General features: G+C 34.2%; 1 protein-coding gene and 1 long non-coding RNA gene across 22 annotated transcripts; one reads left to right on the top strand and one right to left on the bottom strand.

Annotated features, from left to right (window-relative positions):
• Window positions 1-916: 916 nt before the first annotated feature.
• PHF14 (PHD finger protein 14) lies at window positions 917-202,187 on the top strand. Of its 21 annotated transcripts, none has more exons than XM_082398251.1 (20): window positions 917-1,478; window positions 1,982-2,092; window positions 9,589-10,367; window positions 16,753-16,897; window positions 32,819-32,978; window positions 37,755-37,866; window positions 41,109-41,246; window positions 55,938-56,084; window positions 56,887-57,157; window positions 57,466-57,572; window positions 58,716-58,811; window positions 60,671-60,774; window positions 63,286-63,417; window positions 72,399-72,567; window positions 93,252-93,302; window positions 93,424-93,545; window positions 133,506-133,532; window positions 134,292-134,409; window positions 149,087-149,134; window positions 201,980-202,187. In XM_082398251.1, coding segments are annotated over exons 1-20 (2,913 nt in total). In that variant the 5' UTR covers window positions 917-1,477; the 3' UTR covers window positions 202,055-202,187. The 21 variants fall into 21 exon arrangements, 12 of the variants coding, with proteins under 12 accessions (XP_082254377.1, XP_082254374.1, XP_082254382.1 ...); XM_082398248.1 differs by having other exon boundaries at window positions 133,503-133,532; XM_082398256.1 differs by lacking the exon at window positions 149,087-149,134 and adding an exon at window positions 176,803-176,855 and having other exon boundaries at window positions 921-1,478; window positions 133,503-133,532.
• Window positions 111,347-125,371, bottom strand: LOC309631837. The gene is made up of 2 exons (XR_014246598.1): window positions 116,007-125,371; window positions 111,347-115,693 (listed from the first exon to the last, which is right to left on the bottom strand). It is a non-coding gene; the product is annotated as an uncharacterized lncRNA (long non-coding RNA).
• Window positions 202,188-202,578: the final 391 nt, after the last annotated feature.

The following is a 202,578-nucleotide window of genomic DNA, read 5'->3' as shown; positions in this document are numbered from 1 at the left end:
TCTTCGTCCTGGTCATTTGCACATGTCCTTTCTTTGGTCTGGAACCTCTGTCTCTTTTTCTCCCTTCCCCAGCCAGTTCAGACACTGTGTCTGGATCTAAATATAACTTTCTCCAGGAAGACTTATTATGTGTACTTTTTCTCTGGCAGTCCTTTTCACAATAGAGAGCAATTGCTCACTGACTTCTTTGTGTCCTCAACTGTACCTTAAGCTCTGGCAGGGAAAAGATAACAACTTTCTTGCTGAAGGTTCAGCCTGTATGTAATCATCCCATGACTTGTACTATATAGGTATTTACCAATTTTTCAAATTTAATGTTATAAAATTTAATTCCAGTTTACAAAAGAATTCAACACGTTTTCTTTAAAGAATAAGCGCCACTACTGCAATGTATGATTTGATTCCTATATATTTCATTTACAGTCCTTTGTAACACGGTATTTCCCCATGTTACAAACATTAGCACTCAATGTATATCTGGGGAATAAATGAATCAATGGAATCGGCTTCATTCAAAATCAAATCTTCCTCTATCCCTGATATATAAACATTTAAAAAGTATTAATACTGCTCAGATTCTAACATTTTAACATTGTTTTTAAAAATAATTAACCTGTATGTGAATAAACGTGGCGTTTGAAACTGTTGAAGGACTGACGTACGATTGTACATACTCTCCTCATATTTTTATGGATTTAAAAATTCACCTTATAAAATAAATGATCTAAATGTATGCAAGGCACTATTCCACATTCATGGGGACACACATCCTGCTCCGTCTTGTCAGACACAAAAATTGGCCTTCCACGGATTTGGACTGAGGGCCGGGCCTCGGGGACTTATTGGCCAAGGGTCTGGAACTCTCTACTCCCCCCTCGCACTGCTCGGCTCCTCTCGGCTCCCTCTCGGCTTCCGTTCGGTTCCGTCCGGCTCCGTTCGGCTCCTCCTCCCTGAGGGAGAGCGGAGGCGAGGCCGGCGCACGCGCCCTCGGCTCCTGCTGCTCTTAGGGCCGCTCTCTGCCTGGTGTTTTCACTTCCTTCTCTTCAGAGCTGTATCCGGGTCGTTGCTTTCCCTATTGTTTTAGGCAACCGGCCTCGGATTGTGTAAATTCTGAGTCTTTTGTTGCAGGCTAATAAAGTTTTTCTTTCGTTTATTTTTTTTTTCTAGGAGTTTTAACAGGGGACATTAACTCCCCAGGGCTGCCGCGCTGCCTGGGCCGGAGGGCGCCTTTGGCCGGGGAAGCGCCAAAGGAAGGCGCGCTAGCGGCCGGGGTCGGTTCTGCGAGGACCAGGGGCCGGGGGGCGGGAGGGGAACCGCGGGGCTGCACCTGGGGCGCCCCGGTCTGGTCCGCGGCGCCGCCTATTTTTAATAGCATCTTTTGGACTCGTTTCCTTGGTCTCAGTCCTCGACCTCGGCGCTGCCTGGGCTCTCGCAGCCTCTCCCTAGGTCTACTCCAAACGACCACCTCGGATTCCTTAGTAAGTGTGTCGGAGGCGTCCGCGGGGCGACAGGTGCATTTCAGCCCTTCTAGAAGTCAGGGCCGGCTGGAGCAGGGCGGGGGTGGGAGTGTCCTGCGGGAAGCTGGACCCTTCGTGGACGCTCCCCCTCCACGGTCCGTGGGAATGAACATAGCTTTTCATATTCCCTGGTCTTTGCATTTTCTGTTGACTGTTAAACGATGTCTAAGTGAGGGATTACAAGCGAGTTTCAGAAACAAGATGTTCAAGAGGGCCAGTTTCGATTTTGGTCGGCCTGGGTTCGTCTTTGCTGCACCTTGGGGCTGGAGCTGCCCGTGGATCTGCCCGGCCCTCCCCAGCCAGTGTTCCCACCCCAACCTTCCCCACACCTTTTACTGAGAACTGAATTAAGACAGAGATTTGTACCACCTGCACGAGGTCATCTGTACCTTCCCTCAGTACCACAGCTCTCCCCTGTGCTTGGCGTGATTATGAATGACGGTGTAATGTTTTTCTCTTAACAGTGGATCGCAGCTCCAAGAGGAGGCAGGTGAAGCCTTTGGCAGCTTCTCTGCTAGAAGCTCTCGATTATGATAGTTCAGATGACAGTGATTTTAAAGTTGGAGATGCTTCAGGTAAATGTTTCCTTCTCGCTTCCCTTTTCCCAGCTTTCTGCAGTTGAGCTGATCTTCAGACTTTTCTTAAAAAGAACCCGTTTAATTAAAATGCCAGTATAAAGTTAAAGCACATAAACTTTATTTTGTCTGTTTATTTCCCACCTTTCCCTAAGATCGTATCACTAGATACTATCACTGCTTCTGTTTTTTTGATACTTACTCAGATAATTATCAGAGAAGGCCTTATTCCAAAGATACAGTAATACTGTAAATCAACTATACCTTATTAAAAAACAAACAGAAAGGTACAAAGATGCAAAAGTGTTTTCTCTATTCTTTACTTTAAAATATATTCATGCTTATTTTATGGACAGAGGGGAAAAAAATCTAGAGATACCCTGAAGTAGAGTGCCATCCTGAGAATAACGTGAGCCATGAGTAGCCCAGGAACAGAGTTCTCTTTTCAGATCACTTGGCATCCCCTGAGGGGAGTTTTGCTTTTTGTCTATTAGCTCCCTTACCAGAATAGAATTGACCAGAAAAGAGTTGTACTTTGGTAGGTGCTGGATCTTGTGGATTGGGCCTTTTAAAAATATGAGGTACAAAGTATGCCTGCTTGCTCGTTATATTTTGTGGTTTTAAGAACAATAAACTTCTTTAAAGAGTTGTATATTCACATGGTACAAAATTGAAGAACAGAGAAGTGTGGTTTTCGTTTTATCTCCTGTTCATTGTAACTCACACACATGCACACATATATACATATAAAGTTTTCATTGCAGGAATCTGAGAAATACAAATTATGTTTAAATATTTTATGTGAAAAATACAAATACATGAACAATAAAAATTACTTAATTCTGTCCCTTTTGACAGAAATTTAAATAAAGTGAGAAATTGGAGCCCTTTCAGTTTTATCTTTTTAACAGTTTTAAAATATTCTTCCAGAGAATTTTTGATGCTTAGTCATATCTCTCTCCTTTCCTCTGGTTTTTCTTTTTCTTTTCTTTCTTTTTTTTTCTGTTCGGTATGGTAGGAAGGGATGAAATTTGCTTGTGTTTTGTTACTATTTTACTTTTAATGGCATCAGCAAGCAGAATTTGCATTGTGATTTACTGAGAACTTTTTGTTTCCACAATCTCATTTAATTTTTACAGTAACTCTGTTTAGCAGATATTATTTTACAGATAACAGGGGCACTGAGTTTAAGGAATTTGCATGAGGCCACTTAGGCCTAAATGGATCTAATCCAATTCTTTTGACTCCCAACATTTAGAATCTTTTTATTGCTTAGATCCTAAAAGTAGATAGATGTAATCTTAAATTGAAACTACTTACTTACTGTATCAAGGTGACTAATTGAGGTTACTTCCAGCAATTAAAAGTTAAGTTTATCTTGATCAATTTTTTTAAACCTTTACTTCTCAGCTCTTTCATCTCCCATTTCGTTTACTGTTGTTTGGTACTTCCAAAGAAGGGAAAGAAAGGGAAGGTAAAGGAAGTAAAATTCAAACCTATTTTAGTGCTCCTGGTGAAAACCTTGGCAGAAAAGAATATTCTTGGCTAGAATGTAGCTTTGGTTTGTCATGGTTGAGATTGTAAACTGACAAAAATAGTTAGGTCTCAGAAGTTATGACTTAATTTAAATACCATTAGGGAAAAACTCCAAAGCTTAATTTCTTTAAGTATTCCATAATTATTTTTATGAAAATAAATCCTGACTTTGTATATAATTTTTCTCTTTTTGTTTATTGAGATGTATCACTTCCCTTTACAAGGGTTAAAACAATCTAATGATACAAATTACTTAATCAAAATAATTTTTGGTATCAAGCAAATTAGAGACTCCTGACCTTGTTAAAGCTTAATCATGGTTGATGGGAATTATCTGTTACTTGTGAAAGTGGTAGAATGAGTTTTGTTAGGTTGATAATTTTTTTTTGAATCTCCTAAAAGCACTCAAAAATGTATACTTTCTGTTACCTAGTCTGCTATACTTGTAATTTACTTCCTGGGCCCCAAAGGTCACAAATTTATTTGTGTAGTTCTTGATATATTATCATAACTGAGAGTTTAGAAGAAAATGATTTTGTTTGAAATAGGTATTAGTAGAAATTGAGTCGTATTTTACACTCCTGGTTAAGGTGCATTGTTGTCTCCAATAGCTGAGATGTTGGCTTACTCTAGATTACCAGTGTTTCCTGTTTGAATCCTTTCTCGTCTCTGCGTAAGACAGTTGGACTCTTACAGGAAATAAGACATTAGACTTATCACTGTTTTCCAAACATGCTGAAGTTGTGGAATCCCAACCCTATTTAGTAATAGGTGATTAAACTGGAGGTGGAGAAATAATAGCTAAATAATAATCTTTAATGATAGCTAATAATAATCTTTCTGATCATAGCTTCTTTCAAAACAATCTGTAGACATGACTAACTCAATGAACTACTGACTTCCTTCAAACTTAATGTTAAAATGGTTAGATTGGTGGCCCTCAATTTTTAACTGATTCTATGCATCAGTTTCTTCTGATTTTCATTTTGAATTCTGAAATTCTGACTACAAAACTTCATATTTCTGTTTGGCTTTAAGAATAAATAGAGGGACTTCCCTGGTGGTCCAGTGGTTAAGACTCTGAGCTTCCAGTGCAGGGGGTGTGGGTTCCATCCCTGGTTGGGGAACTAAGATCCTACATGCTGCAGAGTGCAATCAAAAAGTAAATAAATAAATAAGAATAAATATAGACATTTCTGAAAAGTTATCACCCTTGCAGATAGACATAATTTTATTTTTGTGCTTCTCAGATGATAACATAGAGAAAGATAAATATTATTCAAAAATGACCTGCCAATAAGATTGGCAGGTGATTATAAACAGTTAATAATTATCAGGTTCTACCTTTAGAAAATTGTGAACTGAAAATAGATCATCTTTTATTTTATCTTTAATGTGAAAGTAGGGCTAAATTTCTCATTTTTGATTGAGGACAGTCAATAAATACATTTTCAAATTAGTCCTAAAACAGTGTGTAAGTGTATTAGAGTTATGGTGGTAACCACCAGAAGAACTGTATGTAGAAAAGTTAGCTGGTACCATATGAAATTATCAGCTTTATAGGTCTAAGACAGTTAATTATTGGCAATTTCATGGTTTGGCCTAGTTAAAGTGGTTATATTTGAGACTTGGACTTAAGATTGGGTATAGGATAGGAGACATTTAAGATAGGATTGATTACATTTAGTAATCTACATAACGAATGATTATGAAAATAAGTGCATATATTACTTTTATTAAAAAAGACAAAATAGCAGTGCTGTGTCTTCCCAACCCCCTAGCCAAAGTAAGATGGCTAATTTTAGATCTTGAGCCATAGTTTAGTTGGTCCAAATTGCCAGAAAACAACTTAACTGGAAGAGTCAGGCTGAGAGTTTGCCTTGGTAGTATTTTGTGCTTAACTGCCTTTGGCTAAGTGGATCAAGATATGTTCATTGACCAACTGTAGCTTTGTTTAAAAGCACTTTGCTGGATATTACGGTGAATTCACAAATAATGATAATGTTAGAATAATTAAATAAAATAGCAGATAGATGTTATAAGGCATGATCGATCACTTGTGTAGTTCAAGTCTTTCAAAGGAGATGGGACTACTTGACACTGGATTTACAACGATTCTTTGAGGAGATGAGACTTGAACTAGGAACTGAAAGAGAAGCAACCTAGGTAGGGGAAACGTTAGGTGTTAAAAATGTGGAGGATGGAAAATATCGTTTATACATGGAGATCAGGTGTCGAGTAAAAGCGTAGTAGAAGAGATGAGCCTGGGGAAGTAGAATGAGGTCAAATTGAGGTCTTACATGCTAGACCAGTGTTTCTCAATCTCAGCAATATTGGCATTTTGAGTTGGTTAAATCTTTGTTGTGGAGGGTTGTCTTTTGTATTGGAGGATGTTTAGCAGCATCCCTGTCTTCTACCTACTCAATGCCAGTAGCATTTACTGTACCTATCCCCTACCCTAACCCTGCCCTTTTGTGGCAACCACTGTCTCTAGACATTGCCAGATGTTTTCTGTGGGAAAAATTGTACCCACTTGAGAACCACTGGTCTAGATCTACTAAGAAAATGTAGAATGACACAGCTGGGACTGGAGTCAGAAGTAGAAGATGAGTTGTGTTGACTGATTGGCTTTTTAGAAAGAGATATACTAGATGGGTTAAAAATGTTTCCAAGATGATAACTGAATAGTAGACTGCTGATCTGTCTGTTATCTGTTATATATATTTATACTCCTAATTACTGTTGCACCGGATCAATAAACAGAATAGTTAAATAATTAAGGTTGATGAACAAAGATGATTTTTTATACTGCAAAGTTAACATAAAACTCTGAATTAAATCATATTGATTTTATTATTTAATATTTATCATGGGGGAAACTTAAGCATTGAATATTGTGAAGGGATTCTTGAAGGTTGGTTTCTAATCTCTGTAACTGTAAAACATTTAACTGTCTGTTAGCTGAAATAGCTATATTGCTTAGAGAGGTTTTGATATATTGTGTTTGAGAAAGGTTACCTCTTATTTAACTGAATAGGAGGTAGGGATTTCCATGTTAAAGATTTTTCTTCTAATGTAAACATTTTTATTGTAGACTTAGAATTAACTCTGTTCTTATACCTAAGATAGCTGTATTTGAAATATCTGGTTTATTTCTCTAGTTTGTTACTACTTTTTTCTTTTATTTAAGGTTGTAAGAGTGATGGATTTGAAACGTTGTTTGAATTGGTAGGAATGGGAAATTTTTCATTACAGCCTACAAAAATAGAATTATAGACAGCCAAGGACAGTGATTTTCTCATTGTCATTATTACTAAGTAATGCCATAACTAAATATTGTTTATCTCCATCCCTCAAGTGCGTATGTACCAAAAAGAACTTATGACTAATCAGTTGAAGAAGTTATTTTTCAGAAATCAGAGAAAGATAAAATTTGATATATTCCTGATCCCAGCAGTTGGAGTATGGATAATGTGATATATGGAGAATGAAGGGTTGGGTAAGCTACTAGGATTTAATTCGTGGAAAAATCTCACATTCTTCTAATAATGTTAACAAATATAAAGCATTTAAATCTTTTTAAAATTCTACCTTCTATTTAGGCGTGATAACAAAACAAAATCAGAATCAAAGAGTTATCAATTTCCCTGTACTTTTAAAAATAATCGGTTGGCATTGGCAACAACAACCAAAACAAAACTGCAGAAATTCTTGACATTCTGTAAAATTTACAAGTAATAGCACAGTTGGATTGGTCTCAATTTTGATCAGGAGCCCACGTTTGTGCTCCACTTGATTGTTCTTTTATATCTACTGTTATGTTTTTATTGGTAAAAATTATTAGGAGTACTTTTTAGTTACTTAAGAAAAAATTCTACAAGGTTAATCCAGAAGAAAAGTTCCTTTTCTCCATTTCCCAGGGCTGTTAATTATAGCATTGCTTGCTTTAGTCAGTGTGCACAAGGATCTATCTTTGCCTTAGAAGCGTTTGGTCAACTCTGCTTATTATTATATCCTTATCTAAAAATATCTAGGAACTATTATTTTTTTATCGGGGTATTTTTTCTTGGTAGGTTGGATTTAATTGTTTTGAGTGGTATAAAAAAAATCACTTCTTTTCTTAATGATTTGTAGAGCTGTTGGACTGAAAATAAGTCCCCTATTTGTAAGTGACATTGGGTCCACGCTCTTTTGGAAATTTAAGAAGCTCACAAATCCAAAGATGTTTCCTAAGTTTGGCATGAATTTATTTGATGGTAAAACCTGACTGGAACTGATAGGAGTTTATTTGCAGCGTTTACTTATCATACTTGTAAATATTCATACTTTTCACTGCAGATGTATTTGATTACAGTATAGTACCATAGACCTCACTGGAGGTGTTAGTGTAATATATTGTGCATACACTATGATACCTTTCTAAAATCTGAAAAAAAATCTAAATTCTGTAACATGTGTGGCTCCAAAATTCAGATAAGGGATGGTTGGCCTACATGATGTTGCTTTTGTGTCCTTTACAAGATTGTTCAGGATGAGAGTGTCTTGTCACAACAGTCCTGAATAAGATGTAGGCACCTGTATGATAATCTTGAGATTGACAGTGATTTTATAGGTTCAATCAACATCCACTAAATGTTAGTCTTTATTTTTTATGTGATTTAACTTGCAGGATTTTTTTCATCAGCCATTTGTAAAGGATTTCTGAGATATTTTAGAAACCAGATACTAATTACAGACAATTTTTTTTACTTTAAACACCCAGGTAATTATAGAGGCTAACACTGGTTGAGTTAACAGAAATTAGAATGGTGTGGAAACATGAATTTTTTTCACCGTTTTATTGTTACCCTTATCTTGGTTATAGGTGCAAAATATTCATCACCCTACAGATTTTACTATTGATGTTGGTTACAACTTGACTGTGACTGGTTTGTTTCCCACTGCCTCCTGCTCCCCTTCCACCAATAACCCTCTCCACAAATATTTTAGATTTTTATTGATTTGATTATGTGTAAAGAGGATTAGAATGTTACTGAGTAATGTTGGTCTAAGAGGGCCTGAGCCGCCCTAGACAGGAATGGAAGGCACTTGCTAGAAAGCTTATGGTCCTGCATGAACTCTTTAATGTCCTCAGCCTATCTTTTTAGTGACTACTGTGCTTGCTCATTTCCGAGATGGATTAGGTTTTAAAAAAATGCATTAATCTCTTTCATTCTAGGGTCTGTAGTAGTTACTGCCTAGAATTTTTGGAAGTTTAGGTAACTCTTTTATTGATATGAACAGTATCCTAATAATCAGAAAAATTGATAACTTATCTTGCAACTTCCATTTTCTGTGCCATTGCTATTGTCTGTTTTTCACTTGTGTATTTGGTGATCCTAAAATTGATTGGTATATTAGGGATGTGGTACAAATTGACTGTCATAAATATCTGTGTTCATTTTTGCTGGGTGAAGAGTGAGATAAATGAAACAAAGTTTTTGGGTCATATTTTTCTTGTTCTGAATGTGACTCAATGCATGTAAGTACATATAATTTATGACAGAAAGATGTAAGAGAAGAACAATTTGGTATGTATTACATTATCATAAAGTTAAAATCAAGTGCTCAATTTAAAAAGAAGCACATTTACTTTTCAAAAAAAATTGCCTCTAAGGTACGCAGTATAGCGTGAGATGTATGACACAAAATAGTGGTCCTCGTTTTAAAGCATATTTTAATTTAGAGTTACATATATTCATCTTCATTAGTGCTATATTGAACTAGAACCATTATTCCAGCTTCATTGATTTATTATTTAATCAGGTTGGGAACGTCTACCATTCTTTGACTTAAATTTGTTTATATTGTTTTGCAAGTTATTCACAAATTTTGGTGGTTTCATTTGTGTCAGCGTTGTGTGTGTGTGTGTGTATGTATATACATATGTGTGGTTTTTTTTTTTCTCATATTTTCAACAGATTCTGAAGGGAGTGGTAATGGAAGTGAAGATCCTTCAAAGGACAGTGGAGAAGGTTCCTGTAGTGATTCTGAAGAAAATGTTTTAGAGGAAGAACTGAATGAAGATATTAAAGTAAAAGAAGAACAACTTAAAAATTCTGCAGAGGAAGAAATACTATCATCAGAAAAACAGTTAATTAAAGTGGAAAAGAAGGAGGAAGAAGAGAATGGAGAGAGACCTAGAAAGAAGAAGGAAAAAGAGAAGGAGAAAGAAAAAGATAAAGAGAAGGAGAGAGAGAAGGATAAAGAAAAAGCAACAACATCTGATAATGTGGCTGCTTCTGCTGCTTCCACCACACCAGCCACAAGTCCTCCTGCTGCTAACACATCTCCTTCAGTCCCCACTACAGCAACTACAGAGGAACAAGTCAGTGAGCCAAAAAAGTGGAACCTTCGTCGCAACCGACCACTTTTGGATTTTGTATCCATGGAAGAGCTGAATGACATGGATGACTATGATAGTGAAGATGACAATGATTGGCGACCCACTGCAGTAAAGAGAAAGGGAAGATCTGCATCTCAGAAGGAAGGAAGTGATGGAGACAATGAGGATGATGAAGATGAGGGAAGTGGGAGTGATGAGGATGAGAATGATGAAGGCAATGATGAAGATCATAGCAGCCCTGCCAGTGAAGGGGGTTGCAAGAAGAAGAAGAGTAAAGTTCTTAGCAGAAACAGTGCTGATGATGAGGAACTGACCAATGATAGCCTGACACTATCTCAAAGCAAGAGTAATGAGGTAGATCAACCCAATTTTTATGATATCTGTCTGTCTGGGGAAAAGGGAATTCTTCTCTGAACCATTCTACCCGTTATATTAAGTGGCTTCCTTGAAATCCTGTTATAGACAGCTGTGGTAGTGAGTGAGCACCCTAACTGTAACATTTATTCATTTGGTCAGCCCGCCTTTATTGAGTATCTGCTGTTTGTCACCGTCCTCAAGGAGCTCACAGTCACCGTCCTCAAGGAGCTCAGTCTCTATACTTAGAGAAATATTTCTATGTCCATACCCTTGGGAAATAGTGGTTTTCCTTTCCCTTTTCTGTCCTCTCACTCCATTGTTCATAGGACTGCTGAATGGTGCTGAGTGGATTATGAAAACAAAGGTCACCTTTCTTTCAACTTAGTTATATCCATATCCGCATAAAAATTTAGACTTTTAGAATACTTTTGAGCAGGGCAACAAACAACTTAATGATCGTCTCAGGCTTTTAGAGATTCATTTTAAAGGTTAATTCCTTTTTCAGTTGTAGCACCCATCTGAATAGTCACCAGATCTTTGCTTTAGATGTATGGGAGTAAATACAAACTATATATTTACATATTTTTAGTGAATAAGTTCTCTCTACAAAGAAATGAAAACAAACAAACATTTCTTATCCTAAAACAAACATTACTATCATAAAACTACAGTAATGACTCAGTTCTTCCACTTGAAGTTCTACTACTGAAAGTTAGGTTTATCCATTGGGCCCAAGATGCAACATTCAAGACTCTTCAGTCAAACACATTTGTGTCTCTTTGTCTGTGTGTTTATGTATATGTTTTTCTTCAAAAGAAAGACTGAGTTGTCGTCTTACATGTAGATGTACCTGTTACATCACATGTAGAACTATAATAAGTCTGTCATGCCATTAATGTGTTTATAGTCTTAAAAATTCACTTCTTTAACAAGCACTTATTTTTTTGTTTTTTCATATTATTGAAATAGGTTAAATTGGTAGAAAGATTTTCCTTCTATGCTTTATTTGTTCTTTTACATTTCTTCTGTTTACAAATTTTACATAGCAGTGATTTTCTATTTTAAGTTTCATTTAAAAATTTGGTGTTTTACCAAAATAATATATAGCAGATTAGGAGGTGTTATATGTCAGTAGAGATGAAGCAGTAGTTTATATTTTACGTTATAAACATTGGTTAACTTCCAGGTTGCCCATTTTCTTAAGAAGAACGTTGCCTGATTCCAGTGCTTACCTAATTCCTATCTTTAGGTAAAGGAAAATTGTCACTTGGAATATAGTATAGTATTCATAATGATGTAGCACAGACAGTTCCATATTTCCAGTTTAAGGAAACAGAAGTATGGAAAATCTAATTGTTCATACTTTATTTAAACATGTATCCAGTTTATTTTATAGCACTTAATACTAACCTATATCTACTGACTAAGGTTACCTTCTGCAGTATCACGTTCTTCATTTTTATTAGCCTGACATTCACAAAAGGAGGCTGGCTAGGATAGAAGGCAGTATGGATTAGATTTATGCTAAGGTGTGGGGGAACACCTGCATGTGTCTAGAAATTTGCCATGTAAAATATATATAAATTATCCATTTGTTAATAATCTGTAATACATAACAAGTTGCTTAAGAGATTGTAGACTATCCTTTATGATGCATTTAAAGGCCACATGTGCTGTTTAGTTTTTTTCCTACTAAACAGAAGAGATTTTAGTAAATAATGGGACTTTATTTATTTAGGTTAACAGTCCGAAAGGAATGAGATTCCAGGGCATTTCTTGGATAAGTGCCTTGATACAGTTGTCAAGAAGATTATTCTTATAGTAACTAAATGAATTCCTTTTGTGTTAATTTATGTTAATTTTCCTTTTGCTCTACCCTATGCAGAAATGTAGAAGAATTTATATAAGGTTAATTTTTGCTCAATAATATTCTGCCTGAAAGCTTGATAACTGTTTTTTTTCCAAGACTGTTATTCAAACTCTTAAGTAATTTTTGATGATTCTAGTTCTATGTAAATGTCACTTAAATTAGATATTAAATTTTAAGAAAGAACTAATCGAAATTATTTTATATTTCTAAATTTCCTGTTCTTATAATCTTGATTTTGTAAAAAAGATGACTAAAGGTAATCCTTGTTGTCTTCTGGCCAACGTTTGTATTTTAATCTTCCTGGTTATTTTAGGTAGTGATACCTTGCCAAGTGTTCATTAGTTAATATGTATATATTTGATTATATTTGAAGTTTTATTTTTCTATGCTTTTACTTTGTTTTCAAATACTACTTTGTAATAGAGATAGCTGAAAATGTGGTTTTAGAATACATAATAAAATTGTATTTAGTCTATAAGCAGGAAAGTTTTTTCTTGGATGCTATGTCAGGTGCTTTTGTAGGGATATGGTATTGGGTATCATGTAAATGATGCCCAGGAACTTTCATAATTTTGAAATTTCTTAGGGGAATTTGACATTTTTTTTTTTGAGTGGAGGCCTTTTATAATTATTGGCTTTTAATGGTCTTACCATGCCTATGTTGTAGGCCTTGAAATGCTCTAGAGCAGTGGTTCTCAAACTGTTTGGTTCAGGACACCTTTATAGTCTTAAAAATTGAGGACCCCGATTATTATTCATATAGGTTATATCTTTTGATTTGCCATTTCCAATTAAAACTCAGAAATTAAAAAAAATGAGATGTATAGAAACAAGAGTTATTAGATTGATGACACCATCCCGTGTCATGTAACTTCTGGAAATCTTCACCATACACCCATGAGAGAGAGTGAAAAGGCAAATATCCTTAGTATTTGCCTTTTGGATCCCCTGGAAGAGAGTTCCCCAGACCACACTTTGGGAACTACTGTTCTAGATTTGGGCATATGATAGCCTGCATTTTCTTCACATGGGCATATACCTTTGTCAGTGGCATTATGGCATTTTTTGAATTTAGTGCTATCTGAAACAATCCCCTTGGAATATGGTTACATGTCTTTTTCAAACTTTTATCTTGAAGTTTTTGAGATTCACCAAGGTTATCTTGCCTTTAGTTTTCTGAAATAAATTTTTTGGGGAGGGCTGTATAGTATTTTCAGATAATGGTTCCCATTTTCAGGACTTTGAAACTAGAGCTTTGAATGAGAATTAGTATATGATAGAAAATCATCTCAGTATAAATTTTCCAGTGGATGTTTTTTACTTTTTTTTCATAAGGTTAAATAGATTAGATGTCTTGCCATGTGAAGAAATAGCAATTGTCATCTGAATTTTGCTAATTAAAATGTAAACATTTTGCCAAAATTTTTAAATAGCCATTTCTTTTGGGGGCTTCTGACTTATTAATCACTTGTCTTTTTACACATTTCAAAATAAAACAAATTGCTCTAAAGCCTAAAAAAAAAAATCAATTTGTAACATTGTACAAAAATTACTTGAGATTCTTGAAAATTTAACCTTCTTTAAAAACTTCTAGGAAGAACTATTGGTCAAACTTGGTATAATAATTTTTTCTCATTTTCAGAGCAATAGGATTCTTTTAATTCTGGTTTTATATGAAGGGTGCTGGAATTTCCTCCTATTAAACACACATATAGCTTAGTTAGAATTTACCCTGTTGTATATGTTATTTATAATAATCTTTGTGGAATACATATATAAATGAACACTAAACATATTTGAGAGCCCATAAAAAACATTGGGCAGAATCATTTTTGGTGTAAATTTTAAATCCCAAGGAGAAAAATGAAATAATTTACAATAAGGAGTCATTGATTTATTACTATAGTGCCCCATTTAATCTTAATAATTACCATTAGAGTCCATTAAATTATTCCATAATATTAAAGTTATATCCTAGATGTGCCATTCAAAACCCATTTTCCCAAATTCTATTTTTATGGAAAAATCATATTTTCAAATGATGTATTTTGTGGTGAAAACTTAAGCTTAAATATTTTCTCCGGAAACTTGAAAAATGATATGTCTTCCGAAATATGCTATTAAAAATTGATACTAAATTGACTTTTGTATTCTGATCAGAGGTGCGCTTCAACCCATGTTTGATCTATTGAAGACAACCTAGATAACTTTTTAAGAGGATGTATTGTTTAGATTTTCCCATTGAAACATTGTCAGCAATTTGGTTAGGGTAATACTGTAGGACTCTAGTTATCCCCATTTCTATCTCTTTGTATTTAATGTCTAGTAAGAGTCTCAAATGATGGAGATCAGAGGGTCAAAATTGCCAGTTAATTTTGTTTTCTCTGCCTCTAAATGATAATATGTGTAGAGAGAAAATGGAATAGAGATAATTTAGACATTTACTGTTTTTCTGAGCAAAATGGCCAAATAGGAAAATAATGGAATAGAACTATCTGTTGATGCTAGTTTTTCTGATCCATAGACATTTACTTGTTTCCCACATGGGTAAACCTCTTTTTTCAAGGGCTGATTAGTTTTTGTAGTTCCACCAGAGAAATATTGGCAGAGCCCATAAACATGAGTAGCCTCTCAGTCATCAAACTCTGGTTGTTTGCTAGATCTTTTTCTGGTCTGTGATTCTTTTTAACCTAGATGTGGTATTTTAAGAAAAAAATTTTTTGGACTTACCATGGGAAAATATTTAAAGTACCAGTGTTCATTGAGGCTTATAACCTTTCTTTTGGGGTTCCAAGGAAGATTCCCCAGTGTAATAAATGGTCAACTCATGTTTCTCTTTTTGGACCACCTACAAAGAAGTACAGAGGAAAGGAGAATGGGAATGAACATTTATTGAGTACCTAGTATGTCTCAGGAACATTCTTGCCATACATTATCTTGTTAAGTCTCACAACAACCTGATGAGGTAGGTATTATTTTTATCATCCCATTTTACAGATTAGAAAACTACAGCTTCGAGGTTCAACAGCTATTAAGTGAGAGCTGAGAATGAAACCCAAGAACATTTGACTTTAAGGCAAATGCTGTTACATTTGAAGCATTGCTAATGGGATGAAAATCTGGGCAGATTTTTGTTTTGCTCAGAAGTACTGTACTAAAGTACTTTAAAACATGAGTTTTCTTTTTAGGAAGTTTTAATCTTTATTTGCTAGCGATGTCCAAAGCCCCAAACTATTGATACTTTGGTTTTATAACAAAAAGGAGCAAAATATAAAATTTTAAAATGCTAGAATTCTCAAGAGAAATGATGCCTTCTTGTTAACTTTCGCATTCTTTTTTGATTTGTTTTTTAGATCAGCTGCAAGTTTAGATTTATTACACAGAAAATATATTGAAAGAATGTTATTGTGACAGTCAAGTGTCTTTCAGATGTTATTTACAAATTGCTATTGAAATGACTCTAAATGTTACTTTTGGATATTGATCAGTTTAAAAGAATACAGAAATATAAAAATGTTAATATGAAACAATATAGTTAATGTGTGATATGGAACTAATTTATTTTGTTTCTGAATATGGTTAGGTTCTTAAATGAAAATATATAGACTCAAGTGCCATCTTTTATTATATGTAATGCTGAGCCCAGTGTGTTAAATATGACAAGAATCATCATCATGTTAATTTGTCATTTAAAGTTTAAATTCATAATGCCGAAGGTTTAAATTAAATGGAGCACACTCTTCCCTTTATTTTTTTATATTCATTAATACATCTTCCTTTCTCCTTTTATGTTACAATTAACTAGGTATCTTTATTACCAGTTTTCACTAGATATTTCTTGACATAAACCTAATCGAGTACTCTGACTCTTCTAGCAATCAGTCAATCTGGATTCTTTTTTAGATGGTTTTCTGTACCTGTATACACAGATTTCCTATGCAGGCTTTCATGGATCTGTCATCCAGTGGTTTGATGACCCTGGAAATTCTGGATTCCCCAGCACTAAAGGAGTATAGTCTGTAATATGCCATCACATACATATTTGCTTATACGTTATCTTGATTTTTTTTACTGTTTAATATGTGTGTGTCTTGTCTCCCCAAGATAGGATTATAAGCTTCCTAAGTGTAGGAAACGTGTCTTATACTTTTAAAACCCATATATAGGATTAGTAATTCCTTGTGGGTTAATTTTTCCTTTCTTGTAGTTTCAGGGGTCAGATATAGATCCAGAATGGGAAAGCAGATGAAGGGTTGTTGGTTATAAGCTTGGTTTTATATTTCCTAGAGGAGAGAGAATATGGGACTTGCAGAGAAGTGAAAAATTAGGGAGAGGGTGCTTAGAGGGTCTTTGGACAAAGAGATTCACTTCTCAAACATAGCATACTTTGAAATTACTAAAATAATGGAGTATGCAGCATAATTTTGGAAATGCCTAAAATGATTTAAGGTGCGAATTTTATTTATTAAAATTACCTTTTAAATATGTGATTTTCTGATATTTTAATATTAGGACTCGCTGATTCTTGAGAAGAGTCAAAACTGGAGTTCTCAAAAAATGGACCATATTCTGATTTGCTGTGTTTGTCTTGGAGATAATAGTGAGGATGCTGATGAAATAATTCAGTGTGACAACTGTGGCATTACAGTCCATGAAGGTAATTTTGCTTTGTTTTGTTTCCTTTTAGAAATGGCTGGTTGACACTGCATTTATATAAGTAATATCAGCTATTTTACATATGTACTATACTAAGGTTTTCCTGTAATATTTTATGATATTTGAACTGAAATAAGACATACTGAATTTTCAAAGTATAATGGGTGTTATTTTTCAGATTATGTTCATTTAAAATGTGTTTAAAAATAATTAAAATAGATTATTACTGTATGGAAATCAGTATTTCTTTGAAGGTCATTGTTATGATATTTTCCTTCATGGCATTATTTCTAGTTTTTAACTGAAATTTAGATATAGGAAAACGTCTAGTATGTTAGTCTAGTAGAATGTATTATTTAAAAAGTTATTGTTGGGCTTCCCTGGTGGCGCAGTGGTTGAGAATCTGCCTGCCAATGCAGGGGATACGGGTTCGAGCCCTGGTCTGGGAAGATCCCACATGCCGCGGAGCAACTAGGCCCATGAGCCACAATTACTGAGCCTGCGCGTCTGGAGCCTGTGCTCCGCAACAAGAGAGGCCGTGACAATGAGAGGCCCGCGCACCGTGATGAAGAGTGGCCCCCGCTTGCCGAAACTAGAGAAAGCCCTCGCACAGAAACGAAGACCCAACACAGCCAAAAATAAATAAATTAATTAATAATTAAAAAAAAAAAAGTTATTGTTGAAGTCTAGTGGTATTATAGTTTCTTCTTTAATAGTTACACTTTTTAATTTTGAACTTGAAAGGAGAATTTGTAGAGTTCATCTTTTAAAATCTGAATATGTTGAAATATGTTGAACATATTTTTATATGTAATTACATATTACATATAATGTGTTGTAATATGTTGAAAATGTTTTTCCTGATTATGAATTTTGAACCTTTTTTTAATGTAATTTTTTGTTGTACTTTATTTAAATTTTTTTATTTTGACATAATTTCTGACTTATAGAAAAGTTATAAGAGTAATAGAAAGAATTTCCATATACTTGGCACTCAGATTTCCAAGATGGTGACATTTTGCTATATTTGTTTTATCTTCTCTCATATAAGTTTTTTCTCACCTCTCTGAGGGTAAATCGTAGACAAAATGTTCAGCTCTACCCCTAATACCTCAATGTATATTTCTTAAGAACAAAGAACAAGGGCATTCTCTTACACAATCACATAATTATCAAAGTCAGGAAATCAGCATTGATAGAATACCATAATCTACTGATTATATTCACATTTTGCCAATCATCCCAATAATGTTGATTCTAGCAAAATAAAATCCAGGATTATGAATTGCATTCAGTTGTCATGTCTGTGTAGGTTCCTTTAATCTAGAACATATTTTGAGTCTTTTGTGTTTCATGCCATTGGCATTTTTGAAGAATACAGGCCAGTTCTTTTATAGAATGTCCTCAATATTGGGGTTTTCTTATGTTTTCTCATGATTAGTTTCAGGTTATGTGCTTTTGGCAGGAGTGCCACAGAAGTTATGTTGTGCTCTCAATGTATTATATTAGGAAGCATGCATGTATGTTTATTTGTCCAGTTACTGATGATGTTATTTTGATCACTTGGTTGAGAGGGTGTTTCTCTGTGGTAAATTTATTCTTTTTTCCTATCAGTTAATTTTTTCTTATCAGGGCCATGACTACTGCAAAACAGTGTTTCTGTGGCCCTTTCTTACTGGCCTTTCTGGTATTATAGCCCTCCTCCCAAATACTTCTGGGCATCTGCTGGACTCGTGAGACCTGTGGGGCCTGTGCTTCTTTAACCAGTCCTCTTACCTTCATGTGAAGCTCCCCTCCCTTGCTCTAAGACTCACTGTGGGAATGTCTCCTATTACTGTTATTCATTCATTTTTTTTTTTTTCAGTAATGTTTGTTTAGTACCTTCTGTGTGCTAGGCATTCTGTTGGTTTTAGGCATGTAAAATAAACAATATAGACATTGCTGACCTCATGGAGCTTAAAGTATAGTAAGAGAGACAGGAATGAAAACATAAAACAATAAATATGTATCAGGTGGTGGTCTGGAGTATGGAGAAAAATAAATCAGGAAAAGGAATATTGGGAGTGCTACGAATGGGGGTGGTTTAGTGGGTAGGTGGAAGTTTGTATGTATAAAAGCTTACACAGAAAATCCTCTCTGTTAAGGTGATATTTGAGCAGTGACCTGAAGGATGTGAGTGAGCAAACCATGTGAATATTTGGGGAAAGAGCACTCCAGAATGAGGGAGTAGTGAGTAAAGATGTTGAAGTGGAAACGTGTTCGGGGTGTTTGTATAATGACATGAAGGTTAGTGTGGCTAGAACTGACTGAGTGAGCTAATTAGTGGTAGAGGCAGAGATGGGGGCAAGCCAGATGAGGCCTTGGAAGTCATAGATTTCAGATTTTACTGTGATGGATCTGGGAAGACCGACATGAGTTTTGAGCAGAGGATTAATAGGATTTGATTTATGTTTTGGAAGGATCACTCTGACTGCTGGGTTGAGAGTAGACTGAAGTGGGTCTAAAGTGGGAATCAGGGAGACCATTTAGGAGACCATAGCAATGATCCAAGAGAGGAATAGGTTTTGAGGTGGAGAGTAAAAGTTTGATTTTAAATTTTTAGAGTTTAGGTAAGATATAGGGGCTGGCGAGATAAATTTGGGACTCATCAGTCTGCAGATGTTATTTAAAACTGTGAGCCTGGATGTGCTATCTAGGGAGTAGTAAAGTGGTCCTAGCACATCAGAGGAGATGGGGAACACATTGCCAGTGAGATAGAAGAACCTTAAGTAGTGACCTGGAGGTTAAGTAAGGAAGATGTTTCAAAAGAGAAGGTAGCTCTCAAATACTGTTTTTAGAGTAAGATGAAAACCTGTCTTGTGGGAAATTACTCTAATGCAACCATAGACCCCCCAGTACACTACCAGGCAAGCCATCCCAAAGAGTATGGGAAAAAAAGGGTGACAAACAAAATGTTTATATTACATGGTTTATTAAATAAATGTAAAATACATAAAAGCAAGGGGAAAGATACGGAATTAGTTAACAGACTATGTACTATCATTTCTGCCATATTCTGTTGTTCACACAGAACAACGCTAGTCAAATGTAGGACGGGACATTCCAAGAATGTTAATACTGTGGGCCATCTTAGAGGCTGCCTACCACAGATGCAGAGATTATATGGCATGTTAGTGTGCTGATGGAAGTGACCAGTGGAAAGAAAAAGTTGGCAATTGATGATGTAAGGAGAGAAAGTGGAACAGTTGGTGGAGCAAGGGCTTTGAGTACAAGGCTAGAGAGGTTGGGGTCCAGTACCAAGTGGAGAGATTTAATAGATAAAGGTAGCCATAGTAACTGGAGGGAAAACAGAATATGTGGATACAGATGTAGGTGGGTTGTTAGATGTGGTGGTCAGAGCATGTGGAAGTTATTTTTTGAATGCTTCTTATTTTTTCAGTGAAATAGGAACAGTCATTAGCAGAGTAGAGGTGGGGAGGTGTTGGAGATTTGAGGAGTGAGAGGTTGGTGTAAAATAGTTATTTGGGGGAAAAACACAATACATAATATTGTGTGGGTGTGTATACATACATACATGTTTTCACACGTATATATTATGTGTATATATCATTACCAGATAGCAATAAGGGACCACTTTAGATTAGTAATGAATATAAATTGAGACCAGTCAACATGATTGTATGTATGCATTTTTTTTTTCCTCCAGGAGTGGTTCAGATTTCTTGGAGGAGTTACAGAGTAGTTGAACATCAAAAGCAGCAGCTGTGCTGCCATTATTGTATTGATCACCACTGATGGTCACAAGTATGTTACCATTGCTTGTATTCATGACTGTCATTGCTGATGTGTGATGCAGGCATGACCAGTACTATCAGTGTTGTTGACTTTTCATCATGCTGAGGGCACTATCTCTACTTCATAGGTCATAGGTTTGACCATGGATGTGATTTTTAAGGCTAGCACAATGGTTTTAAGAAATTGAATTGATTGCTAACATTTAAAAACTGGGAGATTTTATTTTACACATTCTGGAATTCGTTCTCTTGAAGTTCTGACAGCAGTAGGTTTTCACTCTCTTATGGCAACAATCCTCTGGAGCTGAATAGGGCTGCCTCCTGCTGGTGAAGCCTACAATCTTCAGTTTACCACTGTCTTCTCTCAGATTCCTTGCTCATTTTTGATAGTTGCCTGGTCCCTAGAAGTGTATGACTGTATAGTTCCTCATCTACTTTGAGGGTGATGTGTCTTGCTGCTGGTAGGCAGGCTGCTACGGCCATGCGGTCTCAATGTCCCACAGCTATGATAGTAAAGCAACTGTTTTATTGTACTATAGGTCCTTTATTTTGGACTCAGGCCTGAGTCTCCTGGGGACTAGTACCATGTACAAATCAGAATGAACCCTCCCCTCTGACCTCTTGTCTTATTTATTTATTTATTGAAGTATAGTGGATTTATAATATTATATTAATTTAAGATGTACGAAGTAGTGATTCAGTATTTTTATAGATTTTACTCCATTTAAAGTTATTACAAAATAATGGCTGTATTTCCATGTGCTGTACAATGTATCCTTGTTATTTATTTCATACATAGTAGTTTGTATCTTCTAATCTCCTACCCTTATCTTGCCCCTCCTCCCTTCCCTCTCCCCACTGGTAACCGCTAGTTTGTTTTCTATATATTGAGTCTGTTTCTGTTTTGTTATATACGTTTGCTGTTTTATTTTTTTAGATTCCACATATAAGTGATAACATAGGTATTTGTCCTTTTCCGGCTGACTTATTTGCCTAAGCATAATATTTACTCTCTAGGTCCATCCACATTGTTGCAAATGGCAGAATTTCATTCTTTTTAATGGCTGAGTAATATTCAATTGTGTATACCAGATCTGCTTTATCCATTCATCTGTTGATGTACACTTAGGTTGCTTCCATATCTTGGCTATTGTAAATAATGCTGCTATGAACATTGGGGTGCATGTATCTTTTCGAATTAGTGTTTCTGTTTTCTTTGCATATATACCCGGCAGTGGAATTGCTGGATCATATGGTAGTTCTATTTTTAGTTTTTTAAGGAACATCCATACTGTTTTCCATAGTGGCTGCACCAATTTACAATCCCACCAACAGTGTACGAGGGTTCCCTTTTCTCTGTATCCTCACCAACATTGTCTTTGTCTTTGATTTAGTCTTGTACCTCTTGGATTCTTAGTATCAATAGATTCTTGTTTAAATGAATGTAGATTTCTGGAAGGACACCCCATTAGTTCTCCTGCTGTGTCTAGAGCTATTAAAAGTTCATAATGATATTTGTGCTTCAGATGAATAGTCTCAATAATGGCAAATCTACTTTCTTTCTAAGGAAGCTTTGATTTTTTAGAAACAGCCAAAAAGTCTTTCTGAGTCAAGGCAGACAAAGAAGATTATCAAACTGAGTGGTAATTTCATTTAGGTCAAAAGCAAGTTGTGTCTATAAAGTCATGTAGCATTTTTTCTTGTGTTTTTCATTTAAATGGCTCTGATGGCATTTGAGCATTTGCTAATGATTGCTCGTTTTTCTCCCAAGACTAACTCGTTAGAATAGAGGAACTATTTTTATTATGGCAGAAGGAAGAAGGGAAGACACGGAAAGGGAAATTAATACTCCTGAGTGTGATGCTTTGTAGGCTTTTTGAGAGCAAGCTAATATGTGGAAAAACTAAATAAGGAAAACAATAAATACAGAAACTGAATAGTTTCTCTGTTCAGAAACTGAATCTTTATGTTGTAGTATAATTGCTTTGTTGGGAGTATTGTTAATTCTGTGAACTTCAGATACGTTCAAACTTAAAGATGCAAATTGTAAATCAAAGTAAAAAATAAATCTTGAGTTTTTTCTTTTATTGTTACTACTTTCTTCCTTTAGTATAAATAATTTTCCCTTTCTTTCATTAATTTTGAGGTTTCTGTTGTATGATTGTGATTATATAATTCTTTCTCACTTTCTTAGTAGCTTTTCTTTCTTTTCTTAGTAGTAGTATTAGAGCTAATATCTTGAAAGATTCCTACTTTTGGAGATTTTAAATGATCTGTTTTGGTTTAAGGGAGAAATGTTTAAAGGAGAAATTAAACATCAATGTATATTTTTATAAATCTAATGAATTAAAGTTATGATTAATATAGTGTTCTAATAAAATTGTTATTCCCTGTTTGTCAGTAAACATACCAAATATGGTATTTGGTATCCTTTTTAATGTAATTTCCTGTAGGTCATTTTTATCTGACTACTAGTCCAAAAGATTCCTTACCAAATATCACTATTTGTTTGAGAAGGGGTTGTTTTGATATGGATATACTCCTGACTTTTCCATTTAAGTTTTTTTAGTAGCATTTGGATGGCATCATTAAGAAATTGTGTTGATTAGTAGATCTGTGAAGACTTTTTCATCTTCCACTAGCTTTATAACAATCTTGTCTACTAAATAGAAAAAGAAAAAAACCCACATCAAACCCTGCTTAATAATCTTTGGTTACATGGTTGAATTTCTCTTTTGAGGAAAAGTAACAATAATCCTCAATACAGTAATGTGCAGCCTGATCAGCATATATACATCCTGGAGCCGATTTGGGTCAAGTCTTACTGACACTGTTATGCACTGTTGCCGCCCCATATTAATTGAAACCTGGGTTGAAAAAATAAGTAATGATGTGTGACCTGGTCCAAATAATGTAGATTTTTTTGTTTTTTGTCTTTTTTCTAGGTGGACCATGTTCTTACTCCTTTTTAGCTTTTAATTTTGTCTTCCTTCTCTAAAACAGGGTCAGCAGCCTCTCAGAAGTAAAGTTTCAATCCTTCAGTTGTTTATCCAAATAGGAGCTTTTATCACTACTTTATTATAGTTTTTAAAAAAATTTATTTTTTTTTTATTACTTATCTCCATGATATCATCTTATTTTTTATTTTATTTTTAAAACATCTTTATTGGAGTATAATTGCTTTACAATGGTGTGTTAGTTTCTGCTTTATAACAAAGTAAATCAGTTATACATACACATATGTCCCCATATCTCTTTCCTCTTGCATCTCTCTCCCTCCCGCCTTCCCTAACCCACCCCTCTAGGTGGTCACAAAGCACTGAGCTGATCTCCCTGTGCTATGTGACTGCTTCCCACTAGCTGTCAGTTTTACATTTGGTAGTGTATATATGTCCATGCCACTCTCTCACTTTGTCCCAGCTTACCCTTCCCCCTCCCTGTGTTCTCAAGTCCATTCTCTAGTAGGTCTGTCTTTATTCCTGTCCTGCCCCAAGGTTCTACATGACCCTTTTTTTTTTTTTTTTTTTAGATTCCATATATATGTGTTAGCATACGGTATTTGTTTTTCTCTTTCTGACTTACTTCACTCTGTATGACAGACTCTAGATCCATCCACCTTACTACAGATAACTCAATTTCGTTTCTTTTTATGGCTGAGTAATATTCCATTGTACGAATGTGCCCCATCTTCTTTATCCATTCATCTGTCAGTGGACACTTAGGTTGCTTCCATGTCCTGGCTATTGTAAATAGTGCTGCAATGAACATTGTGGTACATGACTCTTTTTGAATTATGGTTTTCTCAGGGTATATGCCCAGTAGTGGGATTGTTGGGTTGTATGGTAGTTCTACTTTTAGTTTTTTAAGGAACCCCCATCATGTTCTCCATAGTGGCTGTATCAATTTACATTCCCACCAACAGTGCAAGAGGGTTCCCTTTTCTCCATGCCCTTTCCAGCATTTATTGTTTGTAGATTTTTTGATGATGACCATTCTGACTGTTGTGAGGTGATATCTCATTGTAGTTTTGATTTGCATTTCTCTAATGATTACTGATGTTGAGCATTCTTTCATGTGTTTGTTGGCAATCTCTATATCTTTGGAAAAATGTCTGTTTAGGTCTTCTGCCCATTTTTGGATTGGGTTGTTTGTTTTTTTGATATTGAGCTGCATGAGCTGCTTGTAAATTTTGGAGATTAATTCTTTGTCAGTTGCTTCATTTGCAAATATTTTCTCCCATTGTGAGGGTTGTCTTTTCATCTTGTTTATGGTTTCCTTTGCTGTGCAAAAGCTTTTTAAGTTTCATTAGGTCCCATTTGTTTATTTTTGTTTTTATTTCCATTTCTCTAGGAGGTGGGTCAAAAAGGATCTTGCTGTGATTTATGTCATAGAGTGTTCTGCCTATGTTTTCCTCTAAGAGTTTGAGAGTGTCTGGCCTTACATTTAGGTCTCTAATCCATTTTGAGTTTATTTTTGTGTATGGTGTTAGGGAGTGTTCTAATTTCATTCTTTTACATGTAGCTGTCCAGTCTTCCCAGCAGCACTTATAGAAGAGACTGTCTTTTCTCCACTGTATATTCTTGCCTCCTTTATCAAAAATAAGGTGACCATGTGTGCCTTGGTTTATCTCTGGGCTTTCTATTCTGTTCCATTGATCTGTATTTCTGTTTTTGTGCTGGTACCATACTGTCTTGATTACTGTAGCTTTGTAGTACAGTCTGAAGTCAGGGAGCCTGATTCCTCCAGCACTGTTTTTCTTTCTCAAGATTGCTCTGGCTATTTGGGGTCTTTTGTGTTTCCATACAGATTGTGAAATTTTTTGTTCTAGTTCTGTGTAAAATGCCAGTGGTAGTTTGATAGACATTGCATTGAATCTGTAGATTGCTTTGGATAGTATAGTCATTTTCACAATGTTGATTCTTCCAATCCAAGAACATGGTATATCTCTCCATCTGTTTGTATCATCTTTCATTTCTTTCATCAGTGTCTTATACTTTTCTGCATGCATGTCTTTTGTCTCCTTAGGTAGATTTATTCCTAGATATTTTATTCTTTTTGTTGCAGTGGTAAATGGGAGTGTTTCCTTAATTTCACTTTCAGATTTTTCATCATTAGTGTATAGGAATGCAAGAGATTTCTGCGCATTATTTTTGTATCCTCCTACTGTACCAAATTCATTGATTAGCTTTAGTAGTTTTCTGGTAGCATCTTTAGGATTCTCTATGTATAGTTTCATGTCATCTGCAAACGGTGACAGCTTCACTTCTCCTTTTCCGATTTGGATTCCTTTTATTTCTTTTTGTTCTCTGATTGCTGTGGCTAAAACTTCCAAAACCATGTTGAATAATAGTGGTGAGAGTGGACAGCCTTGTCTTGTTCCTGATCTTAGTGGAAATAGTTTCAGTTTTTCACCATTGAGGACGATATTGGCTCTGGGTTTATCATATATGGCCTTTATTATGTTGAGGTAAGTTCCCTCTATGCCTACTTTCTGGAGGGTTTTTATCATAAATGGGTGTTGAATTTTGTTGAAAGCTTTTTCTGCATCTATTGAGATGATCAGATGGTTTTTCTCCTTCAATTTGTTAAAATGGTGTATCACATTGAGTGATTTGTGAGTATTGAAGAATCCTTGCATTCCTGGGATAAACCCCACTTGACCATGCTGTATGATCCTTTTAATGTGCTGTTGGTTTCTGTTTGCTAGTATTTTGTTGAGGATTTTTGCATCTACGTTCATCAGTGATATTGGCCTGTAGTTTTCTTTGTGACATCTTTGTCTGGTTTTGGTATCAGGGTGATGGTGGCCTCATAGAATGAGTTTAGGAGTGTTCCTCCTTCTGCTATATTTTGGAAGAGTTTGAGAAGGATAGGTGTTAGCTCTTCTCTAAATGTTTGATAGAATTCACCCGTGAAGCCATCTGGTCCTGGGCTTTTATTTGTTGGAAGATTTTTTTTTTTTTTAAGAAATTTTATCTCCTGTGGCTTTTGTTAAGAAGCCCAGGATCTTTTTTTTTTTTTTTTATACAGAGAGGTGTCAGAGGAGCTAGTTAGAGTAGCAAGTATTAAATTTATTTATTTATTTATTTATGGCTGTGTTGGGTCTTCGTTTCTGTGTGAGGGCTTTCTCTAGCTGTGGCAAGTGGGGGCCACTCTTCATCGCGGCGCGCGGGCCTCTCACTATCACGGCCTCTCTCGTTGCGGAGCACAGGCTCCAGACGCGCAGGCTCCGTAATTGTGGCTCATGGGCCCAGTTGCTCCGCGGCATGTGGGATCTTCCCAGACCAGGGCTCGAACCCGTATCCCCTGCATTGGCAGGCAGACTCTCAACCACTGTGCCACCAGGGAAGCCCTGTTGGAAGATTTTTAATCACAGTTCAATTTCAGTGCTTGTGACTGGTCTGTTTATATTTTCTATTTCTTCCATGTTCAGTCTCAGAAGGATGGGGATTTTCTAATTCCATCATTCCTTCTACATTTATCAGGCAGCATTTATTTTCTAGAGGAGTTCTCCCCTTTTATCCTTTTCAGTATTACTGTGGTCTCACACATTATTATCTATAACCTGATTACTCTTTCTGATGCTTAAATTGTCCAAATTTGACTAGTGAAGAGCCCCTTTCGTCAGGCTCTTACTTACACGCACGTGTGCACATACACATATGCATATTTGCACAGTCCCTGCCCTGAAATAAGTGCATAAATAAGATAAATTCCATGGTATTTTCCTCCCCTATAACTCACTCTATTTCACTCATCTCTTTATTTCTCTCACTCATCTCTTAATCTTGAGATTCTTTTCATATGCGTACATAGGGATATTTTATTATTTTTTAATGGTATGTAGTTAGCTATAGAATGGTTCAACCATAATGTATTTACTTTTTTTGTTTGTAGTTTTTCGCTTATGTATAGTGCTAACAAATATGTCATATATATTCATGTAATAATTTCTGTGGGATAGATTCCTAGAATGAATCAAAAGATAAGTGCATTTAAACTTTTAACAAACTTTGCCAGATTGCCCTTCGAAAAGACTGTATTTATTTGTATGCTTACCAACAGTGTACAAACTACTTGATAACTCTGCAACACTGCATATTAATAAATTAAAAAAAATATTTTAGAGACTATCTCAAAATATGTGTTCACTTTATTTGTATTGAAGTTTGGTATCTGTGGCTATTTTCTTTTTTTTTTTTTTTTCTGTTACTTTCTTTATATTTCTCTTGTCATTTCTTGTCTTTTTCTCATTGACTTCTTGGAATTTTTTTTTTTAATGTTAATCCTTTGTTAGCTATATGTGTTACAAATAGTTTTCATCCTTGTGAATACTTTTTCCACCCTGTTCTGTACCTTTTAACTTTGTAGTATTTTTCACTGTTTAGAATGTTCATTTTTATACACATATGTAGATATTTCTCTGATACTTTTAAAGTTCCAAAATGAATTTTTATCTAAAATTAATGAATTTAGAAGATGTGAAATTTTCTAAGGCATAATAGGAAACTAGTGTTGCTAGGTTTTATGTTTTTGGTTTTGGTTTTTAATCAGGTGCCTAAGTGACAGACTTCCATATTGTAAGTCGGCCATGCAACTTTTCCTTAAACGTTTCATGGTTAAACATGAACTTATTAAATGTTTTATTTTAGAGAAAACTAACTGTCCTTCATAATATATTGCATGAATAGTAAATAAAATGTGGGAACTATAGAACAGAGAGAGGATAAAACATTTCTAACAGTCCTAATATCCAGACAACCATAGTTAGTGCTTTTGTGTATTTCCTTTATCATTTCTTTTTCTTTTTTCCCTTTTTTAAAAAAATATACTTATGCTTAAGTAATTATAATTTAGGTAAGTTTTTTTTTTAATTAATTAATTAATTTTATTTTTGGCTGTGTTGTGTCTTAGTTGCTGTGCGTGGGCTTTCTCTAGTTGCGGCGAGCGGGAGCTACTCTTCATTGCAGTGCGCGGGCTTCTCACTGCGGTGTCTTCCCTTGTTGCAGAGCACGGGCTCTAGGCGCGCGGGCTTCAGTAGTTGCGGCACGCAGTCTCTGTAGTTGTGGCTCTTGGGCTCTAGAGCACAGGCTCAGTAGTTGTGGCTCCCGGGCTTAGTTGCTCTGCGTCATATGGGATCTTCCCGGACCAGGGTTCGAACCCGTGTCCCCTGCATTGGCAGGCGGATTCTTAACCACTGCGCCACCAGGGAAGTCCTAGGTAAGATTTTAAGTTGAGATTTTGCTAAAAGATAGTTTTCCAGATGTGCTTATTAAATGTATAACTGTCTATTTTTCAGAGTACTTATTTCATCTAAATGTAGATGAATCTCTTTTCTTTTTGGGTTGCAACTTGTCACTTAGTATAAGCACCTTTGTGACAAGATCTTGTAACTGACTTGTAATAGTAGGGTACCCCTGACTGTGATGTCAGTTATCCTGATGTATTGATTGCACTGTGTCTGAAGAAAAATGTCACCTACATGTCAAAGTACATGACAGAGCATTAGGTAGCACACTTGCCAGCAATGCATTAAATAAGGTCTACTAAGATGTTTTCCCCCATTTGTTTATTTTTCAGTCTGTTAGCCTAGCCCTAGACTATTTTTATTTCTTAGCATATGCAAAAATATATTCTTATGAGTGTTTACTGAGTAGTAAAGTATGTTCACGTTATAACCATTTGGACTTTATATGTGAGCAAGCACTTTCTCTCTTTTATGCTTTAGGATATATTTGTGACAGGTATCATGCATGTTATAAGTTCTTTTCTCATAAACAACAATATTACTCAATTTAAAATCTTTTATTTTAGTGGGTTTTGTAATCAGAGGTCTAGTGATAGGATGTTAAGTACAGAAAAATGTTTTAAATTTTGTGTTCCTGTTTTTTTATTTTCTATACTGAGAGATAGTTAGAATAGATGTTAAATACTTACTGCAGATGAGGTAACTCAGCCTCAGAGATGTGGTTTGTCTAAAGTTACATAGCTAGAAAGTAGAAGACTGTAGGTCTTTTGGTCTCCCGTGCCAAGCTGAATGGGAAAATTTCCACTGATTTGGATTATACGTATTCTTGTATAACTCAAAACAGTTGTAAGCACATTTTATATTATTTTGCATTAAATATGATTTGTATAAGTTGCATGTGCTACCCAGAGGTTGATTGTTAGACAACCATAGAGCCATGTTTTCTCTGTTTACCCATTTAAAAACATGAAAAACCTATATGAAATAGGTTTTATATATCTATAAATTTTTTATTTTATATGTTTACCCATATAAAAAAAAGACTTTTTTTCTGTAATCATACTGAAGGTGTACTTTTTACATCTGTTACTCAAAATTAGATAGGAAGGAGAGAATAAACCTTGTTTTATGGTCGTTTAAATTCTTTTATCTATGGAAGAAAGAAAAATATTTAAAAATGTATTTAGTCCTTAATTAAAATGGATTAGAGTGGATATAAATGCTAGAACTTTGGTCGCGAGCTCAGTAAACTCAACAGGTATGGCAGAGAAATAGGGGAAAAATGGCAGGGGAAAGTGGCAAGTAAAGAACTCTGTAAGGGTAATAACACAGCGTGGATTATTTTCCAAGGGCAGTGAAGCTGAAAAAGAAATACTTATCCACTTGCTGGTTGTTCTTTGTGCTTATCTGATACCAGTCTTGTAGGTTACAAAGTAGGAATTTCCTAGGAGAGACCCTCAGAAATCACTTCTCAGGTTGTTTGTAGGTGGTTTAATCATTATGCAGGTGTTTGTCAGGTGTGTGGTATATTCTTTAAAAATTAGAATTGAAACTGCTTTATTCTAAAAGAGTGAACTGCTGTGATTTACCTTGATATTGGTGAATGAGATGAATAAAATGGATAGTCACTTGGGGGTTTTATTATCTTGGGACTTTGTGTGAATACAAATGAAAGAATTTGCCTCGAAGGAATATTATTTTGTAAAGAAAATAGACTTTTCTCTTTGTAGTATTGCATAACCTTTTGAGAAATCAAATTGACTGTTTTTATTGTTTTATGATTTTTTTGAATAAAATATTTTGCTTACTGTTGCCTTTACTGAAGAATATTCTTCTATTGGTGATAGTTAATAATAACTACTCCCAGAAGAAAATTTTTTTTCTTTTTCATTTTATAATTTATCATTTAAAAAATGTATATCTAAACAGAAGTGATGAAGTTGATAATTATTACCAAGCACAATTTAATGATATTAAAGAAATTAATATTTTGATTCCTTTTTTTATCTAGTGCATGATAGTCTAGCTCCTTTAAAATCTTTTCTCTGGCATTCTTTCGTATGACTTTTCAGATTATGTTAAGGTTCACCATTATAAAGCCTTTGAATAACATAAGCTTGACAATAATTAAGGGATTTGCGTGAGGCAGCTTATGTAAGTCACAGTTGCAAACAACTTTTTAGTTTTCTGCCTACTAGGATATTTTAATTATAATCTATATGGAGTGGTACTACTGTGTGAATAAAATACTTATGCATGACTGTTGACCTATGAACGACATCTAGTAAATTAATGTTGGTAGTTTAAAATTATTTATTAATGTGTATGGTTCTTTTTCTTTCTGGGTGATTTGTTCAACTCAGTATTTATTTACATACTTATTTATTTGTTTTAACTTGGATATCTTTGGTGGTTATGAGAAGACGCTTTTCAACAGGCTCCTGTTGTCTGTGTAGTGTATAACCAGTTTCAGTAATCACATGATCTCACATTGGATGCATATAAACTTACCTACATGGTGAATCCTTTTGAGAGATGCTTGTTACTTATATATGTTTCTCATAGTGGTTTTTTCAATGGCTTCAGTTTATTGAAGGGTACTTTGGGTACTTAGTGCGCTTTCGAATTTGGCACTAAGACTACCCTCCTAGAATAAACCTGGTCAAAAGTATCCTGGGAAGGTTGATAATAGGCTATCTGTAGAAGTGACCTATCTTGACAGGAAATAAATGTCTTGGATATCAGAGAAATGCCCAAGCCTAAAGACGATGAGCATACATTGGAACTAGAATAAGGTTGTAATCTATTTAATTACTACATAGGCATTAAATTATTTTTCTTAAGTATGTTTTGTCATTAGGGCAGTGTCTTCCTTTCTGGAAAAAGAGAGTTAGATAATATGAAGTTTGTGGTGTATCCAGCACTATTTAGGTAAAAGAAAACAATTTAGGAGTCATGACTATTGTAGTCACCAGGGAGGTACTCTTTATTATAAGCCATCAATAATAGTTGATGTCCTACTCTAAAATGTAAAGAACTATGCTACATTATCTTCTTTGTTTGGTATGTTCATGAGGATATTTAAATTTTTTTTAATCACATTAGCTGCTTAAATAATTTAACCCTCAGAATATCGAGTTATCCGTGAATGAAAAGAGGAAAAAGAGTATTCTCTTCTTTTCATTCATTTCAGTTAAGGATACATTTTTACGGAAGATAGAAGAATTATAAATGTTTAAAAAGATCAAATAGCTTGTATAGCTCTAGATTGGCTCAGCTGTGAATAGAACTCACTTGTCTAACTCTAGTCTGAACTATTCAAATTGTTGTATAGCCTTAATTTATGTGTGTGCGTGTTTCTGTATTATTTTCCTTTTACTAATACTAACTTTGCATTTGTGGTTGCATGAATTTGTGTTTTAATCTGCCACCTCCAAAATTAGATCAGAGGCTTTTTGTTTGTATGTTTTGCATGATCACGATCTTTTATATTATAAGTGTTCAGTACAAAGGGAGCTCAAAAATATTTACTAATTAATAGTTCCTAGACTCAATAGTTCTGATTTCTTTTTAATGAAAATGCATATTTTTATGTATTTTTTTAATTAAAAAAATTTTTAAAGAACCATAAAATTTCCCCCTTCTGTAATGCTTTCCAGTAGGTCTAAAACTATCTTAAAGAGTCATTTATTTCATTGCATATACTATGGTAGGTGAAAAACTATTTTTATAAAATGATTTCACTTCTGTGTTTTGGCTTTAATATCATTCTTATAAACCATTAATTTTTCACTACATCCTTTCCCTTTTTCTTTTGTAACTTTATAAATGTGAGTTTAAAAAATAAACTCTATTTAATCATACTCTTTTTTTCTTTTAGGTTGTTATGGAGTTGATGGAGAGAGTGACTCTATTATGAGTTCAGCTTCTGAAAACTCCACTGAACCTTGGTTTTGTGATGCCTGTAAATGTGGTGTTTCCCCTAGCTGTGAACTATGTCCCAATCAGGATGGAATTTTCAAGGAGACAGATGCTGGAAGGTTGATGTCATAATTCTGTTGGGTTAATATGCCTGCTTTATAATGCGTATGCTTCTGACAGTTTTCCTATTTATGATTTTCTGAGTTACACACTTTCATTTGATTGCTTCTTTGTGTCTTTTTGGCATAGAGTAAATGGACAGGAGGCTGCAGATCAGGGCAGGGAGGAGAAAAGATCATTTATTGAGGATCTGCATTTGCCTTTATAACCCATAATCCCATTTAATCTTAGTAATGACCATATGATAAGAGAGATGGTAAAGTTTCCTATTTTATAGGTAGTAGCTGAGGCTCAGATCATTACATAGTTTTAATTTGAACAAGTCCATAGTTAAATTTGAACTCAGATCTGTTTGACTTCAAGAGTATATCAGGAAACAGAACCCATACAGTGATTTTAAAAGGGGATGTTTAATGTAAAGAATTACTAAGCTATGATAAACAGTAACCATAAAATATAAAAGAACTCTAAAGACTAACACTGTAGGGCTGAGGGAGAGTATCCAGGGAATGACAAACTCGGAAGGAAGACACCTTCCCCAAGGCTGGGGTTCAGGCCTTGTTAGAGAAAGTGTAGTTCCAGCCTACTGGATGGCAGAGAAGTTGGCTGGTTTGCCTGGGTCACTACAGTTCTTGGCAAGTGGGTGGCTGGGCAGTGGTTCAAAGCCTGGAGTGTATGGTGTCTGTGTTGAGAGGCCCACAGAAAACTGATCTCCAGCCTGGGCCTGCAGGGTCACTGAGGGACGATGCACGTGGTGGGGCAGAGCACTGGCGGATGTTCTCTTCCCCTCCTGCAGGGAAGCCCCTTCCTCCTACAGTGCCTTCTTCCATTCCCTGCTGAGACAGCTTAGTATGATGCTCACTGTAAAGGAGAAATGCTGAAGGGATTCTGTCCATTGTTACAAAGCAGATATTGAAGGGTGGATTTGAGCTGAGAGGCAATAAATTGATAACTGGCACAAAGACCTGTGTTCTTTTCACTATATTCACACTCATCTTTATTACCACATTTGAGCAGTTGTCATCATCATAGTGTTGGCATCTTTCATGTTTTTCTTCTAAGGAGACTACCAACTGGGATGGGTGACTGATACATAAGAGTAGTTCCTAACCTTTTATATTTTATGGGTCACTACTTACCCTCCTCCCCCATGTAAGAGGGGGTGCTCAACTTTTTATTTTGCCACATACGTATATTTCAGTATTTTTACTAAACATTTAATATTTTAACAAGAATAACAAAATAACTTGTACAAATTATCACCATTATTTTTCATATTTTAACATATTGAAAAGGATAGGATACATTTTATCCCAAAATAAAGGACAGTCTTTTAAATTTAATAAATTTTTTTTAGTAAAGTAAAAAATATTTTTCTTATTTTTCTCATTTTTACCTCAATTGGCGGACAGGCCCTTGAGAAGTATTGCCATACAAGATTGTTGGGATTGCATAGGGTCTACCATGGAATCTTGGAGAACCCTGTGTTGATGTTTAGGAAAAATGACTAAAAATCTTACCTCTTGTCCGTCATTGCCCATCCCCAAAATAAAATAAATATATAACAAATTATTTGATGTATTGACTTGAGTCTGTGGTCTGTATCATGGACAAGAGCATTATTTTATGTTTGGAGTGACTTTGGCCTAGAATTAGGGAATTTACTACATTAAAAGCGTGTACTTTCAGGTTGGACCGCCTATATTTGAATTCTAGTCTTTTCCTTCTAACTGTAATTTTAGATTTAGCCATTTTATGCCTCAGTTTCCTAGCACTTTTGAGAGAATTAAATGAGATAATTTCTATAAACAGTGTAGTTTCTGGAGTGTAGTAAGTGTTTAATAAATATCTCCTTAGTTCTGCTACTGCTACTACTAGTGATTTTTATTACCAATATTATTCTACTTACTTAAGGTAATCATAGAATACCAACTGCATAAATTCTTTCTTAGTAACTCTTTAGTCCTGAGAGTTGAAATTTATGGTGATAAATTGTTGTGAATAAGTATGGCAGCTTTGGAAAACCCAGAGCTTCGTTTTAGGGAAGAGCATTTATTTTACCTTTTTTCTTGTCAATAATTTGAAATCTCTATTGAAAAGCAACTATAAAGTAGCTCTCTTATCACACTAATATATAATATGTACTAATACATAGTCCACAAAATAACTTGGAAAGTTTTTCTGAATGAAGGAAAGGGAGGCCTCTTTAACCATTTAGTTTTACTGAGAGATATTTGTATTGACTTCTGTGGATCTTACATGTATGTAGACACCTCCCTTCATGGTGCAGCCTGGCAAGTTTTTTTTATACTGTTTGAACATTTTATTTGTGTTGATGTTCACACTCACCTGTAGGCTAGTGTGGAAAGTACAGGTCTTGATATAGTTTGAAGGATGTAATACTAGCTTGAATCAAGGCAAAAAAAGCCAAGACATTTGACAAGCTATTTAGTATTCTAGCTAAAATGCAAAACAGATGAAAAGAAAGAACAATGCATGGAAAGAATGAAAAAGGTTTTGAAATTAACTTCTATTACGTAGTCTAATTAAACTTTTTCCCCCTCTGTTTCTGATGGGACCCACAAATTCTACAATAGAAGATGATGTGATTTAATGTGAGAAGACCATCAGCGCATTCTTATCATTAAATTTTTATTTTTTTTCTTAGGGAATGTGTTTTATCCTGTGTTAATGGTATTAAAAACCTGATTATAGGAAGTATTAGACATGCTTTAATATAATAGAGTACCACGCCCTATGCTGCAAACATTTCACATACATCATTGTAACTTCCAAACTACATGGTGCCTACATGGTGCTCTGTTCCTAGTAAACACTTAGTAATTAATTACTGAATGAATAAATGAAGGAATGAAAATAACATCCTGGAAGTGAATTTTTTAATATGTTATAAAGGCACTACAGATACAAGACATTTCAAAATCAAATTTGATTGATGAATATAGTTCCCATTCTGAAATGAGTTTTTTGAGAAGTAGCTTTCTACTTAGTTTGCTTTATTAAAATATGTAAATTTAAAAGAATCTATTAATAGCTTCTATGCTAGAATGAAAATTCTGACGCTTTGTTTTTTGGTGGTTTTATGGGATGCTTGTTTTCTGCTCCTTTCCCTAATCAACATCTGTCTTCATAGCTCCAAGCAGAATGGATGGTAAAGTAACAAGGAAAATTATTCCTTTTTGATTTCTCAGTTTGTCTTAATTACAAGGTTCTAAAATATGTGCAGCTAAACAAATGAACAAAAAACTATATACAACATATATTAAAAAGGACCAAAATTGTCTCAGCTGTTTGATTTGTATTTTAATAAAGAGTCAAGTTGGCATCCTCACATGAGTGGTTGGGGGAAATGACACACTTGTGTGCCAATCACACTGAAATGTCAGTTTAAATCTGTAGTACTTGTGTGACTTGTACTAAAACATTTTAAGAAGGTCAGTAGGAAGCAAGCAGCCAGCTGTTGGGTTTATCAAAGATAAACTTGTACAGAGTACAACAGCATTTAACACACCAGTGGAGCATGAGAAAACTGCGCAAATTAAATTGAGAAAGCAGCTGCTTGTTGAAGATGTGTATCTTTATATTGAACTCCACAGGATGCATTTGGGAGGTTGGATTAAAACATTTTATCTAGAAAATCTCAAAACCTTGGAGTTTCTTCCCAATAAAAGAAGATAATTTTTAAAGATTTGTAACTCTTTTCCCCAGTACATCTATAAAGTGATTCTTAGTCTTATTTCTTTAAAACACATGATGCATCACAAAACAGAACCATGTAGCAATGATAGCCTCTCAAGCTGTGATAAAGCAAAATTTGTTGTTAATATTTTCACAAGGTTAAGAGATATTTGCCATCTCATTTTTACCCTCTGTCTTGCAGAAGTGATATAGATCTGTTTACATTTCAAAATCTAGTGATCCTGTGTTTTGTTTGATTGTAAGCAAACAGGGTGCCTAATATATTTTAAAAATGTTCAGAGCAGTTTTTAAAAAATGGAATTAGAATCAACTCCTATTTATTTTTTCTGTTTAGTATACTTAAACTGAACATTCTTTGTTTAGTGTTGTAGCATCATTCAGACTTCAAAAAATATATGTGGGGCACCTACGTTTTAGTACATAGGTTTGTATGGTGAACAGATGAGTTGAATGAAATACGACTTTCTTATATTATTACAACTGTTCTGTACAGTCTTCTAGCAATCAGTTTCAACCTGGGAAGAAAGAAAGTTAAGATGCACACCAAAAATTGTTTTAAAATATGTCCTTAAGGATTATCTAGTAGCTTTTAGAAAAAAGTAACAGGAAAGAGCAATTTTATGTGATTTATGCAGAGTAACTTCCCAAGTCTTAAATTAGGATCTTTAATTCTCAGAGTGCTTAAAATAATGAATGTGAATACCTTTCCGTGCATGTGAAAATGATGTTTCATTTGAATAGTGGTTTTGTGCAAATATTTAAGAATAACAGATAAGTGCAAAGTGCGGTGAATTTTAAGTGAAAGGCAATTATAGATGTTAACTCTCACCTTTGGCTAAGCTGCTGGAAAAGTAGCGCTTATTGCAGTTCCTTTTTCTATAAATGATATCATTGTATAGGTGTTCCATATTCTTTAGTTGTGTGTCTGAGATTGTGAAATCTGATCATAAAATTCTTGGAGTAGTTATTTGAGATGACACATATTTTACATTTATTTTCCTGTGGGCATTTTATCCGAAGGTCTGATAGCAAAATCATATCTTTTCTCCGTATAGATGGGTTCACATTGTTTGTGCCCTGTATGTTCCTGGTGTAGCCTTTGGAGATATTGACAAATTGCGACCAGTAACACTCACAGAAATGAACTATTCCAAATATGGTGCCAAGGTAAGACAAAGTGTTTTTGATTGTCTAAGAGAAAGTTTTTACTTGTTAGTTTACATGACTTTTTACTAATATCATTGTTGACTGCAGAAATGCTTATTACTAATTGTGCTATTGGAGAGCAGTTAGCACTAAATCATTTAGTATTGATAGTAATTTTCCCAGAGAGCCAATAATGTATAAATTCTTCTGTATATTTGTATAACTTGTGGGGTAAAATGGTAGTTGATGCCACTGCTGTTTTCCTCGTATTTAGCACACTGCTTAGTGCATAATGAATTCTCAGACTACATCCTTATTTTTAATCAGTTGGATCAAATACAAGCTTAATTTCTGACTTTACTTTTGAAGTGGAATTTATTAAAATTATGAAAAGAGTACAAGAAGCACCCATTATTTTACTTCCACTGCAGAAGGCCAACAGAACTTTTTTTTTTTTTTTTTTTTTTTACTAGCAAATGATTCTCAGCCTCCATAGTTTATAAATAGGTTTTTAACTATGACTGAGTTTTAGGATTATAAGTGATAAGATTACCCACTTATGAATTTAAACTTAAGTATGTATTGCAAACATCTTCAGAATACTAGAACTAATTAGGCAATGATATATTCTCTTTCCATTACTACGTATTGGGCAGTTGGGAAGGAAGACTCTTGAAGGGCATTAGTAACATATTAAAGGTGGGGTGGGAAACTTACAGATTGTTGGAAAATTCTGATTTGAAATTTTTAAAATTTCACAATTTCTGCTGTTATATCCAGAATATCCTCTTCGGGCTTTAAACACCATCCCCATCCGTCACCTTCTACCCTCGAATAATCTTGTGCTTTAATTTGGGAGGTTGTAGCTTCCCTCTCCAGAATTAGATAAAGCTTCCAGGCCCTAGTATTGAACTTACTTTCCTGGTGCTCAAGTAATTGTACACTATCTTGTTACCTCTCTTAAATGCCTTTAAACTATAACAAAATAATTTGTCCACATTATCTAGTTGAGTAGGAGTAATACAAATTACCTGGTCCACCAGTGTTGGAAATGGAAGTTACTGCCTTTTGAGGGCAGTTTCATAATTCATAAGCACAGCGCCTAGAAGGGAGTAGCTTCCATCTTTTTCAATAAGCACATGTTTTTACCATAAATATAAATCTAGAAGCAATTAAAAAACAGTAACCAGATATTACTTCATATAACTGAGACCAGCAGTGACCTCTGGACTGAAAAAGAGAGTCATTAAATGTATAATTATCAGCTGATTATTTTCATTATCACCTGCTTTTGTTTTGAAGTATTACTGGGACATGGAGTCAAAAAATTATGTACTCTCTAGGTCATCTGCAAAATCAAACCCAGTGCTGTGAATTATATCTGGGATAGCTCTCTAGGTCACATTGTCTATCCATTTCCTCCTCCTGATTACTTTCTCCCCTGTGTTCTCAGTTGCTCAGTTCCCTAGCATTTTATTTATTTACTTATTTTTAAATTTATTTATTTATTTATTTATTTTTGGCTGCGTTGGGTCTTCGTTGCTGTGCGTGGGCTACTCTTCGTTGCGGTGCACAGGCTTCTCATTGCAGTGGCTTCTCTTTGTTGTGGAGCACAAGCTCTAGGCACGCGGGCTTCAGTAGTTGTGGCTCCCGAGCTCTAGAGCGCAGGCTCAGTAGTTGTGGCACACGGGCTTAGTTGATCCGTGGGATGTGGGATCCTCCCAGACCAGGGCTTGAACGCGTGTCCCCTGCATTGGCAGGCCGATTCTCAACCACTGTGCCACCAGGGAAGCCCGTTCCCTAGCATTTTAAATGATTCAGGCAATTGAGGAAGATTCTGTTTTCTTCATTAGATTGTTGTATTGTCTTATGAGACTTCATTGTTGGAAATTTTTTCTTTGTGTTCACTCTGAAATCCCTTGCCCAATTTCATCATACTCCATTAAGTCACTCACTCAGGGAACTGTTCTAAACAATTTGATTCTGTTCATAGTATTGACATCCTTTAAATAGTTTAATTTCTCCATTTCTCCCTCTCTGACCCCCTCTCCTTCTCTCTATCTCTTTTCTTTCTCTCTCGTCTCAATTTTTTGGTTTCATGTTTAGATTACTATTTGCTGGAATTTTTACCATACATATACTGCTGTTGGTGGAAAAAGACCCATAATTAGGCAGTAGAGTGTCAGGTGTTGGGAATGTTTTCACATCTGTACCCAGAGTCCTTTTCCTGCTATTTTTATTCATTGCTGATATGTCAGTTTGGTGCTGTATACCAAGTAGGTACTCACTAACTGTTATAGTATTATGATGTTTTTAGTGTCTATTGAAACTTTTTAATTTTATTTTTTTAAATGTTTCTCTCATATTTAATTTACATAGAATACATTTATTAAGCAGTTCTTCCTTAATTGTCTACTGGCAATCTTTCACAATTTAGCAGGTTTTTTGTGAAGGTTCCTATTACCAGAGTAGTATATATTTTGAGACTAGGTTTTTCTTTTTCTCTCTCTGTGGCTTAGTTAAAAGTATAAAAAAATAAATCGGGGCGGTGGCATTTGGGGTAATTTCGACAGTTTATGCCTTTAGTTTTGCAGGTTTTCCCTTTGTATACAGAAAGAATGTAAATAATTGGCTATATTGTGTATTACTACCAATTTCACAAAATTGTTTACTTAAGATTACTTTTAATTCTCTTAAATATATTTTTAAAATGCATTATATCTTTGGTTGCAATGCCTAGATCTTTCAGCGAATTTTCTATGGCTTCTTATTTATTTTCCTTAATTTTTCCGAGTAGTATTATATTGTTCAAATCAGTGTAGCTTAATGGTTAAGAGCATGGACTTAAAGTAAGATTATCCTGGTTTGAAAACTGTCTTTACCTCAGTTTTCTCATGTGTAAAATTTTCTCATATGTAAAATGGAAATATAGTACCTCTTCCACATATTATTGTGGAATAGAGTGTCAAATGATTATATATATTAATATTTATAAAGTGCTTAGAATAGTGCCTAGCACACGGTAAGCCCTCAAATGATATTAATTATTATTATCATCATTACTATATCAGTGGAATTTTGTTTTTTTAGAACTATATAGAGAATTACTTTTTTCATATAAATACTTGGCTTACCTATAGTTATTGTTTGTATTGACATACTGTTGGTTCACTATTTGTATTTTGTAGATGATTTGTATGAGAATGCAGTTTCTGTTCTGGAAATATTTTTGCTCTGAGACTTTTCCTGTTATTCCGTTGTAGGAGTGTAGCTTCTGTGAAGACCCTCGTTTTGCTAGAACTGGAGTTTGCATTAGCTGTGATGCAGGGATGTGCAGAGCCTATTTCCATGTGACCTGCGCTCAGAAGGAAGGTCTGCTTTCAGAGGCAGCAGCAGAGGAGGTAGGTTGATTTAAGTCCATAGTTGGTGAATACGTTCATGAGACTTTTCATGACTCCATTATGTCCTACAAACAAGTATGCATCATAAAATAAATTTACGAGTTTATTCTTAAAATCTTTGTCTAGATCACAGATCTAAAACTTTAAGAGTATAAACAATATATATGAGTTTCTTCAGTGTTAAACCTAGCCATACATTTAGAAAACATGTTAAAAATCTTATAGTGAAATCTGACAGATAAAATGAAACATAATTCAAGGTGTTTTAAAGCATTATAATGTCAGCATATTTTATATGAGAATCTGAAATTATATTTGAGTAATAACCTTGCTCTGTTACTCTTTAAATAAAATCATTACCCTGTCTTCAGTCTTCAGTATTTGCATTTCTACTTCTTTACAATTATTTTTAATTCTAAAATTTTCCTACCAGAAATTTAGATTAAGCAATCAGTTGTTTTCAAAGTATGTATTCGGGACTCTTTAATATTCTTTCAAGGTCTTTGAGGTTAAAACTGTCTTCATAACAGTATTAAAATAGTATATACTTTTTTTGCTCCTAATTTTCTCACATGTAATAGTGGAGATTTCTAGAGATTATATAGCTATCTTCTTTAATGTCCACTATCGAGATATTAAAGAGATTTGTAAAAATGTAAAACAGTGCCACTCTTCTCACTAAATTTTTTTTGTTGTGTAAATTATAGTATTTTTCATAAAAATGTTATTTTTGTTAACATGTAATGGCCTTACTGTTATTTTAAAAATTACTCAATTTTAACTTATAATATGCTATCTATAAATATAACTCACATAAGCTCTTTGGGGTCTTCAAAACGTTTTAATACTGTAAGGAGTCCTGAGAGCAAGTTTTGTTGATTCTTTAAGCACTTTATATAGGCAGGTAATTGAGTATTCTGTAATTCTTACTTTATATTTGGGATATATTATTATGTATATATGTTATGTTCCATCTTTTATTGGGTAAATTTTCAGTGTCATGTAAAAATATGTTTTTTATGTTGGGCTTTCATCTTATTCCATTTATTTCATAGATAGGAAACAAGTAAAAAAGATAATCTGATGAAGAAAATTTGTTGAGCAAATTTTGAAGGATATATTTTATCAATATAGGGATCCTATTGAAATTATATTTTGGGTACATAAATCTGTTTTTGTGTCAGTCTCTGATTCTGATGAGTTGTACTTTGATTAATTGAAGAAGGGTACTAGATGAACACTGAGCATTTTCACAGCTGTTTGGTAGACACAGAGGTACAATTATAAAATAGGGTCGTGTGGATTAGTCATGGCTATAACTCAAGATGGTGGGCAAAAGTGCAGAGAGACAATACAAGTAAGACTCAAGATCAGATAAATCTCAGTGAACAGCTGGATCAGGGAATCCATAGGTTAAGGTATTACTCTCCTTCTGGCAAACTTTGAGTTTTGCCACCAGAAGGGTTCCTTTGTAGCCATTTCTTTTAGAACTTGTAGAAAGAGCTTTGCCTTTTATGCTATGGTAGTTTGGGTCTCTTTGTATAGCACCATCCATCATTATTTTTGGTAGACAGTAGCCATTTAATTAATGAAAATGTGTGAAGTAGCCATGTATGGGACAGTGGAGTATAATGGGGTCTGTAGTGATTTAGAGAGTGTATCCCCATATCTAAAGGCATTCAAATTGAATTGAAACAAACAAAACACAATATTGCACTAAATAAATAGTTTGCAGTCTGTGGTCTCTGTGTCTATATCTGTGGGCTAATCTGGAGAAATATACAGGGAAAGTTAAATAAATCTGGATGTGGAAAGTAGGCCTGAGGCTTTTTCCTTACCTTGCTCCCTCCCTTGATTGATTAGGTAGGAATTCTGGATTCTGGAATAATGACTTTTCTTCCCATTTGCTGTCTTGTTAAATGAACTCTTTTTGGGGAAATGATTTAAAGCATATTTACATATGTTTATGGTTTCCTCTTATGAACAGTTTATAGAATTGGAAAATCGTAAAGATTTCTGAACAGTGTTTTAAAACCCAAGACTTTGCATGAATCACTATCAATGAGGTTTGCTCTTGACAGTAAGCATTCTGTTAAAATGAAGTTCTTGGCTACTTCTCAGGGTTGTACTTCTGTAGATTAAGATTTATGTAATGTATATTTGATTAAGAAACAAATTTTAAACTAAAACAGACCTACTCTTTGTGGGTACACCTTGTCTTCCGTTTCAGTTTTATGACATTCTAGAAAGCATTTTTTTTTTTATTTTTTAAAGACTGGTTTATAAAGTTGGATTTCTTACTTCTTAATGGCTGTTTTATATAGGCAGTAAAAGAAAGGTTGAAAAAGAGAATAAGTACCTCAGTTTCATCCAATGACATCATACACCTTAGCGTATTTTCATGTTTTTTTATAGCCTTCTGACATAGTACTTTATCTTACTGGTGAGAATGCATTTGAAGTTTCTATTCTTTTTGATCCACTTTGTGAAAATTCTAGATTATTTAGAATATTTAACCATGTTATGTTACAACATATCTTATTATTATTAAAACTGAACTATAGCACAGGCTCAGTTATGACTGAAACTTACATTATTATGGTTCACATCGTATAGTTAGACTTAAGATTACTTATATTTCATTTAAACCATATGATAGTATGGTAGTATGATAAAGTATGATTTTGGTACTGTGAACATTATTATAATTTGTTACCATGTAGAAAATTCTCTTTGAAACAATGTAAGATAATTTATCGATTTTTTTCCCACAGCCTTTGATAATGCATTGCAATCATTCATGGATTAAACTTCAAAGGCTCAAATTAGATCTTTAGCTGTTGAACTGATGCCTTAATATTGCTAGAAGAACCAGGATGGATAGGAATGGCTCATGGTGGATCAAAAACTTTTTAAATGAATTCATCAAGAAGTTATGTTACTTAAAGTTAGACATTTTATATCAGATCTTCTGTGATACCTTTATGTGGCTGTGTTAGGCATTATTTTAAAAATTATTCTGGATGAACTCTACGAGAGTTACTCAGATCACGTTCTCTCTCACTCCACGTCTAATCCATTAGCATATCCTGTCTTCAAAGTATATCTAGTATATGTCCAAATTCTTCTTACCAAATTCATTGCTGCTATCCTAGTGTGTCATCTTTTGTCACCTGGATTAATATAACAACTCCTAACTCTTTCTACCCTTGCCTTGCTAGAACAGAGGGTGGTAATTTTTTACTACAAAGAGCCAGATGTAAATATGTTAGGCTTTGTGGGCCTATGGCTTGTGTGTAACTATTTAACTTTGCCATTGATTATGAAAACAGCCATAGGCAATACATAAACAAATGAACATGGCTGTGTTCAAATAAAACTGTATTTCCAAAAACAGGCAGCACCAGATGTGACTTTCAGGTCATAGTTTGCCAATCCTTTTCCAGAGAATAGAGGACATTTTCAATAGCAGCTAGTATTATCCCATTAAAATCTAAGTCAGATCTGGTCACTCCTTTGCTCAAAACCCTTCAGTGGCTTTCTGTCTGATTCAGACTAGAGGCCAGTTTCTCTGCTGATTTATAAGATTCTGTGTGATCTGGCTTCACATTACCTCTCTGACTTCATCATTTCCCCTCATTCAGCCTCATTGGCCTACTTGCTGCTCCTTTAATGAATGGCCAGGTGAGCTCCTACTCTGGGCCTCATACTTGTTTCTCTGCATGGGCTGCTCTTCCCTCACATGGCTCATTCCCTCACTTTTTTCGGGTCCTCATTCCATGTCTACTACTCACTGGTCTAAAGTTACAACCCTCTCCCTGCCATGACACTTTCTATTCCCCTTTCCTGCTTTATTCTTCCCTTTTAAAAATACCTAACCACTATCTAATACAGTTCTAGTAGTTTTCTGGTAGTGTCTTTTGGATTTTCTATGTATAACATCATGTCATCTGCAAACAGTGACAGTTTTACTTCTTCTTTTCCAATTTGGATTCCCTTTATTTCTTTTTCTTCTGTGATTGCCATGGCTAGGACTTCCAAAACCATGTTGAATAAAAGTTCTAAGAGTGGACATCCTTATCTTGTTCCTGATCTCAGAGGAAATGCTTTCAGCTTTTCACCATTGAGTATGATGTTAGCTGTGGATTTGTCATATGTGGCCTTTATTATGTTGAGGTACGTTCCTTCTATGCCCACTTTCTGAGGAGTTTTTATCATAAATAGATGTTGAATTTTGTCAAAAGCCTTTTCTTCATCTATTTAGATGATCATATGGGTTTTTAAAAATAAATTTATTTATTTGTTATTTATTTTTGGCTGCGTTGGGTCTTTGTTGCTGCGCCTGGGCTTTCTCTAGTTGCAGTGAGCGGGGGCTACTCTTCATTGGTTGCGGTGCACAGGCTTCTCATTGCGCTGGCTTCCCTTGTTGCGGAGCACGGTCTCTAAGCACGTGGGCTTCAGTAGTTGTAGCACGCAGGCTCAGCAGTTGTGGCTCGTGGGCTCTAGACCACAGGCTCAGTAGTTGTGGCGCACGGGCTTAGTTGCTTCGCGGCATGTGGGATCTTCCCAGACCAGGGCTTGAACCTGTGTCCCCTGCATTGGCAGGCAGATTCTTAACCACTGCGCCACCAGGGAAGTCCCGATCGTATGGTTTTTATTTTTCAATTTGTTAATGTGGTGTGTCACATTGATTGATTTGCAGATATTGAAAAATCCTTGCATCTTTGGAATAAGTCCCACTTGATCATGGTGTGTGATAATATATATGGTTCTTATTTATCTTGTTTATTGTCTGTCACTTTCATTAGGACATAGATTCATGAGGACAAGGATTTTTTGTTCTTTTTTATTTTTCACTGTATCCTCAATGCTTAGAATACAAGTTGATGGACAAGATCCCTCTGTCATTCAGCTTTTATTTGGTCAGCTGTTTAGCATTTAAGGTCTTTTTTTTTTTTAAGATTTTATTTAAAAAAGAATTCTAGGGTAAAATTAGTTTTCAAACCATCATTTTAAGTATAGTGCCTTGCATATTTGATTTCCCATTTTTCCTTGTTTTGATTTCCTATTTATCTACGGGTATGGACTGAGAATATTTCCTTGGCACATTTTCTTGTGGTATTGGAATAACTTTATTCATACACATGTCTCTTTATCTCTTTGGTTTGCATAAGTTGATGTTCACTGCTGCCCCAGCTCAGTTACCTGTTAAAGCGTGTGTTAGCAAATAGATCTCTTTCACTTTGGTACTTCTCTAAGAATCTTATTTAACCTTTATCTGAAGTTTGACTGTAAGAAATATGATTTATTTGGAATATATACAGAATATCAACTCCTCTAAACATTCTATGTAAGCCATATTATTAGATGCTTACATACCTGGGCAAAATTATTTTGATTCTTACTATTATTCCTTTTGCTGATGTGTGCTTTTTACATTTTTGTTGTTGTTGAAAGCCTTACTGATTTTTTTCTTTTGTATTAACTGGGAATGTTAGTGAACCTATTTCTCAGCACAGTATTCTTTCTCTCAGTTCTCAATAGTAGGTATAGCAGTGTGTTTGCTTACTAATTGGTTTGTGATATTGTGAATTATGTAACTGATTGTATTAATAACTTCTTTTATTTTCTGGAAGTTTCAGAACCACATTTGGAGTCTATACCAATGTGCATGTGGCCTTTAAGATAAATGCTGTGGTTGTTCATCTTCTTGATGTTGTATCTTACCTAGGCTTTTGGCAGCAAGTAATAGAATACTTAACTGCAGTAGCCTAAGTAGTTATTAACTATCTCATACGACAGGAGGCATAAACATAAGTAGTTCTGGGGTTGTTTCAGCAGCTCAATGATGAAGTCTTATTTTATCCTTCTATCCCACCAGCATCAACACGTTTTTCTTTTTAGTTCCTAACCTTGTTGTCTCATGGTCTCAACATTGCTGGAATAGCTCTTAGTACTGTGTTCTTTCATTATGGAATTCAAAGTCAAAGAGAAGGGAAAGGGTTCTCTTATTATTAGGAATGAAAAATTTTCTCATACGTTCACTCCAGTAGATTTTCCCATCAGCTCATGTACTGAAACAGTCATTATGGCCATCGTTAGCAATGAGATAAGTTGGGAAGGTGAAACCTGACATTTTTAGTTTCTGTCAAAGAAAATGGATTTTACAAAAAAGGAATATGTTGGAAGGGAATGACTGGGGGTGTGGTCAGCAACTAACAGTTTGCTACAACTAGCCTAAGAAGTTGGCAGTTTATTTCCATTCACTGTAGCTCATACCTAGACCAAATGAAGAAGTCTTTATATCAGCTATTAAAAGAAGGAAAAGAAGAATCAGGTGTTTTGAATTAAAAAAAAAAAACACAAGTAAAAATGTCACCTTTCCCGTTTTTCCCTTCTTTGCTTCAGAGTAGAAGAATTCTAATATTCTGGGCCTTCTTTTCTCTGGGTCTGATCTGTTTCCTGGTCTTTGCCTTTTAATGTCGTACCCTCTCCTTCCAGCCTCCCTCATCACAGTGGAACTGGCTTCTCAGTAGTCCTTCCTTTCTAAGGCTTTTTTTTTCTCATTGGCTTTTTACCCCAGTCAGAGCGGGGGGTCAAGTTAATACTGGCTCAATTACTTTGTGTTTTTTAGGGAATTCAGTTTAATAAATCAGAACATTGTTTAGTCAAGATTATTGTTATTTTTGATTTATGGTACATTTTATGCCAAAAGAGATCACCTGTCTAAACTCCAAACATTAGTATGGCTTTAGCATCTGTTAGTCAAGGAAAGAAAACATTCTACATTGAAAAAATAATTCCATAGACTGAATAGTACTGGCTTTATCTTTTATCATCACAGCCCCAAGTTAGTTCTATAATCTTACACAGAGCTTTGAGGAATACTCTGTATGTCTGGGCTTCATCTTATTTTTTCCTACCTCTTTTTTCACCTCATTCCATTATTCACTCTCACCTTCCACACACACACATACACACACACTCTACAGTCCTTACTTAGTTTTTAAAATTAATAATTAAAACTTAATTAAAATTATCTTATATTTTGCATATTTTAATAAGCCATCTCAAATCCTTTTTGAATAATATAAATGATAAATAACATATAGGATAAAAACACACCAGTCTTGTTTTTAATAAAGAGTTTATATCATTATTTTTGAATTAACTTTATGAGTTTTGTATCAGTGTCTAAATTGAATATATACCATAAGACCATATTTTTATCTGTATTATAAACCACAGTTGAAAATAGTGAATTTAGAATGGTCCAACTAAGTGTAAGGAAATATAAAATATAATAATAAATGCAGATGGGTAATTCTTAAATATGTGCAGAGCAGAGTATTAGGGCTTTCCTAGATAAACTGATATTGGATAAGTTGAGCTTTAGCTGCAGAATAAATTAACATAGGTTTACTCTCTGTGTTTTAACAGATATGGTTAAAAAATGAAGAGTAGAATTGGATACTTTAAAGTGTTATATAATCATTAAATTATATATATTTTCGTGCTAGAAAGAAATATGTCAGATTTTAACCAGCTTAACATAAATAGTTAATACCTTTTAATGCTTTTGTGGAATCTGATGCCAAAGGATAATTTTGCTTTCCTGTACAAAGCCTTATTTTTCTGTTAACTAGATTAGTATTAATTTTTTATATAAAAGGTAAAGATAATATTTTAATGATGGATAAAGAAACTGCTATATATTTTTAAATAAATATAATTTAAATACATAAAAAGACTTAATGTAAATTTAGTTCACCTTGGTTTTAGACAGCCACATTTTGCATACAATGTGTATGAGTGTTTTAAGAATTGATAAAATACTTAAGTCATAAAAGTGGAAAATGAAAAAGTGATAAATGCCAAATGGGAAAAATATACCTTCAAAAATGAGATCAAGTTGAATACAGATTCTTAGATAGAACCCAAATACAAGATATCAATAAAGCTAAGTTGGTTACTTTCAGTTTTTATAGGAAGAAATACTAAACAGCTATAGACATAGTTTTGTTTATGGTTCAGAAATATATAAAGGACAAAATATGTACATTGTCAAATTAATTTTTCTCTTTTGGTATCTAGACACTAGGCATTTGGGCATTGAATTTGCATTTAAAATTTTCATCTGTAAAAAGTCTTAGAAATTTCAAGCACTAGAATAAGAAATTAAGAAATCTTGCTCAGATTTATTGTTTTTATTCTTTGGTCTTCATCATCTGGGAGTTTCAGATTTGAGTACAAGACTCTTTAAAAAATAAATTACAGCTGTATGTTAAACAAGTTAATCATATAATGTCTGCAGAGGCACTGCGGCTGAGGGCTGACAGAATTATAACTCAGCAAGTATTTGTGGAACATGACTGTAAGGAGTAAGTCCTTGTTGAATTCACGTTCCGAAACTCAGTTAAGTTGTGTTAACGGGTGACCTAAACTTTGTATAGCAAACAGTGAGATTTATAATCAAACAAAGCTTCATAGTACTCTGTGAAATCAGTCAATCATGATTGAGGGCATGTGCATATGTGCAAGACACTAAACTCTAGGTATGGGGTGGAGGAGTTTGTCAGGGAGCATAAAAATAGCTTTAAGTCACAGTATCAACCTAGGTGGGGATAGATAGTAAACACAATAAAATGTTCAACAGTCTTACAAGATGGCAATAAAAGATGTCACAGGTGCCTAGTATGGACAAGAAGTGGTGTAAATACAGAAAGAAGTTTCCCTGGAAGAATCAGAAACTTCAGCTGGACCTTCTTGACCTATCTGTCTCTTACCTTTGAACTATCTAAGGATTACAAATTAATGTTTTTACTGTCATTCATTCAGTATATTTGTTCAACAGATATATTGATCTACTGTGTATTAGGCGGTGCTATGGACCAGGGGTCCCCAACCCCCAGGCCGCAGACCACTACTGGTCCATGGCCTGTTAGGAACTGGGCCGCGCAGCAGGAGGTGAACAGCGAGCGAGTGAAGCTTCATCCGCTGCTCCCCATCGCTTGTGTTACTGCCTGAACCATCACACCCCTCACCCCACCCCACCCCATCACACCCCTCACCCCACCCCACCCCACCCCACCCCCGGTCTGTGGAAAAATTGTCTTCCACGAAACCGGCCCCTGGTGCCAAAAAGGTTGGGGACTGCTGCTATAGACCCTGTAGAGATAACAGTGAACAAAACAAACTGTGCTCTTAAGGTAGCTTACATTTTAGTGGCAGGTGGGCTCTCCTCTGACAGAGAGTGAAAAAGTTAGCCAAAAAAATACTGTGATAAGTATTGTGGAGAAATATAAAGCAGGATAAAGTATTTAGGGAGTAAGGGAGGTAGGGCAATGCTGTTTTATATGGGGAGATCAGAGAAGGGCTCTCTAATAAGGTGACACTTTATGGAAATATGTAAGGAAAATTGTAGGGAGCATATGTTTATTTGAGAGGAGAGCATTACAGGCAGGGAGAACAGAAATACAGAGGCTCTGAGGTAGGAACATGCTTGGTTTGAGGACCAAGAAGAAGACTGGTGTGGCTGGTACAGAGTTAGGGGCTGGGGTTTGGTAAGAGGAGAGGAGGAGGTCATAGAGGTAGCAGGGAGCTACTTCATGTAGGGCCTGGAAAAATATGGGAATGACTTTGGATTTACACTCTGAGTGAGATGGAAGGCCATAAGAGTTGCATAGAGTATATATGAACCAACTGATGTTTAAAAGGACTGCCCTGATAACTGTATTGAGTACAGGCTGTAGGGAGGCAAGGGTGAAAGCAGGGAGGCCAGTTAGAACTTTTACTGTAACAGGTTTTAGGATGGAGGTAATGAGAAATGACAAATTTTCTAGGTATTTGCTGAAGGAGTGTGGAATGTAACAGAAAGAGAGGGTAAAAAGGGTGACTTCTTTTTGGCCTGAGCTTCTAGTAGAACGGAGTTGTGGTTTACTGAGATGGAAAAGACTGAAGGAAGAGCAGATCTGTTGCAGGAGAAAAGGAAACTGAGGACAGTTTTGGACATGTTGAGTTCAAAATGCCTATTAGACATGTAAGTGGAGATATCAGGTAGGTTGTTGGCCATCAGAGTCTGAAGTTTAGGGAAGCAGTCAAGGCTAAAGATATAAATTTGGGAGCTGTCAGGGTATAGATAATATTTATGGTGAGATGACTAGATGAAAGTATCTAGGTTATAAGAGTAGAAGGAGATGGGAAGAGGTCTGATGACTGTCATAGGGCTACCTCAGCATTCAACAGCATTCAAATTTGGGAAAATAAGGAGGAATCTACCAAGGAGACTGAGGAGGAGTGATCAGTGAGGTAAAAAAAAGAACTAAGAGAGGTATTTCAAAGAAGTGTTTCAAAGAGGGAGTGAGCAAATTGTGTCAAAGGAGTAAGATTAAGATTGAGAAATGACAATTGGAATTGGCAAAATGAAGGTCATTTTGCACTTGACAGGAGCTATTGGAGTGGTTGGGAGTAGTCAATGAAAACTTAGGAATGGAATAGAATTGAAGATAGCTAATATGGACAGGCCTTTAGATTTTTCCTTTTAAGAGGAGCTTAGAAGTGGAACAACAAATGGGAGCCCAAGGAAGGTCTTTTAAGTATTTTTAAAGGATATTACAGTATGTTTAGCATGCCAGTGGAGAGAAAAAATGTGTGAGAGAGATAGAATTGCTGGAGGGAAGACGGGGTGGGATATAACTGCAACTGAAGGTTAAACTTAGAGAGGAACATTGGGCAATTTATCCATAGTAACAGGAGATTAGTCAGAGGATATGTGTAGACATGCAGATAGGTTGAGGTATGTGGTGATAAGAGGTTGTGGAAGTTTTTGTTTTGTTGCTTTTCTCCTCTCTTCGAAACCCTCTCCAGTGAGATAAACAAACAAGGTCATCATCTGCAAGTTAGGAATAGGGAGGAGATATTGAAGGTTTGAGAGTGAGATAAAGCTATTCAATAATTATCTACAAAAATGGAATACAAATTAATTTGAGAATGTGTTCAGCTGCTCAGGTACAGGTACAAAATAGGGGAAGAGTTGGATTTACCTGTGCCGTAGGTTTTGCCAAGCGAAGCTCGTTGAGGAAGAGAGGAACAAGCAAATCGATGCGCCATGCAAAGAAGTAATTAATTGATGGACCATGAAATAATCAGGTAAAGAGGGCAATCATGTGCATGGGCTCTCGGACAGTCAGAAGACAGAAAGTCTGTACATTGGAGACCTGAAAGGTGTTAAAAACTTGTTTGAGTCTTAGAGGGAGTGATCAGGAAAGATAAAAGATGATGCTCAGAGAATGATATTTTAGGCATTGAATTATGGAAAGAGTACAGAATCTAGGTCCAGTCATGGGAATTAAATGGCTGAGGTGGGGTGGATAAGAACACTGATGGTGTTGTAATTGAGAAGGTAAATATGATATGCTCCTAACTCATTATAGTATTTCAGTAAACACTTCAGTTTTATTAAGGTACCAATAAAGCATCCCTACTTTCTTAAAATTATATTGTTTTTACAAGTGCCAGTTGGTTCTCAGTGTACAAGACTCCCAGTAGTTTCTTTCAGTTTATATTCCTTTGATCTGCTGTATCAGTATTACTCAGGGAGCTTTGTTTAAAAAATATATATTTTTTAAGATTCTAGAACAAATCATGCAATCCAGAGGTCCACAGCCTAAATTAGACCTGTAGATACATTTTTTTGATAAGAATAGTGCTATAAAAAGACAACCTTGAGTTGAGGGGCATTCCACTTTGTCACATTGCTCCTAGTCCCCACCATTTACCCCGCATCCCCCCACCCCCTCACCCCCATCATTACTTTTGTCTTATAATTTTCCAGCGTCTTTTAGGCCCCTTTGCACGTTTACGTTTACTGGTACTTTTTCTCAAGGCATTCACGTTTAAAACTCTTTGCCTTAGACCTACTGAATCACAATCTCCAGAGTTGGGCTTTTGTCATTTCTGTTTGGAAACGTCCTTAAGTAAATCTGATGACAGGTAGTGGTTAAAAAAGACAGATCTTAACTTACTAGCAATGGATCTTGGGTCAGCAACTTAACCTCTCGTTTTCAGTTTTCTATCCATAAAATTGATATTAAAATAATAGAACCCACCTCATGTGGTAGTGTTAAAGGATAAATGAGATAGTATGAAAAAAGGCACCTGTGCCTGGTACATGGTAGATATTCAGAAAAATATTTTTCCCTTTCTGTTTTCCATTGGGAGTAGGATCTTGAAAGTTTCTCTAGGCAAGTTGAAGGGATATTCCAGGTCAACCAATGCATTAATTAGGACACTATTTTGAATGGTTTAACAAAACCAAATAGCCAGTGACTTAAACAAAGAAGAAGTTGAATTCTTTCTACATTCCAGACTGATTTGATATTGGGGGAGTTTGGTTCCAGGGACCAGGTGCCTTCTTTTTTTTTTTTTAAAGTTTTTATTTATTTATTTATTTATTTATTTATTTATTTATTTATTTATTTTTGGCTGTGTTGGGTCTTCGTGTCTGTGCGAGGGCTTTCTCTAGTTGCGGCGAGCAGGGGCCACTCTTCATCGCGGTGCACGGGCCTCTCACTGTCGCGGCCTCTCTTGTTGCGGAGCACAGGCTCCAGACGTGCAGGCTCAGTAGTTGTGGCCCACGGGCCTAGTTGCTCCGCGGCATGTGGGATCTTCCCAGACCAGGGCCCGAACCCGTGTCCCCTGCATTGGCAGGCAGATTCTCAACCACTGCGCCACCAAGGAAGCCCCCAGGTGCCTTCTTACTTGTTGCTTCATCTTCTCTTAGTCTGTTGCACTTTCTTACATGGTCAGAGATGGTTTATCACACCTTGACTGGGTTCCACCCCATTGGAAGGAAGGAAGAAAAGGTTAAGAGTAGGCAGTTTCCTTTCAAGGGTATGGTTAGGAAATTTCACAAACCTCATTGGCTGGAACTTATCACATGGCCATATCCAGATGCTGAGAGTCTGGAGCAGAGATTTTCTATCAAGGTCGTCAAGTACCCAGTAGAAACTCAGAAGATTCTAGTAGGAGAAGAAGGGGAGGATAGATATTAGAAGACTGGTTTCTGTCACAGTTAATATTTGCTTGGTATATCTGTTCCACTGTCTAAACAAGGTTAATCCCTTGGTCATTCTAGCCTTAGACTTAGGGTTTATTGTCCCCCAATCCCAAATAATGAAAACAACAAAAAGAATTACTTGGGCTACCTAGTCCCTTTCAGATATCTTTTTGACCAGAGATGACTGGTCTTTTTAGCAAGTCACAGTCTAGGTCCTAATGCTTAACTCATCTATGCAAGCATGAATCCTATCTCTGATAAGTCAATTTCAACCTTACCTACTACTTTAAAACAGTATAATAGTTCTCCAGATCATTTTGACTGCGGTTCAATGTGTTCTTTATTTCGATTAGCCTATTCTGTGACCAGGATGTAGAGTATGTTGTGAGAAAGCAACTGTGTGTGTGTGTGCGTGCATTTTAATGCAATCTCCTGCCCATGTTTTTGTATTGTGTACCTATATGAAGTAGTTGTTATTAAATCTGTTTTACTAGTGAGTTAACAGAGACCCAGAGATGTTTAGCAACTTGTTTGGAGCCACAAAAATCAGTAAATGGTGGAGCCAGGATTTATCTCCAGGTTTTTATATTTCCAAATTCTGTGATCACAGTGTTCACAGTGCTATATTGTGACATCTTTGGATATCACACTACAGAATTGGATCATATGCTTTTTTTTTAATGTCAAGGACACTTTAGTTTTATTATTACGATGATTTCTCTTTTCGTACTTTCTCATTTGTTTCTTCTTTTCTTAGTGTCATCATTTCTCTTTGGGCTGTAAAACCCCACCTTACTAAGAGACCCTTTAACATAACTTAGATAAAAACCTATATGGATAGCTTATCTTTATTTTTCTCTTTGGGACAGACCTAAAGAATGAACTGCCTGTTACTTTGCTGGCAATCACATTGCACATTACTTTTTCTGGCTACATATTTACAATTTATTTCTATTTTTGATAGTAGATTTCTTTTATTTTTGGTACCCTACTATTTATGAATTAAAAAATGTACCCATTAAGGTAGCACCATAAAATATGACTGTGAGCAAGCTGTGTTTCCATCTGAGGTTTTAGGGTTTCATGAAGAGTTAAAGGGAATATCTAAAGTGTTTTATTGACAAGGCCTGGCCTTCTTAATCCATTTTTGTCCCAGGTAGAATCTGCATGTGCATTTCTAGTCAATTAGAAGTGCCCTACTTATCTGTGTTGGCTAGTCCTGTATTTTCTAGATATACTGTTGTTTTATAATATTAATCTATGTATGCATAACTTTAATATTTAATGATGGTTTCTACCTAAGATTATTGAAATCTTATTTGTTTTAAACAGTGATTATTTGTTTAGGTAACAAATATAACTAAATGGTAATACCTAAGATTTGATTTCAGTATTTTTAAATCCACAAGGCCCTTTAAAGAAAAAAATTGCTAATTTGAACTTGATATATAGGATTAAGTTTCTAAAGCAACAATTTTTACCATTATGTGTAAAAATTACTTCTGTAATTTATTTTAGGAATAACCAACACTGTAGGATATTCTTCAAAAAGGAAATATTATCTATTATCGTTGTTTTTTTATGACCCTTTGAAGTAAAAATGTTTACTTTTTCCCCCCTGTTTTTTGATATAGGATATAGCAGATCCATTTTTTGCTTATTGTAAGCAACATGCAGATAGGTTAGACAGAAAGTGGAAGAGAAAAAATTACTTGGCTCTACAATCCTATTGTAAAATGTCTTTACAAGAGAGAGAGAAGCAGCTATCACCAGAAGCACAGGTATGGATGGGATTCATGCCAAAACTCATGTTTTTTTCTTTCAAGGTTATAGATTTCAGGGAATTCCCTGGCGGTCCAGTGGTTAGAACTCTGCGTTCTCACCGCTGAGGGCCCGGGTTTGATCCCTGGTCTGGGAACTAAGATCCCACAAGCCACGCAGCATGGCCAAAACAAAAAAAAAAAATCAAGGTTATAAATTTCAGATCTCATGTGTGTTTGCCAATGACATGTGAAGTATAATTGTGAAATCTGGTTAGTTACCTAGGAAGTGGATTGTCATTAAGGTAAATGGTGAGTGTAGTTTGTGGTTGAATATATTACTTGTCACCTAGTCAACAAAGCAGTCATTTGTAAAGCATGCTTCCAGTACATTAAAGAATGTGGCTTAGAGGAAATTATTCTATCAGTGCAATATGTTGACCACATCTTTTTTCAGTCTGTTCTAATGTTCTTTTATGCAAAGAATTTGATTAGTTTGCCCATCATATAAAATGTATTTTTATGTAAATTAAGTACATTTATGGAGACTAGTGCAAGGCTAGTTGAGAAGAGAAACTTCAGCTTAATCATGTTAGTTTTTGACAATTCTGATCATAGACTAGGACAGTTGTTACTAGGGGTAGACCTGGTTTATTATAACCCAATAATTATACAGTATACCTTAAGGACTGTGGATAGATATAATTTGCCTTGATATGTGAAATTCTGGTTATCTTTACTTTTTCTAAATGTGGAAGTAAAAATCATAAGGAGTATGTTCCATTTTAATATCTTTTAAAATTTGTATACATTTCTTTTATAGGCAAGGATCAATGCCCGGCTTCAGCAATATCGTGCCAAAGCAGAACTAGCTCGATCCACCAGACCCCAGGCCTGGGTTCCAAGGGAAAAATTGCCCAGACCACTCACTAGCAGTGCTTCGGCCATTCGTAAACTTATGCGGAAAGCAGAACTAATGGGGATCAGTACAGATATCTTCCCAGTGGACAATTCAGATACTAGTTCTAGTGTGGATGGAAGGAGAAAACATAAGCAACCTGCTCTCACTGCTGATTTTGTGAATTATTATTTTGGTCAGTATAGACACTGATGCATGCACGTTTTCATTGATGACAATTTGCCGATGGAGATTTTGATATGCTGTCAATTTTTAGAAATTTACTAGCAATGTTACATATATCAAGTAAACGCATGTTTATTTTCCTAATAAGTTGTGGGTTGTTGTAAAATGCTAAGTTAATTTGTGAATAGAGTTAAAAGTGTTTTGAATAATGTAGATTTATCCATGTGATCATCCCTATGGCTAGCTTCTTCCTTTGTGTATTTTGTATATCAGCTTTTATTTTCTACTAAAGTAAAATTGGATATTTAATTTAAATAGAGAGAAATATGCGCATGATTCAAATTCAAGAAAATATGGCTGAACAAAAGAATATAAAGGATAAATTAGAGAATGAACAAGAAAAGCTTCATGTGGAATATAATAAGGTAAGTTGGCTATAAAACAAACAACATAATATATTACATCTTATTGATGATTTCTTTTGTGATTTTATAACATTTTTATTTATGTTTTATTTTGAAATTCCTCTGGAGTTTTTACAACTTGCCTACAATTCCGACCCCTCATTATTTTCATTACCATCACTAACACTTACTGAGTACTTTCTATGTGCCAGGCACAATTTTGAGCACTTTTACTTGTATTAACTCATTTAATTCTCATTTCAGCTTTATAATATAGCTTAGGATTACTGCTCCCATTTTCAGAGTAAACTGAGTCCTAAACAGAGGAAGTAATTTGCGCAGGCTCACACAGGTAGTCAAGACACAGAGTTGGAGTTTGAGGCCCAGCAGTCTGACTCCATTCCTTATTCCTAACCACTGTATTGTGGAACTTCTCTTTCTAAGTTGTAGAAAACTTTAAAACCTATTTTGAAATTACTGTTTTTTTCTTGAATTGTTTGTTACTTTTGATTAAAAAAAAAAGAACTCCTAATTTAAATTTCCCTTCTACCCCTTCATTCTAAAGATGAGGAAGATCAAAAAGAAATATATAAAAGCAAGTTGTGACTAAATGTTAGGTAATAAGTAACACAAGCATATAAAACCAAGATTGACTTATTGATAAATAATATTTTAAGTGATAAAAAAACTTGTAGGAAGTAAATTTCCAATAATCAGCCACACTGTATTGAAAAGAGTACTGGGATTCAATTCAAAAGACCTAAGGATTCTTGCTTGTCTTATGATTTTGGCTAAGTCACGAAAACCTGGTGATCCTTAGTTTTCTCATTGGGAAAATGGTGGGAGTGCATCTTGATAGACTCATAAGGATTAATTAGCAGAATGTTTCTGAAATTATATAGTAAACTATAATAGAATATATAAATGTAGGCATCATTATTATCATTAGTAAAAATGGTAACATAAAACAAAATGCTTACATTTTGTTGGTGCTGCTTAAATAATTGGAGACCCTCATTTTTCAATGTATTGTATTTGAATGTGTTAAAAATATATGGACTATAAATATAGATTTTTTGGACATTTATTAATAAATTATTTACATTTTCACATATTTTACTGTGTATTTTAATGGTTTACTAATTTGAATTATTTACATTGTAGCTGTGTGAATCTTTAGAAGAACTACAAAACCTGAATGGAAAACTTCGAAGTGAAGGACAAGGAATATGGGCCTTACTAGGCAGAATCACAGGGCAGGTTAGTTTCTTTCCAATTGCTATCTCTTTCTCTTCTTGCTCTCTATATGATTTCAAAGATCAGAACTCTAATACAACTGTCGCTTCACTAACTAAAGAATTCCGTTTAATCAGGGCCAACTAATCCTCTGGGATAATGATTCCTGCCTGAAGTACATCTAGAGCTTTGGAAGCTGCCTACTGAGAACTTGTAGCTTAATTTGGTTGTTTTAACAGCTATCTTGTTTGCAGATTTTTTCATTTGCTCTAACTGATTGACCTGTCATTTGTGATGAAGCTAAGATTTGAAGCATGAGTTACTTCTACCATATTCTTCCGCCTCCAATGTAGGGGTTTTAGATTCCTTGCCACATTTCTTCTGTCCTGTTCTTGTGCTATAATTAGTTCTTTTTTTTTTTTTTTTTGGACCGGGGGGTGTGTGTAAAATTTAAACGGAAAACTGGAGAGATTTATTTTCATGTTGATTTGGCTTTGAACTGCGTAAGAAATGGTTTTTGAAACTTTAATGTTAAAGTGTAGTTTTTCTCCTTCAGTAGCTATTATTGTAGTTATGAAAAAAATTAACTTTATCCTTGAACATATTTAGCCTTTTATAGTTCTTGGTATTGAAAAGAAGAATCATTGCCAAATGGATTTCTTTGAATGCTTTTTTTTTTGGTACTGTGTACATAATTCTTAAATTAAGAATTCATTTGAATAATTTCAGTTATTTTTTTAAGGATGATGGAGACTCACTGTGGTCCTTTCACTATGAAAATAGTTTTGTTTGTGAAGGAAGGTTTTCAAAGAACAGATATTTTTCATTGTACTTGTTTTAAAGGTTTACAAAGAGTCAAATTCATTAAACAATTTGTGTAGACATATTACTTTAGAAGGTAATGCATACTGATATGTATTGTGCCATGCTGGCTTTGAAGATGCTGCTTTTGTGAACAAGGTGTATGTGGCTTATATTTTATATTGAATAACATAATATAAAAGGTGAGAATGAATAGTCGCATATGGAGAATTGACCTTTGTTTCTATTGTTAGGTTGTTGATGAATTTTTGGAAGATTATGGTGTTTTATATTTTATATTTAGATAAGTTAATATTGAATGCAAGCCTATTATTAGTTTATTTGGCAAGCTAGCATTATCTTTTGGCTTGGTTTGCAAGTTTGTCTCATAAGAATTTCCTATTTAGTATAAAACATTATCTACTATAAAAGAGCATTTTCATTTATTAAATCACTTGTAACAGAAGCGCATGCATTTCCTTGTGCAAATGTAAAATACACAGCAGAAGTAGAATTCATTTGTACCACTTGCAGGACACTTTTTTCCAGTTGGTTAAACAGATGCCAGCCCACCGGGCCACTGAGAAATGACTTTGATAGATGGTTGCTGTCTAGGAAGCCAGCATACTACTGATTAGTAGAAACCCAAAGAGAATCTACTTCGCTTTGTGGAGAGTTTGGTCCAATAAGATAATTTTTCTAATTAACCTTTGGAGCACCAGTGTAGCTGGGATGTTGAGGAAAATAAACGGCCTCAATATTCTTTTTGTCAAGTGTACTTTTTTTTTTTTAAGTTCTTAAATTCTTGTCCTTGTCTTTCATTTTTAAAGCTAAAGTAGAAGTTTAATTTTCATAATGTTTTAGTGGTCCACTGAAAATCAATGAAAGTATGTTATTATAGGCTTCTAGCGGCAGTGACTGAGACAAAAACTCATTTTAGTCCTTTTTGCCAATGTAAAAACTTGTAAAAGATTTCCCCCTCACAATCCTAGCATATTAGTTGACTTGAGCGGTGCATAGAGGAAAGTTGCTTTATATTTTTTCTTTAAAACAAAATAAACTGCATTTGTTCAAATCAATAGAAGTTGAACATACCGGCAATTTTGCGAGCACCCAAGGAGAGAAAACCAAGTAAAAAAGAAGGAGGCACACAAAAGACATCTACTCTTCCTGCAGTACTTTATAGGCAAGTAATGAAATTATGATAGATTAATATTGTGTATTTTTTTTTTCATTTTTAAAAATATTATTTATTTTTGGCTGCATTGGGTCTTGGCTGCTGCGCGTGGGCCTCTCATTGCGGTGACCTCTCTTGTTGAGGAGCACGGGCTTTAGGTGTGCAGGCTTCAGTAGTTGTGGCACACGGGCTCAGTAGTTTTGGCTCGCAGGCTCTAGAGCGCAGGCTCAGTAGCTGTGGCACACGGGCCTAGCTGCTCCGCGGCATGTGGGGTCCTCCCTGACCAGGGCTTGAACCCATGTCCCCTGCATTGGCAGGCGGGTTCTTAACCACTGCGCCACCAGGGAAGCCCTTGTGTATTTTTAAACTAATACTTTTTAGTAACAAGATGCTTCAGATATTTGCGAATAAGTTATGTTTATATTGGAATTTAAGTTAAATGCATTTGAAGTTCATTTTATTAAAACCATCAAAGATGCTTTCCAGATTGAATGATGATAGAAGAGATTTTGCTCCTCTTTTAATGACAAGCTAAATCACTCTTTGTATCCTTTAAGTAACTGGGGCTATGTGTGCATATGTTCCATGGAAATGAACTGTCCTCTTTGGGGAATTGGAAAGTGACTTTAAATAATGTAGATGATTATTTTCTTAAATAGTTTAAATGATATGTTAGATAAATGGGCATTTATATTTTATTTTACTTGAATGAGTTTTAGAGGTTTACATGTGTTTTTAGGTAGTGATGGGTATTATAATATAGCTTGAACTACTGCCTTTGCACAGTGGTGGATAATGAAGATAAGTTTTAGATTTGAATCTGTCTACATTTTTTTCTCTCTTGGCTCAGTTGTAATAATTTCATTCTCCCAAATATTTTTGTTCTTCGCTCAGTATTTTACAGTATTCACCATTATAGCAATTTTACATAGTTATTAAGACTTCTTTCCATACTTCAGTAGGTTTGGATCTCACTGTTTTTTCCATGTAACTGATGATATTAATTGAGAAAAGTCTAGAAGATGCTAGTATATGTTTGTGTGTGTGTATACATACACAAATCTATCTATTCACATACACAAGTATATATGCTTTTGTAAATTTATAAATATTCTCCCCACAACCTCTTCCTTTCTCAGAAATAGCAGCAATAGCAACAATATCAGTCTCTATAATTACTTTCTCTTCTTGGTTGGAGGCTCTCTCCATAGGTAATAGCAGATAACTTCCTTGAACTGTGGAAGCCCACTAGTGTTTTAGTGTACTTTATGAAGACTAGCACATTCTCAGTCTAGCTTTTCCAAATAAAATTGGTTCATTTGGAACCATCAGGCATATCACTTATGCTCCTGACTTTTTATCACTACAGTTCATTTTTATTTCAGAATATGCTTTTAAGTAATTTTCCATTTTTACTCTGAGCCACTTTGAGACCCAGTACTGGTCGTTGTTGTCATTGTTGTATATGTGTGTATGTGATCTTTTTTTCTAGGATTATTTAAAAATTCAAACATCGTCGCTGTTTCTGTATATATATGGCTCTTTTAGGTTCTCAACAACTTTTTCCTCAACCTTCACATTCTTAATATAAATATACCCTAGATTTTTAGGTCATGGTGTTTGTGCTCTCAGGAGTAGTTAACTTGTCCTTTTGCACAAGAAAAGTTGGATTTCTTAAGAACAAACAAAAATCTAAAATAACAGTAACAGGGACTTTCCTGGTGGTCCAGTGGTTAAGACTTCTCCTTCCAACACAAGGGGTGCGGGTTCGATCCCTTGTCGGGGAGCGAAGAGCCCACATATCTCGTGGCCAAAAAACCAAAACATAAAAAAAAAACAACAAAAAAAACCTGGAAGCAATATTGTAACAAATTCAATAAAGACTTTAAAAATGGTCCATATAGTAAATAAATAAGATAACATAATGTAACATAACAGTAACAACAATAGTAAAACTTCCCATTCTTTATAATAAATAATCAATTGGTATATTTTTAAGACTCAAAGTCTGATTTTGTAAAGAGACTTATATATGTAGCTTATTTACATGTTGAAGGTTCTTTGAAAGATTTATAATTAATGGTAGAAAATAAACTGAATTTTGTTTGTAAAGTAACTTCTTTTGTAGTTTTAGAGAGGTAGAGAATTGAAAGTTTTTTTGTTTAATAATTTGTTTCTAGAAAAAAATTGGTCTAATGTTCAATGGGTTTTAAAGTGATAATTAAAATTAAGATAAAGACAACGTTAACATAAGTATTTAACATATGCCCTTCTCTGAAAAGTATGACACCAGCAATATTTAAATTTATTCTAGATCCAGGCTATTTTTCTACATTCTCAAAAGTATATAGAACTAATAGTTATTGACATTATAAAAAGACATGTTACGAAAAAATATTTGATTTCAATAAAAGAAAAGTTAATATGGTGAAATTTTGAAATTTTAAAAATATGCTATAAGTTAACTGTTCACTATGATGATTATTATTCTAATCCTTTATTTGCTGCCTTTATTCAAAGTTGTGGAATTTGTAAGAAGAACCATGATCAGCATCTTCTTTTATTGTGTGATACCTGTAAACTCCATTACCATCTTGGATGTCTGGACCCTCCTCTTACAAGGATGCCAAGAAAGACCAAAAACAGTTATTGGTAAGTAAAATGGAGAGGATTTAGATGTTAGAACTGCTTTGCTCTTAGTTTCAACAGTGTAAGTGTTATATCATATTGCTTCATATAAAGTTTTCAGTAAGTTTTTAATTGATATTTTTATAATTTTTTCCAATTTTATTGAGATATAATTGACAGTTAAAAATTGTGTAGTTTTAAAAATAAACAAATGGGACCTAATGAAACTTAAAAGCTTTTGCACAGCAAAGGAAACCATAAACAAGATGAAAAGACAACCCTCAGAATGGGAGAAAACATTTGCAAACGAATCAACTGACAAGGGATTAATCCCCAAAATATACAAGCAGCTCATGCAGCTCAATATCTAAAAAACAAACAACCCAATCCAAAAATGGGCAGAAGACCTAAACAGACATTTCTCCAAAGAAGATATACAGATTGCCAACAAACACATGAAAGAATGCTCAACATCGTTAATCATTAGAGAAATGCAAATCAAAACTACAATGAGATATCATCACACCGGTCAGAATGGCCATCATCAAAAAATCTACAAACAATAAATGCTGGAGAGGGTGTGGGGAAAAGGGAACCCTCTTGCACTGTTGGTGGGAATGTAAATTGATACAGCCACTGTGGAGAACAGTATGGAGGTTCCTTAAAAAACTAAAAATAGAACTACCATACGACCCAGCAATCCCACTACTGGGCATATACCCTGAGAAAACCATAATTCAAAAAGAGTCATGTACCAAAATGTTCATTGCAGCTCTATTTACAGTAGCCAGGACATGGAAGCAACCTAAGTGTCCATCATCAGATGAATGGATAAAGAAGATGTGGCACATATATACAATGGAATATTACTCAACCATAAAAAGAAACGAAATTGAGTTATTTGTAGTGAGGTGGATGGACCTAGAGTCTGTGATACACAGTGAAGTAAGTCAGAAAGAGAAAAACAAATACCGTATGCTAACACATATATATGGAATCTAAGAAAAAAAAAAGGTCATGAAGAACCTAGGGGCAAGACGGGAATAAAGACACAGACTTACTAGAGAATGGACGTGAGGATATGGGGGGGGAAGGGTAAGCTGTGACAAAGTGAGAGAGCGGCATGGACATATATACGCTACCAAATGTAAAGTAGATAGCTAGTGGGAAGCAACTGCATAGCACAGGGAGATCAGCTCAGTGCTTTGTGACCACCTAGAGGGGTGGGATAGGGAGGGTGGGAGGGAGGGAGATGCAAGAGGGAAGAGATATGGGGACATATGTATATGTATAGCTGATTCACTTTGTTATAAAGCAGAAACTAACACACCATTGTAAGCAATTATACTCCAATAAAGATGTTAAAAAAAAATTGTGTAGTTTTAAAGTTTACAACTTAATGATTTGATATATATATGTATACATTATGAAATAATCACCACAATCAAGCTAATTAGCATAGTCATCACCTCACATAGTTACCAGTTTTTTGTGGTGAGAACATTTCAGACATAAATATTTATTATAGCATTATATGAATAAAGATGTAGCAGTTTTTTGATAAATGAATTTTAAGTTAATTGAGGCTATTTTGGTATCGTAGCAATAGTTTCTTAAAGCATGAATTCTGTTTAATGTGTTTATAATTCTCTTGCTTTATTATACATTTTTTTAAATGCTTTAATTTTGTTTTGAAATTGAACGAATTTATCAAGAATTTACCTCCATATTCATGCTTTTATTTGTAATTTAGTATTTTATTTCTAAATTAGTGTCACCTAAGGCTTTACTTCTGGTACTTGTTATTTGTGCTAGTTGTATATTTAAGTTCAGCCATTCTTTGCAAATCTAGAAACATTTGACATATGTTTCTGAATTATTTTTTTCATTAACTTAGGCATGTTGAATCACTACAGATGTTTGATAAAAGCTTATGATATTTATAAGTTTTATTCTTAATTTTAGTCCAAGGAGGAGACAGATGTTCAAATTCTAATAGATTGATTCCATACAGGAAGAATATAGGCCACGGAAAGCTTTGGAATGAACTTGACTATTCTTATTATACAAACTTTATACAAATTCTAGTTTTAGAAAAGACTGGGCCCCAGATTTTTAAATGGTAATCTATACAAAAAATGTGTGTATTCTTCAAACACATTAAAGCAAGTTTTCTGACCTCATTGTTTTATTTCCTAAACCTACCTCTGTTCATTTAATTAAGAAGCTCACATTCTTTCACCATTTTCACATGATTGCTTTTTCATAGTGTTCTTTTATCAGTTTGTCTTGAGCCAGTCATACTGATCAACTCTTTTTCAAATATAGTGGAATGTATTACTTTTGATACGTGTGTGCTTCTGAAACCAGAATTTAAGAGAAACTTGCTGTCGCTTATTAGAATGCCAGCAGTGTTAATAAACATCCTATGTGGGTTTCTAAATTGAAAGCCAGTTTGGTAGTCTCCAGGGCCAGGGAGCTTTGTCATGATCTTGGAAGTGGAGATATGCATTTCTCTTCTTAAATGAGGTTATTAATTTGTCTAATCCCACTGTGCTTGCAGAGCTTTGTTTTCCAGTGTGTAAGAGTTTCTGGAAGACTATCAGATGAAAGTGCATAGCCTGGGATGTTTTAGTGAAAGCTCCCCCCAGAGAACCTAAACTACTTAGGGTTCTATGCATTAGTTGCAATGTTTTAAAGTAAAAGTAGAAGCTAATATTGCAGCAAAGTGAAGTCTTCACTATCTTGTAGCTTCTAGTGATCAAATTTCCTTTAGCCTCTAAAATCAACTTAGCTTTGCTTAGCAATTAATTGGATGTATTACTTTTGGAGTAATTTTTGGAGAATATTTTTTTCTTCAGTGCTCTCAAATGTGGGAGGCAGTTTTTACTTTTTGCTTTTTAACATTTCCAGTTTATTTTTGAAATTATATTAAAGATAATAAATACTAAAAAAAAACTTCACCTCCTACATACTTTACCATTAACTATGCTTTTTAGTTTATTTAAATCTATTGTATATATATGTTAGAAAAGCTGTGTAATGGTGTGCTACTACATCTTTTCCCCATTTTGTGCATGATAGCTTGAAATTGACCACAGGTAGGAGTATTCCTACCACAGAAATTGGCAAAAGCTACAAATTAGGACTTTCGCCCATATTTACCATCACACCGTTGCCTAATTTCTGGTTTAATCTCTACCCTAGTTTTCAGTCTTTTACTTAGGGAAAGAGGTCCTGTTACTGGATCCTTATTTCATGACTAAGCCCTAGTTTGGGGCTTAAATTTCTACAGAGCCCACTGGTATACATTTCTGATGTCACCAGTTTCTGCTTTTGCTGTCTTTATGCTATGCAAGCCTGTGTTGACACCCTTACTGCTATATCCCCCTTATGTTTGCTGCCAGCTAGAGTTACTATGCAGTATGTTGCTTTACTTCTCAAATACCATATTCTGCTCGATAGACTATTCCTAGCAACTGCTATCCAGCTCTTTCTTCCAATATCAACACTGCTTTCCTGAAGACTAGTTCTAGATCTGGATGCTTTCTGTTTGGTCCATTCCACAATAGTTCACAGCGCTATGCTGGACTGAGTTAAGATATGTGACAGGAAAGAAGAGATGGATAAAACTACAGAAGTAATTATTGGTAGAGAATAGGGAACTTGAATGAGTTCATGTTAGATAGACTGTTCAGTGAAATAGAAGTAGTCTGTTGAGAGGGAAAGGACCTGGGATGATAATGGGGGCTTGAGAAGAGAGGAAATAGTTTGCACCAGCTACTGTGGGAAAAAAATCAGAGATAACTGACTTGCTGAGGCTATATAGCAAGAATGTTCAGTGAATTTGTTTAGTAAATGTGATTAATTGATTTTTCTCCAGTAATGCTGAGCTGCCCAGGAGGAGGAGAGGGGAAAACCCAAGGACTTCTTAGGTTAGATTAGAGATGGGTAAATCAGATGAAGAAGAATATTAGGTGGGTGAGGCATTTGGCAGGGGGTAGAGGGACTAGTAAAGGTGTAATCTAGGCTCTGTTTTTTTTTTTTTTTTTTAATTAATTAATTAATTTTTGGCTGTGTTGGGTCTTCGTTTCTGTGCGAGGGCTTTCTCTAGTTGCGGCAAGCGGGGGCCACTCTTCATCACGGTGCGCGGGCCTCTCACTATCGCGGCCTCTCGTTGAGGAGTACAGGCTCCAGACGCGCAGGCTCAGTAGTTGTGGCTCACGGGCCTAGTTGCTCCGCGGCATGTGGGATCTTCCCAGACCAGGGCCCGAACCCGTGTCCCCTGCATTAGCAGGCAGATTCTCAACCACTGCACCACCAGGGAAGCCCTAGGCTCTGTTTTGTTTGTACCTACTCCCAGTGTTTGAAATGTATTTTGTTTCACTTTTAGTTTATGTTATCTTGGTTTGTTTTTTAAAATATATAATTTTGAACACTACCTTACATTCTTTCTAAGACAAGCCTGGTAAGGTATAAATAAACAGTAAGCGTTTGATTCGTTAGAGTAGTTCAAATAGTAAATACTTATTTTAATTTTGGGGTAGTAATCTTATGTTTCCACCACCCATCTGATCAGAATTTGTCTTGCATTTTCTAATTATTTAAAGAATATTATGAAGAGTATTAATTGACAGAGAATTGAGTAATATTACTTAAAAAATATTACTCAGCATAATGTCCTCAAGGTCCATCCATGAAAAAAACTGTGGTGTGAAATCTTTGAAGACTGAAAGAGGTAATTTGTAAAGGAAAAAAAAGTAAATCATAAAGTATTTATAATATTTGGGAAATAGAGTGTTACTAGATTTATTACGTTTAAAAATTCATAAAATCGTTTTTTCTTTTATCCTTTTATTCTCTGGATATACTTTTATTTATTCTTTTAAGACAAAAAGAAAATACGTAGCACAAACCCTTCTATGAAGAATTTTGCAGGTAGTTTTTTCCCATGTTTGTCTTCATAATTTGTCTTCCCTTTCTCCCATTAACTCTTTTTTTTTAAATTGAGATATAATTGACATTTAACATTTTATTAGTTTTAGGTGTACAACATAATGATTTGATATAGGTATATTGTGAAGTAATTACCACAATAAGTTTAGTTGACATCCATCACCAAACAAATTTTTTTTTCTTGTGATGAGAACTTTTAAGATCTACTTTCTTAGCAACTTTCAAACATACAGTGTAGTATTATTAACTGTAGTCACCATGCTGTACATTACATCTCAGGACTTATTTATTTTGTAACTGGAAGTCTGTCCCTTTTGACCACCTTTACCCATTTTGCCCACCCCCTCCACTTGCCTCTGGCAACCACCTGTCCATTCTCTGTGAGTTTGTTTTTGTTTTTAATAATTCACATATAAGTGAGATTATACAGTATTTGCCTTTGACTTATTTCATTTAACATAACGTCCTCAAGGTCCATCCATGTTGTTGCAAATGCCAGGATTTTCTCTTTTTTATGGCTGAATAATACTCTATTGTATATATAGACCACGTTTTCTTTATCCGTTTATCTGTTGATGGACACAGGTTGTTTCCATGCCTTGGCTATTGTAAATAATGATGCAGTGAACATGGGAGTGCAGATATCTTTTCAAGATAGTGATTTCATTTGCTTTGGATAAATACCCAGAAGTGGAATTGCTGTCTCATATGATAGTTCCATTTTTAATTTTTTGAGGAATCTCCACATTGCTTTTCAGAGTGGCTGTACCAGTTTACATTCCCAGCAGTGCATGAGGTTTCCCTTTTTTCCATATCCTCAGCAGCACTTGTTATCCCTTGTCTTTTTTATGACAGTCATTCTAACAGGTTTGAGGTGATATCTCATTGTAGTTTTGATTTGTATTTCCCTGATGTAGTTTTCTATAGGCACCTTTGAAGATTTCCCTCTAAAAAGTGGGGAAAGCATGGGAAAAGGCTTAGAAATAAGAAAAAAAAAAACTATGGTATGAAATCTTTGAAGACCGAAAGAGGTAATTTATAAAGGAAAAAAAAGTAAATCATAAATTATTTATAATATTTGGGAAATAGAGTGTTACTGGATTTATTATGTTTAAAAATTCATAAAATCTTTTTTCTTTTCCTTATGCAAATTAAATATTCTATAGATTAAAGTAGTATTCTTCTGTGTTTTAGCATTATACAATAAAAATTATTTTTCTTTAATAATTAAGATTTTTAAAACCTCCTTAGGTAATTATTCTGAACATAAGTTGTAGTATAGGGTGCTGGGGATCAAGAAGGTACAGCAAATTGAGGAAAATCTCTTAGTATTTCAGTATGAAGGTAGTGCTTTGTCATAAATTCCTTACCTGAATTTTCATTATTTATACTTTAAAAATCCATTTTTAATTAATGGAATTTTTTGATTACATAAGGTTATCTTTAGTACTATGCATAGGAATTATAGATGTTATAGATTCTCTTCCCTAATAGAATATATTAAGTAAAAATATACAGGATTAAGGTGAGTTTAGCTAAATTCATAGGTAATAGCAGCTTAGTGGATTATTTTTTTCTATTTTTTTTATTAATTAATTTATTTTTTAGTGGATTACTAAAAGAAGCCAGGTATGTGTTTTGATATTATGAAAGATAATTATGACTTTCCCCCAAATATATGTAATTCCGTGGAATTGGACAGGCCATGGCTTTATCCTCAGTTATTATTTTTTAGGATCTTGTGTACCGGTTAATGTAGCAGAGATGCTTTTTCATATCTTAAGGGCTATTTATAAGATGAGGACTATAGGGACTTCCCTGGCGGTCCAGTGGTTAAGACTTCGCCTTCCAATGCAGGGGCGGGTTTGATCCCTGGTCAGGGAGCTAAGATCCCACATGCCTTGAGGCCAAAAAACCAAAACATAAAACAAAAGCAATATTGTAACAAATTCAATAAAAACTTTAGAAATGGTCCATGTCAAACAAAACAAAACAAAACAAAAAAGATGAGGACTATAGAGTTTAACAGATTGCTGAAAGAGTTGCAGGTAGTGTTTTCATCTGTGTTGGCTTTTTGTACTGCAGATATCATGTGGCAGTTGTCTTGAAATAGGAATAGATAAATTTCTGCTTTGGCAGTTACATTTTGTTTAGATTTTTCTGAGTTGTTCAGTGTTTTGTGGTTTTCAGAGCATAACATTTCTATTTGAGTGCTCTAAAGCAAGTTTCTTTGTCACCTAAATGTATTACTTTTGGTGGGAGTGAGAATGAGCATGAGAAGTTGGAGAATGTACTGACAACGGTTATAGTTACAAAATGAGAAACACAGGGGAAACAATGGAAATAATGGAATTGAGATGTCCATTTTCCTGGAAATGAGGTTATCCTCCATCCGCAGGGCTTGCTATGTTTTGTTATTTATTTGTTTGTTTGTTTGTTTTTATTGTAGCGGGCTGTCTTTATGCTGGGTAACAGCCTGAAGTGTAAACTTATGATTTTCTCATGTCTTTTCTGTCTTGCCTTTCCCTGGGCAAGTGTGGTCATTTAAAATTTCTTCCCATATATGCCTTTTCTTTTGAAGGTACTAGTCTTTAATGTCTGGTTCCCAAAAGGGGACAAAGAAAAATGAAGGTGGGGGGTAAAGGGTACCAGTCTTCTAAGTGTTTGGAAGTCACTTTAGAACAGCGGGTGGGGTTTGCAATAATAGGAGGGGTCACCCACCTCTTTGTCTGCCATCATGTGATGAGAAGCAGCAACCAGTGATCAGAGCACAGATCCCCAATATTTGGAGGACAGGGTTCATTTTGTCCAACCTGGCTCCTAAAAGCTGTGACATGCTGCTGCAGGAACATGTGCACAGCTGTCTGCCATGTGGCTTAGGATGGGGGATAGGTAGCTGCTACTGTACTAAGAGCTGAAATTGACCAAAATTAACTGTAATTTACCTGTGCCAGCCTTTCCCTGGAAGTTGCAAGCCTTCAGTAGACTCCAGAGTTCCAAAATAGATAAGTCAGACAGATTCTGCTAATGTAATTGTTGTCTAGGTTGAGATGCAGATTCCTATTGCTTTCTGTTCTGCCATGTTCCCCCCATATTTTTAAAAACTCTACTTTTAAAAATTAATTAATTAACTTATTTATTTTTGGCTGCGTTGGGTCTTCGTTGTTGCGCACGGGCTTTCTCTAGTTGCCGTGAGCGGGGGCTGCTCTTAGTTGCAGTGCGTGGGCTTCTCATTGCGATGACTTCTCTTGTTTTGGATCACGGGCTTGAGGTGTGCGGGCTTTGGTAGTTGTGGCACACGGGCTCGGTGGCTGTGGCTTGCAGGCTCAGTAGTTGTAGCGCACAGGCCTAGCTGCTCTGTGGCATGTGGGATCTTCCCTGACCAGGGCTCGAACCCGTGTCCCCTGCATTGGCAGGCGGATTCTTAACCACTGCGCCACCAGGGAAGCCCTAAAAATGCTACTTTAATACATTCTTTTCATAAATAAATTTATATTTTTTCTTTTATACGTAGTATAGGCCAACAACCAAAATGATCCATTTATTTTTGTTCAGCACTTCTTAGAGTCTGTTTTTACAGAACTTCCTTAGTTGGTATATTCAGCATAGCTTGCCATTAATTAAGATTCAAGGATATTATAGCTGTGACAAGACGTAGAGTCAGGGTCAATGAATGACTTTGATTTTCTGGTGTCACAGTGTATGTCGCTTAAGGAAAAATCATGATTTCCTAATGGAAACTATCTTTTTAATCAGTACTGGGCCTCTTATGTTGGTTCACTTAAACATGTGGCAGTATTACATGTGTTTTTATTATACTTATTAGGGATACATGGAATTTCTTGATGCATTATACTTACTGTTGTTTCTCTTACAGGAATGTATGTGCTTTTCTGTATGTATAGTCGTTGTATACCCTATGGTCACATGTTCCTGTGCATATTTTCATATATTCTAAACATATACCTGAATTTTGTATTTATAGAAAACATAGCTAATGCTGGAAGGTAAAAATAAATGTATGAACTTATATTTTTTTCTTTATGTAGGCAGTGTTCAGAATGTGACCAGGCAGGGAGCAGTGACATGGAAGCAGACATGGCCATGGAAACCTTACCAGATGGGACCAAACGATCAAGGAGGCAGATTAAGGAACCAGTGAAATTTGTTCCACAGGATATGCCTCCAGAACCCAAGAAGATTCCAATAAGAAACACGGTAATTTATTCCCTAGTTATCATAACCATTACAAAATTCTGAGGTCAAAATTTAAGGGGTGAGAAAGACAAAGGGTAAACATATACTCAGTAGCCAATGAAAGAAACATGTGTATTGCTATTGGTTATTCTTAAAAGTTTATTTTATATTATGAAATATACCAATCATACATGAGAATGTACAGTTTTTATATTCAACATAAAGCATAATAATAATGAAGGCCCATTGTGTTCACAAACCCACTTCAAAAACAGAATATTACCAAAGCCTTTGAAGTCACCTTTGAATTCCTCAGTACTCACTTCACCATCCATCTAGCCCAGAGGTCACCTCGTTTCTCAACTTTGTACTTCTCATTCATTCCTTTTTTAATACGTATTGATAGGTATGTATATATGTATTCATAAATAATACATAGTTTTTCAGGGTTTGAACTTTGTATAAATGGAGTCAGACTTTTTTCCTGTTATTTGATACTTTGACCAACATTATCTTGATTTGATTCACACACGCTGATCTGTGTAATTGTAGTTCATTTGTTTTCACTAATATGTAGTTTTTTATTGAAACAATAGATCATAATTAATTTATCTTTTATATAGTTTGGCAGTTTTGTTGTTTCCATCTTTTTACTTTTATAAACAACTCATTTTTAAATATCTTTCTAAATGTCTCCTGCAGCATGGTAACAGGGAGATAAGGGTATATAGCAAGGCATGGATTTGCTTAGTTATAGGGTATCTGCATCTTCAGTTTTGCTAGGTAATTCCAATATTCTCCAAACCAGTTTACATTTATACCAGTAATGAATAAGTGGTATAAGTTTTGCTCCCAAACATGTTTTGTCCAATGTTTTAATGCTTTCCAGTGTGATCCATGTAAAATAGTACATGGACATCTTATTTTGCATTTCCCTCAACACTTAGATGACTTAGAGCATGTATTTGTATATTTTTGGTCAGTTGTATTTCCTCTTCTAGGATATGTGTGTGCAAGTCTTATTCAGCTTTTCTATCAGGTTGTTAGCCTATTTCTCATTGAAAATTCTTTGAGGTCAGAGTTATTACCAGGTGCCTGGGAGCTCTACCAACCTAAGACCATTTTAAATAAAAGTTTGGCATGTGTGTCTCTTCCATTACATGAGTAGTGTTAATTTCTACTCCAAACCTATGAGGGGTGGCTTGCAGTTATGAATTCTTAGGGGAGACATTTTTCACCTTCTTACCTTGAGCCAAGGCAGGCGCATTTAAAAAATCTGCCTTCCCCTGAGGGAGATGGAAATATGTTTTTAGGGTTAGTTATCATCATTCATTTGTTTTATCTGTTTGGTTTTAGAGAGTCTTAATTTTTTTCTCCTTAAACTAACAGTTTTCTCAAAAGTTTTTTTTAATCTGTAGTAACCGTCTATATTACAATAAAATCACTTAAAAGATTTTGTTTAAGAGAAATCACTTAGATTATTTCATTCAGTTTTGTGTTATGGACTCATTTGAAATCAATGAGGCAAATCTGGGAATTTTTATCTTTTAGATAATTGAAGTAGTTAATTTTGAGTGCTCTAAATTGATCAACTTGAAAATTTTATCTATAACTTCCACTAGTTTAAAACACTTTTTAGACTTCACAAATATATTTTGTTTACAGATGAACTAGAGAGAATTTTCCTTCTTTAAATAAGCCTGTTTGTTTCTATTTCTAAAATATTTTCTATAACTGTTTGTTGCTATTATCTGCAGCTATTCTTAAAATCTTAGAGAAAAACTTATTACTTCTTCTTATGTCTATGTCTGCAAAATTATCCTCTTATGAAACATTTTTTCTAGTTTCTTTATTGTTTAAAGAAATCCTTAGAAACAGTATTATCATTTTTAACTTTGGAGTTGTCACATAGAGGGGAATTTTGTACATATTATAGTGATATTTATGTGCCCATAGTTTAGTATTACTTAAGATAAATGAGGATTCTGGTTTTTTTTTTTTCTAATTTACCTGTCTGCTTTTCCAGCCTAGAATTACAAGGAAGCTTTTAAATTTTCTAATTTAGTCCAATTCCTCTCATCTTATTCTTTGTCTCTAGTTTTCTTGTGTTAAAGTTTTAGTCTTCTTGTAGATGTTGGTAGGTAAAAGTTGAGAAAGGATTCTATGCCCAGTAATTTTAGGAAATATAGTATGGTTATTTTTTCTTTGGGGGTAATTCAAATGCATATTGAAGCTTTGAGAAATACTAATGTTTAGAAAAATGATTACTTTTCCTTATTTATCCTTTTTCCTAACTTATTTTATCAAAGAGCACTTTTTTTCAAGACAATATTTTATTGTGGCATAGAGCACCATGAGGTACCATCTTTGGAAATGGTATTCTAGAGGCCACAGATTCCTTGCATCAGGATCACCTGGGGTGTTTGTTGAAGTGTAGACTTTGGATTCATCCTAGAGCTAATGAATTAGAATTAGGGGGTTGGGCTAAGCAGATATCTTAGGTGTTAGTCTTATGCAGACTAAAGTCTGAAAGTAACTCTCTGGATAACATTTATGATTATTACTCTTACTCTTTTCATTCTTCTCTGCCTTTGCTCCATCAGTCTATACAGCAGTTCAGAAAACTTGTGATGAGCATATTTAGTCGGTCAGGTAACAGATCGAGGAACTTAAGAATTGAGAGATGTAGAAGAGAATGATCAGTCTCTTGATCTTGATCTTGGCTGAGTTTCTATTGTTACCTTAATTTTTTTTTTTATTAAATTTATTTATTTATTTATTTTTTGTTTTGGCTGCATTGGGTCTTCGTTGCTGCCCGCGGGCTTTCTCTAGTTGCAGTGAGCAGGGGCTACTCTTCGTTGCAGTGCACAGGCTTCTCATTGCGGTGCCTTCTCTTGTTGCAGAACACAGGCTCTAGGCGCGCGGGCTTCAGTAATTGTGGCTCGCAGGCTCCAGAGCGCAGGCTCAGTAGTTGTGGCACACGGGCTTAGTTGCTCCGCGGCATGTGGGATCTTCCCGCAGGGCTCAAACCCGTGTCCCCTGCATTGGCAGGTGGATTCTTAACCACTGCACCACCAGGAAAGTCCCTACCTTAATTTTTTATCGGTCATTTTTGTTTGAGTTGTATTAACATTTTAAAGTTTCTTTTCTTAGCACTCTGTTAATTATGGGAATTCAAGTATATTACTGCCTAATAATAATTTGTCTAACCAAGTACCTTTCACAATAAATAACTGATTTATCTCTCCCTTTGTTTAATTTTTCAATTGTTGTTCCTAGTATCTTCCTACTTACACCTTTTATTTTAGTACGTATGTTGCATTTTGGGATATTCCATCCTTAAATTCTTTCTAATAGTATTTTTGCTTTTGTTAGTTTTTGTTTTTCCTGCCATTATTCATCAAAATATAGTTCATTTCATAGTAGTCATAGTATTCTATTAGAATTTTGAAGAAAATTTTACCCTTGTGACATAGGGGATTCATGACAGAACTTAAACTTCAGTTTCTCATTTCAAAGTAATATCTCACTCATTAAAACTGTTGAAATGATCATCTCTTCTAAAACTTTCCATTTCTGTTAAGTTTGTTATGTTCCCTTGGGTTATAGTGATAGCACAGTTTTTAGAAAAGTAGTTTGGGGTTATTTCATGCTAGTAAAAATGATTTCATCTTGTTTCGGAAATCCATCTTGTGCGATATATGAATTGATATTCTGTTGGAATAATTTTATTTTTAAAAATTCAGACTTTACAGTATAATTAAGTATATATAGCTCTTTAATCTGTTTTTTTGAAGTCTGTCTCTGTGGAATTGTCCAAGAATCATCAAAAACAAAAAATGATCAGAGCTACTATAGATTGAAGTTCCATTTTTATTGAATATCTTTTCTTACCATCTGTTATTACTTTCTCTCCTTTTATACTTTATATCTTTATGTTTAAAAATAACATCATGGTGGTTAGTAAGGGAGTGAAAGGGAGAAGGAAGGGATTCACGTGTTGGAATATTTGAGTAAATCCTGGTATATTACTACTATTAATTTAACATCTTTTTAAATCTATACTGCTAATAAATCCAACCATTTTATTATTCTGTATTTCTTCCTATTATTTGACCTTTGTGTATTTTACTTCATTACATTTTTCAAAGGTAGGTAAGTCAGAAGTGGATGTGGGGAATTAGTTTACTTTTATATAAGATGGTTTAATAATAATAATACCTAACATTTGCTGAAGATTGATCATATACCAGATACTGTAGTAATCCTCCACCCTACTCCCTCTTTAAAAAAATAAGTTACTTTTAACTATCATAACTCCTGTATTACTCAAAGTGAAACTGAGGCACAGAAACCTTAAGTAATTTACCTGTGATCTTACAGATAGTAAGAGGAATAGGAATTGAACCCAGACAGCCTGAATTAAGAACTAGTGTCTTTTCTGAGGTCTGTAGAAGAGCATTTAGTTGAGGTACAAATGGAGTAGTTATAAAAACATTTGATCATTAGATAGCATAGTTGGGAATGTGATGTTCTAATCTGATACCAAAATGGTCATGTGTCGTTCCATAGCGTAGTGTTATCTGTGGGAAGCCAGGCATATATCCACTTACTAACTCATGTAACTGAGTTCATTCACATTAAATATTACATTTAACACTCCTTTTCTTTGTACTTTCATTTAGGTGTGAACAATTTTCCTTTTCAAGCTTGTGCAAGCGCATTGGCATTAATCTTGTCAATTACAGTGTAATAGTGTAGAAGTTAATAAAATGTTTGAAGGTTATTTTACCCCAAGGAAATTGGTATTTAAAAAGATCAAACAAAAAGAAAAGAAAAAAATTAGAAGGAGCAAATCAATAAGTACACTGACAGCATGTGTATGTATGAACTGCCAGTATATGTTTGTTTTGCTGTTCTCTATTTTGGTTTGCTTTTTTCCCCACCAAATTGAGTACTATGAAACCTGCTGTGGGAAAAATGGTGTATGCTCTGCATTGAGAGTGAAGTTGGAGAAGTACATAGTGGTTTTCTTTACTATTTTTTTTCTTTCCTAACTAGTCTCTCCAAATCTACCTAAAACATTTGGCTTACCGCATCTCAGGTGTTTTTGATTAAGCAACAAATACCTTGATTGTTTCACTTGGTTTGATCAGTGTTAAGAGAGATGAGCCCATAGACTCAGTCTCTGTGCTCCAGTGCCGCTTTTGTGCCAAACAAGGCTGCTATTAGAAAAATGGCATCCACTTTTTCCTGCTGACAGGCAGTTGTCATTTATCATGGCCAAAGTGTGCAACGGGAGTAGAACACTTTGTTAAACCTTACTATATTTTTATTATTTGGATACTGAGGAAAGTCATTTTTTATTTCATTCTACTCTGATTTCCTTAATAAGGATTTATAGAAATCTGAAGGAATACAGCATATTTTGAGACAGTTGATTTAATAAGATATAGATGCTTTTCAAAGTGAATAGTCTCGGTGTTACTTTTTTCGCCTAGATTATTTTTACCCAAAGATCATAAAAAGATTAGCCAGAAAAGTTGTTTGAAAAAAATTATAGCACTAAAGATTCAGTGTTTTTTAAAAATGGGTTAAAAGAGCTATTTATCTGTATAAGAATGAAAATAGTATACTTTCAGAAAATACCCTTCTTAAACAAACATGGAGATTCTCTGTTTCATATTTTAATGTTATCATATTTAATTGTTAGTTATCAATGTTTTTGAAATTTATCATTCTGAATGTTAGAATTATTTTTAAATTAAGTTTTAACTATAAAAGTAATATGTGAATACTTTTTGTTCTAAGAAATTAAAAATAGAATTAAAGTCTTCTTTAACTTTTCTCCCAACATTCCCCTTCTCCAACCCAATTCACATGTCTTGAATCTATCTTTATTATGAGGGCACGTATTTTGAACTTTGATTATCTGACATTTCTATAGGTATATCTGTCAAAAAAATAAGAAAAAAATTGAAGAATGAGCCATATGGAAAAGTAGTATGGAGATAGTTCAAAAAACATAGAAATATTCAAGTATTAATAAATAAAAGAGGAACGATCTGGTTTTAGAAAATTCTTCACATGTTGTTTCCTGCTCCAGAGATAAGACTTTGTAACATCTTCTTAGATTGGCTCACAAATATCCCATCTCCAGTATTTAAGCATCTCAGTAGCCATTATTCTCTTTTATTACTGGGTACAAATAGGAGGACTAAGTCTAAAGAAGAAAAAGGGTTGAAAAGCATACTTCTATTTAACCTTTACCTGTTATTTACTGTATATTTTATATTTATTCAATTGTCATAGCTACCCTATGAAGCAGTAACTAATATCATTGCCATTTACAAATGAGAAACTGAGGCAGAGAGTTTAAGTAACCTATCTAATAAGGACATACAGCTTCAAAGTGGTAGAGACAGGAATCAAATTTAGCTAGCTCCTGAGCCCATACTTTAACTACTTTATTAGGCTGCCTTTCTAGACAAGATTACTGGTAGTTGTTCCTGGTATTTCTTGGGCTAGAGTCACAGTATCTTCATGCTTCCAGCAGCTTAGTGACTAAGGGTTTGGTCAGGAAAATGGAAGTCACTCTATGGAGAATTATGGCCTTATACTGTGGTTGGCATAGCTGAGGGCGTGGATATCAAGAAAGCTGTCACCATAGGTCAGAGAAGGTCTGCTGAACATCAGAGAAACTGTCAATGAAATATCTATCCTGAAGCACCAAGCAGGTGGTAGGAGCTGACATTAGGTCAGAGAACTTGACGGTGAAGACCTCAGCCTGAACATCACTGGTGAGTGGGTAGAAAAGTGACAGTTTGTGGGGAAGTCTGCAAAGTCTGACAGGACTGTGAAGTGGGAGCTGATGGAAAGGTCAGCAAGGCTACAGCATCTGAAAAAGCCAAGCATCCGACTCCCATGACCTCCTGATAAAAAATGGCCTTCACTTTACTTATCTGCTTCAAATATGAGGTTACGGACATGGAACTCTCCAGGGAAGGGGGACTGTGGGGAATGTGGTTTCCACCCTTAGACAGAGTAAGCAAGGGTGGTGGTGGTGGTGGTGTGTGCCAGATTGACCACAGACAATCTAGCATAGTAACCAACTGCAGCTTAAAAAGTGCTTAATGTAGTGCTTACTCGGCACACGGTGGGTGCCCTAAAAAGCAACATTTCCAGACTCCTTTCCCTACCCCCACTCCTGCCCCCTTTTCTTTCCTCTTAGAGGACTGTGATACCGTCGTCTTCATCCATATTCTCCCAGCTCTGAGCCTTCTGCAAGGCAAGCATGAAGTTCTTATAAAACGGTTATGTGAATCACTGACAGCATAAATACAGACAGTGACCTGAAGAGTTATAAAATACCAAGAGGATAACCTCAGTGTAGGCCAAAGAGGGTGAACGTGGGCTTTTTACAGGCTTAGCAGTATTTAAAAGAGACAGAGAGAAGTTTAACTCCTTCCCTAGCTTGCTGAATATCCAGTAGAGCCCTCACAGTGTTTGCCGTTGATTTACAGGTGAGTCACAAGGTTTTTCTCACCCTTGTGTTTCTTTTCCTTTCTTTTTTTAGTTAATTAAAAGGAAGCATGAGAGAAGTAGAGAATCTTAAAAGATAAAGGTTCTTGTGATAGATGTCAGCCTTGTTAACCCAATGACTCTCTTCCTCTGTTCCTCTTATTTATAAAAGCTACACAAATCAATATAGGGCTTTTCTCATTAGAGATTTTGACAAAGAGAGCCCCTTTTATTTTGATTACATTAAGCAATTCTTTCTTCCAGAATTCCTACAATTTATACCATCCATTGCCAGTGTATATTTCAGAAGTCGGCTTTGATGTAATTTATTTATTTTTTAGTGGCTGAGCCTATGCTTTGGATCCATATATTCAGTATAAATGGTATAATACCACTTTATAAAATAATAACTGTCATATGTCTAATTATACATTCTGGAGAAAGCTAGCAGTTTTCTCTAATAGTTTTAACTTCTGCATTAGCCAATAATAATAATTGGGGATAATTTTTAAATATAGTTTTCATTTATTGTAGGAATGAAAATGTTTTGTTTTGGGAACTGGGATCTCATTTATCATAATATAATTCAGCTTCTTTTGCTCTGGGAGAATTGCTTTACTTCTCCTGCATGAAAGCCTTTTTATAGGTATTAGTTTTATATACCTAGCCCACCTTTAACTGTAAAATGACCATACTTCATATATAGTGTTTTCCTTTGATTCCTATATTAGATAAAATATTTTTTCTTGAACTTCTTAAAATGTTATGTGGTTCTAATCTTTCAACTATGAATTTTTATTATAGTACTTTTTTTCTACTAGTTTAAAATAGTATCTTTTTCCTTCCACTTTTCCAGTTTGTGTCTCTGGCATCAAGCCAGAAGAACTTGTAATACCACTGACCTTGCTGTTTTAGTGATACGTGTTGCATTCACTGTCTAGTATCACGCAGTCTGTTTTATGATGTTATAGTATTCTAGTTTTAAGACTTAATTGCTTTGTTTTTTACACCTTTACGGATCCCAGTAATTCTGTAGTTATTTCATCTCCCCTGATTTTGCTAATTTTCAGCTTTATCTCACATCACTTAGAGGGTAGGTAGTGACTTGTAATGCATACAACACAATTCTCAGCCTCAGTGGTTTGATCTTTATTTTGTCCTCTTGGGTAAACCTTCAGAGTCCAGTGAAGGGAAGACAGTACTTTAAGATGAACTTCTGTTTATAATGTATAGAAGCATGAATTGATGTTATATTTTCTTCACAATTGTCAAAATTGTAGGTAATTATCTTTTGTGTGAGTGCTTTATATTTATTCCTGCGTTTAATAGTTAAGCAGTAAAAGTTGCCTGCATGGGAATCCACATCTTTCCATACTCTCTGGTCTTTGTGACTCCTTGTCCTACTCTTGAACCATGGATCAGGTTAATTTTTTCAATATACATCTATTGAGCAAGTAACGAGGTAAGGCACTGGGCAGTAGATGCTGAATAGAACACTAAAATGAAGACATGATCTGTGTCCTCAAAGAACTATGGTGATAGAAAGTTGACCCTCAAATAATGTAATATAAACTAGAAGGTAGAGTGTCCATATGAGAGGTACATTAAATTACCCTAGAGGTAACATAACTGAAATGGAAGAGGAAAGACAGAAGATTGAGGTGAGCAACAAAGCTACAAGTTGACTATTAATACTAGTAGGAAAGTATTCTACTGGCTGAGAAAGTCTTTATTTTCCACTGCCCCAAACCTTTGTATTAAGAAGTTGAAATTTTTAAAGTAACAGCAAGCTGAACACTTGTAAAAGCATTGGAGTCTTTAGCATAAAATTTAGTGTAAAAATTTTGAACCACATTTAGATATCATCTAACACCCGTATTTGTCTTTCTTACAATATGTTTTTATGATAGGCATCTTGATGGCTGGCAACAGCTTCTTGCATTAGTAACTTGGCAAAATTTTAAAGAAGTTTATTGGATCAAATCTTAATAGCTTAGTGTTAGTACAGATTCACTTATCAATTAAGGTTATTGATGATTAATGACTTAGAGCACCTTCAGCAAAAAGTCACTTAATATTTCATTCATTCAGTTTTTTCAGATAAATAGGTGTGAACATTTTTTTAGGATAGCTCATTTCTCTTTAAATTTTTCCTGTGTTAAGGAAATTTTGATCATTAGTATATTGATTGATTGAAGTGTTTTTTTTAACTTAAATAACTGTCTCATATTTATTTAATTAGAAATATATATGGATATGACTTCTAATTATGCTTGAGAAAATAATCAACCATTTAAAATGTAATGGTATTTTCCTCTCTAGGACAGTTTTTTTGTCGCATTATTCCCTGTAAAAGATAAATGGTACAAAATCAAATTCTTGAGTGTTTTAGACAGCATCAAACCCTGTAAGATAGCCTCGTGTGTGGTGGAAAGTACCTGGACTAGCACATGATAAATTAGAATTCTGGTCCATACTCTGGTAATAACCCTGTATGTGGCCTTGGATAAGTAATTTAACTTACCCTGTTTGTGCTCAATATCCTCATTTATAAAATAAATTAGATGATCTGCAATCTTTTCTAGAACCAAAAGTCTCTTTCTGAATTTCACAATTGTATTCATTTTTTATCCCTAAGACTGTTTATGGGAGGGTTAAAATATACACATCGACGGTCGAATAATCCGGAAACGGTAATACTTTGTAATTATACTATATACTTCAGGGTTTTAATTTATTTATGTATGTATTTATTTATTTTATCATTTTAATCATTTTAAATGTACAATTCAGAGGCATTATGTACATTCACAGGGTTGTGCAACCATCACCACCATCCACTTCCAGAACTTTTTCATCATGCCAAACAGAAGCTCCATACCCATTAAACGATAATTCCCTATTCCTTCTTATGCCCACCCTCTTGCAACCACCATTCTACTTTCTATCTGTGTCAGTTTGCCTTTTCTGCATAACTCATGTAAGTGACTGGCTTATTTCACTTAGCATAATATCCTCAAGCTTCATCCATGTTGTAGCATGTGTCAGGATTTCATTCCTTTTTAAGGCTGAATTATATTTCTTTGTATGTCTATACCACATTTTGTTTGTCCATTCATCTGTTGGTGAACACTTGGGTTGCTTCCACCTCTTGACTTTTGTCAGTAATGCTGCTATAAGCATGGCGTATACAAACACCTGTTTGAGTTCCTGCTTTCAGTTCTTTTGGCTATATACATAAGAGTATAATTGCTGGATCATATGGTAATTCTATGTTATACTCTTTGAGTGACCACCAAACTGTTTTCCACAGCAGCTACACCATTTTACATTTTCACCAGCACTACACAAGGGTTCTAATTTCTCCATATTCTTGCCAACACTTTTTTTTTTAAATTTTCATTTGTTGATAATAGGCATCCTAATGGGTGTGATGTTGTATCTCTTAGTTTTGGTTTGCATTTCGCTAATGACTAATAATGTTGAGCATCTTTTCATGTGTTTATTGGCCATTTGTATTCAAGTCCTTTCCCATTTTTTGATATAGTAGTTTGTCTTGCCATTCTTGTGGAAAATCTGTTACAAATGTGAGGTTTAGGGGCTTCCCTGGCAGTCCAGTGGTTTAAGACTCCGCGCTTCCACCGTAGGGGGTGTGGGTTCGGTCCCTGGTTGGGGAACTAAGATCCTGCATGCAGTGTGAAATGGTAATACTTTGTGATTTTATTTTACTTTACTTTAGGGTTTTTAGTTTTGTTTTATTTTTAAAGATCACATTGGTTGGTAACCTTTATTTTTTCCCTTTTTGGCAGTTACCTTTGTTGTAATCATTGTCTTCTGAAAAAGTCGTATGAATGATTACAAGAAACACTTGTGATCAAGTGGGCCACCAGATGTATATACTGCAGGGCGACGTATTTTCAAGATTTTATTTTTTTGAAATTTTCCTTTTGCTTCATTTACAAATGACATTTGATTGGCTTAGCCAATTTTCTTCATGATAGAAACTTCCCGAAGATAAAATATTGTTTAAGAATAACAGAGCCATGCTCTCTGAACACTTTATGAACTTTTAAACAATAGCACACTTTTTACCCTATTACTGGTCTAAGGCTGGGTAGGCAGGAGTGAGGCAGATTCTGAAGGAAAGGATACAGTCAGACTGTCTCACTAATTAAATTTTGAGGATCCTCATTCATTCAGTTTATTTTTAAAGAAAGGAATGAATAGTTTTAAAAATAAACCATTTGCCCTTCATTGTATTTTCAATTTGTTTAGTTTCTTTGAATCTAAGACTGAGTCTTCTCATAGCCTTCAACTACCTTGTAAAATATCTCTGATAGACAGTTTTCCATATGGTCAGACATGTCAGATAATTTCTTAGATATTTTCTCTGAGCCCTCTCTCCTCCAGCTCTAATGTGAATTGGTTTTTTATGTTATCCTTGAACTTTATTTCAGCATCATCCTGGGAATTCCTTTTAACCTTTGGTAGGTGGAATTTCCTGTTGCTTGCATTTCAGTTTCTTTTTTCATTAGTCCCTTATCTTGACGGGGCAATGCGTTCAGTGACTTACTGAGTAAAGATTAATGAGAGGTAAATCTTTTGAGATGTTACATGTCTAAAAATTTTTTAATTTCTTATATTTTATTAGTTATTTGGCTGTGTATAAAATACTACATATTTTTTTTAAAGCATCACTTGACTGACTCCTGGCTTCCAGTATTGCTTTCTGCATTCTAACTTTTTTTTCCCCTTCTCTTGAAACTCTTAGGATTTTCTCTTTCTGAGTTAGGATGAGTATGTACTTTCACTGTTTCTTTTAATAGCAGATATTCTTATTTCATGATTGCAAAGACTTCTTTTATATCTTTATGAATATTAATTATATTGTCAAAATTTTTTTCTGTATCGTGCATTATCTGTGTTTGCTGTGGTTTCATTATTTCTATTCATGTTCATCTCTTTCATGTTGATGCTTTCAGATGCCTAAGGATCTTTGGATGTCCACTCCTATTTTGTTCTAAAAAAGGTAATTAAGTTTGTGTAGGACTGATAAACCCATTGTTTTCCCTGTAGGGTGATTTTATGATCAGGGGGCTTTTTCTTTGGGAACCTCCTTAATGTCAGGATCTGTAGGTTTTTTCCACAATAATTCAGTAGAAATATTCTCTCATCTCCTAACTGATAGGTATAATTTTGACTGTCAGAGTCCTGGACAGGTGAGGAGAAAGGGGCTAAAGGTCTCATGGTTTAGGAAGCAGAATTGCATTTAAGCTTCCTGGTTTCTGTTTGCTGCCTCATTGCTCCCTTCTCTGTGCCTGATAAACCCTTGTACAGAGTCTGTCTAGTTCTTTTTCTCCAGAGGATATGCCTCCTGTGTCCTATGGGAGAGGGGTAATCTCTTGACTGCATAGGGAGGGAGTGAAATCCTTACACCTTTATGTTACTGAAGTTTAACCCAAAGTAGCATTTTATTTCTTACCTACGCGAGTTTGTGTGATTGTAATATACTTAGGGATTTTGTTTTTCAAGTGTTACTACTGTTAAATGTCCCATTTCCATCTGTAGGATGATAGCTTTAATAAATTCATTTAGTGTATACATTTGATTTCCACAGTGTTGAGTATTGTAGGCAGAATAATGCCCCCCTGCAAAGATATCCGTGTCCTAATCCCCAGAACCTGTTTATGTGTTACCTTACATGGCAAAAGGGGCTTTGCAGGTATGATTAAAGTTGTGGACCTTGAGATGGGAAGATTAAGCAGTATTATATGGGCTCAGTCTAATTACATGCGGACCTAAAAGGCGAGGACCTTCCCTGACTGTAAGTTAAGAGGGAGATGTGACTACAGACAATGGGTCTGAGATATACAGCATCCCTGCCTTTAAAGATGGAAGAAGGGGGTCTTGGACCAAGGAATGTTGGCAATCTCTAGGAGATGGAATAACCAAGCAAACTGATTCTCTTCCTAGAGCCTCCAGAAAGGAATGCAGCCTGCCAACACCTTGATTTTAGCCCAGCGACACTTGTGGTGTATCACTGTGGTTTTGATATGCATTTCTTTGTTGGCTAATGGTACTGTTGATATTGTAAAAGAAAAAAAATGTAGCCCCTTTTCCCTTTCTGCTATCTTTGCTGTGTTACACAGTGCAAAAATGGTGTTCTAATTGGACTCTTTAACAAATGAAAAATGACAGAGATTGTAGATCTGTTGTAAAGCGTTAATTAATCCTCTGTCATTATTGCCATCATCCCTCAATTTTAGCTCATATGAACTAAGAAAGCAAAACCTAATGTGATACTATGATGAAGTTCTAGAAAAGTACTCTGAGGAGTAATTAATTGAAACATTATTCACATAGCACTATTTTATTTTGCTGCCCTTGTCACAAGTGTAATTACGTTTTTTTGGTATGTTTATTAGTTTAATAAATGAATAAACAGAGACTCTTTACATAATAAAGACCTGCTCATTTATCTTTAAATATTTAAACTTCTGTTACATGAATGCTAGGATAAGTTCAGATAGTAAAACTGGGACCAACAATTAGAACTGTGTTATATGGAACATGCTTCCTTGTTATCCAGAATAATTGAGGCTATATGACTAACAGGGATATTTTTGGAAGAGTTTTCTGCATTGGGTAGAGAGTATTATATGAAATAATATTTGATTTTAATTTTAAGATGCATGTGAAATAATCACGATTAAATTCATTTGACCTCAGTATGTTGCGGGTTTCTTCTTTACGTTTCTAGTCCAATAGCCATCTTTATTCTCACAGTTACTCAGCAGCCTGGTTATCTAGGTACCTCATGCCTTCACTTAGAGTTCCAGTATCTTTTCTGGATCCTATGTTCAGTTATTTTAGTAATGCTTTTGCTACTGTCCTTGATTCTTTTATCCTCTTGCCAATCTGAACTCTTTCTTTTTCCATTCCTCCCTGAGGGTTGCCAGAGTCACACGTAAGTGTGTTCCTTTGAGAATTTTTTTTCCAATTTGTTAGGCATTTTCTCCATACCCATCTTTAAGGTGAATGTAGTTTTATATCATTATTAAGGGCATTAAAATTATGACTGATTCTTAAATTTAAGAACAGTTTTGATTATAGTGAGATTTTGAAAGATCTGAGCAGTATGTGACTGTTTTTATCCTTCAGTTTAGTTGCACTTACCATATTTATAAATCATTATCCATCTAATTATTTGTTTGGTATCTGTAGCCTCATGGGCCTGAACCCAGGTGGACAGGAGCTGTCCTGTTCACCACTGTATGTTCATTACCTACCACAGGAGGTACTTAGTTTGTATTTCACAAATGAGTTCTTTTCTCGTCCACTGTGGCTATGCATCTGAAGACAGTGTACTTTGAAAGAATCTTTTTTTCTGGCCCTTTACAGTTAGGAAGGGAATTAGTCCCTTTCTCCTTGTACATTAATCATATTTCATTGGTGAAACTATAGAATTACTCTGAAGGTAGCCTGGGATACTTCTCTTTAAGTACCTTGTTAGACATTTTCTCTGCATTTTTTTTTTTTAAATGTGGAAACTTTTCACTTGCTTTTAGAGAAGGAAATTACTTTTGAAGAAAATATAAATTAGCTTAACGTTCCCTTTGAAGTTACTTTAAAATTGACCTTTGTACTTTTTGTCATATTTTCTAGTAACTTTAATGTAACTTGAAAGCTTTCAGATTTTCTTTTCGTTTTCTTTTCACTCTATGTCATCTAGTGACTTTTCATCTTTTATACAAGTGCCAAAGGGACTTGTTGAGACTATCTTTCCATAGTCTTTTACACGGTGTATCATCTTCTACTCTCTTTGAAGTTGTCAGGTCTTTCTTCCTGTCTCATACATTTTTATATTGTTTTGTATCTCTCCTTTTTTGGGAAGATAAATGCGGTAAAAAGTCAAAGTACTTTTTAGCAGCTTTGACTGAAACCATGTTGTTTTTCAGGGTGCACCTTTTCTTATAGATCATTATTTTGGAAATAGACTTAAACACATCGTTAATCTGTTTTCCATTTTATTTAACAGTATAAATCAATAGCCTGTTACAAGTGCAGTCTTCATTTGAGAGATAATCAAATATTATCCTAGAGTCTGCTTTCATTACGTTTATTTTAAAAATATTTTTTAGATGCTAGTTCAGTAGAAATACAGAAACGTTTAGATTCAGCCCTATTGAAATGACTAAAGTGTACTAGGCATTCATGATGCCCATGTCTTAATTTACTTGTTACCTTTATACTAATTGTTTTGATTAAATTAATGCAGTTCTGGGAAGAAAGGGTTATACATGGGGGCTTTCGATATTAGAGTTATTATTGAGTTTATTATCAGACCCAAGGTGATCTCTGAAGTACTAAACAGATTATATAAACTGTGTCTGTCACAGAACCTTAGAAGAAACCCTAGCAAAAATTTTTGTGGTGAACTAAACCATACTTAAGTCACTTTGGCTCACTTGGAAGAAATCCACTGTGGACACTGTTCTTAGGTCAAGTAATCGTATTCAGAACCCAAAGGTTCCTGCTATGCTTTTTGCCTCTTGGAAATTCATCATTTTTATTTATTTCCAGGAGCATGGAATAAAGGGAACAAGGACGAGGCAGAGCTTCAGGATTTTACTTATTTTGAATATACCGTTATCTATGAGAAGAGTTGTATAGAAACGTTTATTATGTAGAATGTATCTTTTTTATTTTTAGGCTTGTGGTTATTTTAATTTAGAGTGTTAAGCCAATTAGATCATGATATTCTTTTTATTTTCCACCTATTTTCCTAACCCTGTTAATATAAATTAGATTAGATAAAAATAAACTCTACAGCCAACTGACAAGAAGGGAAAACACTCATTTTGGGGGATCACCATTCCATCTGTTGTATGCCGATAGCCCAACAGAAACAGGTGGTGCTTTTGTTCACACTTTGTTTATATATATAACATTTTTCTTTTGAATATTTTATTAGCTTTAATATATGATTGTTTTCAATATATTGTTTTATAATTGGAAAACAAATACTTATTTTTTAAGGAAATATACATACTGTATATATTTCATTGAAGCATTTTGAACAGCTGCCAGACAGCCCCAACATTTATTCCTCAGCATAAATCTGAAGATATTTTAGCTTGACAGGTTTTCAAGGTTTGACTATTGTCCTAATTAACATTGAATTTGGAATTTTCTCATAAATAAGCATTTTCTCTTTTTATATATAAATTACATAGGAGGGTATCTTTATGTTTCATCTAACCGTGTATGGCTTATTTATTGTCATTTGTATAAATGTTGATTTGTCATCAAAAAGATAAGTGTTGAATTTAGAGAAATCAGTGTACAAATGAATATGTGAAATCCATCTTAGTGATGTCAAAGATGCTGAGACACTGTCTTTTAGTTTTAAATTTAGTTCATTTGTGAAATGAATCATTCTAACCTTGGAAAAATCGTCATGCATCTGACTTAATTATAAATTAAAACAACCCAGCTCTAAACAATTAATTAAAATTTGTTGCATGTTTTCTAGTCCCAATGAGTGAAGTTATTGAAACATTTAATTATTTGTTTCAGATGAATAAGCTATTAAAATGATGCCTGTAGTTAAAAATGTTTTATTCTTTCCTAACTTAGATACATTGTCTCTAATATCATGCCACTCTTTGTGGATGATTTTATCACGTCCTGTTTTCAAGTAAATGTACCAAAGACAGATAAAGAGCCAGATGATCTAAGCAGCTCAGATTGTCAGTGTTCCCTAAGAAAATTAAGTTCTTAAAAACTAACAAAGAAGAAAAAAAGAGGAATGTGTCAAGATTTGGAATGATTTTCAAACTTTCATTTACTTTTAACAGTTTAATAATTGCAAAAGGAAGCACAATTTGGAAATATACCTTCAATCATTTGAAATGTCTAGATAATTTATGTGTTAAGTTCTAAAGCACATACTTGTTAAATAATGTTTTTCCTTCTTCCACACCCTGTGTTCTCCCTTCTGCTTTATTTATCTTGTTTCTAAAATAGTGTCAGCCTCAATGTGTACCATGAAATGACAACCTGGTTACAAATACTTCTGTACATCTAAGATGGGGCAAGCTCTTTGATTATTGAAATTATTATTTGATTATTGAAATTTGTTGGATGAGCCAAACATGTTTTTTTTTTCCTTTTCTCCATCGTTTCTCCCTCTTTTTAACTCCCCTTATATTTTCTGATTCATTCAGGGATACCATGTTTAAGATATCTTATCTGTTATGATTGTAGGCAAGTATGAGTTATAACAGTTACAGTTGCTGCCACTTCATTAAAACTAGAAAAAAACCCCACAACTCTCAGCATTTTCTTGGTTGGGGAACTTGATATTGTGAAACATTGTGTTTGGATTAAATCCTCTTATTTTCAGTTTTTGGAAATACTAGTTGTGTGATAAATGCTAAGGCTTGCTGCAAGTTATTTTGCTAATGGATCATGTTAGTCATTGTATGTATAAGGTACCAAATTGGATAGAATATAGTGTCAGTTTGAGGTATTGAGGTCTCCTCTCCATTGGGTAAATTGTCTCATTTACTTGTTTCAAAATATAAAAACTCTTCATTTACGCATCCCAGTGTTACAGTTTATTTACATATTCAAGTGAGAATAAGAGATTTGCTTTCTTATGATAATTTGCTCATCTCTACTTGGGATTAAATTATTAATCTTGGATTTGTCATGCTAGAAAAATCACTGAATTGAGAGTTGAGAGACCTGGGTTAAGTTTACCTCTGTCAGTTATCAGCTGTGTGATCATCAAGTCATTTCCCTGGCCTGCTTTCTCAGAGCTCTAAGATGCTATAATTTCATATTGCTTGTAACAACTATGATTTTCTGGCTAGAATTTGTTTATGTTACTTATGTTTAGTTATTTAAAATTACTGCAGGAACACATCAATGATTACCTTTTTGTAATATTGATACATGCATTTAAAATGACTGTTTTAGATAATTATATGTTTATTCATTTAAAAATATTATTTTAATAAAATATAATAAAAAGGAATTTATAAATGCAGAGGTATGTAACTATGTCATTGTGTGATAGGATCATTCTGTGGCATTATGCTTTATGATGCTAACTGCAGTATGGGTTTGAAAAACTTCCAATTGATGGAATCAAACCAGATGTTCAAAGATTTAAAGTATTAATCAGAAATGATAAATAATTATATATCTTCAAAAGAATTGAAAACATGAACTTGGAGCATTCAAGTACTTTCATGAACTTGGAGCATTCAAAAATTACTTCAGTGATTAGATGATTCATAAACTAGATGACTCAACAAAAGATGGGTTGAATGAAGAGAAATATGGAAATGTGTGAAGGCCTTTTGAGCATTCTTTAGATGTTTATAGAATTAAAATAAGTAATTTGAATATTTTCCCTTTGATATTGGTTATTAATTTTGATCACCTTTTTGAAATGGATGGCTATATGCATAAATTATGCAAATTGAAAATAGATTACCAGAGAAGGGAACAATAATTTACACTTTTTGTCAGTTGTTTTATCATTTGTATTATCTAGCGTGTTCATCTGTGAGTTTCAATCGAAACACTTATTATTTATTTTAATAAAACAAATTTATTGAACTTTTACGTAATATGTATTGTATTAAGTTTGAGTCTAGAAAGATGAATATGACATGATCCTTACCAGTTTTGGGATAAATTGCACTGGGGGAGAAAAATTGAAGCATGAGGAAAGAAGTGTCACAGAGGGGAAAGATGATTATACAAAGGGTTAGGCATAAGGTTTTAATTAGAACTTGGAGCAATGTTGTCAATATTAAGGGCTGTTTTCAAACTTTAATGTGTGTATGACTTACTTGGGGATCTTTTTAAACGGCAGGTTCTAGTTCAGTATGTTGTTCCGGGCATGAGATTCTTCATTTCTAACAAACTCCCTGGGGATGCCAGTGCTTATGAACCATGATTGATATTTTGAGGAGCAAGGCTTAGTACTAATTCTTTGGAAGTAAGAATAGATGTAGGGCCTGCATTTAAAACCTCTTCCTAGTTATAGTCTTACTTTTTCTTCCTTATTTCTTCCATAAAGTAATTATAACATACTGATTGGCAATACAAATGTAAATGAATATGTAGTCTATAAATTTACTTATTTTGAACGGCTAATTCAGTCAACTCTTGGTTATCTAGGGGCAGATTAAACAGTGCAGTTAGCCTGGGTACTGAATAACAAGTGACTGGGTATTGTAGAGAATTGAAATGACAGTAATTTAGAAAAACATTAATATTTTTTATATTGGACAGCAATTCTCTTTAGAATTATTTGGTACCTACTCTAACGTGGGAATGTTCTTTGATCTCAACAGTCAGGCAAAGTAATTTTGGGGAGGGGTGCCTCCTTTTTCTTCCAGTCCCTCTAAAGAGCAGTAATCTTCACATGGGGATTATAAACCTCCAGAGGCTGTGCTACATGGGTGGAGATTTTTAATATATTGGCTGCAAATCCTATTGTAATTATATTACTTTCAAACATATGGATGTCATCTTTCAAATGGGAAATGTGTTCTGAAATACAGGATATAAATTTAAAGTAAATAAGCTTGAGTCACTTATACCATGTTTTTTTTAGTTAGTTTTATTTTAACTAGGATTGGTAGACATCTGAGACCTTTGCCTCCCACTTTTTTACAGCTGTTAAAGATTGTTTCTTTATGTTATTCAAACATGTTTGTGCACACACGCACGCACGCATGCACACACAGAGGCATGCAACAGATGTGAGTCCAGGTTTAGCATTTTAGCTCTAGAAGTCGTGTAAGTTATGAAAATGTTAATGTTCTGCATAAATCATCATTGTGTGATGTGTATGAGGTGTTCAGAAATCTTCAAGCTAATTTGTAGAACTTATTTTTCTTATCAGATACCTGTGTTATTTAACGGTAGAACACTGTCACTGTAGAGTGTGTTTAATTTGTCATGTGTTTATTTCCTCTGACATAAATTGTAATAAAGTGCAATAGAGCAGTACAGCATTAATTAGAAATGCTAATTTTCCAAGTGCTTAACCGAAGCAGTAACATTTAACAGAGAAAATTTATTTTTATTATTAATTAAACATTAGATATTTTTGTGGATTTTTCTTTTTTTTTTTTTCTTTTTTTCTTTTTTTTTAGAGAACCAGAGGACGAAAACGAAGCTTCATTCCTGAGGAAGAAAAACATGAGGTTGGAATAAGTTAAGCATATTTTACACAATCTAAATTTGAGAAACTTTCTTGCTTAAATTTATTTCTGTTTTCCTCATATCCTGATTTTATGTTTTGTTTCATCCTCCCTTGTATGGCAGGAGAGAGTTCCTAGAGAGCGGAGACAAAGGCAGTCTGTGTTACAAAAGAAGCCCAAGGCTGAGGATTTACGAACTGAATGTGCAACTTGCAAGGGAACTGGAGACAATGAAAACCTTGTCAGGTAAGCTGGATGCTGAGACCTTGTCTTTGGGGGATTAAGGCTCCATCTTCATCATTTTCTCATCACAGATATAATGGGGAAAACAAATCACAGCGTAGGACCTTTCTTAAAGTCTTATTTAGTGGAAACAGTACTTCAGAAACAGATTTCATCCACTTAGTAACCTGCCACACATGGTTATTCTCTGGATTTAGATGTAATTAAGAGTGATTATCTGGATTTTGCACAAAAGAGAATTATCCATTGACAAGAGAAGTTGACCATGCTCTGCATATAGAGGCCACAAAAATATATAATTTGATCCAAACCCTTTGTGCTAAGATTATTATGTTTTATCTCATAAAACAATAAAATTACTAAGTTCTGTTAGCATATTATAAAAGTTGAAGTTTATTAGCGATAATGATGACAGATAATTTTTCTTGACAAGAACTTCGTTAGCACTTATCATTTTTCAAAACAATGTGTTAAATGCTTCTCTCTTATGAAATAAAGAAAGGTGAAAAGATGGCCTAGATAGACATTTTTTGTTTTTTGTTTGGTTTTCTTCTTTGCTTCTTTGTTTTGTTTTGTTACTTTTTTTTTTTTTTTTAAATCAGACATAATTCTAATCAGGAATCTCAGCTGATATGGCACAGTGGCTATTCCTGAGGGTCCAGAGACTGCTAATTTTAGCCATTTGCCTCTCTTGCTGAGATGAAGAAATTGCTCAAAGCCCTGGGTGAGATGAAGGAGTGGGGGGGTGATCAAAAGGAGACCTCATCTAAATAAAAGAGGTATCCTCTTTCAAAGGACAGTGACACAAAGAATCTTTTAGTATGTTACAGGAACGCTTTCTGATTTCCTTCAAAAATTGTCTTTTGATAAAGCCCTATTAAACTAACTCATGGCACAGAAATTAAATGTTTCAAAAACAGTAAGTTGATAAAATGCATATTAGTACTGTTACAGGATTTTAAATATTTGCTTCCAAAATGATGTCATTTATTTGTCATTAAAAGTATAATTTGTTTGTTTTAATTCCTCAAGTAAAGGCATGTGGTTTTAAATTTCATGAGGTTTTTATACCATCATTGAGGAAGGTAATGAGAAAGTAAAAATTCCAGTAAAGAAATACAAAGTGCTTCAACAAAGTTGAGAAAGTCTATAATATTAGGCCACTGTTTTTTGAAGTAGTTTGTGTAGAATATCATGAGAGCTCTCCTGGAGGTTAAACTCATTTAAGTTTAAGGTAAATTAGTTCTAATGTCAGAAGATACAAATGAATAATTCTGACTGCAACATAATTTTCTGATTTCTGTAAAAAAAGAAAGCATAAGCATAACAGTGGAGTATATAAAACAACAAAACAACGAAAATAAATAAAAGAAAAAATTATAAAAACAATCTTATGTAATGAACAAAAATTCAATCTAGAAGAAAATTCCCACGGGGGTTGAGGGTGGCATTATAGGGCATGATCATTTTGAAACAGTAGTTAAAAACTTAAGAGACCTGGTTATACTCTTTAATTACTTAAACCTATGTAAATATCTACCTCTAATTTATTTTTTTAAGATAGTAGCTTGATTCAGGCCTTGTTGCTATAGGCCCTATATGTTTTTGCCAGGTTTTTATTTTATTTTTTTGGTCATGTATTTGAAAGAAAGAACCTAGAAAATAAATACAATTTTATTTTAAAAGCCACTTAATACAAGAGCATCTCCAAGACATTGTATTATATAGTTGTTTTTAAAAAAAATAGGTATCATCTTTCTTTGATTCTTGATAAGATTTTTAATTAATATTAGCCTTTCCTCTCATTTATTTAATTAGTTCCTGTTATAAAATTTTCATCCTAATTGCATTATTATAACATTCCAGTGTCTGGGATTTTTGTGAAAGTCTCATGAAAGGTAAAGATATTTTTGTTACTCTAGAAATGATGGTTAACAAAGTCTTTTTCCTTGGTTTTGCCTTGTTAAGAAGATAACATCACAGATTTTATGCAAAGGTTTTAAAGAGGTTATGAAGAGGGAATTAAATGTTTTATAAATATTATATATTAATAACGTTTCTGAGGATAAAACAAGCTGGATATAAAGCAGTGCCATCAAGTGTTTTATGGTTATAATGTGATTGTTCTTTAAATATATATATATATATATATACACACACACACACACACACATACACACATTCAGTTTAAGCACATTGCTCTTGGGATAAAGAAGAATTTTATGTAGAATTTCATGTGTTTAAAAAGGTACTCTTATAAGCTAATATCTGCCATTTCCCTTAACATCTCTTTTATTTAGTAATTGGCACCATCATTGTTTGCAAATCTGCCCCAAAAGCCCACACTTTTATGATTAAGTTGCATCTTAAATATTATGTATACACGCTATTTTTAACTTTATTTTAAGACATTTTAAATTACACTTTATTTTCCCTAAAGATATATTTCAGTGCTTGATCATTATACTTACTTTGTATGTCTATTAAGTTCTCTTATAAAATTAAACTTCTTGGATCATAATTTAATTAATTTACTTAATCTTCTATTGAATTTACTGTATTTTCTCAAGTTCCTTTGAACTAATGTACATGACTCTTTAGAATCAGCTGTTTAGCAGTTTTGATTTTGAAACCACACTTCTCTATGTAATTCAGGCTGTATAAAAAAGTTTTCTTATTTTTTTCTTTCTTTTTCAGTTATTTGTATATATGTATACATTAATTTACATGTATAATTTTTTAATATCACTAGGAAATTGCATTCAATTTATCAGTTAACTGTAATAATAGGTTCCAAATGTTATTTTCTGTTTTGTCTTTAAGTTTTTCTCAGGCCTTTGGCAAGTAATTTAGTATTTCTGGGTCTTAGTTTTTCCCTCTGTTGTACATGATCAGAATTGTACTATGCTCCATTACAGGCTTTGTGAGTAATTCTGTATGAAATAGTAGGGCAGTGGTATTACTTAGTAATTTAAAGAATACATATATGTGGGCTCTGGAATAAGGGTTCCAGTTGGTAAATATGATACAGTAATAATATAAATGCATATTTTTTACTTTTCAGAGAATGTGCATGTTTTTGTATATAATTATTCCTGCAATATGGAGAACAAAAAATTTGAATTTGTTGAAACACTTTCCCTAAAATGATTAGACTAATAAACTATTTCCGCTAAACATGGGAAATATGAAAATTACCACAAGGTGTTAAAGAGAAAGATGGTTTACAGTATCATATGGATTTAAAAAAAAAAATAGTGCTTCCTTTTTTTGCCATCTACTTTTTAAACTTAATTAAAATTTGTCTGCAAAGTTTCCAGTTGAAAATATATTCCTTTATGTTATTTAGTGCAATTAAATGCTAAAGGCCAAATTGAAACTGTCTTCGAATTGTGAGGTCTTTTGGGGTATTTATCTCTTTGCTGTGGATGTTCATTGCTGGAGGTACTTTTGAGCCCTTAGTGATATCTTGGTTTTGCTTCCACAGTTCCTGGGACATTTAATGCTCAGTAAATGCTTGGTAAATGAATGACTGTGCTACATAAGTAGTGACTGATTATTCTTTGCTGAATTAATAAAAAAAAACCTTTTACTATTATAATTTATTCCTAGAACAAATTGGTCACTCAGTATAAGTATTTGATGAAGACATTTAAAAGGCTTAATAAAGGAGGATTACTTTCATGTCACTAAAGAATCGTGGGTGAGTTTTTTCTGTGTATTAGGTAAAGAACTAGGAATCACAGATTTGAGATTAGTTAGTTGATACACTGATGTGACAGTAGAAATGATTCTTCTTTTTGAACATACTTAATTTTCAAAAGGTAGATTTTAGAGGTAGGTAGGCTTTTCTCCTCTATAAATCTTTATCAAACTATCAAATTAGGAATAAGACAAAACTTTTAGGCCTCAAATTTTATCTTAACTGTGTAAACTCATTGTGACACATTTTATTACTTAATGGGAGATAGGAGGGAGCAAAAAGGTCTCCTAAAACTAAGAACCTTAAAATCCATTGGTCCTCTTAAATAGCATCTTTAATTTTTATCTTGTATTGTGGCCATTACTTAGAAGTAGTGAAGGTAGGAGATGATCTATGAAGCTATTTTACTTTTATAGCTAAGTCCACCATTAAATGTTTGCTGTATTCTCTTCCTTATTTGAAGATATGGCAAATTATATCGATATTGAACCATTTTGGTTACAAGGTTAGGATGTTTGTTTGGTCTGTTAACAATGTTGTTAGCACTTTTATTTATTTCACAATTTAAACATCTAGCTTCTCAGTGCCTTCCCCAAAACCATATGGAGAAGGTGGTATGGAGGCTCTCACTGGTATGGAGGCTCATAGATTGCCTGGGTCATAGAAAGGGGTGTTTTCTCCCAGAGATTTGATTAGACCAAGAGAGCAAGGTTTAGTTGTAACTTTAGTTACTGTGTTCACAGAACATAAGATCACTTTAAATAGATTGTTTTAAATTACTTTAAAAAAGTGAAACCTAGTTTCATTTCTTTTAAGAACAATTAAGATTGCATTTGATAGATTGCTTAAAACAAATAGAATGACTTATTTTATTTTGATTATACACTTACCAGTTTACTGTTTCTTATGCAGTTTATCACATAATAATCACTCTAAATGGTAAAATTTGCTTATTCATGTAGGAATATCAAATGATTGTAAAGTGATGGTGCAAATGTATATTATTTATACTTATAAATTAGAACTTAGAAACAAATAGAAATTTTAAAATGATTTGTCATCTAATAAATTTCAAATTATTAAAAGCATCTCCTGCACAAAGACATTTCTGGCTAATCTTCTGTTTCTTTTCCTTACTTCTACCAACAATTTCAAGGATAGGTTTTAGGTTTTTGTTTTGTTTTGTCTTGTAACCCTGAGTCAGTGATTGGTATAGTACAAATTACTGTATTCTAAAGGATTGTTTCCAAAGCTTAGATTTCTAATATTTCTTTCAATTATGTGTGGTAAAATATATCCCCTCTTGTCACCCTGATGTCCTGTGTGATATACCTCTTTCTTCAAGTTTCACTGCTGTTAGCTCTGGAATATGTTTCACTTGGCTTTTCTCTCTTGAAAGTATGACCATCTTAAAGGCAAGGTCTCTGTTTTACTTATCTTTACAGCTCCCATGTTCTTACTCCAAGTCACTGAGCAAGGATCGCCTCCCCGTGGTGGTTAGTGGCTTACACACTTCATAGGAGGTTGCGTTAAGCAATCATTGGCCAGATGTTAAATCTTCCTAATTTTTATTTTTAATATAAAATAGATTTAAAATAAAAATCTGATCTAAAAATAGATTTAATATAAAAGGCAAAGATAAAGTAGCATATCAAGATGTCTCAGAAAGCATATAGACTTCTTGTAACACATAGCCTGAGGAAATATGCTGCCTAATTCTTTTAACAGGGTTCACATCAAAAGGGAAGATAAGTATAGCATTCTAAATACAAGCTGATGAAGGAATTATTTAGGAATTATTAGGAATTATTAGAAAATTTAAACAAAGGAATATAATTATGACCTGAAACTTTGTTTTCTTAGATTTTTAACTGTTTAAAAAACTTTTACATTTATGTTATTTTTTAAATAAGCATTATAAGAAATAGTTTATAGAAACAGCTTTTCAATGAAATTCTGATATGAATACCAAACAATAACATCATCTAATGCTTAAGTGAAATTGAAATTCAATAAAATTCAGAACACCTATTTCTGTCACATTCTGGAGGGTTTAACATAATTATGTCCCTATTTTGAGACAATATTTCTAAATTTTCATTTTGTTTAACAGTTTATTTTTAAGCTTTTTGATTTAAAAACAATAAATTATCAGGTCTACTTTAGTTTTGAATGTTTATTATAGTTTTTGAACACCAGGTCATTTAATTGTATTGACTTAAAAAAAAAAAAAACTAGTTAATTGAATCAGCTTAATACCAGAAGTAAAACTCTCTAAGAATGCCAATATTTAATATATGAGTAATGCTAGAATGTGTGAAGAAATCAGCCTGAGCATTAATAAACAAAAGATATTTTTTTTTTTTTTTTTTTTTTGGTCAAAGATAAGTAGGAAAAAAATGCAAATATTACAACTATTTAAAGTTTCATAATGCATCACCCTTCCTGATATGTTTTTTTAAATAGGTATTTTGACAAAATATGATCTTAGTAATTTTGGTATAGACAAAAAAAATTAAAAATCAAGTAAGAAAAATGGCTGTATCTACATAGAAACGTAATTACATGTGCTTTGTTTCAGTGATTTTAAATCCAGACTGTGTAAACTACTTAGAGAAACAATAATTCAACTTCCCAAAAGTTGTAAATTCTGAATTAATGATGAAACAAGCTTAAGCAGTTTCATGGAAATAGTTTTTCAATTATTAAAGTGTATTTATAAATTGTCTTGTCCGATTTAGGTTTCAAGACAATATATTTTCCTATTTGCTCAAGCTTAGAATATATAGGAAGTAGTTTCAGAATTGCCAACCCAAACCACGGCAAAAATGTGAATCTAAGTTCAGTAGTTGTTTGGGTGGGTGTGTGTGGTAAAAGTTACATACAATGAAATGCATAAATGTTAAGTGAATAAATCAGTGAATTTTAGCAAAAGCATGCACTCATGTAACCCCCATTTCTATCAAGATATAGAACATTTTCATCACTCCCCAAAAACTGTGCCCTTTCCTGGTCAGTCCCTCTTCTCAAAGGCAACCACTTTTCTATTTTTTTCCCTTATAAGTTGTCTCTTGTAGAGTTTCATATAAATGGCATGTTTAGTATTTATTTGATGTCAGCCATTTTAATGAGTGTGTGAGGGAATCCCACTGTGGTTTTAATTTGCATTACCCTGATGTATAATGATGTTGAGCACATTTTCATGTGCTCACTGGCTATTTGTATGTCTTCCTTTGCGAACTAATTCTTTTGCTCATTTAAAAAAAAATTGGGTTGTATGTTTAGTATTGAGTATAGGAGCTTTTAATATGTTCTGGATTTAAGTTTTTTACAAATACATGTTTTTCAAACATATGCCCCTTATCTATGGCCTGCCTATTCGTTTTCTTAATGGTGTTAAAGAGCAGAAGTTACTAATTTTACTAAGTCCAATTTAGCAACTTTTATGATTATTGCTTTTGTTTCCTATCTAAGAAGTCTTGGCCTAGGTCCAGGTCACAAAAATTATCTCCTTTGTTTTCTTCTAGAAGCTTTATGATTTATCTTTTATATCGAGATATGTGATTCATCAGAAATTAATTTTTATGGTCTCAGGTAGAGTTAAGGAAGGTTTGTTTATTATCCCATGTGGGTTTCCAGTTTTCTAGCACCATTTGTTGAAAACGCTTGCCTTTCCACATTAAGTTGCTTTGGTTCCACTGTTAAATATCAATCAACTTTTTTAATGAGGGTCCATTTCTAGACTTTGTGTTGTGTTCCATCAAGCTATGTACTTTTTCTGTGCCAGTACCAGTTGTCTTGATTCTTGAGGCCTTATGGTAAGCTCTTTTGTTTTTCTGGATCCTTTGCATTTTCAAATGAGTGTTAGAAAGAGCTTTTTATTTTCATTAAAAAGAAGAAAGTCTGTGTATGATACCAAAAAAGCACAGGCAACAACAGCAACAACAAAAATATATAAGTTGGACTTCATTCAAAATTAAAAATGTTTGTGTATCAAAAGAATCTATCAACAGAGTGAAAAGGCAACCCACAAAATGGGAGAGATATTTGCAAATCATATATCTGATGAGGTATTGATATCAAGAGTATAAAAAGCACAACAAATCATCCATAGCAATAATGAAAAAACCTGATTAAAAATGAGCAAAGGACTTGAATAGACATTTCTCCAAAGAAGATATACAAACGAGTAATAAGCACATGAAAAGATGCTAAACATTAATCATTAGTGTAACTCAAATCAAAACCACAATGAGATACTGCTTCAGACCCATTAGAATGGCTGTTATTAAACAAACAAACAAAAATAGAAAATAACAAGTTTGGGGGAGGATGTGGAGAAGAAGGAATTTCATTTCTGAGTATATACCCAAAAGAATTGAAAGCAGGGACTTAAAGAGGTACTGTACATTCATATTCATGGCAGCATTATTGGCAGTAGCCGAATGGTGGAAGCAACCCAAGTGTCCATCAATGGATGGATGGATAAACAAAGTGTGATATATGTGTATAGTGGGATATTATTCAACCATAAAAAGGAAAGAAATCTGACACATGCTATAACATGGATGAACATTGGAGACCTTAGGCTGAGTGAAATAAGCCAGTCACAAAAGAACAAATATTGTATGATTCTACTTAATATGGGATACGTAGTCAAATTCATAGAGAAAGAAAATAGAATGGTGGTTGCCAGGAGCAGGGTGACTGGGAAGTTAGTGTTTAATGGGTACAGAGTTTCAGTCGGGTAAAATGAAAAAGTTCTGGAGATGGTTGGTGGTGATGGTTGCACAACAGTGTGAAAATACTTAATGCTTCAGAAATACACACTTAAAAATGGTTAAAATGGTAAATTTTATGTATATTTAACCACAATTTTTCAAAAGAAGCCTACTGGGATTTTGATTAGCTTTGTGTTGAATACATGGATGAATTTGGGGGAACGTTAACATCTTAACAGTATTGTTTTCTGATCCATGAACTAGGTATATCTCTACATTTATTCAGATTTTCAAATATCCATTATTTTTTCTCATTGGATGTTTTTGTAGTTTTCATTGTAGAAGTCTTGTATGTCTATTATTAAATGTATTCCTAAGTATTTAATGTTTTCTGATGCTATTGTATAAGAATAAAATATGATTTCTTTTAACTGTTTATGCAAGTGTTGAGAGCTACCAGGAGTTGAGGTAGTCAATTAGGATCACAAGCCAAGCTGAAAGTTACAATTAAAATTATTAATTTGTTGCAGTAGTAGAAGCAAGAGGCCAAACAGGAAAGGTTGCTGGTTCCCGTAATGTTCCATTTCCCCCCACTAATAAGGGTCTAGTGGATCAGTGCCAAAATGGGGAGCGGGTGGGGCATTAAGGTCACTACTGAGGCAGCCTGGACAGAAGGTCCTTGCTGTTTAATGGACCCAGGGGCTGGAGGGGAGGAAAAGGAGAAGGGGTAGGCAGTAGAAAAGTGCTGAGTCAGTGGAGCAAAGTGTCTTTAAGACCCCTCAATGAGGAGAGCTTGGCAGAGGTGCACAAGCAGTCTTTCAGTCTGGCTTTTCCATCCCCGACGGAAAGAGGCCTCAAAAGTTGGATCAGCCTTACAGTCCTGGGATAAACCCCTCCTGATCGTGAGGTATTGCCTCTTTTATATGTGTATTTTTTTTTTGGATTTCATTTGCTAATATTTTGATAAGGGTTTTGTGTCTCTATTCACGAAAGTATTATTCTTTTAATTTCTTTTCTTAAGTCTTTATCAGGTTTTGTTATCAGGTTATATTGGCCTTCTAAAAGGTGTTACAAAGTACTCTATTTTTTTTAAAGCATTTATTGATTGATTTTATTTCTTCATTGAGTTTTCATTGAATTCCTCAATGAAACCATCTGGACCAGAGTTTCTTTGTTGGGACGTTTTTGGTAATTAATTCAATTTTAAAAATAGGTAATAGAGCTGTTGAAATTTTTTCTTTTGTCTTATGTTAGTTTTGGTAAGCTGTGTTTTTCAAGCAATTTATTCATTTCAGTTGGAAGTTGCTTCTTTTCTTTAGTCTTGCTTTTATTTTGAATGTGCACTACAACTATTTGCTTGAGACTTTGCGGCTTCCTATAATATTTCGGATCATATTCTCTTCTTCCTTCTAAGACTATGTCAGTATTTACTTCTTTCATGTATCCTTCCAGACTTACATGATCCCATAATGATCTTTTTCTTACTTTGATTGCCCTTGGGGCCCACATAAAATTCCACATCATGCTGTTATCCACTTGCTTGCAAATTGTCTATGAATTTTTACTTTTTTCACTAGATTAGGTCAGGCCTTCTATTTAGTCATGATGATTTTCATAGTCTTATACAATATGGCACAAGAAGTTAATTCAGAATAAATGCTTATTAAATTATTTACTGATGCATTGCTAAATCTGTATGTATTGCAGCTTTATACACTGAAATAGTATGTAATCTCTTTGAGGGCAGAGACATTTCTTTAAATAAGTCCAAATTGATTGGTTTTTTCATTTTTAATTATGAAAAACAAACTTAAAAATAGTATATATATGTTGCAAACAACAGCAAAAAAGAGTGGTAAATAATGGTTTCTCATTGACTGCGATTACTTCACTTAGCGTAGGAGATCTTAGTTAGTCCAAGCTTGTCACTTGCCAGTGCTGGCAAGTCACTTAATCTCTATGGATCCCAGTTTTCTTATTTTACTGGAGAAGATGTCAAGGCTATATCATCTCTGAGGTCTAACACACTAGTTCTGATATTCAAAGGTTATGTGATGTTCCAAGTTCCGAAATAGATACTGCCTATGTGTTTACATTCCGTCACAGCTCTCCTGTAAACACCTACTTTCAGAATCTCTTGCTAGAGTATTCTGTAACTATGTAGAGTATGATTAATGATCAAGTCTCTTAGAGTGGAAGCCATTCTTGTTGCCCTTTCTCTCATTTAGCTAGAGAGGAGTGGAAAATAAGTCATTTCCTTTGATAAAGCGTACTTCCTTTGATAAAGAGCAAATATCTCTTTTCTTTTTTAAAATAACTATATTGAGATCTCATTTTCATACCATACAAATTCATCCATTTTAAGTGTAGACTATAGTAATTTTTAATAAATTTATAGAAGTGTTCAGTTATCACTACAATCCTATTTTAGAGAATTTCCATCACCTCAAAAAGTGTTGTGCCTCTATACTGTCAATCCTAGCTTCCACCCCAGCCCCAGACAACCATGGCAAATGTTCTTTTGTCACTGGTTCCTCATAGCCTATTCCTTTCCTGATCCTTTTTTTGTTTTCATCTTAATATTATTCTTATACATGATTCTGGTTTTTGTTTTGTTTTTTTCAAAAAAATTTTAATGCACTAAAGGCAACAAAGGTTCTTTTCTAGACCAAACTTTAATCAGGTTACTGAACTTTCTCCTAAGCTCATCTGTATATTTCCTTATAAAGTCCAGTGTTAGCAAGAACCCTGCTAAGTTACTTTAACCAGAACCCCCCACCCTTGATATCTGATCACCCTAGATATCTGATCAGGTTCCTCATCCTCTACCATTCTGATCACCTTGGCCTGTCTTAAGCAAAAATCCTTTTAGGTCAGTTTAGCCAGAACCCCCTTAGCCTTGATGTTTCCACTTACTAATTTTCTATCCGCTGATCCCCACCATGTTCTTTGGCTATAAATTCCCACTTGCCCGTACTGTATTCAGAGTTGAGCCCAATCTTTCTCCCCCAATATAAAATCCCATTGCAGTGGTTCTTAAATCTATCATGATGGTCCTAAATAAAGCCTGCCATACCATCTTGAACAGCTGCCACTGAATATGTTTTTTCTTTAACAAAGGAATTTCTAATAAAAGAGATATTTCTAATTAAAGTGAGTCTTGAAATGTGAACAAACTATCCCATTTTATTCCTTCTTCAGCTTCATATTTTACATTGGATGTTTTTAAAACAAGCCTGCTAAATTTATGTGAAGAGCCTAAATGTTATTAAATTTTAAAGTCTTTCTACATTTTGGGAGACAGTTTTATATAATGAATGATTAAGTGGGGATTTATAGCCACTCCGCTGGGTTTGAAACCTGTTTCTGTTATTTGTGAACTCTGCCTTTATGTTCCCTGTGGCTTAGTTTCTTTATCTGTAAAATAACCATAATCAGTAGTACCTAAACCATAGATTGTTGGAGGATTAATTGAGATAAATACAAATGAGTGGCTTGGCACAAGTGTTAGGGAATTGTAAATGCCCTGTATATGCAAATGACAACTGTAATAAACCATTTATATAATGCTTACCGTGGGTCACGTACCTCATGTATACATTTTGAATCATTTAATCCTTACAGCTTCCCTATTAGGTGAGCAGTAGTATTATCTCCTTTGAATTGTTGGGGAAACTAAGGCATAGAGAGCTTAAGTAACTTCCCAAAAGAAAGTAGTGAAACTGATACTCAAATTCAGGTAGTCTGGCTCCAGAGCCTATGCTCTTAACCTATACAGTCTCAACATAAATTTACATTTCAGCTCCCTGGTAGAATAAAACTTGCCTTTGATAAATGTATTTATTTCAGGCTAAATGATGACATCTCTTTCAAGATCATATCTGATGTTCTGTTTATATTACGGTTTTCAAGACTATTTGATGTTCGTTGAGATTGCAGTGCTATAATCTTTATTCTTCTAACTATGCTATTTGATTTTCTTTGATATTAAAAGGACTTATTTAAATAACTACTTTTCCTTTTTAACTTTAGATGTTATTAAATTATCCTTTATTTGTATTTATATTAAATGAGGATCATAGCACTCATAATAAATCTGACCTTTGTAGATGTTTATCTCTGGGATATTTGTGTTTTTTGTTTTTTTGTTTTTTGGGGGTTTTTTTTTCTTTATTTTGTTTTTGGCTGTGTTTGGTCTTAGTTGAGGCATGCAGGATCTTTCACTGCAGCGTGGGCTCTTCATTGTGGTGTGCAGGCTTCTCGCTAGTTGTGGTGCATGGGCTTCTCTCTAGTTGTGGTGCGTGGGCTACAGAGTGTGTGGGCTCTGTAGTTTGAGGCACACCAGCTCAGTAGTTGTGGCACACAGGCTTAGTTGCCCCGCGGCATGTGGGATCTTAGTTCCCTGACCAGGGATCGAACCCAAGTCCCCTGAATTGGAAGGCGGATTCTTTACCACCAGACCACCAGGGAAGTCCCTGGAACATTTACTTTTAACGAAATATACTCTGTCCTTTTTAAGGTGCAAGTTACGTCTTTTACAAATAACTTTAAGATTGAAGGGTATATGAATATTATATTCATTTATGTATATGAATGAATATAATATATTTACATTGTATGTTATATATACACACATATTAAAATGGCATATGTGTACATATTTAATTCACACATATGATACATACATAATACTATATATATTAATTGAAGTTGCTGTTTGTGAAGATCTGTGATGCCATCTATATTTTTACCTTTTTGGTCACTAGTAATTTTAATTGTGATCATCTATTTACTAAATGCTTTTGTAGTCCCTCTGTCTTGAAGAACAACACACATCGCTCTAATTATAGATGAAGAAATCTGAGTATATAGGCACAATGATGTGAAATTTTAGAGAGGTGAGTATTTGCATTAACCACCGGTTGTGGGGGAAAGAACAAAGATGACAGCACAGTGTAATTACATTTGGTAGATTAAATTTGGAGAATAGATATACCTCACAGATAGTCAGCCTCTTGATTACCTGTGATCTGAGGGCTTTGTTTTGTTTTGAGAAGAGAGGTCATTTAAATGAGTAGAACAATACAAGATAATAGACAAAGAATTGCAGTCCTTTGAAATTTAGTGAGCTTAGCAAATAAGAACATTGTTATTTCAGAATCTTCATAAAATAAATGTCAGTTTGTTCCTTAGTTGAGGAGTTTTGCATCAAGTTGATTCCTTCTTCAGCATACGTGAAACGGAGACTTAAATCTCAAGAAATACATAACTTCAGAATTATATAACCTTAGCGTGATCTTGTTCAGGTTTTAAGACGTGGGCACGCGCGCGTGTGTGTGTGTGTGTGTGTGTATGTGCGTATTATAACGTTGTATTTGAACAATGCTTTCATATTTCTATCTCTATTTTATGATTAAAGATAAAAATGAGAAGATTTCAAGCCTCATTTTTCCCCTCATTTCACCTGATTCACTTATTCTTTAGATGTGGTATGTGTCGTTAGTATAACTACTTTTCTACTTAATGTTGTTGACCTATATGGAGAGGTTGTTAATTAGGAAAACCAAGAATATAATTTTCTTTTATTAAGGACAGTTTCTCTCTCTTTTTTTTTTTTTTGTGGTAGTGCATTTAGTATTTATCTTAATAGGCTCAAAAAATGAACCTCACTTGACAACTTAATTAGGTAACTAACCGGGAAAAATGGTGGGGAAGGTATAGGGCTAAAATTGGGAGGTTCAAGACTGTGTCAACCATGAGGATGCAGATAACTTTTCTGGGAACCAGTGTTCTCATTCATAAAATGAGCAGTGTGTTAGATTGATTTGAAAATCCTTTTTAATTTTCACATTCTATGATTTTATTATACCATAAGAATGAAGAAAAAGAGAAAGAAATTCTGGGATTCTGAATAATTTACAGCATAAACCTCCCACCAACAGTGCTATTTTTTTTTTAATTTTTTTAAATTAATTAATTAATTAATTTATTTTTGGTTGTGTTGGGTCTTCGTTTCTGTGCGAGGGCTTTCTCTAGTTGGGGCAAGCGGGGGCCAGTCTTCATCGCGGTGCGCGGGCCTCTCACTATCGCGGACTCTCTTGCTGCGGAGCACAGGCTCCAGACGCGCAGGCTCGGTAGTTGTGGCTCACGGGCCTAGTTGCTCCGCGGCATGTGGGATCCTCCCAGACCAGGGCTCGAACCCATGTCCCCTACATCGGCAGGCAGACTCTCAACCACTGCGCCACCAGGGAAGCCCAGTGCTATTTTTTATTGTCTTATTAACCCATAATATTTTTTCTAATTTTAATTCAGTTATATACTTTATAGGTCATAGCCTACCAGCAACATATGAGTTAATTATAAGGCAGCCACTTTTCATTTTTTACTAATTGAGATGTAGGTTTGTGAGGAATGGTTTATAGTAGAAAATGTTTTCTTTCAATCTGAAAAGGTTTTTTTTTTCTAAACTCTGTAAAACAAGATATTATAGATTGAGCTTTTAAATAGACTAAAACATTTGTAGATAAAAATAACATGTTATCTGGATATTTATAGCATATCTCATATTTACTGTAGCTTTATAGCTCCTCATAGGTTTACATGTATGATGTATGGTTTCTTTTCATTTTAATTCTTAATTTTTCTTTTAATTCTTCATTTTAATCCTTTTTGTGAAACAGTTTCAAGAAGCAATTACATTTATCCTAAACTGGAAGGAATTAATATTATAAATTTCTGAATTAGATCTTCCTATTACAATGCAGTTAATAGGATTTAAAGTTAAATATAGTATACCTGTATACAGCAGGCTCCCATTTAAAAAGAGTTTTCTCCAATTCTGGCCTCACTTTCTAGACTGACCTCCTGTAAGAAAATACACAGTCAAGAATTAGGCTGACATTGTGAAATGACTTGGTAGCTGACTTTTACCATTGCACATAAACAGCACAGTTATTCTAAGTCACAGTATCACTTTCAGTCAGATAACCACTAAAATCACTGCGCTGTGGTTTCCTGAAAATGCCATAATCCTTCAAATGCCACATTAAACTGAGAGAGAATACCATCAGTAGTGCCTGCACCGTTATGTAGAAGGATGAGCTATGAACCAAGTGAAAAGATGTTCTGGAAGAACAGTAACCTTTCCCTTGATGTGTGCATTTCCCATTACATTTTTGACACAAAATGTTGCAGAATGATTTAATGGTGGCATTTTGTTTTGCTGACTCCTTTTTTTCATTAAAAAGAAACCAAAGTTTAGGATAGGAATGTAGGGGAAGAGTGACCAAGCACTGAATTCTATTACAGGAATCTGTTTTCAAAATAAATAAGTTAAATTTGTTTTAGGAACATGGCTTTTACCCCTTAACATTTTATGTTAACTGTGATAGACAAATCATTTAGTTTTATTATATCTTTAAAACAATGTTGTTTGTTCTTTAAAGTTAGTTTTTTTCCTCCATTGTCCTCCCCTCTTCTTTTTTCTTCCTAGTAACTCTTGATCAGAAATGACATGTCAATAAATAGGAAAGCTTTGTTTAGTAATTACATAGACTGCACGTATTGCATGTAACCCAGAAAGTGTCCTACTTTTTATTGTCACTTTAGATGTATATTACTAGAGCTGATTTTACAGGGAAACAAAGTACGAATATCACTGGTCTAAAAGATCAATGCCTATTAACTTTGAGAGGACACATTTCTATTGGGAATGAAGTCATAAAGTTGTCCCACATAAAAGTAGTACAAAGCTTTTTTGCACCTATGAAAACATGCTGAGAAAGAGAAAGAAACTTGCCAAAATATATTTTGTAAGACTTGCAGCATTGGACTTTCAGTTTTAATGTTAATATGGAGTGCCTGGATATGGGCCCCGTCACACAATTATTTAAAAAACAAAAACAAAAACTTGGGAATTTATTTTGCAAATACATATTTCTTAAAATCTCACTTTTGAAAAAAAGATACATCAGATAGTGTTTGACTAAACACTACTTTGGTCCCCCCCCCCAACCCCCAGGATTATAAGAATATTCATAAAATGTGCAATTTCAACTAAAGAAATGGAAATTTGACTTGGAATTTCTCACTTAGTATGCCGTTTTTCCCAGCTGACTAACTTTTTAAATAGGAGACTGTCACTCTTTATGAACTCTGTTAAGTGTCCATTATATTTAGTTTCTTGACCTGCTTTAATTCTGCTGCTCTTTCTTCCAAATGTCACAAAATGGAAGGGTTTACATTGAGTTCAACAATTCTTTATCTTCAAACTGTTATCTAGATCAAAAGAACTAATCAGAACAATATGCAGTGTGGATACATGTTTTCAACTAAAAATGACTTAGGAGCTTGTTAGTGATATAATTAAAGTATACCTTACTGAACAAATACCTTTATTTTTCTTTCCTTTCCTTTTTCTCTTTCTTCCTTTTTTCCTTTCTTCCCCTCTGTCTCACCCTCCTTCCCTCTCCCTTCTTCCTTTCTCCTCCTTCCCTTCCTCACCCCCCCACCCCCGTCCCACCACCCACCCACTCTCCATCATCAGGACCAGAAAGCCACAGAAATTTGTTACATAGAAATGTCTTTTCTGAAAATTCTCACTTAATGGGAACTCAGTATAGGATTACCCAGAAAGATAATTGGGAAATTAAAAAAAACAGTGGTAAGCAATAAAACCAATGAAGTTGTAAAATAATGGGTAGGTTTAAGCAAGTAGGGAAGAATGGAGCAAGACATTCCAGAAGAGAAAAGAGACTTTGTAAGCATACTCAGGAAGATGGGAAGTCCTTTTATGGCAGTAGGTAGATTCAAGCAGAGATCTGTGCAGAATTATTTGACCTAAAATAGCACAATTTATGGTTGTTTTTTGGGATTGTAACATTACATAAGTAAGATATAAAAAGATACTTTATAAGATGCTATTTCCTTAGCTATTACTATTTGCTAAAAATGTAGTTAAAAATAATTACAAAACTTAAACATGTTCAGGAAGAAAATATATACACACATACAATACACATATATTCTGGAAAAAATAAATAAAAACCATTAGTAAAACAAATGTTTTGCATATACAGATAGCCTTTTATTTTGGAGATACTGTCATACTGGATTTAGAACACAATTTATCAGATTGTTTTTTAAGTACCAAAGCAATATATGTTGTTTGTAATCACTTAAATAATAAGTGTATAGAGGAATGTTATTTTCACCCTACTTACTCAAAACCCTGTCCATTCGGGGTAACAGACATAGTTTAGTGTATAATCATCCATACTTCTTTCTTCTACATGCAAACAAAAAATTCAGGGCCCATTGGCTGGCCTCCTCCCTCTCTCCCTTTTACAGCTTTTGTAGGCTTTACTCTGAAATTTGTTCTGTTTTGTTTTTTTAACTTGAGAACACATAATGGACTTTTTCAGTAAATATAGAACTAAGCCAGTCTTTTAAATAGCTACAAAATAATGTGGATGTACCATAATTAATTGTAGTATTTCCCTATAAGTGGAAATTCATGGGTTTTTTTCTGTTTGATTTCTATCCCAAATTGAGTTTGCTAGACCAAAGTATATGCATATTTTACATTTTAATGGATATTGTTATTTCATTTCCCAATAGACATGATTGTGTGAGGACGTTATTGCATAAGTTTTTGACAGTCTGGTGGGTAGAAATTGACATTTTGATTTTATTTTGTGACTGCCTGTGAGGTTGGGTGTTTATTCATATATTGATTAGCCATCTGGATTTTCTCATCCATGTTTTGTCTTTCCACATCCTGTGCCTCTTTATTTATTGAGATGCTTTCTCTTTTTTAAAAATGAGTTTATCACATATCTTTGTATAAGTTGCAGATGTTTTCTTTCAGGTATTTTGTGTGTGTGTTTGTATGTGTACTTTGCTTGCTAATGGTACTTTTTGCAAAATTGAAATTTTAATTTTTATATGTTGTGATATTTATGTCTGAAAAAAACTAATATGTGTTATTATGACATAACCAACTAATATCTCATACATTATTTAGGCAGGCAGTGCATATTATTTGTCTTTGCCTTTTAGATGATCTTTGTGCAGTTTTGCTTGAAATATTTTTAAAGATCTGAGTTACTATGTCATTTAAAAATAATTTTTTATTTTACATTTTTGCATTAGCATAATATAAAAATGTTATTTTGCTTTACTAGTATATGTCAAATTCTGTTGATTTAAAAACATAATTCGTTTTACAGAGACTATTTTGTTAATTTTTAAGTATTGAGAATGCAAATTTTCAAGCATGTTGAAGCTACTTGTCAATGTTGTACCTTTTGTGTAGTGTTTCAGACCTTGAGGAAGTTGGATACATGTTTGGTGATTGGACCTTGAGGAAGTTGAAAATATGTTTGGTGGTTGATTACAGAGGCAAAAATTATTGTTTTCATTGAAGAAGTCACTGGCAAACTCTGAATTGCTAAATTCAATGGCCTTTTAATTATCTATGTACTCTTCGTATTTGGTCTCATTTCAGCATTTAACATTGGTGACCAACGTTCCTTCTTAAAACTTTTGGTTTTCATAGTTTCAGTGTTTTACTCTAGTTCTTATCAGTGGCAAAACTGTGGTTCAAATAGTTGTATTTGAGAACCAAATTATTTGGGTTCTAATCCTCAGCCAGTGGTTATTAGTTTTGACTTTGAGTTAGTTATATACTCTCTGTGCCTTAGTTTCCTCATTTATAAACTGGGAATGGTAATCATTCCTATCTCATAGAATTGCTGTGAGGATTAAATGAATAGAAATAGAAGTTATATGCCTTCATTAACTCCCTCTTAGTCTATTACAGTAACCAGCACCTTTACTAGTTTGAATGTCACCAGTCTCCATCTAGTTGTATAAAGAATTTGTTCATGTTGTACTTAAATTTGTACAGAAGCTTCTCATTTCTTACAAGGTAAATCCAGAGTTTAAAACATGGCTTCTAAGGCCCTCCAAACCTGACCTCAGTCTTTTTATCTTCATTTCAGTTATTCACAGCTCCAGATAACCTAGTTCTCCTTCCTAAAACTTTCCTGTTAGTTTCATGCCATCTTGCTTTAACTTTAACTTGCTCTTATCTAAAATGATCACCTGTTTTTCTCTGGAATGAGGGCTTCTCAGTCCTTTATATTTAGTCTATATTTCTTGTTCCACCCATGATTCTTAGTGTATAAGTACCATATCTTAATAATTAAGTTAATTTTAATGTTCCCAGTCCCACGTTCCATGCTTATGACATAGTATGCCCTTTACATAACTGTAGAGAATAGAGAATCTACAGATTTTAATTAAAATCATTCGTATTTAATATTTTAGAGTAACAGTCATCAGATATTAGTGGTAACTTGGCTTAGTTACATTATTTTTATGTACAAAATATCAAAGCCTTATTTATTGGGTTGGCCAAAAAGTGCCTTCGGTTTTTTAAGTAAAAATAAAAGACACATTTTTCATTTTCGCCAGGAACTTTATTGACCAGCGTATTCACCCTTTTGTTCCACTACCTTCTGCCATTTTTCAGGCAACTTCATAATTCCATCTTCCCAAAACTTTTTATCTTTTTGAGCAAAGAACTGTTCCAGGTGCCTTTTACAGTCTTCCAGGGAATCGAAATTTTTTCCATTAAGAGAATTTTGTACAGACCTAAATAAATGGAAATCTGAAGGTGCAATGTCTGGTGAATATGGCGGATGAATCAGAACTTCCCAGCCAAGCTGTAACAGTTTTTGCCTGGTCATCAAAGAAGCATGTGGTCTTGCGTTATCCTGCTGGAAGATTATGCGTTTTCTGTTGACTAATTCTGGACGCTTTTCGTCAAGTGCTGCTTTCAGTTGGTCTAATTGGGAGCGGTACTTGTTGGAATTAATCCTTTGGTTTTCCAGAAGGAGCTCATAATAGAGGACTCCCTTCCATTCCCAGCATATATACACAACATCACCTTCTTTGGATGAAGACCGGCCTTTGGTATGGTTGGTGGTGGTTCATTTTGCTTGCCCCACGATCTCTTCCTTCCGTTCCACATTGTTGTACAGTATCCACTTTTCATCACCCGTCACAATTTGTTTTAAAAACGGAACGTTTTCATTACATTTAAGTAGAGAATCGCATGTGGAAATACGGTCAAGAAGGTTTTTTTTGCTTAACTTACGTGCAGCCCCAACATCAAAGTGATGAACATAACCAAGCTGGTACAAATGATTTTCAGTGCTTGATTTGGATATTTTGAGTATGTCGGCTATCTCCTGCATGGTATAACGTTGATTGTTCTCAATTAATGTCTCAGTTTGATCGCTGTCAACTTCAACTGGTCTGCCCGACCATGGAGCATCGTCCAGCGAGAAATCTCCAGCACGAAACTTCGCAAACTACTTTTGACACATTCAATCAGTCACAGCACCTTCTCCCTACAATGCACAAATCTTGTTTTGTGTTTCAGTTGCATTTTTACCTTTCTTGAAATAATAAAGCATAATATGCTGAAAGTGTTGCTTTTTTTCTTCCATCTTCAATGTTAAAATGGCTACACAAAAATTCACCAATTTTGATAAGTCTTTTTTTAAATGCACGCTGATAGAACAGCAGTCACATACACTCTAACAAAATTGTTTCGAATGAAGTTAAAAACAACTAAGTGCTACTAGAGCCATCTTATGGAAAAAACCAAATGAAACTTTTGGCCCACCCAATAGATTGGGATGGTAGTTTTTGTCATACTTTGTTTTATTATAATTTGTTTAGTAATTCAGTTCATTTTTTTCTTCATGGCTGTATTGTTCTATGAGTTAAGATATATTTAAACTTTTAAATGAGTTTTATTACCCATAACATTCCTCTTGTGTTTCTAAGGATAGTACCTACTTCATTGAAATCCGAATTATCTTTAATCTGAAAATATGTATGTTTACCATTAGTTTTTGCTAATTTTAACTGCTTGGGCAATGCAGAGTCAGTTATGTTAGATCTGACTAGCTCATAATCTAATTTTAATCAGAGCAGAGGAAATAAGGCTGTACTTTGTTTTATAATTTTAACGGTCTGGGTTTCCTTTCCATTTTAATCTGAAAGAAAATTATTAACAGGTTGAGAATTTCTTTTTTTTTTTTTTTAAACATCTTTATTGAAGTATAGTTGCTTTACAATGGTGTGTTAGTTTCTGCTTTATAACAAAGTGAATCAGTTATACAGAGAATTTCTAATTTGGCTTCTGGGGTAATTCCATGGCAATAAAAGACACTGTGGTTCTTTCTTTACCTTTTTTTTTTTTTTTGATTTGTTTGTTTGCTTTGTTTTTTGATGTGAAACTTGAACTTTCATTCCTGACAGCGCCTATTTCCATTCTTCTCATGCTCCTTATTTCATCACCTTTTCTCTTCCTTCTTCATATTTAACAAATGACCTCGTCTCCTGCTTCACATAGAAAACAGAAACCATCAGACAGAAATGCCTAAACTTTCTGACATGGAACCTGTAACTTACATATAACCTTATTGATATCCATAGGCATCTCTCTTCCACCACCCTTCCCTCACCTCTTTTCATAACAGTACAGTAGAAGAGGTGTTCCCTGTCACTTTTATCCAACAAGTACTCTTTACTCCAACCTACCAAACTATGTGGATTTTCTGACATACTCTTTTTAAAAATTCCTCTGTACTTTCCTTCTGCCTCAAATTTTACCCCACGTATTCTCTCCCTGATAAATTCCTACTTACCTTTTTTTTTTATTTTATTTGTTTATTTATTTGTTTATTTTTGGCTGTGTTGGGTCTTCGTTTTTGTGCGAGGGCTTTCTCTAGTTGCGGCAAGCGGGGGCCACTCTTCATCGCGGTGCGCGGGCCTCTCACTATCGCGGCCTCTCTTGTTGCGGAGCGCAGGCTCCAGACGCGCAGGCTCAGTAATTGTGGCTCACGGGCTTAGTTGCTCCGCGGCATGTGGGACCCTCCCAGACCAGGGCTCGAACCCGTGTCTCCCGCATTGGCAGGCAGACTCTCAACCACTGCACCACCAGGGAAGCCCCCTACTTACCTTTTAACACTTGCTTTAATCCTCTGTTAATCTTCCGTTTTGTTTTGTTAATCCTTTCCTTAACCTGCTCTCTCCTACTCATCAAGCAATGATAGTCTACCTGATATGCTTCATTGGCAGTTTATATAGGCCTCTATGGTAATAATACTTACCACTCTGTATTGAATCTCTCCTATTTAGAGTCTTACACTTTTGTTCACTTGACCCCTCCATCAGACTGTGAATTTAATGAAGGGTTATACTTTATATATCAAGTGCTGGGATAAAATTTAGCATACTATAATCTTTCTGTAATTCTTTGGATGGATAGTTTGTAAAAGATCACTTGGTTAGTGTGAATTAGGTTTAGAACCCAGACCTCTTGACTTCAGCATTCATTATCATACTGTTTCTACAGGTTCTGTGTTATCAAGTCCTTACAATAATCCTACTCTTTCTAAAGAGACTATTACAGTGCACAATTGTGTCCTTACATGCCCTATTAACAGTATTACTAGTTTTAATGAAATGTTTATACTTTTTAACACTTTTAGTCTAGTATCTGGATTGTTCATCATTTTAGTTGTCATTTTAGTTTTAGAGAATATAACTCCTTCTTCTGGATTAACTGCACAAGTCTTTTCATTGTTTAAGTACTGGAAATAAGTAAACCTTTTGCAGTGTCATGTCACTGTATGTCATTGGGTTTCCACATTTCCCTTTTGTGACAGTAGCTACTTTTATTCTGTGACATTTTATTCATTTAGTCTGGTCACTTGAGTGGAAATGGTACAAAAAACTTAATTCTTCATACATTTCTTGACCTTTAATCTTCACAGTCACATCTTTTTAAATTCTGTACCCATTATAGTAGTAGTAGTATATCCCATATATAAAATTGCTCACTTTATAAATTTCCTGCTTCTTCTTGTTCTGATGTTGTTTGGCTGTCTTAAATCCCTGAAAATAATTTTTGGTAACCATGTGTGATTTATTGATATCAGACAGACATGTTATCTGTGGGCAAACTTTTCAGTCTCATTAAGCCTCTTTTTATACTGGTAAATAAGAATAACTCTTATTTTATATATAAATATATATATAAACACACATATATATATACATAAACGATACATAACATTGCTCCCTTTATACTTCACTTCTTAACGTTTAGTACTCGAAGATACGAATTAGATTTGGGGGAATTTCCTGGCAGTCCAGTGGTTAGGACTCAGTGCTTTCACTGCCGTGGCCAGAGTTCAATCCATGGTGGGGGAACTAAGATCCCGCAAGCCATGCAGTGCGCCCAAAAAAAACACAAAGGAATTAGATTTGGGATTAGATTGTTTTCATCTTGTTTTTTTATCTTTATCAACTACAATTTTGATTTACACTAACTTTATTGGTTAATAGAACTAGAGTTAGAAACTAGAACACAGTAAGTGAAATAATTACCAGAATCTTCTGAAAATTGCCAGACTTTTCAAAAGATTCATTTACTGTTAAATCGGATTTTTTTTTTCATTTTAAAACCCTGCATATTTAAAACAAAGAGAAAAGGTTCTTGTGATCTTTGTTCCCTTGCCAAAACAATACCTTTTCTCACTTACCCAGACTGGTTATTCTGATATTTAATTCTGTGCTAGGCAAGGGTATGTTGTCATTTAACCAAAGTTTGTTTTATTACACCCTTACTTTAATTCTTTGGTGAATGAAAGTAAAGAAAGAAATTTAGAAAAAAATTAAGAAGTGAATAACCCAGTTTCTACAGCCTTTCTTTCATAGATACTCTATCAGTTACATAATTCTTTATAGTTTTCCTCTGAACCTTATCTGAATACTCCATAGTTTCTTTAAAAGTTGAAATTCAGAACTCTGGAAACATTTTTTAATGAGGTACTTGATGTATGTCTATATTCCTAAAATACTTAGGCAAGTTTGAGAAAAATTACCTCATGACTATACTATTAAACAACTGTATGATTTGACTTTAGTATAATATTGTTCATGTATTCTGTGTGTGTGTATATGTCATTTTTTGGTACAAAGATAATACATGAAGGGCCCTAAGTGTGATTTAGCCAGTTTTGATAGATTGAACTACATAAAAGTAACTCTTTGAATATGTTCTCTCCAAATAATAGCAAGTGGAGGAGGACTTCTGCTTTGAGTGAAATTGTTAGGCACTCCCTGTAAGCGCTCAGTAAATCAGATGGACACAGACAGCTGCACAAGGAAGATAGGCCTAGGAAAGACTAAATAGGTGGGGTTCAGTCACATCCAAGTGAAATTATATCAGTCAATGACTTTCTTTTTAAGTGACTGGAATCTTCCAGACCCATTTCTTTTGTCAGTTTACTCATTGGTGTCAATTATTAAAGAATTGAAAAATTGCCTGATTATATCAAGAACCTTGTTGTGACATGACCTGTGAATGTAGATCTTTTTAAAAGGAAAGTTGCGTTTCATGTAGTGAGAGCCTTGAGCACTCTGACCAGAAATTTATTTGTGCTTTTGAAGCTTTCATTTGTAAAGAAAGTATGGAATCTATTTTCTCCCTATTGTTTAAAAAATAAGATTCCTATGTTTATTCTCATCAGATTTATTTTCTAAACTATTTAATATTTATTAAGGATATTAACATTCATTTATTTATTCATCCATCAAACTGTTATATGGAAGGTATATAAGAGACATAAGAATTTAGAGGATGATGGGAATATTCCTAAAAGGATGAGGGAGAAACCTTATGTAAACCAAGGAGACATTTGAGTTGCACCTTGAAGTATGCATGAGCAGGTTTCAGAAGATTGAGATGGGAGGTACCAAATCCTTCAAGAGAATGAATGAATATGAATAAAGAAAGAGCGTGGGATCCTTGGAGTCATTTGTAATGTAGGTTAAAGGTAGATTGGGGCCTGGATTCAGGCTAAAGATTTTAAGAGTCCTAATGGGGATTCATTGAAGGTAAGAGATAATAGGGAGAATAGTCCTTTAGGAGATTGATATTGTGGTGGCCTGTGTGATGAATGAATGGGCAGCTGGAGATAGACCAGTTTGGGGGCCTAGAACTTAGACTGATGGAAAAATAAATGGAAAGGATTCAATAGTTTCAGGAGACATAAGTTCACACTAGAAGTTACAGCAGATAATTAGCGAAAATGAGGAGGCAAGGAAGAAAGGGGAGTGTTAAACCAAACTATCCGACTTTAAGATAACTAATTTGAAAGAATGGTGATACCAATAACAGAAAGATTAGTGGCTATATTTATTTTTTGGAGAGAAATACAATAGGTGAATGACATAGAGAATTGTGAGATTTCTTTTTAGGAGTTGTTGAATTAGAAATTTTCAGAATGCACTTAAAGTTATGTGATTATAAATACAGAGAGGAATCCAAACCCTGGAAATAGATCTAGTAACTGTTACAGATCTGTTCTGTACAACTCAAGTAGCCAATCCTAATTTTCCTACCTTTATTTTAAGTAAATGACTGTGTCTCTGTGTCTCTGAAGGTCTGGTAAGGAATCATGTTCCATAAGAACAGAGGAACTGAAAGAATTGGGTAGATGTCCTTGGTTTAGTGGGACCACAGGCTGAGTCCAGAGAAGTTAAATTATCTCATAGGAGATCCTCAGGATGAGATTGTTTAATATTCAGTGGGGTTTTTTTAAAGCTTTGTTTTGGTGACCAAAGTATCTATGTGTATAAATAATATTTGTCTCTGCTTAGTTGAATGTCAACTGGTCCACCTTAAGTAAAGTTGTGGAATATTTGTAATTTGTCTCCTACCTCCCTTTATTTTTTTAGCTTTTGTTTCTATGCCTCTTTCTTTGTGATTTCTTCACACCAGCTGAATTTAGTCTACTTTAAGGCTCTTAATCTTTAGGGTACATTGAAATCACCTGAAAGGCTTATTAAACCACAGAATTTCTGCTTTGGACGCTCTGGGGTGGTGCCCAAGAATTTATATTTGTAATAAATTCTCAACTGTTGCTCATTCTGATGATTCGGGGACCATACTCTGCGAACCACTGCTTTGTTCCAGAAGCCCTTTAGCTGAAACTTTAAGATAGTGGTTCTCAGCTTGGCTAGAGATGCAAGTCACCCATAGGAAGAATTACAGACAACAATCATAAAACTATTCTTGGAGATTCTGAATCAGTAGGTTCTAAATCTGTGGAGTAGAATTTGGCAGAGGCAGAGTTAAGGCTAGCTTAGTCCTCATCTGAAAGTCTCCCTTTCTTTCACATTCTTAAGTTCATTGTTTAAACCCATTGCATCTAACTCAGCAACTTTTTCCATATCATCACACTGAATAAGAATCAGTAAAGTGTGAACACTCCCAGATCTTGGCATATTTGTCTCTTCCTCTATTTCTGTCTTTCTGGCATTCTTTGCCTTCATTTTTCTCTACCCCTGATCTGTCAAAGGCACCATGATGTGAAAATGATGACTTTAACACTTAAATTTAAATTTAAAGGGAGATGGGGGTGGGGGAGTGTATGTGAATCTTTGTATAGCTGCTCTATTTTTCTGTAAATCTAAAACTTCTAAAAAATAAAGTCTATTAATTAAAATTTAAAGGCAGGTAAGTGAAATTTTCATGTATATTTTTAAAATTTTGTTCATTATAAAAATATACTTACAGAAAATCAAAAATATAAAAAAAGTTTGAATCGCTATGATCTTATAGCATCTTAGTATATTTACTTTTATTCATATAATTTTAATAGTTTTGTTCAAAAATTTTAAAAAATATACCTGCTGTGCATTATTTGAAAATTAAAAATATCAGAGTAATTGAGGAACCATTTTCCATCATAACATTTCTTGATCTCCATTTCTTTTTTTCCCATTTTTTTGGCTTACTTAAGACTTTTCTCAGTGTCTACACTGTTCTCTATGATGTTATTCTGTACACCTTAGCTGCTTCAGTGTTTCCTCTTGCCTTCTTTCTATGTTTCTCACTTCTGATTAGGCCTCCTCGGATCCCACTCTGTTTGCCTTGGCTGTCCACGTTTTTTATTGCTAGAGTATAACTGCTTTCTGTAGCTCTAATGTATCTTGATTCCTCCAACCTTCTGGGTTTTTCTCTTGCCTGATTAAAGGGCCTAAACCCGAACTCCAGTCATTGAAGAAATTCTACCAGAATCCTCCCTAACTTTCAGAGCAGGCCATACATTCTCCTGCTTCTTCATTTTCTGTTGAGCCCAGCTGTTCTTTATTCTCCAAATACAATTATTCCAAGGCTGTCTTGAACATTTACTGAACCATTCAGGGTAAAAGAGTCTAAAATTTAAAATTAAATGCTTTATACCACTGTTCTTAGGAGTTACTTGGCCATCCCTAACACTAAGAGTGTTCCCTTTATGCCCTAGACCTGGCTTTATAAAAAGCAGTGATCAGTGATTTTAGTTAATGTCTTTAGAACTAAATTGATGCTGTATTGTACATCATGAAGGATTAGATTCTAAAGAGGAAATTAGAAAATAAACTGGGTCTTGTGAAGGAAACAACTTAAAAGTTACATTTTAAGAATGCTTTTCTGTTAGTAAAAATTGGAACAGAGATGTTTAATATTCAAAATATTTATATTTGGATAATGAAAGTAGATAAGCTGCCACTGAAACTTTCTTATTAAGGTGGTATTCTGATAAAATTTGGATTGAAAAGAAAATGTTTATTCAGTATATTTTTTTCCTTTTTAATTAAGTTGATTTGATGATTTTGTTAGACATGTGGAATAGCTAACCTGCCTCACACATTTAATAGTCAGTGTATGACATTCTTTGATTTTCATATCTATATTAAAACATTAAACCTTTAAGTAACTTAGTGTGATTTATAAATATTTTTATGTTATGTTATCAATGTTTGAATTTTTAAATTTTCTTTTTATTTTTAAAATAAATGCATTATAGACAAGTAAATTGTATTTAAAGAAAACAGAAGCCTGAACATGGTAACCATTAATTACATAGTGAAGTGTGGTATTTCTGGAGTATGCAATTTTAGAGTAGTAAACATCATAATTTCTAGCATATATAGCAATGAAATATTTCTCGTTTCACTCATTTATTTTTCAGTAAAATTTATTTTTTGTCATTTTAAACTCATTTTCTATTGCAATGTGGTAATATTGTTAACTTGTTAACTTACACAAAAGGGATTATCTGTTGTTAAGAAAGACTGGGACTCCACCCATAGTTCTGCTACTGGCTAGATGAATGACCTTGAATTAAGTTACCATTATAGTCATTTTCTCATCTATAAAATGAAGGCATCAACCTCAATTTTTCCCCAGATTTTGTAACTTTTGTAACTCAAAGCAATTTCAAAACAAGTATTAATACTATACAGTTCTGAAAAGGATCTCACTCTTCTTTGACACTTGAATCATCTGCTCAGTATCACTAATAAGCCACAGGGAAAAAGCTACTGCCAGGGATAAAAGTGTATAAGTAACCCATTCCCTCTTGAGGCAGCTCTGACCACTGGCAATTTCTTTCTCCAAGTGAGCTAACATATCTCTTCTTAATAATTTCAATCCTTGGAATCATATGAAACAAGCGTAATCCAGCTTCTAGTATTAGAAACCAACTATACTGTTTTTCTGGTTTTTCTTTCTTTTTTTTTTTTGAAACATCCTGTTTCATCTGTTCCTCCTATAACAAGGTTTTGATTTGTGTTGGTTTTTTATAGTTTCAGATATATAAAATAGACATATTAATGGAATTAGAATTTGTAGATAAGATTGGATATAAATTTTGGAGTTGATGATGGATTTTGATATCTAGGTAATAATGTATTAGAATCTCATATTTTTAACATTTTAATTGAACACCATAGAAATGTTAAAAGTCTGTATGAACTGGAAATTAAAATAATGCTAGTGTTAGATGCTTACTATATCCCAGGCTCTATTCTCTGCTTTCTAAGTGTATTATCTCACTCAGTTTTTAACAACAGTCCTCTGAGGTATGGCCATCTCCATTTTGGAGATTAGGTAACTGAGGTACAGAGGCACTAAGCATCATGAAATAGAAATTATTCCAATTATATATTGAAATTGTGTTATATAAATTGTTATATATTAGAATACAGTTTTTTCCTTCCAGTAAATACTACTAGTGTTTGATAAATTTACTGTTGTTCATATTAGTTGCTGAGATTTATAGAGTGCTTATTAAGGGCCAATGTGCTAATGCTTTCTATAGTTTATCTCATGTAATCGTTAAGGAAACTCTATTACACAGATATTGATTTTATCCCTATCTTATGGGTGAGGAAATTGAGAAGTATTACTTGTTCAAGATCATACAACTGGGAAGTGGTAGAACTAGAGTTTTGAGTCTAGGCAGTCTTGACTGTGTTGCTAATGCTCTAATCATTAGGCATACTGCTCACCAAACTATGCTCCTTTAGCATATTTGACTTCATTGGGGCAAAAGTAGGTGCTTCTTCTTGGTAGGCATCCAGCTATACAGGATAACAGACCATTGGTGCTTGCATCAGGGAAGCCCTCTGAAAATAGTTAATTCCCTTTTTTCTACATTAATTTGTAAGTAAGCTTATTAGAAGCATATGGAATAAATACAAAGCCAAGACTTCAACTCTGATATAAAAGACCACATAGTAGTCTTTTGTCCTAAGAAGGTAGCAGCCAAGACAAGTCATGTTGCTTACTCTGAATATTAAGTGAAATTTTAGGATGGAAGAATATTAGTTATAGCTTTTTAGTTTTTTTCAAAGTTAAATTTAGATTTAATTAGAATTTAAAGTAGATTTCTGTGACACCTAATGTATCTGTTGGGTTGGCCAAAAAGTTCATTCAGTTAGTGAATCGTTCGATAAAATTCTTGGTGAAAATGAAAAATGTCTTTTATTTTTACTTAAAACCGAACGAATTTTTTGGCCAACCCAATATACATTTACATTCCTCTCAGTGTTAAATACAAGTAAATCTTTGGGTTGTCTGCTAGTCTCTATTGTTTGTGCATGTAATTAAAACTTAAATGTACTTCTGTGGTAAATGATGTGGTTGCTTCCTCTTTCATTTTGCTTATCTAGTAGTGCTTAACCCGCAGGCAAAGCACTTCTCAGAATATCAGATTTAGAATGTGCTTAAATTTCATCACTTGGAGCCTGAAGCACTGAGAAAAGTTAGCACATGTGACTATTTAACAAGGGAATTCAGCTCTTCCTGTCTGTTTCCTTGTTACTCAAGGAGGGAATTCTTTTCTTTCTGTTTACTTCTCATATGTTGATAAGTACACTTCTCTGAAAACTGTGTTTCACGTTATATTCTTTTTTTCTTGTACAATTTTATTTTTCCTTTCTTTGGAGGTTATTCAGTTTGGCATGGTAGCTCGTCGATGCCATAGTAGTGCTTTATTTATCTGTGATTGTGCCACTTTTCACTTTCTTTTTCTCAGTAGAACTTAGAAGCATTAAACACATCTCTCTAATACTTAAATATTGAAATGAACTTTTTCTATGATGTGTGACTAGTTGGTAATTTAACCTCATCTACACAGATTTAAATATCTGAAGGAAATGATAAAATTTTGTTTTCCACAATCAAAAAGAAAGTTACTTCTAATCACTAGGCATCTAAAATTTCTCCTCTGAAAATGCGTCGGTAGGGAAGTAAATACAAGAAACACTAAAGAAAGTTTTGAAAAATAAATGCAAGTGAATGACTTGAAAATTTGGGCAAAATTAGTGTTTTATAATCAATGACCAGGTCTTTACAATGAGGTGTATTCTCTGTCACTTTTGTTGCACAAATCTACTAAAATAGCTAGCTAGGGATATACTTTTCATAATTGTAACCAAACGTTTCCAATATAGTCTTTAAAAAAAGGAAGGCAGTATAGGCCCAGGGAATAAGAATCATCTGAACATTTCCTCCCTGAGACTCTGTACTTGAGTAGAACCAGTCCTGTAATGTACTGATTAGGTGTGCTTGTTTTCAGTATATTGCATGCTTTCTCAAGCATTGTTAAGTTGACATATTTGATGAAAAAATAGCAAACTGCTATTATTTAAAACATCTATTAATCAAATTACATATTTGCTTATATAAATGCAAACCCCTCATCATTTTTATATTTTCTTTTTTGTTTTAGTAAGATAGATTTATTGTGACAACTAAAAGTAATAATAATACAAGAGGCAACTCAGTGTTTCAAATGATAAAATAGTTCCATTTCAACTAGTAAGAACCTTTACAAGATCATGGCATTTAGGTTTAGGGCATCTATCTCTTTGGACCAGATCATATGTTATTTGAATCTACTATGGTATTGTTAGTGTGTTTCATAAGACATAGTGCAGAGCTGCTGTGATCTTTAAATGTTAATGTTCTTTTCTTATCACTTTACTGTGTAGATACCCTTCATGAGACCCAACTCTGCCACTGCTCATCCTCGGAGGCAATCCTGGAAACCTCTTTTATAAGTGTGATTTTAAAAATGTGGATAACACTCTCAATAGAGTATATAAAGTAAAGGAGAACAGCTATCTTGTCTTTCCCATAAGCTTATCACTGCAAAAAGTTGCCTTTGCTTGTCAGGTTTGGATAGAATGTAATTGGTTTGTTACTTGGACTGACAAGGCAGTTAATTTGCCTGTGTGGATTTTTTTCTCCTTTTTTTCTACTTCAACTTTTTTTTTTTGCACTAATCAGAAACATTTGATATGTGCATTGTTGAAAAATACTAGATAATGTCTTGTCAGAATTGTCCTATTAAGTAATGTCTTCCCCTCTTGCTTCTTTGGCAAATGATATACAGTATTTGGACTTGAGAGTTATGGAAGACTGTGGGACTTACATGCAATGTGCTACTCGTTGTTGAACAAATCTAGTAACAAACAAGAAAGAGAATGCATTCCATTAGTCTGCTATTCTGTTTCATCCAACTTAGTACATATATTCATATATGAAATGCTGCATTGGGAAACAACTGTAGACTATATTAAATGTTACTTCTATTTATAATATTCAGCAAAAGTGAAAGACTTGTGAAAGCGTATGGCATTCTAGTTTTGACTCATTAGTTCTAGTGTGAAAGCACTAATATTAGTAGCATGCAGTTTTTACAACTTCAGATTTTAAGCTTGTAAATAAGAATATATCTGTGTTGATCTCTAGATATTTTTTAGTAATAACCAAATTTATTCACTCTTTATTGATTTAATACGAACTTTCTCTGTTCAGTATAATTTTATTTTTCTCAACCTTAAATATGAGGTTACAAAATAAGGAGAGAGATACAAAGCTTTTGACTATACAACCTGCCAACTGAAAGATCTTCATCAACATTTGTATCTTTCCAAAGGTTTACAGAATTAAAATTTGGTCTTCAAGCTTTAATGAACCAGTTTTAAATCAACGACAGAAATATGTTGAATATTTCATCACTTCATCTTGAACTGATTTAGAAGAGACTCTTTGCTGAAATTGAAATACATATATACATGTAAATTATCAACACGTCTCTTGGAATTTCCTGATTTATAAATGTGGTTTGGGACATCTTTTCAGGTATAGTGGCATTGAAAATAGTTTAAACATTAGGAATAGAGTAGGAAATGTTATAGATAATTAAAAGCAAGTATAAATATAAAGTTGCTGTATGCTAGTAATCTTTAGTTATACTAAGGAACCATATTATTGGATATTTAATAAAAGCAGTATGTATATAAAATATGTATAAACTGAGATTATTAACTTATTGAAAGACCTTCTAACATTGGAGGAAAATATTAATAACCTGTAGCAAAACCAGTAGGCTTTTTTTTTTTTTAGAAAAAGAACTCATTATTTATCACTGCATAAGCTTAAGAAAAAGTTGGTAGTTATTACTATTGCTGAACTCCAGCTGATTTTAAGAAAAATGTCAGATTGCCATTTTCTTAAAAAAGAATATGCTAGTGCATTTGGACCTGACTCTCCTTTGATATATGGTAAGATATTACTAGTGGTCATTTTATATTAGATTTTTTTTGAAAAATCATTAAACCTTGTGGTTTTGGTGACACTATTAATCAAAGTCCTTTCCACCTGGTTCTATTTAGAATACCATATTATCATCATTCTCCATCTTACTCTTCAGTGGTGGATATATGGTTCCATATTTGGTGCTAGCCCTAAGAATCTTTGTCACACATCACGAATATAAACCACATATATTCATAAGATCATTGGTCCTGCAAATGTGTATTTGGAGTAGAACTTTTGAAGAGAGTAGAATGAAACACTTTCTCCTAATAATCTCCTAGACACTCTCATATTTCTATGGTACAAAATTAACCCTTTTCTGTAATTGGTCCAGTTGTTATTCAAAGGAGATATTAATGTGTATGTCAAGAGAATATACACTAAATAGTTCATATTTTACATACATGTATAAGAGAAAACAGTCCGACAGGTAAATGATGGTTATTTGTCGCATGATAGGGAAAGAAAAAAAACACTGAAATATCAAGAAGTAAAATAAATAACTCTGAACTACAAGAAGAACGACATGGCAGTATATAGATAGCAGTGGTTCTCAAACTTTATAGTACATCAGAATCAAGGATTTGTTTAAAAGCAGATTGCTCACCTACTCCCCTCCTTATTTTCCTCCTCATTTTACTCCCTCTTACTTCTCCTTGCAGTTTCTGATTAAGTGGGTCTGGGATGAGGCCTGAAAATCTGCATTTCTAAAAGTTCCCAAGTGATGCTGAAGCTGGCCAGGGACATCCTTTGAGAACCATTTGTATATAATATTTTCAAAAGAATCATGGTGTTGTGCTTGACATTGATTGAATGTGGCTTTAATCTTGTTAAAAGGGCCCTTAAATTTTCAAAAATACTTGTTTCTAGGTAAAAGAGATTATAGTAGTTTACAGCACATAGAGTATAACTTCTTTATTATACATAAGTTTAGTTAAACAGGTGTTTATTTTATACCTATTTTGGAGACAGCATTATTTTAGGTACAGAAATTAATCAAGGAACATAGCCTTTGTCCATAATTCACTAATTCCTTTGTTAGGAAAAGATTTGAAATTAGGATTATGTTTAACATGAAAACAAAAATTTAGCCTTAACCTTAATCCATTTTGTTTGTAAATGAAATTTATTTATCATTTATATATCATTGTTATTCGTGTGCTTCTTGAGTGTTTATCTGATTTTACATTTATAATGTTAAAAATAGATCACTGACCAATAAATAATAAGAATATTCACACTCATTATCCTATTTCCCTGTTTTTACATCCTATTACTTAACAGATCACTCTTTTTAAACACTTAATGTTCTTTATTTGACAAAACTTACCACTGTTTTACTTGATTCTCAGTATGGGAATATTTTATTAATATTTCACCAAAATCTATTCAAGGAATTCAGAAGGATTCTGTAGCAGAATGGAATACTAACATTACTAATTTTTCTTTAAATTTTCTGAAATCATTTTGACAATTAAAACTTGTTTAAGAGACTCAGCTTTAGAGTTGCATGGCATATGAAGGCAGAAATTTTTTCCTACCCAGTCAACACTTTATCAATTTACTTAATACTAAGGATTGCGATTAAAAATATTTCTGAGATAGACATGCTTTGCAAATACTTTTTTAAAAAAATAAACATATAGACCTCTTTCTTCCAGTACACAGTCTTAAGACTTTCTGCAGGCCTGCTGTAAGATTCACTGCTGTTCAGGTACATAAGATATAATGAAACTGGATGTTCATGCTGGGCTTTGTGAATAAAATGAGACTGACCCCCAGCCATTATCTCATTTATCTGATTTACGTTGTAAAATCAAGATCTACACTATTGATTAGAGAATAATTAGTTAATTATGAGCAGGGAAATACAAAGTTATGTGGGGCTTGAGCACAGCAGGTTGTACTGCTGAAATATTTCCAAGGGCATGAGCAGATGGAGATCAGTTTATTAAAGAACAAAGCAGATGTGTTTCAGGTATGAAAATGTCTAATCATTCTCTCATGCTGTGAAGAGGTACTTGACCTTATTGTGTATTTTTATATGAATTCTTTTATTTCATGTTTTAGTTTTGCCTTTCACTTTTAATCTTGTAACTTGACTACTGCAGATGTAGCTAGCTGAATTGATCCCGTTATTTAAGTGATCATTAAACATGAATTTGGATTTCAATAATTATCCAAATATTTTTTCCAGTTAATATACTTTAATGTTTAAAGAATATTTTTGTCTTTCCTACCACTCATTCATTCATTATTGCATGTGATGAGAGTCTATAGTGACATTAATGAAAATATGTTCAAGACTTCCACATTAGCCTTTATTTGTGAAATATCATATAAAAGATATTTTCTAATTATTTAGAAAATGCTCATATAGGTGATTTGCACTAGAAGTGTTGTAAAAAGGAATAAAGTTTGCCTTTATTGATATTAAATGTTATTCTAATATTGGTAGAGTGCAGAATTTTGTGCAAGCTTGTATTATTTTAAAAGTGATTTAACTCATGGGCCACAAACCTGCATTTTCTCCCTCTTTTAAAAGGAATAATTGAAATAATTGGCTACTGTTCAGTGAAAGAGTCTGTCACTACTGGTTAATATATTTGTGTAGGTGTTTCAGTTGCTAGTAAGATTTTATGTAAGTAATATTAAGACCAATTCTTTTGGTCATTCTTCTATAGAATTTTTGCATAGAAATGATGAAAAAGTAAGAAAATCCAACCCATCAATTCTCTTGATATTTAGTTGTGAGTTTTTTTTTTTTTTAATTGAACGGATGTAACAGTATATATTTTCAAGGTCGGTTCTTTATTTTACTCTATATAGACTTGGAAGGGACCTAAATCAAATGTTCATTGACATAAAAAATAGCTATGATTATGGATCAACCTGGTCATAAAACATGTACATTACTTTTCAAGTCCCATGTTGTGGATTTCTCTTTTTCCTGAAATTTAGCTGATCATCTGGCTATAAATTATATATATAGGAGGTGTACTTTTTTTTTGGTTAGTTTTGAAAAGTAGTTATTTAGTGTACTCTTCTAGTGAAATTATCAATTGGAAATTAAGAGAATTTAAGAAACCCTTTGGAACACTGGCCTGTCTCTTAAGTGTAGACAGAAATAAATAAGTTGTTTCTTTTTACTTGTGTGCATCTTCTCAGTAATCAGATAAACACATGACTGATTGCTCCCATGGATCATAGGACATATGAACATAAATCATTTTCTTCCTCTTCTATGTCTAGGGTGCTATACTTAACCATATCTAAGTAAGTATTTTAAATACATATAGAACTATGTTTATTTGGTCACTGCATTTTGTTTAATGAATGTGTAAAAGACCATATACATATAGCTGCTTTATTATTGACATCTGTATCCATTATGAATCTGATGCCTAGGAAGTTGTATTTAGTAAGAATCTAATTAAACAATGAGGTTTCCTTTTCTTATAAATGAGATTTATTTTATCTCACTTAAAATTGTAATATTAGAATGTCCCATAATATGTTAATGTGTACAGTTTTATTAGATGTTTAGAGGATATTCTTTAAGCATCCAGTTTGCATTTTATTAAAAAACATAGTGTATCTTTATAGGTTAGTTTTATATTATCTTTTAATATTTTAAAACATTGTCATCCTATTTAATATATGTGCTATTGGTATAATAGTCTGTTTTTATTACATAGACATTTGTGTTATTTAATAAAGTATATTGTGTTATATCACTGCTTTTGTGGGTCAATGACTGCTTTTGCACAAGATTTATTATTTTGATACATTAAATATGTACTATATTATGTGTTGTAATTACGTGTTTCCAAGTATATGTAAGAAGTAGATGTAGAGGTCATAAATAATAATTTGATCAATAACTACTTCAACTCTATTTCAGCTTTTAGGTAGCAGAATGCAGATCCTTATGAGCTTCTGATTTTTGAGTTTTTAAAATGAGCTATATTTGTAACTTAGCCATAATTTGTTGACTGACAAAATTTGCTAAAGTTTACAAAATGGTGTGTGTGTGCATGAAATAAATTATTCACTATTTTTACCGTCTAAATTGTTCTTTGATTTCTAGGGTTCTTAATGGCATCTCTTACATTTGTCTATGGTGAATTAATTCTTGCAAATTCTGCTGGAGTTCCCTTGTATCACTCAGGATATTTTTGTTACCAGCACATGAAGCTATAGATTTATTCAATTAAATATTTTAGTGTAGAAACAACTATATTTTTTCCACGTGGAAATAATTTTAGTCATTTTTAGAAAAGGCTAATATTTATATGTTTGTTTATTAACAGAGTTATTGATTTCAAGATTAGGTTATTTCTTTTTCTTTTTCTTTTTTCCTCTCCTGGATTTTGGCAGTTCCTAAGTGTATTAACTACTCCTTTTTGCTACTTAGTCTTGGAATTACAGTTTTTATTTACCATTGAGTGAGCTATAACTTGAGAGAACTCCCATGTCACCCCTGATTCTAACAAGCAAATTCTTCCTTTCCTCTGGAACCCATCACTAGTACATGAGTTCCATGTGTAGACTAAGTCATTCTAAAAAGTATCACTAATGAAGGAATCAGTAAGGATTAGGTCATTTCCAAATGGCATATACTTCAACATTATCTTCTAACAAATCTAGCATATAAAGTCTTTCTTTTCCCTTTTGCATTTATTATTGAGCTGAAAGATAACTTGAGTTTACAATTAATTGAAATCAGCTACAAATTTGAACTATATCAATGTAGCAAACTTGTTCTTAATTTATTAGCTTGAAATATATATATGTACATATACATAATACATATACATGCACACACACACCAGCAAGAACCACATGTACATGAAGGTAAAAGGTAATGAATTATGATTCACCTTTATATTCATCATAGTGTTTGACTCTAGTTGTACACAAGAAACCATAATTTGCAAGTTATTATGGCACAGACTTATAAAGTAAATATGCAGTAATTAGGTTGTAATTTGATATAAACTAGGAAAGCATTAATACTATAACTCTTCACTTATCAAAAGCCCAGATTATTGGCAATCTAAACTTGCTTAAAAACCCTAAATTAAGCAAAAAAGACTATAGTTAACCCAAATTGAGTCCATGTACTTAGTAGTTCTCATTTTCATGTTTTTTTAAACTTATTGTCGGGGAAATGCTGCTTAGACAGATAACACTGACAATGTCAGAAAGTAGTGACTGATATTTTTTAAGCAAGTGAGGAGGACCTATAAAAGTTGAATACAAGAATTCAAACAGAACAGCAGACTGATGATACTCATGTCCAAACACAAAAAGCTGTCACACTGTTAGACATGTAGCAGCATCTATTACTCATACTTGTGACCCTGGAATGATAAAGATAGAGTAAATTATATTTAATGGATTTCCTTGATGAAGCAAAGAATGTGATTCTCTTCAAATTTCTCATTAAAGATGACTGAAATACTATTTTCCATGCTTGAAGGAATATGCCCTCAGCTAACTAGAAATCTCAACCTTCTCATAACTCATAAATGCTTATACTCTGAAGGGTCCTCTAACTATGTATTTAATGTAATTGGAGTTTTAACTATTGAAGGGTAAATAAGTTGAATTGAGAAGAACAAAATTTTGTGGGCTTGCCATTTAGTTTTATGTAATGTTTGATGTTAGCTATATATTATCTATTACTTTTTCTTAATACTAGAACAACAGGTATTTAAACATTTTAAGTGCTTTTAAATATATTTTTGGATGGTTTATTTGTAATATTGGCACAGTAAATAAAGTACTGTTTGTTATTCCTATTTGATTTGATTTTTTTGTATAGCTAGAATTATTATAGTAAACATTTTTATTCAAGTCCATCTCTTGAGTCTAAGTGAAGGTTTTTGGAAAAGTACATAAGTTTATTTGGTTTATGAGAAGGAAGTTGTAGAGGAAGGAGTGCCTAAACTTAAGACACATAATTGTGTTTTAAACTTCTTTATACCTGAATAACTTAGCTAAGTTGCTAAATTTTCTGAAACTTTTGATTTCTGAAATGGGTCTTTGGGAGATTGGGTTTTATAGCATGACATGAAATTTTTACTATAAATGTAGATTTATAGTTCCCTTTATTGTGAAAATAAATTGCTTTTCTTTGCATGTTGTTTATCACAATAACTCCTTCTCCTTTTTTTCTAATAAAAGTTATTTAAGAGTAATTTTGTACTTTAAGTAATATATGTCCTATAAAATATCCTCCTTTCTTAGTTATGGATTCCTCAACTTTTTAGGTTTAAATCAATAAGAGTAACTATATATAAAGAGAATGTGACAGATTGGTTTGGAGAAAGTATTATTTTTTTAACTTACAAAAAAGCACAAAGAATAAGAGGAATATAACCCTTTCTATAAAATGTATACATCTTTGTTATTTGTTGTTAAATTTTGGTCTTGTTATTCCAACTGATGCAAAATTCTTTTTAAAAAACACTGAAATAATACAGATCTTTCTTCATTGTCAGCAGGATGAGATTGTCTGAAACGAAGAATAGGTATGATAGTTTTCTTAGATTTTGTACATCATAGGTGGCAAAGACACTATCAAAACATTTGTTAATAAGCTTTAAAATGTACTAGGAGGTACTTTGAAAAACCAATTGCACTGAAAGTGACAGGTAAATTTTTGAGAAAATTTATATTTTAGAAAATAAACTTCTTAGAATGGTTTTTATTTGCTGTAGATTATGTTAGCATGCTATAAACATTAGAAATTTTATTTACTATCTACCTTAACTTAGAGAAAGAGAGTGATGAGGTGTATCAACTGTATAGAATTAAGCTTAGTGTAGCCTAGTAGAATTCATTCGATTTAAAAGTTTTTTTAAATAACCACAATATATTAGATTGAATTCATAATCTTGAATTATATATATCTTATATTACTTTTAAAACCATCTAATGGGCAAGTGATTATTATTGAAGTTCAAAATTGAAAATGTTAATGTTTGTTAGTTTTGAACACATAGGGTTATACATATAAATTTATTCCTATGCTGTTAACATTTCTACTATCAAAATGTTCTGAATGATATTTGTTTTGTTTATTTTATTGTTTTGGTATTTTGTTTTTCCTAAAGCATTTATTTCAGGTTTAGACTGTCTTTTTCATAAACATTAATTTAATAATCTTGTCAGCTAAGGATAGAATTAACAGTGTTACAGTTGAAATATACAGTAGTTTGCTGTTTTTCTCTGAAAAAGGTGTTTTTTTAATATTATTTAAATATACTGTAAATCTGTTTACCCTGCAGGTGTGATGAATGCAGACTGTGCTACCATTTTGGTTGTTTGGATCCTCCTTTGAAAAAGTCTCCTAAACAAACAGGCTATGGATGGATATGTCAGGAGTGTGATTCTTCATCTTCTAAGGTAAGGGGATAAACTTATAAGAAAAAGTGTTGTTTCTCTTTATTTTGATAGCTTTTCTGTATCTCACCAACAGCTTCCTAACTTTAAAGAGAATTGGAATATGAAGGACCAACAGTTTACTCTATGCACTTTAAGAATATATTGCCTTGATGATTTTATTGCCCTTAAATTAAGGAGTAAAGAGCTCTACTGAATTATATAAATTTTCTCTATGAAATATTTTAGCTGTTTTGTGTATTCTCTATATTACTGTAGCATGTTAAATAGTTCTCTAGTAGCCAGAAAAGTCACCCTCTGCTAATTTACCACCCCTAGGGAATAACCAATAAAATCCAATTTAATTTTATAGATGACTCATCTTAAGATATAGTAGGTATATTGTGAAGGTTCTATAAGGTTTGCTCTTTGAGAAAACTAGTTTTTATATCCTAAAAATTTTTTCTGGTAATTATTTTAGATAAGTAGAAAGGATGAAATATCTAATAAGGTTGTTTCATAGTTTATCTCCAATAATAAACTGTTGAAATCTTTTGAATATCAATATTATAACCTTAAATTGTGACGATTGACATTTTAAGATTATTATATGCTTTTTTTAAGTGTGTGAGTAAATAGCTGGACCCCTGATGCTTTGACTTACTTGACAGAAATATTAATTATATTTGAACTAAGACAGTATGGTCACCTGTGGGTTAATCAAATAACTCTTCTTTAAATAGACAACAGAAGTTAAGTGTCTATTGTAATATGGACCTCAAGCCATCTCTCCTAAATGCCACTTAAGTGCATTTGTTTTTCCTAGAGTGAATTAAAATTGATACTGAATTCCTGTCTGATCATGGAATCAAAAATATTCTTTTTATCAGTTAAAATGATTTACTCCAGCTTACCACAGAAGCCATCTGTAAAAGTTTATTTATTAAAAACTGCAGAAAAGCATTTGGCTATAGGAAAAAAAAAGCTATTTAAAGGGTTTTTTAAATAACCAAATTTATTAAAAATTTTACAAATTTGTATAATGATTATTAATATAGAATCTTATGCATTTTATTTAATAATCAAGCATTTTTGCTCAAGGTTTTAAACTATACAATATCAAGAATTATTTTACAGTTATTTTATTAAGACCCAGATTTAAGATGGAGCGTATTTAATATCAAAAAGTTTTATTACATAATTAAAAAATGTTTTCCAGAAATTGTATTTAAATGAGAAAAAAGTAATGGTGTACTATAGATTTTAGATAGTTGTCTTATGGGACTCTTTATGGTATAATATAATTTTTCTAAGTGTGTTTTTTGTTTGGGGTTTTCTTCTACCCTCAAAAAGCAATTAGGAAAGCAATTTTTGAAAAAAGATTTATTGCATTTTATAAATAAGCCTTTTTGTATACATTCTTTTGAAAAGGTTTTATACTACTGTAAATATGTAGCATTGAATTAACTGCAGAGTGCCTTTGTTAAGTTATATAGTAATTTTGTTAATGAACATTGAAAATGCAAGAGGACATTTCACATATGTTGGGAATATACAAAATGAATATTTTGTAAGTGCAGTAGGTGCATGCCAGTAGCCATTGAGATGTTCTTGTATTTTGCTTTTCCCTGTCTACCAGAGAATAAGATCTTTGGACTCTGAATGGAAATCCATTAGGAAGGCACATTGTTAGAAAAGTTGCATTGTATTAGCTGTACTCTGTTTGACCTGTGATTGAATGAATCCCAGATATAAACAGCCAAGACTTTTAAAATATCCAAATATGGTATCTACCTGACGAATGTCACAGCAGTTTATTGTAAGGATTACAGCAGTGAAATGGATTTGTATTTTTATCATATCAAGATGAATATTACATACTTCTACTTTTTTCCAATGAAAAATTAAGCTTAATATAATAGTTAAGCTGAAAGTTAAGGAAAATTAATTCATTCCCTTGAATACTTGTGTTACATCAACTCTGTTTTGCTCACCTTGAAAACTTATTCCTGACAAGTAAATTTCTGTTTACATTTTCTCTCGTAAGGTGTTTGCTAGTATTGGGTCCCAAGAAGAAAACAATGATAGATAATGTCATGCTTTATAATTCAGTAAATTGCTGCAGAAGCTTTTAAATTCAGAAAGCAGTATATTGTTAACATCTGAGTCAAGAAAATTAGTATCATTTTGGGGCCTAAAAGAAATCCACAATAAAAGTTAATATATTTTGCTTGTCCTTCATTCTGCTCTATTTGCTTTGGTGGAATGGTATTTTTTAGGTAATACTAAGTATATTTGCCATGTTCATTTATTTTAATAGTATGAAAAGCTAAGGTAGAAGTAGTTATTGCCAGGAGAAAGGAATCAGTAGCCAATAAATTTAGGTGGGGAAAAGTGAATATAAAATTGTTATAGCCATAAAATATATATCCAACTTTCTTTCTTTATGGTAGTCAGGATTATTAAGTCCAAGAAGTCTTAATTAACATTTATTATAAAAATTTGACTCCCAAGTAATAAATTATTTATTTTGCTTAGAATTTTAGATTATATATGGTATGGGTGTGTAGCTGAAAATGTACTTGAAAATGCATTGCACTTTAAGTATTATTTAACTGTTGACATTGTCTCCAAATTTTGCATACCAGGGGAAACGCTAAAATATTGCCATGTATACTCTGAGTAGCATAATGTATTTATATATGACTTTGTCTTTCAAGTAATGGGTTTTTTTGCTGTAACCTTTATGAGAGCAAAAATCTTCTGTCGCTAATCCTGCCTATTGCTTTTAATTATAGGAAGTATAGAAATTCCACAAAAGTCTAACAAGATTCATCATATCTCAATCCATATTAAGCTTTAGCTCATGAAAGGTAAAATAAACTATATTAAATTAATAATATATAATTAATGATAATAAATTAAGGATATTTATTTAATAACAATTTACCTAGCAGTAGAATGATTTTTTAATTGAGATATAATTGACTTATTATGTTAGTTTCAGATATACAACATAATGATTCAATATTTGTATATAGAATGACTTTTATTCTACCCAGATCCACAAAGTATGGCATGATAAGACTTTCTCTGCCTTATCAATCCTTCATAAACCTAGGTAGTCACTTTAGATTTCATGAAAAATGACCAGCTACATGGATTCAGATATATACATTACATGTAACACACACGGAGACACAAATCTGCACACATTCAAACACATGCACAAAATATACTTTCTCCCATAGGCTATGCTTCAAAGATACTTGACTAAGGCAGCAGCTATCCAAGACAGTGTGCTATGTTTTTATTCAGTGGGGCTAGTTCATTGCTACTGATCACCATGCATTAGGTTTTTTTCTCTTGCTCTTTGCTGTGTTGTGAAAATACTGTTACAAATGAATGCTATATGCCTGGAAAAGCAATGTTATTTTATTCTTTCTCCTCCACCTCACCCATCTTTTATTTCTTCTTTCATCTTTACTTTCATCCATTCTCCCAAGCCAAATACCTGGAATCATCTTCAAGTCTTCTTCATCCTGTCCCAAATAGAAAATCACTTGCTGAGTCCTGTAAAAGTGTTCTTCCTTAAATATTTCTATGGTTTACTCTTTGCTCCTTTTCTCCACTGTTACTGCCTTGATTCAGTGCCTCACTTTTTCCTCATTCTATCAGTTCCTCCTGTTTTAGAGGCTATCTAAATATGTCTGCCAGACTCATCTCCTCTTTTATCCGTTCTCTTCACTAGGTTCCTTCAAAATGAAGTGTTTGTACCTCAGGAGATAGACAAGATGACTAATTAAATTAATTCTATGTAGCATTCCATTTTAATTTCTATGTCTGTGTTTTCTAATGTAAGTAACAGGTTACTGCTGTAGAATAGGTATATAACTTCACACATATGTACTTATTAAGATATTTAGTATTGGGGTACATCAACAACAGTGTTTGGAGATCATAGTCCCACACTGCTACTAGAGTAACCTTCCTGAAAGTCTTTTTGACACACCACTGCTTTACATCTGTCAGTGTTTTCTCATCCTCCTACATATCCGGAATATAACTGACAAAATCAGGAAATTAACATTGATACACCGTTACCATCTAATCCTCAGACCTCATTCTAGGTTTGCCATTTGTCCCAGTAACGTCCTTAATAGCAAAATGATCCAATACAGAATCATTCGTTGCATTTAGTTTTTATGTTTCTTCAGTCTTTAATCTGGAAAGTCCCTTAGTCTTTCCTTGACTGTCATTTCATCGCCACTTTTGAAGATTACAGGGCAGTTATTTTGTAGACTTTTACTTTGCATTTTTATGATCTTTTCTTGTGGTTAGATTTGTGCATCTCTGATAAAAATACCACAGATGTGATGCAGTATGCATTCTATCAGGTGACACATGATTTCAATATGAACCATAAATGGTGATGCTAACTTTAATCACTTGACTGAGGAGTTCTCTGCAAGTCTTCTCCATTCTCTTCCCCTTTCTAATTAATAAGTAATTTGTAGGGAAGAACCTTGAGACTGTGTAAATATCCTGTTCCTTATCAGACTTTCATTTTCTGTTTTCAGTAGGTTATATTGGTTTTTATCATTATTTATTTTGATGTTTGAATTGTCTCAAATTTGGCTAATGAGAGCCACTTCAGGCTGGCTTCTGTGTTCTTTTCATATGATCCCAGAAATCTTTGAGTGCTTCCTTACTAAAGGTGTTCTAGGCTCACCTTGTTCTTTCCCTTCCCCTACTCCTGGAACCAGTGATTTCTCCAAGGAGCTCTGCTTCCCTTTTAGTGGAAAATGGTATTTAGAAACTAAGATCATGGTACTAGATGTGCTCATTGTTACTGGGATGTTGCTTCTCCTAGGTCTTCTCAGTAGACATAGCCAAGGACTAGATGTATGTATGTACATTCATAGACATACACATTTACTTTTCTTTGTCTTCATAGATATTGGAAACCATTCTGGTTTTTTCCCTTTTCATGTTTATAACTCCCTCACTGAAAACTGGCTCCCATTATCCTTGATATATATTATAAGATTAATCCCCTGTTGTAAAACTAATCTCCTATCACCCTCCATTCCCCTGCTGCATGGACACCTTCTTTGCTTGCCATAACCTGATGGCTTTTAGATTGAATTGTTCAGGAAGGAGGGGAGAGAGAGGGATCGAAGACAGACATTTTTGTTTTTTACAAGCTTCTAAAATTATTTTAATGAGTGGTCAGGAATAAGAACCATTGTTTTATGTATTTTACAAATTCTTCAGTTACTAAAAAGTTTTTAAGCTAAAAATTAATGTTTTTGCAATTTTAAAACAAGGCAAACTTCAACAAACTGATACTTTAAAATTATGTTGTATACTTACATATAAGATATAGACTTAATATTGTATTTGTTTTAAATTTTTATTTTATTTTGGAGTAGAGTTGATTAACAATGTTGTGTTAGTTTCAGGTGTAGGGCAAAGTGATTCAGTTATTCATATACATGTATTTATTCTTTTAAAAATTCTTTGCTCATTTAGGTTATTACAGAGTATTGAGCAGAGTTCCCTGTGCTATACAGTAGGTCCTTGTTGGTTGCCTATTTTAAATATAGCAGTGTGTACATGTCAGTCCCAAAGTCCCTAACTATCCCTTCCCACAGCCCTTCCCCCCGTGGTAACCATAAGTCCATTCTCTAAGTCTGAGTCTGTTTCTATTTTGTAAATAAGTTTGTTTGTATCATTTTTTTTTAGATTTTGCATATAAACGATATCATATGATATTTGTCTTTCTCCGTCTGACTTACTTCACTTAGTATGATAAGCTCCAGGTCCATCCATGTTGCTGCAAATGGCATTATTTCATTCTTCTTAATGGCTTAGTAATATTCCATTGTATATATGCACCACATCTTCTTTATCCATTCCTCTGTCGATGGACATTTAGGTTGCTTCCATTTCTTGGCTATCGTAAATAGTGCAGCAATGAACATTGGGGTGTGTATATCTTTTTGAATTATAGTTTTGTCTGGATATATGCCCAGGAGTGGGATTTCTGGATCATATGGTAATTCTATTTTTAGTTTTCTGAGGAACCCCTGTACTGTTCTCCATAGAGGTTGTACCAATTTACATTCCCACCAGTAGTGTAGGAGGGTTCCCTTTTCTCCACACCTACTCCAGCATTTATTTGTAGACTTTTTTATAATAAATTTATTTATTTTTGGCTGCATTGGGTCTTTGTTTCTGTATGTGGGCTTTCTCTAGTTGTGGCAGGTGGGGGCTACTCTTAGTTGCGGTGAGCAGGCTTCTCATTGCAGTGGCTTCTCTTGTTGTGGAGCACGGGCTGTAGGCGTGCAGGCTTCAGTAGTTGTGGCATGTGGGCTCAGTAGTTGTGGCTCATGGGCTCTAGAGTGCAGCCTCAGTAGTTGTGGCACACGGGCTTAGTTGCTCTGCGACATGTGAGATCTTCCCAGACCAAGGCTTGAACCCGTGTCCCCTGCATTGGCAGGCGATTCTTAACCACTTTGCCACCAGGGAAGTCCCTGTTATTAGTAGACTTTTTAATGATGGCCATTCTGACTGGTGTGCGGTGGTACCTCATTGTAGTTTTGATGTGCATTTCTCTAATAATTAGCGATGTTGAGCATCTTTTCATGTGCCTAGTGGCCACGTGTGTGTTTTCTTGGAGAAATGTCTATTTACGTATTCTGCCTGTTATTTCGATTGGGTTGTTGTTTTTTTGATATTCAGCTGCATGAACTGTTTGTAAATTTTGGAGATTAATCCCTTGTCAGTCTCATTGTTTGCAAATATTTTCTCCCATTCTGTGGGTTGTCTTTTTGTTTTGTTTATGGTTTCCTTTGATGTGCAAAAGATTTGAGTTTGATTAGGTTCTATTTGTTTATTTTCATTTTTATTTCCCTTACTCTAGGAGAGACAGATCAAAAAAGATATTGCTGTGATTTATGTCAAAGAGTGTCTGCCTATATTATCCTCTAAGAGTTTTGTAGCATCTGGTCTTACATTTAGGTCTTTAATGCATTTGGAATTTATTTTTGTGTATGGTATTAAAGAATATATATATATATTTTTAATTAATTTATTTTTTGGCTGTGTTGGGTCTTCGTTTCTGTGCAAGGGCTTTCTCCTTTTGCGGCAAGCGGGGGGCCACTCTTCATCGCGGTGTGCGGGCCTCTCACTATCGCGGCCTCTCTTGTTGCAGAGCAAAGGCTCCAGACGCACAGGCTCAGTAGTTGTGGCTCATGGGCCTAGTTGCTCCACGGCATGTGGGATCTTCCCAGACCAGGGCTCGAACCCGTGTCCCCTGCATTGGCAGGCAGATTCTCAACCACTGCGCCACCAGGGAAGCCCCCTAAAGAATATTTTAATTTCATTTTTTTACGTGTATCTCTCCAGTTTTCTCAGCACCACTTATTGAAAAGGCTGTTTTTTCTCCATTGTATAGTCTTGCCTCCTTTGTCTTAGATTAACTGACCATAGGTGCATGGGTATACTTCTGGGCTTTCTATCCTGTTCCATTGATCTATATTTCTGTTTTTGTGCCAATACCATACTGTTTTGATGACTGTAGCTTTGTAGTATAGTCTGCAGTCAGGTAGCCGGATTCCACTAGCTCCATTTTTCTTTCTGAAGATTGCCTTATCTCTGTGGGGTCTTTTGTGTTTCCATACAAATTGTAAAATTTTTTTTGTTCTAGTTCTGTGAAAAATGCCATTGGTAATTTGATAGGGATTGCACTGAATCTGTAGATTGCCTTGGGTAGTATAGCCATTTTGGCAGTATTGATTCTTCCAATCCAAGAACACAGTATATCTTTCCATCTGTTTATGTCATCTTTGATTTCTTTCATCAGCATCTTATAGTTTTTGTAGTAAAGATCTTTTGCTTCCTTTGGTAGGTTTATTCCTAGGTATTTTATTCTTTTTGATGTGACTGTAAATGGGATTGTTTCTTTAATTTCTCTTTCTGATCTTTTGTTGTTAGTGTATAGAAATGCAACAGATTTCTGTGTGTTAATTTTGTATCCTGCAACTGTACCACATTCATTGACAAGCTCTAGTAGTTTTCTGGTAGCATCTTTAGGATTTTCTATGTATAGTGTCATGTCATCTGCAAACAGTGACAGTTTTACTTCTTCTTTTCCAATTTGGATTCCCTTTGTTTCTTTTTCTTCTCTGATTGCCAGAGCTAGGACTTCCAAAACTGTGTTGAATGAAGTGACAAGAGTGGAAATCCTTGTCTTGTTCCTGATCTTAGGGAAAATGCTTTCAGCTTTTCACCATTGAGTATGATGTTAGCTGTAGTTTGTCATATATGACCTTTATTATGTTGAGGTGTGTTTCCTCTATGCCCACTTTCTGGAGAGTTTTTATCCTAAATCGGTGTTGAATTTTGTCAGAAGATTTTTCTGCATTTATTGAGATGGTCATGTGGTTTTTATTCTTAAATTTGTTGATGTGGTATATCACACTGATTGATTTGCAGACATTGAAAAATCCTTGCATCCCTGGGATAAATCCCACTTGATTATGGTGTATGATCCTTTTAATGTATTGTTGGATTTGGTTTGCTAGTATTTTGTTGAGGATTTTTGCATCTATGTTCATCAGTGATATTGGCCTGTAATTTTCTTTTTTTGTGTGTGTGGTATCTTTTTCTGGTTTTGGTATCAGGGTGATGGTGGCCTCATAGAATTAGTTTGGGAGTGTTCCTTCCGCTGAGATTTTTTAGAATAGTTTGAGAAGCATAGGCATTAACTCTTCTCTAAATGTTTGATAGAATTTGCCTGTGAAGCCATCTGGTCTTGGACCTTTGTTTGTTGGGAGTTTTTTAATCCCGGTTTCAATTTCAGTACTTGTGATTTGTCTGTTCATATTTTCTATTTCTTCCTGGTTCAGTCTTGGGAGATTGTACCTTTCTAAGAATTTGTCCATTTTATTAGCATATAGTTGCTTGTAGTAGTCTTTTATGATCCTTTATCTTTCTCTAGTGTCCGTTGTAACTTCTTTTTTCTCTCTAATTTTATTGATCTGAGCCCTCTCCCTCTTTTTCTGTATTAATATAGGGCACAGTTCACTATTCTCTTTTTTCTAGGGTGTACTTGATATGGATCTCAACACCTTCTGTGTACTGAAACACCCCAAATGAAGATAACTTCTTTTGGCATGGTTAAATGAACAGGTATTACTATAAATATTTCTTTTAAAAGGACATCATCCAAGTGATATATATTCACAGGTGCCACTGAGAATTTAAATACACATCATATATTTTACAGTGACTGTGCCAGTTATGATTCTAGCTTTTCATCCCTGTTCACGTTCTGTTTTGTGAAAAGCCAAAAGGTGTACATGACAGGTCATTGTCTGAATACTACAAGATGAGCTGTCTTAGCTTAGAGACCTCCATTTGGTTCACTCTTACTTGATCTTTCTAGTATAGTACTTTTTTTGAGTGGTAATAAGTTGACTTCATATGCATAAAAATCTCATCTAAATTCTTATGGAAGATTTTCTGGCACTACAATTGCATGACACACCAGCTCAGGCAAGTGTGGTACTTTTTGATAATCAGTTGTATTAGAAATCCCTGAGTAGGGAAGTATGATTTTTTTAAATTTTTGTTCTATTTTTCCAATTTTTTTTGCATTGAGCAGCTAGAATTCTGTAACTGAAATGCTTGCGTCAAATGACATATATAAATATTTACTATCGAGTAAAATAGTCATTGAGAATTTTGCCTCTTTAAAAACTGAACAGAACAATCTCTCCAAGGAGTATCTTGCCACAATACATTAAACAAGCACATTTAATTGAACCTGGTGATACTGGAAATTAAATGTCTGAGTCTTATGAAGATTTATGAAAAAATAAAATTAAAATGAATTATCCTTTAAAGTTCTTTTAAATTTGAATCATATAACTGACCCATAAAAAAGGACTTTTTAATATTTTAACTATTCATTTGACCTCTGGGATTTTATCTGGTATTAGGTTAGATTTTAAGTTTCTAAATTTAGCACAGTTGACAGATAAGTCATTTCCAGGTAAAACTTATACCACTTAACTGTCTTAATTCAGTATTCTTCTAGGACTTGTGTGACATTAGAGGTTATAACAATATGTTTTATCAAGCTTTACTGAGTTTTTTGATTTGCCTTTTTACTGATACAGTTATGTAAAGTCTGGAGAAAAGTTGTTTATACAGTATCCTAAATTAGAATCCCATAGGAAAATCTTTGGTAGTTTGTAGACTTACTAAAAGTCTGAGAATTAAAACTGTGGTGTGGTTATCCTTGATGATGGCTATAGTTAAATATTTAAACTTTAGATTTCATCTTTGCTAGTGTGTGGAATAAAGCCCAAACACTTCCAGGTGATCTTGTACCTTATCCTAGGCCAAGTCTGGCTGTTGCTGGTTACTCTAGCATTTTTCCTGGCAGGCAAAATTGTTTGTATAAATGTCTTTTAAGTCTTAATTTCTAATAGAGTGCTGTACTTTGAGACTAGTAACAGTGTTTTGTGAATTCAGTAAAAAGTTATAGCCATTAGCAATTCTACTAACTATAGATGCTACTGTGCTTTAAAAAAAAAAATAGTGTTATTTGTTTAAATTGAACGTTTATGAACTGAACTGAACTTTTTATTTGTCATTATTGACTGCTCAAAAAAGTTGTTTACTTGGTTGTCCTAGACATGTTTCTGAACCCTGTCTGTAGGTAATATTTTCACCAAGTCGCAATTTTCAACAAAACAGATTGTTTATGGTTATTCTTTATAACAGAATTGGAATCTACACTGATCTGTTAGTTTTTTAACCTAGGGAAATTTTCATGGGGACTCTACAATACACATTAAGCACACTGGTATACTGCAATAAGTCATGGTCAGGTATTCCTTAAGAATCTTTTCAAAAACAGGATTTCTTTCCTCCAGATAAAATTTGTTAGTGTTTATGACGTCCATTTTTATATATCTCAGCATATTTATAGAGAAAGAAAATGATTAGAACCTCTAAAATTATACAGATGTTTTCTGTATTAATATTTTGAAAAATTGGAAAGACTGCATCATCTTTTAAGTTACGCTTTCTACAAACTGGGAAAACCAAGCCATTTTCTAATTCAGATGGCATGTGGGCTTGATGTGTTTACATAGCGTGCTGTAAACCATGCTGTGGAATACCATATGATGAGAAACTGAATCATAACTGAGATAAATAATCAAAGTACCGTAGGGTGCCATATATAGGACTACCTTTTAGAGCTCACTAACTTCATACTATCCTTTGGTTTAAAAAATTTATCTTTTTATTTTTATTTTGGAGAAAAAGTTACCTACTAAAAATTTGATGGCTAAGCTGAAGGATATTTCATTACAGCTTTTAAAAAGTTAATAAGAATATTTTTACCTTATTAACCCAACATTTGACATACTAATTTTGGGTTATATAATATACCAAGAAGGAATGTAGAATATATTATTTATGTAAGCATATTATTTTAGTATTCATATGTAATGTGAGTGTGAGAGACATTGTTCATTGCAGAGATGGTCTTAGTTGAATTAAGTGAGCCCATTCCCAGAGTTCTGAAAGTAACACCTGAATGATAGGAATGACTTAAATCCTAGCTTCAAAAAACAGAGTGAGAGTTCATGCATTCTAGATGTAGATACAGTTAGATAGTTACTTCTAATTTTAACATTTAGTTTTACTATTTCATCATTTTGTAGAATTACTTCTCTTAAAAAATTGTCTTTCTGACCTATGTATTGTGGTTTAAGAAGTACCCTTTTGCTAAAACTTAGACTTCTTTAAATCTAAGCTAAGAAAATTAAAAGTATGAACTCAGTAAATGAAATTGAGTTTGGAAATCAAATATATTTAAGCATTCTAGTCTTGATTTTCTGATAGAATCTTATCAAGGTTAATAAGAAACTACAGATTAGGAGTTAGTGTGTTAAGCTATGTTACATTTTAAGACACTCAGTTTTTGACATCTTTCAAATTAGAATGTGTATCTATAAGTAGTTTATTTCTTTGTGATAATATTTCTTTTTTCCATAAAAATTTGCCATTAAATTTATGGAGTTATAATCTGAGGCATTGTTGAGTAAGAATATTGAGTAATTTAAAATGCACAGAAAGTCAAAGTATGCAGTGTGATGTAGAGGAAAGAGCTTTATGAGCTTTGAAAAAGAAGGAAACTGAGTTCAGATATTAACCATTTACAATGTTTGTGACTTTCAGCAAGTTGCTTCACTTCAGTGAGTTTCAGGTTACTCATTTGTGAAAGGTTTAATGGCAATATTTAGAATAATAGAGGCACTCAGTAAATGACACATCTTCTTATTCTTAAAAATAAGCAATCATTGGGCTTCCCTGGTGGCACAGTGGTTAAGAATCTGCCTGCCAATGCAGGGGACACGGGTTCGAGCCCTGGCCCGGCAAGATCCCACGTGCGGCGGCAGAGCAACTAAGCCCGCAAGCCACAACTACTGAAGCCCGCGCGCCTAGAGCCTGTGCTTCTCAACAAGAGAAGCCATGACAATGAGAAGCCCGCGCAGTGCAACAAAGAGTAGCCCCCCATTCACCGCAACTAGGGAAAGCCCATGCGCAACAACGAAGACACAACACAGACAAAAAAAATACAAAAACAAATAAATAAATTAATTTTAAAAATAAATAAGCAATAATTTTAGCCACAGAGAGAACAGTTCAGAATCAGTGATAATGTTCTGATTTTTCAAATGTAAAAAATGTTTTTTAAAAGGAAACTGAAGAACAGTTTTCTGTGTTTTATTTTTTATCTTCACACATACCAAGTAAAAATCTTTCTTGTCTCTTTTCAGAGTTTCACACTAAATAGAGTAAGGTCATGTCTAACTTTTTCATTCATGAAAAGGTCCATTTGTTTTAATTTCTTGCTAGAGTTTAAGAGGCATTGAAAGCTATTTTTATTATAATTAATCTATTTTTAAACTAAGGCACTTATAGCTCTCCAAACTTTTAAAATTATATACTATTTTATAAGGTATTTCTTCTAAATTTATTGTATAACATTAGCAAATCGTTGGTATTTTTTTATATTGATGGCAATGACTGTTTTGCATTAAATATAGAATTATGGTGCTCTGTGAATCGCACTCATCATATACTAATGTGTTTATTTTGTAAGTAGAAGGAATGATATTTAGAAAGTAAAGGTTTACTATTATATTTAAACCACTGGCTCTACCAAGTATTGAATAATAGGAAAAGACATAACTGATACAGGCAAAAGTTCCCTTTTAGGGAAACTTGTTTTTAACTGAAGACATATTTTAATAGGTGAAGAAATATCAAAGAAATTTCCCATAGACAGGAGGGGTATTATTTCTGTGTCAAGGTCATGAAAACTATAAACTTGAAACTGAAATGAAAATAAAAAGTTAATAAAATTTAAAAGTAATGAACCACGAAAGACAGCTTTGAGATAACTTATGAATTCACTTTGTCAACGTGTATACAGTTTTTGATAACAGAAGATTCATCAAGCCTAACGAATAGCTTTTAGAGAACAGGCATATATATCAGCAACACATCCTTTTATTGTATAAACGTTTGAATACTTTTAAGGATGGAAATGTGGGAAGTTACGGGCTAGCACTTTTACATTCCTGTGGAATCTGGAAATTAAGGTAATTAGCTCTTAGGGCATACTGTGTAAATACATTTAGAATGTCATAAAATTATTATGTGCCTTCAGTATGTCTTACAAGCGTTTGTGCCAAGAGAAATCCTAATTCTTAAGTAAATAAGGAAATTTATACTCATTCTCAGGTGCTACTAATGTCTTTCTTTTAAAAATGTAGAATCTCAATATGTGCTTTATATGTAAGAGTTAAAGGGCAGTGATTTATACATGTAAATTCTTTAGAACCCTATCTTTAAACCCCATATCTCTCTCTCTCTGCCACCTGCTCCCTTGATTCCCAGTGGAAGAAACCATTAAAAATATACTTCCTTAATCATAGCATATAAATTTCTCTATTTGTTTATCTTTATGTTACTTTAAAAGTGGAATATCCCTTTCTGAGAATATCAAATATGCTGTTCTTAACATATTTTCTGCTGGTAAAATGCTAAGTAAGGCAGATTATAAGACTGTGGTTCACATTATCCTCCCACTGCCCCATAGCCCCAGCTTAGTCCAGTCCTGTTCTATGTTAAATTGTTAGCTTCAGTTCTTATTTTGACAGGACCGTATGAACTACCTTTAACTAACTTTAATAGGTTAGGTGAACACCACTTTATTTCTTCTTGTGCTTTATTTATCAAAAAAAATTTTTTGATCTTCTGATTTACATCATAGTTTGAGATTTTCATCACTTGTCAATCTACATAGCCCAAATTTCGGTGATTTCTCCTCAAAGTATAGTCTACAAACCACCTGCACTAGGATCGTCCAGAGTAGTTCTGTTAAGTAGGCAGTTTGGAAGGCCCATGAATATCTGCTAAATCAGTATCTCTGGAATGGTTCCCAGGAATAAGCATTATTATAAGCACCACAGGTGATAATTATGCTTATTAACATTAAAGAACCACTTCTTTGACCCTAATCTCTGTTAAATTCCTTACACATAGTTTTGTCTCTAACTGAAGTATTCACTTATTGTAACTACAGAATATCATTCACTTTCAGACTTTACTCTTCTCTAAGAGGACTTTCAACCCCACAGGCAGGTTCAAGGTAGGTTGATGACATCTGATTCAGGTTCAGTACCATAGCATTTCTGGATTGCTAATATCCTATATTCCCTTTCTTCTTTCCAAGTTCTGGAATTGTCCAGCAACAGCTCAAGGATATTCTCTGAGCTATAGATTCAGTTTGTCCCCATCAATCTTCCTCAGTTACTCAGCTTCATCTTTTTTCTACTTCTGTGTGGCTGTTGATACTGTTGGTAACGTCTTCCTTTTTATAAACTCCTTCCTTGCCTTCATTGAACCTGTTCTCTTCCTGGTTTTCTCCCTTCTTAGCAGACCTTTTTTTTTTTTTGGTCTTTTTGATAAGCTTCTTTGGCCTGTTTTCAGTCTCTTCTCACTCTGCAGGTGACAGCATCTGTACCCGCTCACTACCCTACCAGTTTTGCTACAGGAAAACCTGGGACTTAAGATTTAATGATCCATCTACTTTCTCTGAGTTCATGTTCATCAAGAGAGAGACTTTCTGCCTTTTAAAATATTATCCTTTAATCTAATAATTAAGACATAATGTAGTGATAAATTTACTAATAAGTTTTAGTTGGCCATTTCCACTATCTAATAGTCTCCTTTTATTATAAAGCTTAAATAGTATTTGCTTAACTAGGAGAATACATTACAACTTGATCTCCAAGGGACATATTAGTGTGGAGATATGATTAAATTAGTATAACTGAGGTGTCAGACTCTATTTGAGTTTTGTTTAAAGCTAGAGAGTAATAATTCAGAATAGCAAATTTTTAGTGTAATAAAACTAATATCCTTTATATTAAATATTGCTTTAAAAACTGCTTCTTACTCTTTTTTTCTCCTTTTTTCTTTTCTCTGACTCTACTTTTCTGGAGAAATTTGAAGTCAGAAAAAAATTATATACATTACGTGTGTGTTTTTTAATTTCTTAGGAATGGAATACATGGTTATTGTAGAATATTTGGAAAATTTTAAATACATAAAGAAAAATATTTAAAATTACCTGCAGTTATAACACCTAAATGTATTTATATTTCTGCTCATATTTTAGTGGTATATTCTACCTCCACCTACTCTCTAAAAATTGCAATTATAGTATACATTCTGTTACATACTTTTTTTTCATATAACTGCATTATATGACAGTTTTCCATAGTGTTAAATACGCTTTTCTAATGAGATTTTTAAGTACTATGCAATAGTCTTTTGCTCAGATATACTCTCAGTGTAACTTCTGGGTCAAAAAAATGAACATTTAAAAAATAAGAAAGTACCCTACTGATCTCAGGTGGCCTTGGCCTGCAGCAGCGGCTTGAAGCAGGATTTTGGTTCCCAGACAGAGACTGAAGTCAAGCCACGGCAGTGAGAGCGCTGAATCCTAGCCACGAGACCAGTGGCCAGGGACCAGGCCCTGGCGCATCAGCTGTGTAGAAATGAATTTCCACATAGAGTTGGAAAGTAGTGAAGCAAGTAAAGTGTTTATTAGGAGGAAAAAGGGTACATGTGGATAGACACATGGGTGGGCTCAGAGGGAGTGAGTCGCGCCCTCATGGTAGTTTGAATCACTTTTATGGGGCATTTCTTCTGGGTTTCCTGTGGCCAATCATCTTGATTTGCCTGGTTCTGAGTCCGTATTTGGTATATGTCAGGAACCTCCCATGTGTGCATGCGCATCTCTTAGCCAAGATGGATTCCGGTGAAGAGGCCTATGGGTAGCCTGACATCACTTCCTATGAGGTGACGCCCCCCCTCCCTTTAGACCTTTGAGGAGCCTTTCTGCACATGTATAGTTGGGAAGGTCTCCTTGACTTCGAGAATGAGGAATATGTGGTCTTTTATCTGTTATCTGGGCAGGGCTCAGCTCATCTCTCACTCCTGCTGTTTTGGAGTATCTGTCCACAGGGGAGAAACTCCAGCTGTTCAGACTGGGGCCCATCTGTCTCCTGCCTCACTACTAGTAAAAATATTAGTAATTAACATTTATTGAGTACCTCTATGTGCCTAGCATTATCTAAGCACTTAAAATGTATAATTTCGTTTATTCCTCACCATAGTCTTTATGGTAGTTACTGTTTTTCATCTCCTCTCTGTGGATTAAAAAAAATGAGGTTCAAAGAAGTTCAACATTACACAGCTAGTAAGTGGTACAACAGTGATTCAAACCCATATCTGCCTGATTCAAGAGCCTGTATTTTAGAAACTTTTCATTTATTGAAATAGGTATTCTCTTATTCCTTGTTGCAAGAGCTTCTCAAATTAGATTTTGTCCTGAAGCCATTTTAGATGTTCATCATGTAGAAACTCAGATAATTTTTCTGTTATAAATAAACACTGCTAGTAATAGGAAAAGCAAAAATACTTTTATTGTTAAGTGGGATCTGTTTTGGTCTTTTTAATGAATAGGAGACTAAAGCCTGGAGGTAATTCTTAAATGAATCGATTAAGGATGGTCCTACTGTAAGGTATTAAAAGATAGACTATAACTCCTCAAGGCCCTTTCTTTATAAAGTTCAGTGAAGTATGTGTCTGTGCTTAGGGAGCTGCTGCTTGACAACATAGATGATTTATGTGGACCCAGCAGAATCTAATCTGTTGCACTTGGAGGGAGGTGAGGGAAAGGAATCTAGAAGTGAATTTTTTTTTTTAATTAGGTATTAAGCATTGTAGTTTAGCTGAGTCAAATATTACTGTCTAATGTTTGTCATGAGTTGTGAAGCTTTGAAAACCTGTACTGTAAAAAGAAACTAAAACCAACCATATTCAGTCTCTTTGCAAAGATAGTTTAAGAATATTCTGATTTGTGCAGTGTCAGCCACTTTATGTATAAACTGGAAGATTTTGTATATTTTTTTCAGTATTAGCATTATTTTGCAGTAAAAAATCCTCTTATTCAAAAATAATGCCTTGTCTATCAATGGATCAAATACTAATTATCATGCAGTTTAGATTCATTTGGGTTAGTTCTTTTGTTAATTCTTTTGTTTGTTAACCGAAGAGTATGAAATTATTACCTCACCTATAAAAAAGTTAAAAAATGTTTCCCTCCTCCTTGACAGATAAAGATCCATATATGTAACTGTTTTTATTCTACTGTATTTCCACCTGTGACCTAGCTCAGCCATCTACGTTCTTTTGTGATTTCAAACTTCTACAAATTATTTTAGCTAGCTTTAATATATTGTTCTCTTTTTTCCTCTGGACCATATTCATATGCTAAATTTAAACTCTGGTCACCTAAGATGTAATCTATTTTAATGTTTTCTCTGAAGGTTTCTTAAAGGTTTATGTTGTAGTGTTATATCGTCATTGAAGTTAAGTTGGTTTTTTGTTAAATGTACCTTCAGTAATGGCTACAAATGATTATTGGCTTCGCTGGTTTGAAAACTCTTTAAAGTATGCTTATAGAGGTTAAATTTTTTAAGAATCACTTTGAAAAGTTCAAACTTCATCAAAGCATTTTATCAGTTCACTTTTGTGTTCCTGAGGGACTGGAGTATTTTCTCAGCCTCTAAAGACAAATGGTATTCTGTAAATTCTGTTTCTAAAATCAGTTTTTTAAATGTAGATTAGCAGATATTTGTGAACCAGATCCAAAGCATAGATATATAGTCTAAAGCAAGTCATGAACATGGGATGTTTCAGCATTATTTTCTTATTTTAATGCAGTGGTTTCAACATACACACACCAACAAAAAATCATTACTTAATAACTCAATTCAAACTTTATTCCAGCATCCAGTCATTAGTTTAGTTATCATTAATCAATTTTTCCCCACTTCATGTCATCTTAGGATTGTGAATGAAGTAGATATTTTTAGAAAACTTTCTTTTTTCTGTTAAAGAAAGCAAAGTGGTATATAATTTAGACATTTTCCTACCCTTTCCCTGTGACATTTAATGACAATGTGGAAGCTTTAACCTGTTTACAGCATAAATACTGTATTAAGTACCATCTATCCTCCATTTCTTTTTTTTTTTTTAATATTTTCAGGCTTTTTTTTTTAAATTAATTAATTAATTTATTTATTTATTTTTGGCTGTGTTGGGTCTTCGTTTCTGTGCGAGGGCTTTCTCCAGCTGTGGCGAGCGGGGGCCACTCTTCATCGCGGTGCGCGAGCCTCTCACTGTCATGGCCTCTCCCGTTGCGGAGCACAGGCTCCAGACGCGCAGGCTCAGTAGTTGTGGCTCACGGGCTTAGTTGCTCCGCGGCATGTGGGATCTTCCCAAAGCAGGGCTCGAACCCGTGTCCCTTGCATTGGCAGGCAGATTCTTTTTTTTTTTTTTTTTTAAAGGAATTCCTTTATCTTTATTATTTATTTATTTATTTATTTATTTTCGGCTGTGTTGGGTCTTCATTTCTGTGCGAGGGCTTTCTCCAGCTGCGGCAAGCGGGGGCCACTCTTCATTGCTGTGCGCGGGCCTTTCACTATCGTGGCCTCTCTAGTTGCGGAGCACAAGCTCCAGACACGCAGGCTCAGCAGTTGTGGCCCACGGGCCCAGTTGCTCCGCGGCATGTGGGATCTTCCCAGACCAGGGCTCGAACCCGTGTCCCCTGCATTGGCAGGCAGATTCTCAACCACTGCGCCACCAGGGAAGCCCCCTCCATTTCCTTTTGAGTGCTTCTTTTTGAGTTCTGCTACTCATGAATCTAATATTTTCTGTGAGATAAACTTTCTTTCTTCATGATTTAGCTGTTCCCAAATCCCCAAATTTTCTCCTTTCCTACTCTTTCTCCCCTCCTCATTTTTCCCAGACTTAATGAAAGCAGCATTTGGAAACATGACATTCTGTATATTTATCAAGTGTATTTGTGTTCCTTCATCAGTAAAAAGCTTCCCTAAGATAGGAACCTTCCTAATAGGGCCAAATACAATTAGTTGCCTTTTTTTTAAACTCACCATGGCAATTTGAGGGGGAAAAAAAATCCTGCAGTCTGAAACTGACACCTTTAAACAAAATTAATTTAAATAAAAGGATACAATAGAAATGGTCTTATCTGTTCTCTATATTAAATGCTTTAAGGACTATCCAGATTACTGTTTTTTTTAATAAGCTTTATTTATTTATTTCTTTGACTGTGCCGGGTCTTAGTTGCACATGGGCACAGATCCTTAGTTGCGGCACGCAAGATCCTTAGTTGCGGCACACAGGATCTTTTAGCTGTGGCATGCGGGCTCATAATTGTGGAAGAGACCACATGCCAGATCTACTTCCCTGACCAGGGATCTAACCTGGGCCCCCCTGCATTGGGAGCACGGAGTCTTAACCGCTGGACCACCAGGGAAGTCCCAGACTACTATTTTAAAAAGACTAATTTTCCTTTTTTATTCCGATCAAAGTAAATTTTGTTCCTGAATTCAAGACAAGGTGCACATAGAAAGCAACTTAATTCTTTCATCCCTGTGCCTTTAAACAGCTCTGATGGATTTTCTTTTTTCGAGTGACTCATGGGTTTTCCAGTCTTCTGAGGTATTAATTATCTTCTTTTTCAATATCAAAAATCTAGTCCAATTTAATATCAAGGTTTCAGTCTCTCAACCAGTTCAAAGCTTCTCCTCTCACCAGCTCAGACCTGCTTCAAACTGGGAAATCTGTAGTTTGGAAGGGGCACATACTGGAGTTTGACTCTTGTCCCTGTTTCCTTTTGTGGGTTTTTAGTGATTTCTCATTGCAAGGGCTTTCCTACCTGCTGCTCCCTTGAAGTGAGAGATGTGTTCTATTGTGGGTTGCCTATAACTCATTTTCTGAACCTAAGTCCCTTTTGGCTCCTCTCTGATCGGCATCACCCCACTTCCACTAGGCTGTCCTCTTTGGCCTAGATCCCTTTCTAGACAACAGAGCCTTGCTCTCTTTCACGTGTCTTTCTCATTGGTCTTAAGGTAAGCACATGCAACCCCTTGCCCTGTAAGCTCAGAAGAGCAGTCATTCCCCCGGAATCTTTGCTGCTCAACTACATAGATGCATCACCAGCTCAACTCTGTGTCCCTCAAAACTCCTAGAGGACAAGTTCTCTGAGTACTCTTCAGAAGCCTCTCCAACCAGTCTCTGTGTCCCTGAAACTCCTAGGGGACAAACACTTTGAATACTTTTCAGAAAGACTCTCTTATATAGGGACTTCCTCTAGAGTACCTCTTTTAAAGAAATCCTCTCCAATCTCACCTTTCCTCATTCTTCAGGCTTCTTTCTCCTTTGATGAATTACCAGACCAATTTTTGTGTGTGTGAGGCTTTGAAGAAAGTATTTTCTGAAGTATTTTATCAGTGTATATCTTTTAAAAATGAAATTTTAGACTGTTTATGAGAGGTAGAATGTCACCTACCCAATAGTCCTTTACTGTGAAAATGTCAAATACCCAATCATCGTGACTCAGATCATCATCATTTTTCTTAGTTCTTCCACTTTTTCGGATACTTTCCACCAGTTCCTCAAGACTCCAGGACATCATCTTCTTTCTGATTTTACCTCCCTCCCCCTTTTTAAGCTATGATTTGGCACTTTAATGGATACTTTTAAAAAACATTAGAGCCCTCTATTATAATTCCTCAACTTTCTCTGGATCCACTGTGTTGTTTCATCTCAATTTTTTTTTTCCTTCTGACTAGAAATAACTGGAGGAATTCATGGACTTATGTTCACTACAAATTTTATGCCTCCTAAGTTAACCCAAGCCTCATTGCTGTCTTTTATGAGCTCCTGGATCAGATTTCTTAGAGCAGTTACTTCAGATATTTGCCACATACCTCAAGTCTCAGTTGTATTTACAGCACCCCCGTTTTTTCTAGATGACTCTGTTCACTGAGAAAAAAGGGGCCATACCCTTATCTTATCTCCTCCCAACCTTAGAAATAGTCCTTGTTACTTTTCCTACTTCAACCTTTGTTACTTTCAAAATACCTCCATCTCATTTCTTTTCTCAGAAGAAGAAAAAAAAATGTCACTTACTTTTGTTCTTTATTCCCAAAATCTTTCTCTTCAGAATCTAAGTTTCTATTCTCATTAAGCCCTCCTACAGAGTTTTCCAAATCGGTCTTTTTGAAAGATCACTTTTCACATGTCCTTCCAGGTTAGAAAACTCAAAGAAGGAGCTCTTCATTGTCCACTACTATAAGACAGACATCAGAGTTTTATCCCTGACTTTCAAGGCCATCTATAATCTGGCCCCATGCTAATATTCCAGATAGGTCTTCCTCTGTCTCTGTCTCTCTCTCTCCCTGCCTCCCTCCTTCCTTTCCTCTCCCTTTTACAGATATCATCAGGGTGTAATGCTTGTTTGTTTGTTTAATTGAATGTTCAGCTTAAATCCTAGTTTTCCCAGCAATCCGTAGGACTACACTAAAATTCTTTTGCATTTTGCTAGACTGTTCATTTGACATTTGGTAGATGTTTCTTTGTATTGTTATTCATCTTTTTATGTCTAGGCTCTTTTTACCAACTAGATTGCAAACTCTTATGCAGAAGAATATTTTTCATAATTCCTTGAAGACAAGGAACCTGAATGTTGCACGTAATTTTTTCAGAGATAGATTTAAAATTGCTCCTGGTAGTTCTTCACTGCTAGCCTGTTTCCTATTTGTTGTGATTGAAATTATTTTTTAAACTTTCATTTCGCTGAATGGCAGTAGAAGCGGTACAGCTTCTAGTTTTTGCCTTAGATGCCCAAGGCTGTTTGTTGAACAACAGATGGATGTCTGAAACATAAATTTCTGCCAGCCGTGACCCAAATATGCAGAAAAGACCTACAATAAGAGACATAAGAGAATATCTATTCAGCAAGTTTAAAGTAATATCCTTTCTTAGAATTGTTTCTGTCTAGATCAGTCAGAATTTCTGTTAACATTTAAAAGTACCTATTGATTATAGTAAATTTCCTTGGAATAGAGATATATTTTTAAATTAAAAAGAAACTGTCTCCTCCAGAATGAAGAACACTGGGGTTGTCTAAGAGTTTAAAACTAATCTGAAAGAAAATGTCTATTTCATATTTTGTACACAGCATTTGATAAGAAACATAATATTTGATAAGAAACAGTAACTTTTATTTATACAGATATTTTCTTTGTCTTGATGGACCTACCAATATAATCTGCAATAGGAACCTCATTTTACTGAAAAAAATCTGTGTAGTATTCAAAAGGTATGCCACATACTCTACTAGGTGCTTGAGATATACTAAAATAATCAGACATAAATCTGACCCTTAAAAAATATGTTCTATAGGATAGATAAGGCATGTATGGATATAATTTTAGGATTTAAAGTGTTAATACAAGATTTAAAGTGTTAAATGCCATTAGAAGGTACAGATAAACTACTGGGAATTAGAAGACTAGAAACATTGCTTTCAGATCCAAGAATCAAAAAGATTGTGGATAATGTGTCATCTGAATGGAATTATGAAAATTAGGTTGGATTTGATAGGAATGTAAGTCAGGATAGGGCTAGGTTAAGCAGCACACACACAAAAATCCCAGATTTTTAGTGAACTAACACAAGTTGATTTCTCACGCAAGTAACATGTCAGTACAGGTTGACAGAGCAACTCTGTACATCATAGTCACTTGAGGACCGAAGCTGATGGCAGTTTTATTTCAACATCTGTGGTCCAAGGCACTGTAGCAGGAAATATGGCAAATTATAGAATGGCTTTTAAAATCATATCTCGAAATTGACACATTTAACTCCATACAAATTATATAGTTATACCTAATGTTAAGAGGCCAGGAAAGTATAATGCTACCATGTGCTACCATATTTCAAAGGCCTTTCCGGTGTTTGAAGCAGCATAGGGGGAATCCTTGGAGAGAAGGAGTATGTGTACAATTTGTATTGGGGAAACTGCATAATAATTTGAAAAGCAGTAATTATACTACTAATAAATGCTAATATGTTTAATTTTTTTCTTTTTGTTTTTCTTGATAGACTTTTTTGGAGCAGTTTTAGGTTTACAGAAAAATTGAGTGGAAAGTACAGAGTTCCCCATATGCCCCCTCATTCCTGCCCCCACCTCTGTAATATATGAAGCTGTAGTAATTGTTTCCCCTGTTATTAACATCTTGCATTAGTGTGGTACATTTGTTACAATTAATGAGACAATTAATACATTATTACTAACTAATGTCCACAGTTTACATTAGGATTCACTCTTTATGTTGTATATTCTGTGGGTTTTGAAAAATGTATGACAGCATATATCTACCATTATAGTATCATAGAGGATAGTTTCACTGCCTAAAAATCCCCTGTGTTCCACCTATTTGCCCCTCCTTCCCTCCCCCTAAACTCCTGGCAGTCACAGATCTTTTTACTGTCTCCATACTTTTGCCTTTTCCAGAATGTCATATAGTTGGAATTACATAGTACATAGCCTTTTCACATTGGCTTCTTTTACTTAGTAATATACATTTTTCTCCGTGTTTTTTCATGGCTTGATACTCATTTCTTTCTTTCTTTCATCTTTTTTTTTCCTTTACATTTTAGGTTCACAGCAAAATTGAGTGGACCGTACAGAGAGTTTCCATGTATCACCTGTTCCCACAGATGCACAGCCAACCTCCCCCACTTGTGACATCCCGCACCTCAGTGTTACATTTGTTACCACTGATGAACCTGCACTGACACATCGTTACCACCCCAAGTCCATAGTTTACATTAGGGTTAACTCTTGGTGTTGTACATTCTGTAGGTGCTGACATATGAATAATTATATCCATCATTACAGTATCATGCAGAATAGTTTGATTGCCCTAAAAATCCACTATGCTCCACCTATTTACTCCTCCCTCCCTTTCCCAAACCCCTGGCAACCACAGATCTTTTTACTGTTTCCTTAGTTTTGCTTTTTCCAGAATGTCATATAGTTGGAATCATACAGTATGTTTGGATGCACCACAGTTGATTTATCCATTCACCTATTGAAGGTGAGAGAGAAAATGTATGAGTACAATTAGTTTGTTGTATAATACAACAATCTTGGTTGCTTCCAAGTTTTGGCAATTATGAATAAAGCTGCTATAAACATACATGTACAGGTTTCTATGTGGACATAAACATTTGGGAAGAACCAAGGAGCATGGTTATTGGATCATATGGTAAACGTATGTTTAGTTTTGTAAGAAGCTGCCAAACTGTCTTCCAAAGTAACCGTACCATTCTGCATTCCCACCAGCAATAAATGAGAGTTCTTGTTGCTCCACATCCTTGTCAGCATTTAGTGTTGTCAGTGTTTTGGCTTTTAGCAGTTCTAATAGATGTGTAGTGATAGCTCATTATTGTTTTAACTTGCAGTTCCCTTGTGACGTATGATGTTGAGCATCTTTTCATATGCTCATTTTCTATTTATATATCTTTTTTGGTGAGCTATCTCCTCAGATCTTTTGCCCATTTCTTAATTTGGTTTTCTTATTGTTGAATTTTAAGAGTTCTTTGTATATTTTGGATGCCCGTCCTTTGTCATATCTGATACAGATACAGATCTCTGTGTCTATGAATTTGTTTTATTTTGTTTGTTCTTTTGTTTTTTTTTTTTTGTTTTTTTTAAGATTACACATATGAGTGAAATGATAGAGTATTTATCTTTCTCCATCTAGAGTAATACCTTCAAGGTCCATCCATATTGTCGCAAATGGCAGGATCTCATTCTTTTTTTTTGGCTGCGCCATGCACAGCATGTGGGATCCTAGTTTTCCCCAACCAGGGATTGAACCCATGCCCTCTGCATTGGAAGCACAGAGTCCTAACCACTGGACCGCCGGGGAAGTCCCAGGGTTTCATTCTTTTTTATGGCCGAGTATGTGTGTGTATATATATATGTATGTAAAGAAGATGTGGCACATGTATGTGTATATATATATATATATATATATATATATATATATATATATATATATACATGTGCCACATCTTCTTTATCCCTTCATCCATTGATAGACATTTAGGTTGCTTCTGTTTCAGAAGTTTTTAATTTTAATGAAGTTCAACTTAATTTTTTTCTCTCATGGGTGGTTCTTTTGTTGTATCTAAAAAGTCATGGTCAAATCCATGGTCAGCTAGATCTTCTCTTGTTTCTTCTAGGAACTTTATAGTTTTGCATTTTACATTTAGGTTTCTGAACCATTTTGAGTTAATTTTTGTGAAAAGTATAAGATCAGTATGTAGACTCTTTTTTTTTTCTTTTTTTCACATGGATGTCCAAGTGTACCAATGCCAATTTTTCTTTTTTTTTCTTTTTTTTCTTAACATCTTTATTGGAGTATAATTGCTTTACAATGGTGTGTTAGTTTCTGTTGTATAACAAAGTGAATCAGCTATACATATACATACAATTTTTAATATTCAAAAGTCAATTACTTTTTTATATCCAGCAATGAACAATTGGAATTTGAAATTAAAAACACAATACCAATTTCCTTAGCACCAAAAAAAAAAAAATCATATACTTATATATAAATCTAACAAAATATGTACAAGATCCATATGAGGAAAACTACAAAGAAATAAATCAATGTCAAATGGAGAAAGAAATCAAAATCAAATGGAGAAATATTCCATGTACATAGATAGAAAGACTTTACTTGATATTCTCAAGATGACAGTTCTTCCCAACTTCAGTGATAGATTCAGTGCAAACCCAGTCAGATACCTAGCAAGTTATTTTGTTGATATTGACAAACAGATCTAAAGTTTATATGGAAAGATGTAAGTCCTTGAATAGCTAAGACAGTATTGAAGGAGAAGAACAAAGTTGGAGGACTGAAACTATCTGACTTCAAGACTTACTATAAAGCTACAGTAACCAAGGCAGTGTGGTATAGGTAAAAGAATAGACATAGATCAGTGGAACAGAATAGACAGCCCAGAAACAGACCCATGTATATGTAATATCCCAATCTTTGGCAAAGGAGTGAAGGCAATTCAATGGAGAAAATGTAGTCTTTTCAGCTAATATGTTTTTAATGCAAAGCAAGTGGTTGGGAGGGTAGATGGAGACCATATCATAAAGGGTTACAAATATTATACCATGAATTTGTAACCACCGAAGTCCTGTTTGGTGCCCTTTAGAGGATGTTAGGGATCAGGAGAGATATTATTTAGACCAGTGATTCACAAGCTTTTTCAGTCAGAGATTTATTTTACATAGTTTGCTACATATAACCTAAAGATTTTACAGAATAAAAAGCATGCTGATAATTTTTGTTCTTTTCTTTTTACATTAAAAAATGCTGATCAGTCTCCACTAAATTGATTTTACTACCACTTGTAGCATTAAATAATTTGAAAAATACTATCTGTTCAAAGTGCTTTATTTTACAGTTAAGGGAAGTAAGACTCACAGAAGTAACCTCTTGTTAATCTCAGGTTTACACAGCTAGTTAATGGCAGAGCAATGACTAGCTTAGTGCCAGTTAGTGCTCTTTTTACAGTCATTTATTAATCTATCACTGAGCACTTCAGAAATTATTTTATATTGTCATTAAATCTGTTCAGTAATTAAAAACAAGTTTAGTGCTAAAATATAGATGTCTAAAACCATTTTGCAAATCATGAGTAAACTCAAACTATGGAAGGGTACACAGTGATTGATTAGGTAGAGCAACACACAGTCCTCTGATTAAGCTTTGTCAAAGACTGAACGCATTCTTGTTATATGCGTGTTATATGAGTACTTGCACATAAACGTGCTGGTTTGTCTATTGTCACTGGAACCCACCTCTGTCTTCACTTGACATACTCTTCTAAGTCTCTGAACTTGATTTTATTCCTTCCCTCATCAGTGTCCCTCATTACTACTGCTGGTACAAACAGTTTCCTGAAAATTTGTCTCTTAGATGTACTTGGTGTCCCTGTACTCTTAGTCAAATAGTCTCCTTTAAGAATAGACTTGGAATCAAATTGTCTAGGTAACTGTGTAAATTTGGGCAAGTGACTTAATGTCTCTGTACCTCATTTGCTTACTTTAAAATGGAGACAGCAATAAATAATACCTACTTGTTAGGGCTTTTTTTTTTTTTTTTTTGGGGCTCTTTTATCAGTGGTTTAGAGTCTAGTAACAGTGACAATGAACCTGACTAATACCTAATTCACTTTTCTATTTAGTTGCACAGGAAAAAGAAATGAAATAGTTTTCACTAAGATAAAGATGAAATATACATTTATGTCTAGTATTTCTGAAACACTGAGAATAGCACATCCATTGTGTTTTTATTTTTTATTTTTATTTTTTTAAATTAATTAATTTATTTATTTATGGCTGTGTTGGGTCTTCGTTTCTGTGCGAGGGCTTTCTCTAGTTGTGGCAAGTGGGGGCCACTCTTCATCGCAGTGCGCGGGCCTCTCACTATCGCGGCCTCTCTTGTTGCAGAGCACAGGCTCCAGACGTGCAGGCTCAGTAATTGTGGCTCACGGGCCCAGTTGCTCCGCGGCATGTGGGATCTTCCCAGACCAGGGCTCGAACCCATGTCCCCTGCATTGGCAGGCAGATTCTCAACCACTGCGCCACCAGGGAAGCCTGTGTTTTTATTTTTTTTCTTTATCTGAGGACCATTTAAAATTATTTTAATAGAATGTTGGCTTTAACTATATTTCTTCAGTATTCTATAAAATTTAATTTTAATCAAGTGTTAATTTTTTGTATATTTTTCACAGTATAAAAACATCTTTTTTTCCTTTGAAACTCCAACTTTGTTAAGGAGCAACGATTTCCTGCATTGGTAATGTTAAATGTAACTTTAGCTTTCAATTCATTGCTGCAGTTACATTTCCAGAGCCTGCTGTAAGAGATAAACCCATTGCAAATAAAGACAGTATTCATTTCCTTCCACCTCAGGCCACACAGAATTGAGGTAATAAAATGACAGCACCTTGTAATATACTGAAGGCTCTTTAATTCAAAAACCAGTTCTAGCCTGATTCAGAGCTTGTTTAAAGCTAATTTATAGCTTGCATAATTTTCAGCTGGCCAAGGTAAAGGATGATATATGAAAACTGATAAAGAATTAACTTATGATACATTCAGACCTGTCTTGTTAAAGCCAACCGGTATTAAAAAAAACAGAGGTGGGGGGATGGTGGAAAAAATAATTGGTAATCTTTTGCTTCACATAAGTAACATTGTTGACAACAGTTTAAATTGCCCACCGTCTTATTTCAAACCTAGCTTCTTGTCCTTTCTTTGTAAAATCAGTTCTATTTGCATTTCTTATTTTGTGAAGTCCTTCATTTTTCATGACATATTAAGGTGAGTGTGAGGCTGAGTACAGTTAGCAGCTGTTGTGACTTCCATAGCATCAAATATATTGTATGCCACAGTGGCAATGCTGCTGCTGAGTAGTTCTCTGTCGGCATTTTAATTACAAATAACCTTTTTCAAGGTGCAAGCTGGAAGGAGTGAGGGCTGTTCATTTTTATTTGGGCTGAAAAATCAGGATTAGGCCTTTTGCCTTTGTGGGCTGTTTTTGCTCTCTTTATTCTAGCATATTTATTCACATTTGACCCACAAATAATACAACTACGATAGTAAAGTATTCTGTACTATGTATGAAGCCAGATTCTCAGAAATTTCATGTCAGCATTCACAAGTGAAACACGGATTACATTTTCCTTTTTAATGTTTAAATCTTTTGCATGGTTATTCTTTCCTCAAAAAACAAGACAACAGTGGAGGATGGGCATATCTTTTGCCATATTCCATTATTATAGGATCCTAGAAAGTGCTGAAAACTTTCAGAAGTGTGTTTACCATTAGTAACCATGTGAATCACACTGCATATTGCAAATGTTTTATATATCAAAGCTAAAAAAGTCAATGAATAGATATAAATGTAAGGTTGGATATATGAGACTGAGAAATTTTTTTGTTTCTTCAGTGTAACTTGTCTAGATATTTAGGTAGTAAGATGAAAAGATTTTGTTTAGTCTAATTATGATGTCTATGGTAAATGGTCATAATTTTAATTACTTTTTTGAAAGTTATAAGCATACGTGCTTATTATAGAATAATATATAAAGATGAAAATAAAAATCATTCAAGGAATAATCACTACTAACATTGTGTTAGTTTTACAACTTGAAGATTTCTATTTTTTAGATACAAGCTCCATTTTCATTTGGTTCACTGTCACTAAAACGTTAACTCCTTGACTTGAGCCATAAAATATAAAAACTTTCGTTTCAAAAATTGTACTCCTTTTTAAGTGAATTTGGAGCCCATGTAACAAGTGATTTTGGAGCCCTAGTAATCCAAACAGAAACATACAGTTGTAATATTTTTCCTGCTTTTATAGCTTGGGGAGAATGTTGTTTTTAGAACAAATATTTTATTTTTCCCCCATATGAGTTTAAAAAATCTAATGAAGCCAAAGGCTTGAAGATATTCTTATTACAAAAAATTCAGGGAACAGGAATATCTGTGAAAAAGTATTATTGTTGCTTGTATATTCAAAATATTTATATATAAGAAAAATTTTGTTTTACAGCAGAAAGTTTTTTTAGATAGGTTCTTTCAGCCTCACTGGAATTAACAATAGAAAGCCATTAGTTTTGAGTTAATTTAAAGCAAATTTTGTCCCTGGCAAAGAATTGATTTATTTTATTTATTTATTTTTTTATACATCTTTATTGGAGTATAATTGCTTCATAATGCTGTGTTAGTTTCTGTTGTACAACAAACTGAATCAGCCATATGCATATATATATCCCCATATGCCCTCCCTCTTGAGCCTCCCTCCCACCCTCCCTATCCCACCCCTCTAGGTCATTGCAAAGCACCAAGCTGATCTCCCTGTGCTATGTGGCTGCTTCCCACTAGCTATCTATTTTACATTTGGTAGTGTATATATGTCGATGCTACTCTCACTTTGCCCCAGCTTCCCCTTCCCCATACCCCCGTGTCCTCAACTCCTTTCTCTACGTCTGTGTCTTTATTCCTGCCCTGCCACTGCGTTCATCAGTACCATTTATTTTAGATTCCATATATATCCTTTAGCATATGGTATATGTTTTTCTCTTTCTGACTTACTTCACTCTGTATGACAGACTCTAGATCCATCCACCTCACTACAAATAACTCAGTTTCGTTTTATTATGGCTGAGTAATATTCCATTGTATATATTTGCCACATCTTCTTTATCCATTCATCTGTCGATGCACATTTAGGTTGCTTCCCCGTCCTGGCTATTGTAAATAGTGCTGCAATGAACATTGTGATACATGCCCCTTTTTGAATTATGGTTTTCTCAGGGTATATGCCCAGTAGTGGGATTGCTGGGTCATATGGTAGTTCTATTTTTAGTTTTTTAAGGAATCTCCACACTGTTTTCCATAGTGGCTGTATCAATTTACATTCCCACCAACAGTGCAGGAGGGTTGCCTTTTCACCACACCCTTTCCAGCATTTATTGTTTCTAGATTTTTTGACAATGGCCATTCTGACTGGTCTGAAGTGATACCTCATTGTACTTGATTTGCATTTCTCTAATAATTAATGATGTTGAGCATCTTTTCATGTGCCTCTTGGCCATCTGTATGTCTTCCTTGGTGAAATGTCTATTTAGGTCTTCCACCCATTTTTTAATTAGGTTGTTTGTTTTTTGATATTGAGCTCCATGAGCTGTTTGCATATTTTGGAGATTAATCCTTTGTCAGTTGTTTCATTTGCAAATATTTTCTCCCATTCTGAGGGTTGTCTTTTCGTCTTGTTTATGGTTTCCTTAGCTGTACAAAAGCTTTTAAGTTTCATTAGGTCCCATTTGTTTATTTTTGTTTTTATTTTCATTACTCTAGGAGGTGGATCAAAAAAGATCTTGCTGTGATTTATGTCAAAGAGTGTTTTTCCTATGTTTTCCTCTAAAAGTTTTATAGTGTCTGGTCTTACATTTAGGTCTTTAATCCATTTGGAGTTTATTTTTGTGTATGGTGTCAGGTAGTGTTCTAATTTCATTCTTTACATGTAACTGTCTAGTTTCCCAGCACCACTTATTGAAGAGGCTGTCTTTTCCATTGTATGTTCTTGCCTCCTTTGTCATAAATTATGTGACCATATGTGCATGGGTTTATCTCTGGGCTTTCTATCCTGTTCCATTGATCTATATATCTGTTTTTGTGCCAGTACCATGCTGTCTTGATTACTGTAGCTTTGTAGTATAGTTTAAAGTCAGGGAGCCTGATTCCTCTAGCTCCATTTTTCTTTCTCAAGATTGCTTTGGCTATCCAGGGTCTTCTGTGTTTCCATACAAATTGTAAAATTTTTTGTTCCAGTTCTGTGAAGAATGCCATTGGTAATTTGATAGGGGTTGCATTGAATCTGTAGATTGCTTTGGGTAGTATAGTCATTTTCACAATATTGATTCTTCCGATCCAAGAACATGGTATACTCTCCATCTGTTTATGTCATCTTTGATTTCTTTCATCAGTGTTTTATAGGTTTCTGGGTACAGGTCTTTCACCTCCTTAGGTAGGTTTATTCTTAGGTATTTCATTCTTTTTGTTGCATTGGTAAATGGGATTGTTTTCTTTAATTTCTCTTTCTGATTTTTCGTTGTTAGTATATAGGAATGCCAGAGGTTTCTGTGCATTAATTTCATATCCTGCAACCTTACCAAATTCATTGATTAGTTCTAGTAGTTTTCTGGTGGCATCTTTAGGATTTTCTATGTATAGTATTATGTCATCTGCAGACAGTCACAGTTTTACTTCTTCTTTTCCAATTTGTATTCCTTTTATTTCTTTTTCTTCTCTGATTGCCGTGGCTAGGACTTGCAAAACTATGTTGGATAAGAGTGGCGAGAGTGGACATCCTTGTCTTGTTCCTGATCTTAGTGGAAATGCTTTCAGTTTTTCACCATTAAGTATGATGTTTGCTGCAGGTTTGTCGTATATGGCCTTTATTATGTTGAGGTAGGTTCCCTCTGTGCCCATTTCTTGGAGAGTTTTTATCATAAATGGGTGTTGAATTTTGTCAAAAACTTTTTCTGCATCTATTGAGATGATCATATGGTTTTTATTCTGTAATTTGTTAATATGGTGTATCACATTGATTGATTTGCGTATATTGAAGAATCCTTGCATTCCTGGGATAAATTCCACTTGATCATGGTGTATGATCCTTTTAATATGTTGTTGGATTCTGTTAGCTAGTATTTTATTCAGGATTTTTGCATTGATGTTCATCAGTGATATTGGTCTATAATTTTCTTTTTTTGTGATATCTTTTTCTGGTTTTGGCATCAGGGTGATGGTGGCTTCATAGAACGAATTTGGGAGTGTTCCTCCCTCTGCAATTTTTGGAAGAGTTTGAGAAGGATCAGTGTTAGCTGTTCTCTAAATGTTTGATAGAATTCGCTTGTGAAGCCATCTGGTCCTGGACTTTTGTTTGTTGGAAGATTTTTAATTACAGTTTCAATTTTGTTACTTGTGATAGGTCTGTTTATATTTTCTAATTCTCCCTGGTTCAGTCTTGGAAAATTGTACCTTTCCAAGAATTTGTCCATTTCTTCGTGCTTGTCCATTTTATTGGCATACAGTTGTTTGTAGTCGTCTCTTATAATCCTTTGTATTTCTGCGGTGTCAGTTGTGATTTCTCCTTTTTCATTTCTAATTGTATTGATTTGCATCCTCTCCCTTTTTTTCTTGATGAGACTGGCTAAGGGTTTATCAATTTTGTTAATCTTCTCAAAGAACCAACTTTTAGTTTTATTGATCTTTGCTATTGTTTTCTTCATTTCTGTTTCATTTATTTCTGCTCTGATATTTATGATTTCTTTCCTTTTACTGACTTTGGGTTTTCTTTGTTCTTCTTTCTCTAGTTGCTTTAGGTGTAGGGTTAGATTGTTTATTTGATATTTTTCTTGTTTCTTGGGGTGAGTTTGAATTGCTATAAACTTCCCTCTTTGAACTGCTTTTCCTGCGTCCCATAGTTTTGGGTCATCATGTTTTCGTTGTCATTCATTTCTAAGTATTTTTTAGTCTTGAGTAATTTAAAGCAAAATTTGTCCCTAGCAAAGAATTCATTTATTTTAAAATTACAGATTTATTAATGAGACATACTAAGAGAAAATGTTTAAGTAATTTGTGTTGTTACTGTTATTAAAAATTGAGCATTTACCCATGTTTAACCTTTCAGCCACTGTATTTATTTCAATGTATACTCACTTATTTCTTCTGATATTGCGGTATTTAATAATGAGTTAGTATTATTTTCATTGTATAGGAAGATTAATTTTTTAAGCTCTGCTTTCTATTTGAGTAACTTTACATATTGACCTAGGGGAGAACATGATCAAGTTAGCCTAATGAAGTTAACTAATTGTCACCCTCTTATGAACTTCATATTGAGAGGAAATTAAAGACAAAGAGAAATCATCAGCCTTTGGTTTGAAATCAAATTTAAAGGATTTTACAAAGTTGTAGTAAAATTTAAATGAAGAATGTATCTATTTTAAACTAACCCTAAATATAGGTCATTTAAAATGTTAAAAGGCAAATGTCTGGAGCATGCCAGGCATTTAGCTTTGTTTCCAAAAGAAATCAAAAATAAATTACAAAAAATGAAATATATGACAAGTAATTATTTGAACCTTTTAAGGTACAAAAGGTATAGTAAATCAAGACAGAATTGATGAGAGTTGAGTAACATTTCCATAGGATATGACTTAATGTACTATTCCTAATAATGTACTAATGCATCATTGTGATCAGCAAGTCCACACATTGACTTCTAGATTCCTGTCTGTGTGTGGGGATAACCTGGCTTATGAGGACCCTACACACATTCATATATGTGATTATACACATACATCAACCTTCTCATACCCCTGTACACCCCCCCACATACATTCCTACAGATGTTCCTACGTACAACTCTACACATAGCCCTTCACACACCCCCTACTCTTTACAAGACTCTATCGTACACACACCCTGTACATATATAGGCACACTCTACACTAAAACAAAACTTACTTTGTTATCCTTACTATGTGTGATGTACCTGATTTTATTCTTTTTAATTAAATTTCACTTTTAAAACAACTCACTAAACTCACTAAACCCTCATTTCATCTAGACTAGAGCTGTTACAGTAGATCCTGACATATACAGGCCTATATTTTTGCTAGGTGTCTATGTATATGAATACAGATACAGAAGAAAATACAATCTAGGAGGAAGTAACATTTTGCTTACATTCTTAATTTTGTGTAGATATTTTTCAAGCTTTTATGTTGTGATCTTTCATTCAGCAACGATGAGCTATAGATTTGTAAATTTCCTTTTTTTTTTTTTTTACCATGCAGTGGACAAACTATAAGAATATTCTACGTAGAAGTATTTAAAGAAACTAAGAGTTCAAGCAAAGAGGTTTAAATGATACGATTTGAAAGAGGTTCATATAATAGGATTGATATTTCTGTACTTCATGATAAAATGAAAGGCTTCGTGTTGGTAAAATGGCAGTACACTGCAGATTTTGGCATTATCTGAAATTGTTCCCAAGTACTTACTGACACTGAGAAATGTTCAATTCCTCGGAAACATCTCTGGTATACAGTCAGTCTTCTCATGTAAATGTCAAGAAGCCAATATTGTTTTATGTTTATTATCTGTGAGTTAAACTCCTTTTTTTATATGTCAGTTTTTGTAAAATTGAACTTAAGTAAAATATGCTTGTGGAACATCAGGTTTATAATCAGATAGACCTGGATTTGAATATCTGCTCCTCCACTTAGTAGCTTTGCCACTCTGGGGCAAATTCCTTAAGCCTTCTGAGTTTGTATTTCCTCATCAGTAAAGTAAAGGTAATATTGTGTAGGCAAGTTCTGAACATCAGAGAATAGCAATGTAGAATGCCTAGCATAATTACTGGCCCATTAAATTCTCTATAAATTGTAACACATACCATCGTGATTATTATTATTATAATTATTACTATTGTTACTAATCCCATGTTATTTTTATCCAGATTTGTGAGCAAAACCAAACTATTTTGTTACATGTGTGTTTGATTTTTCATAACCCAGAGGGTAAGAGATGCCTAAGAACTTAGAGAAGCTCTTTATATAGTAGTTGTCAAAAAAGGTTGAGAAAAATAGGATCATGTATAAATTTGATTATAGACTTATAACCTATGGTTTCTAGATTAATATGGAATCATATATGGAAATAGTACTATTTCATGGTTTTTTCAACAGAGGATTATGTGAATACTTATTTTCTAGCATCTCAATTTTTAACTCAGGCTCTTAGTGTTGAATTTCATATGATATTAAATTATTGCTAATAAAAGAGGTCAGTAGATACTGCAGATGTGCTCAGGCTTACCTAAAAAAGTAACGTCTGCCTTAAAAATTCAGTTTGCTAGAATTATAAAGCATTTACCCAGGGAGAGAATTGGTTCCCCAAGGTTATTTGAGGAAAATACGAGTTTCACCTTGAGTCTTATTCATAATGGTTTACTTCTCATTCATTTAAAATAGTGGAATCTTAGAATTTAAATCTAGAAGTGACTTTATAAAGTTACAGATCAACTGGTCAAATTCCCTTAGACCTTTTTTCCCTCAAGGTTATCACTAGTTAAGAAATCTAGAGTTCCAAGAGGTTTGTGAATGAATTGTCGAAGACCCATGATAAGTGGCAGGGCCACCAATGAGGACTTTGACTTTCTGTCTCCAAGTCCTTTGGTCTTTCTCCTATATAGGACTAATGCCCAGTGCTTGTTTATGTACGTTTGTGGTTAAATATCTTACAGCGCCTATATAATTCTTAAGTATTATGTAATTTCCATGATTATCTAATTGAGCTTATAATGTTTGGCATATGTAGACAGAATAAAAATATTATCATTTTGATACTAAAATAAGTTATTTTAAAATTTTCCATGCATTGTGTTATATAATAGTCTGAATTTCATCAAGAGCATAATTTGATACACAGTTCTTCCAGGAGGTTTAATCAAGGTACAGATTACATTCTTTGAAATTATCAGCTTCATTTTGCATCAGTGTAGTATGTGAATCTCTGATTATAGGTATTTTTGTGTTTCATTCTTTAAAACCTAGTTTAAAATTATTTCTAGCACCTGTAAGTTTTTATGCTTATGTCACTTTATTAATGATATTGCTGTTTCTACTTAATATTGCCTTCTCCTTTCCATGTAGTCTCTCCAAACGTGTAAAACTACTGCTTCATGGAAGAAAAAAAATGCTAGTATATTTTCCTCAAATTATCAGAGTATGAGAATTTGCCTGCACATTTTTTGGTGGTTACCTTTTGAATATCTAGATATCAGAAATGGCAAAGTAAAGGAATAATTTACTTAAATAGCTTCACTGTTTATTATTTTTACATTAGGATTTCTTAAACTTTTTTTTGGTGCAGGTTGTGGTTGGTTTGCCGCTACAGATGCTTCTCAATTAAAGCAAAGTTTTATTGAGTTTCCTCCAAAGTATGCTATAGAGAACAATGTTAAATTTATTATCAATGCAAAATCATGAACCACAAACACATTATCCCAAACACATAAAATTACAGATTTTTTATTTTCTCAGTAACTTTAGGTATCCTCAGATTTAAAGCTGGTAGAAATACTTGATGCCCTTTTCTCTTCAGATGGTGATACAAATAGCAATTATTCACTGCTCCATAATGGATCATTTTTATCTACATCTTGCGTCTGTTCTGTTTATATAGAATAAATATTTATGTTTTCTCATTTTTCTCAACTGATACAGATAAAAGAGATTTGAAGTATCAGCTATAATTCATTTCTTGAAAAGAAAGGCCTTATACTGATATTGTATGGAAGAGAAAACGATCTAAATCATTTCAGCAGCAAGCTTATAACCAAGATAACATCAGCATTTTCCTTCTTGAAAATGTATCTTCCCTATATTAAAGTAAGGAAGCAGTATTTTATTAAAAATAGTATGAGAAGCTCAACCTATCATCACAAACCTAGCTTAAAGAAGATCCTGTTATGTTTGATAGGGAAAAAATAATGGTAAGGTTTTGTTTTAGTCACATGTTCACTATACAAGATCATCAAAAAATCCCTAAAATGCAAAAACAACAAAAAAAGTGAAATCGTTCTTATGTTAATAGTTCATAGTTTTCTACTTTTAAGTTCTCAAAACCAAATTATTATTCTACATAGATATACAGTGATAAGACATTAATGACTTAATGGCTAGTGGGCTAATGTCAAAAAAGTTATCAGTTTGAAAAATCTAGAATTTTCTTTTCTGCTCATACACATGATGTAGCCCTGTAATTTAGTACTGCTAGCTGCTTATCTATTTTTTTGTAGTTAAATATTTGTTTAGGATAGGAGCAAGCTATATAACACTTGATCTGCATTACTTAAAAATTAGACATTAAAAGGTGTTAGTAACATTAGAAATATTTCACATGCTTTGCGACTTCAGATTACATTTCCTGACTTTGACTTGGTATTGCCTTTTCCTAATGAAGAACAAAATTTTATTGAACTAAGGTCTATATGCTAAAATACATCCTTAGATAATTTTTTGAAGATGGTGTGTTACAGTAATTTACAAATAAAATATATAAACTTCATTTAGCATAAATGTTTTCTATAAATAACTATGTAGCATTAATTTATTTTAATTACTACTTTTCTCATATTGCTTATCTATTGTATAAGGAATTAAGTGAAAAATTACTTTGAACTGTGTTTTTAAATGTATTAATTATTTTGTTCGCATTATGCAACTAATACATGTTTGTTGTAGATAATTTGAAAAATGCAGAGAAATGGATAAAGAAAACAAAAGTCATAATCTACTTCCCAGGGATTACCACTGTTGGCATATTGATGTATTTCTTTTTAGCGTTTCTTCTTGCCTTCATTTTACAAATATTTACTGAGCCTCTTGTAAGTGTAGGGCCCAGTAATAGTTGTTGGGAGTACCGTGGTATCCGTGAAAGGACATAACCCCTTCCTCTTGATGCTTATAGTCTAAAAGAGAATATAGACAAATGAGATGAAAACTATGGAAGAACTCAAGATACTGTTAAAACCAGGAGCAGTGGAAATAACCTGGTTTGATGGGTCCCAGCAAATATTCTTGATATTTTTAGAAAGTGGTAGGAATCTTCCCTCAATCCCACTACTATTATAGGCGTATGTTCTTACTTACATCCCCTTCCTCCCTCCTTCCCTCCTTCTCTCCTTCCTTCCCTCTCTCTCTCTCTCTCTCTCTCTCTGTCTCATGTTTTTAAAATTCCATTGGCCATTTCAGTGAGGATCTAGAAGGAAAAACAATTCTTATGTGCATATACCTTCATATCTGAAAAATGCATATTATTTTAAAACCACTGTGCATCATTGTCATTTCTACAAACTTAAATAAACTGAAAAAGAGCTAACTTCCAAAATGTCTACAAGGCAATTACTTCACTATGAGCAGAAAAGAATTTAGCATTTCCAAATTATTTTTATGATATAAATATATAAAATATACATAGTATATAATATATATTGTAAAATAACATAGTATAATAAATATATTTTATAAATATATAAATATATAAACTTATAATTTGTATTATATATGAAATATATAATACTATAAAAAGTTGCTGATTCACTTGTTACAATTTATGGAAGTATTTTATTTTATCCAGTTTTAACACTGCCATTTGCCTAAAGCAGCACAGTTTCGTAGCATTTTGTAAAGAAAATTTTGTATTAATATAATTAATTTAATCAAACAATTAAAGAACTGTTTTTCTAATCAAGTAATCATGTGCTTTGTTTTTATCATCATGAAATAGTCTAATGAAAGTGAAAACTAACATGTGTTATAGATATATGTGATAGTACCACTAGGGAAAATATAAAAGCATATTTCATACGAAAAAATTTTTTAAAAACCAATGGCAAATAGACTCTTGCATGTGTTGAGACTAAATTCTTTATTATGAATTATTATTAACTATATTAAATCAATTCTAGTGTTATTTTAGAATGTTTCATTGGAAAATCTAGGCTTATGACAGTATGTTTATGACATAGTTCCTAGTACTTTACAATTAAAATATGAGAATTCCTATAATAGAATATTTATTTACATGTTACAGAATTATATTTTGAAAGCAAATAATTTTGGTATGATCTAAGACTTTATATTTGAAACTAGTACCAGAGGAATATCAGATAGAAAATATCTTAGTTCCTTCGAGAAGAATCTCTTCATTTCCTTTGACATGTTTTAACATTTCCCAATCTTTTGGAGAACTTCACCTCATCCCTTCTCCAGTTATTGCCCATTTCTGTACTACAGCAAAACTTCTAAATAGTTGTCTATACTCAGTACCTCCATTTTCTCTTTTTTCCTCTAAAATTGGAAATGTTTATAAAAAAAATAAGTGAAAGAGTTCAAAAATATTATATACCTCCTGATTACAGTCATGTAGAGTTAATTTTCAGAGTACTCAGTTGAAGTTGGAAAGATCATTCTGATTTGACTGTTTATGGTTGAAGGTATAAAGGAACATCTGCACTTGTTTTTAAAAGCATTTATAGAACCCTGCTACGTGTCAAAGTTTTCCTTTCATACCTACATTCAGCTCCATATGTTCATTTCCAGCATAACTAGGACATGAAAACCTAAAAGGAGATATTGAAAAGGTATTCTTTTTACAGTAAATGCAGTAGACTCACTGTTAGTGCAAATCAGTGCTGCAGTTGTTTTTTGTTTTTTATTCAGACTGAAAGTCTTAGAGACCAGGAGAGAAAACGTATCATATATTATTTTTAGGGAAGGGATATTTTTATGCTGCAGGAAAGGTTTGATTAATATAGAGATATAAAATATAACACATAACAGAAAGCCCAAAGAAATAGTATTGTCAGCAGCCCAGGCTACCAGGAGTAATTTTACCATGATTCTTTTGGTTTTTCCATCATAGTTCAAAGATGGCTGCTATAGCCCCAGTCATTACATCTTTGTTCTTGAAATTAAAGAGTAAGAACAAAGTGCAAAATGGCATCTCCCTCTTTAACTATGTCAGCCAGCCTTTGATCCCTACTACTCCATTAAAATAGCTCTTGTTAAGATCACTTGCTGTCTCTTTCTCAGTAGTCATGCCTGTCCTGAATCTTATCTGACCTCCCAACATCATTTGACAATGTCGACCATTCCCTCTTTCTTGAAACATTTTCTTATCTTGGTTTCTATGACCCTCAGAGTCCCCTAATATTCTTTCTACGTAAATGGGAACTCTTTCTCAGTCTTCTTAGCTGAATTCTCCACCTGTACCCAAGTTTTATTATCATGGCGTAGTCCTTGGGACCCTTTTCTTCTCTGTATGCCATTCCCTAGATGAATGCATATAGTCTCAGCTATAAGTTGGGGACTTCCAGATTTTATTGGTAGCCCTGAACTCCTCCCTCAAGATCTAAATTCATGTATCCTCATGTTTGCCTGACATTCCCATTGGATAGCTAAAGATTGTCTCAAGCTTAATGTTGCTGAAATAGAATTTTTTTTCCTGATCCTTCCTCACTCCCACTCCCATCACAACTTACTTCTCTCTTAGTCTTTCCTAACTCACTACTACCATTTTTGTGTGCCCCAAACAGGAATCATTCCTAATTACTCTCTTTTGTTTATTCCCCAATTTCTACCTCGCAGCCTGTCCTGACTCAGAACCATGTCATACATCTTTCCATTCCCACCACTACTGCAGTGCTCCACACCACCATCATTTCTGATTTATACTGTTGCAGTTGTCTTCTGCCTTATTTCCCTATTTTCATTCTTACCTATAACCTCTACCCTTCCTTCTCTGTACAGCAACTAAAATAAGCTTAAAGCTCAAAATCATATTACTAGTATTAAACCCTTCAGTGGCTTCTCACTGTAAATGGAATAACCAGTGTGGCTTACAAAGGCAACCTAACATTGCCTCCTGCCACATATACTGGTGGTCATACATGCTGAGCTCATCTGTACTGTAGGGCCCTTTGCCCTTGTTCCCTATGCCTGGACATTCTCTTCTCACAGATTAGTACCTGACTGGCTCTTTCAAATCATTCACGTCTCAGCCTGAATGCCACCTCTTTAGTAGAGGAACTTCCCTCACTACCTTGTCTAAGGAAAACTGTGCTCCCACACATTGTATTCCTTTCCTTTGTTTTTTCTACTACATCAAAATATGAAATTATTTATCTGTTAATAGTTTATTGTCTCTTTCCTGTTGAAGTTTAAGATCTCTGAGGACAAAGACATGCTGTTGTTTACCACTTGTTTCTCCATCTCCTAGAACAGAACCTGGCACATAGTAGACATTCACATATTTGTAGGTTAATAAACAGTAGAAAACATTTCTATATTATAAGTTTAAGTAATTCTTAACATTATACTTACCATTTGTATTGAAATACTAAAACTGTAGTTAGAAAAGGAAGCAAAACTGATCATTTTTATCCTGGTAAAAAGAAAAAGCACTTTCTCCAACCATGTACATCTGAGCTCAACTTTCGACCCTGGTTTTTGGAAATGTATTTTAAATTCTATAATATAATAGCTGCCATTGTTTTGAGCACCTACTGTGTAACACATTTTGCTAGTAAATGTAAACATTTTACTAGTATAGTTTGCATGCATAATCATACTTACAATCCCCAAAGGCTGTTTTTTGAGGTTAGTTTTTAATTTTTTTACATTTTACAGGTAAGGAAACTGAGACTGAGAGGTCATGTAACTTTCCCAAGGTCACACCAATAGTAAGTGCCAAAACAGGATTCAGATAGATTTGTCTGAGGCCTAATGTATATACACTCTCCACTGTGCTCATGTAGATACTTTGGGTAAGAATACACAATTATTTTACAATATAAAATCGGTTCAATTCTTAGAATACCTAAATGCACACCACCCACACACACACAACGTCAGCAACATTTTTTGTTTTTATGCATGCTCTGTTTTTGCCAGCATTTGATTTATTTTTTTTTAATTTGATTTAATTCATTTATTTATTTTGGCTGCGCCGGATCTTAGTTGTGGCACGTGGGATCTTTGTTGTGGCATGCGGGATCATTAGTTGCGGCATGCGGGCTTCTTAGTTGCGGCATGTGGACTTATTATTTGCAGCTTGCGGCCTCTTAGTTGTGGCATGCAGACTCTTAGTTGTGGCATGAGAACTCTTAGTTGCGGCATGCACGCATTATCTAGTTCCCCGACCAGGGATCAAACCCAGGCCCCCTGCGTTGGGAGCGCAGACTCTTACACACTGGACCACCAGGGGAGTTCCCAGCATTAGATTTAAAATCATATTGATTCATCATGGTCACTACTGGCTCATCATGACAAACAGTTCCAGACAGCAACTTAGGAGACTTGAATTCTGATTCCAGCTCTACTATTAAGTAACTGTGGGACCCTGGGGAGGTAAATTATGTATTTTAAGAATGGTTTCTCTATCAGTAGAGTAAAAAGAGTGGATCAAATGAACCATCCTCTAAATAAAGTACCTTCTGTCTCTATAATTGTATGGCTCTTAATAGAGAAGAGTGGTCTGGAAAATCACTGAAATCTGTTGTAACTTATGTTAGTATCTGACTTATCTCTTAAATGTGAATTGCTTATTTAATATATTGATTTGCTCTTCTTAGAAATACACACAGTGAGTAGTAGACTCACTTTAGTGAGACTGCTTTAATCAGTCTTGAAATTTAGAGAGGTAATTAGAAGAATATGGATACAGAATTTAATAGTTGTCTTGAATAATCTATATTATTTTATTTTTTGTTATCTACCTTTGATTTTCCTCATATTACAAATAGAGGTGCTCACTGAATTCTCTTCTGCTTATTGCAGTGTTTCAGTTGATTCTCTTGACATTTCCAGGTATAAACAAATAGGGATGGTTTTACCTCCTCTTTTACAATTTTATACTTCACGTCCTTCTCTTGTCTAATTGTGTTGGCCAGTATCTCCAAAACAAGATTAAATAATAGTGGTATATTTGTCATCACCTTGACTTGGATTGTTTCTAGCGTGTTTCTTGGATTGTTGCTAGCTTTTGAGCTGAAAATGTGTATGTTATTTTTAAAAAGTATAACAAATAAATATGTAAAATATAATAATGAAAATAAACTGGGAGTTGTAGAAGTATAATATGATGCCATTCATATAAAATGTTAAAATAAAAAAACATACCAGGGAGTGATTAATGTCCAATTCAGCGTATTGGTTACATCTGGTAAAAAGGAAGGAAGAGGAATGGGATGGGGAAGGAATATCCAGAGGGCTTCAATAAGTGTTATAAGTTATGGTTATGATTATTGCTATGTTTGCAACATTTTATAACAAAATAATTGGACTTGCTGAAGAAACAAGGAGGTGTCTGTTGAGGAATAGAGAAGATAGGAGGCATAAATTGAACTCACTTTTACAATTCAAGTGCATAAATTTCCTGAGAGCAGGGATCAGCTCTGTCCTCCTCTCTACCATGAACATATGCACAGCACATAGTAGGTATTCACTTATAATTTTTGAATGAAAAAATAGAGGAAAGAAAGGAGGATATTTTTCATTAGTTTTCCCTATTCCTTCTTTCTCCTTATTCTTTCGTACACATCATTAATTAAGTAAAGCTTAGTTTAAATAATTTAGGCATATAGATCTATTTTGTATATTAGAAGCCTACATTTTTTCTAAATGTACAAAATGTTACCAAGTTTTCCATACAGCTTTCCAGAAATCAACATATTATTACATATTTATTGTGCTGCTTGTGATGTGTAAAACACATAACACAAATTAATTATCGGGTACACTACTTGTGTGCTGAGTCCTAAAAATGATTCATGCTACCTACATTCAGAGGAGGCAAAACGGTATCGCAGTCTCAAATGCCTGCTGTTGCTCAGTTATATTCCTGCTTTATCCTTCTTTTGAAATTGAATATGTCATATATCAACAAGACATTTCAAACTGTGGTGAAATACAGAGTATACAGCTTACTTTTTTTATTTTAAAAGAAAATTGGAATTAAAAACGTCACATTCTGTTTATGTACTTTCTATGATAAAATACGTAACAGTAATTTAAAAAGTTAAGAAAAGTAAAATCATTTTTTTAATGCTGTCATAGTTCAGTGGAGAATTAGAAATTTATGTTTCCTAGGTAATTGTTGAACACCTGTACTATGAAAATTAGCACTTTCCAATTGTTTAACGAATTTTGATTGAACAATATGGTTGCCGCATAATGTGGCCATGAGATCATTAACTTTTATTTTCTCATTTTTATATATTTAAATTTATAATTTAATTTTCATTAACTGTTCCATTTTGTCAGTTTTGTATTCAATTTAATATTATACCAGGATTTTCTTTTGAGACCCTTCAGTTTGAACTCTCAACGTTTCCAAGAGCTTCCAAGAGTCCTTCATGGACCTACCTCTGTAGAAGCTTGTGATTCTTCTTCTTAAAAATAGAGGCTATTTTTTCTTTCTCAGCAAGTAAGCTTTTGTGTTAATAACTGTCAAAGAATTGAGAAAGCCATGGACCTCAATAATAAATTCTCTTTACATGAGCTTATTTGAAGACAAAAGAGCAGCCATCCCAAGGTAATGGCAGAATTTTATGTTTCTCAGAAACTGATCCTTGCAACATTTTCCCAATACCCCTTTTTGTTCTCAACTATTCCTGTGTCCTCATGAGAGTTAGGAAATATAACACAACAAATCCTAATATTGTCAGAATGCTTGAAAAAATGAAAAGGCAGTTGGTATGTTTATCAGGATTTCTCATAAATAATCTTCAGGGAGCAGAATTCTAAACTGTTCTGGATTTAAAGATTGCTTTCCAGTGATTTCTGCAAGACAGACTTAGGATCTTTTTGTATAACTGAGTAATTAATGTGGTCAGTATCTGTTGGGCAAAAAATGAATTATTTTGGAAAAATATGTGAGGTTTAAAATTTATTGATCATGAGCAGTTCTACTTGTCTGCGTGGTATATTGGAAAGAGAACTCTTTGGAGTCAGACAGAGCTGAGTTTAAATCCCAGCTCCTCTTATATTTTTAGGTATGTGACCAAGGGCAGTTCTTTTATGTCTTCAATTCTCAATTTTCTAGATGGGAAATGGGAATAAGACTTATCTTGCCTGGCATTTGTGAGGATTACATACAATGCATGTAAATACTTTGTATTTAATAAGTACTCAAAAAGTCAAAACTACTATTTGTTTCCCATGCATCTACATAGTACGGAATTTATTCATATAGTCAAGAAATGTTGAGACACTGTGATATGATAGAAATGACACTAGCTTCTGAGGATACTGTGGTTAGCAAGACAGAGAAAATGTGCTATCATGGAGCTTCCACTCTAGTGAAGGAAGACAGATGACATATAAAATAAGTAAATGATCATTTCACTGTGATAAATGTTACGAGGAATGATCTGGTTGGTGGAGGAAGGGCAGGTTCCGTGCATGAAGTCAGAGAACTCACTGATTAAGAACGTATAACAAAAACAAAAAACAAAAAAAACTAGGCATATAAAATTAAAGGCAGAGGAAAGAGCTAGTGCTATTTGTTCAGGAATCAGAAGGAAGACCAGCATGTTTGGAGCTGCTTAAGCAAGTTGGAGAACTGTTCAAGATGAAGCCAGAAACGTGGAAGGGGCCAGATGATAATAGGACTTTATAGGCCATGGCAGGAGTTTGGATTCTACTCTAAACACAGTACTATTGGAGGGTTTCAAGCAAAGGTGGGATGTGATATTCTCTGTGTCTTAAAAAAATTGCTGCCTACTATATGGACAATAGGTTGTACAACTGTGAAATGGAAGCAAGAAGGCTGATTAGGAAGCTATTAAAGTAATCCAGGCAAGAAATATGACAGCATGGACTAAGATGGTAACAATGGAGATGGAAAGCACTAGACAGATTTTAGATACTCTGTGGTGATAGAGACAACAGGAGTTGGCTGTGGGGTGTGAGAGAAAGAAAAGAATCAAGGAATGACTCCTAGAGTTTGCATTTGAGCAATTGGGTAAATTATAGACCAAGAGAGGTATAAGGCTGTTTGGGGAGGTTGGCAGTGGTTAGGAAGAGGAATCAAGTTTGGCTTTGTACATGGTATGTTTGAGGTGCCTATTTAAAAGTTCAGTGAAGACATCAAGTAGCAGTGGACATACGAGTTTAAAGCATGGAATATACGCCAGGCTGAAGATATAAATTGGAGAGTCATCATAAAATAGATGGCATTTGAAGCCCTTTAGAGCCATCTCCAGATAACAGAACAGAGTTCTAAAGACAGCGATGAAAAGAAGTTAAAAGAAATAAAAGATACAGGGAAAATTCAGAGAACTAGGAGAAGAAAATTAAGAAAGATGCCTATGTTGTATTGGTAAGAATGCTTTAACTGCAAGTAATAGAAAGCGCAACTACTTTTTTAATATTTCATACCTTGTAGATTCAGAATTGAGAATATTAGATGTTTATAAGGTGAATAAAGACATTTTCTTTGTCTTCTGATGTCATCTGTGTGTTGACTTTAGGTTTGTCACTCCTTCTTATTCTTCAGGTCTCAATGTATCTGTCATTTTCCGGAGGGGGAGGAGCTTCTATGAAATTCTTAGGTCCTTCTAGTAAAACCCTCATAGCACTATACTTTCATTGAACATATCATAATTGCAGTTACATAGTTGCTCGAGAAACACATTGTTTTGGACACAGATTACAAGCTCCATAATGCTGGGAGTCTGTCTCTTATGTATCAGTTTTTTTTCTGTTTAGCACCTATCACAATACCTGACACATAGTTGATAGTCAGGGAAGAATGTAAATGGCTTTTGTAGCTCTCTGAATGCTCTTTTCAAATAGGGTTTTAAAATGTCATTGTATGTAACATTTTTTCTAATGTTGTATAGCCTAGATCATGGACTATTGAGAAACACTTTATACTTATAGAATAACTCACTGGTCATAGAAAACATTAGTTAACTAAGTACATTTTCAGGCAGGCTTTATAAATGATTTGGTACTTGCCACATGGCCTACTTTTTGGAATCATTTAAGAACATAGCAGTACATGGTTTTCATTATGGTAACAGTTTAAAACAAGGAGTTTAAAAACTAATATTTTTCTTTAAAAAGCAAAATAGTGTTTATATGGTTATCTGTGAATTCAAGATGTGGAAATGTGGCTGTTAGGTTTGACACTGATCATGAAATACAACTATTAGAGAAATTTTCTTGTGTGGAATTTTCTAAAATACTATTTTTAATTTTTCTTGAAGCAAAATCTACTTTTTGTCACCCATGAAAAATTAATGTGCCATAAGAAATGTGTTACTTGGATGTCTAATGAGCTATTAATTTCCAATAAAACTGTGACGATTAATGGATTCACTCTAGGGAAAATAGCATTCAACTTGAAATAGAGATATTTGAGGCAACTTAATCTGTTCACTTGGGAGTAAAGTTTTTAAAATTCACTTTCTAAACATAAGTTTACTTCTCAAAGATATAGTCCTTTGATGTTAAGTTAATCTTAATAAAAGAGCAGTCAGTGTAAGTTACATTGAGAGGTATTTTTTTAAAGATTCACAATACCACTCTTTGAGAATGAAGGAGGGTATATTATTTCAATGCCATACCCGAACTCTAGAATATCAATCATTAAAAAAAAAAAAACACAACTCTCCTTATGTATTGTCATAGTTTAGTTTTTTTCTCTTAACATTTTATGCCTGATAGACTTTATAATATACTTTCTCCATTGCACTGTAATTCTGTGCCTCCCTGTCTTCCACATTGGAACACGGACTCCTCTAGGCAGCAAGACATTTCATTCATCTTTGTTATTTCCAATACCTTTCCCAGTGTCCGACACACGATCATTGTTCAATAAATTTTTGCAGGAGGAAGAAAGGAAAGATTCTAGGAATAGAATTTACTTCAAGAGTTAAGATTATCTTAAAAAGATAAAATGTTTAATATGAGTCAAGGGATGAAATGTATTCCAGACTCTTCTAAAATGAGGAAATTATTTACCATTAACAGTTGAATCTGGTTCTAATGGTTCTTAAACTTCATGAATCCACAAAACACGGCAATGAGTTTCATGTGTGAAACATCACTCAGTATTACTGAATGACTGTGATTTTACTAGTGAGCAGTAAATACTGATTTATATTGTGGAATCTGTAATGAGCTGTCCATATCACAGAAATGCCAAAACTCTGTTATTCATAACTCTGATTACCTCTGCATACTATTTTGGTGGGTAACTTTATAGTATTTAAAACATAAGTATACTTATTTCTAAATCATCTAACAAAGCTCATTGCTTGCTTGTCTGGTTTTACTTTTTGTGTTGAGATAATTTTGATTTTAAAAGTATGAAGCACCCAGCTTCTCCTTATGGTAACATCTTATGTAATAGGACAGTTATGAAACCTAAACATCAAGTTACATAAATAACGTCATTTTCATTAAGAGAGTTTGTGTTACCTGTCACTTTTTGAATGTCTTCTACCTCTTCTCTAAAGTAGCACTAAGATTGTGATATTACCATTTATGTAAATTCTGTTTATTTCTTTGACAGTGATTTGATACATATGAGCTATAACTGTCCTTTGTTTAGAACGTCAAAACTCAGCAAAGGAAGTATAAAACTTCAGTATTTTCTCATATTTTTTATTATGGCATCAATTAAAATGGCCAAAGATTATGCTTTTTCTAATGGCAATATAGAAGTTAGTTTGGGTAAAATTTAACTGTAGGGCTTGACTAAGCCAAAAAAAAATTTTGTTTAGTTGCAATATAGTTGATTTACAATATTGTGTTAGTTTCAGGTGTACAGCAAAGTGATTTGTTTGTATACACACACACACACACACACACACATACATAAAATATATTCTTTTTTATCAGTACTTTTCCATTATAAGTTATTAAAAGATACTGAATATAGTTCCCTATGGTATACAGTAAATCCTTGTTGTTTATTTTACATATGATAGTGTGTATCTGTTAATCCCATACTCCTAATTTATCCTTCCCGTGCCCCCTTCCCTTTTGGTAACCATAAGTTTGTCTTCTCTGTCTACGAGTCTGTTTGTTTTGTAAATAAGTTCATTTGTATTATTTTTTAGATTCCACATATAAGTGATATCATATGGTATTTGTCTTTCTCAGTCTGCCTTACTTCACTTAGTATGATAATCTCTAGGTCCACCCATGTTGCTGCAAAGGGCATTATTTATTCTTTTTTGTGGATGAGTAATATTCCATTGTATATATACACTTCTTCTCTATGCATTCATCTGTTGGACACTAAGGTTGCTTCCGTGTCTTGGCTATTGTAAATACTGCTGCAGTGAACATTGGGGTGCATATATCTTTTCAAATTAGAGTTTTTGTCTTTTCTGGGTATGTGCACAGGAGTGGGATTGCTGGATCATACAGTAACTCTATTTTTAGTTTTTTAAGGGACACATACCATTTTCCTTAGTGGCTGCACCAATTTATATTCCCACCAACAGTGTAGGAGTGTTCCCTTTTCTCCAAACCCTGTACAGCATTTGTTATTTGTAGACTTTTTCATGATGGCTATTCTGAGCAGTGTGAGATGATACCTCATTGTAGTTTTGATTTGCATTTCTCTAATAAATAGCGATGTTGAGCATCTTTTCATGTGCCTGTTGGTCATCTGTATGTCTTCTTTGGAGAAATGTCTATTTAGGTCTTCTGCCCATTTTTTGATTGGGTTGTTTGTGGTTTGGTTTTTTGTTTTTTTTTTTTTCAAAAATTTATTTATTTATTTATTTATGGCTGTGTTGGGTCTTCGTTTCTGTGCGAGGGCTTTCTCTAGTTGCGGCAAGCGGGGGCCACTCTTCATCGCGGTGCGCGGGCCTCTCATTATCGCGGCCTCTCTTGTTGCGGAGCACAGGCTCCAGACGCGCAGGCTCAGTAATTGTGGCTCACGGGCCTAGTTGCTCTGCGGCATGTGGGATCTTCCCAGACCAGGGCTCGAACCCGTGTCCCCTGCATTGGCAGGCAGATTCTCAACCACTGCACCACCAGGGAAGCCCTGTGATTTTGTTTTTTTAATTGAGTTGTATGAGCTGTTTGTATATTTTGGAAATTAAGCCCTTGTCAGTCACATCTTTTGCAAATATTTTCTCCCAGTCCATAGGTTGTCTTTTCATTTTGTTTATGGTTTGCTTTGCTGTGCAAAAGCTTATAAGTTTGATTAGGGCCCATTTGTTTATCTTTGCTTTTATATCTTTTGCCTTGGGTGACTGATTTAAGAAAATATTGCTACCATTTATGTCAGAGAATATTTTGCCTGTGTTCTCTTCTAGGAGTTTTATGGTATCATGTCTTATATTTAAGTCTTTAAGCCACTTTGAGTTCAATTTTGTGCATGGTGTGAGGGAGTGTTCTAACTTCATTGATTAACATGTGGCTGTCTAGCTTTCCCAACACCACTTGCTGAAGAAACTGTCTTTTCTCCATTATATATTTTTGCCTCCTTTGTTGAAGATTAATTGACCATTAATTTACTTCTGGGCTCTCTATTCTGCTCCATTGATCCATATGTCTGTTTTTGTGCCAGTACCATGCTGTTTTTATTACTGTAGCTCTATAGTATTATCTGAAGTCTGGAAGGGTTATACCTCCAGCTTTGTTCTTTTCTCTCAGAACTGCTTTGGCAATTCTGGGTCTTTAGTGATTGCATATAAATATTACGATTATTTGTTTAGTTCTGTGAAAAATGTCATGGGTAAATTGATAGGGATAACATTAAACCTGTAGATTGCTTTGGGTAATATGGCCACTTTAACTATATTAATTCTTCCAATCCAAGAGCATGGGATTTCTTTCCATTTCCTTGAATCATCTTCGATTTCTTTTATCAATGTTTTATAGTTCTCAGAGTATAAGTCTTTCACCTGCTTGGTCAGGTTTATCCCTAGGTATTCTTTTGTTTGTTTGTTTGTTTTTAATGCAATTTTGAACAGGACTTTTTTTTTTTTACTTTCTCTTTCTGATACTTCATTGTTAATGCAAAGAAATGCAACAGATTTCTGTATACTAATCTTGTATCCTGCTACCTTGCTGAATTCATTTATCACTTCTAATAGTTTTTGTGCGGAGTCTTTAGGGTTTTCTACATAGAGTATCATGTCATCTGCATATAATGACAATTTTACCTCTTCCCTTTTGATTTAGGTACCTTTTATTTTTTCTTGTCTGATTGCTGTGGCTAGGACTTCCAATACTATGTTGAATAGAAGTGGTGAGAATGGGTGTCCTTGTCTTGTCCCAGAATTTAGTGGGAAGGCATTCAGCTTTTCGCCATTGAGTATTATGTTGGCTGTGGGTTTGTCACAAATGGCTTTTATTCTGTTGAGATATGTTCCCTCTATACCCAGTTTGGCAAGAGTTTTTATCATGAATGGATGTTGAATTTTATCATATGCCTTTTCTGCCATCTATTGAGATGATCATGTGGTTGGTGTCTTTTGTTGATGTGGTGTATCACATTGATTGATTTGTGTATGTTGAACCATCTTTGTGACCCTAGAATGATTCCAACTTGATCATGGTGTATGATCCTTTTTATGAATTGTTGGATTCAGTTTGCTAATATTTTGTTGAGGATTTTTGCATCTATATTCATCAAAGATATTGGCCTGTAATTTTCTTTACTTAATGTCTGTCTTTTTGGTATCAGGGTGATGGTGGCTTCATAGAATGACTTTGGGAGTGTTCCCTCCTCTTCAGTCTTTTGGAAGAGTTTAAGAAGGAGTTTAAGAAGTTTAAGAAGTATAAGTTCTTCTTTGCATGTTTGGTAGAATTCCCCGGTGAAGCTGTCCAGTCCTGGACTATTATTTGCAGGGACTTTTAAAAAAATTACAGATCGTATTTTACTTCTAGTGATTAGTCTGTTCAAATTATCTGTTTCTTCTCGATTCAGTTTTGTCAGACTGTATGTTTCTAGAAACTTGTCCATTCCTTCTGGGTTGTCCATTTTGTTGGCATGTAACTGTTTATAATATTTTCTTATGATTTTTGTATCAATATTTATGCATTATTCATTGTTATTTCTCCTCCTTCAATTCGTAATTTATTTGGGTCCTCTCTCTTTTCTTCTTGGTGAGCCTAGCCAGAGGTTTGTTGATTTTATTTATCCTTTCAAAGAACCAGTTCTTGGTTTTATTGATTTTTTTCTATTGTTTTTTTAATCTCTATTTTATTTATTTCCTCTCTGATCTTTATTATTTCTTTCCTTCCACTGACTGTAGATTGTGTTTGTTCTTCTTATTCTAATTCTTTTAGGTGGTAGTTTAGGTTGTTTATTTGGGATTTTTCTTATTTTCTGAGAAAGGCCTGTATTTCTATGAACTTCCCTCTTAGAACTTCTTTTGCTGTGTCCCATTGATTTTGTATGGTGTGTTTTTATTGTCATTTATCTTGAGGTATTTTTTTCATTTCATCATTGACCCACTGGTTTTTTAGCAGCGTGTTGTTTGGTCTCCATGTAATCATTTTTTGTTCTCATTTCTCTTTCTGTGATTGATTTCTATTTTCATTCCATTATGGTCAGAAAAGATGCTTGAAATAATTTCTATCCTTTTAAATTTGTGGAGGTTTGTTTTGTGGCCTAGTATGTGGTGTATCCTAGAGAATGTTCCATATGCACTTGAAAAGAATGTGTATTCTGGTTTTTTTGGATGTAATGTCCTGTAGATATCAACTAAGTCTAACTGTTTTATTGTGTCATTTAGGATCTCTGTTGCCTTATTGATTTTCTGTCTGGAAGATCTGTCCAGTGATGTCAGCGGAGTGTTAAAGTCTCCTACTATTATTGTATTCCCATCAATTTCTCCCTTTATGTCTGTTAGTATTTATTTTATGTATTTAGGTACTTCTCTCTTGGGTGCATATATGTTAACAAGTGTGATATCCTCTTCTTGTATTGGTCTTTTTATCATTATATAGTGTCCTTCTTTGTCTTTCTTTATGGCCTTTGTTTTATTTTATTTATTTATTTTTTAATTAATTTATTTTTGGCTGCGTTGGGTCTGTTGCTGTGCACAGGCTTTCTCTAGCCATGTTGAGCAGGTTCTACTCTTTGTTGCAGTGCACAGGCTTCAATTTTGGTGGCTTCTCTTGTTGGAGAGCATGGGGTCTAGGCACGTGGCCTTCAGTAGTTGCAGCATGCGGGCACAGTAGTTGCGGCATGCAGGCCCTAGAGCATGCGGGCTTCAGTAGTTGTTGCGTGTGGGCTCAGTACTTGTGGCGCATGGGCTCTGGGGTGCATGGGCTTCAGTAGTTGTGGTGCACGGGCTCGGTAATTGTGGATCGTGGGCTCTAGAGCGCAGGCTCAGTAGTTGTGGCTCACAGACTTAGTTGCTCCGCGACATGTGGGATCTTCCTGGACCAGGGCTCAAACCTGTGTCCCTTGCATTGGCAGGCAGATTCTTAACCACTGCACCACCAGGGAAGTCCCTGGTCTTTATTTTAAAGTCTATTTTGTCTGATATGACTATTGCTACCTTCGCTTTCTTGTCATTTCCACTTGCATGAATACCTTTTTCCATCCCCTCACTTTCAATCTATATGTGTCTTTTTCCCTAAAGTATTTCTCTTGTAGGCAACATATTTTAGGTTCTTATTCTGTTATCCAATCTGCCACTCTCTCTCTTGATTGGAGCATTTAGTCAGTTGACATTTAAAGTATTTATTTATTTATTTATTTATTTATTTATTTATTTATTTATTTATTTATTTTTTAAACATCTTTATTGAAGTATAATTGCCTTACAATGGTGTGTTAGCTTCTGCTTTATAACAAAGTGAGTCAGTTATACATATACAATATGTTCCCATTTCTCTTCCCTCTTGCATCTCCCTCCCTCCCACCCTCCCCATCCCACCCCTCTAGGTGGTCACAAAGCACCGAGCTGATCTCCCTGTGCTATGCGGCTGCTTCCCACTAGCTATCTATTTTACATTTGGTAGTGTATATATGTCCATGACACTCTCTTACCCTGTCACATCTCACCCCACCCCCTCCCCATATCCTCAAGTCCATTCTCTAGTAGGTCTGTGTCTTTATTCCCGTCTTGCCACTAGGTTCTTCATGGCCTTTTTTTTTTCCCTTAGATTCCGTATATATGTTAGCATACTGTATTTGTTTTTCTCTTTCTGACTTATTTCACTCTGTATGACAGACTCTAACTCCATCCACCTCATTACAAATACCTCCATTTCATTTCTTTTTATGGCTGAGTAATATTCCATTGTATATATGTGCCACATCTTCTTTATCCATTCATCTGTCGATGGACATTTAGGTTGCTTCCATGTCCTGGCTATTGTAAATAGAGCTGCAATGAACATTTTGGTACATGACTCTTTTTGACCTATGGTTTTCTCAGGGTATATGCCCAGTAGTGGGATTGCTGGGTTGTATGGTAGTTCTATTTGTAGTTTTTTAAGGAACCTCCGTACTGTTCTCCATAGTGGCTGTATCAATTTACATTCCCACCAACAGTGCAAGAGGGTTCCCTTTCCTCCACACCCTCTCCAGCATTTACTGTTTCCAGATTTTTTGATTATGGCCATTCTGACCGGTGTGAGATGATATCTCATTGTAGTTTTGATTTGCATTTCTCTAATGATTAATGATGTTGAGCATTCTTTCATGTGTCTGTAGGCCATCTGTATATCTTCTTTGGAGAAATGTCTATTTAGGTCTTCTGCCCATTTTTGGATTGGGTTGTTCGTTTTTTTGTTATTGAACTGCATGAGCTGCTTGTAAATCTTGGAGATTAATCCTTTGTCAGTTGCTTCATTTGCAAATATTTTCTCCCATTCTGATGGTTGTCTTTTGGTCTTGTTTATGGTTTCCTTTGCTGTGCAAAAGCTTTTAAGTTTCATTAGGTCCCATTTGTTTATTTGTGTTCTTATTTCCATTTCTCTGGGAGCTGGGTCAAAAAGAATCTTGCTGTGATGTATGTCATAGAGTGTTCTGCCTATGTTTTCCTCTAAGAGTTTGATAGTGTCTGCCCTTACACTTAGGTCTTTAATCCATTTTGAGTTTATTTTTGTGCATGGTGTCAGGGAGTGTTCTAATTTCATACTTTTACATGTAGCTGTCCAATTTTCCCAGCACCACTTATTGAAGAGGCTGTCTTTTCTCCACTGTATATGCTTGCCTCCTTTATCAAAGATAAGGTGACCATATGTGTGTGGGTTTATCTCTGGGCTTTCTATCCTGTTCCATTGATCTATATTTCTGTTTTTGTGCCAGTACCAAACTGTCTTGATTACTGAAGGTTTGTAATATAGTCTGAAGTCAGGGAGCCTGATTCCCCCAGCTCCATTTTTCGTTCTCAAGATTGCTTTGGCTATTCGGGGTCTTTTGTGTTTCCATACAAATTGTGAAATTTTTTGTTCTAGTTCTGTGAAAAATGCCAGTGGTAGTTTGATAGGGATTGCATTGAATCTGTAGATTGCTTTGGGTAGTAGAGTCATTTTCACAATGTTGATTCTTCCAATCCAGGAACATGGTATATCTCTCCATCTATTTGTATCATCTTTAATTTCTTTCATCAGTGTCTTATAATTTTCTGCATACAGGTCTTAAAGTATTTATTGATGATTATGTATTTGTCATTTTAAACCTTGTTTTCCAGTTGATTTTGTATTTTTTCTTTGTCCTTGTCTTCCTTTTGACTTTCCTTTTGTGGTTTGATGGTTTTCTTTTGTATTATGCTAGAGTTCCTTTCTTTTTGGTTTTTGTGAAGCTGTTGTATGTTTTTGATTTGTTATCCTGGTTTTCAAGTATGCTAACCCATAACTATACCTACTTGCTTTAGACGGGTAGTCATATAAACTCAAACACATTCTAAAAGGTCTACCTTTTCTTACTTCCCTTCCCGACATTTTGTGATTTCGATGTCCTATTTTACATCTTCATGTTTATCCTTTTGCTGTTCATGGTAGTTATAATCGCCTTCACTGAATTTTTTTCATTGTTTTTTATTCTGTGTACTGGCTTATTTAAGGGATCTTCAGTCCTCATATATATTTGCCTTTCCTGTTGTGATTTTCCCTTTTCTGTAGATTCTTACTTCTTTTCTATTTAGAGAAGACCTTTCAATATTTCTTTTAGGATTGGTTTACCATTGCTATATTCTTTTAGTTTTTGCTTGTCTGAGAAATTCTTTCTCTCTCCTTCTGTTCTAAATGATAATCTTGCCTGGTGTCCTAGCTTGCATGTTTTTCCCTTTCAGGACTTTGAATATATCTCGTCACTCCCTCCGGGCCTGCAAAGTTCTGTAGAGAAATCAGCTGATAGCCTTATGGGAGTTCCACTGTAACTCACTGTTTTTCTCTTGCTGCCTTTATAATCCTCTCTTTAACTTTTGCCACTTTAATTACGATATATCTTACAGTAGGGCTGTTTGGGTTCATCTTGTTTGGGATCTTCCGTGCTTCCTGTACCTGGATATCTGTTTCCTTCTTTAGGTTTGGGAAGTTGTCAGCCATAATTTTTTCAAATATATTTTTGATCCCCTTTTCTCTTTCTTCTCCTTCTGGAATTCCTGTTATGTGTAGATTGGCATGCTTTGTATTATCCCATAGATCTCATATATTGCTTTTATTTTTTAAATTTGTCTGTCTGCTGTTCTGATTGGGTGATTTCTGTTATTCTGTCTTCCAGATCACTTATTCATTCTTCTACATTCTTTAGTTTGCTATTTATTGCCTTTAGCTCAGTTTTCACCTCAGAAATTGAGTTGTCTAATTTTGATTGGCTCCTCTTTATGGTTTCTAGTTCCTTGTTACAGTGATCTACATTTCTATTGATAGTCTTTCTTAATTCCTTCAGCATTTTTATTACCTCCTTTTTGAAATCGGGGTCTGGTAGACTGGTGAGGTCTGTATCATTGTTTGTTCATTTAGGGGGATTCTATTGTTTTTTAAGTTGGCAGTAGTTCCTCTACTTTTTCATTTTACTTATATTTCTCTGACTCTATGAATTTAGGAGAAACAGTTATCTACTGTAGTTTTAAAGGGCTGTTTTTATGTGTGAGTGACCCTGTGTAGACCATGTGAGTCCAGTATCATTGGTGCCAGGGTTGTTTTTGGTATGGATGCTTGCCAAGTCTTTCCTCGGGGTGTGCTGGCCCTTGTCTCCTTGACAGACGGTGTGTTTGGAGTTTTGGTGACCAGAGCCTGTGCTGGATGTTGGGCAGGGCCTCCTCTTTGCCCTGTGGTTCTCACAGCCCTGTTGGGGTTAGGGTCTGCTCCCCAGTTGTTGGAGTAGAGGCCCCAGATCCAATTCTGAGCTGTGGTGTGAGATAGGTGGGACTGGAGTGCTCCCTCTGGGAAAGGAGCCACTGCGTGTTCTTCCCCAGGAGCTGTCTGCCAGGATGTGTGACTCTGTGATGCTGCCTGTCACCTGGTGTGTGTGCCCACAGAAATCACTGTTGCTGCCGCTGCACTCAGGGGCCACCTCCACTACAGGAGCGCTAGTAATCAGTTCAGATTTCAGCCCTGCCTCCACATGAGCGCCCGCGAAATTCGCAAAACCCATGGTGGCAGAAGCTATGCCCTGCTGTGAGCACACTGATAATGAGGCTGCTATGGTAGATCCACACCTCTCCCTTACTGAGTTGACAGTGGGGCTCCTATGACAGATCTGCCTTCCATCCTGCGCACGCCCCCTGTTGTGGCCCAGGCCACACTCCAGGACCTTCGGGCTGTCTCCCCACAGCCAAACTGGTTCCTCTCCCTAGGTCTGTCTGCTGAAGCCCAAGTTTCAGCACCTAGCCACTGCACACACCAGGAGGCGTGTATCTCCAGCTGTGCTGGTCTCTCTACCCTGGGGGGCTGCAGGCCAGCTCCCACACTCTCCTCTCCAGCCTCTGAAGCTCCCTGTGTGTTTCAGCACATTTCCCAGCTGGTGAAGGAGGTTCCCAGGGGTGCAGGTCCTGTCCCGATTCCTCCTCTTCTCCCTTTTCCCTTCGTCTTACCTGGTTACGTAGGGATCTTTCCAGCAGCTTCAGTTGTATGAGATCTTCTGCAAGCTTGCAGTAGGTATTCTGTGAGAATTATTCCACATGCAGGTGTATTTTTGATGTATTTGTTAGAGGAGGTGAGCTCCACATCCCTCTACTCCGCCATCTTGATCTCCTCCACCCAAATTCTTTTAATATATATAAAATGCCTTTTAAATCTGTGTTGCATTAAACTCCTCATTGTATTGTGAAGGATAAACAAAATGCTATCACATCCTATTGAAGAGGGCACTTCTTCCACAATGGCCAGTTCCAGTATCAATGGCTATTGCTTATATTAATAAATAAATAAAATATGCTAAATATAAGTATTTTCCAGCTTGTATAATGAACTCAGTTATTGCTGAATAATTTCTAGTCATAAAACAGTGCATGTATGACTGGAAATTTTAATGAGCCAATCACTGATTTTTATACAACCTAGAAATTTCTTAGCTATGGAACTATAATTTGACTGGTGAGCTTGCATATCTTAAACATTTTTAGACTTTATTTTTGCCTCATTTTTGCTTGATGGAATTTTTTTAACTCCTGGGAATTTAAACCTGTATGTGTATGTTTAGAACAAAAAATAAAACAACATAAATTTAGAAATGTCTCTTCTCCTTGAGTACCTGTGGGAAGAGTAGAGGTTCATATGTATTGTCTTCAAATATTAGTACATTTAGGATTTTTGAAATGTTACATTTAGTGAATAATAGATGATTTATGCAAAAATACTTTCTAAAGAGCCTCTTTAAATGTTATTTCTTAATATACCATAATCTTTTAATTCATATACATTGGACTTGTGCTATTCTCATTTGAAAATATACTTATATTGTCCCCTTATTGGAATTTGAGGGGTTTTGTTTGTTTTATTTTTCTCTATAGTCAGTACTGACTACCCACCAACTTCAAAAGCAGGTAGCATTTTTTCTTCCAGTTTAATTGAGATATAATTGACATACAGCACTCTATATGTTTAAGGTATACAGCAAAATGATTTGATTTATACATCGTGAAGTGATTATCACAAGTTTAAGTGAATATCTATCATCTCATATATGCACAAAATTAAAGAAATAGAAAAAAAATTTTTTGTGATGAGAACTCTTATGATTTATTCTCTTAACAGCTTTCATATATAACATACAGTGTTAATTATAGTTATCATGTTGTACATTACATCCCTAGTGCTTATTTATCTTATAAGTGGAAGTTTGTACCTTTTGACTACCTTCATCCAGTTTCCTCCCCATTCACTTCTCCTCACCCCACCCCCTAACCCAAATCTGATCTCTTTTTCTATGAGTTTATTTGTTTTTGAAATTTAATTGACCTCCAATACTGTTAGTTCCTGTTACATAACATTCAGTATTTCTATATATTTCAAGGTGATCACCATGATAAGCCTGGTTACGTATGTTAGCATACAAAGATATTACATAGTTATTGACTATATTCCCCACACTCTACATTTCATCAAAAGCAGGTAATATCTTTTAAACCAAAGTGTTACAGATGAAGGAAAGTTAGGGGCCTCTAATGTTCATTTCCAGCATACACTTCTATGCTTATTTCCTAGATATTAGACAGTCTGCCAGAGAAGGAAAATATTTTTATCTTTAAGATCATAAGTTCCGCAGGGGTTATCAAACATAAGCCTTATACAGGAACTCATCTGTCAGAGAAGAGTGTGACGGTATTCTTAGCCCCAGCAGGTTAGCACCATATCTTAAGCATATCTTAAATACCTAAAAATTCATATTATGAAAGTTATGCTTTTCTTCATGTTTATGAGAAGATATAAGCTTATAGAATTAGGTTTATGCTCATTAAGTGTCTAACCTAACTCACACTTACCATCCATCATTCATTTTCTTTTTTCTAATCCTATTTTGCCAGACTCTTACCTCCCACTCACTGTTCTTCCTTTCCTTTCCTATAAATATGCCCTCCCTAGATGACTGTACCAGTCCTTAGGGCCTTCCTTCCCAGGTCATAGAGATTCTCTCTTGATCTGAAATCATACATGGGAAATCCAAAGCCTTATTTTTAACTGTCCCATTTCCATGCCACCAAAAGCCACCACAAAGAAGTAAAAAGTAACAGGAGGAACTAAAGACTTAGAAAAGCAAACCTACTCTACTAGATCTGCTCCAGAATCACAAACTGAGAGACAAGTGATTGCTCAACAAATGAAATAGAATTATTCATATATACTCATACGTGAAACTAGAAATTTATTACTATCCTTTTATCTATCTACTTGCTATTAAAATAAAAGGCCATGATTTTGTAATATTAGGTAATGGGATATTTCTTTGATTAACTATCTTTTGAGTCACTAAGTAGAGAAAAAAGGTAGAAATTTACAAAATAGCTCCATTTTGTTTAACGACTTATGTGTTTGAGCTAGGTTTACTAAGAACATCCCAGGTTACTTTAATTTTACAATGTAGCCCTGGACTTTTTTAATGTATCTATTTTATTTATTTATTTTTGGCTGTGTTGGGTCTTCATTGCTGCACACGGGCTTTCTCTAGTTGCAGCAAGCGGGGACTACTCTTCGTTGAGGTACACAGGCTTCTCATTGCAGTGACTTCTCTTGTTGCGGAGCACAGGCTCTAGGAGCGTGGGCTTCAGTAGTTGTGGCACGTGGGCTCAGTAGTTGTGGCTCATGGGCTCTAGAGCGCAGGCTCAGTAGTTGTGGCGCACGAGCTTAGTTGCTCTTGTGGGATCAACCCTTGAACCCTTGTCCCCTGCATTGGCAGGCAGATTCTTAACCACTGTGCCACCAGGGAAGTCCTAGACTTTCTAATTAAATATGCAACTTCTGTCATAAGAAAAGAACCTCTTATGCTTTTTACTGTGAATTTAATTAAGCATTTCTTGTAAGTTCATTTCAGTATCTCTCATGGCCCACTGAAGTTGAGATTCAGTTGTAAAATAGTAGATTAATTGCCTTTTGTATTAAATGAAATAAGAATCTCAAATATGCAACATCAGGAAATTTAATTGTGGTCTTCAATTGCTTATTCAATGCACTGGAAAACTGAATACAGAAGTACAGAAAAAAGGGCCAAAGGTTGTTAAATGTAGCACATCACACACATTTTGCACTTTACTTAATGATCCAAGTGTTTATTACTATGAAGTAAATGCACCATTTAAAGAATTAGAGTGGAATTGTAAAATGTTAAAAACTCTAATTAATTTTAGTCTGAAGCATGCAGCATGCTCATTTTTGCCTAAAACATTTTCATTATCGTATTTTTCCAGTTATTAAGAAAAATTTTTTCCTTATTGTGCAGCACTAGCATATTTTCTGTATTAAAAGCACAGTCTTAAATGCCATTGAGAGTTATATCTGGTATATGTTTTTTTTTTAAGTTTATTTATTTTACTTATTTATTTTTGGCTGCGTTGGGTCCTTGTTGCTGCGCATGGGCTTTCTCTAGTTGCGGCGAGCGGGGGCTACTCTTCGTTGCGGTACGCGTGCTTCTCATTGCGGTGGCTTCTCTTGTGGAGCACGGGCTCTAGGCACACAGGCTTCAGTAGTTGCAGCACGCGGGCTCAGTAGTTGTGGCTCGCGGGCTCTAGAGCACAGGCTCAGGAGTTGTGGCGCACGGGCTTAGTTGCTTCGCGGCATGTGGGATCTTCCTGGACCAGGGCCCGAACCCATGTCCCCTGTGTTGGCAGGCGAATTCCTAACCACTGTGCCCCCAGGGAAGTCCCTCTGGTATATGTTTTAAATGAATAGAAGAGAGTAGTTTTTGACCTCAGATCAGAACAATATATTATATATTGCTTTTCTATACTTAGTCTACAACTAACAGAACAGGTTAAGTGTGTCTGCATATTTTTCACCAAAAGCTGTGTATATCCTACAGTTTTAAAAGAACCATTATTAAAGCATACAGATAATTTCAACTATTAATTTGAATCCAATTACCGTAACTTTTCTCTGATTAAAGGAATATTTAAAATCTAAAGAAAATATCATAATAGAAATATTTTAAGTTAGTACTTAGTTGTACCTTCTCACTTTACTGTTTGTACCACCATGTGTCTTTGTCTGCTGTGAATAGCAAATTCTGTAAAGTAAAAACAACTGACATCTCTTTGAAAACAGACTCCCATTATGCTTACTTATTTCTGGAAATAAAGCTTATGTTTTCTAATTGTGAAAGTAATCTGTGCTCAGAGTAGAAATGTAAGATAAATGCATGGAAGCACAGACAAGAAAATAAAAATTAATAGCATCACCATTATAAACATTTGAGGTACTTAAGGAATTTTAAATAGAAAAATGGAAAGCAAACAGTTTAATTTAGCTGTGTATTTTTAATGTAGAGGCGACAGTTACCTTGAATTTTCTTCCACATAAAATCTTTGTGCATACATCACACTTACTTTGAATTTAGAAAACTGTCATTAAGTAGTCATTTCTATTCTGTTTTTTTAAATTTTTTTATTTTGAAATAATTTTAAACTTACAAAAAGTTGCAAAAATAGCACAGATAATTCCCATTTGCCCTTCATCCAGCTTCCTGTAGTGTTATCATCTTCTACTGTTCAATTATTTTATAGAGTGTTTATCTGATGCTTTCTCCTTACTAGATTTAGGTTCATGCATTATTGGGAAGGCTACCACAGACCAGAATTAATGTGCCCTTTTTAGTGCATCTTACCAAAGAGTTAATGTTAATATGTATTACTGGTAATGTTAACCTTCATCATTTGGTTAAGGTAGTGTTTGACAGATTTCTCCACTCTAAAGGTACTCATAAAGTCATCTTTAAAGATATAATGAAATAATGGGGAAAGTTTGTCCCTTTGTATAATCCAACCTTTAAAAGAAATAATTTAAAACTTGACAGTCTGTAGGGTAAATAGAGAGTCATCTGTATTCATAGACTAATTTGAGTCCAAATATTACCTGAACAGTAGAAATTCCAGCTGCTAAAATAATTGCTCTTTGTTTGGAGTTGGTTACTTCAAGAGAAGGGAAAAGCAGGGTGGATAGGTTTTATTAATTGACATCAATTCTTTGAACTGTTATGAATCAAATTTGTAAATAAGGAAAAATAGAGGGCCTCCTCTTCCAGATTGATGCTGCAAGCTGAGTAGTATTTAAAGACTCTTGTGGGTTTTATTTGGTGGTAAAAGGAATCTAGTTTAGATTAAAGTGGCAGTATTTTTACTTCTCTGTTATAATAACTCTTTTAGTCTCATGTTGCCACCTGGAGCATTAGCCCATAATTACATGGTCCATGTGTGCTTAGAAATTTTCATTCTCCTCACTACAACAATGCTGTCAGTGTACAAAGAGCAGGAAGGCCAAGGAACCACATTTAACTATTTGGCATTATGAGCGTTATTGTTATGTGCGTATTCCTGAAATTCCACATGTAACTAGCAGATCTGCAAGGTTGCTATAATCAACATGTTTTCTGGAGTATAAATTAACAAGCTTAAACATTAAGAGGTAAACCTGTCTGCTTTCCAGCAGCCCCAAAGGGTACATTTTCTTGTTGGCTGCTTCAGAACACTTCATGAAACAAATGTCAAACTTGTCAGGGCTGTCACTAAGAAAATGATCCGTGTAGCAAGGTCTTCTTTCACTGGGAAAAAAACAGATGTCTTATCTTAGCAAAGAGTGACAAAAACCTACCATCTATCAGAAGAAAATTTTGCCTGCCTTTAATATCCAGTAGTGAAGAAATAGTTTGGTAAAAAAACTTCCTTTCTTTGCAGTTTCATTCATTATGCATTCACTTGTGAATGATATTTGATTTGCTGCCTGAGCTATTTTAATGATTTTATTAATCTTGAACTGTTATAAAGTTCTTATAAAAATTGACGTCTATAGAGAATGGGCTTGAGGACATGGGGATGGAGAAGGGTAAGCTGGGACGAAGTGAGAGAGTGGCATGGACATATATACACTACCAAATGTAAAATAGATAGCTAGTGGGAAGCAGCCGCACAGCACAGGGAGATCAGCTCGGTGCTTTGTGACCACCTAGAGGGGTGGGATAGGGAGGGTGGGAGGGAGAAGCAAGAGGGAGTGGATATGGGGATATATGTATGTGTATAGCTGATTCACTCTGTTATACAGCAGAAACTAACACACCATTGTAAAGCAATTATACTCCAATAAAGATGTTAAAAAAAAAATTGATGTGTAAACTTAGAAACACAAATTAGCACTTCCAAAAAAACAAAGCAACTTCTAAAATCCTTTCTGGAGCTGTATTATATCTAATTCCAGTGTTTTATTTACAATGATTAAAGTCTTTTGCTGTTATTTTTATTATTTTGATGATATTATACCATAGCAATTACGATGTGTTGGACTCTAGCAGTGGATTAAATGCCTTCTCTGCCCCTCCATAATCCTTTTCTGTATCCAAATCACAGCTATTCTTATACAAAGGGAGAAAGAGATTGTATCTTGTTAACTTACACAAATAGTTTAAAGGCATAGAAAGGCAAGATATTTTAAGACATTTTCTCTGCATAAAGAAACTTTTGTACCTGTCCTGAACAGGAGGCAGTATTAGAATAGACATGCATTTATTAACTATACTTTATTACTAAGAATAATTCAACAACAAAAAGACTGACATTATATGAAGAATGTTAGTTAATTATGAAAGTAAATATTATAGATACTTCGTAGTCCTCAGGATCATCAGGGTAACCAAGCTTGTTAAACCAGTAAGTCATATTGCTGTGGGAACTTAGCAGACTGTCCACATGATAAAGCCTCTACTTTTTTTCAAAAATTAAAGAATATGAATTTGATAAGGGTGATTTTGGCTTATGATATTTCAAATATTTTTGCTTATTTCTGTTTTCAATAATGTTTTAGTAAATTCAGAAGTGTAACTACTGGATAAGGAAGGATATTATGCTTTTCCAAATTACAGACCTCTCTTTTACTCATTTTTTATTCCACTGTTTCACATAGTTCAGGAAACATTTATTGGACCCCCCTATATACTAAATGTGCCCTGTTAGGTGGTAGGAATATAAGATAAAGAAGATAAAGCCCTGCCTTGAACAACATATAAACAAATTCAGTGCTACCTAACAAAAATTTTTTGCCACGTTTACCTGCTGTTTTAATACTTTCTGTCAGTGTTTCACTGACAGAAGAGGACAGTGGAAAGTGTGGAATAGGATTTGGTTTTTGTTGGGTTGTAATTAAAATGTAATCTCTAGAGACTCTTAAAGTGGAAACGACCTGTTCATTAATAGATTTTCAAGAGTCAATTGAACATAATATCTCTATTCAGTAGAGACAAATTGGAAAAAATAAAAAATAAACAGCACACAGTGGCTATTATGCTTAGATAAATAAATTAAAATTACATTGCCAAAATTGATAGTCAGAAACCCCATTCCTAGCAGCCAACATATCTAATGATTCAGGTTGATTGATAATATTGATAATTTCTCTGCTTTCCTGGTGTTGACAAAGGCTAAATCACAGGTGCTGTTGAAATTTAGAGACAATGTATGTAAAGGAAGCTTTCTCCACCTTAATGTTTATGGGCAAGGGTGTGGTTTTTTGTGGAAAACAAATATATATATATATTTGTTATATATATTATAACATTTAACATATATATATGTTATATATATATAAACATAATATATATAAAAATATATATATGTTATATATATAACATTAACATATATATAATATATATTTGTTATATATATATATATATATATATATATATATATATATATATATACCTTGATTTGCATTTACTTAATAAAGTCAGTTTACTAAGCAAAGCTCAATAATTATTTAATTGAATTTGGTTTTATAAAAAGATATGGAGATGCAGGGTGATGTGTAGTGATATTGATGTTATTACTGCTGTCCAGAGATACTTAAGAAATTAAGCTACTAATACTTTAATTAACTCAGTAAGAGTTAGTGTCTTTTACTTCCATTAATAAAAATGAAAGGCCTATCAGAAATATTAGGAAAGCAAGACTGCTTTGTACTTAGGTGTTGTTGAAGGAACATATATGATGAGATGGGTTATAAAATGTAAGATGAAATATTTTTCCAGATTCTCATTATTTATACTTTGGAGGTCACCATTTAATATTGAACACAAGATACACTTCATTCCTATGGAAGCAGACATTATGATGTCACTTTATTTATTCACCATGTTCCACAGGAACCTGCTATGAATTATGAGGCCACCATTTAGAATCAAAACTGTAGAAGAATGTAAGCATTCTGTCGCCTCACGTGCCCATTTTAGAGTTTCCTATTTTAGAACTGACTGATCTTCAGATAACATGGTGGCCACAAGCAATTGGAAAATTGGCAGACCTGTCAAGAAAGTATGCTGGATGAGACCGAAATGCCATGCTGGGTACATAAAATGTCTCAGAAGTTAAATTTACTGTTTTTTTATCAAATAGTGAAGTAAAAATATCTGATTGACCCCCTAACAAAGGACACTTTTTAGTAGCAGGTGTTTTCAAAAGTAATTCTTAGGTCATTGATAAAATAAGTTGTTTTTAAAAACATACAGAAATTTTTACTCAATGTGCAGTATAAAACAGCAAAACAGCACCCACTGTGAATGTTAATGTTTAAATGTTGCATAATTGTGCCATTTTGTTTATAGCCTTTCCCCTACGATTACTGGAGTCATGATAGTTAATTCTTCAGAGAAATGAAGTTAAAGTGTATTAAGTATAGGTGATAAAATGCCCTGAAGTTTATATTTTAATGTTTTCTAAAATTTATTTCACAGGAAGATGAAAATGAAGCTGAAAGAAAAAATACATCTCAGGAGCTCAACATGGAACAGAAAAATCCAAAGAAATAAAGGATTTTCTGCAGTGTTTTGAAAAGTTTGCAACTTATGTAGTAGCAGATGAAATTTCTAATTGTAAAATGTTAAATTGTAAAATCTAATTTGCAAAATATTCTCAATAAAGTCGTTGAAAATGAAATAGGAACGTGCGTTTGGAATTTGTATTTTTTTAAGAGCGATTTAAACTTTTATATAAAAGTTAGACCGTTAAAATATTTTTTTAAAATTCTTTACTGAAATTTGAGAATAAGAGACAGAATTTTATCTGTAACCCGTGTTAACACATGTGGATGACTTAAAAAAAAAAACTCTGAAAGTCTTTTCCCCTTACAAGCCTCTGTTGTCTTCTTCAAGGACCTTAACAGAATCCCAATTACTATAAAAAAAGTCCAATATAGTTCAAAAATGAACAGGAAATGCTTGCATGTGAAAACACTGAAAACCAACTACTGCCACAAGATTAAATACCATTTTCTGATTTCTGCCAATGTTTTTGGCAGATGTCTTTGAGTATCTAAAGCAGAGTTTCTTAAAAT

This window comes from Balaenoptera borealis (assembly GCF_965194805.1).
Source record: "Balaenoptera borealis genome assembly, chromosome: 7".
In the NCBI taxonomy this organism is placed as follows: domain Eukaryota; kingdom Metazoa; phylum Chordata; class Mammalia; order Artiodactyla; family Balaenopteridae; genus Balaenoptera; species Balaenoptera borealis.
Note: the sequence above shows the minus strand (reverse complement) of the source record. Positions and strands in the feature narration are given on the sequence as shown.

Bases quoted from the DNA above. Each gene is read 5' to 3' on its own strand.
- PHF14 (XM_082398248.1), top strand. The intron at 10,368-16,752 runs GTAGATCAACCC...TTTTAATATTAG, and splicing joins CTCAAAGCAAGAGTAATGAG to GACTCGCTGATTCTTGAGAA. The intron at 57,573-58,715 runs GTAAGTTGGCTA...TTTACATTGTAG, and splicing joins TTCATGTGGAATATAATAAG to CTGTGTGAATCTTTAGAAGA.